The sequence below is a fragment of the Cervus canadensis genome, chromosome 9, assembly GCF_019320065.1.
Source record: "Cervus canadensis isolate Bull #8, Minnesota chromosome 9, ASM1932006v1, whole genome shotgun sequence".
Classification (NCBI taxonomy): Eukaryota; Metazoa; Chordata; class Mammalia; order Artiodactyla; family Cervidae; genus Cervus; species Cervus canadensis.
Genome location: NC_057394.1, coordinates 13,691,559 through 13,979,916, shown reverse-complemented (window position 1 = coordinate 13,979,916; position 288,358 = coordinate 13,691,559). Strand labels below are relative to the sequence as shown.

The 288,358-nt window shown below is 42.3% G+C and overlaps 3 protein-coding genes across 8 annotated transcripts in view; 1 reads left to right on the top strand and 2 right to left on the bottom strand.

The window, feature by feature from the left end:
* Window positions 1-108,141, bottom strand: part of LOC122447235 (ATP-binding cassette sub-family C member 4-like) — a 151,847-nt gene extending 43,706 nt beyond the window's left edge. The window contains exons 1-21 of the mRNA XM_043477771.1: window positions 108,103-108,141; window positions 94,034-94,255; window positions 85,852-85,941; window positions 84,650-84,813; window positions 79,681-79,806; window positions 77,867-78,116; window positions 65,778-65,879; window positions 61,684-61,773; window positions 60,282-60,473; window positions 51,428-51,522; window positions 51,118-51,204; window positions 43,249-43,345; window positions 40,816-40,983; window positions 39,176-39,316; window positions 38,310-38,347; window positions 37,812-37,906; window positions 29,067-29,213; window positions 26,923-27,002; window positions 10,945-11,095; window positions 5,203-5,322; window positions 3,943-4,053 (exon numbers count right to left, since the gene is read on the bottom strand). Coding sequence (XP_043333706.1) covers window positions 3,943-4,053; window positions 5,203-5,322; window positions 10,945-11,095; window positions 26,923-27,002; window positions 29,067-29,213; window positions 37,812-37,906; window positions 38,310-38,347; window positions 39,176-39,316; window positions 40,816-40,983; window positions 43,249-43,345; window positions 51,118-51,204; window positions 51,428-51,522; window positions 60,282-60,473; window positions 61,684-61,773; window positions 65,778-65,879; window positions 77,867-78,116; window positions 79,681-79,806; window positions 84,650-84,813; window positions 85,852-85,941; window positions 94,034-94,255; window positions 108,103-108,141 — 2,605 coding nt within the window. The remainder of the gene's footprint in view (window positions 1-3,942; window positions 4,054-5,202; window positions 5,323-10,944; window positions 11,096-26,922; window positions 27,003-29,066; window positions 29,214-37,811; window positions 37,907-38,309; window positions 38,348-39,175; window positions 39,317-40,815; window positions 40,984-43,248; window positions 43,346-51,117; window positions 51,205-51,427; window positions 51,523-60,281; window positions 60,474-61,683; window positions 61,774-65,777; window positions 65,880-77,866; window positions 78,117-79,680; window positions 79,807-84,649; window positions 84,814-85,851; window positions 85,942-94,033; window positions 94,256-108,102) is intronic.
* A 27,150-nt stretch (window positions 108,142-135,291) lies between these two features.
* Window positions 135,292-227,122, top strand: CLDN10 (claudin 10). 2 transcript variants are annotated; one of them, XM_043477742.1, is made up of 5 exons: window positions 135,292-135,743; window positions 214,398-214,559; window positions 214,648-214,729; window positions 225,961-226,068; window positions 226,775-227,122. In XM_043477742.1, the coding sequence occupies exons 1-5, from the start codon at window positions 135,530-135,532 to the stop codon at window positions 226,896-226,898; spliced, it is 690 nt and encodes a 229-aa protein (XP_043333677.1). In that variant the 5' UTR covers window positions 135,292-135,529; the 3' UTR covers window positions 226,899-227,122. The 2 variants fall into 2 exon arrangements, with proteins under 2 accessions (XP_043333677.1, XP_043333676.1); XM_043477741.1 differs by lacking the exon at window positions 135,292-135,743 and adding an exon at window positions 206,638-206,942.
* A 2,013-nt stretch (window positions 227,123-229,135) lies between these two features.
* Window positions 229,136-278,179, bottom strand: DZIP1 (DAZ interacting zinc finger protein 1). 5 transcript variants are annotated; one of them, XM_043477736.1, is made up of 23 exons: window positions 277,859-278,179; window positions 277,072-277,169; window positions 276,480-276,693; window positions 275,441-275,680; window positions 274,751-275,314; window positions 271,267-271,351; window positions 268,167-268,294; window positions 267,515-267,676; window positions 265,007-265,144; window positions 261,760-261,822; window positions 254,918-255,058; window positions 254,415-254,463; window positions 252,889-252,945; window positions 250,378-250,434; window positions 244,958-245,017; window positions 240,708-240,850; window positions 237,611-237,773; window positions 237,164-237,293; window positions 236,534-236,587; window positions 234,940-235,133; window positions 233,286-233,416; window positions 231,927-232,104; window positions 229,136-230,222 (listed from the first exon to the last, which is right to left on the bottom strand). In XM_043477736.1, the coding sequence occupies exons 4-23, from the start codon at window positions 275,474-275,476 to the stop codon at window positions 230,146-230,148; spliced, it is 2,610 nt and encodes an 869-aa protein (XP_043333671.1). In that variant the 5' UTR covers window positions 275,477-275,680; window positions 276,480-276,693; window positions 277,072-277,169; window positions 277,859-278,179; the 3' UTR covers window positions 229,136-230,145. The 5 variants fall into 5 exon arrangements, with proteins under 5 accessions (XP_043333671.1, XP_043333674.1, XP_043333672.1 ...); XM_043477739.1 differs by having other exon boundaries at window positions 268,167-268,291; XM_043477737.1 differs by having other exon boundaries at window positions 276,480-276,595.
* Window positions 278,180-288,358: the final 10,179 nt, after the last annotated feature.

The following is a 288,358-nucleotide window of genomic DNA, read 5'->3' as shown; positions in this document are numbered from 1 at the left end:
CATTCCTGGTGGCTCAGTTGGTAAAGAATCTGCCTGCAATGCCGGAGACTCAGGTCAATCCCTGGGCCAATAAGATCCCCTGGAGAAGCAAATGGCAACCCAATCCAGTATTCTTGCCTGAAGAACTCCATGGACAGATAAGCCTGGCAGGCAACAGTCTATGGGGTCGCAAAGAGTCAGACATGACTGAGTGACTTTCACTTTCACATGTCGTTATTCAGATTTTTGTTCTTATGGATTCAATTTTCATTATATAATTTCACTTTCTACATCCAGTGTAGTTGCAGTTGCAACCACAAAAGCAAGGCAATGGGTTCTAAGAGTCAGTGCTTTCAAATCTAAAGTATTACTCTCGTTCCATTATCAAAGACTGTGATTCAGGGTTATTATTATGGAATAGTTAGGGATTGTGAATTCATGCCATGCGCTCCAACAGCTGCTCATCTGGTACCCACACAGCAGTGAGGACACTGTTCTTTGCTACAGAGAATCTTTCTCTCACCAGTACACCAGACACCTACAACCAAGAAATCCAAGTAGCCTTAAAGTTAAACATAAACCCTAAGCTGTACAAAAAGCTTAATAGTAAATTTGGTTCTCTCCATCCACCTACAGGGCACTATCTGAGATTATCAGAAGGTCAGCTTACTACAGTTGCATGGACCTCAACCAAATTAAAGAAAGATAAAAAGATAAAAGTTCTCAACAAGTATCTCAACAAATACCAGTAAATAAATAAACAAAACCACCCAAAGTAATCTACAGATTCAGTGCAATCCCTATCAAGTTACCAATGGAATTTTTCACAGAATTAGAACAAAAACTTTTACATTTTGTATGGAAACACAAAATACCATGAAAAGCCAAAGCAATCTTGAGAAAAGCAAAGTAGAAACTTGAAGCTCGGTGGAATCAGGCTCCTTGTCTTTAGACCATACTGCAGCTGAGTTCAGTCACTCAGTCGTGTCCAGCTCTTTGCGACCCCATGAATCACAGCACGCCATGCCTCCCTATCCATCACCAACTCCCAGAGTCTACTCAAACTCATGTCCATCGAGTCGGTGATGCCATCCAGCCATCTCATCCTCTGTTGTCCCCTTCTCCTCCTGCCCCCAATCCCTCCCAGCATCAGGGTCTTTTCCAATGAGTCAACTCTTCACATCAGGTGGCCAAAGTACTGGAGTTTCATCAGTCGTTCCAATGAACACCCAGGACTGATCTCCTCTAGGATGGACTGGTTGGATCTCCTTGCAGTCCAAGGGACTCTCAAGAGTCTTCTCCAACACCACAGTTCAAAAGCATCAATTCTTCTGTGCTCAGCTTTCTTCACAGTCCAACTCTCACATCCATACATGACCACTGGAAAAACCATAGCCTTGACTAGATGGACCTTTGTTGGCAAAGTAATGTCTCTGCTTTTTAATATGCTATCTAGGTTGGTCATAACTTTCCTTCCAAGGAGTAAGTGTCTTTTAATTTCATGGCCTGCAGTCACCATCTGCAGTGATTTTAGAGCCCCCCAAAATAAGTCTGACACTGTTTCCACTGTTTCCCATCTATTTCCCATGAAGTGATGGGACCAGATGCCATGATCTTAGTTTTCTGAATGTTGAGCTTTAAGCCAACTTTTTTCACTCTCCTCTTTCACTTTCATCAGAGACTTTTTAGTTCCTCTTCACTTTCTGCCCTAAGGGTGGTGTCATCTGCATATCTGAGGTTATTGCTATTTCTCCCGGCAATCTTGATTCCAGCTTGTGCTTCTTCCAGCCCAGTGTTTCTCATGATGTACTCTGCATATAAGTTAAATAAGCAGGGTGACAATATACAGCCTTGGCATACTCCTTTTCCTATTTGGAACCAGTCTGTTGTTCCATGTCCAGTTCTAACTGTTGTTCCATGCCCAGTTCTAACTGACAATACTGCAAAGCTACAGTAATTGAAACAATACGCTACTGGCACCAAAAACAGAAATACAGATCAATAGAACAGGACAGAAAGTCCAGAGATAAACCCATGCACCAAAGGTCACCTATGACAAAGGAAGCAAGGATATACAGTGGAGAAAAGACAGTCTTTTCAATAAGTGGTGCTGGGAAAATTGGACAGCTATGTGTAAAAGAAAATTAGAACACTCCCTAACACCATACACAAAAATAAACTCATAATGGATTATAGACGTATATGTAACACCAGACAATATATAACTCTTAGATGAAAACACAGGGAGAATTCTCTCTGACATAAATTGCAGCAAGATTTTTTTTGATCAACCTCCTAGGGTAATGAAACTAAAAGATAAACTAAGGGGACATAATTAAGCTTAAAAGAGTTTGTACAGCAAAGAACACCATAAACAATACTGAAAAGACAACCTTCAGAATGGGGAAAAATATTTGGAGACAAAGTGACTGACAAGGGATTACCCTCTGAAACACACAAACAGTTCACGTAGTTCAATATAAAAAAAAAAAACCAATAAAAAAACTGGCAGAAGATTAAAATAGACACTCGCCAATGAAGACATACAGATGGCCAAAAAGCACATGCAAAGATGGTCAATATCTCTAATTATTAAAGAAATGCAAATCAAAACTATAGTGAGGTCTCACCTCACACTAGTCAATACGACCATCATCAAACAATCTACAAACAATAAACGCTGGAGAGGATGTGAAGAAATGCTCCTACCCTGTTGTTGGGAATGTAAACTGGTACAGTCACTATGGAGAATGATATGGAAGTTCCTTTAAAAACTAAAACCAGAGCTACCACATGATCCAGCAATCCCATTCCTGAGCATATATCCAGAGAAAACCATAATTCTAAAAGATACATGCAACCTAATGTTCACTGCAGCACTATTCACAATAGCCAGGACATGAAAGCAACCTAAATTTCCATCAACTGAGCAATGCATAAGGAAGATGTGTGGTATCACATATACAATGGATTATTATCCAGCCATAACAAAGGGCAAAATAATGCCATTTGCAGCAACATGGATAGACCTAGAGATTTTCATACTAAGTGAAGTATGTCAGACAGAAAAATATAGAATATGATATTGCTTATACGTGAATTCTAACAAAAGGCAACAAATGAACTTATCTACAAAACAGAAGTAGAGTCACAGATGTAGAAAATAAACTTATGCTTACCAGGGGATAAGGGAAGGGAGGGATAAATTGAAAGACTGGGATTGACACATACATACTACTATATATAAAATATTAACATAGATAATTAATAAGAAACAAATGTAAAATACAGGGAACTCTGTAATGACCTATATAGGAAAAGAATCAAAAAAGGAGTGTATCTATGTATATGTATTTCAGATTCATTTTGCTATACACAGTAAACTAAGACAACTGTGTAAACCAGTAAAATTTAAAAGAATGGTCCGAGCCTGCTAAAGCAGGGACCCAAGATACCACAGGTCTGCTGGAGGCACTTTCACATCTTGTCTTTGCTATTAAAGATTCTGAAAGTCCAAAACAGAAATTCTTTTCTAAAGGACAATTTATTTGAAGTTAATTAAAATGCAAATTACTAAAAAAAAAAAAAAAAAAGATACATGCACCCCAGTGTCCATGGGGTATGGAAAAAGAATCTTTTATAAAGTGGATATACGTATAACAGATTCACTTGGCTGTACACCTGAAGTTAACACAACATCATAAATCAACCATACGCCAATCAAAAATTTTTTAAAGAAGTCTCAACAAGGACCTACTGTAAATAAATAAGTAAATGGAAAAAAAGATAAAAGTTCTCATCAAGACATAAATGACTTTATATGGACCACACAGTGGAGTCATATGCTGCAAACACTTTAATTCATTAGAACCAAACAGTATATATTAGACAAGATGGCAAGAGTTTAATAACTACAAAGCTATAAACTGTAAACATATCACAAATATCCACATCTGTACTTACTTTCTACCAGAATCAGGGCCCCAAAGGCGACAACAGTGACAAAGACGGCACAGATGACATCTAGATACACAGCGAGCCATTGTGACGTTGTCAAAAGCAGGAACCAAGCTTCTGTATTTGTGAACCATAATAAGCATAATACATAAATAGAGAAACCATGTTAGCTGCTTCTAATGAGAGAGAGCACTTCCTCAGTTGAGGTACAGAAGATTTTACACAAGGTAGGACAGCAAAGTCACACATTCAAGGAACCTGAAGATTCCAGAAAACTAGGTTCTAACCCAAGACAAGGTATGGGACACACAGGAATCAGTCCAGGAAGCATGCATTGAAAACATCAATCCACCGGTTATCAACAGAAATACGATCACAAGAAAGAGGATGGAAAATCGTCTCATTGGTGCATTTTCTGCAGTGCTGGGCCTCAGTGTGAAGATCACCCTCTCTCACATGTCGATTGTTCCCAGCTCTCAGACAGCAGACAGCAGAGCTCACACTGTTTCCAGCACCTTCAGCACTCACCACAGGGCCCTGCAGTGTTTATTCTTAGGAGCCAGTGTCTATATGGCCATCAGCTAACAGGACTGCATGTGGTTTTCAAAATGCCATTTTATCTTCAAAATGCAGTAACAATTGAAAAGTTTGACCAGGATTTTATAGACTTAGGGGAAATTCTGAATTTTCTACCTAGGAAAAACAGCTTCACCGATACAAAGTATAATCAAGTGGGTGGCAACTCAGGAAATTAGTTTTGTCAATCATATCTGCTACCCTCCATGCTTTGAAAAGAGTTGGCAAACTACAGCCTGGGGGACAAGAATAGTGACCACCTGGTTCTGAAAAGAAAATTTTATTGGAAAACAGACATTTGCTGACATATTATCTTTGCTTGTCTTTGTGCTACAACAGCCAAAGTGAGTAGTTGCAACAGACACAGTATAGCACACAAAACCTACAATATTTTCTATCTGGATCTTTGCAAAAAAGAAAATTTTACTGAGTCCTGCCCTAAAGAGACAGAAGTCCACAGGGCACAGTGATGGAAGGACAATGCAAGCCAGTCAGGGGAGAGAAGCAGAGGGTGACAGGGAAGAAGGGAGCAGAGGGAGTGCTGAGAGGAAGGGGTGGGGGAGACAGGTGTGCAGAGGGGGACATGGGGGTGACAGAGAGAGGTGCTGACATACTAGGCCACCTGATATGGAGGTCAGGCCTCAGAAAGCAGCACATCCCATCTGAAATCATTTCCAGAAACTTACAGACCTGAGTGCAAATCCTGATATGCGTCGAACAGTTCCTGAAACCTCTGTTCAGCTTTGTATGCCCGGATGGTCCAGAGTCCCCGCAAGGAAGATGCTAAGTGGGAAAACACTGGGCTCCGTGCTGGGGAAGCAGAGAGACATACACAGAGAAAGTCAGGGAGGCTGGATGAGAGGAAACCCACTGCCTCCTGGGCTCTGTGGTCACACGTCCCACCAACAGGAATCCTCCATGTGACCCTCACTCCTGCTCACATCAGGTTTCACTTTAATCACCTGGGAATGAAAGAGTCTCTTTGAAACTATGTTTGACCAAATTCATTCACAGCTAGATTTAGATAAAGAAATTCTTTCCAGGTCTTTCATCAAGGTCCTCTCAAACACACCTTCCTCCAAATTCTTCTGGCATCTCCCCAGGTGGAAATTGTTCATGATTTTTAAAAAAATTATTGAAGTATAGTTGATTTACAATAATGTGTTAGTTTCAGGTATATAGTTTAGTCATTCAGTTATTTTTTTATTATATTTCATTACAGGTTATTACGAGATGCTGAATTAAATTTCCTGTGCTTTACAGTAAACCCTTGTTGCATACCTGTTTGACAAATAATAGTGTGTCCATTAACCCCATATTTCTACTTTGTTCCTCCTTCCCTCCCAATCCCCTTTGGTAAGTTTGTTTTCTATGTCTCTGAGTCTATTTCTATTTTGTGTACAGATTCATTATTTTTAGATTCCATGTATAAGTGATACCATATTTGTATTTCTCTGACTTTTTAAAATAATATTCTCTAAATCCATCCATGTTGCTTCAAATGGCAATATTTCATTCTTTTTCATTGTTCACTAATTTTTGAATCAGTAGCATTCTAAAATTTAATTCCTCATTAGAGTCCTCACCACACTGAATTTTAATGAGGTACCTGTGTGTTGTCTCCACCTTAGATGAGTAACCTGAGGACTGGATAAGAGTCAGTACATCCCCCACCCTGGACCAGACCCAGACCCAGGACAGGGGGAGACGAGTAAGGACAGTCTGCCGTCTCCCCCATCCGGGGGCTCTCCCTGCACCTGCGCCAGGAGCCTCTATGTGATCACGGAGCACCTGGTTCTGCACCGTCCTTGTGCCCACAGGACCCGGCAGATGGAGTCTTTGAACAGTCTTGACTTCCACTCCAGGAACCCAATGGATGCTTTCATAACTGCCCTGCTAGATTTCTGAACCACAACATGCTCTAACACTTCCCCTTTGTCCTTTGTTCACGCAAAGAGCTGAAAGTGAATTGGTGGTGCCTTTGTTCATCCAGTTGAGTACCTGTGTTCTCATTCCCGCATCCACACTGCTCTCTCTCTCTTTACTCTATTGACTAACTTTTTAGCTTCCTATAATGTTTTGCTTATAAAAGCAACATAAATTCAGATGGAGCTCATGCTCCAAATAATAAAGGCAAGGGACTGTGTTCAGGCCTTTTCTGCAGCCCAGCAGGTGTCCCAACCCACCCCCAGAACTCGGTCTGGAAGCAGAGTGCTCACAGGGATGATGCAGGGGCATTTCAGGGCCCATCACCCTGTCAGAAGGATGGCAAGAGTCCAGCTCCAGAGAGCACAGAAAACTCACTAGAACCAGGCTCTCATTTCCTGAGCAAATGAGGTTATGTCAATACTATTTATCACAGAGACAAGGCTTCTGAGCAGGAAGTAGATGTGGCTGTTCACCAATGAACTCTTCAGCATGGCCTCACTCATCTGCTTCCCTTTCAGGAGATCAAAGTGCAGCTGATTCTCTCTAGCAGGGATGGAGGGCAGGGCTGACTTTAGAAACCAGGTTTCATCTCAGCCTTGAACACCCAGGAACCAAACACCCCATCACCTACCTCACCTCATGCCCATGAGTTATAGGCTGGGGGAATCTGGGCCTGTAAAAATCCATCCTGCTTCTCTCAAACCCCATTTAGGGCTGAGCAGGATGCCAGGATGAGTGAACTGGAGGGTCTGCAAAGAAAATTAGCTAGTACAGGGGGAGAGGGGATGTCAAGGCTCTGGTGCTGTGTTGCCCAAAGTAACACTTTTCCCACAAGCACTGAACTCCCTGTCCTATAGCAGACAATGTCACAGTCATGGTGTCAGCCCACAATCACAGACACACGTAACCCTACAGTTCACAGCACTGACGTCTGTGGTTCCCACAACCCTGAGGACACTTGGGGACACACCCCACCAGGATTACAGATCTTCCTGGGCAGGATGACCCCGGGCTGACAGCCCTGCTGCCAGGTTATCATTCAAGCTACGTGAGATCTGCTAGTTGTGAGTAAGTTCTTGATTCCCTCATGTTCAAGGGTCCAGTGCCTTTGGTCATGACCAGCAAGTACTTTACAAGCATCAGTTCAAGAAATCTTCATGAGAACTCCAGAGACTGAGGGATTAAGAGCACTCACTGCCCAAGATTAACTATTTTAACCCACCAAAGTGACAGACCTGGGTGTGAGACATAACTTTCTTAATCCCAAGGTTGTGCTTTTAATCACAACAGCAGTGTCTCAGAGGGTGAATAATCAGGGTTAAGGATGCTCATGTGTGACGATGTGCATTTTTCTCCAGACTTTGTTACTGATGTTCAGAAAACCCTCAGGTACCATCCAACAACCTTCACCACTACTGCACATCTTATTAAGCACCCGAGGTTGAACAAAGTTGCTGGAATCTAGTATGAGAACTCCTTAAAACAGCAGACTTGAAGATCCATGGTACTAATACACCTGATACACATCCTAACCCTCCCCTAGCAATGCTCGTAGCAAACCTTGCTAGTTGATCCCAGTACCCTTCAGACAGAATTTGGATACGACTTCATCATTCAGGCACTGCCAAAGGCAAAAAACTGGTTAGGGAAATGCAACCAAATGCCACCCTGGTTTTATGTACTTGTACATTGCTATGCTCACCTTTGCAAAAATGTGCCCCTCAAAACCCTATTATAATTAGCTGCCAAATGTCATTAAGATGAAAATGTCAACCTAAGCTTCCAGAGGCAGTTAGGAGTAGGATCTGAAACTAAACCTCAGGACGTCAGTAGTCCTTCAGAACACAAGGATGAAGCAGGATTATGCCTTCTGGCCACAGCAGTCAGCTGTCCTTCTTTTGACTGGTGGCTCCAGCAGGGACCTGAAGATATACTCTCACTCACTCAGTCGCTCAGTTGTGTCTGACTCTTTCTGACCCCATGGACTGTAGCCCACCAAGCTCTTCTGTCCATGGGATTATCCAGGCAAGAATACTGGACTAGGTTGCCATTTCCTCTTCCAGGAAATCTTCCCAACCTAGGGACTGAACCCATTTCTCCTGCATCTCCTGCATTGGCAGGCAGATTCTTTTATCACTGAGCCACCTGAGAAACCCTAAAACATACTTTCAGTTACTATTTAGAGAAAACAGTGGTGTCATCATTTAAGGCACAGACCCATCACCTAAAGAGAACATAAACAGTTCTAATCAACTGGCCACCACATTTGGTTACCTGGGGTGTATAGGAAGGGGTATCTGGATTGAATTTAGTGTCTAACTTATTGCAGAGTACTAGGATGCAGGAAAATCCACATATTCCACAGAAATGATGCCAAAGTTCTCAGACTCTCCAGCTCAAATATTGAGAAAATCCTGTACTCCTTCTTGAAAAAAGCCTCTAGAGGTGCCTTTCTCTCCACTTCCGAATGGATGTGAAATGGCCCTTCCCCAGGCAAAAATCTCTGTCAAGTGTTCCTTCTGGAACAACTCCTTGTTGAATGTACCAGAGAGCTGCTTTTCAGTAAGACTCTCGAATGACCCCATTTCGTGGGCAGCCTCAAACCATAAAATGTTTGAAGCCTTGTCTTCACAGAAGACTGGATGGAGCTCATCATTCCTCTTCTGCCTCCCCAGGTCCTTCCATCAACCAAGTCACATCAGCAGAACGTCACACACACCTGGACTCTATTGCTCCCCATCCATCCAAAAACATCACAAAACTGGACCTTACAAAAGTTAGCTGGTTCTCTTGATGACTGAAAATTTTTTTCTACATCTTTTATGAAACAGATGATCACTATCCTTTTTGCAACTAATTAGAAAATATTTCTTTAAAAGTGAAACTTAGTTGCTCAGTCGTGTCCAACTCTTTGTGACCCAATGGACTGTAGTCCACCAGGATCCTCTCTCCATGGAATTCCCCAGGCAAGAATACTGGAGTGGGTTGCCATTTCCTGCTCCAGGGTAACTTCCCAACCCAGGGTTCAAACCAAGGTCTCCTGCATTTCAGGAAGATTTGGAAGTCAACAGGGAAGCATCTTACATGTTTATTATAAAAACAAAACATGCAATTGCTACAGTGAAAAAATTCATTTGACTGGATAACTGAGATTTTTTTTTCCCCACTTGATAGATACAAAGAAACATGAGGCTCAACATTCTTCTCTTCTTGGCTTGGTTTCTAGAAGGTTAAGTTGGTATTAATTTGTAATAATTATTTATGGTTGAGGTCTCTGATATGAACATATTCCCACCTTACTTTTTGACTACAGTTTTTATAACTTTTAAAAATATATAATTCTACTTTTATTAGTTTTAATATTGATGAAATATGTGCATTAATAATAAGATAAATTCAATTATTTCATCATCTGTGATTACCTGCACAATAGAATGATTAGTCATAAAATGTGATCCCAATTATTATTGTTATTTTTTGGATGCACCTTTCAGGTTCTCAGTTCCCTGACCAGGGATTAAAGCAGAAGCACAGAGTCTTAACCATAGGACCATAGGTAAGTCCCTGTTCCCATTATTCTAAAACTAGGAAGCTGAAGGGAGTAATAAACTAAATGTATACTGAAGAGATCCCCCTCTCGTGTCCACCTAAGGAATTATTTTCAGCATCATTTATATGAATAGCTTTAAGAAAGGGGGAGCCACAGTGTGGTATCACCCCAAATACTAGTAATGATAAAGAGCAAACCTTCAAATAACAGGGCTTATCTTTCAGATAGGGCTTCTCTGGTGGATCAGACAGTAAAGAATACACTTGCAATGTAGAGACCTGGCTTCAGTCCCTGGGCCTGGGAAGATCCTCTGGAGAAGGGAATGGATACCCACTCCAATATTTTTGCCTGGAGAATTCCATGTACAGAGGAGCCTGGTGGGCTACTGTCCATGGGGTCGCAAGAAGTCAGACACAACTGAGTGACTAACATATGTCTCTTCAATACATTTAACAACTGCAACTTACTTGAACATGTGAAAAAAAGTACTTTTCAAATATATCACTTCCGACATATATTTCATGAGGTCTCCTTTACTTTTCTAATCTTTTCCTTTCCTTGTCATTTCTGGTAACTTCAGGAGGAGAAAAATTGTCTATTTCCCTTCTATATTAGTTCTAACATGATAAAATATTTTTAAGAAAAGTATTTACAGAGTGGATACTCCGTGTTAGGAAATATGTCACGAACAAGACAGAAATGGTCCCTGACCTCATGGTGCTCACATCCATCCTCCTTGGGCTAAAATGCAAAGCTGCAGCTGACCTGCCACCAGCTCTATTTGCCTTAAGAACCACACCGACTCACAGTGGCCATAAATTTCAATTATCTAACGTTGACTTGTGAGAAATTCCAGAAGACAGAGTCTGCAGAATTTCAGGGGTCTTGTTAATTATGGCATAAATGGAAGCCAGCCGGCACTCCCATCCCAACCTGAGAGCCCTGGTACTCACTTGTACATTCCAGGCGTTTCACATCTTGTGACGTCCTTAAGAAATACCACCGCAGAACAAAGAAAATTATGCCAAGCAGAATCACAGGTATAGCAATCCAAGGAATAGCAGCCACCATCACGCCCACCACACCAATCACAAGAAGAAATGTCTGAAATAGCAAAAATAGATGCATAGGCCTCCTTATGAAGGGTACTTGTCAAAGATAAACTGTAGTGATTTGTTCTATTAGAATTAAACTCCTTTCCTCAAAAAGACTTGTTGGGACAGCAGGGAATGCTTTCCCTTCCAAATAAAGAAAATTATGGGTGGTCCTCATGATACTTAGTGCATATGCCAAACAGGATGGTAAGAATTGTCTAAGTATAAGCTCTTGTGATACACTCAGTAGCCCTTTGAGGCAGGCATTACTACTTTAACAGATGAGAATATTTGAGGCTCAGAGAGTAGGAGCTGAATCCCAAACTATCAGGAGTCAGCAGGTGTTACTAAAGAGATGAGTGAGCAGGTATCACAGGTGAGGAATCCAGATGCCTCAGCTATACATGGAGGAATAAAGAAGTGGTTAAATACAAGTTGTGTGTCCAGAAAAGTAGGACAAAATTTAAATGTTGACCTTTGGAAGTAGGAATTTCTCTTTCTAGATTTTCTATCCATAGTTAATACTTACTGAGTGTTGACTCTCTGCAGAGCTATACCTTCAAACCTTCACATGTATTAACTCATTAATCCTCACAATAGCTCTATCTAGTAACAGTATTGTCTCATTTTACAGATGGAGAGAGTGAGGCACAGGGAGAGGAAAAACAACTTGATGGACACTGCAAAGCCTAAGTCACGAAACTGGGAAGTCCATGTCATGAGTCTTTATGCCATATTTAAGCTTGCCCCCAATGCATAGCCATCTTTCTATCATTATAGTAACTATTTTAAATGCCTATTCCAAAGGTTAATGATTGTAACAACAGCAGATTCTAGTTACCAAGTGTTTACTGTACGTAAGACAACGGGCTAAGAGTTCCATGAGTATTTTCTTAATCATCACATTATCCCATGAGATTATTCTACCTTGGTTATTCTATCTTGGTCAAAAAAAAGAGAGCAGGTAGAAGAGAAAACAAAATCTGTCGGGAGCCGTTATGGGAGGTCCCGCCCGTGACGAGGTCATGAAGAAAATACCGGGCAGGCAAGGCCATCCGGGACCCCATCCATGACGAGGTCACAAGGAAAATACCTGATAGGCAAGGCCGTCTAGGATAAGGGACCCTCCAGGTTGGCCTCGGCCTCTACCCTACCCTATATCCTCCCCCCTTTTCTGCTGTTGTTCTTGTTTGCCCTGCTGCGGATTCTTGTGTTGCCTACCGAGAGCTCTCCTGCTCCTCTTTCACTGAATGAAGACCAACTTAAAACCCTAATTAATAAATCTCCTGGACGCTGGTACCCTATGAAGGGGCCAGGGATGAAGGAAATGCTTCAGTTCAAACCCTTTTGCTGGCATTCTGGCTTGTTTGATAAATGTGTGCTCTCATTGCACAAAATGCTCATGATTGTTCTAAATATCCTAAGCATAGTACACTAACAAAAGAAACTATTAAGCACAGGTCCCTCCACGGGGTGAGAAAAGCCCCACAAATATTATAGCCACATATACGCCTAATAGAAAATAGTTTAGATAGAGATTAGCTGGCAACTTCTTGCAGGTAATTAACTTTTAGACTAAGAGCCTGTTTTGTGCCATATCTGCTGTTTTTGAAATCCTTTGCATTTCTTTTCTGTAAAAAATGTAATCCTATCTAGTTCCCTTGGAGATGACACCTAATAGAAAGAAAATAGATTAACCACAAATAAGATAGGGTCGGCTACTGAAGTTGCTTGAAGTTGCACCAGGTGCAAGCCATAAATTGTCAACAGGTCTGAAAGCCAAAAGATATTATACATAGAGATTAACCATTAAAAAGGCCCTAATAGGCACAGAGCCCTTTGGGGGGTGAGGAAGCCCTATTAGAAAATACAAAAAATATTGTTTTAAAAGTGGTTATTAGATCAACGTTTGATTGATGTTAATGTGCTGAGGTTGTGCAGTGGACACTATTGTTAATATGGTTAAAGATATAGTAAAATAAGAGTTTAGCCCTAGTGTAAAAACAATAAGATAATTGTTAATTTTAACCAAGAGCGCTAAACAGGGGCTGCCTCTCCAGAGCCACAGAGTCTTTGTATGTTAAACTTTTTAGATAAATTTAGCTGAGAATTTCTACAAAAAGACCGACTTTTATGTTAACAGGATTGTATGTCTATTATGTTACAACTTGCTGTACCATGAGACTGCCAATTTTCTGTTTTCTGCTAACCTCAAGGCCAGAAGATAATGTACAAAAAATCTATGGGAAAAGACTCTCATAAACAAAAATATACAGAACACACCTGGTTTCATGAAGGACAAGCTGATATAATGTTAAACTAAGTCTGTATGCTTATCTGCCCCTTAGAAATGTACCAACTTAGGGTATAAAGGCTATGGTGAAAAATAAAGCAACTGCCAGACTCTGCTGTATATTCCTGGTCTGGTCTCTTTCTTTCTCTCTCTCTCTCTCCCTAGCAGACTTGGCCCTATCAAGCCCGGTCCTACGTGTCTCTCTCTCGCCGACGCCGTTCGTCCTGAGGGTTCCCCTGGATCCTGCCGGGGCTGGACCCCGCCAGAAATCATTTGTTGTTGCTGCTTTAAGCATCTATCATTATCAGGAAAAGTACGATACCCTTACTTGTTTTTTTTGTTTTTTTTTTTTTTTTACATTGCCAAGTACATTTTTTTTTTTTTTTAATTTTTATAGTTGGAGGCTAATTACTTCACAACATTTCAGTGGGTTTTGTCATACATTGATATGAATCAGCCATTAGATTTACACGTATTTCCCATCCCGATTCCCCCTCCCACCTCCCTCTCCACCCGATTCCTCTGGGTCTTCCCAGTGCACCAGGCCCGAGCACTTGTCTCATGCATCCCACCTGGGCTGGTGATCTGTTTCACCATAGATAGTATACATGCTGTTCTTTTGAAATATCCCACCCTCACATTCTCCCACAGAGAATGCAATCAACATTTAGTGTCTGCCTGCTATGAAAGTGGGGTGTGGTGGTGGGGATGTGCAGGTTCAGTCTGGGCCAAGGCCTCCAAAGCTTATGATCTCAGGTAGATACAAATTCATGGTGATCTGCACAAGGCAGAGAGTGCTGGGGAAGCAGAGAAGAATTCAGCAACATTTTCAGACAATTCTAAGAAGAGACTTATGGCTGAATTTTACAGGCTGGTTTAACAAATAGAAAGAGTGGCAAGAAAAACTTGCAGGCAGCAACTACAATTGATGGAAATTTTGACCAAAAAGGAGCTGGGATGAGAAGTTCAGATGTCTGTCTGAGTTAACACTGGTTGTTCTGTGCCCTCTCAGCACCAGCACCTGCATCCCGTGCTCGCCACCCCAGGGCCTCCCCACCTTGTCACCCAGGGCAGCTGGCCCAGGTGCATCTCTGAGGGATGGTTAGGGGTGGTCATGCCTGTATCACAGGGACTTGGGTTATCATTTCACAGTTCTTCCTGATCAGTTTTCTCAGAGGATCTTCACAACCATCTTGTGAATGAGAAAAGTAAGAACTTCATTTTCATTTACAGTTACGACATAAAGATGGGAGGGTAAGTGGTTGTCCTAAGTTTTCCCAGGAAGGACTGCAGGTCAAGGAGAAAGGCAGGAGTGGTTTGTACTCAGGAAAATCCTGGAGTCTTGGCCGCAGGCAGGAGGAGCCTGGAAGGAGGAGGAAATGTCCAGAACTATGACTTGGTGTTCAGGAGCCCTTAGAAACCAAACTGTATTATCTGAACTGAGCAGACTCACATCATTTGATGGGCAACATTAATCAGTTTCAATGATTTGGCTCTCCCCAGGTGAGGGCCTTTTAAGACTAACCCAGCCTGGAAGATAACCTGGGAAGCAGAGGTAAAATCAAAATGAAGGGCTCCACAGAAGCTGAGCCAATGCTTTTTCCTTAGGTATGCATTCAGTTCAGTTCAGTTCAGTTGTTCAGTCATGTCCGACTCTTTGCGACCCCATGGGCCCCAGGCCTCCCTATTCATCACCAACTCCCTGAGTTTACTCAAACTCATGTACATCATGTCGGTGATGCCCTCCAACCATCTCATCCTCTGTACCCCTTCTCCTCCCACCTTCAATCTTTCCCAGTATCAGGGTCTTTTCAAATGAGTCAGTTCTTTCCATCATGTAGCCAAAGTATTGGAGCTTCAGCTTCAGCATCAGTCATTCCAATGAATATTCAGGACTGATTTCTTTAGGATGGACTGGTTGGATCCCCTTGCTGTCCAAGGGACTCTGAAGAGTCTTCTCCAACACCACAGTTCAAAAACGTCAATTCTTTGGGGCTCAACTTTCTTTATAGTCCAACTCTCACATCCATACATGACTACTGGAAAAACTATAGCTTTGACTAGACAGACCTTTGTCCACAAAGTAATGTCTCTGCTTATTAATGTGCTGTCTAGGTTGGTCATAACTTTTCTTCCAAGGAGCAAGTGTCTTTTAATTTCATGGCTGCAGTCACCATCTGCAGTGATTTTGGAGCCCCAAAATTAAAGTCTGTCACTGTTTCCACTGTTTCCCCATCTATTTGCCATGAATTGATGGGACCAGATGCCATGATCTTAGTTTTCTGAATGTTGAGTTTTAAGCCAAATATTTCACTCCTCACTTTTGCTTTCATCAAGAGGCTCTTTAGTTCTTCTTTGCTTTCTGCCATAAGGGAGGTGTCCTCTGCATATCTGAGGTTACTGATATTTCTATGGGCAATCCTGGTTCCAACTTGTGCTTCATCCAGTCCAGCATTTCTCATGTTGTACTCTGCATATAAGTTAAATAAGCAGGGAGACAATATACAGCCTTAACATACTCCTTTCCTGATTTGGAACCAATCTGCTGTTCCATATCCAGTTCTAACTGTTGCTTCTTGACCTGCATACCAATTTCTCAGGAGGCAGGTCAGTTCAGTTCAGTTCAGTTGCTCAGTCGTGTCCATCTCTTTGCTACCCCATGAACCGCAGCATACCAGGCCTCCCTGTCCATCACCAACTCCCAGAGTCCACCCAAACCCATGTCCTTTGTGTCAGTGATACCATCCAGCCATCTCACCCTTTGTGTTCCCTTTCTCCTCCTGCCCTCAATCTTTCCCAGCATCAGGGTCTTTTCAAATGAGTCAGCTCTTCGCTTCATGTGGCCAAAGTATTGGAGTTTCAGCTTCAATATCAGTCCCTCCAATGAACACCCAGGACTGACCTCCTTTAGGATGGACTGGTTGGATTTCCTTTCAGTCCAAGGGACTCTCAAGAGTCTTCTCCAACACCACAGTTCAAAAGCATCAATTCTTCAGCGCTCAGCTTTCTTTATAGTCCAACTCTCACATCCATACATGACTACTGGAAAAACCATAGCCTTCACTAGATGGACCTTTGTTGGCAAAGTAATGTCTCTGCTTTTAAATGTGCTGTCTAGGTTGGTGATAACTTTCCTTCCAAGGAGCAAGCCTCTTTTAATTTCATGGCTGCAATCACCATCCACAGTTATTTTGGAGCCCAGGAAAATAAAGTCAGCCACTGTTTCCCCATCTATTTGCCATGAAGTGATGGGACTGGATGCCATGATCTTAGTTTTCTGAATGTTGAGCTTTAAGCCAACTTTTTCTCTCTCCTCTTTCAGGTGGTATGGTATTCCCATCTCTTTAAGAAGAAGACCCATTATTAATGCTCTCAGAGCTCCAAAGTTAGGTTACATACCTCAGACTTCATGCCACTAAATTCTGAAATAATTTAAAGAGGTTGTCTCTGACATCTACTTGTAGGTAATACTATAGCCACCTTCATTATGGATTGAATATTATATATATATATATAAACAGTGTATGTGTTTACAGCTATATGAATACACATTTGTGAATCTTTTATTGCCAGCTATCTCAAACTCTTTATAGAAGTTGGCAGAAGATGAAAATAGTATCTAAACAAAAAGTCATTTGAAGAAGGAAACAAAAGATTCTGGTGTACAATACACATCCCTTCTTTGAAGCCAACCTCATTTCTTTCTCCTATGTTCCCAGGAATTCCAAAAAGCCCAGTTAAACCTACACACCTAATTCCCCCCTGCCCCATCTGCTTGGATTTCAGGCCCACATGATGGCCCACATCACCATGGCCAGTGTTTATACATCTCTTTCACACTGACACAGAGACAGTAATGGATATATAGAAAGAAACATATTGTCCCAGAAGCAAGTGACTCACGTCCTGATGCCCCTCAAATAAAGAGAATCAATTATTTTTATGTATTTCCTAATTGGAGTACACTATTAGGGAAATTCTATCCAAAGTCTATGAATCCACATGAACAAATTAAAAAAAAAAAACAAAAACAACCTTAGATGCAATCTTTCACTTTAGAGAACATGGTAATTTTTTTACAATTCAGAAAAATCCTTTAGTTTGCAGAGAATGACCGCCTACACCTAGAGAGGATAATCCACTAGCCCAGTATTGTGCTGAGACAGGGTTTAGGACAAATCTTCCTACATACTAACAGGGAGGGTCACACACATAAAGTGTTAACCAGTTCATGCATAACAAATAGAAGCTCTAACTCCATCATTACTACCATCAGTGTGCTCTGGGTGCCAGCAGCCAGTGAAGGAGGGATGAGGTGTTCATGGATTGATGAGCCCAAAGAATTTTAAGAATCTCATGAAGCTGGGCCCTAACAGGCCTCTCATTCTAACCACTAGAACAGTTTAGTATTATTCAAGGATGTATCAGAGCAGGTGCAATTTTTCCTAGATGTGGTGATGAGGTCACATGTACCAAAGTGACTATGGTTTTTCTTTGGTCACAGTGAAAGTCACATCTGAGGTCTATTTTGTTTGAAGATGCACTTTTAAAATAATATGACCTATAAACTTCAAGCCTACTACAGTTTTTGTCCTCTCTGAATCATCTTCCCAAAGCTAAGCCTTCCAAAGACTGACAAATTTTGGGACATGGCAGTAAGTAACATTTTTTGACATGTTTTGTTTCTTTTTTAATATATATTTTAAAGAGATGTTTCTTTTCTTATTCTGTATCATTTTTCTCTTTCAAGTCATCCTTTTTCTTAGTGAAGACTTGCTGTTTTGAAACTCCTAAGCATTATGACAAACCACTCCAGTATTCTTGCCTGGAGAATCCCAGGGATGGGAGCCTGGTGGGCTGCTGTCTATGGGGTTGCAAAGAGTTGGACACAACTGACGTGACTTAGCAGCAGCAAGCATTTATGGGAGACTAAGGTGAAAAGTGCTGGACATCTGAATCAACAAACCCAAACAAGATTATTCAATATAGACCAAAGAGAAGATCAATTTGACATTTACTATTTTATGCACTATGAACTGGTACACTGACACCAGTGGAAGTACAAAATCTGTATTTTGTAAACTCATGAATCTCAGGAAATTGAACTGAGTCTACTCCAGGTTGGCATTCTTGGTGGAAGCAAGTAGCCTGGTTAGGTTTTCAGGATGACTAAGGCAGAGGATAGGTCCCCACCACCTATGGAAGGAAGTCCCATGAGTACCTTTCATCCTCCAAAAGGATGCTGTGCTGTGAGCAGCTGTTTATGACAAGCCACACTGGTTTCTAAATGACTTGTAAGTGAAATATGTAAAAAAGCAGCAAAGAAAAGAAAATAATGCTTGTGAAAATGTTAATGGTTTTGTTTAAAAGCCTGTCCAACTAAAAAACTTGAAAAATAAGACTTTGCTTTATTGCTAGAGGCTATGACAAGTTTTCTCATAACACAGAAATCCACAATTCTCTAGATCTAGCCAACAAGCAAAGAAGTAATGGTTATGCCATGCTTCCAAATACCAATAATGGATGACACTTCATAAGACTTGTCATGAGTCCCAATCTCAAGTATTTCACAGGCTTTATATAATCTCATTCTCACATCAATATGAGGAGGGATTATCCTCTCCATTTGCAAAGTAGGAAACTGATACTCAGAGAGTTATTGATTTGCCCAAATTCAAACAATTCAGTCATTATGACCCCAAGTCTTTTCCTTTAACTTCTGCCTGATACTGTATCACATATAGATACTATAACACACATCATATATTTCCCCTTCTGTCTGCATTTTCTAACACTGTTGGGTTTCTTGTGGTTCCATCTGGTCTCTCTCATGAGGGGACCAATTCTAGATTCCCAGCTATTTAGGAAATAACAGTCTGTTCAGTTCAGAGAGCAGAATGATCATTAAAATATCTTAAAAGTGCTCACTGGGCTTCCCTGGTGGCTCAGTAGTAAAGAATTTGCCTGCCAATGCAGGAGATGCAGATTTGATCATTGGATCAGGAAGATCCTCTGGAGAAGGAAATGGCAACCCACTCCAGTATTCTTGCCTGGGAAATCCCATGGATAGAGAAGCCTGGAGGACTACAGTCCATGGGTCACAAAGAGTCAAACACAACTAAATGGCAACAGCAGCGGTTCATTCTGTTCATAGTTTTTCAGGCACTCTGTCTACCAGATCTAATCCCTTGAATCTATTCATCATCCCCATTGTATAACCATAAGAGATTTGATTTAGGTCAAACCTGAATGGCCTAGTGGTTTTCCCTACTCTCTTGATTTAAGCCTGAATTTTGCAATAAGGAGTTGATAATCAGAGCCACAGTCAGCTCCAGGTCTTGTTTTTGCTGACTGTATAGAGCTTCTCCATTTTCAGCTGAAAAGGACATAATCAATCTGATTTTGGTGTTGATCATTTGGTGATGTCCTTGTGTAGAATTGTCCCTCGTGTTACTGGAAGAGGGTGTTTGCTTTGACCAATGTGTCCTCTTGACAAAACTCTGTTAGCCTTTGCCCTGCTTCATTTTGTACTCCAAAGACCAAACTTGCCTGTTATTCCAGGTATCTCTTGATTTCCTACTTTTGCATTACAGTTCCTTATGATGAAAAGCACATCTTTTTTTGGTATTAGATCTAGCAGGTATTGTAGGTCTTCACAGAACCAGTCAACTTCAGCTTCTTTGGTATTAGTAGTTGGGGCAGAGATTTGTATTACTGTGATGTTGAATGGTTTGCCTTGGAAGAGAACTGAGATCATTCTCGTTTTTGAGTTTGTACCCAAGGACTGCATTTCAGACTCTTTTGTTAACTATGAGAGCTTCTCCATTTCTTCTAAGGGATTCTTGCCCACAGAAATAGTCATCTGAATTAAATTCGCCCATTCCTGTCCATTTTAGTTCACTGATTCCTAAGATGCCAATATTCACTCCTGTCATCTCCTGCTTGACCACATTCAATTTACATTGATTCATGGACCTCACATTCCAGGTCCCTATGCAATATCATTCTTTACAGCACTGGACTTTACTTTTACCAACAGGCACATCCACAACTGAGTGTCATTTCCACATCGGCCCAGCTGCTTCATTCTTTCTGGAGCTGTTAGCAATTGCCCTCTGCTCTTCCCCAGTAGCATATTGGATACCTTCCAACTCAGAGGGCTCATCTTCCAGTGTCATAAATTTTTGCCTTTTCATACTGTTCACAGGGCTCTCACAGCAAGAATACTGGAGTGGTTTATCATTTTCTCCTCCAGTTGACCATGTTTTGTCAGGACTCTCCACTATGACCTGTCCATCTTGGGTGGCCCTGAATGGCATGGCTCATAGCTTCATTGAGTTACACAAGCCCCTTCACCAGGACAAGGCTGTGATCCATGAAGGGGGAAAGGACATGAAGTTTCAGTTATTTAAGCTCAGCCAAGCTGTTGCTTTGTTTGTTTTTTTTTGTTGTTGTTGTTTTCTCTTCCTGAATGAGGTGTGTGTGAGGAAGAAAGGTTTTGCAATTCAGTTTTTCTCAATAAATTAAAGCATTTTGCTAAGGGAAGCTGTATGCAACTTCTGATGCTCAGAGAAGTCCCTTTTTTTGTTTTGAAATCTAATAAGTGATATTTTCGGTATTTTAAATTTATTTATTTTTATTGAAGGATAATTAAAATGCCTAAATTTAACTTCCACATCTTACCTTCATTTTCACTTGTTTTATTTGTAGGAAGATTTCTTGGAGGTGATGATTTCAATGACAAAAACAGAGCATAATTCAGACTCCTTACTCAATGTTATTTGGGTCTTTAGAAAATTGTATGAAAATTATGTTAATTTGAAATATTTAGTGCCCAATGGTCAGTTTTGAAAACAACTGATTTTTATTCTGTGAGTCTACATAAGAAAGTTTCCCTTAAGATCTTCAAGAATTACAAGCCTAGAATCTCTGTGATACAAACTCATGAGATGATACTTATGGTCCTGGAAACTGTGTCTGACAGTAAGTTTAATGCAACATAATGCCAGTGTCATCAGACAACTTTTCTCACTTAAAAATACATATGGTGTTTTAAAAACAACTACCCATTACTTAGTGTTCAACATGCATTTAGATGTTATGAAAAGAATAATATTAAAACAACTTCATTTTGTCTTCCTACAACATTTATGGAGTTGGTAGTATTTTCTCTATGTTACTGAGAGGAGACTGGCTTTGTGGGGCAGAGACAGGAAGGAGAGTTGGGATTCAAGCTTGGAAAGGGAGACTGCAGGGCCCCCCACTGCACTTTAAAGCTGTTGCCATCATAAATGATTATCAGGTGAATCACATGACATAAATTGATTTTTTATGCTGCTTTTCCTTCATCCTTTTTGAAATGGTAAACAGCTCCAATTTGCCCAACAACTATACTGACTGTACAGGCAACTAACAACAGGTAGCTGTAAGAGTCAGTGTACAGGATGGTGCACATGGGATGTGGTCTCTGAGTGACATCGTTTGAGTGGATGGACTGTCCTGCAGTGTGGACCACTACTCAGAACCCAGGGTTTCCCTTAGCCACACTTGGCATCATTATTACAAACTATTAAATAAAATATCTGAGATATCATTTAAGGGAATGAGAAAGAATTAAATGAGGAAAAGTATATGAAATAAACACTTTAGAAGTAACAAAAATAAAAATGATCAAGAATCTTCCAAGGTTTATCAAATACACCAAGGATAAGTAGAATCATAAAAAATGGGTGGAAAACACTTGGCACAAACTACATCCTTTATTTTTTTTTTTTTTAATTTTTTTATTAGTTGGAGGCTAATTACTTCACAACATTTCAGTGGGTTTTGTCATACATTGATATGAATCAGCCATAGATTTACACTTACTCCCCATCCCGATCCCCCCTCCCACCTCCCTCTCCACCCGATTCCTCTGGGTCTTCCCAGTGTACCAGGCCCGAGCACTTGTCTCATGCATCCCATCTGGGCTGGTGATCTGTTTCACCATAGATAGTATACATGCTGTTCTTTTGAAACATCCCACCCTCACCTTCTCCCACAGAGTTCAAAAGTCTGTTCTGTATTTCTGTGTCTCTTTTTCTGTTTTGCATATAGGGTTATCGTTACGATCTTTCTAAATTCCATATATATGTGTTAGTATGCTGTAATGTTCTTTATCTTTCTGGCTTACTTCACTCTGTATAAGGGGCTCCAGTTTCATCCATCTCATTAGGACTGGTTCAAATGAATTCTTTTTGACGGCTGAGTAATATTCCATGGTGTATATGTACCACAGCTTCCTTATCCATTCATCTGCTGATGGGCATCTAGGTTGCTTCCATGTCCTGGCTATTATAAACAGTGCTGCGATGAACATTGGGGTGCACGTGTCTCTTTCAGATCTGGTTTCCTCAGTGTGTATGCCCAGAAGTGGGATTGCTGGGTCATATGGCAGTTCTATTTCCAGTTTTTTAAGGAATCTCCACACTGTTTTCCATAGTGGCTGTACTAGTTTGCATTCCCACCAACAGTGTAAGAGGGTTCCCTTTTCTCCACACCCTCTCCAGCATTTATTGCTTGTAGACTTTTGGATAGCAGCCATCCTGACTGGCGTGTAATGGTACCTCATTGTGGTTTTGATTTGCATTTCTCTGATAATGAGTGATGTTGAGCATCTTTTCATGTGTTTGTTAGCCATCTGTATGTCTTCTTTGGAGAAATGTCTGTTTAGTTCTTTGGCCCATTTTTTGATTGGGTCATTTATTTTTCTGGAATTGAGCTGCAGGAGTTGCTTGTATATTTTTGAGATTAATCCTTTGTCTGTTCTTCATTTGCTATTATTTTCTCCCAATCTGAGGGCTGTCTTTTCACCTTACTTATAGTTTCCTTTGTAGTGCAAAAGCTTTTAAGTTTCATTAGGTCCCATTTGTTTAGTTTTGCTTTTATTTCCAATATTCTGGGAGGTGGGTCATAGAGGATCTTGCTGTGATTTATGTCGGAGAGTGTTTTGCCTATGTTCTCCTCTAGGAGTTTTATAGTTTCTGGTCTTACATTTAGATCTTTAATCCATTTTGAGTTTATTTTTGTGTATGGTGTTAGAAAGTGTTCTAGTTTCATTCTTTTACAAGTGGTTGACCAGTTTTCCCAGCACCACTTGTTAAAGAGGTTGTCTTTTTTCCATTTATATCCTTGCCTCCTTTGTCAAAGATAAGGTGTCCATAGGTTCGTGGATTTATCTCTGGGCTTTCTATTCTGTTCCATTGATCTATATTTCTGTCTTTGTGCCAGTACCATACTGTCTTGATGACTGTGGCTTTGTAGTAGAGTCTGAAGTCAGGCAGGTTGATTCCTCCAGTTCCATTCTTCTTTCTCAAGATTACTTTGGCTATTCGAGGTTTTTTGTATTTCCATACAAATTGTGAAATTCTTTGGTCTAGTTCTGTGAAAAATACCGTTGGTAGCTTGATAGGGATTGCATTGAATCTATAGATTGCTTTGGGTAGAATAGCCATTTTGACAATATTGATTCTTCCAATCCATGAACACGGTATGTTTCTCCATCTGTTTGTGTCCTCTTTGATTTCTTTCATCAGTGTTTTATAGTTTTCTATGTATAGGTCTTTTGTTTCTTTAGGTAGATATACTCCTAAGTATTTTATTCAAACTACATCCTTTAAAATAAAATTGAACAACCGCCTTCCAGCCCTCTCAGTTGGTGAAGGGAAAGAAAGATAGGTTCCCACATAGGAACTCTGCTTCCACCAGCACCTTCAGCCCCACCATCCACAGAAGCCTTTTGTTTTCATCCAGGACCAAAGGTCACCTCCTAGAAGCTCTGCCCACCTCCTGGACCAGGCTCCCTAGCCACCTCCAGCCCCCACATCCAGTTTGCCTTCCAGGACTTCCTCCACAGAGCTCCCACAATTAGGATTCCAAAGGCAGCAAGGGGTGAATCTCTGGATGTCTCCCTCCTGAAGGGAGGCTGAAGGAGACCACCCATGAGGGGAGGGGTCTAGCTCACCCATGTTCTTCAGGACCTCAACTCTAATCACTGTTTGTTGAAGGGAAGGAGGGAGAGAGAGAAATACCACCCACCACCTCACACATACACAAACTATACACCCCAACAACCAGCAATACCTCCTCAACCCTATATTCCAGATGGCCCTCTCTCCTGCTTTATTCAAACTCCTTCCAGGAGCAGCCTGTCTTCACCTCAACTCCCTTCACACCTCCTGGATTCTCAGCCCTTTACACTCTCACCTCCTCACATCTGAAACCTGCTTCTCAAGTCATCAACATGTCCTTATTTCAAATCAACCAACTAGTTTTCACAGACTCACCTTCTCATTTGCACTGAGCAGATCTGTCCTTCCTTGATTCCCCAGCCTACTTCCTTCTTTCTCCCTTGCTGTTCACTGTGTGTCTCCTCTCCTACCCTTCTCTCTCTACTTTCTCTCTGAATATCATGCCTTCTTATATTGGCCCCTAAAAATGCTTCCCTCTCTCTGGGCAATCTTGTCATCTTCACAGATTCAGCTACTATCTACTCAGTGAAGGGTACACAGGCTCCATGCTCATCCCAGGTCTCTCCCTCAGATACCAAACTCTTACTTCCAGTGACCTATAGGACACCTCCACCTTCAACTTCAAGATAATTGAACTACAAGTGGCAGAGCTGGGATTGGAAATCAGCAAGACTAGAATTTTCTCTCCTCTTTAATGAGAATATTTCCTAATAAAAAAAGATAGCATCTATCCCTGTCCCTCTATATGTCATGCAAAAATAGGTGACATGTGTTTACTTAGTAAGCACATGTCAGAAACCCAAGCTTGGCCTACCTTGCCATAGCAAAGAAACAGAACCTTTCACAAAATCTTTTCAAAGTAATTCACAATCACTGTTAAAATGTGACACTGTTTTCAGGGAAAAATCATTTCTGGGGATAACTTATGTAGTTAAACCCAGAAGGGCACATTTATAAAATAAGTTTGCAGAAAAGAAAAAAAAAATCAGACATCTTTGCAGTAAAAGTCCTCTGCCTCTAAGTCTCAGCGTAGTTTACTTTGGTAACAGTTGAAGCCATGCCCACAGTCGACACTTGTCTGCAGTCAGATCTCTGCTGCATTTCTGTGTGCAGCTTTTGACAGTGCATTTCATTTCCAAAATTAACACTTGAAAAAGAAAATTCCCCACAGACTAAATAACTGAAAAGTAGACAGAATTAAATAACAGAAAAAAAACACTTGAGAAATGATACTGAATGAGGAGATGAGAGCAGAAATGACCCTACATCATTCTTTAGAACTTCAAGTTCACAGACATAAGAGAAGCCGGATAGAAGGTATTCCTGTAGGTCTTTCTCTCTCTCTCTCTTTTTTTTAAGACACCTTAAGACAGAGCAATCAACCTGTGAAAAGAAAAACTGCCTATAAAACAAAAGATGTTTTCTTAAATGACTTTGATCCTGGAATCAAATTACTGGCTTAAAGGCTTTGTATCTTTAATAACTGCTCTCTATTGCCCTTGTTGGACTTCCCAGGTGACTCAGTGGTAAAGGATCTGCCTGCCTATGTAGGAGACACAGGTTTGATCCCTGGGTCAGAAAGATCCCTTGGACAAGGTAATCGCAACCCACTCAAGTATTCTTACCTGGGGAATACATGTAACTCCATGGCTGATTCATGTCAATGTATGACAAAACCCACTGCAATGTTGTGAAGTAATTAGCCTCCAACTAATAAAAAAAAAATAAATCCCATGGACAGAGGAACCTGACAGGCTATATCCATGGGGTCACAAAAGAGTCAGACACAACTTAGTAACTAAACAATAACAACATTGTCCTTGTTAAAGTATTATTTTCACCTTATTTTTAACAATCTTTTCTTTGTAAGTAACCACAACTGGCTTTATCCAAATAAAATAGTGCAATAAATATTTGTCCTCTGTGGTAATACAATGCATTGTGTCCTCTGTGGTAATACAATGCACTGTGCATGTCTGACTCTTTGCAACCCCACGGATTATAACCCGCCAAGCTCCTCTGTCCATGGAATCTTTCAGGCAAGAATACTGGAGTGGCTTGCCATTTCCTTCTCCAGGGGATCTTCCTGACCCAAGGACTGAACTCTTGTGTCTCCTGCATTGGCAAGTGAATTCTTTAACACTGAGACACCTGGGAAGTCTGATACGATGCATTATTTAGTTCATCTAGTGTATCTTTCCATGAGAGGTGATTTTTTTCTATATTATGAAATGTGCTCAGAGTAAGGGAATCCACACCAGACACCTGGAAAGCAGGGGGAGAACCACTCACCCAGCATGCTGCTGCTTCAGACCAGCCTTGACATGACTGTGGAGCCACTCCTGCCCCAGGTGTTCCTCATGTTAGCTCAGCCTCCCAATCACAACTACACCCTTCTCTCACAAGTATAACCTTTACTGAAGATAACAGACACATCACCAGGCTGAAAGCCCACCCTCAGTCCCTGTGAGAAGGCCTTGAAAAACGGGCACTCTGCTCTTCCGTGTGAGAACTCTGGGAGGACTGGTACGTTACCTGGATGAAATCTTGAAATATCAGGGGCAGTAAGTCATCCATATGCCCAATGTCTTTCAAGAAGAGATTTAAAATCCTTCCTGTAAGAACAGGATACAAGAAAATACTCATTTCCTCAGATAGGAGCCTTAAGAGAAACAATTCATGAACAACTCAAAACAATATATTTTTTTAAATTTCATACTCTTTTATTGTCCTACAATATTTTTAAAGCACAGGTACTTAGGGATTTCCCTGGTGATATAATGGATAAGAATCTTCTTGCCAATGCAGGGGACATTACAAATTCTACTTTTGAAAATAAAAGATAGGAAAGAGTTCAATTTAATACACCACTAAAAGACTAAAATACAGCCCCTAAGCCTTTTGGGCAAAGCAGGTCTATCTTTGCAGTACTTATTTCTATTTTCTTGAAGGAATGAAATCAAGCTAAGAGATACAGGAGGGGGACACAAGATAAGTATTAGTATGCTGACTGCTCTAAGATTAGTGGCCTTGAGGGTTTAAACTTGATCCCAAATCCTTGAATAATAAGTAAGTCAGCATCTGGAGAAGCCTACAGGTCTTGAATATAAAGAGCCTGGTTAACTGTGGTCATGAACACTCAGAGGCTGTGAGAACAGAAATTCAGTCCCACTTAATCCTCCCAACTTTAGACTATAGTTTTCACATTAACAGGCAAAGTGGAGCAACTTCACAGCCATAAGAGCACGGACTCCTCCAATCCCTTCCTCACTCTGGCTTCATGATAAGATGAGGTCTGTGTGGGCCTCTGCAGTTTACCATCCTGTGCTCTGCTTACTGCCTGGACTAAACAACATGCACTGAATAAATCTACACAAGATGCTGCCCTAAACAGTCTTATTTAATCCTCACAACAGCCTTGTGAAACAGGAAGGGCAGCAGTCATTCACATTTCACAGGCGAGAAGTTCCCAGACACCATGTGGTCATCTTCACTGAGGTTCATTGGATACTGACTCTGTGCTAGGTGCTGTGAATTATTAACCTGCTTAATGCCCTCAATACCAAGATATTGGTAAGTGTGTGAACCATATCCTCATTTTACAGGTAAGAAAATCAAGACACAGAGAAATTAAATAACTAGCACATAAGTATTAACATAACTATAACTATTAATATTAGTAACTAGCAACAGGACTGAACCCAGCCTGCTGGTTCCAGAGTCCACACTTAAGACCATGACAACACCCTGCCTGGAGATTTGCCTGTTCAGTAGAATCTACCTGCTTTGGCCTCAGTCACATGATTAGTTGATGACCAGGCTGAGGCTACTCTTGTCCTCCCTCCAGTCATATCCCTGCCTTGACAGGTCCTGTCAATCATCACCTGTGAAACAAAGCCATCCTGGGCCTCAGCACAAGTGTAACCAACTGAACAGAGTGGGCATATTCACTAATGAACTAACTCTTCACAGAAACCCAGGTCAGGAGGCTGTCTTCTGAAGCAACACAGGTCAAAGGCCTCAAAGTAGAGGAAGCAACCACTGGGAAACCACCAGGGACACTCTTACTTAGCAGGTGAAGATCCATCTGCTGTGTACCACAAGACCTCTTAAATGTAACCAAAAGTCCATTATAAAACTAGTTGATTTTATTGAAGACAATGTATACATTTAACTGATCTTGTGTTTTAATCAATTTTTCATTACCATTTAGGTAAACCTCAAAATATGAGCACATGTCAGACTTCTGTGATCCCAGAAATGGATGAGCAATGAAAAAGGGAAACACACAGCCTGTCTCCTATAGAGATGTTCCTGGAAGGAAGTCCTTCCTAGTTAGCTTAACATTATTAACACAGGAACATTTCAACAACTAGTCAAAAATATTTTGACACATTTGCATCATATGTTGGGTGCTTCATATGTCTTACAAATGGATTCAAAATCATCCTGCAAAGTAAATATTCATTTATCTTTACAGACACACATAAATTGGAATAAAAGGTTACATACTCCTATTCAGATTTTCTCTGGTAGGAAAAAATATCAGTGAAGCTTTTCATAGAAAATGAATGGTGATTTTCTTCTAAGCATCTCTTCCATTTTCAAATATCAAATGTAATCAGGAACTAAATGTGTTAACAAGACATATTCACTGAGAAACTTGGTGTCTGACTTACCTATTGGATTTCTATAGAAGAACAATACTGGAGCTCTCAAAACAGACTGCAAAATTTTGTTATGTAAAGTTTGTGAAGCGTTAACAAGGACGTAGAATATCAACAGAGACCTTGTGATGCCAAAAAGGATGGTAGAAAAAGTTAAACCTGAAATAAAGAAACATCACTCAGCACAAGATTTTTGCCTTATCCTCAATGATGTTAAAGCATGGCAGACAGTTTATAAACATATTGTGTATTTTATATTATAATTAAGATTTATATAAAAATTTCTACATGTAGACTATAGAATAAATGTATATATACATAAATATATATATATGTAAATATTCATATGAAATGGGCTGTATAAGAACTTGATGCTGTCACAAAATACATTTATAAAGAAGAATATAAAAATCACTATTTTCCTCTCACTAAATAGAAACAACACGGGGGGTGGCGGGGAAAGTCTTACATAAATTACAGTTTCATTCTAGGCTTTCCTAATTCACTTACAAGTTCTAATAAAAACTCACAAGAAAGATAATTACAGGGCTTCCTTGGTGGTTTAGTTTTGGAGAGTCCATCTGCCAATGTAGCAGACATGAGTTTGATCCCTGACCCAGGTGAATCCCACATATCTCAGAGCAGCTTAGCCTGTGCTCCATAACTATTGAGCTTGTGCTCTAGAGCTCAGGAACCACAACTTCTAAAGCCCACTGACTACAACTACAAAAGTCCACACACCCTAGAGCCCGTGCTCTGAAACAAGAGAAGCCATGCAATGAGAAACCTGCACATCGCAATTAGACAGTAGATTCTGCGTTTGGCAACTAGAGAAAGTCCGCACAGCAATGAAGACCCAGCATAGCCAAAAACAAATAAAACTTAAAAAAAAACCAAAAAAACTTTAGTTGTTTAAACACTTTTTAAAAACAAAAAGAAAGATAATTATGAAAAAGTTGATCTTCTTCCCTTTGCCACATTTCAAATCCAACTAGTTACATATTCCATAATCAAAGCATACCTCAGTTTTAGATATCAGCGTGAGAAGGAAGAGGAACAGGAGAAATGACTTAGCATTTCCTTGTAAACAGTAAATTTACATGAAAATTTCCTTCTATGTAAAGTAGCTACTTGAGAACCTACTTTTATATCACAGGAAATTCTACTCAGTGGTGACCTAAATGAGAAAGAAATTTAAAAAAATGGGGATACATGTGTACTGTATGTATGACTGATGGCACTTTGTTGTACAGCAAAATCCCACATGACATTGTAAAGCAACTATACTCCAGTGAAAATTAGTAAAAATAAAATAAATTTAAAAATAACATAGCAATTTCTAAATCCAAGTAGTTTTAGAGAGTACGGAAGGACCATATTAAGTTGCAAACAGACAATTGTTTGCAACTAACAGTTTGCAAACCATTGCTATTCAAGAAATAGCAAGAAACCATTGTATTTTGACAAGAGATAATTATAACCTAAATAATAATTTATAGATAATCTAAACAAGCAACTAACCTCTCACTAAGTGTTTTAAGGAAACACAAAGCATTTATAAATAAATATATTCATTTAAATTTTTTTATCAATGATAAATGAGCATCAGTATGCATATAAAACCACATCCAAGGTCAGGAGGAGCAGCCATGAGGAGATACCCCACGTATCTCAGAGGGTCTCAGACGCTCAGAGGGTCAAACGAACCTTGTGAGCACCAGGACCCAGGTCCCCACAGAGACTGAGACAGAACTGTGTTTGAGCGTCTCCTGTGGAGGTATGGGTCAGCAGTGGTTTGTTGCGGGGACAGAGGCTTTGGGTGTGGGTATGACATAAGTCCTCTTGGAATAGGTCGCCATTAACCCCACCATAGAGCTGCCAGAACTTACGCAGGACTGGGAAATAAACTCTTGGAAGACACAACAGAAACTTGTGCACCAGGACCAGGGAGGAAGGACCAGTGACCCCACAGGAGACTTGCCTGTGGGTGTCCAGGAGTCTCTGGTGAAGGTGTGGGTCAGTGGTGGCCTGCAGCAGGGTTGGGGGCATGGTCTGTAGCAGGACATGCCTGGGATCTTTTGAGGGAAGTCACCATTATCTTCATTACCCCCACTATAGTTTGGGCCAAGGTAAGCAGCAAGGGGGGAATACAGCTCCAACCATCAACAGAAAATTGGATTAAAGATTTACTGAGCATGGCCCCACCCATCAGAACAAGTCCCAGTATGCCCCTCAGTCAGTTTCTCCCATCAGGAAGCTTCCATAAGCTTCTTATCCTTCTCCATCAGAGGGCAGATAGACTGAAAACCACAATCACAAAAAACTAACCAATCTAATCACATGAACCATAGTCTTGTCTAATTCAATGAAACTATGAGCCATGCCGTGTAGGAGCACCTAAGACAGATGGTTCACGATGGAGAGTTCTAACAAAATGTGGTCCACTGGAGAAGGGAATGGCAAACCACTTCAGTATTCCAGCCTTGAGAACCCCATGAACAGTATAAAAAGGCAAAAAGATAGGACACTGAAAGATGAACTCCCCAGGTTGGTAGGTGCCTAATATGCTGCTATAGAACAGCAGAGAAATAACTCCAGAAAGAATGAAGAGATGGAGCCAAAGCAAAAACAACACCCAGTTGTGATGTGACTGGTGATGGAAGCAAGGTCTGATTCTGTAAAGAGCAATACTGCAAAGGAACCTGGAATGTTAGCTCCATGAATCAAGGCAAATTGGAAGTGATCAAACAGGAGATGGCAAGAGTGAATGTCGACATTTTAGGAATCAGAGAACTAAAATAGGCTGGGATGGGTGAATTTAACTCAGAAGAACATTATATCTACTACTGTGGTCAGGAATCCATTAGAAGAAATGGAGTAGCCATCATATTCAACAAAAGAGTTCAAAATGCAGTATTTGGATGCAATCTCAAAAATGACAGAATGATCTCTGTTCGTTTCCAAGGCAAACCATTCAATATCACGGTAATCCAAGTCTATGCCCTGACCAGTAATGCTGAAGAGGCTGAAGTTGAACGATTCCATGAAGACCTACAGGATCTTCTAGAATTAACACCCAAAAAAGACGTCCTTTTCATTATAGGGGACTGGAATGCAAAAGTAGGAGGTCAAGAAACACCCAGAGTAAAAAGCAAATTTGGCCTTGAATTACAGAATGAAGCAGGGCAAATTTGGCCTTGAATTACAGAATGAAGCAGGGCAAAGGCTCATAGAGTTCTGCCAAGAGAATGCACTGGTCATAGCAAACACCTTCTTCCAAAAACACAAGAGAAGACTCTACACATGGACATCTCCAGATGGTCAACACAAAACTCAGATTTATTATTTTCTTTGCAGCCAAAGATGGAGAAGCTCTATGCAGTCAGCAAAAACAAGACCGGGAGCTGACTGTGGCTCAGATCATGAACTCCTTATTGCCAAATTCAGATTTAAATTGAAGAAAGTAGGGAAAACCACTAGACCATTCAGGTATGACCTAAATCAAATCCCTTACAATTATACAGTGGAAGTGAGAAAAAGATTTAAGATCTGATAGAGTGTCTCATGAACTATGGAGAGAGGTTCGTGACATTGTACGGGTGACAGAGAGCAAGACCTCCCCAAGAAAAAGAAATGCAAAAAAGCAAAATGGCTGTCTGAGGAGGCCCTACAAATAGCTGTGAAAAGAAGAGAAGCCGAAAGCAAAGGAGAAAAGGAAAGATACACTTATTTAAATGCAGAGTCCCAAAGAATAGCAAGGAGAGATAAGAAAGCCTTCCTCAGTGATCACTACAAAGAAATAGAGAAAAACAATAGAATGGAAAGACTAGATTTCTCTTCAAGAAAATTAGAGGTACAAAGGGAATATTTCATGCAAAGATGGGTTCTATAAAGGACAGAAATGGTATGGACCTAACAGATGCAGAAGATATTAAGAAGAGGTGGCAAGAATACACAGAAGAACTGTACAAAAAAGATCTCATGACCCAGGTAATCATGATGGTGTGATCACTCACCTAGAGCCAGACATCCTGATTGTGAAGTCAAGTGGGCCTTAGAAAGTATCACTACAAACAAAGCTAGTGGAGGTGATGGAATTCCAGTTGAGCTCTTTCAAATCCTAAAAGATGATGCTGTGAAGTGCCACACTCAATATGTCAGCAAATTTGAAAAACTCAGCAGTGGCCACAGGACTGGAAAAGGTCAGTTTTCATTCCAATCCCAAAGAAAGGCAATGCCAAAGAATGCTCAAACTACAACACAATTGCACTAATCCCACACACTAGCAAAGTAATGGTCAAAATTCTACAAGTCAGGCTTCAGCAATACATGAACTATGAATTTCCAGATGTACAAGCTGGTTTTAGAAAAGGCAGAGGAGCCAGAGATCAAATTGCCAACATCCGCTGGATCATCGAAAAAGCAAGAGAATTCCAGAAAAACATCTATTTCTGCTTTATTGACTATGCTAAAGCCTTTGACTGTGTGGATCATAATAAACTCTAGAAAATTCTGAAAGAGATGGGAATATCTCTTGAGATATCTGTATGCAGGTCAGGAAGCAACAGTTAGAACTGGACATGGAACAACAGACTGGTTCCAAATAGGAAAGGAGTATGTCAAGGCTGTATTTTGTCATAGTGCTTATTTAACTTATATGCAGTGTACATCATGAGAAACGCTGGGCTGGATGAAGTACAAGCTGGAATAAAGATTACTTGGAGAAATATCAATAACCTCAGATATGCAGATGACACTACCCTTATTGCAGAAATGAAGAAGAACTACAGGGCCTCTGATAAAAGTGAAAGAGGAGAGTGAAAAAGTTGGCTTAAAACTCAACATTCAGAAAACTAAGATCATGGCATCTGGTCCCATCACTTCATGGCAAATAGATGGGGAAACAGTGGAAACAGTGGCAGACTTTGTTTTTGGGGGCTCCAAAATCACTGCAGATGGTGATTGCAGCCATGAAATTAAAAGATGCTTACTCCTTGGAGAAAAGTTATGACCAACCTAGACAGCCTGTTAAGAAGCAGAGACATTTCTTTGCCAACAAAGGTCCGTCTAGTCAAGGCTATGATTTTTCCAGTAGTCATGTATGGATGTGATGGCAAATAGATGGGGAAACAGCAGAAACAGTGGCAGACTTTGTTTCTGGGGGCTCCAAAATCACTGCAGATGGTGATTGCAGCCATGAAATTAAAAGATGCTTACTCCTTGGAGAAAAGTTATGACCAACCTAGACAGCATGTTAAGAAGCAGAGATATTTCTTTGCCAACAAAGGTCCATCTAGTCAAGGCTATGATTTTTCCAGTAGTCATGTATGGACGTGAGAGTTGGACTATAAAGAAAGCTGAGAGCTGAAGAATTGATGCTCTGGAACTATGATGTTGGAGAAGACTCTTGAGAGTCCCTTGGACTGCAAAGAGATCCAACCAGTCCATCCTAAAGGAAATCAGTCCGGAATGTTCATTGGAAGGACTGATGTTGAAGCTGAAACTCCAATACTTTGGCCACCTGAGGAAGAGAACTGACTCATTTGAAAAGACCCTGATGCTGGGAAAGATTCAGGGCAGGAGGAGAAGGGGACAATAGAGGACGAGATGGTTGGATGGCATCACTGACTCAGTGGACATGAGTTTGAGTAAATTCTGGGAGTTGGTGATGGACAGGAAAGCCTGGTGTGCTGAGGTCCATGGGGTCGTGAAGAGTCGGACATGACTGAGTGACTGATCTGAACTGAACTGATGCATATAAAAATGAAAATAGCTCTCCAAACATCTCTTCAACTCACAATGGTAAATAAAGGGGTGATGACTTTTCCAATAAATATTGCTTCAAGTGCTTTTTTTCCATTCAACTAACACATCAGTGTTAAACTCTGAAACCTGCTCAGATTCCTGAATTCCATCAACAAGCATTTGCCTTACCCCACTACCCTATATGAATATATAACAGAATCCTTTCCTTCTTCCTTTAAGCCCCCATAGTCCACCAATTAAGAAGGTAAACAGCTAATGTATTTAGATTTCTTAGCAACTGATTAATAAAAAAACACCAAATTTCAACAAGTGGATTTTTATATAACACATTCTTTGTAGAAAGTTTATACAAGTGTTTCCTGTGGGGATATTTTTATTTATTTATTTATTACTGGAGTATAGTTGCTTTACAATGTTGTGTTAGTTTATGTACAAGGAAGTAAATCATCAATATGTACATATATCCCCTCCTCCTAGACCTCCCGCTCTCAACCAATCCCACCCCTCTATGTCCTCAGAGAGCACTGAACTGAGCTCCCTGTACTATCCAGCAAGTTCCCACTAGCTATCTATTTTACACATGATAGTGTATATATGTCGATCCTAACCTCCCCATTCATCTCCTACACCTCCCCCATGTGTCCACACATACATTCTCTACATCACCATCTCTATTCTTGCAAATAGGCTCATCTGTACCATTTTTCTAGATTTCACATATATGTGTTAATGTATGCATATTTTTTGTTTTTCTTTCTGACTTACTTCACTCTGTATGACAGACTCTAGGTCCACCCATGTCTCTACAAATGAGCTAATTTCATTCCTTTTTGTAGCTGAGTCCATTATATAAAGGTACCATAAATGAGATGAAAAGACAATCCTCAGAATGGGAGAAAATAACTGCAAACTAAGCAACTGACAAGGGATTAACCTTCAAAATATACAAACAGCTTATGCAGCTCAATATCAAAAAAATAAACAATCCAATCTAAAAATGAGTGGAAGACATAAGTAGACATTTCTCCAAAGAAGACATACAGATGGTCAACATGAAAAAAATAGTCTATATCACTAATTATTAGAGAAATGCAGATCAAAATTACCATGAGGTATCAGCTCACACCAATCAGAATGGCCATCAGCAAAAAATCTTACAATAAATGCCGGAAAGGCTGTAGAGAGAAGGGAACCCTCTCTATTGCACTTTTGATGGGAATGTAAATTGATATAACTACTATGGAGAACAGTATGGAGGTTCCTTACAAACTAAAAATAGAACTACCATATGACCCTAGTAGTCCAGGAGCCCCACTCCTGGACATGTACCCAGAGGAAAACATGGTCCAAAAGGACACAGACCAGGATATATGCACCCCAATGTTCATTGCAGCACTGTTTACAACAGCTAACATGTGAAAGCAACCTAAATAACCATCGACAGGAATGGACAAAGAAGCAGTAGTACATACATACAATGGACTATCACACAGCCATTAAAAAAGAATGAAATAATGCCATTTGCCACAACATGGGTGGGCCTAGAGATTGTCAGGCTGAATGAAGTAAGTCAGAAGGAGAAATACTGTACAACATCCCTTATAGGTGGAATCTAGAAATAAATTATACAAATGAATGTATTTATGTAACAGAAACATACTGACAGACTTAGAGAATGAATGAAATTATGGTTGTCAGGGGAAGAAGAGAGGGGAGAGATAGTTAGGGAGTTTGGGATCAACATGTACACTCTTCTATATTTAAAGTGGGTAACCTATAAGAACCTACTGTATAGCACAGGGAACTCTGCTCAGTTATGTGGTAGCCTGGATGGGGGGTGGGGAAGGGGTTTGGAGGAGAATGAATACACATATATGTATGGCTGAGTGCCTTTGCTGTCCACCTGAAACTATCACAACATTGTTAATCATCTATGTGTGCATGCTAAGTCACTTCAGTCATGTCCAACTCTTTGCAACCCTATGGACCAGAGCCCATCAGGCTCCTCAGTCCATGCGATATCGCAGGCAAGAATACTGGAGTTGGATGCCATTCCCTTCTCCAGGGATCAAACCCAGGTTTCCTGCATTGTAGGCAGATTCTTTACCATCTGAACCACCAGGGAAGTCCAATCATTTATAATCTGATAAAAATTATTTTATTATTTTTTATTTATAATTAAAATTTAATTAATTATTTTAGAATTATTTTATTATTATTTATTATTATGCCCCAATGTTCATAGTAGCAAATATTTATAATAGCCAGGACATGGAAGCAATCTAAACGTCCATCAACAAATGAATGGATAAAAAGATATTTAAAATTCTAGATGAAGACATCCTTTAAACACTATGTAATATTATATATATATTCTAAGCTCTTGTGAATACAGTGAGTCATGTTAATATTAGTCACATGTTAAATTAATCACACAGCTGGAGATGAGATAACACTGTGAACTCAAGGTAAGAAAGAGAAGGAATCTATCCCCAGACACTGGATTCCCCCTGCTTAGCTTCTCAAGTAATTAGTGATGTCCAAGACATGAGCAGTGTGGTGAAGGGGACTTTGCATACTTGCAAGATCAATAAAAGCCAGAGCTTATTCAGACAGAATTGGAACAATCTGAACCACAGGGTAGGTATCTGTTTCTAATCCGATTGCCCATCCATATAACAATATAAGATTTAGCTAAAGCAACCTATTAGAATAGACAATACCATGTATTTACAGTGGCTGATTTTCTGAATGTGCAACCCTGGTTTAACTACCAAAATCCAGTGCACAATAAATCAAGAATCTCCATTCAACTTCTTTCTTCTAGATTTTAAAAATAATTGTTCTAGTTAACTCACAGAGCAAATGCAAATCAAACTCTTAAATCTGTGGAGACATTACTGAATTATGCCTGGAAGCCCTAGATGCTCACACAGGTTCCTTGTAAGCACCTCAGACTCTCATATAATAGACCGGAGAATTCAACTTTACCTGAATAGACTCCTAAATACCAGTTCAGATCAAGCATCACAAATATCTCTCCTTTTTCATATACCCCAAAATATAGGGCACTTTGTAAATTCGCCCTGTGGAACAGGGAAGAAAAAAAATATTATGCTTCAGACAGAATGTATTCAAATACAAACAAAAAAAAAAAAAAAAAACTCAATTTGGGAAATGTATTTTATGCTAGAAAAATGGCTCCCAGTTCACAGGGCTTTGTGTCCATCTACCTTATAAAGATTCAATTTGAATCACAGCCTTCAGTTCTCAAAATCATCTATGAGGAAGCTGCTGAGGATCAGACATGGGGAAACACAACAGGAGGGTCACTCTCCACCAGCAGGAACTTGACTTTTTCTTCAGGGAAACTATGTGAGGGTCAGAAGAGAAAGCTGAACAAGCCCCTCCCTTCTCCCCCTGACTCTGTGGGAAAGGGAGGTTCGTGTAGCCTTCACAGCATTTTGGGCCAGACCAGGAATCACTCACCAGAATGCAAGCCACCAGTCCTGCAGGGCATAGGCGACCTGGAGGAGGAAACACAGTCACTCAGACCCTGACGTCACTGAGCCCCACCCCCGCTCACAGGATGGGGCAGGGGAAGGCTCCAGGACAAGGAAGCAGTCCTTCCAGCTCAGGTCTGCGCCAAGCCCCTCACCCTGACGACCACAGGTCAGGGGAGGGCATGCTACATTTTTTTTTTTTTTCATTTTTCTTTATTAGCATGCTACATTTTAAACTCTTTAAAAGGTATTCTTTTTTCCCTGGAAGTTCTCTATCATGTACACAATACCGATAAGCTTCACTTATTTTGCTCCCCACAGATAATGTATTTCAAAGCAAACCCAAGTGAACTGCAAAATGCAGTAATCATAGTACAAATGTTAGGATTTTTCCAAGAAAAAAACATTTGACAGGTACTGTGATGGTCAACTGTCTGTGTCAGCTTGGGCAGGCCAGTGTCCAATGATTCAACCAAACACTCGTCTAGATGTTGCCATAAAGGTATTTTGTGGATATGGCTCACATCCATCATCAGAACTTGAGGAGATCACACTCAACACTGTGGTGGCCTCGTCCAGTCAGTCAAAGGCCCTAAGAGCAAAACCTGAGGCTTCTTGGAGGAAGAAGAAATTCTGCCTCAAGACAGCAGGGTCAGCTCCTGCCTGAAGTTCCAGCCTTCAGGCCTGCCTTTCTGATTTCACATTCACCCAGCTAGATCCCACAACTGCATGAGCCAGTTCTTTGAGATAAATATCTTCACATACATATTACAAATAATGATAACATAAATACAGTATAAATATGTAAATACCAAGCTGAGGGCACACACCAAAATAAATGTCCTTATTTACCTGAGCTGTGATATTCACTAGAATAAGGAAAATGATGATAAACCATTGAGCACCGGCTGTGAAGTAATCGTTGTAGGTCTTAATACCAACTTTTCCTTCCAAACGGTCCTCTAGAGGAAGTGTGACCTCTATATTCTCAGTCTGGGAGGGAAAAATGGCAGTGAGAGACAAAATTTTAAATAAGGAATCCCCAAAATGAGAAGTTCAACAAAGCCCTCCATAACAAAGCTGTAGGGAGACAGACACATCTCATACACTAGTAGGAGTGCAAGATGGTCCATCTCCTATGGAGAGGAGCGTGGGAATATCTGGCCAAACCATGTGTACATTTATCTTTGGACCCAGCCATCCCACTCCTAAGAATCTGTTAGAAATAAGAAAGTATCATTTGTACAAGGTTATGGGCAGAAGGAGAAGGGGATGACAGAGGATGAGATGGCTGGATGACATCACCAACTCGATGGGCATGAGTTTGAGTAAACTCCGGGAGTTAGTGATGGACAGGGAGGCCTGGCGTGCTGCGATTCATGGGGTCACAAAGAGTTGGACATGACTGAGCGACTGAACTGAACTGAACTGATTCACTGTTGAGTGGTTTTGCTTAAAGTCAGTCATGACTCTCAGCAGAAGCTTGTTCCAAAATAATACACAAAATGATAGGAAGCTTATGTTTCCTTCTAGATACTTTGTGTCACTCAATCATAGAAACATGAAACATACAGCATACTTCTAGTTCAAAATACTAGCCAAATACAGTAAACTGAGCTCACTGAGTGAATTTGAATAAAATGGGTTTGGATAGTAAGAGACAAGCATATAATCTGAATCTATTTGATTCCTAAATTTCAGAGAGTGATTCCTGAGTTTAGAAACTTAGGAATTAATCCAAAGGCTTATCAGAATGATCCAGAGTTTGGATACTGAAGAATACCTATGTATGTTTTTAAGGGAGATCTAGTGCATTTCCTCATTTCTGTCTGAAGGACTTTGAATGCATTATAGAGTCACAGGAGCCCAGAATGTCCTCAGCTCTGTCCTGACCACTGGGATTCAAGGTGGATTCGATGTGGTTCTCAGTCTTAAAGGACAAGAAAGGAAGATGGGAACTAACTACAAAGTCTGCTGTTTGTCAGGTTCTTTGCACATGCTACCTCTGATCCATCATAAACCATCTGACGATGAGGCAAAATACTACCATCAGTCACCTGAAGTGCCAGAACATCCCAACATATAGGAAAAGTAGCTGATTTAATGTGGCAACATCAGGACTCAGTCTAAGGGGGTCCTCACATTAAGCCTCTGGATGCATAAGGGAAGCTGGGGGCCACCACAGTGAGTAGGATGTAACTATGGTAAATGAAAGAGTTCACAGATCATTGTGAGTCACATACACCCAGGAAGTCATAGCAGTGCACCCACTACTGATCTCCATAAGATCCTCCATCCTACACCCAAAGGAGAACCCCAAGCAGGCTTGCTGTCTTCATGCTCTTCTAACTCTACCAATTCCATGGAACAGGCCTTGGGATCTTAGGATCTACTTTAGGACAAATGAAGATGTCACAAGTGGAACAGACTGAAGGTCCATGAGTCTACCAAGAGCAGACATACAGCAGCATGTTGCAGGACGAGAAACTCACATCTTGAAGCTCTGGAGCAGCACCTCTCATCAAGGGTCTGGACTGATTCTTCAGGGTAGAAGATTCCAGATCTGGAGATGGTTCTTCCTCATTCCTCTTTAAAAGGAAATCAAAATCTACCCCAGATTTCAGGAGCCCCATGTAAGTCCCATGTTGTACTATTTTGCCCTAAAATAAAGAATTTGAGAGGAATGTATTTGCATTAGATAATAGTAATATAATCTGAATACTAATCAACTAAAATTAACTGGTCATAAATTATGAATTTCCTAAGAAAATGATCCTTGGGTCTGACGCTGTGGTTGACAAATCTAATGCAGTTCAACTCTACACAGAACAGAACATTTTATTCTCTGCTAAACCTTGTGTTAGATTCTGAGGTATATGAAAGAAATGTATGATCATGTGTTAAGAATGGAGGCCACTGACATAACTACCATGGGCACTTATGGAAGCAAGAAGTACAGAGGTTGGTGGAAGGATCAGCTCAGTCTTTTTAGACAACATGGGAACTGAAAGAAGCCTCATGTGACAAGCAGAATTTTTAAAAATATTAATCGGGGAGGATATTCCAGGAAATAAAAATACTGACACAAAGTAGACACAAGCACAGCTACATAGGTAACAGTCATTTATCAAAACTTCACTGACCACTGTCATTTTCATAGTATCATGTGCTCAGCTGGGACAGGACATGTAGGAACCAGCCCTGAACAGAGAACCCAGGAGCTGCACCTTCACAGTATTTTATAGCTTCCCATAAATGCAGGAAGTTTCCAACTGAAAATTCAATATTCCATCTGTTGAAGCAATTAAACAAGAACGACATGAGATTGGGGTGGCGCTAATGCCTTGGCAGCCAGCAAACCAAAATCTAAGCCACAATCAGTGCACCCAGATCCAAGAAAAAACTTAGGAACAATCAACCACAAGCAGCCAATGAGGCTTCCTGAAATCAGGCCTCTGTTTAAGCTACAGCCAGTCTAATCACTTTCTTTGAACCCATGTAACATATCCTTGCACAGCTTTCCTCCCTTACAAAATCATATAAAATAATGTGCAGATATTTTCACAATTTTCTCACCCCATGAAACAAGACTCAGCTGATTTAGTCAGTGGCAAACAAAATATTATAAAAAATCCTAAAATGAAAAACTCATAAAATGAGAGCAGCTCTGGTTAAGACAAGTCAGGTGGAAGAAGATGACCCAGGACCCTCGCTGAACCCCCTCTCACACCCCCCTGAGGTGTCCCCGGGGAGAAACTCAGTGAAGACTTTGAGTACCATCTGACACTGCAGAAAAAGAAAATTATTCAGGATGCATTGTGTTACTTCACTTGGGAGGCAAAATTCATGCACCTTTTAAGTGAAATTACCAATTTCCACTTCACATCTGTAAGATGCACAAGGAAACGACTGGAGGTACAAAGGCTGAGGCTGTCTCTGCAAGCAAGAACTGACAATTTCGAGAGGACAGCCATCCTCTCCCTTCTGTGAATGGGACCAGATGAATAGTAAGGAATCTTTTAAATCCCATATCAGACCACATCACTCCTCTGCTCTGGACTGTCCAAGACTTCCATCCCACTTCCACCCATGGCCCACTGCTCAGAGACCAGCTCCCTCCATGTCCCCCTGCTCACTCTCCCCAGACACACTGGTCTTCCTGTTGTTCCTCCAACCTGCCGGGTCAGCTCCTTCCTTAGGATCCCCTGCCTCAGACCCGCCTACCCCAGATGACTGCATGGCCCCCACCTTCATGTCACTCAGGCCACGTGAGGCACCAGCTCTTTAAGCAGGCAGCCAGGATGTCAGATCCACCCCTCTGTCTTTGTCACATTTGTCCCCATAAGAACAGGAGCCCCATAAAGCAGAGCTTTATCATCCTGTTGCACAGGTTCCCACACAAACCAGGCATGGAAAGAGACAGTGAGACCAGCAACTGGGGACACCAGCAGAGTGGGCGTCTCTGACCTGGGTGCTCAGATACCCAACCTCACTTCTGGTGTTAATGGAAGATGCTCTTTAGCAAACTGCGTATGACAATCACATAGATACAAACAGGTCTTAGTATCTCTAATTTGCAAATAATATACTTTGACTTAAATCTTGGAAGGGGAAAACAAAAAGTTCTGTATAAAATAGCATCATTATCCTTAACAAATTTCACAGGAACAGTGATGACTCAGTAACCCTGTGGTAGCACTTTTATACACTTTACGGTTTATGTGGCTTAGAGTATAGTAGTCACATTTCTACAGGCCTTTGGATTCATCATCAAAGGCACAAATCCCACCTTTGAGAAGAAGGAGCTGTAAAACTGAGGGAGAAGAAGGTGTTTACCATGAACCCAAGGAGAGAGTAACCTGCTGATAAGCCTGGCTTTCATCCCACCTGAGTGCAAGTTCCACAGGCATCTAGAAATTACTTACACCTTTCAATATCAGAATCCAACTTGCAGATTTTAGGTACTGCCACTGGTGAGTCACTAAGATTGTGATCTTCTCCCTCAAGGCTTGACAAATACACCTACAAATGTAAAATGTACAGTATACAAAAGCACATTAATGGGGCAGCTCCAAGTTGGAAACATATTTTGTAAACATGAGACAAAGACAGCACAGCAAAGATCTGTAGTTTAAATACCAAATCAATAATACAAATTGAACAAACATAAATCAATAAATCTGACTAGGTCCTCACAGTCATCAGCAGCAAACTTTAAAGAATAGTTACACTAAAAAATTCTAAAAAGCAACCCCGTGAAGAAGGCACTAACAGCTAAGGCTTTTTTGCCTAATACTCACCTTAACCCATGTGGGCTTCCCTGGTGACTCAGAGGTTAAAGCGTCTGCCTGCAATGAGGGAGACCTGGGTTCAACCCCTGGGTTGGGAAGATCCCCTGGAGAAGGAAATGGCAACCCACTCCAATATTCTTGCCTGGAGAACCCCATGGATGGAGGAGCCTGGTGGGCTACAGTCCATGGTGTCACAAAGAGTCAGACACAACTGAATGACTTCACTTCTTTCTTTCTCAGCTTAACCCATTTACATGTTTCACAAAGAAAAACAACTGATACTGGAATTCCAAAACTTGACTGAACTAAAACACTTTTATCTCTATGCAAGAATGGAAAAAAGGAATCTATGTCATATAAAAATGTGTACATTTTTCCTAGGCAGTTTTCTAGATGATTATTCATGATTAATGATGTACATACTGCAACAAAAAATAGATTCTTGGTAACTTTTGCCAGAGTGCATTTTCTAGATACTTCTTCCAAAATAGTACTAGACAGAAAATGAATGCCAGCGTGGCTTCCATCAGTCTCTACAACATTCCCAGTCCCATCCAGGAAGCAAGTCTTTTTTCACTAGGACTGAACACCTTCCAAACATGAAAATGAAAGAATGGAATCCAAATTACAGCAGGAATCATCCAACAGCAGCTTTAATTTCTTTTCTACAATAAAAATAAAAACTGCTGCTACATTTTAAATGCAGACCCCCAGGAAGTGGTGCCAGTCCCATCCAGGAAGTAATTTTTCTTTTTTTTACTTGCACTGAAAACTTTCTGAATGTGAAAATGAAAGATGAGAATCCAAACAGTCCCAATCAGAGTGAAAAATCAGCCAAGGCTCAAAGGACACACAATTTTCTTAGCCAGGACCTCCTCAGAATTCAAACCTCAGTGTTTTGTTTTTTGTTTTTGTTTTTTTTCATAGTAACCCCTCAGACTGCTCCTACATTTTAAAGGCAGACCCCTAGGGACTCAGCCCCAGTCTCACCCCAGAGGGTCTACAACCCCTCCAAGGATGCGAGTAGGTGGGTCCAGGGCCCCAGTGACCACGGTCAGGGCTCCAGGCAGGCACTCTGGGAGCCCGAACCCCTCACAGAGCAAATCTCAGGGACCTGGGCCAGAGCTCAGCTTGTGAGTGAGTCAGATGGAGAGTCTAAAGGCAGCAGACTGCCGCTCAGTCCCTCTCACAAGCCTGAAGACATCAGACAAGTGACTAAACCTCAGATGCTTTTTAGGGGACTTCCCAGGTGATACAGAGGTTGGGAATCCACATGCCAATGCTGGGAGCACAGGTTAGATCCCTGGCAGCCTGATAGGGGGACTAAGATCCCACATGCCTCAGAGTGCCTGAGCCTGTGCATCACAGCTAGAGAGGCTGCGTGTCACAACAGAAGATCCCACCTGAAGCAAGGTAATCCTGTGTGCTGCAACTAGGACCCGATGCGGTCAAATAAAGAAATAAAAATTAATTAACTAAATATAATACTATTTCTCCAAACCACTCTACTTTCTAAGTTTTTAGAGTAAAGATTTCCAAGTCATGCCATAAAAATGATTGATTCAACAGTCAGTTGTTTAATTGTTATTCCTATGTAACGGCTGGGTTAATCTTATAATAACCATATGAAAGTGAAGTCCCTCAGTCATGTCTGACTCTTTGCGATCCCATGGACTCTAGCCTACCAGGTTCCTCCGTCCATGGGATTTTCCAGGCAAGAGTACTGGAGTGGGTTGCCATTTCATTCTCCAGGGGATCTTCCTGACCCAGGGATTGAACCTGGGTCTCCCACACTGTAGGCAGACACTTTACCGCCTGAGCCACCAGGGAAGTCTAGAAGTATGGAAGTGCACCAGTCTGGAAGTACACCAGGAATTATAATACCATGTATAATTCTATAATGGACTGCGTTAAGAGTGGACACTTCCAATGGTACAGGGATGTATACCAAATAAAACAAAAAAGACAGAGTCCCCACCTTCATTCATTCAGTCAGCAGAGGTTTGTTGAGGAGCCAGGCACTGTCCTACATGCCAAGGATATACCCGCTGGTCAAGACAGGAGACAACACTATATACCATGTAAATGGGGACATACAGAACAAGTATAGAAAATGCCCTTTCAGGACATGACATGTGCTGTGAAGGAAACGAAAGGGGGGCTGCTGTCTTAGATGGGGAGACACGGGAGCCCTGAGACTCTATGAGGAAACATCCCTGGAAGAAGACACAGCAGGTGCAGGGGTCCTGGGACAGAACAAGCGGGCTGAGGTATCTTTTTGCATTCACAGCTTATGGGGGGGGCGGGGGTTTGGGGGGTACTCATAAATGGCCAAGTGCAGCCCTCTGTGGGCTGTGGGAAGACAGGGGCACAGGTACCCACTGGAGGAGCAGGGGGAATGGCAGGGCCCATTTTTCACCTTTTTTCTGTGCCCTAGTACACTGTTCCCTAGCTTGGGGACAGAGGGACCAGAATATACAGACAGACAGAGGTGAGAAAAAAAGTGAAAATGAAAGTGTCAGTTGCTGAGTCATGTCTGACTCTTTGTGACCCCATGGACTGTAGCCTGCCAGATTCTTCTGTCCATGGGATTCTCCAGGCAAGAATGCTGGAGTGAGCAGCCATTCCCTTCTCCAGGGAGAGGTGAGAAAGGGCTCCCACAAAGCCAGCACAGCTGGAAAGGCTGATGGGAGCAGACGGCAAAGAAGCCTGTTCTCTGTCTGAGGACCTGGCGCTGTATCCTGAACATGGTTGGGGGAGGGGGTGGTCTGTGAAGGGCTGGAGCAGGAGGGTGAGCTGTGTAAACAGCAATGTGGGAATCTGATCAGGACAGACCCAAAGACCTGATGACACAGGATGCAGGGGTCTGGTGATGTGGGGCTGAAACATGTTAAAATACAAGCTAGACACAGGTAACACTGCATCAGTTCCCTTAAGGCCGCTAACATTCTATAGGTGATAGAACCCACATAATGTCTGTAACATATAGGTGTAAATTCACAGAACCTTAATAAACTTGGATGTATATTAACAACTTAAGGAAAGTGTTAACAGCAAGTAGAGTGTGATTCATTCACTTTTAATACGAAACACTCCCCATTACTAATACAACATACTCCCTGGCGAGTTCATGGGGTCACAAAGAGTTGGACACGACTGAGCAACTGAACAATAACTGCATTACTAAGCTTTGACATGCCCACCATCACTCATAGCATATTATTCCATCCAACTTTCTAACTAGAGAACATTATCCCCTTGCTGCTGAGTGACTTCATAAACTGCCTTCATGCTCTCTACTTTAAGTTTCCCTAGAGAATGTGGCTGTGATTAGCAAGCAACAATCTAAACAAGCTTGCTTCCATCAGCTGTACGTCCAAAGTCATTAAACCTAAAATGTTTAAGAAAACTTTACAAATACTTCCTGTGTTCGAAAAAGAACTTGGGAGAACTACTCTGATCAGCACACTGTTCTCAGCAATCAGAATGCCTCCCTCTCCCCTCCCCATGACACAGATGCAATGGCCAGCAGAAACTTTTCAGGAAATGATGGAGAACTTGGGCAGCCTAAGATGGGGTGACAGACATTTGTAGGTTCAGGTCAGGGTCCTGGGAAGAGGGAGCCTGAGCTACTCATGATGCCAGAAGCTTAGGGGTGGGGAATCCCTGTCACAGCACTAGCGCCAGTCACAGAACTCATGACAAGTCACAAGGCACTTCTCTAAGGGAAAATTCATCCAGTCAGGATCAAACAAGCATGGGAAAGGGGGGCCAGATCAGAGGGCTGGAGGCCATGCTATGTGTCAGCGCCTCTGCTACCTCGGGTTCTGAAAGATTCGATTCTACTGTGCAGGCTTTTTTTTTTTTTTTTTGTAATTGTGGTAAAATATGTTGTTGATTTTGTTCAGTCCCTAAGTTATTGCTGACTCTTTGCGACCCCATAGACTGTAGCCCACCCAACTCCTCTGTCCATGGGATTTTCCAAGCAAGAATACTTGTGTGGGCTGCCATTTCCTTCACCAGGGGATCTTCCCAACCCAGGAATCCAACCTGCATCTCCCGCTTGGCAGGTGGATTCTTTATCACTGAGCTCCCAGGGAAACCCCGTGGTAAAATACACCTGACATGAAATTTACCATTTCTGCCATTTTAAGCACCCAGTTCAGTGGCGTTAAGGACATTCACACTGCTGTGCAGCCATCACCAATATCCATCTCCACAACTCTTTCATCAGCCCAGCACTAAGCATGTCTTTCAGATGGGCAGGTTCCATCAAATTCTGACAACCCCTGCTCAGTGGATGTGGAATCCCAGCTCCTCATGTCCAGAGGTCAGAGCTCCTCACACATCTGCTGACTCTGCTCAAGTTTCTACTTTGTTATTCCGGACCTGCTGTAAATCAGTCATGTCCCCTCGAAATTCACTTGTTGACATCTTAGCCACCAGTACCTTAGAATTTCATGACAGGGACTTTAAAGGAGTAATTGTTACCCTTAATTATTCTGGGCCTAATCTAATCTGACTGGTGTGCTTAGATGACGAGGAGACTAAGACATAAGGGCAGACACAGGCTTGGAAATCAGTGAGGTTAGAACACACCCCCCACCACCCACAGATATAAACTCAAAATGACTTAGCGACTTAAACTTAAAACATGACACCATAAAACTCCTAGAAGAGAACACAGGTAAAATATTCTCTGACATAAATAATATCTATGTTTTCTTAGGTTAGTTTCCCAAGGCAATAGAAATAAAGCAAAAAAAAAAAAAAATGGGACCTTATCAAATATACAAGCTTTTGCACAAAGAAAACCATCAAAAAACAAACAGATAACATATGGAATGGGAGAAAATATTTCCAAATGATGCAACTGACAAGGGGTAATCTGCAAAATATGCAAACATTTCATACAATTCAATAACAAAAACAAAACCAACAACCCAATTGAAAAATTAGGAGAAGAACTAAATAGACATTTCTCCAAAGGATGTATATATATTTAGATGGCCAATAGGCACATGAAAAGATGTTCAACATTATGAATTATGCAAATCAAAACCACAACGAGGTACCATTTCACGCCAGTCAGAATGGCTGCTATCCAAAAGTCTACAAGCAATAAATGCTGGAGAGGGTGTGGAGAAAAGGGAACCCTCTTACACTGTTGGTGGGAATGCAAACTAGTACAGCCACTATGGAGAACAGTGTGGAGATTCCTTAAAAAGTTGGAAATAGAACTGCCATATGACCCAGCAATCCCACTCCTGGGCATACACACCGAGGAAACCAGAACTGAAAGAGACACATGCACCCCAATGTTCATCGCAGCACTGTTTATAATAGCCAGGACATGGAGGCAACCTAGATGCCCATCAGCAGACGAATGGATAAGGAAGCTGTGGTACATATACACCATGGAATATTACTCAGCCATTAAAAAGAATTCATTTGAATCAGTTCTAATGAGATGGATGAAACCGGAGCCCATTACCAATACAGTATACTAATGCATATATATGGAATTTAGAAAGATGGTAATAATAACCCCACATGCAGGACAGAAAAAGAGTCACAGATGTATAGAATAGACTTTTGGACTCTGTGGGAGAAGGCGAGGGTGGGATGACCTGAGAGAACAACATTGAAACATGTATATTATCAAGTGTGAAACAGATCGCCAGTCCAGGTTGGATGCATGAGAGAAGTGCTCAGGGCTGGTGCACTGGGATGACCCAGAGGGATGGGATGGGGAGGGAGGTGGGAGGGGGGTTCAGGATGGGGAACACATGTAAATCCATGGCTGATTCATGTCCATGTATGGCAAAAACCACTACAATATTGTAAAGTAATTAGCCTCCAACTAATATAAATAAATGAAAAAAAAACATTATGAATTATTAGAGAAATGCAAATCAAAACTACAGTGATGTACCACTTCATACCAGTCAGAATGGCCATCATTAAAATAACAATGGCTAGAAAGGATACAAAGAAAATAAAGCTTTCCTACACTGTTGGTGGGAATGTTAAGTTGGTAGAGGGAGTATGGAAAATAGTTTGGAGGTTCCTCAGAAAATTAAAAATAGAATTACCTTATAATCTAGCAATCTCACTCCTGGGCATATATCCAGACAAAACCACAAAAAGATACATGTGCCCCTATGCTCGTAGAAGCACTATTCACAACACCCAAGACATGGGAACAACCTAAATGTCAACTGAAAGGTGAATGGATTAAAACAGCAAGAATGAACGCCATTTTCAGAAACTTGGTTGGACCTGGAGATTATCACACTAAGTGAAGTAAATCAGAAAGAGAAAGACAAATATCATATGATATCACTCATATGTGGAATATAAATATTGCAAAAATGAAACTACAAAACAGAAACGGATTTACAGACCTAGAGAACAGACTCGGATGTAGAATAAATCATTCTTAAATTCTAGACTTTACTAAGTATTTTCAAACCTACAGAGTAATAAGCATAAACCAAGGGTCTTTCCAGTCAGTACCGAAAACTTTGCTTCTCATGTGCCTTAAAAAAATGATGGAGGATTAACAGATTAACAGATAAAGAACCTGTGGTACATATATACAATGGAATACTACTCAGCCATAAAACGGAATGCATTCAAGTCAGTTCTAATGAGATGGACAAACCTAGAGCCTATTATACAGAGTGAATTAAGTCAGAAAGAGAAACATAAATATCATATACTGACACATATACATGGAATCTAAAAAGATGGTACTGATGAAATTATGTTCAGGGCAGCTACAGATAAACAGACATATGGAAAAGACCTAAGGACGCAGGGGTGAGGGAAGGAGGTAGAGGGTGAGATGTATGGAGAGAGTAGCATGGAAACTGACATGACCAAGTGTAAAATAGACAGCCAATGGGAATTTGTTTTATGACTCAAGGAACTCAAACAGGGGCTCGGTGATGAAGGGTAAATGGGGTGGGAGATGGCAGGGAGGTTTGGGAGAGAGGGGACATGGATTAACTATGGCTGATTCTTGTTGATGTATGACAGAAAACCACAAAATACTGTAAAGCAATTATCCTTCAATTAAAAATATAAATGAATAAAAGAAAAAAAATGACGGCAGAAAAGAACTGCCTGCCAAGTACCAGGTTACTGAGTCCTGTTCTCTGACTTAAAAACCATGTATCATCTTTCTTATTCCTGGGGTCTGGATCCATCAACTGCAATTCGCAGGGGGAAATCTGCCGTCTATCCCTCACTCCCTGAAGCACGGGCCCCACTGGTCTCCAGACACTGGAACACCTGCTATATTGTCCTTTCTTGGCCTCATCATGATGCAAGATTTCTCTAGGATGGATCTTCTGAGGAGGGAAGGGAGGGGAGGAAGGGGCACCAGGGCAGAGTGGGCTGAGTCTCCTGAAGCACAAAGGCTCTCCCGAGCTGTCTTCCCTGATCTCTGTAGGGTTCCTGAAAGCAGAGATGATAGAAACACAGGAGCAAACTCACTGTTCAAACAAGTGCCTGCTGACTCCTACGTCCACTGCACTGAATGGATCATCCAGGAGGTAGATGTCTGCATCCTGATACACGGCTCTAGAACACGTAGAGAGATGTCAGGAGAGGACACTTCACACTCCCTGGGTCTCATCTCTGAATCATGATGGTGTCCAATAACTCCATGTTCATTCCAAGAGTCCATGGAAAGAACCAATACCCTGCTTCACACAGGCCCACCCAGTGAGCCGGGTCTGTGTGCTTACGTCCACTAGGAGCCGCGGAGGAGGAGGGGCAGGATGGCAACTGAAATCCTGTTTACCTGGCGAGGCTGACCCGGGCTTTCTGTCCTTCACTCAGCGGGGTTCCTCTGTCTCCTATCTCAGTTTGATCTCCATCCTCCAGAAGCTGTAAATCCTATGTGGAAATAGAAAAGGGAAAGGGAATAAGATGTAAAATGTGTTCTCCTCCTCTCATAGCTCAGTTGGTTAAGAATCCGCCTGCAATCAGGAGACCCCAGTTCAATTCCTGGGTTGAGAAGATCCCCTGGAGAGGGGAAAGGCTACCCACTCCAGTATTCTGGCCTGGAGAATTCCATGGACTATATAGTCCATGGAGTCGCAAAGAGTCAGACATGAATGAGCGACTTTCACTTTCCTCTCATCCTAATTTTTTTTTTTTCTTTAGCCAAACCATGTAGTTTGTGGGATCTTAGTTCTCTGACTAGGGACTGAACCCACAATCTCAGCCATGAGATCATGGAGCCCTAGCCACTGAACCAGCAGGGAATTCCCATCCTCCTAATCCTTTAGTACCAGTTCTTCATACAAGTATTTGATCAAGAGCAATGGGAATGTTCATAGTGACTAAACTATAACCTTGAACAACAACAACAAAAAAAACCTCTTTGGTTTCTCATTTGTTTTCATTCTATAGTTTTTCACGGCATTTATGCATTTGACTATTTTTACACTTATTTATTGAAGATAGACCTATACATCATGCATTATTCAGGGCACGATGAATTCAGCCACAAAGAAACAAAGTCCCAGAGTTTCTTTCCATGGTGGGAGATGGATGATATAAGAAATTAACCTGAGTGCAAATACTGAGGACAGGAAGGAAAAGCAAGCTGGCTCAGGGGGATGGAGAGTGAAGGAGGGAAGTGAGTCCACACTGGGGTGTGAGGGCTCTGCTCAGAGGGGGGTGAGCAGATCTAGGGGAGGGGGAAGGGCTCAGACAGACCTGGAGAGACTGCTCCTCACAGAGGGAGGGGTGGGTGTAGGGGCCACGGGGAGATGCCCAAGGGGGTCAGGACAAGGAGGCAGGAGAGCAGAGTGAGAATGAGGGGAGTGAGGGCGGAGACAGAGCAGGAGGAGCCTGGGGTCACTCCAGTAACAGGGGAAGGGGGAGAAGGGAGGAGTGACATGGTCTGAGGTTTTTTAAAGAATCACTTCTATGCCTTCTGGAAAATAGGCAGTAAGGGGGAATGGGTGAGGGTGACTACAAGCGAGGAGGCAACTGGAATAATCCTGGGGAGAGATGATGGTGGTCAGGACCAGAGTGGGAGCAGAAGGAATGGAGCAACAGGGTCACACTCCAGACACACTTGGAAGGTGGAGCCTGTAAGACCTGCTGACCAGATGGGAGCGGGCTGTAAGAGAAGAGGAGACTGTGGTGTCTGAGATGAGGAAGGGGAAGGGCAGGGTCTCCATTCACTGAGTTGGGGAAGATGGTGGATGTCGGTTTAGGAGACTTCACTTGTGGACAAGGTGAGATGATATCACGGTGATATCATGGTGCAGCTGGACATGCAAGTGTGAAGGTCTGTGCTAGAGACACAGGTGTGAGAGCTAGTGGCCAGGGTGGTGAAGGTACAGGACTTGTTTTATCAGGGAATGAGTGTGTCTTAAAGTTCCAATTTTCCTGAACATGATGTCAGCTTCCCACTTCCACAGAAGGAATAAGACCTGCTGGCGTCTTCACAGTGATACTTAAGACCAGCCATAGAGTGACAGACAAGAACTATACAAGAAAAGGGAGCAAAAACAAAGTAGGCTGGACAGGAAGAACTAAAGGGAAACTGTGTACTCAAGGAACACGGAGTAGATCAGCTAAACCAAGTAGACACTTGCCCATGGAAGCAGAAAACACTCAAACTTAAGAAGGATATGAAGCTTTGATTTGAAAATTGGGGAATCTATCATAAGTTTTATTTGAATACTATTTAAGAAATAAATAGACAAATCTGTTTATTTTCCCCAGAGTACCTGGGGAAATAAAAAAAGATGACAAGAACATCCCCAAAACCACAAAATAACAATCAAGTTTAAGTTACACAGTTATTATATTAGAAATTTGACTGCCTGTAATTATCACTGGACAGATCCTGGCATAGACAAGCAGCACTCATTTCTTTGTCTCTACTTTAGCAAATTTGGGGAGGAAGCAAGTGGCACACCAGGGTCTCCATGATAAACAAATCCTTTGATCTCCTAAGTCTCACTTTCCTCTTCTACAGAATGTGCTGCAGAAACAAGAGTCACTAAACTCAAGGATGCTGTGAGAATCTAAAGTGTAGGAAAACCCTCCATAAATGGAAAAAGGACAGGAATTGATAACTTGCTATTAGTGACTGATCACACTCCTAGTAAACAGAGAAACTGAGACTCAATCCCTGAACCTGCTGACTCCTGGACCTTGGAGTTATCTCATCAGCCTGAATGGATATTCCCAATGTGATTACTTCATATCTCCCTATTTTATTACAGAAAAGTTTTCAGCTCAATGAACTTAAAGGTTTACTTCAATTAGATCTAGTTTAATGTAATATAAAAAATTTTGCTTTTTTTTTTTAACTATTTGTTCCTCCAAGATTAGGCAGATGTGAGCACAGGGAGAACTGTAAGGAGAAATCTTTATAATATTTATATGCATTTAAGAATGGATGAATGAAGAGAAAAAGGCTGTGTTAGTAACAGTTGCTACCATTAACTGAAACCTTGACTTGTTTGCATTTCACAGGCATGGCCTGTAGCCTTTAGGGTAATCCCACCCCTCCCCCATTTAATAAGAGGAGAAACTGAGGCAAACACCTGGAGTTACCATCCGGGACCATTTTTCTCTGAAGGTCAAACCTTTTCCACTACATGTGCAATCTCTGTATCTTCAGGCCAAGACAACTCTGCTGCAACTGCTGCTGCTTACTCACTTCTGTGTCTGACTGTGCGATCACATGGACTGTAGCCCACCAGGCTCCTCTGCGCATGGAATTCTCCAGCAAGAGTGCTGGAGGGTGTTGCTACGCCCTCCAGGGGATCTTCCCGACCCAGGGATCCTGCATTGCAAGCAGATTACCACTGAGCCACCAAGGAAGCCCAAAATAACTCTAGACACCTCTACTATCTGTGACCATCTTATGTCCATCCACCAACACATGGATTCCAAAAGGAGATAAGCAGAGGCTCTCATAACTCATTAAATGGCTCCCAAGTGTTGCAAAGACCTCGCTAACCTCTTGCTAATTGCTAATCAGTCATAAAGGACATTTCAGAGCAGCAACAAAACCTCTTGGAAAACTGCTGAACCAGTGTCCTCGTTTTGCTGTGGAAACCTCAGGCAGGTAACAGGACGTGTTCAAAGTGATAGCAGGCAAGTGACACAGCTGGGTCCAGGACTCCCCTCTCAGTCACTCCTCTGCCCTAGGCCTCCCTTCCTGCCAAGGAGAGAATGGGCACGAGGGGCCCCAACTCTCTGTCCTGACCACGCAAACAGGAGAGCAGTCCATCTTTGTAAATATTTGTCTCATCACATACAGAAGAATTGCTGTGCAGCCCAGTCTTGCAGGGCCCCTTCTCACAGAATATGGATGGTCCAGGGTGAGGGAAGCCTCAGAACAGTGTCCACGTTACTGGTCCAGTCACACCATGTGGCTGCAGCAAAGCATCACCCCCCAGGGAGAACGATGGCCCCTGAGGAAAATGCTGAATGGTAGCCACTCTAGAGATGCTCAGATGTGGGAGAGATGCTCTTCCCTAGAGATGCTCTTCTCTAGAGATGCTCAGATGTGGGAGAGAAAGACAGGGCTGAGCTTCACCAGAAAGGCAAGGTCATGAGAGAAACCCTCACACCTGGCCTGGGTCTTTGGAGTCTGATGTGGGCATCAGGAGCTGGACATGATTAAGGTAAAGAGGAAATGCCTGAGATCTGTTTATTCCACATCCCACCTCCCACCTTCACTCATCATCTGCTTTCTAAAAAGTTCTTTCTTTTAAACGTCCTCAAGCCAGCACAGCACCGAGGACAAGCATGGAGTCTAGAGTTGTGCAGAAACAGATCTGAACTTGAGCTCCAAATGTTAAGGATGGCTGTTTCATCCCCCAAGCTTCAGCTTTACTAACCAAAAATGAGGAATTTGACATCGAGGACACTCACAAAGAATAACTTACATACTTTCTTATGTGTGTATGCACACATGTGTGAGAGGGAGAAAATGATGTGCATGTAGACTCTGAATGGGAGCTGCTGTTCTCACTGTCTACATTTGCTCCCCCCTTTTCTTACATAGTATTTGTAGTAGAGCATTAGTCGCTCAGTTGTGTCCGACTCTTTTGACCCCTATGGACTACAGCATGCCAGGCTCCTCTGTCCATGGAATTCTCCAGGCAAAAATACTGGAGTGGGTTCCATTCCCTTCTCCAGGGATCTTTTGGACCCAGGGATTGAACCCGGGTCTCCCACACTGCAGGCAGATCCTTTACCATCTGAGCCACCAGGCAAGTCCATATATTTGCTCTTAAATTGTTTTTAAATTTTTGTTGCGCTTGTGGCATGTAGGATCTTAGCTTTTGACCAAAGGTCGAACCTATGCCCCCTGCATTGGAAGCATGGAGTTTTAACCACTGGATCACATTATAAACACCATTTAGTAAAAATCCAGCTCATCCCTACTACCTTGATACTGTAACCAAGAAGGGTTAATTTTGAATTCATACTGGATCTGCTTCTGTGACTTTAATCCTTATCTTGCCGCATTTGTTACTGCAGGCATGCATAATTGCCTGCCTCAAGAAGATAGCCTGACTATGCCCACCTGTGAAGGGTTGTAAGGAAGTGAAAGTAACATATCTCCCAGCACGAGGCTTTCTGCTTTATAAGATATTCACAAGAATTAAATGATATTTTTCTTTGTTTCCTCACTTCCAACCATCTCTGATTCACAGAAGAATGTGGCATCCTGCCCCTGACAAGATGGTTATTTTGAGGTGCTAACCTGCCATCTCAGCTATTTGTAAGGCCTCCTCAGAGAATCATTTTGCCTTTTTGCATTTCTTTTTCTTGGGATGGTCTTGATCACTGTCTCCTGTACAATGTCACGAACCTCTGTCCATAGCTCTTCAGGCACTCTATCAGATCTAATCCCTTGAATCTATTTGTCACTTCCACTCTATAATCATAAGGGATTTGATTTAGGTCATACCCGAATGGCCTAGTGGTTTTCCCTTTCTTCAATTTAAGTATGAATTTGGCAATAAGGAGTTCATGATCTGAGCCACAGTCAGCTCCCAGTCTTGTTTTTGCTGACTGTATAGAGCTCCATCTTTGGCTGCAAAGAATATAATCAATCTGATTTCTGTGTTGACCATCTGGTGAGGTCAATGTGTACAGTCTTCTCTTGTGTTGTTGGAAGAGGGTGTTTGCTATGACCAGTGTGTTCTCTTGGCAAAACTCTGTTAGCCTTTGCCCTCTTTCATTCTGTACTCCAAGGCCAAATTTGCTTGTTATTCCAGGTGTCTCTTGACTTCCTACTTTTGCATTCCAGTCTTATACAATGAAAAGGACGTCTTTTCATTTCTAACTAACACTTTTCAAAAGGTGTTAGTTCTAGAAGGTCTTATAGGTCTTCACAGAACCATTCAACTTCAGCTTCTTCAGCATTACTGGTTGGGACATAGACTTGGATTACCGTGATATTGAATGGTTTGCCTTGGAAATGAACAGCAATCATTCCGTTGTTTTTGAGATTGCATTTTTGAGTTCTGCATTTCGGACTCTTGTTGACCATGATGGCTACTTCATTTCTTTAAGAGATTCTTGCCCACAATAGTAGATATAATGGTCATCTGAGTTAAATTCACCTGTTCCAGTCCATTTTAGTTCACTGATTCCTACATCAATGTTCACCCTTGCCATCTCCTGTTTGACCAATTCCAATTTGCCTTGATTCATGGAGCTAACATTCCAGGTTCCTATGCAATATTCCTCTTTACAGCATCAGACCTTGCTTTTATCACCAGTCACATCCACAACTGGGTGTTGTTTTTTATTTGGCTCTGTCTCTTCATTCTTTCTGGAGTTATTTCTCCACTGATCTCCAGTAGCATGCTGGGCACCTACTTACCTGGGGAGTTCATCTTTCAGTGTCCTATCTTTTTGTCTTTTCATACTGTCCATGGGATTCTCAAGGCAAGAATACTGAAGTGGCTTGCCATTCCCATCTCCAGTGGACCACGTTTTGTCAAAGAGTCAGACACAACTGAGCAACTGAACTGATACTGTACCTGCCATCTTCTCTATCAGTGGCTTCCTGAATAAAGCCACTTGTCTCAACACCTCATCTCAGACTTATTGGCCTACAGTGCAGCAAGCAGAATGAGCTTGGACTCAGTTCAGTTCAGTCATTCACTCATGTCAAACTGTGAGACCCCATGGACTACAGCATGCCAGGCTTAGCTGTCCATCACCAACTCCCAGAGCTTGCTCAAAGTCATGTCGATCAAGTCAGTGATGCCATCCAACCATCTCATCTTCAATTATTTCCTTCTCCTCTTGCCTTCAATCTTTCCCATTATCAGGGTCTTTTCCAATGAGTCAGCTCTTCGCATCAGATGGCCACATTATTGGAGCTTCAGCTTCAGCATCAGTCCTTCCAATGAATATTCAGGACTAATTTCCTTTAGGACTGGTTGGATCTCCTTGCAATTCAAGAGACTCTCAAAAGTCTTCTCCAACACCACAGTTGAAAAGCATCAGTTCCTTGGCACTCAGCTTTCTTCATGGTCCAACTCTCACATCCATACATGACTACTGGAAAAACCATAGCTTTTACTAGATGGACCTTTGTCAGCAAAGTAATGTCTCTGCTTTTTAATACACTGTCTAGGTTGGTCATAGCTTTTCTTTCAAGGATCAAGCATTTTTAATTTCATGGCTTAAGTCACCATCTGCAGTGATTTTGGAGCCCAAGAAAATAAAGCCTTTCACTCTTTCCACTGTTTCCCCATCTATTTGCCTGAAGTGTTGGGATTGGATGCCATGATCTTAGTTTTTTGAATGTTGAGTTTTAAGCCAGCTTTTTCACTCTCCTCTTTCTCCTTCATCAAGAGGCTCTTCAGTTCCTCTTCACTTTCTGCCATAAGGGTGGTGTCATCTGCATAACTGAGGTTATTGATATTTCTCCCAGTAATCTTGATTCCAGCTTGTGATTCATGATATTATTAGAGTCCACAGTATGAAAAGAGTGGACTCAGTAACAATATCATTTCCACAAAAGAACGATCTCCCATTAACAACAACCCGGGAGAAAGAAACAAGAGCATTAAACAAGCAATTCTGTTTTGTTCACATTATCACAAAATGCTACTCATCTGATACAATCTATGATGTTCAAGTCATTGTTCAAGCAAAATTACTATTGCTTCACAAAGCGAGTTTGGAGCATTTTAACACCTTACCTTTCAAACACCATCCCAATCTTTTCCTCACAGTACAAAAGAACAGACTGCACTGAACAGGTCTTGGGAGGAGAAACCCTTTAATGCTATTATTTAGATTTTTATAACCCAAGAGAGTAACAGAGTATTTATCAGTATTTACATTTTTCTTTCTTTTTTGCCAGATTATATTGTTTTATCAGGTAATTTCATTTTCACCATTCATTCACTGATTTCATCTAAATTTCAGAGTTTCACCTTGCCATTTTCTGTGAAACGCAGAGTCTTTTCTGAAAACAATCTCTCCCCCAGTGAAACAATGCAGTATTAAGAAGAAATGTTAAAGCATTCTATTTTCTTTAAATAAAAATACTAGTCATAACCAAGTGGAAAGAAAAACCTGGAGACTGAAAGGGACTGAGGAGGTACCAGCCAAGTTCAGCAGGCAGACCTCATGTGGAGTCTGACTCAAACCAATGGTAATGGAGACTTCTCAGTGAGATGACTAGCAACAGGTAAACTAGAAGGTTGATAATATTGAGGAATTTGGGTTATTTTTCAGATGAAATATGTTTTTCCAAAGGTTCTCCTAACTCTTAGAGAAAAACTAGTAAAATGTTTGTGTGTTAGTCGCTCAGTGGTGTCTGACTCTTTACAACCCAATGGACTGTAGCTCACCAGGCAATATTGGAGTGGATAATTATTTCCTTCTCCAGGTTATCTTCCAAGCCCAGGAATGGAACCCACATCTCCTTAACTGCAGGCAGGGTCTTTACCGTCTGAGCCACCAGGGAAGCTTTGAAAGTGAAAGTGACAGTCACTCTGTTGTGTCCTGTTCTTTGTGACCCCTGGACTACAGAGTCCATGGAATTCTCCAGGCTAGAATATTGTAGTGGGTAGTCATTCCCATCTCCAGGGGACCTTTCCAATCCAGGGATCAAACCCAGGTCTCCCACATTGCAGGCAGATTCTTTACCAGCTGAGCCGAAAGCTTTACAGATGAACTAATCTGAGGTCTAGGATCTGCTCCAGAATAACCTGGGGTGGGGGTGGGGCTGGCAGAGGCAGGAGTGGAGATGCGGCAAGACTGGCCACCAGCCGCTCCTGGTTGAAGCTGGGGAGTGGGTACATGAGGGTTCATTACACTGTGCACTCTAGTTTTAGAAATTTTTGTAACTGTCCACTACGAAAATAAGTTAAGTGAATGAAACTTCACAAAGTGAAACAACTCCCTCCTCAACAAGACATTCTGTGAGCGTCCTTATGGCATCAGGATTGAAGGAGTAGCATATGTGCCGGCATACTTACTCAGAAGACTGGCGTAAACATTAAACAACAGTGAACGATCTTTCAAACTTTAAAAAAGAAAAAAAGAACTTTCAACAAACTTTACTGATAGTTTAAACCAAGTCCAAGTCTGTCATTTGAAATTCTAGTACATACTTCTCAAAAGTCCTTACTCACCTCTCCCAAAGCACAAGCCTTTATTACTTCTTCATATCGGTCTTTTTCATATTTCTTCCCAAATAAAATGTTACTCCTCACAGTTCCTGAGAATACCCAGGGCTGCTGAGAGAAATACGCGATCCTCCCGTGCACGCTGATCTGCCCGTGACTCGGGGGCAGCTCCCCCAGCACAGCGCATAACAGTGACAACTGAAACAGATGGCAACACACACACGTGAACAGGGTGCACTCAGGATGAAACACATCCCATAGCACAGCGGACCCCAGCCTGGTGCTTGATACACAATAGAACCCTTGCATTTAGAACAGGATAAAGTACAGGCCTGGAAGTTTGGACAAAAACAATCGAAAAAAACACTATTGGTCAATGCAAATGAATGATTGATAAGGAATATTAATAAAATACTATAACAATCTCCTCTGCCCAAGAGGATCCCCCAAATGAAGCACTACACTCAGCAAAAAAAAAAAAAAAAAAACTAAGAATGTTTAACATCTTTCACTAGCAGAGCAGTCCAGCAGGATGTGTATATCATGTGTCTGATGTTTAGTGCAGTTGTTCCTGCATCCAGGTATCCCTCACTTGACAAACACTTATTCTTAAAAAGCTTTGTGTGAAGACTATATCCAAAGATGATTACTTAAAAGACTTCTGAAATGAGTTGTATCTAAAGAGCAAAAGTCCATCATAGAGGAAATTACCACCCTATCATGTACACATCCCACATTTAGGTTTCTGCATTTTGTTGTTTCATAACACAGGACACTAAAGTGCAAGTGCACATGTCTTTCAAATCTCTTTAACACACAGAAGTGACACATCTGTGTCTACACCATCAGAGCGCTCACCACACTGGGCTGAAACAAACTGCCTATGTATCTGTCTCGCCCTGGAACCTGGTTGCCTCTGGACAGCAGAGACGCTGGGGTCTGGCTCACATCTGTGTCTTTAGCTCCAGCATGTGGCTGAACATTTACTACACGTGCACTGAAAGGATCACAAGTCACATGAGGAAATGCTCAGAGCTTCCTGGAAGAGCCTTCCCCATCTCCAGACTTCCTAGAGGGGCCACTGTGATGAAAAGAAGTCCCACTGTCTCCATCCATCCTGAACAGCTGCCACATAAATAATTTCATTCACTGAGACGTCCAAATTCCTGACAACGGTTCCCAACTGTGCAGTGTGAAGCACCAAGGAAGAAAACACAGTGTGTGCTTATCTAGATTTATTTGGCCATGAAACCTTCTTGCAAAACTAATATTCCATGGGACAGGTTGAGAAGCGCTGTTCTAGGTACACCCAATTCAAACTGTGTCACACACAGCTCTGGGATCAACTCTGAGAATTTAACAAGGGCAGTGGTGTTGCATCAAGCTGACAATAGGCATGACAACTTACCTTTCCTGCACCCACAGGTCCAACCACAGCTAACAGTTCACCGGGTCTGGCAGTAAACAAAAGGTCTTGTAGGGTTGGGGTCTCTGATGCCTGCAAATTAAAGTTTATAAAAATGTGCCCATTTCAATAAAGTAACATACATTACTTCAGAATGTAGAGAAAATTATGTAATAGTCATTGATGTGCTAATGTAATCCACATTTTTCTCCTTCCTATTTTAAGATAGTAAGTCCTGGAGGCCTTTTCATCCAATCATACATCTCTCTTTGGGGGTTAACAAGACTCATTCTTTTACCAGTTTTCCATGAGGACATAGCTCTAGACACCCACAGAATTTTAGTAGTAGAAATGACAAGGCACCTGCCTGAAACGCAAACTGAATAATGCACATAAGCTTATTAATATAATGCACTTAATAGAATATTCAGCTTGGGATGTTTTTTAATCATTTATAAGTTTTCATCATGACCCTTGGTTTTAACTGTCTCATTAATCTCCACAGTTCAATTCAGTTCAGTCACTCAATCGTGTCCAACTCTTTGCGACCCCATGGACTGCAGCATGCCAGGTCTCCCTGTCCATCACCAACTCCTGGAGCTTGCTCAAACTCATGTCCATCGAGTCGGTGATGCCATCCAGCCATCTCATCCTCTGTCGTCTCTTTCTCCTCCTGCCCCCAATCCATCCCAGCATCAGGGTCTTGGCAAATTAAGTGTTATTAATAATGGTCCAGGCTCTAATTTTTAACAAGAGCTCTAATTTAATACCACCAACAACAACAACAAAAAGTGGGGAATAAGTTAATTATGACATGATGAATCAAAGTGATAAAGCCTCAGTTTATATGCATTACTCCTTGGAAGGAAAGTTATGACCAACCTAGATAGCATATTAAAAAGCAGAGACATTACTTTGCCAACAAAGGTCCATCTAGTCAAGGCTATGGTTTTTCCAGTGGTCATGTATGGATGTGAGAGTTGGACTGTGAAGAAAGCTGTGTGCTGAAAAATTGATGCTTTTGAACTGTGGTGTTGGAGAAGACTCTTGAGAGTCCCTTGGACTGCAGGAGATCCAACCAGTCCATCCTGAAGGAGATAAGTCCTGGGTGTTCACTGGAAGGACTGATGCTGAAGCTGAAACTCCAGTACTTTGGCCACCTCATGCGAAGAGTTGACTCATTGGAAAAGACCCTGATGCTGGGAGGGATTGGGGGCAGGAGGAGGAGGGGACAACAGAGGATGAGATGGCTGGATGGCATCACAGACTCGATGGGCCTGAGTTTGAGTCAACTCCGGGAGTTGGTGACGGACAGGGAGGCCTGGTGTGCTGCAATTCATGGGGTCGCAAAGAGTCTGACACGACTGAGCAACTGAACTGAACTGAACTGATATGCATTACCTGTCCTGGCTGAATGGAGGATAATAAAGTACTTCTACTGAAGAAAAACAGGCAGTTTATTTACTATCTGAGCCCCCAGGGAAGTCCAAAGAAACGAAATAACAACAAAAACCATGGAGATACATGCGCTAGGACCCCCACCCAATGCAATGAAGGACAAAGTACTCATTGTGCCAATAACAAGTCACATTCTTGAGAGACTTACAGGTTCATGTATGTCTTTATATATCATAAGTGTTAAGAAAATTGTCAATAGCTGCCAATGCTTAAAAAAAAAAAGAAAAGTGAGTGGTGACACTTGACTCTAAAGTGCCCCAAAGACTAAAAACACGACTCTGGATTTAAAAGTCTGGATATTCCTCAAAATAAAAATTTGTCCGGAAAGAAATGAACTAACCATAAAGAATTCACAGGCTTAAAAATGACAATTATTCTTCATGGTCAAAAACACCAGCCCCAGATTTTAAAAAGACTATAAATCTACCAATAAGAAGCTAGATGTTAAAACATAAGAAATATTTTTTAACCTTCTCCACTTCTTTCTTCTTTTCTGACACTTAGGGTTCCTATTTTATTACTTACCACTCAGTTATGACTAAAAAACAATGAGTCACACACCAACATCAGCTCCCTGTCACCACCCCTCAGTTTCCCAGGGTCAGACACAGTTCCCTCCGGGTTCAGGCTTCAGGATCGGGCACTACTCTGCCGTGACCAGTAGAGGGCAGCACTCAGCAGCGCAGACGTGCTGGGTCCAGTCAACTCCGAGTTATCCAGGCTCAGGGGATGCTGACTCAACAAGGATCATCAGCTGAGCCCCCACTCTGTACCAGATATAGGTGAAAAACCCTGACCCATGAAGAAATGGAGGCTCCCACAGGACCATTTATTTTACAGCTTCAAGATTGAGACCAAGTTCCATCATTTCATGAATGAGACCTGGGTCCCTGAGACCTGCCCCCACCTGCCCACCTGCCCACCTGGCTGTCTAGTGGAGCAGGTTACAGAGTTCATGTCTATCTCCTGCCTCCCAACCCAGCAGGGGCTTCGTTCAGATTCAGCTTCTCTTTAAAATGTCTGTGTCCCCCGTCCAAGGGATCTCTCACCCAAGATCTAACCTGACAGCCATAATTACTAATGACCCCAGCAAGGGGCACAGTCCTTCCATAGGCAAGGCCAGGACAACATAATAGGCTGTTTTGTTTTACAATGCAAGTTGCACAAAAATCTGGGAATGTGTTATTAAGTTCTTGAAAGAAAAACAAAATAGCTCATTTTAAAATGCTGCATAATTTGGTACAAAAGAAATTTGGTAATGGGTTATTAAAAAATACGTGTTAGTATTCACTTGGAGTGGTATTTATAATGGAATTTTAGTGCTTTCCATAAATGCTTCAAGAGTACTGTGACGAGAAATATTAAACAGGAGGTAAATCTACTGGAATAAGGTATGAGAAACTCTCAGGATAGGTCAGGCACCTTCTGTGAGTTTCCATGTGCAAATGGTACAGGAATGTGGTTTTATATATTTGAGAACATATTATACTACTGTGTTATTGACGGAGAAGGCAGGCACTTAATCAGAAGTTGGTGAACACCATGCAGGTAGCAAAACGGAGTCACAGGCATGAAAGACAGGAGGAGCCTACAGAGTCTAGACACTTGCTCTGTGGTCCCCACTCTGACAGCAGCTGGGCTCCTGAGCTCTGCTCTGGACAGTGGACCCTCTGGTAGAGACATCTCCTTCCTGAGTCCTCCCGGCTCTCGGGTGGGAACAGTTTCCTGCCTTTGCTAATTTCTGGGTTGTCTCACCCACCACCATTTTGCTGTTTCTGCTTTTCCCCACTCTTATCATCTATGTAACTAATTCCCTGCATGAAACTCCCTCTCCCATGGTGGGGTTGTGTTTTCCTGACTGATTCACACTGATACAGGAGGATGAGCACAGAGGACCAGGGAACCAGGGAGGCAGGAACATTTCAATCATCGGTAAAGGAGGCAGCATTGCATGTGCAATTTTGAAAGCGGACCCTTGTTTTTTTTCAGTTTGCCAGAAAGTCATAAATAAACCAAGTGTTGGAAAATCACCAGTTCTCCCTGTCAGTTTCCACACACTGCAACCCTTCAACTAGGAATCACTGGTGCTCACTACGCCCACCTGCTGTTTCCTTCCTGCCCCTGGCTGCTGGTAAAGTAGCCAGAACCATTCAGAAGCTTAGGATGGGGGAGCCCCCACTCTACCCCACAGCAAAGATCCAGATCATGGCCTCACTGCATGTACAATAAAGTGATCTGATAATCAAGGCAAAAAATGTACACTGATTCCCCAAAGCCTCTTTAACAACTGTCTGTGTATTCATTAGTTAAACCATTCCACACTGCAGCATTTTGTCCATCCAATCCTGTAAATTCTAACATTATGAACACATGTACTTTAAATTCAAAATGTGCTAATACTTTGAAAGTTCTCTTGAAAATGAAATAAAGAGCAACATGTCAAACTTCTTAGGTTGATTTTATACTTAATCTCCATTGGCTGCAAACCTGATTCCTGATTTTGAGAATTTTTATAACATACTCTCAATATATGAGCAAATCACACTTTACACCATGTGGAAAACCTCATCATTCTCCCATAAACCTATGTCTTCAGTTGTCAATTAGTAGTCATGATATTGGGGTAGAGGACTTGTTACCTTATCCCAAGAAGCAGTGAAATCGTTCATGTCCACTATCGTTTCACCATCTGATGGCAGCTGAGGGTTGAGCTGTGGTATCTCATCAAGTAATAGGAAGTTCTACAGAAAAAGGAGAAACACAGATCATTAAACTGCAAGAACAAAGCACAAACAAAAATAATTGCTTTCCTGGAATTTGTATTAAAAGATTTTATACAGCCTACATATCATTTTGTCAGCTGTATTTAAACTAGCTTTGTTTCATATCATAACATACTAAATAATATGTATTATATAGAATAATATATATCATATGGTATACATAATCATATAATATAGTATATATAGTATGCATAGAGTGTTTTATATACATATGTATGTGTATACATAAACATATTTATATACAAAGCACATATAAGAATATTTTATATACAAACACTGTTGTTTAATTGCTCAGTCAAGTCTGACTCTTTTGAGACCTTCATGGGATTTTCTGGGCAAGAATACTGGAGTGGGTTGCCATTTCCCTCTCCAGGGGATCTTCCCAGCCTAGGAATCAAACCTGCATCTCTTGCATCTCCTGCACTGGCAGGAGGATTCTTTACCACTGTGCCACCTGGGTAGTCATATAAACATAAGGATATTTACAACTAGTACCACCTGGGAAGCCCCATATACTTACAGATAGATAAATACACACACACACACATATATATATATATATATATATATATATAAAATAAACAGTTCCTGGCCATGAGCAAAGTAGTGCCTTTCTTTCTCAACAAGTATACTGGTTCCTCCTTAAAGAGAAAATATGACTCCAAACTTCAGCACTTTTAGAACCTGGACATTTTTATTATTTACCTTTTGAGTTACTAACAACAAACAGGAGAATTGGTAGGAAATGATTCCACAAATACTTACTGAATCCCACCAGGTGCCAAGCACCCTGTGATACTGCTAGGAACACAGCGAGGAAGGCCATGCCCAGGCCTTCAGGCATCAAGGGGCACAGAACAGGCTGGGACAACAAGATCAATGGCAGAGATGCAAACGAAAACCCTGGCGATGCCTATTTTGCATCATGACCTTTCCCTGGACACTTAAACACACTCTGCCTTTCTCCTAATGTGTTTTAAGTCAGTATCACTGTTTTCCATTAGTTATCACTTAAGTCGTTATTCTAAAAATGAAGTGCTCTTAAATTTCTCTTATAAATATTTTACAAGCATCTTTCCACAATCACTGTCTCTTCTTCTTGGACACTGCCCTCTCTCCTCCAATAGGAATGACTGCAGCTCCCACTGCTTGCTTTGTTCACACTGCTTAGCAGTTATTCAATGGAATGTAGCTGATTAAAACCAACTCCTGAGAACCACTACAAAGCTAGGATAATCTTACGCAGGAAAACTCCCTCCTGTCCTACAAATGCTAGACATAATCCAGCAAGGAAAGCTACTCTGGCAGAGAAATTGAGTAAACAACTGAGACAACCCCAGTGCCATCGCCTCCTCCAGGAACCATGAAAGTGTGGCAGAGACTGCTGGCTGATCTCAAAATCTGCTCTCATTCTTCCCAAACCCTGGATTTTAGCTGCAAGTGGCAGCCTGGAAGTAGGCCCTAGCTCTCCAGGCTCCCAAGCAGATAGGGGCAGCCACGTGATTAAATCCAGGTCAGTGGAGAGTGACAATGTCCAGAACCTTCCTCCGTCCCATGGCCTGGGCTTTGGAGGCTGCCAGCTTGGTCAAGGCCATACACAATGGAGTAACAAGGAAGAGTCTGGAACTTCCCTAATGATGCAGTAGATAAGAATCTGCCTGCCAGTGCAAGGGACACGAGTTTGATCCCTGGTCCAGGAGATTCTACATGCCACAGAGCAACTAAGCCCATGTGCCACAACTACTGAGTCTGAGCTCTAGAGCCCAAGTGCCACAACTACTGAAGCCTGGGCACCTGGTGCCCATGCTCCACAACAAGAGAAGTCACCGCAATGAGAAGCTTGTTTGCCACAGCTAGAGAAAATCGGTGCAGCAATGAAGACCCAGCACAGAAAAAATTAATTTTTTTTTTTAAAAAAAGAAAGAGTCTAAGTCCCTAACACCATGGAGGATGATTCCCACAAAAAAAAAAAAAAATAGTCTGCTGAAATCCTAAACTGTTACCTCAAAATATGACTTAAAAGCAGGGTTGCTGCAGATGTAATCAACTAAGGTGAGACCACAGTGGAGTAGGGTAGGCCCCAAATCCAATATGATTAGTGTCCTTATAAGAAGAGAAAACCAGAGAGACACACACACTGGCAGGAAATGCCCTTGTGATGATGGAGACAGAAGCTGTAGTGATGGCAGTTACAAGCCAAGGAAGATCAAGGTTTTCCTGCAACAACCTAAGCTAACAGAGGAGAGGAAGGAGTTCCTCTTGCAGGATTCAGAGGGATGGTGACCCTGCTGACTCCTTGACTTCAGACTTCTAGGCTCCAGGACTGAGAAACAATCAATTCCTGGGGTTTTAAGCACCTGTTTGTGGTACTTGGTTACAGCAGCCCCAGGAAACCCATACAGAGCCTTATAAGGACACTTGCATGAGAGAAAAACAAACTATCTGTGTAAGCAGCTTTAACATGGGTAATTCTAGGACTCACAGGCAAACTGAGTCCAAATCAACATGGGGGAAAACTGAAATAAGCATCTGAGGATGTGGGAGAAAGAAAACAACACATAAACAGTAACCTATTACCCTACAAACCATAAACATACTTCAAGTCCTTGACACCCAGAGTATCGTGCCCCCGCATCATAAATGTGATTGCAATCTTCTATTGCAAAAGAACGACTGGTAAAAACCGAACATGAAACCTGCTTCTGTGCAGGAAAAGAAAGACATTGTGATCCCTGCATCTCTCTCAAAGACCAGCTGGTGGGAGACGCCATCCCCTTGTTCCCTCTTCCTCTCATCCAGGCTCACTGAGAACATAACACTGGGCATGGCTCCTCCTACCTGCCCTGAGCCGGAGTCCAGCAGGAGACAGGGTGGATGGACAGTGGTCTGAGGACTCCTCTGCAGACTCTCCACCACCGCAGCCTGAGTTGTCTCTCCACACCACCTCTTCCGTAGTCAGCCAGGTACCAGCTCTCACCTGTTCTGACACAGCTCATCCCTCTCCCAATGCTTTTCTCTCAAAATATAATTTCAGAATTCAACCCACTATTAACCACTGAAAATATTAATACAACTTTTCTTTTGCCGGTTCCTTCTCCAGCCCTCCCCAACACCACCAAACCTATCCCAACACCACTTCTTCCTGACCTCTTTACAGCACCTCTGAGTTTCCATCATGCTTAACACACCCAGAGACCCATCAGCACCTAAGTCCACACTCCCCAGGTGGCCTCTGCCTGGATGCCCTGAGTACTAACCCCACCCAACCTTCTGAGTCAACCTCAAATGCTAACCCTCCATGGAACCACCCAGGACAATCCAGGCTGGCACTGCCCTCCCTACCTCTGAATCCCCAGAGAGATAGTAAGTCACACAGAGGGGAGACACTACATCATTCATGCACCTACAGTCACAACTCCAACTGAGACCAAGCTTTGCACAGAGTCAACCCCTCATGGGTAAGGTAAGGAGCAGACTGCAGGGCTGGTTCAAATCAATAGAAACACTGACTGCATGACTACTATAGCCTTACACAGTCTGAGCTAACACGGTAACAAGCAAAATGTTTCACATGTATGTTACACATTATCTAGAAAGAAATTCCAATCTTAGCTTAAATGTGTTACCAAGACAAAAAACAATGTTAAGTATGCGCACCTTAGAACAGAAATTTTCCACTTTCAAAAAAAGAAGAAGAAAGTAAAGAACAAGCATGCCCTAAGTAAGGAATTAAATCTAATGAGCGCTTGTTCACAAATAATAGGTCTCAGAAGGGAAAGAGTCACAATCTTCCAGGGGCTAAATGACACTCCATTCAGCACATGACCAACTCCTGAAGGTGCAGAAGTGCTGGCTGGATTCTTCTCCAGGACTCAGGCTAATGAAAGAGCTGAAATTAAATTTCTCTTAGACCCAGAACAGGTTCTGCAGGAAAATATCAACATCAAAACTGTAGCCAAAAAGAGTGATTTCCCAGTGGCTGGGAATGGAAAATCTGCTTTATGAACAATATAACCTCAGAGACACATTTTATGGCATGTAAAATCACTGAAGACATTCAGTGCTTCGGAGACAAGATATTTACAATCCTAGTGGAGTCATTCAATGCCAGGATCTTCAGACCCCTTTTCTTATTAAGAAAAAAATAGAGGGACTTCTTGGACCTATAAAATCATAATAAATCCTCATATTCTCAATATGAAAAATGGAAATTGAAAAGCATATATAAACAAGAAGACACAAAACTATGAAGACCACGTGTAGGTTTGCCTGAGTATGGACCACAACAGGCCCTCTAAGGTAGGCAGGGGTGGTGGGTTTCCTTCCTAGGACTCCCAGATATGACCCGAGAAGAAACCCTAGGAGATGACCATCCAGTCTACTGAGTCCCAGGCTGAGGGGGACAGTGGGGCAGCAGAGCTCAACCCCACACTGTATTCTAAACTCCTCATGTCCATCATACTTCCAGCCCATCTGTGGTCAAACCTCACCCAGCTCTAACAACCTGGTCAGTAAACTTAGCTGACCTTTTCTTCCACTCTTGCTTCCCTTTTCACCCTCTAATTGGACATTAAACCATCTAAGTAAGAGGCAGGTTGAGGAAGAAAATGAACATCCAATCATTGTCTAGTACCTGTTAGATAACAGCATAGGAACTAAGTAACAGGATAGGAACTATATAACAGGATAGGAACTAAATAACAGGATAACAGGATAAGAACTAAAGAGCATCTTGATGAAAGTGAAAGAGGAGAGTGAAAAATTCGCTTAAGACTCAACATTCAGAAAACTAAGATCATGGCATCTGGTCCCATCACTTCATGGCAAATATTTGGGGAAACAATGGAAACAGTGACAGACTTTATTTTCTTGGGCTCCAAAATCACTGCAGATGGTGATTGCAGCCATGAAATTAAAAGACACTTGTTCCTTGGAAGAAAAGCTATGACCAATCTAGATAGCATATTAAAAAGCAGAGACATTCCTTTGCCAACAAAGGTCCTTCTAGTCAAAGCTATGGTTTTTCCAGTAGTCATATATGGATGTGAGAGTTGGGCTATAAAGAAAGCTGAGTGCCGAAGAATTGATGAATTTTGAACTTTAGTGTTGGAGAAGACTCTTGAGAGTCCCTTGGACTATAAGGAGATCCAACCAGTCAATCCTAAAGGAAATCAGTCCTGAATATTCATTGGAAGGACTGATGCTGAAGCTGAAACTCCAATACTTTGGCCACCTGATGTGAAGAACTGACTCATTTGTAAAGACCCTGATGCTGGGAAAGACTGAAGGCAGGAGGAGAAGGGGACGACAGAGGATGAGATGGTTGGATGGTATCACCAACTCAATGAACGTGAGTTTGAGCAAGCTTCAGGAGCTGGTGATGGACAGGGAAGCCTGGCGTGCTTCAGTCCATGGAGTTGCAAAGAGTCAGACACAATTAAGCAACTGAACTGAACTGAACAGGATAGGAAGCTGAATCGGACCAAGGTCAGTCAGTGAAGTGGGTCTTACAGCAAACATTTAGGTATTTCTAAGCATCTCAGGATTCAAAACCAAGTTCATGCTCTCTTCCCCAAGTTTGGTTCTCCTCTAGTATTCATTGTTTGAGTGAATTCAGGTGGTTTTATAGCCCCAAAATGTGAAGCAGCCTGAGATCCACCTTTCCCACCATCAATACCCAACTCAAGACATGCCCCGACTAACTCTCAAATCTAGCCAAGTCTCTCTATTTCATCCTAAACCTAACCACATCATCTCGTCCCTGGACCACATATGGCATTAACCTCCTGACACATCATCTCCCCGCCTCTGCTCAGGGTCCTCACCCCACCTCCCTGCCCTGTTCCCAGGTTGCAGCCAGGCTGACCTCTGAGATGATAAAAACTTTGATGTCACCTATAGATAGAGTCCAGTACAGTCCACTGCTCAGGCCTCCAGCTCTCTACTCTGCAGCCTCAGACATTCTTGGTTCCTCAAAAGCACAGATCCCCATCTTGTGCACTAAAAACCTGTGTTGCATCACATCCCCAGGAAGGTGAGAAGCATCAGCCTCCCACCTCCCCCAGCCCCACACAGAATTCTCCGGGTAACTTCTTCAGCCTTACCAGGAGGTGCCACCTCCAAAACTACACCAGTGACTTTGCCAAAGCACCTCATGGCACCTCAGAACTTTGCTTCCAAGGACTAATGACACACAAATGCATGTCCATAGTGAGTTTCACTATTTAATTCTTTATTAACCCCGCAATTGATGAGACATAAATTCCAAGCAGGAAGGACTTCTCTGCATTGCTTACCTGCCATTGTACACACACACCTAGCCTGTGCCAGGCTTCAAGTAGACACTCAGTTACTTTGTGGAGTAAGTAACTGGATGAATAAATTCAAATTTGAACCCAAATATCTAACAGAAAACAAGAAAGGTTTTTCTTCTCAACTGATTTTAGTCTTAACTAGATCCTATCAATCTATTGCTTTTTACATTTGTTAAAGTACATTTTGGCTTTGTTTGCTTTTTTCTAGAACTAAGGCAATATTTCCAAAATGTGGCCTGCTTTCAGGTGCATAGGGGCATTTACTAAAGATATTGATATTTCAGGCTCTAGACAAAATCACTTTTCAGTTCAGTTCAGTCACTCAGTCGTGTCCAACTCTTTGTGACCCCATGAAGCACAGCATGCCGGGACCCCCTGTCCATCACCAACTCCCAGAGTTTACCCAAACTCATGTCCATTGAGTCGGTGATGCCATCTAACCATCTTATCCTCTGTCATCCCCTTCTCCTCCTGCCTTCAATCTTTCCCAACATCAGGGTCTTTTCAATTGAGTCAGCTCTTCATATCAGGTGGCCAAACTATTTGAGTTTCAGCTTCAACATCAATCCTTCCAATGAACACCCAGGACTGATTTCATTTAGGATTGACTGGTTGCATCTCTTTACAGTCCAAGGGACTCTCAAGAGTCTTCTCCAACCCCACAGTTCAAAAGCATCAATTCTTTGGCGTTCAGTTTTCTTTATATTTCAGCTCTCACATCCATACATGACTACCGGAAAAATCATAGCTTTGACAAGATGGAAAATAGTTGACAAATAATGTCTCTGCTTTTTAATATGCTACCTAGGTTGGTCATAACTTTCCTTCCAAGGAGTAAGTGTCTTTTAATTTCATGGCTGCAATCACCATCTGCAGGGATTTTGGAGCCCAAAAAAATGAAGTCTGACACTGTTTCCCCATCTATTTCCCATGAAGTGATGGGACCAGATGGCATGATCTTAGTTTCCTAAATGTTGAGTTTTAAGCCAACTCTTTCACTCTCCTCTTTCACTTTCATCAAGAGGCTCTTTAGTTGTTGTTCAGTTTCTGCCATAAGGGTGGTGTTATCTGCATATCTGTTATCTGCATATCTGAGGTTATTGATATTTCTCCCCACAATCTTGATTCAAGCTTGTGCTTCATCCAGCCCAGCGTTTCTCATGACGCACTCTGTATATAAGTTAAATAAACAGGGTGACAATATACAGCCTTGATGTACTCCATTTCCTATTTGGAACCAGTCTGTTGTTCCATGTCCAGTTCTAAATATTGCTTCCTGACCTGCATATAGGTTTCTCAAAAGGCAGGTCAGGTGGTCTGGTATTCCCATCTCTCAGAATTTTTAACAGAATTTTTATTGTGATCCACACAGTCAAAGGCTTTGGCATAGTCAATAAAATAAAAATAGATGTTTTTCTGGAACTCTCTTGCTTTTTCAATGACCCAATGGATGTTGGCAATTTGATTTCGAGTTCCTATGCCTTTTCTAAAACCAGCTTGAACATCTGGAAGTTCATGGTTCATGTATTGCTGAAAACTGGCTTGGAGAATTTTGACCATTACTTTACTAGCGTGTGAGATGAATGCAATTGTGTGGTAGTTTGAGCATTATTTGATATTGCCTTTCTTTGGGATTGGTATGAAAACTGACCTTTTCCAGTCCCGTGGCCACTGCTGAGTTTTCCAAATTCTCTGACATATTGAGTGCAGCACTTTCACAGCATCATCTTTCAGGATTTGAAATAGCTCAACTAGAATTCCATCACCTCCACTAGCTTTGTTCATACTGATACTTCCTAAGGCCCACTTGACTTCACATTCCAGGATGTCTGGCTCTAGGTGAGTGATCATACTATCATGATTATCTGGGTCATGAGATCTTTTTTGTATAGTTGTTCTGTGTATTCTTGCCACCTCTTCTTAATATCTTCTGCTTCTGTTAGGTCCATACCATTTCTGTCCTTCATTGAGGCCATCTTAGCATGAAATATTCCCTTGGTATCTCTAATTTTCTTGAAGTTATCTCTGGTCTTTGTTATTTATAGTTTTCCCCTATTTCTTTGCATTGATCACTGAGGAAGGCTTTCTTATCTCTCCTTGCTATTCTTTGGAACTCTGCATTCAAATGGGTATATATTTCCTTTTCTCCTTTGATTTTTGCCTTTCTTCCTTTCACAGCTATTTGTAAGGTTTCCTCAGACAGCCATTTTGCTTTTTTGCAAGTCTTTGTCTTGGGGATGGTCTTGATCCCTGTCTCCTGTACAATGTCATGAACCTCTGTCCATAGTTCTGACAGAATGTGGTCCACTGGAGAAGGTAATGGCAAACCACTTCAGTATTCTTGCCTTGAGAACCCCATGAACAGTATTCAAAAGGCAAAAAGATAGGACACTGAAAGATGAACTCCCCAAGGTCAGTAGGTGCCCAATATGCTACTGGAGAGATCAGTGGAGAAATAACTCCGGAAAGAATGAAGGGATGGAGCCAAAGTAAAACCAACACCCAGTTGTGGATGTGACTGGTGATAAAAGCAAGGTCTGATGCTATAAAGAGGAATATTGCATAGGAACCTGGAATGTTAGCTCCATGAATCAAGGCAAATTGGAAGTGGTCAAACAGGAGATGGCAAGACTGAATGTCGACATTCTAGGAATCAACAAACTAAGATGGACTGGAATGGGTGAATTTAACTCAGATGACCATTATATCTACTACTGTGGGCAGGAATCCCTTAGAAGAAATGGAGTAGCCATCATGGTCAACAAGAGAGTCCGAAATGCAGTACTTGGATGCAATCTCAAAAATGACAGAATGATCTCTGTTTGTTTCCAAGGCAAACCATTCAATATCACAGTAATCCAAGTCTATGCCCCAACCAGTAATGCTGAAGAAGCTGAAATTGAATGGTTCTGTGGAGACCTACAAGACCTTTTAGAACTAACACCCAAAAAAGACGTCCTTTTCATTATAGAGGACTGGAATGCAAAAGTAGGAAGTCAAGAAATACCTGGAGTAACAGGCAAATTTGGCCTTGGAGTACAGAATGAAGCATGGCAAAGGCTAATAGAGTTTTGCCAAAAGAATGCACTGGTCATAGCAAACACCCTCTTCCAACAACACAAGAGAAGACTCTACACATGGACATCACCAGATGGTCAACACCAAAATCAAATTGATTATATTCTTTGCAGCCAAAGATGGAGAAGCTCTATACAGTCAGCAAAAACAAGACTGGGAGCTGACTGTGGCTCAGATCATGAAATTCTTATTGCCAAATTCAGACTTAAGTTGAAGAAAGTGGGGAAAACCACTAGACCATTCACATCACTTTTGATTCTACCCAAATCAAAAGTGCTTCCTTCATCAGAAGACAAAGCAGCTTGACCAAGAAAATGTATCAGCCCCAGAAAAGTCAAAGCTTTCCCCAGGTCATAATTTTAATATTACTGCATACATCTACATGAAAGAAATTTCATGCCTTGGACAGTTTAACTGAATTTTGGTGGGAAAGAAATAAAAAATCCTAGTGAATCAGAAACTCCAAAGTATGATTATGTAGGTTTAAAGAGCCTGATGCTCGATAAGGTCAATGCAGGAGGAGAAGGGGACAACAGATGAGATGGTTGGATGGCATCACCAAGTCAATGGACATGAGTTTGAGTAGGCTTCGGGAGTTGGTGATGGACAAGGAGGCCTGCTGTGCTGTAGTCCATGGGGTTGCAAAGAGTCAGACACAACTGAGCAACTGAATTGAACTGAACTGAACTAGGTGATTCTGATGAACTAGACAACTATGTATTTTAAAGGGTTGCAGAAACTATATGTGCTGAAGAAGCATCTAATATCTAAATGAAAGTCTTACACCAATTACTTCAACCCACCAGGAAGCAAGGGCTTCCCTGGTGGCTCAGAGGGTAAAGTGTCTGCCTGCAATGCGGGAGACCTGGGTTCAATCCCTGGGTTGGGCAGATCCCCTGGAGAAGGAAATGGCAACCCACTCCAGTACTCTTGCCTGGAAAACTGCATGGACAGAAAAGCCTGGTAGGCTACAGTCCATGGGGTCACAAAGAGTCAGACATGCCTGAGCGACTTCACTTCACTTCACCAGGAAGCAGTTTCCCATGCTAACACCTACTCTTCTCACCACACTTATTCTCAGCCATTGATCCCATCTTTACTGAAAATAGCTACTGCTGACAGATCTCTAAATTCCTAGACTAACTTCCTGCCAGACATCTTGTATACACAAGGGAAATTTTAGGTTTTCTGCCCAGATCACAAGTGCTTCCTTCATCAGAACATGAAGCAGCCTGACAAAGAAAATTTGTCAGCCCCAGAAAATTCAAAGTTCTCCCCAGGTCATAATTTTAGTATTACTGCACACACCTACATGGGAAGAGATTTCAATCCTCGCACAGTTCAATTGCACTTTGGTGGGAAACGAATAAAAACCCTACCCAAATATTTGAGCACAATTTCCTGAAAACCTCCTGCAGGACCCCTTTCATGTCACAGTTCTTGGTGTATCACATAATCTAACAAAGAATCAGAGTTATTACTTTTTCCACTACAACGATACTTAATGGTTAGGCATTTGCAAGAGCCCAGACATGATGAAGCTGGAATTTTTCTTCAGTTAAATATTTTCTGAGCATCTGCTATTTGAGAGGACTACAAAGATGAATGAGGCACTATATCTGCCCTTTAGGTAAGTCTGGAGCTCAGGGAGGGAAAGGAATCCATTTACCCCTGGCTTAGTAAGGACAAAGTCACATCCAAGAGCTCAAAGGAGGAGATAGGGATTCAAGAGGGTGTGATGGTTACTTTTATGTTAATTTAGGTAAACCACAGTCCCCAGACACTTGTTCAAACATGTATTACAGTGAAAGTATTTTTCAGATGAGATGGACACTTAAATAAATAGACTCTCAGTAAAGCATAGAGCAGATAATCCTCAATAATGTAGGTGGGTCACATCCAATTAGTTAAAGGCCTTAAGAAAAATTAGACTAATATCAACAATAATAAAACCACAGCCGCACAACACACACGTGAAGCTTCCATCTTGAACAAATTACCGTGTCACTCATTACATCACTACAGTCCAAGGATATTCCTAAATGTCTTATTTCAAGTCGTGAAAGATATAAAAAAGAAATTTTGTAAACTGCATGGACCATCCCTTATCAGTGTTGCTAGAAGTCCCATCTTATGAAAGAATGATAAACTCAGGGAATCAGAAATGACCCAGTATGACTGATCTATTTTATGGGTAATAGTTTTTTTATAGTATAGAAGCCTCATCACACACACAAATCTCATTTGAGTCAGCACAGGAGATGCAGTCTGCTTCCTTCCTTCTCTTGCTTTTAGTCACTTTAATTGCCCTGCAGGCATCGCTGCACATAGAGCCTGTGTGACTGCTATTGATACTACTGCTCCTAAATGAGCAGGGATCCTACGTTCTTTGTGATGCATTCTACCTAAGGAGTATGTGAGACAGTTTGGAATGACTGACAGAGTTGACACTGAAAGAGGTAAATCTTGCCTAACTGGAACACAGTGACACCACCAACAGGAGGCGATTTACAAAGAATCCACCTGCGATGGAAAAGTTATCTGTCCCCAAACCTTGATTCTTCGGATGCTGACAATGGCCTCTGACACCTTCTCGACGGCCATGGGCAAGTACAGGGTATTTGAAAACCGCAGAGCCTCGAACAGTGTCACCACTACAAACACTTGGCTGGCTGTGATCCGGTTGTCAAGGAGCTCATTGATGATGAAGGTGACAAAAATCATAATTTTGCTGACAGTGAAAAATGATGCCAAATTCATTCCTCTAAGGTAGGAACTTTTCAGAATCTTGGAAATTTCCTTCCTAGAAAGGACAGTAGGAAATAGCATTTTTAAGAACCATTGACATCCAACGCATGAATTCAAGTGCCCTTTGTGAGTGGCCCCTTTTTAGGGAGTGGACACAGATTAAGGGAAACCATCAATCATGTCATGGAGACACTGAGTGCACAACTAGGACTCTGCTCCGAACCAAGGACAACGCACTTCATCACCACTTCATTTTTCCAACTAAATGAGCCTTAATGTCACACTTTAAAAAAAATTGGGCTCAATCTGACAGGATTTAAACATACATTCAACAAGCATTCACAACCACATGTCCTATGCTAGGCTCCTCATTGATAACAGAAAAAAAATGCCCACCCCAACCAGGACCTCATGAGCTTGGAGAGAAAAATAATAATAAACCCCAGGACTTCCCTGATGGTCCTGTGGATAAAAATTGGGCTTCCAATGCAGCAGACACAGGCTCAGTCTCTGGTCTGGAAGATTCCACATGCTGCAGAGCAACTAAGCCTGTGCACCACAACTACTGAGCCCAAGTCCTAGAGCCCGTGTACTATGCAACTACTGAAGCCTGTGCTCCTAGAACCTGTTCTCTGCAACAAGAGAAACCACCCCAATTAGAAGCCCAAGTACAGCAATGAAAAAGTAGCCCCCGCCCACCACAACTAAAGAAATCCTGTGTGCAGCAATGAAGACCCAGCACAATAAAAACTAAATGAATAAAGAAATAAAAAAGATGTAGTATGATATGTGTGTACATTTTTTAAAAAGAATAAACACAAAATTTGTGAGACACGAAGACATTACACAGAGGCAGCCAGCACATCCCCACAGGAGCACAGAGCAGAGTCATGTAACCCAGAGCAGTAGAGATGGGACAAGTCACACACATGCGGACCCTGAGAAGATGAGTGGGAGTCAGTTAGGGCTGGCAGAGAGCAGAGAAGAAGGAAGATGAGAGTGTATTTCCAGAAGAGGGCGGGGCCCCCACAAAGATGAAAAGAGAGGGGTGACAGGATACTGTCAGAGAATTCTAAGTACCCTGTGCTTGAGTATAAACACTCATCAGATATTTAAATGAAATGTTTTTTAAAAATCTACAAACATAAAGCAAAGACAAAGGAATAGTATTTTCATGGCTCTGTTTGGAATGAGTAATACTGATTTATAATGTTTGACCTGATACAGATACACTCAATCTCTATAACCTCCCAATTTATGCTACATTAACATATATTATTGCTTTAGTTTAAATATCATCTCAAACACTAACATCTTAGAATCATTGCTTATTTGGAATTTGCAGTATTAAGAAGTATTTGAAATTTTATTTCTGTATAAGTAAGAAGCATATGTATTTCAAGAAGATGGTAAATGAAAGAGCAGCTTAAAATGACATCTCTACTATTCTCTTTAACCCTCCTGCCACATATGGGGGATGGAGGGGTAGTATTTAAATTTACCTTAATGTGAAATCTTGGTAAGACTTCTAAACCATTTAGTAAAAATAGGAAATAAAACAGTACAAACATATACTGTGATATTAAAAAAAGAAAGAAAGAAAGAAAGAAAAAACTTACCTTCTCAGTCTGGAAATAAGGTCTATAAATGATTGTTCCCAAGCATTCATTTTTACTGTTTTGATGCCAGTTATAACTTCACTCATGGTACTGATCCTGTCATCTGTGAGAGCTGCGGTCTTACTCCTGAGGGGACAGACGTGAGAGATGAGCCTTAGTGATCACAGCCTAACTGTCTGTGACAGCAACAGTGGGCACAGGGAGGGGTCAGTGATCAAATTATTTTCTTTTTTTTTTTTCTTTTCATTTTATTTTATTTAGTTGGAGGCTACTTACTTCACAACATGGCAGATGGGTTTTGTCAACATTGACATGAGTCAGCCATGGATTTTACATTGTATTCCCCATCCCGATCCCCCTCCCAACCTCCCTCTCCACCCGATCTCTGGGGTCTTCCAGTGCACCAAGCCCAAGCACTTGTCTCATGCATCCAACCTGGGCTGGTGATCTATTTCACCATAGATAATATACATGTTTCGATGCTGTTCTCAAGAAACATCCCACCCTCGCCTTCTCCCACAGAGTCCAAAAAGTCTGTTCTGTACATCTGTGTCTCTTTTTCTGTTTTGCATATAGGGTTATCATTACCATCTTTCTAAATTCCATATATATGTGTTAGTATGCTGTAATGTTCTTTATCTTTCTGGCTTACTTCACTCTGTATAATGGGCTCCAGTTTCATCCATCTCATTAGAACTGACTCAAATGAATTCTTTTTAATGGCTGAGTAATATTCCATGGTGAGCTGACAACACAGGCAAGTCCTACTCAAAGTACAAATTGAGAAAAACCTCAATTAGGAAGTCAACCATTCAGTACAATTCAAGAAGTAACTTGGAGAACTTGCCATATCAGCTAAGGAAGACCTGAAATGAGTCAGATACAAACCATCTTCCCAAGGAGGTTGTGCTTGGGCAGAGAAGGCAGAAAGGGATGTACCAGGAAGACAGTGTCTATGATGTAAAAATATAGGAGTAAAATTCTGGGGAGCTGAAAAGATGGGGCTGTTAATTCTACTGGGAAAAGAGAGTGAGAAAATCTTTAGAGACCTGGTAGCATTGGAACAGAGCCTTGAAAGATAAGGAACATCTCTCCATAGCAAAGACAGGAAAGGAAATTTCAAATAGACAAAAATATCACATGTAAAGTCACACATAAAAAGAAAAAAGGAAATAAATCTTCAAACAGCACAATACCTCCATCACCTGACAACCTGGACAATGACCCACCTCCAACCCTCTGGGACCTGCTTCAGGTCTATCTCATCACCATTAGGCCTTTCATCACCAGTCACTGCTCTATCACATATGCTGCTTGGACTGTGCAGTTTTATACAGACATAATTAAGGTCAATCTTGCCCTTGGGGTGCCTATAACTTAATGGGAAAATTGAAATAAAACAAGACATGAATATACTACCTGAAAGTGGCTCTAAAACAAGCTTAACAAAAATAGATGCAGCTAGAAATGGGTGTGTAAAATTATTACTCTTTTTCAGTTCACTTCAGTTGCTCAGGTCTGTCCGACTCTTTGCGACCCCATGAATCGTAGTACGCCAGGCCTCCCTGTCCATCACCAACTCCCAGAGTTTACTCAAACCCATGTCCATTGAGTCGGTGATGCCACCCAATCCTCTCATCCTCTGTCATCCCTTTCTCCTCCTGCCCCCAATCCCTCCCAGCATCAGGGTCTTTTCAAATGAGTCAGCTCTTTGCATCAGGTGGCCAAAGTATTGGAGTTTCAGCTTCAGCATCACTCCCAACACCCAAGACTGATCTCCTTTAGGATGGACTGGTTGGATCTCCTTGCAGTCCAAGGGACTCTCAAGAGTCTTCTCCAACACCGCAGTTCAAAAGCATCAATTCTTTGGCACTCAGCTTTCTTCACAGTCCAACTCTCACATCCATACATGACCACTGGAAAAACTATAACCTTGACTAGAAGGACCTTTGTTGACAAAGTAATGTCTCTGCTTTTTAATATGCTATCTAGGTTAGTCATAACATTCCTTCCAAGGAGTAAGCGTCTTTTAACTTCATGGCTGCAATCACCATCTGCAGGGATTTTGGAGCCCCAAAAAAAAGTCTGACACTGTTTCCACTGTTTCTTCATCTATTTGCCATGAAGTGATGGGACCAGATGCCATGATCTTAGTTTTCTGAATGTTGAGGTTTAAGCCAAATTTTTCACGCTCCTCTTTCACTTTCATCAAGAGGCTTTTAAGTTCCTTCTCACTTTCTGCCATAAGAGTGGTATCATCTGCATATCTGAGGTTATTGATATTTCTCCCAGCAATCTTGATTCCAGCTTGTGCTTCATCCAGCCCAGCGTTTCTCATGATGTATTCTGCATATAAGTTAAACAAGCAGGGTGACAATATACAGCCTTGACGTACTACTTTTCCTATTTGGAACCAGTCTCTTGTTCCATGTCCAGTTCTAAATGTTGCTTCCTGACCTGCATATAGGTTTCCCAAGAGGCAGGTCAGGTGGTCTGGTCCCATTCTTTCAGAATTTTCCACAGTTTATTGTAATCCACACAGTCAAAGGCCTTGGCATAGTCAATAAAGCAGAAATAGATGTTTTTCTGGAATTCTCTTGCTTTTTCAATGATCCAACAGATGTTGGCAATTTGATTTCGAGTTCCTATGCCTTTTCTAAAACAAGCTTGAACATCTGGAAGCTCACAGTTCATGTATTGCTGAAGTCTGGCTTGGAGAATTTTGAGCATTACTTTACTAGCGTGTGAGATGAGTGCAATTGTGTGGCAGTTTGAGCATTCTTTGGAATTGCCTTTCTTAGGGATTGGAATGAAAACTGACCTTTTCCAGTCCTGTGGCCACTGCTGAGTATTCCAAATTTGCTGACATACTGAGTGCAGCACTTTCACAGCATCATCTTTTAGGATTTGAAATAGCTCAACTAGAATTCCATCACCTCCACTAGCTTTGTTTGTAGTGATGCTTTCTAAGGCCCATTTGACTTCACTTTCCAGGATGTCTGGCTCTAGGTGAGTGATCACACCATCGTGATTATCTGGGTCATGAAGTTCTTTTTTGTACAATTCTTCTGTGTATTCTTGCCACCTCTTCTTAATGTCTTCTGCTTCTGTTAGGTCCATACCATTTCTGTCCTTTATTGAACCCATCTTTGCATGGAATGTTCCCTTGGTATCTCTAATTTTCTTGAGGAGATCTCTAGTCTTTCCCATTCTATTGTTTTCCTCTATTTCTTTGCATTGATCACTGAGGAAGGCTTTCTTATCTCTCCTTGCTATTCTTTGGAACTCTGCATTCCAATGGGAATATCTTTCCTTTTCTCCTTTGCTTTTCACTTCTCTTCTTTTCACAGCTATTTGTAAGGCCTTCTCAGACAACCATTTTGCCTTTTTGCAATTATTTTCCATGGGGATGGTCTTGATCCCTGTCTCCTGTACAATGTCATAAACCTCTGTCCATAGTTCATCAGGCACTCTGTCTATCAGATCTAGTCCCTTAAATCTATTTCTCACTTCCACTGTATAGTCATAAGGGGTTTGATTTAGGTCATACCTGAATGGTCTAGTGGTTTTCCCTACTTTCTTCAATTTAAGTCTGAATTTGGCAATGAGGACTTCATATTCTGAGCCACAGTCAGCTCCCGGTCTTGTTTTTGCTGACTGTATAGAGCTTCTCCATCTTTGGCTGCAAAGAATATAATCAATCTGATTTTGGTGTTGATCCTCTGCTGATGTCCATTTGTAGAGTCTTCTCTAGTGTTGTTGGAAGAGGGTGTTTGCTATGACCAGTGCATTCTTTTGGCAAAACTCTATTAGCCTTTGCCATGCTTCATTCTGTACTCCAAGGCCAAATTTGCCTGTTACTCCAGGTATTTCTTGACTTCCTACTTTTGCATTCCAATCCCCTATAATGAAAAGGACGTCTTTTTTGGGTGTTAGTTCTAAAAGGTCTTGTAGGTCTTCATAGAACTTTTCAACTTCAGATTCTTCAGCATTACTGGTTGGGGCATAGACTTGGATTACTCTGATATTGAATGGTTTGCCTTGGAAACAAACAGAGGTCATTCTGTCATTTTTGAGATTGCATCCAAGTACTGCATTTCAGACTCTTTTGTTGACCATGATGGCTACTCCATTTCTTCTAAGGGATTCCTGCCCACAGTAGTAGATATAATGGTCATCTGAGTTAAATTCACCGATTCCTGTCCATTTTAGTTTGCTGATTCCTAGAATGTCGACATTCACTCTTGTCATCTCCTGTTTGACCACTTCCAATTTGTCTTGATTCATGGACCTAACATTCCAGGTACCCATGCAATATTGCTCTTTACAGCATCAGACCTTGCTTTTATCACCAGTTACATCCACAACTGGGTATTGTTTTTGCTTTGGCTCCATCCCTTCATTCTTTCTGGCCATGCCATGTGGGGCCACCCAAAATGACCTGTCATGGTGGAGAGGTCTGACAGAACATGATCCACTGGAGAAGGGAATGGCAGAGCACTTCAGTATTCTTGCTTTGAGAACCCCATGAACAGTATGAAAAGGCAAAATGATAGGATAGTGAAAGAGGAACTCCCCAGGTCAGTAGATTACCAATATGCTACTGGAGATCAGTGGAGAAATAACTCCAGAAAGAATGAAGGGATGGAGCCAAAGCAAAAACAGTTACTCTTTTTAATAATGTTTAAATAACTTGGATATTGGTAAATCCTTCTTAAGAAATCTCTACTTATTTGGGTACAGTGTCAGGAGGAGCCAGTGAATGCCATCACCTTTTCTATTTAGAGATCAGCCTTCAGCTTAAGGCTGGAGCCTCCACTGGCTAAGCCTGAAGGGTCTATGACCCATGCAAAGAAGAGACTAGAGAAGGCATTGATTTTGTTTTTGAACAGAAACATCAACTTCATTGGCAGACTGTGGATGTTACCAAGCACATATTACCTATTTTTTAAACCAGTGTTTCTCTTACCGGAGTGATGAAAACAACTTCCCGAAGTAGTTTTGCAAAAGCAGAAGAATAATGAGAACCGCCATCCCAGCAAGACACGACATTCCTATTTCCATCCAGAGCAGGGCAGTCACTGCGAGAGCTTGCAGTGGTCCCACCCACAGATAGTGCAAGAACGTCGTTACCTTGAAAGAAAAAGACAAAGCCTCCTTGGGACTGTATACATTCAAACTCAGTAAAGACACAGTGTAGAAACAATCTGCTCTGAAAGAACAGACAGGAACCTAAATAGGGGTATCTCAGTGGGTTTTAAACCTGCTAAAGCAGAGACCTGTATCCACCCCAGATGACGCTGTTCCTGGCAGCACAGGGCCAGCTTCAGGGACATCCAGGGAGAACCCGACCAGCAGCACTGAAGGAAGATGTTGATTTTGTCTACACCACAGATGAGCTCAGGGCATCTGCAACCTCTCACTGCACTCTATATTCCGCCCCCATCTCACTCTAGCACCCAAGAAAACCTTATATTATGGTAAGTACCACACTCTCCAGTAATTATTTGTCTACTAACCTCCCTAATGGGCTGTGGTTTCTCCACAGCAAAAACTAAATCATCTTCAACCCTAAAACTGAGTAGCGGCCTTACTTCATGTTTGATGAATGAATAACTGAAAGAGAAGTGTCTAGTGCAACACAGACCTGACCAACAGCTACAAGGCCCTGGATACTGTGATCTATTCATAAAGTCAGTGGAAAAAGAGTGAGGGGACAGAAGAGAGTAGGTTGTGTCTGGCTGAGCGTCACCCACTTGGCATTATTCCTCGCAGGCTCCCTATGCAGCAGGCACTGAACAGGGCACAGGGGAAAGAACAACCCCTGCCCACCAGGCCTTCAGCAGCCAGAGGAGGAGGGAGACAGCTCAGGCAGCAACACTGACTCTACGTGCCAAGAAGGGCCATGCCAGGAGGACCGCTAGGGACACTCACTGAGCCGGGCAAGAACACTGCTGCCTGTCTGTTACTAGAAAAACAAATCCCTCATCTACAGGACAACCCACAATATTACATCTAAGTTGCACACAGAGGAAATGAGAGTTAGATAAAGAGAGGACTTAAGTCCTCAACAGAACCCTGGCCGACACCAAACGCTGGCACCTGGCATCCCAATGAGCTGAACCCAGTGAGAAGGGCGGGACATGGAAGAGGATCCCAGGGGCAGCTTACCTGGTCAAACCTGCTCACATCGTTGGACAGCAGGTTGACTATCTGGCCTGTGGTGGTCTTCCCCATGGCCGAGCTACTCAGGCGAAGGGCCTGAAATGAGAAAGGGAGACAGAGAACTGGATTCCTAAGGTGATACCAAGTCATCTTAGAACATAACACAATGGAGCTTGTGTTCCTGGGGTCCTGAGTGGTGTCAGGATGGCAGCAGGGCTCAAGGGACCCTCCTTCATCCTTCCTCTCCTCAGTGTGGCAGCAACCTCGGCCACAAGGACGGCAAAGGGAGGAGCAGGAGGAGGAAGCAAATCCCACACCCAGTTCCTCAGTGAACTTGGACCTGCCTGAAGTGTAAAGGGTGTAGACTTAGACTTAGGGGTCAACTAAAGTAATTTTGAGGCAAATTAGATGAGAATAGAGAGACTGCATTAAGGAAACAAAATAAGAGACTTGGACTACAAATCTGGAATCAATCATTAATTCTGTGGATGATGTCATTTTAACACTTTTGGTTTAGCTTCTTCTACATTCTGAAGAGGATGAAAGAGAATCTTCATTCCCTTTCATTCTGAAATGAGTATAATGCTCAAAACACTATTCCTGTGAGGAATCTCTGCTCTTAATGCCAGTCTTCTGAATTCAAAAAACACATCCTGTGTTTCACAGTCCCTTTATTTGGCAAAAAAAAAAAAAAACCTCTGAAAAATGCCCTAGAAATCTGAGGAACCTGAACAGACACCATGAGTTGTTTCAACAAACCATCAAGTGGAGGCTCTGATCCAAACAAAATGTCCTGGTTCATAAAATCTTCTTGTTTAGTCCTTGAGTTAAACAGAAAACTCAGCAATCAAGTATGAATGTAAAACAGTATAGCTGTGATGGAAGAGAGTATAGCAGTTCCTCAAAAAAGTAAACATAAAATAAGCATCTAGTACAGCAAGACCACTTTTGCGGATGTACTCAAAAGAACTGAACACACAAACTTGATCTTTTTGCACACCTGTGTGCAAATGTTCACAATAGCCAAAAGGTGGAAATAATCCAAAAATTCACTGACAGATGAATGGATACAAACAATGTTGTATAGACCTATAATGGAATATTATTCAGCCTTAAAAAGAAATTAAATTCTGGCACCAGCTTCAACATAGATGAACCTTGAAGACATTCTGCTACATGACATAAACTAGACATAAAATGACAAACATTGTGTGATTCCACTTATATACAGCACCTAGAGTAGTCACATTCAGAGAGAGAAGCAGCAGAATGGTGATGGGTGAGAGGTGGGAAGTTCTGGCTATGGACAGTGGTGACGGCTGCAAAGCAATGTGAAAGTACCTGATGTGAATAAACAGTGTACTTAAAAAGAGTTAAGATAGTAAATGTTATATTGTGTATATTTTGCCACAATTTAAAAAATCAATGATAAAAAAACAAAAGTAATTTTACCAAAGCTGTGGAAATGTGAATAAAGGGCAATTCATTTTACATACGATACCTCCTGAAAGATCATTCCAAGTTCAGCTGAAAAGAGCACTAAAATGCTGAATGGGGCATTTTAGAAAGCTGCAGATGTGCAGCCTTAGAGAACTCCTGGAGATGTGCCCCAGCCTTGAACCAACGGTGCAGACAAATTACGACTATGAGCTTAGTAGCCATTCCATTTCTAACACCCAGTGTGATTTCTTCCTAGGACCAGGGATTAGAAGTTGAATAAGAACCACAAATGTTCAGAGCTGCTCTGTATTACCAGATTTGCCCCAAGGAATCAGCCCACCTGTAACCTGTAAAAAAAGAAGTGTTTTATTTCTGCACCTCAGCAGGATTCTGGATACAAGGCTGGTCCTAGTGCTAACTCACTTCAGTCGTGTCCGACTCTTCGCAACCCTGTGGACTGTAGGCCGCCAGGTTCCTTTGTCCATGGGACTCTCCAGGTAAGAATACTGGAGTGAGCTGCCATTTCCTTCTCCAGGGGATCTTCCTGACCCAGGAATTGAACCCAGGTCTCCTTCATTTCAGGCAGATTCTTTAACATCTGAGCTACCAGGGATGCCCTAGATGCAGGGCTAGGCACAAGGAAATTTGTCTTTCCCACATTTCTTGAATTTTAGATTAAGTCTATGGCTTAACCTCTAAAATTCCTGACTTTATAAAGGGACAGCTCTTTCTGGTATGATCAAACCAGCAAATGAACACCTTTGGGAGAAATTTACATTCACACAAGCATACATGCCAGGTCAGATCAGATTTCCCAAAGGTGATGTTCCAAAGTGTTAGCTGGAAAGAAGAAAAACAGGTGGACTATGGCTCACCTGTACAGAGAAGAGTAAGCTTTGACTGAACCATCACCTCACACCTAACTTAAAGTTTTCACAGTATAGTTCTGGTGAATGTCATGCATATTCATGGGAGCTAAGCATGATCTAGGAAGACAAACACAATTTGTGGGGAAATCTAAGTATTTATCTGCTAAATGGCAAACTGTGAAAGAGAATAGGGCTTCCCTGGTGGCTCTGTGGTTAAAAATCTACCTCTCCTGGAGGAGGAAATGGCAACGCACTCTTATATTCTTGGCTGGGAACGTCCATAGACAGAGGAGCCTGGCGGGATACAGTTCATGGGGTCACAGAGCACAACTTAGCAACTGAGCAAGCACGCACATACACAAGATGACGATGGAGGACAAAGAAGACCCCTGACTAGAGTGTACGGGCACCGCTGCCATTTCCGCATCACCCAAGAGGAAACCTGCTCACGTGCAATAGCCAAACACAGACTGTGAGATGTCAGGGCCCTGGATTCACACAGCCCTGACATTAATAAGACTCTGCTCAAGGAAAGAAGACAAGACACCTTACAGTTTGCAAAGAAAAGCATTCCTAAGAAACAGAATCTCTAGATAAGTAGCAACCAGGTAAAAGAAGCAACTTTTATTTAAATTGTTTGGCTTAGTTTTCAATAAGGATTTTTTTAAATAAAAATTATATCTATTTAAGGTACGCAACATGATGTTTTGTTAAAAATACACATTGGGAAACAATTTCTGTAGTAAAACCAATTAACATATTCATCATCTCATGTAGTTATCATTTTGTGTATATGAGATGAGATCACTAAGATCCACTCTCTCAGCAACTTTCAAGTATACAATACAGTTAGGTAAAGATTTGGAAAAAAAGCAAACAATCCAGAGCAACAATAGATACCCAGGAACAAGTTTATACGGTGCCGGGGTCCAGCCCCAGCAGGATCCAGGGGAACCCTCAGGATGAACGGCGTCGGCGAATGAGAGAGAGAGAGAGAGACCAGACCAGGATATGCGGCAGAGTCTGGCAGTTGCTTTATTTTTCACCATCGCCTTTATACCCTAAGTTGGTACATTTCTAAGGGTCAGATAAGCACACAGACTTAGTTTAACATTATATCAGCTTGTCCTTCTCGAAACCAGGTGTGCTCTGTATATTTTTGTTTATGAGAGTCTTTTCCCATAGATTTTTTGTACATTATCTTCTGGCCTTGAGGTTAGCAGAAAACAGAAAATTGTCAGTCTCATGGTACAGCAAGTCGCAACATAATAGAAATACAATCCTGTTAACATAAAAGTCAGTCTTTTTGCAGAAGTTCTCAGCTAAATTTATCTAAAAAGTTTAGCACACAAAGACTCTGCGGCTCCGGTGAGGCAGCCCCTGTTTAGCACTCCTGGTTAAAATTAACAATTATCTTATTGTTTTTACACTAGGGCTAAACTCTTATTTTACTAGATCTCCAACTATATTAACAATAATTTCCACTGCACAACTTCAGACATTAACATCAATCAAATGTTGATCTAATAACTGCTTTTAAAACAATATTTTTTGTATTTTCTAATAGGGCTTCTTCACCCCCCAAAGGGCTCTGTGCCTATTAGGGTCTTTTTTTATGGTTAACCTCTATGTATAATATCTTTTGACCTTCAGGCCTGTTGACAATTTATGGCTTGCACCTGGTGCAACTTTTAGCAACTTCAGTAGCCAACCCTGTCTTTTTTGTGGTTAGTCTATTTTCTTTCTATTAGGTGTCATCTCTATGGGAACTAGATAGGATTACATTTTTACAGGACAGAAATGCAAAGGATTGCAAAAACAGCAGATATGGCACAAAACGGGCTTTTTTTAGTCTAAAAGTTAATTACCTGCAAGAAGTCACCAGCTAATCTCTATCTAAACTATTTTCTATTAGGCACATTTGTGGCTATAATATTTGTGGAGCTTTTCTCACCCCGCTAAGGGGCCTATGCTTAATAGTTTCTTTTGTTAGCATACTGTGCTTAGGATGTTTAGAACAATCATGAGCATTTTGTGCAATGAGAGCACACATTTATCAAACAAGCCAGAATGCCAGCAAAATGTTTGAATTGAAGCATTTCCTTCATCCCTGGACCCTTCATAAGGCAGCAGCTTCCAGGAGATTTATTAATTAGGGTTTTAAGTTGGTCTTTATTCAGTGAAAGAGGAGCAGGAGAGCTCTCGGCAGGCAACACAAGAATCTGCAACAGGGCAAACAAGAACAACAGCAGAAAAAGGGGGGAGGATACAGGGTGGGGTAGAGACCAAGGCCAACCTGGAGGGTCCCTTATCCTAGACGGCCTTGCCTGTCAGGTTTTTTCCTCGTGACCTCATCATGGATGGAGTCCCAGATGGCCTTGCCTGCCCGGTATTTTCTTCATGACCTCGTCACGGGCGGGACCTCCCATAACGGCTCCCGGCAATACGGAGTCTTTAGCTTCTGACATAGTATATCTGTGGCAATTTCTTTGTAAAGACACCTGAAATCCTTACTATTTTTATATTAGCTAAGACTAGGATAAACTATGAAATAATTCTATGGCATTTCTCAATAGAAAATCACTGAACACATCAAATCAGGTCTTATTAAAACTTCTATAATTCATTCTAAAGACAAAAAGGAAATAATTATGAAAATAATTTGAATGAACAGCCGCAAATTCTCTCAAAAATTGCCAAGGACAATGGAAAATTTCAAGTTTTATCCCAAATATCCAACTATTTTCTTTAATACCATTAAAACAATCATAGAATATAGTGAGTGAGTCTGTATATGGCATAGATTCTATTTATATTTTTCTTTAGTTAAAACAATTTTAGTCGGAGGAGCTAAGATGGTGGAGGAATAGGATGGGGAGATGACTTTCTCCCCCACAAATTCATCGAAAGAGCATTTGAACGCTGAGCAAACTCCACAAAACAACTTGCGATCACTAGCAGAGGACATCAAGCACCCAGAAAAGCAGCCCATTGTCTTCGAAAGGAGGTAGGACAAAATATAAAAGATAAAAAGAGAGACAATAGAGTTAGGGATGGAGCTCCATCCTGGGAAGGGAGTCTTAATAGAGGAAGTTTCCAAACACCAGGTAACCCTCTCACCGTCAGGTCTGGGGGAAGTTTTCAAATCTCAGAGGACAACCTAACTGGGAGGAAAAATAAATAAAACCCTCAGATTACATGCCTAAAAGTAACTCCCAGCAGAAAAGTACCCCAGACGCTCACATCCACCACCAGCAAGTGGGGGCTGAACAGAGAGGAGCGGGCGGCATTGCTTAGGGTAAGGACCGGGCCTGAAAGCCCTGAGGGCAATCTGAGGGACCTAACAAGAGAGAGCAACTTAAACTGTGGGATAGCAAGAGAGAGAGAGAATTAACCTGGGAAAAGCCCTAAAATAAAGCAATACCCACCCGTTCCCAGAACAAAGGACAGAGCGAATACCAAAGAAGAGCTAGCCAGCTGCAGTCCGGCCCATCCTCCACAGAGGCAGGAGGCAGGGGGGAGGGGAAAGGGGCAAACTCTGCCCCAGAGATGGCACCCCCTACCAAACTGCAAACAGGCTTCCAGTCTCTAACCAAAGACTTCCTGAGATTCTGGATGGTTGACATCCGCCCCGAGGGTCGAAGCCAGAGATCAGCTCCCCAGAAGAGACACAAGGCGCACCAGACCAGCTCATACGGAAACTGAGGCTGGGACCGCTGAGAAGATAAGGCGCACTTCACCCAGGGAGAGTGCGCTCGTCAAGCTCCTGGTTGCCTGAGCTGCTCAGACTGGGGAAGGCACAAAACGCAGGCCCAACTGAGTCTGCACCTTTGTGGAGTACCTGAAAACCTGAACCTGAGTGGCTTAGGCCTGGGAAGTGCACGCAAATCAGGGCCTGCTCCCTATAGAGCAACCTGGAGCCTGAGCAGTGTAGATGAGGAAAGCACACGCGCCATGAGTTGGGGCAAACCCAGTGTGGCCGGAACACTGCGAGTGCTCCCCATACAGGCCAGTGATATTTGTCTGCATTGCCCCTCCCACCCCACAGCACGACTTAACAAGCAAACCTAAACAAGAGACCACCTCCACCCGCTTGTGTCAGGTGGAAATTAGACACTGAAGAGACCTGCAAACAGAAGCCAAATAAACAATGGGGATGGCTTTAGAAGGGATAGGTGCAACAGATTAAAATCCCTGTAGTTAACACCAACTACACTGGTCAAGGCTATGGTTTTTCCAGTGGTCATGTATGGATGTGAGAGTTGGACTGTGAAGAAAGCTGAGTGCTGAAAAATTGATGCTTTTGAACTGTGGTGTTGGAGAAGACTCTTGAGAGTCCCTTGGACTGCAAGGAGATCCAACCAGTCCATCCTAAAGGAGATCAGTCCTGGGTGTTCATTGGAAGGACTGATTCTGAAGCTAAAACTCTAGTACCTTGGCCACCTCATGTGAAGAGTTGACTCCTTGGAAAAGACCCTGATGCTGGGAGGGATTGGGGGCAGGAGGAGAAGGGGACAACAGAGGATGAGATGGCTGGATGGCATCACCAACTCGATGGGCATGAGTTTGAGTAAACTCTGGGAGTTTGTGATGAACAGGGAGGCCTGGCATGCTGCGATTCATGGGGTTGCAAAGAGTCGGACACAACTGAGTGAATGAACTGAACTGAACACTGGAAGGGGCCTATAGATGCTGAGAAGTGTAAGCTGGAACAAGAAGCTATCTGAACCAAACCCACACTGCCCGCAACAGCTCCAGAGAAATTCCTAGATATATTTTTACTATTTTTTTTTTAATTAAAAAAAATTTTAGAAGTCGTCTATTACTCCTTAATTTTCATTTTTATAACCCACTATAACCTTGAAAAAAAAAGACCCTGTTTTTAAAGCAAACTTCATATATATTTCTTAAATTTTTTGTTTTTTTTTTTAATATTGTTTTCTTAAGAGTCTAGCCTCTACTCTAGATTTTTAATCTTTGTTTTTCAGTATTTCATATCAATTTTAGACATTTAAGAATCCAACCTTCAGTACCCATTTTACTCGGGAGTGTGATTACTGGTTTGATTACTCTCTCCCACTTTTGACTCTCCTTTTTCTCCCCCAGATCACCTCTATTTCCTCCCTCCCCCTTCTCTTCTCAATCCAATTCTGTGAATCTCTGTGGATGTTCTGGGCTGCAGAGAACACTTAGGGAACAGAGTACTGCCTAGATCTGTCTCTCTTCTCTTGAATCCCCCTTTTTCTCCTCCTGCTCATCTCTATCTCCTTCCTCCCTCTCCTCTTCTTCATGTAATTCGGTGAACCTCTCTGGGTGTCCCTCACTGTCAAGAATCCTTTTACCATTAACCTAGAAGTTTTATTATCAGTGCTGTATGGATGGAGAAGTCTTGAGGCTACTGGAAGAATAAGATTGAAATCCAGAGGCATGAGGCTTAAGCCCAAAACCTGAGAACACCAGAGAACTCCTGACTAGAGGGAACATTAATTAATAAGAGATCATCTGAAAGCCTCCATACCTACACTGAGAATTAGGCATGAAAACATTGAAAATCAATGGGATACCTTTGATACTTTAATTTTTTAATTAGATTTCATTACAGATTTAGTAGATATTATGCAACAGTAGATATTATGTGGCTAAAAGTCATAAAAGGTAGCCCTGATCCAATCTCAGTAGAAAACTTTTTATTATATATTGGAGAAGTTTGCTTAAACAGCAACAACAACAAAAAAAAAAACTTGACTTGGTGGAAATAGCAAGCTTCTCCAGTAAAGTATAAATGAACCCAGTTACAAAATTTTGTTTACAGAGAACTTTCCCTAAATGTTCCTGATGCTTCAGGGGAGGTACACACTGTGGAATCAAGTGACACTCACCTTGCGGTAGATCATATGGCACACGGCTACTCTCAGCCTCATCCCCACACGCTGAATGTGATAGAAGTACACATGGTGCAGAACGGCCCACACGAGCACGCTGGCGCTCAGCCCTGCCGCATAGCCATAGGCCTCATGCAAAGCAGAATCCGTGCGATTGGAGTTTTCAACATAATTAATCATTTTCCCCAAAAATATGGGCTGAACTACTCTGGTGCCTTCCTAAAAGGAAAAAAAGCTTAATTAGAAATGCAAGCTCTACCAGTTTTCTTAACACAAGCTTTACTTTTACCATTAGCATATTAAAAGGACATTTTTGGCAAAACACTACATTCATGATTCACCTGAAAATATCTATCTCCTATTAGACAAGCAGACAATAGTTTTAACCTTAAGCCAAAATTTTACATTCAAAGACAATGAAGTCTTAGTACTTTGTGCTCACTACACTCTAGAAGCTCAATAAATACTACCACCAGTGCTTTAGAATGCATTTGGCAAAATACCAAGTGATTCTTAGGGTGCTGGTGCTAAGTCGCTTCAGTCATGTCCAACTCTTTGTGACCTTGTGGACTGTAGCCCACCAGGCTCCTCTGTCCATGGGATTTCCCAGGCAAGAATACTGGAGTGGGTTGCCGTTTCCTTCTTCAGGGGTGTTGAGGGAAACTACGTGAAGCTAAAGGGTATGGAGTGTCCATGGGGTCTGTTCGTGCTCTAAACTTGTGTGATGACCAGCTAGAAGGTGCAGGAAATGTTCCCCAGGGCAAAACATCGAGACATGCCTGGCGGCCCTGGCCCTTTGCCAGTTTCTTGTGAGGACCTTCTCCTCAAGGCAGTCACGTAGTTTCTCTCAACAAGGGGATTTTCCTCACCCAGGGATCGAACCCACGTCTCTTTATGACTCTGCATTGGCAGGTGGGTTCTTTATCACTAGCACCAGAAGAAGGGTAAGAAATTTGCTTCCATAGAAACAAGCTCTGCTGACAGCCCATCCCTGTCCCCCTGTTCTTTCAACATCTCAGCCTAACAGAAAGTCAAAATGGTTCACGTATGGGAGACACACTCTTATCACCTTCTTAAAAGTCTTTATGAACTGAGACACTGGGACAAACACATTCACTTGTACCCACCCCAAACTTCACACATCAGTACAACAGGAAAACAGAGCCCAGACTCTGTTGGAACATCACAAAGAAATCAGGCTGGGGAGTTTCTCAGGGTCTCAGCCCCAAGGGACACTGTGGCAATATGTCTCTACCCTCTAGAAGCTGGGATATTCCTTGGCTGCTGCTGCTGCCAAGTCACTTCAGTCGTGTCCGACTCTGTGTGACCCCATAGACAGCAGCCCACCAGGCTCCCCCATCCCTGGGATTCTCCAGGCAAGAACACTGGAGTAGGTTGCCATTTCCTTCTCCAATGCATTAAACTGAACAGTGAAAGTGAAGTTTCTCGGTCATGTCCTACTCTTCACGACCCCATGGACTGCAGCCTACCAGGCTCCTCCATCCGTGTGATTTCCCAGGCAAGAGTACTGGAGTGGGTTGCCATTGCCTTCTCCGACATTCCTTGGAATCAAGCTAAAAAACAATTTTCATCCATGGTTTACCATCAGCCACTTATTGAAGGTGCCGGTTTGGAAGAAATGTTACCAATCATCTCTTCCCTAAGGCAAAAGTTAAAATCCTAAACCAGTGAGGTGGGGGACACTGAGGCTTTTCCCCTGAGTAAGACTTAGGGAAAGCAATTTTCTTTCCCAAAACTAAAGGTAGAAAACTGCAACACTTGCTCACCCTGCCAAATGGCCACTCTACCCCACAACCTTCTTCTTCCCTCTAGTCACCCCTTGAAAGTCCCCTTCTCTCCCATCAAAGAAAACCAAACACTCAACACAAATCCAAGTCATCAAAAGTAAATGCTATGACTCTCAACATCATTTCCTCCATAGACTTCTCAAAAGACAAAATGTCAAAACTTTGGAAATCTTTCAGGAACTTGACTTTGGAGCAAGTTTTTCCTTTTAAGCAATCCTTCCTTATTAACACAGGATAAACAACTGAAAGGCTTTCCTTGATAGCACTCTTCTGTCTGTCTGAAGTCAAGGAAAGGATATGCAAGAGGAAGGGAAGGAAAATCCCAAACAAACACAAACAAAATTAACAAACATTTTCTGCTCAACAAACTAGTGCCTGATGAGGACATATAAAGAAAGTTGTCCCCATTCCTCAAACGGATGTAACTTAAACCCTGACACTCCTGTCTTGTTCTGCACCCACATATTCACAGGATACACCAACTGCCTCACCTTCCACAAGGTAATAGAAAGCTTCATCTACTACAGAGAAGAGATACTGTTAAGCTAAAGAATTGTGCCAAGGATGATCAGATCAGAGTAAGAGGATCCGTTCTCAAGAACACAAAGTTTCACTGTTACATTTCTAGCTAACCCTATCATTCACCCCTAGAGACTCTAAGAGCTTATGGAAGAGTCCCTCATATTGTATACTGTAAAACATACTTTTTATAGACTTCACTGAGATAGAAATATGGAGGCTTACACAGAGAAACAAGAATGTCAGCCCAGGCATGGCCAAGGGCAGTGCAGTGTTGCAGCCTGCAAACCTAGGGCTCTCTACCAGAAGCCCAGCACTAACATGTGTCATCCCAAAATATCCTAAAACTTATGATTGGGAACCATTGTTGCCTGTTACTCAGCTCTCTTTTTGACCCTGATACCATTCTAGTTACAACAGAAATAAGAGTAACCTCACCCTCTAAAGAGAATACTGATAGATGCAACAAATTCACCAAAAAGTAGAACAAAATAAAGGCACCTCATTACCATCTGATTGATTTTTTTTCTGCTGAGAGACAGTATTTAATAACGCAGTTGAGCAAACAGCCTCATTAAGGAGTAATGCTGTGGACTTTCCTGGTGGTCCAGTGGTTAAGAATTTGGCTGCAAATGCAGGGGACACAGGTTCCATCTCTGGTCAGGGAAGATCCCCCATTCCATGGAGCAACTAAGCCTGTGCTCCACAACTCCTGAGCCCACACGTGCTGACTACTGAAGCCATCACACCTAGTGCCTGTGCTCTGCAACCTGAGAAGCCACTGCAGTAAGAAGCCTATGTACTGTAACTAGAGAAAAGTCCTTGCTCAGCAGTGAAGACTCAGTGCAGTCAAAATTATTTAAAAAAAAAAAAAGAGTAATGCCAGTGGTGAAGAATAGGGAAGCCTGGCGTGCTGCAGTCCATGGGGTAGCAGACACCGACATGACTGAGAGACTGAACAACAAATGCCAGTCCTGGCTCGTAGCTTCCACTGCTCTGTCTGCTCTTTTTTAAAATCTTATTTACTTGCTTGCTTATTTCTTTATTTTTGACTCTGCTGGGTCTTCGTTGACACACACAGCTCCTCCTTGCTGTGTGGGCCTTCTCTCATTGTGGTGAGTGAGGGCTCCTCTCTAGCTGTGGCAGCCATACTCCTGGTTTCGCTGGCCTCTCTTGTTGCAGAGCAGGGCCTCTAGAGCACGCAGGCTTCAGTAGGTGCACCAAGTGAGCTCAGGAGTTGCAGTTGATGGGTCCTGAGGCATGTGGAATCTTAGTTCCTAAACCTTCTGGATAGCAGAAACAAGATAAAAAAATTGTTCCCACAAAGCCTTCATCTTTGACACCAGCCTATAACCCAGTGAATAGCCTTTCCAGAAAACAACTGGGAACATAGTTCTTATTCCTTCACAAGAATTCTGCATAACTGTGAAACTGTAAAAGATTTTTAAAACAGTCCAAATAATACCACAACAATCATTTCAAAGTTCTACAAGAGTCTCGGAGTCTCTGAAGCAGACATTTCTTGGTGGAGTCCTTGTTAGTCAAAGTCAACCTCCTGAAAGCACTTGACATTAGGGCTCACCTCTCACTTCTTAGAGCTACATTTCTGCTACATTTCCACAGATACTTGAAGTGTTTCTTGCCCAATTCTACCATCTCCAAGAAAAACTGAGTAACTCCCCGAGATGGCCCAAGCCACCACCTTAAATACCATCTCCAGCTAAATAAAGGTCTGCATGAGAAATTAATAGGAAAGGCAGCTAAAATTAAAATGGCTGGGTTTTACACCATGGAATATTACTCAGCCGTCAAAAAGAATTCATTTGAATCAGTCCTAATGAGATGGATGAAACTGGAACCCCTTATACAGAGTGAAGTAAGCCAGAAAGATAAAGAACATTACAGCATACTAACACATATATATGGAATTTAGAAAGATGGTAATGATAACCCTATATGCAAACCAGAAAAAGAGACACAGAAATACAGAACAGACTTTTGAACTCTGTGGGAGAAGGTGAGGGTGGGATGTTTCAAAAGAACAGCATGTATACTATCTATGGTGAAACAGATCACCAGCCCAGGTGGGATGCATGAGACAAGTGCTCGGGCCTGGAGCACTGGGAAGACCCAGAGGAATCGGGTGGAGAGGGAGGTGGGAGGGGGGATCGGGATGGGGAATACGTGTAAATCTATGGCTGATTCATATCAATGTATGACAAAACCCACTGAAATGTTGTGAAATAATTAGCCCCCAACTAATAAAAAAATTAAAAAAATAAAAATAAAAAAAAATAAATAAATAAAATGGCTGGGTTTGTTATGGAGATTTAAGTATTTCCACTGACAAGATTCTTCTGTGATTTAGAGACATCCTTCTCTTTTGGGTACTGGGAGGAAGACACCTTTACAAATGGAGATTTCCCTCATCAATGTAAATGTCCCTCACAGATGGGTAACATCTGCTCTGTCTTTAGAGTTTCTCCTATGTCTATTTCCCAAAAAAATAATCAGCTAAAAATAATCTTTGTGCCAAAATGCACTTTCTGAGGTGACACTTTCCGCTACCCTTCAATCCTATTCAATGTTTGTAGTTTTGAAATATTTGTAACACCTACAGGAAAAAAAAAAAGAAAAACTCTGTAGGAAGTAGGTGACAGAGGAGCACAGAGCTGTTGTCAGAAAAACACCTCCTCTTGACTCTGAGTTTCAGTGGAGGCTGTGGGAGGAGAGGAAGCCGCAGGACAGAATGCAGAGAACACTGGTCTGGGAGTCAGGACACTGGGCTTCAGAAACGAGGTCAGCCACCTGTGAGTCACATGACCCAAAGCCCATCATGTGCCCACCTGCCCTCCAGGTCTTTGTTTACCTCGAGGAATTGTGGGACAACTGAGAGCCACAACAGCTCAAAGTACTCTAAAACCAACACTAAAAAACAAGTGTAATTTTTGAGATTAATCCTTTGTCTGTTTCTTCATTTGCTATTATTTTCTCCCAATCTGAGGGCTGTCTTTTCACCTTACTTATAGTTTCCTTTGTAGTGCAAAAGCTTTTAAGTTTCATTAGGTCCCATTTGTTTAGTTTTGCTTTTATTTCCAATATTCTGGGAGGTGGGTCATAGAGGATCTTGCTGTGATTTATGTCGGAGAGTGTTTTGCCTATGTTCTCCTCTAGGAGTTTTATAGTTTCTGGTCTTACATTTAGATCTTTAATCCATTTTGAGTTTATTTTTGTGTATGGTGTTAGAAAGTGTTCTAGTTTCATTCTTTTACAAGTGGTTGACCAGTTTTCCCAGCACCACTTGTTAAAGAGGTTGTCTTTTTTCCATTGTATATCCTTGCCTCCTTTGTCAAAGATAAGGTGTCCATAGGTTCGTGGATTTATCTCTGGGCTTTCTATTCTGTTCCATTGATCTATATTTCTGTCTTTGTGCCAGTACCATACTGTCTTGATGACTGTGGCTTTGTAGTATAGTCTGAAGTCAGGCAGGTTGATTCCTCCAGTTCCATTCTTCTTTCTCAAGATTACTTTGGCTATTCGAGGTTTTTTGTATTTCCATACAAATTGTGAAATTCTTTGTCTAGTTCTGTGAAAAATACCGTTGGTAGCTTGATAGGGATTGCATTGAATCTATAGATTGCTTTGGGTAGTATAGCCATTTTGACAATATTGATTCTTCCAATCCATGAACACGGTATGTTTCTCCATCTGTTTGTGTCCTCTTTGATTTCTTTCATCAGTGTTTTATAGTTTTCTATTATAGGTCTTTTGTTTCTTTAGGTAGATATACTCCTAAGTATTTTATTCTTTTTGTTGCAATGGTGAATGGATATTGTTTCCTTAATTTCTTTCTGTTTTTTCATTGTTAGTATATAGCAACTCCTGCAGCTCAATTCCAGAAAAATTAAATGACCCAATCAAAAAATGGGCCCAGAGAACTAAACAGACATTTCTCCAAAAGAAGACATACAGATGGCTAACAAACCACATGAAAAGATGCTCAACATCACTCATTATTAGAGAAATGCAAATCAAAACCACAATGACGTACCATTACACAGCCAGTCAGGATGGCTGCTATCCAAAAGTCTACAAGCAATAAATGCTGGAGAGGGTGTGGAGAAAAGGGAACCCTCTTACACTGTTGGTGGGAATGCAAACTAGTACAGCCGCTATGGAGAACAGTGTGGAGATTCCTTAAAAAACTGGAAATAGAATGCCATATGACCCAGCAATCCCACTTCTGGGCATACACACTGAGGAAACCAGATCTGAAAGAGACACGTGCACCCCAATGTTCATCGCAGCACTGTTTATAATAGCCAGGACATGGAAGCAACCTAGATGCCCATCAGCAGACGAATGGATAAGGAAGCTGTGGTACATATACACCATGGAATATTACTCAGCCGTTAAAAAGAATTCATTTGAACCAGTCCTAATGAGATGGATGAAACTGGAGCCCCTTATACAGAGTGAAGTAAGCCAGAAAGATAAAGAACATTACAGCATACTAACACATATATATGGAATTTAGAAAGATGGTAACGATAACCCTATATGCAAAACGGAAAAAGAGACACAGAAATGCAGAACAGACTTTTGAACTCTGTGGGAGAATGTGAGGGTGCGATGTTTCAAAAGAACAGCATGTATACTATCTATGTGAAACAGATCACCAGCCCAGGTGGGATGCATGAGACAAGTGCTCCGGCCTGGTGCACTGGGAAGACCCAGAGGAATCGGGTGGAGAGGGAGGTGGGAGGGGGGATCGGGATGGGGAATACGTGTAAATCCGTGGCTGATTCATATCAATGTATGACAAAACCCACTGAAATGTTGTGAAGTGATTGGCCTCCAACTAATAAAAAAATAAATAAATAAATAAAAACAAGTGTAAGCTATGATCATTTTTATGACACAGAAGTCCTGGGAAGAGACCTGCTCTATTCTTAATGGCAGAGGCTGGTTTCACAAAGGGCTTGGAAAACTCAGTGCTGCTCATAGGCCACCATGCAGAACAACTCTTGAGAAAAGTCATTTTAAAAGCCAACATTTCTGGACAGCAATTTAAAGTTTCACTTCTAAGCAGTTTGGTTTTTTTTTTTTTTTTTTTTTAACCATTATGAATGCAACCTTAAAAAAAGAGGCACCTACTTCCCTGACTTCTAAAAGAAAACAGAATAAGGGAGGAGTGGCAACAATGAGTGAAATAGGTGAGGGAGATTAAAAGGTACAATCTTTCAGTTAAAAAATAAATAAGGCAATGCGATGTACAACATAGGGAATACAGTCAGTAATATTGGAATAACTTTGTATGGTGACAGAGGACAACTAGACTTGCAGTGATCATTTTATCATGTATACAAATATTAAATCACTATGCTATATACCTAAAACTAATATAAGTCAATTATACTTTTTTTTTCATTTTTAATGGGAATAAAACCTTACATATGCTCTTTTAAAAATGAATTGAAAAGCATTCCCATCATTTAGGGACATCACTGTGGATATTACTAACAACTAATGGTTAATGCTAAGCTCTCAAGAACCAGCAGGGTGCACACAGCAGTTCTGCTCTGCAGATCCCCTTCTGCTTGACTCAATGCCTCCTCCTCCTCTCCCTTGCTGTGTGGACTTCCGTGGTTGCTCTTACCCCGCAGTAACTTTGCCACCAACAGCCACTTTTCAGCCTCCTGGGTTGAGCAAACTCAAGGGACACTTGGAAGAAAGAGTTGAGAAATAAAGGCAAACGCCCGCTACAGCTCTTGGGGAACCAGCCCTGAGTCAAGGCACAAAGCCCACTGTGGGACTCAGAGGATTCTGCTTACTTCCTGCCCATCAGCTGAGCTCCAAAGTGAATATTTACACAAACATGTGCCTCCTACAGCCTCCACCTAGACCAGAGAACATCAGCAAAAGTGGTCTTGGACAAACAACAAGTGACTGGACAAGGCCAGGCCATTTCTAATGTTCCTGGGAAGAGGACATAACCCCTGGCCTCTCCTCCCCTCTCAAACAAAAGGGCTGGGTAAACCCACTCTGGCTCTCTGAGGTCACCCCACTTACACACCAGCAGTGGAGACCTCACCTCTCAGAGAGAAGCACTGATGACCTGGGGAGGTGGTCTCTGTGACTCAGGCCCAGGCAGAGGTTTCAGGCTCCTCCTCTCCACCCTGAGGGCCCCGGGCAGGCGGAGACCTGTCCTCCCCACCCACATTCCCGTTGGAGGTGTATAAAGGGGCGGGGCCAGGCTTGCTGAGAACTTGCTGCCTGTTCTATTCTAATTAGGGGTGACTTGCAAGTGCCCCAGGTTCAATATCATCCTGATACTTGTTTCCCCAAGCATTACTGTCACTTCTCAATTCTCATGGGACAGAGGTTCACATACCTTGAAATCCTACCCAAATCCTTTCACCTTGGACTGGCATTGCCCTGCCTCTTCCCACTGGTGCTGCCAGGAGTACCTGCATTGTGGTTGATCAGAGCACTGTCTGGGAACCATGGATAGAGAATCCTGAGCTGAGTTTAGATCTTCCACCATACAAAATAAAAAACCACTTAGGGATGGTAATGAGAGGAAAGGTGGTTTCTTAGAGGACTCCTGGCACCCAGAGTGCATGGTCACCTGGAATCTACCCTCAATTACAATCCCCAATCTGACTTCCTACTCTAGGAAGTTCTTAGCATCCTGTTTATTAACTTCAGGCCAAGTTCAGGATGCATGTGTCTTGAGAACTGTAGACAAAGCTCTCAAGATGAGGCTTCCTGGGAATTCCCTGGTGGTCCAGTGGTTAAGATGCTTTACTTTCATTCCATGGCCAAAGTTAAATCCCTGGTTGCAGAACTAAGATCCCATGATTCACACAGCCAAATTTAAAAGAATTTTTAAATAAATTTTTAAAAAATGAGCATTTCTGACACTGGACAAGCTATAAGTCATTGAGATGGTCAGGATGGTAAGTCAGAGTGCTTGAGATATAATGTCCCTCTGTCCTTTATGCTTTGTGAGACCATGGGCACACTGTGGAATTACTTGGCACTCCGTGTCCTCTATTCTAAAACGAGGATAATATTAAGTCAGGAAGGTGGATTCCTCTAGCTCCATTCTTCTTCCTCAAGACTGCTTTGGCTATTCAGGGTCTTTTGTGTTTCCATATTAATTGTGAAATTTTTTGTTCTAGTTCTATGAAAAATGTCATTGGTAATTTGAAAGGGATCACATTGAATCTGTAGCTTGCATTTGGTAGTATAGTCATTTTCACAATATTGATTCTTCCTACCCAGATACATGGAATCTCTCTCCAGCTGTTTATGTCATCTTTGATTTCTTTCATTAGTGTCTTTTAATTTTCTGTGTACAGTTCTTTTGTCTCCCTAGGCAAGTTTATTTCTAGATATTTAAATATTTTTGTTGTAATGGTAAATGGGATTGATTCCTTAATGTCTCTGATTTTTCATTGTTAGTATAGAGAAATGCAAATGATTTCTGTGTATCAATTTTAGATCCTGCAACTTTGCTAAATTCACTGATTAGCTCTAGTAATTTTCCGATACTAACTTTAGGGTTTTCTATACAGTGTCATGTCATCTGCAAACAGTGAGCACTTTACTTTTTCTTTTCTGATCTGAATTCTTTTTATTCCTTTTTCTTCTCTGATAGCTGTAGCTAGGACTTCCAGAACTATGTTGAATAATAGTGGTGAACATGGACACCCTTGTCTTGTTCCTGATCTTAGGGGGGATGCTTTCAGTTTTTCACCATTGAGAATAATGTTTGCTGTAGGCTTATCACATATGGCCTTTAATATGTTGAGGTAGGTTCCTTCTATGCCCATTTTTTGAAGAGTTTTAATCATAAATAGGTGCTGAATTTTGTCAAAGGCTTTTCCTGCATCTATTGAGATGATCATATGGTCTTTATCTTTCAATTTGTTTATATGGTGTATCACATTGATCGATTTGCTTATATTGAAGAATCCTTGCATTCTTGAAATAAACTTAACTTGATCATGATGTATGAGCTTTTTGATGTGTTGCTGAATTCTGTTTGCTAAAATTTTGTTGAGGATTTTTGCATCTATGTTCATCAGTGATATTGGCCTGTAGTTTTCTTCGTGTTGTTTTTGTCTGGTTTTGGTATCAGAGTGATGGTGGCCTCATAGAATGAGTTTGGAAGTGCTCCTTCCTCTGCAATTTTTTGAGAGTTTTAGAAGGATAGGCATTAGCTCTTCTCTAAATGTTGATGAATTCTCTTCTGAAGTCATATGGTCCTGGGCTTTTGTTTTTTGGGAAATTTTTGATCACAGCTTCAACTTCAGTGCTTATAATTGGGTTGTTCATAATTTCTATTTCTTCCTGGTTCAGTCTTGGAAGATTGAACTTTTCTAAGGATCTGTCCATTTCTTCAAAGTTATCCATCTTATTGCCATATAGTTATCCATAGTAATCTCTTATAATTCTTCATATCTCTGCATCCTCTGTTGTAACCTCTCCTTTTTCATTTCTATTTTTTTTTATTTGATTCTTTTTTCCTTGATGAGTTTGGCTAAAGGTTTGCCAATTTTATCTTCTCAAACAACCAGCTTTTAGTTTTATTAATCTTTACTATTGTTTCTTTCATTTCTTTTTCATGTATTTCTGCTCAGATCTTTATGATTTCTTTCCTTCCACTAATTTGGGGATTTTCTTGTTCTCCTTTTTCCAATTGTTTTAGGTGCAAAGTTAGGTTGTCTATTGGATGCTTTTATTGTTTCCTGAGATGGGATTATATTGCTATAAACTTCCCTCTTAGAACTGCTTTTGCTGCATCCCATAGGTTTTGAGTTGTTGTGTTTTCACTGTCATTTGTTTCTAGAAATTGTTTGATTTCTTCAGTAACCTGTTGGTTATTTAGAAACGTATTGTTTAATCTCCATGCGTTTGTGTTTCTTAGAGTTTTTGTTTTTGTTTTTTTCTTGTAACTGATATCTAGTCTCATAGCATTGTGGTCAGAGAAAATGCTTGATACGATTTCAATTTTCTTAAATTTACTGGGGTTTGATTTGTGACATGAGGTGTGGCCTATCCTGAAGAATGTTCCATGTGCACTTGAGAAGGTGAATTCTTCTGCATTTGGATGGCATGTCCTTAAGATATCAATGAGATCCATCTCATCTAATGTATCATTTAAGACTTGTGTTTCCTTATTAATTTTCTGTTTTGATGATCTGTCCATTGATGTGAGTGGAGGGTTAGAGTCTCCTACTATGATTGTGTTACTGTCAGCTTCTCCTTTTATGTCTGTTAGCTGTTGTCTTATGTCTGTTAGCGGTTGTCTTATGTATTGAGGTGCTCCCATGTTGGGTGCACAGATATTTACAATTGTTATGTCTTCCTCTTGGATTGATCCCTTGATCATTATATAGTAACCTTCCTTATCTCTTGTAATCTTCTTTATTTTAAGGTCTACTTTGTCTGGTATGAGGATTACTACTTCAGCTTTCTTTTGCTTCTCACTTGCATGAAACATATTTTTCCATCCTCTCACTTTCAGTCTATATGTATTCTTGGGGCTGAAGTGGGTTTTTTGTAGACAGCACATATATGGGTCTCATTTTTGTATCCATTCAGCCAGTCTGTGTCTTTTGGTTGGAACATTGAATCCATTTAAAGTAATTATTGATATATATGTTCCTATTGCCAGTTTCTTAATTGTTTGGGGTTGATTTTGTAGATCTTTTTTCTTCTGTTGTATTTCTTGACTATATAAGTCTGTTCAACACTTGTTGTAAAGCTGGTTTGGTGGTACTGAATTCTCTCAACTTTTGCCTGTCTGAAAAGCTTTTGATTTCTCCATCAGTTTTGGATGAGACCCTTGCTGGGTACAGTAATCTTGCCTGTAGATTTTTCCCTTTCAGTACTTTAAATATATCCTTTAAATATATCCAGTACTTTAAATATACTTTAAATATACCTTCTGGCCTGCAGAGTTTCTGCTGAAAGATCTACGTTACTTGCTGATTCTCCCTTGATGCTTTTAATATTCTTTCTTTGTGTTTACTCTTTGTTAGTTTGATTAATAGGTGTCTTGGCATGTTTCTCCTTGCATTTATCCTGTATGGGACTCTTTGTGCCTCTTGGACTTGATTGATTGTTTCCTTTACCATGTTCAGGAAATTTTCAACTACAATCTCTTCAAAAATTTTTCATATCATTTTTCTTCTTCTTCTGGAACCCCTATAATTCGAATGTTGGTGCGTTTGATATTGTCCCAGAGGTCTCTGTGACTATCCTCAGTTCTTTTCATTCTTTTTACTTTATTCTGCTCTTCAGAAGTTATTTCCACTATTTTATCTTGCAGCTCACGGATTCATTCTTCTGCTTCAGATATTGATTCCTTCTAGAGTATTTTTAATTTCAGTATTTGTGTTGTTTGTCTCTGTATGTTTATTCTTCAATTCTTCTAGGTCTTTGTTAATTGATTCTTGCATTTTCTCAATTTTGTTTTCAAGGTTTTTGATCATCTTTACTATCATTATTCTGAATTCTTTTTCAGGGAGTTTGCCTATTTCCTCTTGACTTATTTGGACTTCTGTTTTTTCTAGTTTGTTTCTTCATTTGTGTAGTATATTTCTGCCTTTTCATTTTTTTTAACTTATTGTGTTTGAGCTTTCCTTTCCCCAGGTTTGAATTCTTTCTTCCTTTTATTTTCTGCCCTCCTAAGGTTGGTCCAGTGGTTTGTGTAAGCTTCGTATAGGGTGAAATTTGTGCTGAGTTTTTGTTTGTTTGTTTTTCCTCTGATGAGCAATGATGAGTGAGGTGGTAATCCTGTCTGCTGATGATTGGGTTTGTATGTTTGTTTTGTTTGTTGTTTAGATGAGGCATCCTGCACACGGTGCTACTGGTGGTTGGGTGATGCTGGGTCTTGTATTCAAGTGGTTTCCTTTGTGTGAGTTCTCACTATTTGATACTCCCTAGGGTTAGTTCTCTGGTCGGCTAGGGTCTTGGAGTCAGTGCACCCACTCCAAAGGCTGAGGTCTTGATCTCGAGTTTTGCGTGGGGTCTATATATTCTTTTCCACTCATCAGGTACTCCTGTCTACTCTCAGCTGCTGTTCTGCATGCATTTCTGTGTCTGAAGTTGTATTCCTGATGTATCCATGGAAAGACATGTAGTCCAGGTCCACCTACTCCTCCGCCATCTTGTTCTCCACTACTAGTACTTCTAATACTACAGAAGATGAGCCCCCACATTTACCAGGTCCTCAACTTCCCACTTCTCTGCCATGACCACCCAACAACCAACCTCCTGAAAGAGGGGCCAGGGCTCTACCAGTTGCACTTTATACAGCCCCAAGCCTGGCCTTCCTAGATCCCCAGCAGAAGTGTTACTGGGGCTGGACAACTTTGAAATCAACACTCCACCCTGCCCTCACAAGGCACTGCAGTATCTCAGTGGTCAATGCCCTCTAAAAGTTGGCAATCCACCCCACATACCTGTCCCCACTATCTGACACAATGGTCAGCCCACCTTTGTCATCAAGGTCTCCATCTCCCAGGACCACTCAGCCACCTGTGAGCTGACAGAGTCTCTGGCCTCTCCAGTTGTGTGGGGCAGACTTCACCTACCCTGCTGCCTGCTGCCCACAGTGCCCTTTGGTACAACACAGCCTTTAAACAAGAGTCACAGCCCCCAACTCTAAACCACCTGGCCCACCCACTTTATCCCCAACACAGTGGACTGATGACAACTCACCAACTTCTCCACCCCTTTCACAACACTTGCATCTTCCATCCCTCCTGCTCTCACACACTCACAGGCCACCTATGTCCCTATGGCAGCACTAAGGGACCACTGAGAGCATGAGCCACCCAAGTGGGTCTGCAGACCTTGATCAGGCTCAGCCAGAATATGTGGGCTGATGGCGTTGTGTCCCCAGGTTGGAACTGTCTCTCTGGAGGATCTTGACTCAGAATCTTCAGGGTCATTAAGGTCACTGACCTCACTGCTTTCTGTCTCTGGTTTTCTATTGCACTTCCCCTCCTACATCTTCTGCAAATGCCAGGCTACCAGGATCCCCATTCAAGCAGGAAACCAACCCCACATCCAGGGACAGAAACCAGCATGGATGGTGCATGGAGTCTCCGCAATTCAGTGATGAAGCTGGAGCTCCTCATCACAGGGAACTCTGGCCTGGGTGACCCAGCCTACAGGGCAGGAGGCAGCTCAGGGAAGGGTGTGCTCCTGGGAGCTCCTCCATCTGGGCTCCAACCCAGATGGAGGACCATGGGTTCTGCTTCACAGGAAGGGGAGAGGTGATGATCCCGTCTTAGGAAAGCATTTATTAGATGTAAATTGAGCAATTTAACAATTACTTGCTGAGCACCTGTAAAATATCTTATGTTATTCAGGCTCTGGTCCAAGTTTGCTTCCTCCAACCACATTTCTTGAGTTTGTAGGATATTCTTTTGGTCAAGGGCCACTTTCAGCATTTATGTCATTTACTGAGCACCAATAATATCCTAATATGGTATAAAATGTCTTTTACACCATACTAGGTAAGGACAGAAATGGTATGGACCTAATAGAAGGAGAAGATACTAAGAAGAGGTGGCAAGAATACACAGAAGAACTGTACAAAAAAAGATCTTCACGACCCAGATAATCATGATGGTGTGATCACTCACCTGGAGCCAGACATCCTGTAATGTGAAGTCAAGTGGGCCTTAGAAAGCATCACTAAGAACAAAGCTAGTGGAGGTGATGGAATTCCAGTTGAGCTATTTCAAAATCTGAAAGATGACGCTATGAAAAAGCTGCACTCAATATGCCAGCAAATTTGGAAAACTCAGCAGTGGCCACAGGACTGGAAAAGGTCAGTTTTTATTCCAATCCCAAAGAAAGGCAATCCCAATGAATGCTCAAACTACCACACAATTGCACTCATCTCACATGCTAGTAAAGTAATGCTCAAAATTCTCCAAACCACGCTTCAGCAGTACATGAACAGTGAACTTCCAGATGTTCAAGCTGGTTTTAGAAAAGGCAGAGGAAACAGAGATCAAATTGCCAACAACCCCTGGATCATCTAAAAAGCAAGAGAGTTCCAGAAAAACATCTATTTCTGCTTTATTGACTATGCCAAAGCCCTTGACCATGTGGATCACAATAAACTGTGAAAAATTCTGAAAGAGATGGGAATACCAGACCACCTGACCTACCTCTTGAGAAACCTGTATGCAGGTCAGGAAGCAAGAGTTAGAACTGGACATGGAACAATAGGCTGGTTCCAAATAGGAAAAAGAGTGCCTCAAGGCTGTATATTGTCACCCTGCTTGTTTAACTTATATGCAGAGTACCTCATGAGAAATGCTGGGCTGGAAAAAACACAAGCTGGAATCAAGATTGCCAGGAGAAATATCAATAACCTCAGATATGCAGATGACACCACCCTTATGGCAGAAAGTGAAGAGGAACTAAAAAGCCTCTTGATGAAAGTGAAAGAGGAGAGTGAAAAAGTTGGCCTAAAGCTCAACATTCAGAAAACTAAGATCATGGCATCTGGTCCCATCACTTTAGATGGGGAAATAGCAAATAGATGGGGAAACAGTGGAAACAGTGTCAGACTTTATTTTGGGGGTCTCCAAAGTCACTGCAGATGGTGATTGCAGCCATGAAATTAAAAGACGCTTACTCCTTGGAAGGAAAGTTATGACCAACCTAGATAGCATATTGAAAAGCAGAGACATTACTTTGTCAACAAAGGTCCATCTAGTCAAGGCTATGGTTTTTCCAGTGGTCATGTATAGATGTGAGAGTTGGACTGTGAAGAAAGCTGAGTGCCGAAAAATTGATGCTTTTGAACTATGGTGTTGGAGAAGACTCTTGAGAGTCCCTTGGACTGCAAGGAGATCCAACCAGTCCATCCTAAAGGAGATCAGTCCTGGGTGTTCATTGGAAGGACCAATGTTGAAGCTGAAACACCAATATTTTGGCCACCTGATGCAAAGAGCTGACTCATTTGAAAAGACCCTGATGCTGGGAGGGATTGAGGGCAGGAGGAGAAGGGGAGACAGAGGACGAGATGGCTGGATAGCATCACCGACTCGATGGACATGAGTTTGAGTGAACTCCGGGAGGTGGTGATGGACAGGGAGTTTTGGCGTGCTGCAATTCATGGGGTCGCAAAGAATCGGACATGACCGAGCGACTGAACTGAACTGAGGTATATGGTATAAAATGTCTTTTCCTTCCAGAACACTATGTTTTAATCCATTAAAAGGAAAATAGTTAATCCCTGGAGGTCCAGTCTTTTAAGCATCTGTCCATCCTAAAGATAAACACAAATGCTGGGCTACATCAAGATTTCTAGACATTTTATCCTCTGATCTTAAACTACTGGCCTCTCTCCCCACAGGTCCCATCCATCTCAGTACTGACCTGCATATAGTAAAAAGCAATGCACAGTATATAAAAGCTTTAACCTCAAGAAGTATAAAAATTCCCAAAACTAAATAGAATTTCCAGTGACACTTTATGATTGCTTTTGTTAAAGAAGGCTCCCGTGCGTCTTTCTCAGCTCTCGAAACTTCTTGATCCCAGTACCTGTGATGAGAAAAAAGTACAGTAAAAACCACTACATCTTTAAAGTAATTAGCCTCCAACTCAAATAAATTTAAAAATAAAATAAAAGAACAACATGTCCACCAGACAAAACAGGGAGGTGGCAGAGTGGAGGATAAGCCTTTACTACAGGGCACTCTGTGGCTGCCCCATAAATGCTGGCTAATTGTTAACTGGGTGCCTGAACATGAGCAGTGTAGACCCTGAAGCACCAGAAAAATAGGCCTTGAGGGAAAAGTCTCAGTCTCAGAAAATAAGTTCCTGCCAAGCCTTTGCTGGATTCACAGGGTCATGAGCAGCTCAGGAGGGCAGACCCCCTCCTCCAGGGACCCCACGTCCAGGGACAGAGTTCAGCCTCCAGGGTTGTGGCTGCAGGTTCTCTCCACTTCCACAAATGCACAGAGAATACAGACTCCCCAGGTTCCAAAGTGTGTTAAGCCCAGGGTCAGCCTGACGGGGCAGTGAGTGTGCCGTGTCAGGGGAAGGAGGCTCAGGAGAACCCAGAGGAAGGCAAAGCTCCCCCCAACCCAACTTTAGCCACACGTGGAAATTCTCAGTCTTCCTCCCCTTCTCCCTGCTGCCTGTGCTCACCCTTGTAGTTCTTCTCCAAGGTGCTGAGAGCGATCTTCCAGAAGCACAGAGTACATGTCATCTTCTTCTAATCTTCGTTTGTGACCAATTTTAAACAAGGGGGTTAGCCACCTGTTAAAAATTAAGAGAAATGGAGAGTCGCAGATATACAAATCACACATATCTGTCTAATTAAGTCCTAATTCATGAGCTTTGTATAAAAAAAGAAGAAGAAGAGAGAAATGGAAGAGTAAGAATCAATATAGTGAAAATGAGTAAACTATCCAAAGCAATCTACAGATTCAACACAATCCCTATTAAGCTACCAATGGTATTTTTCACAGAACTAGAACAAATAATGTCACAATTTGTATGGAAACACAAAAGACCTCAAATAGCCAAATCTATCTTGAGGAAGAAGAATGGAACTGGAGGAATCAATCTGCCTGACTTCAGACTACACTACAAAGCTACAGTCATCAAGATAGTATGATACTGGCACAAAGACAGAAATATAGATCAATGGAACCAAATAGAAAGCCCAGAGATAAATCCATGCATCTATGGACACCTTGTTTTTGACAAAGGAGCAAAAATATACAATAGAGAAAAGACAGTCTCTTCAACAAGTGGTTCTGGGGAAACTGGTAAACTACATGTAAAAGAATGAAACCAGAACACTATCGAACGCCATACATAAAAATAAACTCAAAATTAATTAAAGACCTAAATACAAGACCAGAAGGTATAAAATTCTTAGGGGAAAACATAGACAGGCTCTCTTCAACATAAATCACAGCAAGATCCTCTATGACCCACCTCCCAGAATAATGGAAATAAAAATAAACAAAAAGGACCTAATTAAACTTAAAAACTTATGCACAACAAAGTAAACTTTAAGAAAGGTGAAAAGACAGCCTTCAGAATGGGATAACCCAGAGGGATGGGATGGGGAGGGAGGTGGGAGGGGGGTTCAGGATGGGGAACACATGTAAATCCATGGCTGATTCATGTCAATGTATGGCAAAAACCACTACAATATTGTAAAGTAATTAGCCTTCAACTAATAAAAATAAATGGGGGAAAAAACAGAATGGGATAAAATAATAGCAAACAAAACAACTGACAAAGAATCTCCAAAATATACAAGCAGCTCATGCAGCGCAACATCAGAAAAACTAACAACCCAATCAAAAAGTGAGCAAAAGACCAAAATAGACATTTCTCCAAAGAAGATATACAGATGATTAATAAACACATGAAAAGATGCTCAACATTACTCACTGTTAGAGAAAGACAAATCAAAAACACAATAAGGTATAATCTCACACTGGTCAGAATGGCCATCACCAAAAAAGTCTACAAACAATAAATGCTGGAGAGGGTATGGAGAAAAGGGAACCTTCTTACACTGTTGGTGGGAATGCAAACTGGTACAGCCACTATTGGAGAACAGTGTGGAGATTCCTTTAAAAACTGGAAATAGAACTGCCATATGAACCAGTAAATCCCACTGGTGGGCATACACTTCAAGGAAACCAGAACTGAAAGAGACACATGTACCCCAGTGTTCACTGAAATACTATTTACAATAGCTAGGACATGGAAGCAACCTAGATCTCCATCAGCAGATGAATGGATAAGGAAGTTGTGGTACATATACACAGTGGAATACTACTCAGCTATAAAAATGAACACATTTACGTCAGTTCTAATGAAGTAGATGAACCTGGAGCCTATTATACAGACTGAAGTAAGTCAGAAAGAGAAAGCCAAATCCTGTGTATTAACACATATATATGGAATTTAGAAAGATGGTACCAATGACCCTACATGCTGGGCAGCAAGGGAGACACAGATGTAAAAAACAGACTTTTGGACTCAGTGGGAAAAGGCAAGGGTGGGATGATATGAGAGAATAACATTGAAACATGTATATTACCATATGTCAAATAGAAGGCCAGTGCAAATTTGATGCATGAAACAAGGCACCCAAAGCCAGTGCTCTAGGACAACCCAGAGGGATAGGGTGGGAAGAGAAGTGGGAGGTGGGTTCAGGATCAGGGGGACACACATATACCTGGGGTCAATTCATGGTGATGTATGACAAAAACCATTATAATATTGTAAAGTAATTATCCTCTTAAAATAATTTTAAAAATAATTAGATATGTGTTTACACACACACACATGTATACACCCTAATTCTATACAATGAGAGGCCCTGGAAGTAATGACATACTGGTAGCAAAGAGCATTCCAGTCCTTAGATCTTGGGGTTCTGTTTTTTTTTTTAACATACAGAATTACATTTTCTTTCTTGTGGTGAGAATTTTTAAGGTCTAATCTCTTGGCAGCTTGCAAATATGCATAGAGTATTATTAACTATAGTTGCCACACCAGACATTACATCTCCATAGCTTATTTATTTTATAACTGGAAATTTGTGCCTTTTGGCCTCCTTCACCCAGATCTTAACTTTTTGATACCCTTCTTCCCTAAAAGGAACCAAGGCTCCTCATTGAAGAAATGGCTGGTTCCAAGGTCGGAGCAGTTTATGTAAGCACCTGATAATTAGCTTTTTTGATTGTAATATAAAGGCCAGACATTAAGCTTTGGAGACATCCATGTCAAAGACAGCCACCTCCAATGAACACGTGCCAGCTACACAACTAGATAAAGAGCCAGGCCACCCCACCCATGAAGTTCCCGCTTGTAGAAAGCTCTGGTTGACCTGATAACAGACTATCTTTCTGACTGCTTGCTTCTCCCTTCTCACATTTTATTTCCCGCTCCTGTGTTTTAAATTCACCAATAAAGAGTGAACTTTCAAAACCCTTGACACCCCACCCTCAACCCCCAAAAGGCAGAACCCCAGGTCCAGACTTACTCACATGCCCTCTCTCTATCCAGGACCTGTGTCACCCCAGGTGTGCCCGGTACCCTCCACAACATGTGAGTGAGTAATACACCTCATCATTTCAAAGTCCCCTGATGGTTGTTGCTGACACGTGTCTCACAATCATAAGAACCACAAGAGCCAGTCCAGCCACAACATTGGCTCCAAAAGGAGAATTTCTGTGGGGTCTGCTCATAACTAGTATGAGCCCTGATGAGCAGAGCCCCAGGCATTCCCAGCAAAAGCCTCATGGACTACAGGCTGAGACCAACAGGCAGAAAAAGTCCAAGATGGGACAACTTGCACCATAAAATTAGGAAGCCCTGAAAGAACCATGAGGATGTGTAGAAAGGACAGAGAAGCCAGGTTGAATGGCTTTTGCTAGACGAATCTGGGATACACTGAGAATCAAAACAAATAAACAGCAATGAACCACAACAGATTAAATAATAAAAGGATCCATGAATCAGTACTGCTACATAAACAGGAGAGAGGAATGCTCTTGCAAACAGACACAAACAAACATAAGGGGAGCAGTGGAATCAGAAAATTATCAATAGAAGTTAAAACCAGTGGGTGAAAGTTTGACGTGGAAGATGGTATCCATATAATCTCAAATTCTCTCTCTGCAAATCACTTATTATAAAAGGAAAAAAACAGTAACTATACACAGGATAACCCTCAAACTCTGTTCAAATCCATTAGGCATTATTTAAATGGTAATAAAATGTAGAGATAGCCCAAAGATTAACACCATTTTCCTGACCTTGCCAGGGTAAGGAAATTTTCAAGTTGGGACAATAATAACCTGTGAAACCAGAGACCACATTTCTTTTTTTCCTTTATTCCTAGGGAAATATTTGTTCAGAGTTGATGCTCAAGAATTGTTTATTGAATGTATGAATGTCCATGAATCATTAAAGAAGCAATAAGAGAGACTGAGCTTCAGCTTTTGCAAACTCTGGTAGGTCGGCACCTCCAAAGAATCCCAATCCAGGAGTCAGAAGACTGGATCCTAATCCCAACAATGACACTGAGGACTCAGGGCCTCAGCTGTGCCCACCCGCTCCACTTCTCCACTCCAGGTCAGCATCTCCGTGGTGCTTAATATGCCTTACTATATCTCAATTTCCTTCCAAAACAAAAGTATAAGTCTGTGAGCTTTACCACTAAACAGGTTTGAAACATGTTAGGCCATTTACGCTACAGTCATTCCCCACAGAAAACACTCAGGGAATTAGCACTGGAACATGCCCAGATGATGACACTCTGCCCCCACACTAGAACAGGATGAAAAGAGTTCTGAAAATTGTTTGCAAAATAACGTGAATGTACTTAACAACACTAAACTATATGCTTTAAAATGGCCAAGATGGTCAATTTTATGCTGTGTGCATTTTCCTTAATTTTTAAAAATGTAATGAGAAAAAATTGCACATCATGCACCTCATTTGGAAATCTTCTTGTGTTAGAGTCTAGACTTTATCACTTTCTGGTTGTATGGCCATGAACTAGCCACATAATGTCTCAGTATTAGCCTCTGGAAAATGAGGAGAACATGTGGAGACAACACCTCCCAAGGCTGCTGAGGGGATCACCTGAGAAGACAGTGTTGCTCTAAACAGGACAACATCTCACCAGACAAAGAACAGCTGTCACCACGACAGAGATCCTGAGTAATCCCATTGGGCCCCAGTAGAAAATCCTCTGATAATTGACAGAGGCGATTACAATGGCAGAGCCTGACAGGAAGAACAAAGATGCTGCTTCTTTCCTGACAAAGACTCAGCAGTGAAAAACCATGGACTCTTTGTTTAACAGACCTCCCAACTTCCTTTTCCATCTATGATAGTGATCTCTTTCCCTTGCCCTTTCGGGACTTGCATCTGAATCTCCACAATTGTAAACCTCAAACTACAATGCTATGATGATCCCATAAGCCTATCTCTTCTGGAGAAATATCTGATACCCTATTTGTTTCATGTCAACAGAGAGAAAGGGTGGTCAAAATGATCAGGGGACCCCTGGAAGACTCAGAAAGGCAACTTATTCCCTTGACACATCTGAATGGATTTCTAGTTGACACTTCTCAGGCTGATGAAAGGCAGGACTATAAAGATTTAAAAAAAAAATCAAGAAAAAACTACAAGAGATAAACTTGTTAGGCAGTTTAGGTTGCCAGAAGGATGCACCACACCTTTGGGGTGTTCTACATCTTGCTTGAGGCTGTAGTTATTGTATAAAATTACCAAATCTCATCAAACTAAAGGCTTACAGGGAACAGGTCAAGGCCAAAGAGCCCTGCAGAGCTCACCCAGCCTCAATCTAACATGTGGATCTCTGACTGTTAATGAAGACTAAGAAGTGGTATTCTGAAAATGATGCAAAGAATCCTAGTTTGAAATTAGACATTTCTATGCATTCACAATCGTTCGTTACTGATGGCCTAACAGGACCAACCTCCCTAAACTATCTCATCGCTTGGCCAGTTCACATTCCCCTCATGTCATCAGCTTCTCTGACAAGAATCTCTGGAGAGCCTGACTTGACACCAGTGGCAGTTTCCACATCCACACTCATTTTGCAAAGGGACTGAGACGTGGCCGGTGTCAGTGAAGCAAGGATGTAACCACTCCCTGATGGGCCAAATGCATCTGGCCCAAGACCCTGCTCCACCCTCATCTCGGGACACTCACCCCAACCTGCTGGTCTCTGGGATGAGGGTGGAGAGAAATGCAGAGCACACCCCAGAGAGCTGCAGTGCAGGACAGCAGGGACACTGCAAGGGAGAGTCTCAGCAGACTAGATATGGCTCAAAAACTGTGCCACTCATTTCCAATAATAGGAAAAAGGAAGAATCATTCAATAAACAATGATAGGAATGTGGGCTGTTTGGGGAAATGGGGCCTATCTTATACCAAATATTAAAAAAGAAATTCTAGTTGTCTTTATTGTTAGAAATTAAATAAGAAAAGAGAGCCAAAATAGAATGCTTACACAGATTTAGAGGATGCTAGGATTTTAAATATGCCAGCAAATTTGGAAAACTCAGCAGTGGCCACAGGAATGTAAAAGGTCAGTTTTCATTCCAATCCCAAAGAAAAGCAATCCCAAAGAATGCTCAAACTACCACAGAATTTCACTCATCTCACACACTAGTAAAGTAATGTTCAAAATTCTCCAAGCCAGGCTTCAGCAATATGTGAACCATGAACTTCCAAATGTTCAAACTGGTTTTAGAAAAGGCAGAGGAGACAGAGATCAAATTGCCAACAACCCCTGGATCATTGAAAAAGCAAGAGAGTTCCAGAAAAACATCTATTTCTGCTTTATTGACTACGCCAAAGACTTTGACTGTGTGAATCACAATAAACTGTGGGAAATTCTGAAAGAGATGGGAATACCAGACCACCTGACTTGTCTTTTGAGAAACCTGTATGCAGGTCAGGAAGCAAGAGTTAGAACTGGACATGGAACAACAGACTGGTTCCAAATAGAAAAAAGAGTATGTCAAGGCTGTATATTGTCACCCTGCTTGTTTAACTTATATGCAGAGTACCTCATGAGAAATGCTGGGCTGGAGGAAGCAATAGCTGGAATCAAGATTGCCAGGAGAAATATCAATAACCTCAGATATGCAGATGACACCACCCTTATGGCAGAAAGTGAAGAACTAAAGAGCCTCGATGAAAGTGAAAGAGGAGAGTGAAAAAGTTGGCTTAAAGCTCAACATTCAGAAAACTAAGATCATGGCATCTGGTCCCATCACTTCATGGCAAATAGATGGGGAAACAGTGGAAACAGTGGCTGACTTTATTTTTGGGGCTCCAAAATCACTGCAGATGATGATTGCAGCCATGAAATTAAAAGATGCTTACTCCTTGGAAGGAAAGTTATGACCAAACCTAGATAGCATATTAAAAAGCAGAGACATTACTTTGTCAACAAAGGTCTGTCTAGTCAAGGCTATAGTTTTTCCAGTGGTCATGTATGGATGTGAGAGTTGGACTGTGAAAAAAGCTGAGCATCAAAAAATTGATGCTTTTTGAACTGTGGTGTTGGAGAAGACTCTTGAGAGTCCCTTGGACTGCAAGGAGATCCAACCAGTCCATCCTAAAGGAGATCAGTCCTGGGCGTTCATTGGAAGGACTGATGCTGAAGCTGAAACTCCAATACTTTGGCCACCTGATGCAAAGAGCTGACTCATCTGAAAAGACCCTGATGCTGGGAGGGATTGGGGGCAGGAGGAGAAGGGGAGACAGAGGATGAGATGGCTGGATGGCATCACCGACTCGATGGACATGAGTTTGAGTGAACTCCGGGAGTTTTCATGGGGTCACAAAGAGTTGGACACGACTGAGTGACTGAACTGAACTGAGGATTTTAAAAAGACATTACAAAAGCAATAGGAGAAACCAGAAAGAAAAGTTCAATATAATTATATCTAATTTAAAACCTCGAAAGAACAAATGAAAATCTGAAGAAGTATTATATGCACTATTGCAAATTATTCAAATATAAAAATGCCTCATGGGGAAAACTGTCTACAAAGAGACAATTCAAAGAAAGACAAATAGTCAATAGACAAAGTTACAACTCTAAAGATAAAATAAATTCTTATTAAAACTGATATTGGACTTCCTTGATGGTCCAGTAGTTAAGAATCCATCTGCTAATGCAGGGGACACAGGTTTGATTCCTGGTCCAGGAAGATTCCACGTGGCATGGAGCAACTAAGCCCATGAGACAAAACTATTGAAGCCCACTCGCCCTGGAGCCTGTGCTCCATAACAAGAGAAGTCATCTCAATGAGAAGCCCATGCACCACAACTAGAGAGTAGTCGCCAATCACCACACAACTAGAGAAAAGCACGAGAGCAGCAATGATGACCCAGTGTGGACAATAATAAATAAATAACTGTTTGATATTTTTAACCTCAGGCCTATAAAAAATGTAATTCAGGTACTCACAAATAGCAATGAAATACACACACAAGCAGTTTTTAAGTGGGCAAACCTGATGGAACAGAATTCAGCTTTCACCAGTTATTCTACTTCTAAGAAACAGCCAAATTATCAATAAGTGTACATGGCTAATAGAAATAAACTTTTATTCATTTCTTCTTCTTTTGTAGTTTTAATTTTATTACAAAAAATAGTAAAACATATATCATTTTCTAAAATCCACAATAATTATGTATAGCCATAATGCATGCCTTTTCTTTGATCCTAAGTCTCATCTGTGCTTTGAAAACACTAAACTCCAGTGAGATCATTTGTATAAAGACAATAAGCTAGTTACTGGCATCATTTACAAGTTTAGAAAGCAAGTGAAATGTGAGAAGAAAAGCAAACACCCAATGAGAAGATGAGAACTCAATTTTTCTCTACAAGGCAGACTTTGTCTCTGGGCAGCACTTCCTGCTGGTGCTCATGTCAGCTTTCCCCAGGGCAGCGAGTGGGGAACACAAGGAAATCACGAGGGTACCTCAGACTTTCCGTACAGGCTGGAAATTGTGGTCAACAACTAACTTCACAGAGTCTGGACCCCTTTTAAAAGTTAACATTGAAGTAATAATGCCAGTGAAAGGGGTGGCTGAAGGCAGGAGCCAGTCTCAACCTTCCATCAGAATCACCTGGAGCTTGTTTAACCCCCACCCCCAGAATTTCTAACTTTACACAATTGGTCTAGAAAGAGTGCAGGGGAATTTGCATTTCTAACAAACTTCCAGGTGGTGAGGATGAGCATGTCTGAAAGCTATACTCTGAGAACAGTCACCCTAAAGCTTGATTATAGAGATGTTTCGCATGCATCGTCTCCAACAGCAAGAACTTTAAGAACTTCCCTTGAGGGACTCCTGCCAATAAGTGTTTGGAATCAGCTTCTCTGTGCATTTACAAACAAGTACACAAATAGAACCTAGTTGATACAGCAGTTACATACACAGGGAGCCAGACTGCCTGGTTTGGGATCCAACTCTTTCACTTTCTAGCTGTGTGCTGGTAGACAACTCACTCAACCTCTCTGCTTCAGCAACTTCAAGTGTGAAATAAGAGGTAATAGCTTCTCTTCCTCCAGCAGGAAATTTGGAAATGCATGTCTACCAAAATCAGTGAGAAGTCCTTATCTTCCCATTTCCACACACACATTTTGAAAATCCACAGACAGAAGGTGCCTGGAGAGTTGCTTGCCCTGCCTTAAGCAGATGTTTGACTGTTTCAGTATTATTTAGAGTAACCACACCCACATTCCTTCTTCTAAGCCCCTCTTTCCTTAAGGGCCACCAAATAGCCGAGATGTAGCTACACACTGAACACACCACCATCAGAACAAGCATAGGCGCTCCCATTCCCCGGGGACCCGCCTAGGCTGTCCCATAAAAGAAGTATCAGACTTTTTGGAAAAGATGAATGGATTAGGTTCCAGAAACAAAAGACCTAATAATCACCCAAGTGTGATTAAAATCCAAAGGTTCAGGACTGCCTAGTTCATAGTCCCAGCTATTAGATGAAGACTTCAGGTAAGAGCTTCAGCTCTCTGCAGCTTTTTTCATTGGTGTTTCCTCCTAGTTCAGGGACCCTTCAGTGGTTTCAGGATCAAATGACTCCTGGGCAGGACCACCTGCATCAAGACCATGCACTGCTTCTCTGAGCTAAAGATCTGCAGAAGACCCCACAGGTTTCAGGGACCACATCCCCAGGGTTTGGTCCTCAGAGGTGGAAGTAGAGATAATCACAACAGGGAAAGGGGCTGGTCAAATACATACTCCAGTCCTGGCTCTGCGTCCCAGGTAAAAGCAAAACGTGTTCAAGAATAGTGTCCCCATTCATTACATTAAAAACAAGTGTTTTGCACACATGAAACTTGTCACAGATATTTACCAGGAAATGCAGTGAGAGATATACAGGGAGAGAGGGAGGGGGGAGAGAGAGATTGTCAGAGACACCGTGACGAGGGAGCCCGGTGCACGCGGAACTCAGCTGTCACCTAAGGAATATGGGGAAAGTGGGGACCTTCTTGGAAGATGACAACGGTGCAGGGCACTAACTGGATAAAGGAAACTGTTCATAAACTGCTTGCTTAGGGGAAAAATAAGGGTGCCGCTTTAGTTCAGAACTGCGAATTCCTGAGTAGTACTGGGGAAGCCGGCTAAGGATGGAGTGTGGGTGTGTGGTATTGGGGCGGGGAGTGGGGGCGGGGGGGAAAGGTAGTCCAATCCTTCTCCCGCTTGGCGGGAGACCCCCCCTTGGGCAGCCTGGGTTCATTAGCTTTCCTGCCTCCTGCTTCACTCGCCGCCCCTCCTGCTTCACCCACTTCCCGTCCTACTAGGGCCTAAGGAGTTTGGCGGCGAGACAGCGAGCTACAAGTCAGGGAGCCCCACCACGAGTTCCCTCTCCCGGGCTCTGTTCCCCTCGCCAGACGCCAGGGACCACGTGGCCCCACGGGCTACAAGCAGCCAGGTGCCCAGGGCGCCAGCGGAAAGCGCTCCCTCGCCCCGATCAGCCCCCTCCTCGGCCCCCAAAAGCTCCAGCGGCGGCGTCAGGCACCCGCCCCATGACGGCTGGGGTGTCACAGCCCCGGCGGGCTCTCACCAGAAGAACAGGCGCGAGCAGAAGTTCGCGTCCTGCAGCGGGTTGGGCTTCCGCATCTTGCCGGCGGGGGCGGCCGCAGGCCGGGGTCGCGCTGCTCTGGTGATGGAGCTGCTCCTGGAGGCGCCGGCGGGGAGGCTGGAGGCTCGGACACAGCGCGGGCCTCTCTTAGGGAGACAGAACCACCTGCTTCAGGGAGTGGAGCACCGGGGGGCCGCCCGCTCCGCTGTCTCTGCCCCTGGGGCCTGGAGTCGGGAGCGGTGGGGGCAGCAGGACCAAGGGGCAGCCGGGCGGGCTCTGCCAGGGGCCACGCAGGTGTGAGACGAGGCTGCAGGCGCGCTTGATGGGGCCAGTTAGGGAAACTGCGGCACCCAAGGCACCGGGCTGCAAATTCTACCAAAGGGCGAGCTCTGAGCCCGGGCCCCCACCCAGAAGGCGGAGAGGGAGGGGAGGGCTGCATCAGAAACGCTCCCTCAGCTGTGGTGGCACTGAGAAAGCTGGCAGAAGGAGATAGCAGCCCGCCCTCTGGGCACTCTGCCCTCATCAGGACCAAATAAGGGCGCTACAGGAGGGTGTCCAGCTGTAATGGAGCAAGGACCCTGTGGTACCTTCCTGGGATAGATCCCACCCCACCGCATGCCCTCTGCCTGCCTCTTGTTAGAGCATGCAGTGCTCATTCAGTCCTGTCCAACTCTTTGCGACCCCGTGGACTGTAGCCCACCAGACTCCTCTGTCCATGGGATTATCTAGGCAAGAATACTGGAGTGGGTTGCATTTCCTCCTCCAGGGGATCTTCCTGAACCATGGATCTAGCCTGCATCCCACTTCTTGCATTGGTGGGTGGATTCTTTACCACTGAACCACCTGGGAAGCCCCTCTTGCTTGTAAAAAAAAGCCTTAATCTCCCAGGCCTCCTCTGAGCCACAGAAGGCTGGCTCAAGAATTAGTTATTGAAAGAATGTGAATATGTAGTAACAACAACAACAAAATATTAAACAATAGCTCAGCCATATAGCAATCACAAAATCTTTAGTCCTTCCCTGAAGGATTTAGATCATATAGATGACAGTGTCTGATGCACATTCCTAAGTTGTTCTGCAGATACTAAAACTCTCATCAGATGGAAGAAGTTAACTGCATGATGACCACGAGCAGGGAGCCCCCACACCAGCTGGAGTCTGAGGACTGAAGATGTTAAACCCGGTGACACAACCCTGTTACCTCATCATCAATCAATCAGAAAATAATGCTGGAGGTGATCACCTACACTGCACTTTCTCCCTCACCTTCCCTTTAAAAACTCTCCCCTGAAATCCATCAGGGAGTTTGGGTCTTTTTGAGCATGAACCCCTTGCTTGACTCTTGCAATAAACCTTTCTTTGCTCTAAACTCTAACAGTTTTTTTGACCTCAGACAACAACAGGGTTTAGCACAGATTATGTTTGTAGAGTTGCAAGACCTAATGAAAAGTAACAGAAAATTAGAGGAACTCAGATGATTTTGGAAGATGAATGCATGGTATTAATGGGGACAGCTTTTTGGCATCTTACATGCTGCATTGTGCAGGGAACTTCTGTGAGCTTGTTGCTGCCCTCTTCAACTGGGAAACAGAAATCTGAGGGGAGAGAGACTGTCTCATGATTTCTTTCATCATGAGCTCAGGGCCAAGACAAGTAACAGTGGCATATGTTACAGAACACAGGTCATGCATATTTCTGGGGAACTTCCCTCACCTTAACTCTAACAACAAGGTATTCAGCAAGGTATTATCCCTGTTTTATGGATGAGAAAGATGAGGCTCAAGGACAGCACTTGTCCAGGGTCTTTGAATCAGTAAATGACGAATCCTGATTTGGACTCAAGCCCAAGTCCAGCATGACTATCTCCCTGGTGGATGGACAGTGTGCATCAGAACTGCCTAGAATGTGCTGTTTGAAAGAATGAATGACTGTAGGACTGAATGAACAAAACATTGGGCTCCCACCCATAGTTCAGTTCAGTTCAGTCACTCAGTCATGTCTGACTCTTTGCAACCCCATGAACTACAGCACACCAGGCCTCCCTGTCTATCACCAACTCCCAGAGTCCACCCAAACCCATGTCCATTGAGTCGGTGATGCCATCCAACCACCTCATCCTCTGTCGTCCCCTTCTCCTCCTGCCCTCAATCTTTCCCAGCATCAGGGTCTTTTCCAGTGAGTCAGCTCTTCGCCTCAGGTGGCCAAAGTATTGGAGTTTCAGCTTCAACATCAGTCCTTCCAATGAACACCCAGGACTGATCTCCTTTAGGATGGACTGGTTGGATCTCCTTGCAGTCCAAGGGACTCTCAAGAGTCTTCTCCAACACCACAGTTCAAAAGCATCAATTCTTCGGTGCTCAGCTTTCTTTATAGTCCAACTCTCACATCCATACATGACTACTGGAAAAACCATAGCCTTGACTAGATGGACCTTTGTTGGCAAAGTAATGTCTCTGCTTTTTAATATGCTATCTAGGTTGGTCATGACTTTCCTTCCAAGGAGCAAGCGTCTTTTAATTTCATGGCTGCAGTGTCACCATCTGCAGTGATTTTGGAGCCCCCAAAAATAAAGTCAGCCACTGTTTCCACTGTTTCCCCATCTATTTGCCATGAAGTGATGGGACCAGATGCCATGATCTTAGTTTTCAGAATGTTGAACTTTAAGCCAACTTTTTCACTCTCTTCCTTCACTTTCATCAAGAGGCTCTTTAGTTCTTATTCACTTTCTCCCACCCATAAGTATGTAGCTATTTGTGTGACCATCTTACCAACTCAGCAATTTTCTTCCCTTCCACCCTAAATGAAGAAAGATCAAAATTTGTGGAGCTTATTACAAGATCATGTTGCTATTCTTTGATAATTTCCCTTTTAATGACTTTTGGCTTCAGTTACAAAAGGTGAGTAAGTTCTGGAGAACTGGTATACAGAAATGTGGCTCCAGTCGACAATTATGTACTGTGAAATTTCAATTTTCTATGAGAAGAGATCTTGGAAGTTCTCAACATTAAAAACACAAAAGGAAAATGGTTAAGGTGTGAAGTGACTGCTATGTTGATTGCCTTGGCTGTGGTGAGTATTTTCTATAGTCCATGGGGTCGCAGAGTCGGCCATGACTTGGCAACTGAGCGTATATGTGTATCAAGTCATAGGTTGTATCTTAAATAGTTACATTTTAAATTGTCATTTATACCTCAATAAAGCTGGAGGGAAAATGATATTAAAGAAAGCCTTAATGTATTCAAACATTTTTTATAAGTCAACTTGTAAGAATGGCAGAATGTTGATCATTTTCTATCAATGGGCATTATGAGGATTTATTATACTATCTTTTTTGATATTTCATTCATGTTTAAAATTTTCTGTTGCGAAAATGAAAACAGAGCTGAAATTTGTAACAACTACCTACTTTCTGGTGTTAGTTCTTTCTGAGATAATACAATCTACAATCTACATAACCAGACTTCACCCAATTTACAGTCCTCTTAAATCTCTTGCTGAAGCTGGAAGCCTAGTGACTTCTCTTATCAAGCTTCCCCAGACTATTCTCTCCAGTCCCTACAACTATCTCAGAACCCTAATTAGCATCTCCAAACTGTAAAATACACTCAGTCCCTTCAGCTTCTGCTGTCTTTTTTGCTTTTAACTAAGATCTTTTGAAACTTCTTAGCATGCTTTTCTGAACATTAATATGATATATAGAAGAGATATTAACATCCAGTATTGAATTGTATAGAGAAGACTCAACATGAAGCCAGGGGACCAGAGCTTTAGATGCTTCACTTATTACTTAAACTTTCTGACCTAGCCCATCTCAGGTCTAAAATGGGAAATTGCCACTCTTTATACTTCCTATAGGTTTATTGTAAGTCTCATAATTTGTGAATGCACTTTCTAAAACCTAAAGCAACATACAAATAAAAAGGTGTCCATTCACTGAAGACATGTTTAGTGAACACCTTCTAGCTACATGACCACAAGGCCAGGCATGGAGCTTACAAACACAGAGAAGATGTATTAAGGTCTATATCTGCATGTGTTTTCTGATCTTAAATGTTCAGTACTATAACTAAAAGACAATAATAACAAGTGTTGGAGAGGATGTCGAGAAATTGGAACTCTCATACATTGCTAGTGGGATTGTAAAGTGGTACAGCCACAAAGTTACCACATAATCCAGCAATTCTACTCCTAGGTAGATAAATGAAGCACATGTCCACATGAAAACTTACATATGAATGTCACAGTGGCGCTATTCATAAAAGGAAAAAATGAATTGGAGGCAGGGGGACCCAAGGATAAATCATCCAATAAATGGATAAATAAAACATGGTATTACAGGCTATGAAATATTATTTGGCATTTTATAAAATACTGATGCATGCTATAGCATGGATGAATGCTGAATACTTTAGGCTGAGTTAATGCAGCCAGCCATTGACTCCAGTGAGGATGATGAGACAGCATCTAAGGAGAGATTCAGTCTTCTTGGACTTGAAGATTCATTCCCAGACAAACCTCAGGGACATATGATGCAAATTTATAACTGTGTGAACTATAAATTATTAAATGATCTACAGTATCTCTGTCAAATAGTCACAGCATCAAGCATTAAATCTGCAGCAGGCATAAGAGCAGTACTAAAATGGTTCAGCTGAGATAGTGCTGGTCTTCAAGCATTTTTCTATCAAGACAAATGGGACAAAAGGGATTCACAATTTAAATACACTTCAGCGAGTATCCATAGTCTGAATATAGTGAAAATTTCATTGTCACTCCACCTTCCCATGATATATCCACCTCTGTAACCTCAGGAATGGGCATCTCATTCAAATCTAGCCAATAATAATGTGCTATGTCTGTGTCCAAAGAGTTTGGCCCAGAGATAAACTCAAGGCCCATGTCAGGCCAACTGGCTTTCTTCCTTGAGGATATTTTTGTTGTTGTTCTTTTTTGTTTTTGTTTTCTTTTGTTTTTCCTGGAGTCAGGGTAAAACCTCACTTTCCTTTCTGGTGAGGGAGTTATAAGGATATGACCCCTGACTGCTGTTAGCTATGTGCCCCATTTACATGGAGAGGCCCGAAAGAATAAAAGAGCTTCCCAGGTGGCCCTGATGTTAAATAACCCACCTGCCAATGCAGGAGACATAAAAGTAGGTTTGATCCCTGGGTCGAGCAGATCCCCTGCTCGAGGAGGAGGAAATGGCAACCCACTTCAGTACTCTTGCCTGAAGAATCCCATGGACAGAGGAGCCTGGCGGGCTACATCCATAGGGTCACAGAGTCAGACATGACTGAAGTGACTTAGCATGCACACACACGCCTAAAAGAATAAAACAGGTACCCAGAGTAAAGTCAATAGCTATTTATTAAACATCTACCATGTGGCAAGACTGATCCAGAAGCCAGGGACAAGATAAGTAAATAGGATGAGTGATGAAAAGGAGAGGCTTGGCATCTGGCCTCCAGGGCTCCTGAGACTAGCAGGATCCCTCCTTGGACGGTGTGACCTGCCAGGGCAGAAACTGTCACATTCCAGCTCCTATCCTCTGACATTCCTCCAGAATTAAGGCAGCTCACTGTTTTGGGAGCTCTCTGCTTGTCGAGCACGTTGGGACCATGTGCAAGACAAGCCAAAACCCCTGGATTCAACCCTCAACCACCGCTCAATGGGAAGTTGGTGGATAAATACCCCAGTGCCTTGCCTGTCAGTTGAAGCAATTCTCTCCCCCATGGTGGCCCAGCAAGAAGGAGTCCAGTAGCTCAAGCTGTAACTTGCTTGTTAACACACTCTTTATTGACTTCCTTCCCTTCTGTATATCACTTTTCCACTCCCTAAATGTGTTTTCCTGGGATCACTCCCAAAATAAACTGCTGCTGCTAAGTCGCTTCAGTCATGTCTGTCTCTGTGCGACCCCATAGACGGCAGCCCATCAGGCTCCCCCGTCCCTGGGATTCTCCAGGCAAGAACACTGGAGTGGGTTGCCATTTCCTTCTCCAATGCATGAAAGTGAAAAGTGAAAGTGAAGTCACCAGTCATGTCTGACTCTTCGTGACCCCACGGACTGCAGCCTACCAGGCTCCTCTGTCCATGGCATTTTGCAGGCAAGAGTACTGGAGTGGGGTGCCATTGCCTTCTCCTCCCAAAATAAACTACTTCCACTCAAATCCTTGTCTCAGGGTCTGCTACTGGGGAACCCAAACTAAGACACCTACCAGAACCATCCATCTAATTACGAAGAAATGTATTCACTCCCTTGCACCCATAGAAGTCCTAACTAATAATACTGTAAACCCTGGGTTGTCTAATACAGTTGAGGACTTCAAATGCATCTGGTCAAAATTGAGGTGTGCTGTGTGTATACAATACACAATGGATCTCAAAGACAGTATAAAAATATTTTTCTCTCATTAATGATTTGTCACATTGATTACATGTTGAAATGATATTATTGTGAATATACTGGTTTAAAAATATCTTTCTGATATCCATTTCATTTGCTCCTTTTTACTTTTTAACATGACTACTACAAAAATTTTAAGTTATACTTGTAGTTCATGTCATATTTCTGTGGATGCAAGATAAGGCAGTAGCTTTGGATAAGAAGCAAATGAGAAAGGGCAGTTGACCTTTGGCCCAAAGCTGGTGGTTTTGGTCAGAAAGCCTGAGGTGCCACCTCTTCAAATGAACTGGTCTGCAAGGGTACATTTAACCCCATGTTGTGTATCCATGCAAAGTTCAGAATTAAACTATAAGGTACAACTTGTTTGTATCCTGTGAGAAATGCCACTTTGTAAACAAAGACCAAATTCTGGACCAAACGTTTTCTCCCTTTTACCAAGTGGTGAGTATGTGTGTGTCACTTATCATTCTTCAATGTGCAGGTGACTCGAGTCTTTACTCTTTAAACAAACAGCCAGACGATTTCTAATACATATCTGTATGTCCTATAGGACTGCAACTTTTCCTCGGCTACCATCAAATCACTATTCTTATTTCAAGTGTAGACTTTCATCCAGCAACTGACTATCAAGCATTGCCATCCATCTCTGCCTATCAGTCAACTTGTTCAGTTTCCACAGAACAACCATCTCTGTATTGTGATGGCACTTCTTTGTAGATCCATTTGTATGTTTTATTACTTCCCTGAATTGTTCAAATAAATGGAAGATGAAAAAAATGAATAAGTTAATATTAAAAATAAAGTAATTAATGTAAACATGGAGAAAGCATGAAGTTAAAGAAAGGAGGTACCTATTCAGTCTGGTTTGCATGCATATTAGAAGCAATGGTTCATTACATGTTTAACTTTGAAGGAAGAGAAACAAATTTTTTAAGCCTGTAAAATGCATATAGCAGGTTTATTCATAATTACCAAAACTTGAAAGCAACCAAGATGTCCTTCAATAGGTGAATGGATAATTAACCTAGTTCATTCAGACAATGGAGAATTATTCAACACTAAAAAAAAAAAAAAAGTGCTACCAACCCATGAAACAACATGGAAGAATCATAAGTGCTCATTACTAAGTGAACGTAGTCAGTCTGAAAAGGCTACACGCTGTATAATGCTAACTATATGACAAAAAGGCAAACTATGGAGACAGTAAAATGATCAGGGGTTGCCAGAGAGTGGAGATGGGAGTAAGGGATGAACAGGTGGAGCACAGAGGATTTTTAGCACAATGGAAATACTCTGTATGATATATGATAATGGAAATGTCATACATTTGTCTAAACTCAGAATGCACACCAGGAGTGAATCCTAATGTAAACTATGGACTGTGGGTGACTATGATGTGTCAGTCTAGATCCATCAGTTGTAGCAAATGTATCATCTGGTGAGGGATGTTGGTAGTGGGGAAGCCATGGAGTGTGAGGACAGAGGGTATATGAGAAACTTCTGCAATTGCCGCCCCCAAAAGTAAAAAAGTCAATGACATACTGATAAGATATTGATGAAGATTATATCCAAATGGTGAAATGTTATAACAGAAGAAAAGGAGGGGTGTTGTGTTTTTTTTTTAAGTTATAGACTGAGATTCCATAGTACTAGTATGCAGGTCAGGAAGCAACAGTTAGAACAGGACATGGAACAACAGACTGGTTCCAAATAGGAAAAGGAGTACATCAAGGCTGTATATTGTCACCCTGCTTATTTAACTTATATGCAGAGTACATCATGAGAAATGCTGGGCTGGAGGAAGCACAAGCTGGAAGCAAGATTGCTGGGAGAAATATCAATAACCTCAGATATGCAGATGACACCACCCTTATGGCAGAAAGTGAAGAGGAACTAAAAGGCCTCTTGATGAAAGTGAAAGAGGAGAGTGAAAAAGCTGGCCTAAAGCTCAACATTCAGAAAACTAAGATCATGGCATCTGGTCCCATCACTTCACGGCAAATAGATGGGGAAACAGTGGAAACAGTGACTGACTTTATTTTTCTGGGCTCCAAAATCACTGCAGGTGGTGACTGCAGCCATGAAATTAAAAGATGCTTAATCCTTGGCAGGAAAGTTATGACCAACTTAGACAGCATATTAAAAAGCAGAGACATTACTTTGCCAACAAAGGTCCATCTAGTCAAGGCTATGGTTTTTCCAGGGGTCATGTATGGCCAGTGACTGACTTTATTTTTCTGGGCTCCAAAATCACTGCAGGTGGTGACTGCAGCCATGAAATTAAAAGATGCTTAATCCTTGGCAGGAAAGTTATGACCAACTTAGACAGCATATTAAAAAGCAGAGACATTACTTTGCCAACAAAGGTCCATCTAGTCAAGGCTATGGTTTTTCCAGGGGTCATGTATGGATGTGAGAGTTGGACTACAAAGAAAGCTGAGTGCAGAAGAATTGATGCTTTTGAACTGTGGTGTTGGAGAAGACTCTTGAGAGTCCCTTGGACTGCAAGGAGATCAGCCCTGGGTGTTCATTGGAAGGACTGATGTTGAAGCTGAAACTTTGGCCACCTGATGAGAAGAGCTGACTCATTGGAAAAGACCCTGATGCTGGGAAAGATTGAGGGCAGGAGGAGAAGGGGACGACAGAGGATGAGGTGGCTGGATGGCATCACTGACTCAATGGACACAGGTTTGGGTGGACTCTGGGAGTTAGTGATGGACAGGGAGGCCTGGCGTGCTGCGGTTCATGGGGTGCAAAGAGTCGGACATGACTGAGTGACTGAACTGAACTGAACCGTCTGGGAGCCCCAGGCTCACACTAGATCCAGGAGCCAATAGCATCAGGGCATTTTCCCCTTCAGACACCCACACCCTACTGACCTGAGCCCCCGGGAAACACCCCTAAACTGTCACTCTAAACCGAGTGATTTAGACTTAAGACTTGGTGACTGGCCAGGGGAAAGAAGCCTTGAAAGGGAAATAATACATTTACAATGGAGAAAGCTGAGATCAAGTTAACATCACCAATGTTGAAACATTATCTACATCATGTATCTCCTCATATGATGTTAGCTGGACTGCTTACAGAGTGCCCAGATTAAACACTGATTCTGGATGAGCCTGGAGTAAAAGCAGGGCTTCTCTGCTCACTAGGACTGTATTTCCAGGAAAGAAATACTCATCACCTGGCTTGAGTGGTGGAGGTGGAGCTGAGCTGAACAGAAGGGACTGCAGAGACCAGGAGACGAACTCACCAGTATCTGGGTAGATAGACCCACCATGATGACCCAGTCCTCAATCCTCTCTCTGCTTCCCTCCTTCAACATTCCACCTGCCTTGAAAAAAGAATCTGGTGTTGTGTGTGTTGGCAAATACTCACAGTCAAATGGCACGTGGAATGTAAAGTCCATTTTCACTCCTTTGAGTCTGCAAGGGTGTTTCTGGATGATCAGTGTTTGACTCAGTGGATTTGTGGATTCTGTAGATTGCCCCCAGCCCTGCCCGAATTGTGAATGGGCATCATCCAACCTGTTAAGGGCCTGACTAGAAGCAGGGCAGAAGACAGAGAATTCCCTCTTTTTTTTTCTCCCTCACCGCTGGAACTGACCTCCAATCTCATCTTCTCCTGTCCTTGAAGTGGAATGTACACCACTGACTCCCTGGGTTCTCAGGACATCGGACTTGAACTAAATTACGCCATTGGCTGCCCTGGTCTCCATGGAGACTGTGGGATTTCTTACATAATCAGTAAGCCACTTACTCCTTTGTGTGTGTGTGTATGTGTGTGTGTACACATATATACATACAAGTAGGTAAATGTTCACGGAAAAATGAAGATGGGAGAGCTTGGACTGGGAAGTTTTTCATCTCGTTTGATCCCAGCGTCTGCATTTCCCGCTACTACTCTGCATTGCCTTCACGTTCTCAGCCTTCACTCACTTCCCCGGGTTTGTTATTCTGTCTATATCCCTTGTCAGGGTCGCCAGCTCTCCATGGGATGCAAGCCTGCAGAGCAGCCTGCGCAGCAGCAGCCATAGCGTCTTACTGGTGCATGGCGCCATCTCGTGGCCAAACTAGACAACTGTCGGGGTCAATTTGACACTGTACTGTAGTTGGGCCACTTACTGAGGTGATGTGGCTTAAAGGGTAAATCGTCTGCCTGGTGGCTTAAAGGGTAAAGCATCTGCCTGCAATGCAGGAAGACCCGGGTTTGATCCCTGGGAAAGGAAATGGCAACCCACTCCAGTACTCTACCTGGGAAACCCCATAGACGGAGGAGCCTACATGGCCACAGTCCATGGGGTCACAAAGAGTCGGACACAACTGAGCGACGACATGACAGAGGTGAAAATAGAGCTCTAGATTTTTTTTTTCTCTTCTCTTCTTTACTTTTCTTTAGACAGTAAGTCACATATACTCAAAGAAATTCGTGTTCCTATCTTAATCATCTCCCGGCAGGAGCAAGAAATGCACGTGCAGATAGAAATGGAAAAGGGGAGTATATCACAGGAGCAAGAGGGGTTGCGAGGAGCATTTTACTATGAATGCAGTACTGATGCCTCTTTTTCCAGTGTGATTCAAAGGGAGAAGTACAAGTGTGCAGCCAAAAAAGAAAAAAAGGTAAGAACAAATTAAAAAGAAGAAAAAAGAGATTTCGTTGAAGGGAGGTGGAAATCTGTGAACTCTTCCAGGCTCATAAATTTTATTATATCATAAATACCTCCCTCCTAATTTGGTATGAAGATTATGACATAAGACATGTAGAGCACAGAGAAAAGTGCTAAATAAATGTCATCTATTGTTATTTTTATTCCCAGAAAGAGGAGGCTACTGAGAGCAGTGTGACAAACACTTTTGGTTTTTTGCTCAGATGGTCCAGATTTTAACACTGAATGTCCTGTTTGCTGTGGATCCACTCATCCCCAGGGACACAAATAGTTCCAGGTTTTCAGCTTTTATTGGAGTTGAGGAGGATGGAAGAAAGTGACTGAATGTCTATTTTCCACAATCAAACGATAATCTCCTGTCAGAAGCCCAGCAGTTCCTATTTCTACTTTATCTTCTCCTCACATTGCCACCTGCCTGCAAAAACGAAAGAAATTCTTGTCCTCGGAAACAAGTCAGCATATTGCACTGCAGAGGGCAGCCTGAAGCCAGACTTGGTGTTCTCTGCACCACTCAGCAGCTACCAGCAGAGGGCACACTCCTACCCAGCTCACTGTACTCCCAGCTCCCCTCCCCTGACCCACCTAGAGTTTCTGCCTCCCAGGAAACCTTAGTCCATTCATTGCTCTTCCAAGCTAGGCTGTATTCATCCTTTTTCCTCTGCCTCCTTCTCCCTCCTTCCTGCCTCTCTATCTTCCTGTCTTTCATTTCCATGAGTAAAGTTGCAATGAATGTGAGCTCACAATTACAAATCACAAAGCATCTGTTTTAACAAACCACCATGAGTAAGAGAGTCAAACTTTTAGAAGTTTTAGGGAAAAACTAAAACCAATCCAACCTGCAAAAACCACAGAAATGAGAATAATGAGATACAAATAAGATAAGAGATATAATGAGATACAAATAAAATAAGCCTCTTTAGGGACTTCCTGGACGGCTCAGTGGTAAAGAATCCACTGCCAGGGCAGGAGACATTGGTTTGATCTCTGATCCAGGAAGATCCCACATGCCTCAGGACAACTAAGTCTGTGCACAACTACTGAGCCCGTGGTCTAGATCCTGGGAGCCACAACTTCTGACCCAGGGCTGAAGCTACTGAGCCCTCTCACCCGAGAGTCTGTGCTCTAAAACAAGAACAGCCACCGCAATGAGAAGCTCATGCACCAGAACTGGAGAGGAGCCCCCATTCACCCCAACAAGAGAAAAACCCATGCTGCAACAAAGACTTAGCACAGCCTAAAATAAATAAAAATAAACGACAAACATCTCTAATACTAACAGATAAAACGTGGCTTCTGAATTTTGACTAAAGAACAAGAGGTTAGAAAAAAAGAAATAGGCAGATTTGATGAATAAAATGGAAATTCTAGAACTTTTTTTTTTAAGAGTTTTACATAGCCAAAGATAAATTTTTTAAAATCAGAACATATGTCTGAAAAAAAATTCCCAGAATGCAGCATGGAGCAATAAAGAGGTAAAAAATGTTAAAGGGAGTTTGAGATATAGAACAAAGTAAAAAATACATCTTATCAGAGTCACAGAAGGAGATAAAGGATAAGGGCAGAGGTGATTCCTAGAGAGAGGAAAGACTAATGGTTCTCCAGAACTGATGAAAGAGCATCAGCTTCAAGATCAGTAAATCCTAAAGATTTAAAAAAGAAAAATCCACACTTAGAAAACTAGTGAAACTGCCAAAACCAAAGAAACAATCTTAAAACCAGCCAAACACAGATTAATCTACACAGAAATGACAAATCAGGCTCTCAGTTTCTCAAAAACTACGGAAGCCAACTAAAAATGAGTTGTATCTTCAAAGTACTGATTCAAAATGATGGTATAACCCAGTAAAATTCATCTAATGAAATACTATATTCTGCTCTCATAATTTATGAACTATAGCTACATTCTGGAACACAGATAAATTGCACAAATACAGTGTGTGGGGGGAAAAAATAGGTTACAGAAGAAACCTACACAATGATTCCATTTATGTAAGACTCAGAAACACACAAAACTAAGCAATGGGTCAAGTAAGCCTTCACTGTTACTGTGTAATTTGTACTTTGTAATATCTGGTCATTCCATGGTTCGTTAAGCTTCAGACTAACAGAAAATTAAGCATTAACTACGGAGCTAGGGGGAAAAAAATCTGCGAACTCAAAACCTTTAGAATTGGTCTACAAAGTTTTAGTAAATACCCATGTAGAAAGATCGTCTTTGGCTACTTCTAAAATGCCACCGGTAAATCAGACTGTATCCTAAATTCCGGTCCTTCCTCAGCCCATCCGAGCATGAAGTGCTGTAACCTACCCGCATTAACTCGGTGCAACGCTGGTCCACGCGGGTCGTGCCCGCTGCATGCCTAGACCACGGCTGCCATCTGTCTGGACAGTGTCCCCGGAGACGCCTGAGCGACATGTCCAGGGCTCAGATCTCGGCTCTGGTGTTCGGCGTCGGGGGCTTTGGCGCTCTTGTCGCGGCCACCGCGTCCAATGAGTGGAAAGTAACCACCAGAGCATCCTCGGTGATAACGGCCACTTGGGTTTACCAGGGGCTCTGGATGAACTGCGCAGGTAACGCGTTGGGTTCTTTCCACTGCCGACCGCACTTTACTATCTTCAAAGTAGAAGGTAAATATAATAGCTTTGTTTGGGGTGGAAGCAAAATGTCGCTTTTCCCTTCAAGGCGCTCAAGTGTCTGTGTACAGTCTGCTGTTAGCTGGGTGCTTAATCCAAGTGCCAAGATTTGCCTAAGATGGATGATGTGTGTGAGTGTTGGCTGAGAGAATTAAATCATGCCTTTTATATGGCAAAGGAAAATTAAGAATAACTTTATGGATATGGTGAAAGTCACTCAGTCGTGTCCCGTTTTTTGTGACCCCCATGGACCATACAGTCCATGGGATTCTCCAGGCCAGAATATTGGAGTGGGTAACTGTTCTCTTCTCCAGGGGATCTTCCCAACCCAGGGATCAAACTCAGGTCTCCTGCCTTGAAGGCAGATTCTCTACTGTCTGAGCCACCAGGAAAGCCAAACGGTTTTGTTAGAAATACCTAATGTGAATAATAGATGCCAAGGGAAGGGGCGAAGTGACTGACTTGTTTTAAAACTTGTTTCAATTTGCCTGTGTCATGGAGAACTCCATATATACACATATAGGACACACACGCCACCAGAAACCATATGTTATAATGTTTTGTTTTTTTTACCTCACCACCTGGCATGTGGAGAGCTTAGTTCCCCCATCCAGGGATCCAACTTTTGCCCCTGGCAGTAGAAGCAGAGTCTTAACCACTGGACCACCCGGGAAGTCCTGATCCTATGTTATCTGAAATCCCTGTATTTCCTGAGGCCATTCTAACATGAAATCCATACACACATGTGTATATATTCATATATATGTGTATGTATAATATATATTCACAGTGATATGAACATATGAGAAGACATATAGTATTGAGAGAGTAAGAGTTTTTAGAGGGGTTTCCATATTTTTAAAGAACTATGTTCAGTGATAAAATAGCAGGACAAGAAATTTTTGAAAGTAGCTAAGGGAAATAAAATGCCCATGAAGTATTTGTCAGTAGGATTTATCAAAAATATGTACGTAGATGAGCTTTCAACTTTATGCGTATTAGAAACTATTGCAAGGGGTTCCTTGCAACATACTGCAAGTATATGTATCCTAAAGAGGGAAAAAATTTAAAGCTTTTTCAGTATAGTCTACAAGAATATCAAATCATTATGTAGTACACCTGAAATTAATATGATATTTAAATCAACTATACTTCAAAGAAAGATATTTTCATACCTTGGAATACCTCCAGGGCAACAATTATTGGCTACGTGCTTGTATTATGGAATTACTATCTGCATCTGTTTTCTGCCTATTAGGTATGTTTACAAATCAGTCACAAGTTGTGGGTTTATTATACTAAAAATTGCCCCCAGTAATTTATAATACATAGAGTTTTCACAATCAAATGGCAAAACTGAACCTTGACCCCAGTAGAGAAAATGAAATAAAATTTTAACCAGGAAGTTACTAAAGCATAATATTTTAAGGGGTTTTTGTGTCAAGTATTCATGTCATTAGTCCACAACGTGTGCCAAGGGATAAAGAGAGGATATTTAGTTAAATCCAGGAGATTCTAATGACAATCAAGGGAGCAGTTCAAGCTTGGACACAGGCCTCCAAATAACATGGGCTTTCCTAAGCCCTCATTAGAGGAATCAATGCTCATCTCTCTTCAGTCCCGACTTCTAAACTTATCTTGGGATATTTCAAAATTGTTCCTTCTACTGTGGAAGGTTTCCCCAGATGCAGGGAAAACTGTTAAAGGAGAGTGTTGTGGGGGACGAGGTTGTCATTCCACAGACCTCTTGGCCCACTTCCACCTCGGGCAGCAAGTAGAAGATATCTCATGTGGGTAAGAGTATCTCTTTGTTCTTTCTGGGTTCGTTCTTTATATATATACATATATATATGTGTGTGTGTTCTGCGGCATTGTGCGTTAGTCGCTCCAGTCATGTCTGACACTTTGCGACCCCACGGACTGTAGCCCACCAGGCTCCTCTGTCCATGAGGATTCTCCAGGCAAGAATACTGGAGTGGGTAGCCATTCCCTTCTCCAGCAGATCTTCCTGACCCAGGAATTGAACCAGGGTCTCCTGCATTGCAGATGGATTCTTTACCAGCTGAGCTGGTATATATTTATGGTCTTCTATCTTTCATTCTCTATTCCTTAATGAAACCTCGTTATTGTGAAATATAGGCAATCAACCTTAGCTCCAAAGTGGGCTAAAGAACCATTGTTACCTTTTATAATGACTTCAAAAGCTACTTCCCTAAATGTATCTTAGAAAATGTGGAGTTAGAAATTTTGTTTCTAAATATTGTTGATGGTGATCCAAACAATCTTCTACCCTTAAACTTCATCCTCTTCACTTTGCTTCTCAATAGAAATATATCGTGTTCTGTTCTATATCTGCTGTATAAGCTGCGCACGAGAGGTAATTTGGAAAACCTTGCTCACCTCCAATGCTTCAATTAGAATTTGTAAAATTCATTTAACACAATCTTTCTACTTTATTCATCCTGAATCAAAATCTTTATCAAAGATACAGGTTACTATTGAGATGTATGTTCAACATCAGGAACATTGATTCATATTCTCAAGAAAATGGACACACAAACTTAGATTTCCTCATTCACACAGTCATTGCTGATGATGCTGATTACTTTTCTTTTATTCTTATTTGAAAGCATAACACTGAGGTGTTTGGAAAACTTTCTATGCCAATAAGCTCTTAAATGTCACAATAATTTCAAATTGAGTAAAAAAACTCAGAAGCCAAAGAGGAATGAAAATGGTCATATCGTGTTTTAAAATAATAAATTGATTTAAGCCTATACTGTCAATTTGAGACAAATCTTAGGCCAGATTAAGCCTCCTCTAAGAAAGAAAAAAGAGAAAATCTTTTTAAGCTGCCAGATTTTTTCCTTGCTCTTTACATAACTTCATTGTCAAAGTCATACCTTCTTGTTGCTAACCCTCTTAGATGACCCAATATAGCTACAGATTTTTAGGAACGCATTTAGATTAATAATGATGACATCCTTAAAAGATTGATGTAAACCAGCATATCTTTGGACAAGAGGCATTTCCAGTTGTGAAAAATATAAGCCCCCTTCTACTATAGTTATAAGGAATCAATTTTAGGAGCTTACCATAGTTGTTAAGTCACTAAGTCGTGTCCAACTCTTTGTGACCCCATGAACTGCAGCACATCAGGCTTCCCTGTCCACCATCTCCTGGAGTTTGCTCAAAGTCATGTCCTTTGTGTCAATGACACCATCCAACCATTTTATCCTCTGTCGCCCCCTTCTCCTCCTGAACGCGATCTTTCCCAGCATTAGGGTCTTTTCCAACGAATCAGATCCTCACATCGAGTGACCAGAGTATTAGAGCTTCTGCTTCAGATCGTAGAAACACTTGTATTTCAGTCCTCACTGTGGCCTGAAAGCTTCTTGACTCAATTTCAAAGCACTGCATTGTCTTTAGATGCAATATCCACTCTAGGCTGTGTCTCTTGTTTTGTCATGTTTGGTTTTTCTTACCTGTGAAATGGTGATGAAACGAGAGAACATAGACAAAGCGCCTTGTACAGTGCCTGGCAGAGAGCCGTGCACCATGAAGGGTGGCAATCATTCCTATGAATACAGATTTCGATGCCAGGAGAGCTCACATCTCAGTGGTAGGAAGGTGACAGTTTCTTCTGCTCCATCTATTTGTTTCTAGCCAGGACAGTAGTAGCTGCTATCTGGGATCCAAAACCAAATAGGAGGCCTCTGATCCCTTGTCGCACACCCTATGTCATATTTATAACAAAGTGAAGGCTATTGTGTTCATTGGATTAAAGTTGATGCTTATCCTACAGGTTAGGACTCACTGCACATCATTAGCCAGGACCTTCTTTGTGTCGAAGTCAGTTTCTCACCACCGATGTGGACCTGTTCCTTCTGTCAATCACATATTGCATCTGCTGAAATGGGGAGAAAAGGCCCCCTTCGGGCTTCATGGTGGGAAATAGAGCCCCACCAGACCTAGGATGTGTGTGTATGGTCCTACCATTACCATGCTGTGCTCAGCTGTGTCTGACTCTTTGCAACCCTATTTACTGTAGGCCACCAGGCTCCTCTGTCCATGGGATATTCCAGGCAGGAATACTGGAGTGGGTTGTCATTTCCTTCTCCAAGGGATCTTCCCAACCCAGGGATGGAACCTGTGTCTCCTGAGCTTCTTGCATCTCAGGCAGATTCTTTACCTGCTGAGCCGTTGGGAAAGCTATTGGGAAAACCTATTTGTATTCTGGGTAGTCAAAAATAGACAAAGTTTCCTCAAATATTCCTGGTTCTGAGCACTAGCAAAAACTTTATGACAGACAGTTTAATTTACTGATTTGATTCACATTTGCATTTTACAAAGTGATTTCACATACATGATCATATTTATCCAAAAGATGGTACTCTGTAGTTCCCATTTTACAGAGTAACTGAGACTCACAGGAGAGCATATTTATAACTTTATATGGTTGTCTATAGAATATTTGGGGAAATATCCAGGGTTTGTACCAGCCTAAAACCTGCATTGAAGTCCCAGCTCTGCCACTAATTTTTTGTGTGACACGCATGCACAGATAAGTTACTTAAATTCATTGTTTCCCTTTCTCACTGAGAAGATGATGATATTAGTTACATACCAAAATTTGTGGGAAGATCAAGAAAAAGAATCCTCTGTGTGTGTGTATGCTCAGTTGTATCCAACCCTTTGCAGCCCCACAGACTGTAGCCCACCAGACTCTTCTGTCCATGGAATTCTCCAGGCAAGAATACTGGAGTGGGTTGCCATTTCCTTCTCCAGGGGATCTTCTCAACCCAGGGATCGAACCCATGTCTCTTACATCTCCTGCACTGGCATGTGAGTTCTGGGAAGCCCTATTGCATGAAATAGGCAAGTATGTATTTTTAAAAGTACCTGGAATTTGTTTTAATCAGGGATGGTAAGACACACAGACATGAAATGCCACTGAGGAGGAAGTTTTCATACTCACAGATCCCCAGAAGTAGGAGCCTGGTTCCCCACACAGGGCCAGGCTAGGAAGCACTAGAGTCAGTCAAGAGGCTGAGGAGTGAGAGGAAAACATAGGCAAGAGCTTTTATTGAGTTTTCTGGTACCCGCCCCGGGTTGATCACGATGGAGGAACATTGGCTTGACGTATGAAAGCTTGATCAAGGAGATTACTGGAGTGTGGGCTTTGGATTAGCTGCTTTGTCTCTGAAAGCGGCACGTGTATTTTATCTCTAAGAATCCACTGGCCTTGGTATCCCCCTCTCCTACCTGCTACAGCGATGCCCTGGATGCCAGAGCACCGAGAATGCAAAAAGCAAGAAAATACAGGGGCTTTCCTGATGGTCCAGTGGTTGAGATTCTGCCTTGCCAAGCAGGGGACGTGGGTTTGAGCTCTGATAAACAGCTAAGCCTGCCTGCACGCTCCGGCACTCGCGTGCCATAACTAGAGAGTCCGTGCATGGCAATGAAAGATGCACTAAGATCTCATGTGCTGCAGCTAAGACCCAACACAGCCTAATAAACAATTAAAAAAACAAGAAAATACAGTAAATACAGTATGGCTATAAAATCCTTTGGTGGTGTTTGCATAGATAGGTCAGGAAGGCAAGTGCTTTGCCATCCCCCCTCCCCTTTATGGCTTCTCATGCTTATCTGATTGTCAGTCTTTGTTTTCTTGTGGTGAATATTTTGTGTAGAAAAGGTTCAGGTGTATTTCTTGCCAGGTCCAGTGCTCCTCTGTTGCTCATTGCCCATATGAACCCAAGTGTGGCCAGCTGGCGCCGGTGAGTCTCTTCTGCTCTGATTCCCTGACTCACCCACAGACTAATTCGCATCCTCAAGCAGATGAACTCAAAGGGCATCTGAGCAAAGAGCATGCTGGGACTGGTAGCTTTAGAATCCACCGCTGTTATGCATTTTTAGACACTTGCAGAGCACTTCAGAAAGCAGTAATGCTCTTGAATAAAGCCAGTGCTGGGGTCCAGCCTCAGCAGGATCCAGGGGTACCCTCAGGATGAACGGCGTCGGCGAGAGAGAGACAGAGAGAGAGAGACCAGACTGGGGGTATGCAGCAGAGTCTGGCAAATCTTTATTTTTTACCATAGCTTTTATATTCTAAGTTAGTACATTTTTAAGGGGAAGATAGTTTAATATTACATCAGATTATCCTTCATGAAACCAGGGTGTTTTCTGCATACTTCTTGTGAAAGTCTTGTACATTATCTTCTGGCCTTGGGGCCTATTGACACTTTATGACCTAGGTGAATGCAAAGCTGTTTTCCGTAATCTATTCTTTGTTGAACACAAAGGTCAGTCCTTTTGCAGAAGTTATCAGTTAAATTTATCTAAAAGGTTTACCACACAAAGACTCTGCAGCTCCGGTGAGGCAGCCCCTGTTTAGCATTCCTAGTTAAAATTAACAATTCTAAACTCTTATTTTTCTAAATCTTTAACTATAACCACTTTTAGAGTAATATTTTTGTGTTCTCTAATAGGGCTTCCTCACCTCCCGAAAGGCTCTGTGCCTATTAGGGCCTTTGTGTGATCAGGTTCTTTATGCTGTTCATGACTAAGGTGTTGTGAGCAGTCATGTGCATTAGTACGCATTTGCCAAGCAGGCTAGAATGCCAGCAAAGGGGTCTAAATTGAAACACTCCTTTCATCCTGGATAATCTTAGAGGATACCACCGTCCGGGGGACATATTGATTAAAGTTCTAAGTTGATTCTGTTTGGAGAGAGATCGGGGAAGGCCTTCTACCTGTGTCACAGAAATTAGGGAGTAGTCTAATACAGCAAGCATCAGAAAGACAGATATCATCTTTAAGGTGAGCACCGGGGCAGCTTTTTGAAATCCGTGAAGTCCTGATCTGCCTTGCTTGTCAGGCCTTCTCCTCATGACCTTGTCATGGGTGGGATCTCGTGGGCTGGCTCCCGGCAAGCCAGGATAATTGAGCAGATTTCCAGGAGACAGCTGGTCTACAATTAACCTTGGACCAAATTTTTTTACACATTACAGGAAAAAACTGATGACCAAAATTAACAGTTTGGCAAATGGCCATGGCATCATATTACAACTACAAAAGGAATCCTCTGAGTAGTTAATTTGCTTATTCGCTAATGAGCTCCTTCCCATTCATTAGATTCCCAGGGCAGCATATGGAGACAAAGTGAGGACAGGACACAGGCCTATCCCCAGCGGATATACTGCTTAGAGATGATCATTTAGCAAGCGATTAGCCCAGGACGGTAAGTGCTGTCTGGGGTTAAGTTCAGGGCATAGGCAGACTTCCCAGAAAAGCTATTGCTTGAACTGACTTGAAAGATGGGTAGAAGTTGGCCCAGAGAAAGGAAGGGAGGGCATTTCAGGTCAGGGGAATTATCCAGCCCTACAATTTATTAACTGTGTGACTCCAGGCAAAAATGCTTAAAGTATGAGCTCCCCTGTCTGTAAAATGGAAGTAATATTATTACTACTATTTAATTAATTAAATATAATTAATATTATTATTAATTAGTAATATTATCTACTTTAGAGGGCCATGGTGAGGAGGAAGTGAATTGATTTGTGCAGAGAACCCAGAGCAGGGCCTGAAGCATCTACAAGCAAAGACCTCAAGGCAGGAGGAGCCAAATGCATCAGGGACCATCAAGCACATGGGAAAGGCTGACACGTGGACATGCAGGAGAAGGTTCAGATGGGGTGCAGGTACAGAGAGAAGGGAACTTGTGAAGAGACCTTTAAGCTTCATTAGGGGATTTAAACTTTGTCTTAGAGGAGCTGGAAAACCATTGAAACATTCTGAGCAGAGAATTTCTGAAGGGACTTGCATTTCAGAAAGATCCTGCAGTATTTCATGTGAGAACCTGAACCAAGAGGGCAGCATTGGGAACCAACAAGGAGGGTGCTTAGAGGTAGAGCTCATAACACCAACTAACTTGGTGACTCATGAGGGATGACGAGGTCATGGATACGCTGAGGTTCCTGCCCAGAGGCTTGTTGGCAGCCGAAGAAGAAGCTGGCTGCAGAGCAGGTCCCAAACTAAGTTCCATCCCTTCTCCCAGAACAGTGTTTTCCAGTACATACCAAGATCTCAAGCAATCAGATCCTCAACTTAATGTCTGGCTTTAAACATCAATTGGATAGAATGAAAGATAATAGTGGACTGAACTGAATTTTAAAAAATTGTGCTTTTTAGATGTTTAATAAAGAATAACAGAAAAAGGGGGCAGCCATAAGGATTAATGCAATCTGAAGTGCCATTAATAGTATAAGAATGTTCAAGTTAGAAGACATATTCTCCCCATATGCTCCCCATATTCTGCAGTCAAATTGCATAGGGCTGACTTGGGCACCATACTTTAAGGAACACAAATACAAACCATATTCATTGATTTGAGAGGAGGGTAACCAGGAGGATGGAAGGTCTTGAAATAAATTCACATGAGCAATTGTTTCACCTGGAAAAAGGTAAAAAAATATATGCTGGATGCAGGAGGGACTGAGGAATGGGAAGAAGATGAGTAGGACTGATGGGTAGATGATACTAGGGAATCAGATTCACAGGAGCTATGGAGAAATTTCTGAGTTGCCCAATGATGGAACAGGCTGTCCCACAAAGAACTGGTTAGAAGTATCCAGAGGAGGCTGCTATTGGTCCTCTGTTAAAAGGCGGTAGAAATAATTCCTGCATTGGCTGGAAATACAGACTGTGTGCATCCTCAGTCACTCAGTCATGTGCAGCTCTTTGCGTCCCTATGGACTGTAGCCCACAAGACTCCTCTGTCCATGGGATTTTTCAGGCAAGAATACTGGAGTGGGTTGCCATCTCTTCCTCCAGGGGATCTTCCCAACCCAGGGATTGAACCTGGGTCTCCTGCATTGCCAGGTGGATTCTTTACCACTGAGCCACTTAGGAAGCCCAGAAAGACAGACTAGGTAATCCCTCAGGTCAATTCCAGTTTGAGATCTGAGATTCTGTGACATCTAAGAAGAAAGAGAATATTTAAACATCAGTATTTCTGATTTGCGTATTGACTTATTTTTGGACAACTCATGAGCTCCATGCTGATTACTTTGGAACAAAATAATAAAAAGACCTGTCTGCCCTGGAAATTGTTCACAGTCCAGAAGGGAACATGAATTAAGGTAGTAAATGTTATAGTAATGTTATTATATTTAAATCAATATATTAAGGTATGTTAGAATTGATATAATAATCATGCAATTCTCTATCTTGAACTGATAACTTCAAAGGTCCTAAGCAAGCCCTAGGGGTGTGCCCCCTAACCCTTGCAGAGAAAGGAAGGACTCTTGCTAAATCCAGGCATAGAGTAAGACCTAGTGGCTGGGGGGAGGGGCAGATATAAGAGCACAAGTCTTGCCTTTAACTGGATTTCTTTGAATCAATATTTTTGCTTTATATGAACCAAACATAGTCCATGACTATAACAGCCAAAACAGTCACCTTGGTGGGAGACGCATTTTCTGCAGAACACAAATGTGACTCTCAGTCAGTGCAGGAAAATGAAGGCTATTTTCTCCCTGTCTGACCACAGGAGATGCTCTCATTCATTTACCAACAAACCTCCAGCCAGTCATGTCTGGGGATTTTCACCTGCTCTGCAGGACTCTTACAAATGTCCCCAGGGAAGCTGAGTCTCTACGGTGGGCGTCAGGACCCTTCCTCAGGCCTGCACCCTCGCTATGTGCTCTTTCCACTATGATCAGCCTTCCATTTTCTGGAACAAAACAATAAAACCTCTCTCCTGTTGAAACCTGAACCTCAGACCTCACATTTTGCTCTGCCAACTGATGTCTGGGCTCCAGACAGTACATCTGACTCATGACTGTCCTACCCACGAATTGCAAGCTGCCAGGCCACTCAGTCCTGACCCAATGCCAGCCCTCAACTGTGAGCTCCAGTCCCAGCTGGCTGGACTGCCTGCTGGTTTGCCCAGCGGATTCTCCTGCCCCAGGTTCTATTTCCTTACCAGAACAGGCTTCTCTCCTACCCTCTACCTTGGGAAGGACTATTCTCCAAAATGTGAGAATGTGGGTGGGAAGGAGTAAAGCAGGAATCACTTCCACGGTCCAGTTAACAAAGGGAATGCAGTGGGTGATGGTCTTGGTAGGAGATGGAGCCACAAAGAGAAGCCAACAGATGCTATTTAGAGAATTATCTAGAATTGATTTATGTCATCTGGGAAAATACCCATGTTATCCTAACTCATGGCATCTGGTCCCATCACTTCATGGCAACTAGACGGGGAAACAATGGAAAAAGTGACAGATTTTATTTTGGGGGGCTCCAAAATCACTGCAGATGGTGACTGCAGCCACGAAATTAAAAGATGCTTGCTTCTTGAAAGAAAAGCTATGACCAACCTAGACAGTATATTAGAAAGCAGAGACATTGCTTTACCAACAAAGGTCCGTCTAGTCAAAGCTATGGTTTTTCCAGTAGTTATGTATGGATGTGAGAGCTGGACTACAAAAAAAGCTGAGCAATGAAGAATGGATGCTTTTGTGTTTCTTTTTTTTTTTTTTCATGGATGCTTTTGAACTGTGGTGTTGGAGAAAACTCTTGAGAGTCCCTTGGACTGCAAAGAGATCCAACCAGTCCATCCTAAAGGAGATCAGTCCTGGGTGTTCACTGGAAGGATTGATGTTGAAGCTGAAACTCCAATAGTTTGGCCACCTCGTGCGAAGAACTGACTCATTGGAAGACGCTGATGCTGGGAAAGATTGAAGGCAGGAGGAGAAGGGGATGACAGAGGATGAGGTGGTTGGATGGCATCACCAATTCAATGGACATGAGTTTGAGTAAGCTCCATGAGTTGGTGATGGACAGGGAAGCCTGGCATGCTGCAGTCCATGGGGTCACAAAGAGTTGGACATGACTGAGCAACTGAACTGAACTGAACTATCCTAACTCCCTCTATTCCAGATTCAAGTCAGTACTGGAAGGGTTAGGAGACCATAGCGCCCTCCCCAGGGAACTTCTATTCCAATGCTGTCCTGTAAGGGCACCCAAAGGTTCTTAGGGAGCAGTAACTACCCTCTGCTTTATAGGGCTCTTTCTGCTTCTGCTTCCTGCTCCTTCATTAGTCTCTCGGGAGTGCTAGGGGTGGGAGACTATCATTGCCCAGGGTGGTGAGCCATCCAGCCTGTGCTCCAGTTACTCTAGAATCATAAGACAGACTCACACCAGAGTGCTCACACTATGTGGGCACAGGCATGCCCACAGACACAGCTGGTTCCACAGCTAACTACATGTCCATACAAACTCTCACCATGCAAACACTTCTACACATCACACACACACACACACACACACACGCAACTCACCATGTAGACATCTCACCCATATCCCACACCACAGTCAGCAGAGTCAAAAGACAGACTTAGAGACCAAGATTTTCACAGACAGAAATGTGGAACCAATGAATAGACATGACTGATCACCATTCATCCAGGCCATAGCAACAAATAATTCACGTAGATCTGGGGTCAGCACAGAAAAGCCATATTCCTGCCTCATCCTCAGATGCCTTCCTAGGCCTGGGCAGTGCCTAGAAATAACCTTCTATAACATCACCATCATCTTTTACCAGGTCCTACTTTAAATCATTTGATCTCCTTCCAGGCCTTCCAGCTTCCTAAGTATTCCCTTGGGGGAATTTGGTGTCTGGCAGATTGTAAATACACCATGACCATCAGTTTCCTTCCTTCTTCCTTCCAGAGAGCAGAACCTGAAACCTGACTTCCTGTTCAAATCCTAGGTTTACCATTATCAGCTGTGTGACTTTGGTCTAGTTACTTAACCTCTCGTGTTTCAGTTTCTTTCCCTGTAAAATGAGGATGATAATATCTCCCTTATGAAAAAATTAAATGAGCTAACAAATGAGTTTACTATTATTGTGGTGGTTGTTTTCTCAAACCAACAAATTAAGCCTTTAAGACTATTTTGAATCCTGATTTGGTCATCTCCCTGTTTAATATCAGGCTTCCCTGGTGGCTCAGCTGATAGAGAATCTGCCTGCAGTGCAGAAGACCTGGGTTCGATCCCTGGGTTGGGAAGATCCCTTGGAGACAGAAACAGCTACCCACTCCAGCATTCTGGCCTGGAGAATTCCACGGACTGTATAGTCCATGGGGGTCCCAAAGAGTCAGACACGACTGAGCGGCTTTCACTTTCACAGTTTAATATCATATAAAAGCCTCCTGCATACTCCATGTGGTCTCTGTGGAGCTCCTCCTCTAGAGGTAAAGACATCTTCCACCCAGTTCCACACTCACCCCTGGATTTCCAAATCCAAGAGGATGCAGCATACTTTCTCCTCCTCGTTTTTCCCAAACTGCTGATCGCACACCTTAGTGGTGGTGGTTTAGTCGCTAAGTCATGTCCGACTCTTGTGACCCCATGGAATACAGCCCACCAGGGTCCTCTGAGCCCCCACCTTGTCAATGCCAAACCCTGCAGAATCTGCCTGCCGCCCTCCCGTTGCCCCTGCAGGAAGGTCTGCTTGTCTGGGGCTCAGCCTGTGGTTCACCTGAGCTCAGCCTCCCCGCTCGCCCGCTGCACTAGATTGAGAAAGACTTTCCGCTCTTCGACTTGCTATCCGGTGCTGCCAGTTCATGCTTGCAAAACAGAGCTTCTTCCAGTTTAATTCTGAGAGCTTCTTGCCTTACTAACAGCTCTAAAACCACCTCTTTAGTAATCTATTCTAGAATCGATCTGGGGTTTGCTATCAAGCACACCAATGGCCATTTCTGAAATGTACCCTTTTGAAATTTGGGGCATTTCTTTGGCCTTTGCCCTTCTCCCTGGCCATTGCCTTCATTCTAAGATCATACCTGGTCCTTTCATCCAAATATTAATGTTATGAAAAATCTCAGGCACCATTCACAATGTTTCCTTAAGGCCATAGAAAACAGCTTATATTTGAAAGGTGTAGCTGAGAAATCAGAAAGTGATTTTCTATTAAAAAAAAAAAAAAAGAAAACCAGCTCTGATTATTCTGATTATTCGAGTATACTCACTCTCTGAGAACTTTCTATCCTCTGAGTGGTTGTGGGCTGAGTCCTTCTCTTGGTAATTAGTGACTCTGAGATATGGATGTGGCTGTTGGTCTTGACCACAAATCATCCAGCCATGTGTGAACACCGTCAGCAGAAAAAAGAGCTTCCCAGCTCCTCATCTGCTGGATTCTGAAGAGGGGCTGGACTGTGAGGCCCTTTCTGTGAGGGTTACTTTCTGCAGGTTACAAGCAACTGGGTAAAAAAAGTGCAGGGTAAACATAAATGCCTTTAACTGCAAGCAGACCAAATAACAAGCCGTCACCTCCCCGAGATAGCCCGGTACCACTCGGGTTAACTGTGTTACAAAACATGTTTGAGGACGATTTCTCTAGAAACGGTGGTTCTTTCACAGGTCTTACTTTAACTCAAATGGTTGAGATGAGGAGGGGAAATCAGTAAGCTATTTCCTTCCTGAATTTTTTCTTGTCAGGATTTTCTCATTACTCTGTTGCCTGGCCACATACCACCCCCACAACTGAACTGTGCTTTCTTAGCTTCTGAAAAAACATTTATAGCTATCTTTAGTAACTTAATTGAGAGGTCTTCTCTTCCTATTTACAAATCTTGATTCTTCCCTTAATCAGCATGCAATTTTTTTTATTTTTTAATCTTTATCTTATACTTTTTTTCTTATGTGTAAAAGTTATATTCTACACTACACCAGCCTATGGGAACAAATGCTAAATCTTCACATTTCTGCCCCCAGTTCAAATGGAATCCAGGCAAAACTCCAGACTTTTCCAAGGATTGCTGCCCTAAATATCTCCGAGCTACCTGGTAATGCCTATGATGATCTCGTCTCTTACTTGCTCTTGTCTTGGGGGAGAACGCGGATTCTCCTCAGCAGGGCTCAAGTCCCATGACCACCACCACTGCTCCACCTCAGACGCCATCAGCCTTTCCTCTACATGAACACACTTTGCTTTCGATGCAACAAGGCTTCTAGAAAAGACCCCTAGGCATATGTCTCCCAATGACATCACTGCACACAAGCTCCTCCCACCTAGAAATCCAGTGCCCGCATTTCTCGTCAAGGTCACATTCCACCACTGCTGGCCTCTGTGTCCAGCTGGCTCCTTCCCCCTCCCTCCCTATGTCAACCACAGAGAGGCTTGTCCCAGGGCCCCAAGACGGTGACACTTTCAGCTCACCTATGGGCAGGTGTTTCCCACAGAGACACCACAGCCAGGATGGCAAAGGCAGGACAGGTTTTAGTGTTGGTGCCACATGGGACCAAGACCTGGTCCTCCTCTCCAACGATTTAAAGAAGGCTGGTGCTGAGCCCACAGCACTGTTCAGGCTCTTCCCCCTCTCTCCCCGCCCTTTTTTGGGGTTGATGACCGGGTGAGAAGGGAAGTATTGTCCTTTCTACACTCTGGCCTCATCTTAGCGGCTCAGGGGAGATGATAGCAGAGTGGGTGGTGTGTGAGAGGAGGGAAGGATGGGAGGGGGCCTGAAAATGATGTCAGGGTCCTAGTGCACTTCAGAAAGCTTGACCCCCATGAAAATTTGTCAACATGAATAGATATTGAGGACACACTCCATAGGACATGTCATAGTTACATGTAATGCGAAAGGACATTTGGGGGCCTAATTCCATTCCCCCACATCACAATAAAGTTTGAATTCCAAGCCTTTAAATCCAGTTGAAGAAAAAATTCCCCTTTACAGAAATCCCTAGCTGGTGGACTTTTTCCTGCCAGTGGGCCTAGGCCATTCTGTCTCCAGGTTGTTCTGTGCTGACCAGTCCCTGGAGCCACAGAAGGAGATGAACATTCCTGTGTCTAGAGGCGTTGATAGTTCCTGAGCTCACCGTGTCTTCTCACCGTGGTTCTCAGAGGCTGAATCTCATCCTGGGTTCCAGAAAACACAGCACACTGACAACCTCAGGCAGGCAGCAGCCCCCTTGTGACTGGTCCCTTCTTCCCCCAGGGACCAGTGGGACAAGCAAATCCAAGGACCTCCCAAAAAATGGTTCCCCCAAGTTCTTCTGCCTCTAGCCTCCACTGGTCCTCATCGCCTCCATGAAGCCCATGACAGCATCCCCGTCTCCCAGGGATTCCACAGCCTTGTCCAACTCTCTTATGACAATTATTACCATCCATCATGTTTTTTGGTTTTGGACAATGGTGTGTTGGTAAATGTTAACAACCAGTGCCCAAAAAAAGTACAGATAAAGTATAAATAAAGATATAAAGAGATATGTATGTATCTATGCACATGTAAATACATACATATGTTTATGATAGATTTTACTGATGTAGGGCTTCCCAGGTGGCTCAACGATAAAGAATCTGTCTGCCAATGCAGGAGACACAGAAGATGGGGGTTTGATCCCTGGGTCGGGAAGATCCCCTGGACGAGGAGATGGCAACTCACTCCAGTATTCTTGCCTGGAAAATCCCATGGACAGAGGAGCGTGACAGGCCACAGTCCATGGGGTCACAAAGAGTCGGACACAAATGATATACTGATATAAGGAATACATAGCACACAATTTATAAATAGAAATAAGATGCACAGTAGTGGGTTTTTTTGACAATTTTTAAAATATTGACTTATTTTACTTTTTGGCTGCACCACACAAGACATGGGATCTTAGTTCCCTGACCAACGATCAAACCCAGGTCTCCTGCAGTGGAAGTGCAGAGTCTTAACCACTGACCATGAGGGAAGTCCCTAGATGCATAATATTCCTTATCATAAATTACATGTAATCTTCAGCAAATTGGACCCAGAATCTCCCAGTGAGTTGAAAATTAATCCAGTGAAATGTTCCGTTTGTTTTGGATGAGGGAATTCTATCCCAGATAGGTCACACTCTCTTACTAACCTCGGGTCTGGTTGAAAGAAGATTGCTCTAATCCAAAACATCCTGCGATTTTAATTTAATTACAGAACACATTTTGCAAGTTAAGTTGTACTTCAGGATGACTTAGCAGAAAGACTCTGCTTTGACAAGAAAACAGGTGCCATCTAGAGCAATAAAAACGACTGCACCAGGCCAAGCAGTTAGAGACAAGTGAAAAAAATAAAAACAAAACTGGGATGGCGTTAACATGACATTAGGGGCAATAAATTTCTGTGTCATTTAAGGTTAAATTTTAATTTCACATTCTATAAGTATAAAATACATTTGTTATTTTCACTCCAAGTAGACAATCTAGTTGTCTTTACTCTCTTTACTTCTCGAAACACAACTTATTTTTAGGTTCTGCCAACTCTTCTTTCTGATCTTTTACATCTGTCTGGAAAGATCGCAAGCCTTTTCCAACCTCTGCTCTCCTCCTGACCCACTTTTCTCTAAGGAACTCCAAGGAGCAAAGGGAGACCTCTGCTCAGGAATATTTGAATATTCATCCACTTATCCATCCATCCATCCATCCATCCATCCATCCATCCATCCATCCATCCATCCATCCACCCATTCACCTATCCATTCAATATCTTCTATGTGTAAGGCATTTTGCTTGGTCATGAGGTCAGATCAAAGAAAACCAAGCTCTTTCTATTCTTCAAGAGAGATTTAAACTTGAAGGGAAGACTGAAGCAAAGCGGGAACAAGAGAAAGATGGAGCTGATATACATAAATGTAAGATATGAATTTACCAGGTCATAAGTAGATCCTGAATGGAACTCATCATATTCCCCTACAGACCACTTCCTTTTCCAGCCTTCCTCATGTGATCATGGTCCCACAGCTGCTCCTCTGTCTTCAGGTAGCATTTCACTGTACCCATCTCCTGTCCACCTCTATCGTTGTCAGTTATGCATTTTCCCACTTCTTGAGGAGGTCTGTACCTTAAACCTGGCAGATTTGATTCCTAGTCACATCCTCATCCCTGGAGATGACTCAAGTTTCCACAGGGAAGGACACTTCTCAAGACCATTATTTATGCAAAAATCCACTTTACTTTTTTTCTTCCCCATTCATCCCCATTGATAACCATTCACTCCCATCTCTAAATTATTTGGCTTTTCTTGTCATAGGATTCTCTCTCTAGAATTCTGCCTGAGTGCTCCTTCCACTCTCTCACACTGCGCCGCAGTTTAAATCAAAGCCAACTATTCCTCCTACAGTGCAAATGCTTGAATTCTCTATTCTTCTGTGAGACATAGAACAACAGAACCTACTCTTTATAAAGCAATTTCCATGTAGTACTTAACACTTTCTCTAGGTCAGCCTTTTTTTCCTCCACATTTTTATAAAATATTTACAAGCATTTTCCCACAGTCCATAATACACACAGGGAACATTTACCCAAGCCTAGGATTCGTTGTGATCTGGGGGAAGGAAGCAAGGGATGGGGATGAAGAGGGAATGGGGAGATATTAATAAAATGATCGTCACTGAAGGGAGAAGCTATGAAAGATGCTGAAAGGGTGAGAGAAGCTACAGAATATCACTTCAGTGAAATGCTGGATTATGATGGTTTGCAGGGTTGTTTTATCCTGCAGAGGTGAGCACCTTGGTCTTTCAATTAGGTTATTTTACAGCTCTGTTAAGGCAGAAGTTAACTTGTAGAAAATGAATGGTGATACAAATGATTGCTGCTCACAGCAGTGCCAATGATCCTGCTCACGGCAATAGCAAGGAGTTTGTCAGGGACGGACTGTAAAAACTAATTATATTATCTTACTGATTCCATCATGAATTAATAATAGTTCATTTTAAAATCTCATGGATTAATAATGACCATTTATTATTTGCATGAAAGTCATGATTTTACTTTTTCATTTTTTCACTTAAATGTTTTTTTAATTAATTTTTATTGGAGTACGGTTGCTTTACAGTGTCGTGTTAGTTTCTCAGTCAGTTCAGTCGCTCACTCGTGTCCAACTCTTTGCGACCCCGTGGACTGCAGCACGCCAGGCTTCCCTGTCCATCACCAACTCACGGAGCTTGCTCAAACTCACATCCATGGAGTCGGTGATGCTATCCAAGCATCTCATCCTCTGTCATCCCCTTCTCCTCCTGCCCAGTTAGCTTCTACTGAGCAGTAAAATGAGTCAGCCACACATATACATATATCCTCTCCCTTCTGGACTTCCTTCCCATGAAGGTCACCACCGTGCATTAGGTAGAGGTCCCGATGCTCTAGAGTATGCTCTCATTAGTTACCTATTTCACACAAAGGGTCTCAATAGTGTATATGTGTTGATCCCAATCTCCCAATTCCTCCCACCCACTCCCTTTCCCCCTTGGTATCCATATATTTGTTCTTACTCATGTCTGTGTCTCTATTTCTGCTTTGCAAATAAGATCATATATGCATTTTTCTAGATTTCACACATATGCATTAATATACGATATTTGTTTTCTCTTTCTGACTTATTTTACTCTGTATGACAGTCTCTAGCTCCATCTACATCTCTACGAATGACCCAATTTCTTTCCTTTTTATGGTTGAGTAATATCCCATGGTATACATGTACCACATCTTCTTTATTCATTCCTCTGCTGATGGACATCTTGGTTGCTTTCACATTTTTGGCTATTGTAAATAGTGCTACAGTGAACATCGGAATACATGTATCCTTTCAAACCATGGTTTTCTCTGGATCTATGCCCAGGAGTGAGATTGCTGCATCATATAGTACCTCTATTTTTAGTTTCTTACAGGAACCTCCTTACTGTTCTCCACAGTGGCTACACCAGTTTATAACCCACCAACAATGTAGGAGGGTTCCCTTTTCTCCAACCCCTTTTCTCAACATTTGTTTGTAGATTTCTTGATGATGGCCATTCAAACCAATCTGAGGTGATACCCCATTTTCGTTTCATTTGCATTTCTCTAATAATTAGTGATGTTGAGCATCTTTTCATATGCTTTTTAGCCACCTGTATGTCTTCTTTAGAGAAACATTTAGATCGTCAATCCATTTTTTAATTAAGTCATGTGCTTTTTGATATTGAGTTGCATGAGCTTTTTGTATATTTTGGAGATTAATCCCTTGTTGTTTGCTTCATTTACAAATATTTTCTCCCATTCTGAGGGTTGTGGTTTTGTTTTTTTGTGTGATGTCTTGGTCTGGTTTTGTTATCAGGGTAATGTTGGTCTCATTAAATGGATTTTAAAATATTTCATTTTTTCTATACTTTGGAAGAGTTTGTCTGCCACATAGAATGGAGTTGATTAAGGAGGGCTTTGCTAGTCAAAATAGAGGGTATCTGCATTTTATTACTTACTAGAATATGCATTTCAATAAAATTTTTAAAATCACTACAAGTAAATACAACTTAAACAAGCATTCTCTTTATAAGATAAAGAGAGTTAAAAACATATAGTTTAGGAGGCAGATGAGTGTATTTGCAATAGCAAAAAGGGAACTGGTTTGAATGGTACCTTAAAAATGGAGAAGCATTTGAAAAAACAGCATTTACTTGTAAAAAATTTTATTATGGAAATAAAATACAAAAATAGAGAAAATAATATAATCAGCTCCCATGTTCTCATATTCTGCTCTCCAACAATTATCAACACATGGCAACTTTTGTTTTTTCTATATCCACTCTACTCCTCACCCTTACTCCTACCCTTCCTGAATTATTTTGAAGTGTCAGATATTAAAATTATTTTACCCACATATATTTCAGTCTATATCTGAAAAAAATGTGGGCATTAAAAAGCACAGTCACAGGGCTTCCCTGGCTGCTTCCCTGGTAAAGAATCCACCTGCCAGGGCAGGAGATGGGTTAGATCCCTGATCCAGGAAGATCCCACATGCCGCGGAGCAACTAGGGCTATGTGCCACATGCCACAATTATTGAGCCTGCGTCTAGAGCTGGGGAGCCACACCACTGAAGCCCATGCACCCTAGAGTCCACGCTCTGCAGCAAGAAAAGCCACCTCTGTGAGAAGCCCTTGCGCCACCTGAGAGCAGCCCCCGCTCCCTGCAACGAGAGACAAGTCTGCACCGCGACAAAGACCCAGCACAGCCTGGGTCTTATTAATATAAATAAATAAATAAAATTATTTTTTTTAATGGTCCACATCAAAAAATCTTAAAAAAAAAAAAAAAGCATAGTCACATAAACATCATGCCACCTCCCCCAATTTACAATATTTCCATAACACCATCAGATCTCCAAGCAATGTTTTACGTAGCCCTCACTTCTCATAATTTTATCATTTTTACAGTTGGTTTGTATAAATCAGTCTCCATATAAGACCCCTATATCCCCTATATTGCATTTGGTTGGTGTGTCTCTTAAATCTCTTTTCATCTATAGGTTCTGGACCCTCTCTCTTTTTTTTATGTGATTTATCTGTAGAATGTCCCATACTTGTTTTTTTTTTTTAAATTATATTCCTGTGGGGATGTATTTCCTATAAAATGGTCGTAAGATCTAGGCTGACTTCATCGTGTTCAGGTTTTGTTTTGTCTTGGTTTGTTTTTGAAGAAGTCTTCATAGGCAGTGTTGTGAACTCTCACTGCATCTTATCAAGAGGTTCATGAAGCCTTGTTAAGAATCATTGGTGGGTTCTGGTATCATAGCCTATTCCATTCATTGTAAAATTTCCTATCCGTGTTTCACCTAATCTTTTAAGTCATTGAAAACCATTTGCCTTCATCCATCAGTTCAATAGAGGTCATAAAATAGCAATATTCCAATTCTATTATCCCTCTTCATTTATTAGGTCAAATTCCTCTAAAAGAAGAAATTTAGTTCATAAACTATTTGGTTACCCTTCAATAACAACTTCAGTATAATTCTGCAGTAAAAAGGTTGAGCAATTATTTTTCCTCTCTCTTTAGTTCCCAGTTTTCAGAATAGAGAGTTGAATTCCTACCTTCCTTCAAATGTGTGTGTGGCGGGGGGTGGGGGGTAATTACATGATCTCACAGATTTTTAACATATTCATTGTGCTTCAATTCTTTGTAGATCTTATTCCTTTTCGTGCTGAAATTGTATAATCTCTGGCCTACAGAGATCTCTATTTCTTTAGTTTAGACCCTAAGTCTTTGGGGCACGATCTTGTGGTCTTTGATAGTTCCTTGGCTTGCTGGTATGACAAGATATTCTGGGTTCATCCTTGACCTTGATCAGCCATTTCTCTAAGGAGCTCTGTTCCTTTTAGTGGAAAATGTTATTTAGTAGCACAGTCTAGATGCTAAAGGTGTTCATTGCTATGGGTTAGTCAAGGTATCTAGGCCTTTGTAAAAGGCAGGGCTAGAAAGAATATTTTTTTAAAAAACAGAAAACACATGTATTCTTACTAATATTTCTAAATCAAATTTAGGCTACAGGGTTTTTATTTAACCTCTTTGATTTGATATGTGTATCTCTTTTTTTCTTGCACTGAAAATCTTGGTTCCTAACAAAAAATAAATATTTTATTTTGTGGCAAAATATATCATTATTTAATAACTGTATCAGAAGTCATAATATCAGTGGGGGGAAATCACACTAAAAAGTAAATTCCTGAAAACCATTTGAAATTTCTTTGCAGTTTGGGGGTTCTTTTTATCGTTTCTTTCTTCATATGTACCCAACTAGAACTGAACAATCCAATTGGCTTGGCTTTGTGCTCTGTCATGTCCGACTCTTTGTGACCCCCTGGACTGTAGCCCGCCAGGCTCCTCTGTCCATGGAATTCTCCAGGCAAGAACACTGGAGTGGCTTGCCATTCCCTTCTCCAGGGGATCTTCCTGACCCAGGGATCAAACCTGTGCCTCCTGCATTGGCAGGCAGATTCTTTACCACTGTTCCACCTGGGACGTCTATAGTCCAATTAGTGTGGTTTAAAAATAGAAGCATTTAAAAAGTTCAGGTTCAGCTGAAGAGAATTTTAGCTAACTTTGGAGGCAGAAATGACACAACCTGAGCCACTATGATCTCAGGGCTGTAACCAACTATTTATTAACTCAAGTTTCTGCTAATTCAGGAAAGGATATGCACATAATTATATTTGCAATAATTGCTTTCAGTTAACCAGCTATATTTAGTAGGAGGTAGAACCTTGCTAATTATCAATTTCCCAACTGGTTGAGAGTTCATTTCACTCGTGAGGCTTTGGTCTTCTGGAGGCAAGTACAAAGTCCTAGAGCCACGGAGGGCTGGCTTGTTACTGAAACTTACAGGTCACCAGGTTTAACCACCTCGGTTTACAGAGGCAGACGCTAAGCCCAACAGAGTCTATTAACCTATCTGACATCACACAGCTAGTTAGTAGCAGGGACAGAACCAGAAAGCAACCTGCCCTCACCCTCCATACACTGTGCCTGGCTCCCTTGCTCCCCTGTGTGAATTTTTGCAATGAGCAACAGGCCCAGTGGAAACTTGAATCTCAAGATTCAAAATAATAAATGTTTATCAACATCTGCCCTCCGTCATTTGGTACATATTCCTAATTGGCTCCGAGTATATAGCAAGATGGCTTTTATTGTCTACTTTTTCCCCCTGTACAGGTAATAAACTGAAGAAAACATGTATTTGGTACAAAGTTAAAACAGGAGACTCTCGAACATTTAAGACAACTTTCCCACACTCTTTTACCAAAAATCAACACAACATTACTTTGAAAGTAATTTCTACTGTCCTGGTTGTAAATGTTGTCTGTGTTTATCTAATTCAATAAATCACAACCACGTACTGGGCTAAAGGAGATTTTCCAATAACCAGAACTCTCCAACTATGGAACTGGCTGCCTTGTAAGTTAGTGAAGTGGGGGCCAGAAGGCTGTGAGTTATCATCAGAACCTGCAGAGGGCATTTCTGCAGAGGTTGAGTGATGGGACTCAGCGATACCCACGTCCTTTATAACCCTTAGAATGGATGAGAGATTCGGACACTATAACCTGTGCAATGTGTCTGGTAAAGTGGCTTATTTGGGTTGGAGAGTAGAAACTATTTATACAAAGACACAACTTGTGTTTCACTCAAGTTCAGTTTCCACTCACAGCCTTGACCTCAGAGACTCAACATATCAGAGAACCAGCCAGAGTGAGCCCTGGGGGAATGTCTCCACGGCAGGATCATTCTGGAAGCCCCCTTCACACACACAGGACAGGCTTTGTGCAAATCACAGCAACTGGCTGTCGGCCAGGCTCTTCCTGATCTAGCAAGTTCTTTCCTTCCTTCTCTCTCAAGTTGACTTCTATTTAAATCATACACATGTCCTCACTCTGATACCTCCCTGCACACATCTGAAGTTTATTAGCATCTAAGTCCTAATCCAAGGGGAAAAGAGAAGCAAGTGGACACATTTGGGACTTGGAAAGTTGTTCATCTACCACCTGGGTGCTTTCAAAGTCACCCACCAAGTACTGAGCCCTCCTGTGCCCAGGCTCCCAGACACGTGCTGAGATCCCTGGAGGAGACACAGCTGCTGCTCTTCCAGGCTGAAGGAGGAAGCAGATGAGAAAGGAGCTGAGGCAGGAGAGTCGGGGGTGGGGGTGCTCACGTCACAGAAGAGGAGGCCTCCTGCTGGGCAGAGCTATGTTTCACCTGTGACTTGAGAGGAGAGTAAGAGTCAGTAAAAGACAGAGGAGGGTTTCCAAGCAGAGGAAAGACAGGCCCAAAGGTCAGAACAAAGGAGAGGTTGGTGGATTCGAGGAACTGACAGGATTAAAGATACATTGGAGCTCAGGCTGGAGAGAGAGAAAGTCTGGAGATGAAGCAGGAGAGGAGGCAGGACTCAGGAGGTGGAGGCCTGTCCCCTCACCCTCTGACGGGCTACATGCCTGTGTGCTAAGCCACTTCAGTCGTGTCTGACTCTTTGCAACCCCATGGACTGTAGACCACCAGGCACCTCTGTCCATGGGATTCTCCAGGCAAGAGTACTGGAGTGGGTTGCCATGCCCTCCTCCAGGAGATCGTCCCAATCCCTTCTATGCACACAGTCTTCACTCCTAAAGGAGTCCTTCCGCAGCTTCTTACACACCCTGTCAGGGTTTTTCACTGAGTAGTTAAAGTCCAACCTTTGCTCAGCACCAATTAGGGGCAGACACGATATTGGGCCTGGAGAAAAGCAGTAATAACACACAACCCCCCATAAACTCATGAAACTATGTTCTGTCTTTTTAAAACACCAAATATTAACCACAACAAATACATCCAAGAGCCCAGAGACAAAAATTAAGGAATAAAAACACAAAACAAAACAAAAAACCTACCCCATTAACACTTTTAGATTAAACTTTAGAAGAGACACATCTCTACAGTCAAATCAAAACTTTAAGGCAATAAATAACATTCTAACTTATTTGACAGTGCTTTTCAATTGAGGTATAATTGACATAAAACATATTCGTTTCAGGTGTACAACATAATGATTTGATACTTGGATATATTGCAAAATGATTTCCACAATAAGTCTAGCTAACATCCATCACCACTTTTAAAATCTACTCTTAGCAACTTTCAAATACACAATACGGTGTTATTGACTACGTCACCATGCTGTATGTTACACCCCCATGACTTATTTTATAATTGGAAGTTTGTATCTTTTTACTACCTTCAACCATTTCATACCACCCACCATATCTTCAACTACCAATTTGCTCTCTGTATATATGAGTTTTGTTGTGATGGGTGGTTTTTCTTTTAGGGGGGTGGGACTTTTGTTTTTGATAAAGTATTTTTAACTTCAGAGTGTGGATGAGAAAGGCGGCACCTCACAATGGAGGCTGACTGCACCGACCATGGTGTTTAGAATCCAGGGCTCCCTGGGCATTGGGTTCCTGCTCAGGACACACCTGAGATCTTCATGTATATTAACAACACCCTGGGGAAGGGATGCACCACAATACGACAATACAACAAGGGCTTGAGGAAGAGAGGGGCCGTGGGCATCCCCGGCGGCTGTAATACCCCGTGACCCCAAGTGCCAGGGACAGGGAAGAGCTCTTCTGTCAACCAGGCACCACCCTCTGATGGCTGAGTCGAGGCTGAATACTAAGAGCAAGTTCCCTTCACATCCTATTTCCTGAGGTTCTCGTTTTTTAGATTCAGCTGATCTCCAACTTGAGTGTGCGTTAGAATCACCTGGAAGGTTTGTGAAACCTGGGCTCCACCTCTCGGGTGCCTGACTCAGCAGGTCTGGGGAAGGGCAGGAAATCTGTATTTGTGGCAAGTTCCCAGGTGATGCTGCTGCTGGTGGTCCAGGGACCACACTCTGAGAATCACTGATGTACTCCTTCCACAAAAACTGCCCAAGCGCTGCTCAGAGCCAGCTGTTCAGCTTTGGAGGACACAAATCCCTGCCCCCCAGGGGCTCGCCCTCTAGGGGAGGAAACAGAAATACAAAGGAAGTAGCTAACACAAAGGCAGTAAAACAAGGCTCTCCTGGGGGGTTAGAAGAGGCTGTGGTGAGCTCATTGAAGAGGACTGCCCTGCCCCCACAGTCCTGGGGAGCTGAGAGCAGCTCCGCCTGGGCTTCCTGCACCCAGGGAGGGAGTGGACGTGAGACTAGGAAGAAGGAGCCACATTCACAGAAAGGGCAGGAGACCCATGGACCGCGTCTCAGTGGAACTGGTGGCGGAAGGGGGAGATAGTCCATAGAAAGTGACCAGGGATGGAGGAGGCATCAGATAAAGGGTCCTGTGGGGGGTGAACTGATGGGATCTGCCTTTTGGGAGGATGGTTCTGGTGATTGAGGGATAAAGGTGGGGGTGGGGAGGGGTGGGGACAGACTTGTCTAGAAGCTGATGAGTGGAACAGATGAGACCATGATCCTGAGCTCAGGCAGGAGATAAAAGGATGAGGCTGATGGATCCCAGGGACACGTTAGCACAGATCAGCGTCTTGGTGAGGAGTGTTAAACCTCACAGGTCCCCTGGCTTTGGGCTTGCCCGGGGTGAACTGGACCTGCTAAGCGGTTAAGGACACACACACACCAGCATCTCACGGTGTGAGCAGGAGTGTAGGAGTCACTGGCTATGTCCCACAGCTTAGACGGGGCGGCAGCAGCTCAGGGCCAGGGCTTAAGGGCCCCCTTGCTCCCTGCCTCCTGCACCCTCTACACTTGGGGACAGGGGCCAGGGGACGTCCAAGTGGCTTGGGAAGCCCCCTGATGGGAGAAGCGAGAGGTGAGAAAGAAGAGCATCTGGACCTCAGCGGGGACCAGCTTGCTCTTCTGGGAGCTGCAGGGTTTCCTGGAGCTGCCGTGACAAGCTCCATGGACTGGGTGGCTTAAACAGTAGAAATTCAATCTCTCACCATTCTGGAGGCCAAAAGTCCAAAATCAAGGTCTAGATGTTGTGGTGGGGGGGCTCCCTCTGAGGGCTGTGATGATCTGTGTCTCTCCTAGTTTCTGGTGATTTGGTGACAATCTCTGGTGTTCTTTGGCTTGGAGACAAGACACCATTATCTCTGCCCTTCTCTTCACCTGGTGTTCCCCCAATGTCCAAATGCCCCCCTTTCATAAGGACAGAAGTCAGCCAAGCTGGATTAGGGCTGCCCTAGTGACCTCCTTTTAATTACACCTGCAACAACTCCCAGTCCCATTCTGAAGGACTGAGGATGAGGAATTCTATGTATGAATTTGGGGGTGGGAGACACAATTTAACCCATAACGTGCGTGCATGCTGAGTCGCTTCAGTCGTATCCAACTCTGTGTGACTGCAGCCTGCCAGGCTCCTCTGTCCATGGGATTCTCCAGGCGAGAATACTGGGGTGGATTGTCATTTCCTCCTCCAGGGGATCTTCCCAGAGATCAAACCTTGCAGGCCTGCATTGGCAGGCAGACTCTTTACCACTGGGCCACCTGGGAAGCTCGGGTGACCCACAGGCACATTCAAATATGGAAAGCACTGGCCCCGACTACAGACAAATGAATGGACAGATGGGGGAGAAGAAATGTGACAAGTTAGGAAGGCTTCTTGGAGGAGGCCTCTAGCAATGAAAGCAGCTGCCATTTGGGAAGAAATGAGATCTATTGCTTCCAACCGTGGTTCTCACTTGGCTGCAGGGTGGAATCACCTGTGGGGTTTTATTAATAAAAAGTGTTGACTCCTGCCTCCCCTCCCCCGAGATTCTGATTTAACTGAAATGAGGCTCCAGCCCTGGGATTTTACAGAGCTCCCCTTGTGATTCAAATTTGCAGCCAAGTTTGCAAACCGCTGACCTTTGCCATATTTAAGACATAAAGGACCGTACCTGGACGAGGAAACAGAGCAAACAGGTCAGGTGATTCTGCAGGAGCCGGAGCGCGCGTTTCTGTGTGTGGAGGGTGGGGTGAACGACGAGGGTGAGGCAAACTTAAGAGATCCCACCCCTCTTGCCTTCCTTGGCTTTTCGCGCTCCTCACCTGGACGCCTGGATTCTGCTGCCCCCTGGTGGTGGTTTTCAGTATGGCGCCGCTGTCCCTGGAGGTTTCATGCAAGCCCCGCCTTAATTCATCACAAACCTGAGTCTGAGTCCCAAGGTGTGGCTTGCTGGGAGGGAAATCCTGGGAACCTTACAGGATGAGCGGCTCGGCAGTCTCTTCAGGAGTTGCTCCTGCGCAGAGAAGCTCAGGGAGCTCCAGGTCAGTGGCCAAGCGCGGGTCTGGCACATGCCTGTGACCGGAGCCTTCCTGTGCCCGGGGTTTGAGGAAATTGGTCTTAACAGCCAGTGACAACTGCCTATGATATCAAGCGTCAGAAGTGCAGAGGTGTAAGGTGACAGGCTTCACAGTACGCAGCAGCTGCCCCTTATTCTGCTCTGCATTGCAAGGTTGTGTTTTTACTTATCACGTTTAATTGTACCAAAAGCTTAGAGGGTGTTAGGATTGCCATCTCAACAGACAAGGAAACAAGCCTACGCAGCTTAAGGAAATTACTCAAGGTCATTCGACTCCTAACTGACGGATGACTCTGACCCCGGTGGAACCGCACAGTCTGTCCCCGCTCCTCCCGTGTCCCGTGGGACCAGGAGGTCTCCCTGCCCAAAGACCTGCTCAGCGGCTTCAACCTCACCCCCCAGGTGGGTGTGGTTCCTCCAGGCGCCCACAGCCCCTTTGCTCCTACTGCCCCCTGACTTGGGTCCTTACTTCTGCAGGGCAGCCCCCGAGAGCCCGACAGTCTGCAGGAGGACACCCTTGCCCCGTTCTGGCAGCTTCTCCCTGCAGCCAGCTCCCGGGGGTGGGGTCAGGCCAGGTTGTGAAGAGAACCATGAGAGAAGCAGGAAGGTGTGAGCTTGTGGTCAGCACCTTCCTCTGACCTGGGCCCTCCCTCTCTTCTCCTGATGCTTCCCGCCACTCGGGTCATATACTCTCCACGCCCCCCACCCCGCCCCCCATTACAAGTGCTCCTATAGCTCTGCTATGAATCAGAGTCACCAGTGGAGGGGTCAGAATGCAGAGTCCTAGGCTCCAGCCCCAAAGATCTGATCCAGGGGGCCACTCAAGTGGGGCCTGGGAATTTGAATTTTTACCAAACAGTGCAGTTCTGACACAGGGGGTCCTCTGAGCACACTTTGAGAAGCATTTAAGAGACCTGCCACTCATATCTGTGACCCCAGGTCATAGACCCCAGGTATAAATGAAGTCCACACTATTTGCTTAAATATTCAGAAGTTATAAATCAAGCTAACACAGGTACACCAGGGCTTCTCAAACTGTAACATGAGCAGGACCCACCTGGGATCTGGAGATTCTGAGTCAGTAGGTCTGAAGCAGAGACCAGGAGTCTGTCTTCCTAAGAGCCTCTCACTGTAAAGGACCAGGAAGTACATTTCCAGGCTTTGTGGCCCCCGGATCGCTGCAACTTCTCAGCTCTGTTGCTGAGACACAGACTTGGCCTTGGGCAAATGTGAATGAGTGAGTAGGGCTGTGCTCCAACGAAACCTTACTTCTGGACCCTGAAACTTGAATTTCATATAATTTTCCTATGACACTAAATATTCTTCTTTGGATGCTTTCAACCTCTTAAAATTGTAAAAACTGTTCTTACCTCACAGACCATAATAAACAGATAGTGGACCAGACTTGGCCCCAAAGATAAGAATGCTTTAACATAACCACGACATCAACATCACATCTGAAAATAATTAGTAATAATTCTTTAATATCAAATACCTTTCCATGTTTGAATCTCTGACTGTCTCATAGCAGATTCAGCCCAGTTCTTAAACATACAATCACTGTCTAATCTGTCCTTTTCCCCTTTCCCTGTCCCCTCAGTAGCTCAGCGTCTTGCACGCAATAGATGGCTTGCTACTACATTTCACCAGTAGATGGCACTAAAATCATGACATTTACTAACTTGGTTTACGCATTTACACAAGAGAAAAAGTTATATGCAATTTGTAATTAGAGGTGAGTGTAAGATCACAAAAATTGAAAGCAGCGTGATTTCTCTGTGTAACATGAGATAAAACTCAAAATTTTCCAATTCCAAGAAAAAATTATTGCTGTTAAACAAATTTCAATTAAAAAAAAAACAAAACAGAGAACATAGGGAGCCCATTTCTCTATATTGAGGCTTACCTTTACTGTATCAACAGTCTAAGTGTTAAATAATGGAGGCCCTTATATCTTCATAGTCTTCTGCTTAAGAAAAAAAATCATTGAATCTGTTTGTACAGTTGATCTGTGTTAAATACCCATTACAAACGTACTGTCTGAACTATATTAAGTGCTCCTACCTCGGAATAAAACAATTTCTTTTCCAAACTTGCTCCGTCCTATTGAGAAGAACAAGGAGTCAGGATGTGAGATTTGGATGGAGTCTTTAAGGCCATCTAGTCTAGCCCCCTCAGCCAACAGACTGAAATGTCACTATAAAATTACACAGCAATGTGATGGTTTTCTGTGCAATTTGCCATCTTTCTCCCAAAGATCTCCTCTTCTTCCCTCCATCCCTATCCTGCAATAAGCATGAACTATTTAAAATATCTCTAACTACTCAATAATAAACACTTCATTTTCATGCAAGTATTTTCTATTTATGAAATACATGCCAATATTTAATGAAATATTTAGTGCAGATATTTTATTTGCACAAAACCCAAATTGTGCAATTAACCCTCCCCTTGGCTATCCTTGAAATATATTCAGCAGAAATTTACCGGGTCCTGCTATGTCTCACCAAGATCTTGTTCTCTTGCTCAGCTGGGTCTTCCATTTGATCTCACATCTTGTAATTTCCCAGAGAGAAGTCAAGACAGCTTTAGGAAATCAGCCTGGATTATATTTCCAAGGGGCAGCATGTATTAATATGACACTTTCCAGCAGACGGTCACAGTAATTCTAAGAGATTTGTTATCCTCTCCTCCTATATTCAAATTAACATGACACTGGAATATCCTCTCTGTTTTGAAAATCAAGTCCTCTGTGCAGGGCAGGCCCTATTCTTTTCCCTTGACAGTTAGTTTTCACCAGATTTACCCCAAGACCCTCTTCTTTATGGTACATCTTCCCCAAGTTCTGGAGCATCCGGGTTCTTCTCCCTGCAGCACGTCTCAACATCCTCCTGGATACAACCCTCTGCTCTGCCTGCATTGCTTTGCCCCTCTTGGGCTCACCTGCCAAGCCTCCCCCAAGCTTCTGACTCCCACCTGGAAACAGACACACAGCCTCACCTGCGGCCCCTTTCAAGTGTGTTCTGTGGAAGATTCATGAGTGTCAGGGGTGTTCCATAGTCAAAAATCTCAAGAAGCCATTAGTTAAACAAATTTAAATACCTTTCCTTAAACTGCAGAATTCTTCACAGCCTTTGATCTGCTGATAGACATTGTGAGTCCTTTAAGATGGGGAGGGAGTAAACTGAGCCTTGTCCAAATTGATCTGATTGAAGAGCACCCTCCCCTGTACTGAGGGCTTCCCTGGGGGCTCAGACAGTGAAGAATCCACCTGCAAAGCAGGCAAATTGCAGTTCGATCTCTGGGTCAGGAAGATCTTCTAGAGAAGGGAATGGCTATCCACTCCAGTATTCTTGCCCAGAGAAGCTCATGGACAGAGGAGTCTGGCAGGCTACAGTCCATGGGGACGCAAAAGTCGGACACAACTGAGTGACTAAGCACACACAACCCTCTGTATTAAGTCAGCTGAACCTGCTATTAAAAAAAAAAAAAAAGTTTAAACAACAGACATTTATCTCCCACAATTCAGGAGGTTGGGAAGTTCAGATTCAAGGTGCTGGCAGCTTGAGTTCCTGCTGTGTCCTCCCTTGGCAGCAGGAGAGGAAGCCAACCTCACCTAAACCTAATTCCCTCCCAAAGGCCCCTCTCCAAGCTCCATCACACTGAGGGCTTGGGCTTCAACATATGGATTTGCGAGGACACATTGAGTCCGTAATAATACCCGTTTTTGTTCTTCTCATCTGTAGTATGTTGCATGGGATAAACCTTAGGACAATCACTCCAGGGCAGGCTCTGAAGGCAGACCACCTGAGCTGGAAAACAGACACTCCAATTCCATGCCAGCTGCCCCTCTGCTTCCTGACTGTCGGTTGTTTTTATTTTGTTTTGTTTGGCCATGCCATGGGACAAATGAGATCTTAGTTCTCTGACCAGGGATCAAAACTATGCCCCAGGCATTGGGATCGAGGAGGCTCCTGGACCATCAAGGAAGACCTCTGACTGTGGGACTTCCTACAAATTTCTCCATCTCTCCTTGTTCTAGTCTCCTCATCTGATAAAACAGGGTTAACAATGGTTCCCATCTCATAGGGTGGCTGTGAGGATTAAATGGGTCAATACCAGGCACTGACAATGAATTGTGTAATTAACCAGTTTATCATATGAATTATTACTTAGCATATTAATAATTACTAATTCATTTGATGGCAACATTTAATTTCTGTTTAGGTTGAATATTGCTTTTTACCATGGGGCAGGATCAAGCCTCTTTTTTATTTGCTTATTTTTATTGAAGTACATGTCGTTGATGTACAATATGATATGAGTTACAGGTATACAATGTAGTGATTCAAAGTTCTTAGAGGTTATACTCCATTTATAGTTATTATAAAATATTGGCTATATCCCCTGTGTTGTACAGTGTATCCTTATAGAGTTTGTGCCTCTCAATCCTCTACCCCTCTCTTGCCCCTTCCCCCCACCCCTCCTCGCTGGTAAATACTAGTTTGTTCTCTGTATCTGTGAGAATGCTTCTTGTTTGTTGCATTTGCTAGTTTGCTGTACTTCTTATATTACACATACAAATGATATCATACAGCATTTGTCTTTCTCCATCTGAGTTATTTTCACTTAGCGTGATGCCCTCCAAGTCCCTCCACACCGCTGCAGATGGCAACACTTTGTTCTTTTTTATGTCAAGCCTCTATTTTAGATGGCAGACTCCTAGGGCAAAGTAGCCCTGAGACCAACAGCAAGAGGAGACCTTGAAAACGTGTGCCAGAAATCTGAAGTGGTGCGGCTCGATTTAAGGGAAAAGGGCCACTGGTCTTGATGCCAGAGCTCCGTGCCAACCACCACAGCCCTGGCAGGAAGTGAGCTGTGATTCTGCAAAGGGCAGAGCAGCCACACAACGAGGGCGGCGGGCCTGCCCCTCCCCCCCTCTCTCTCTCTCTGCAGACACGGTCCTGCTCGCTGTAAATGAAACTGCTGTTTGCATCATCTTTGGACTGCATAGCAACTACCATCCATATTTACCTTCCCCAATAACCCTAGAACAGAGAAACTTCAACACAAATATTTCCCCGGAATTTCAAAGAGGTAAGGGGGCTCCTTTATGTAACAAGACAAGGGATCTGTGCCAGCCGGGAAACCCAAGTGTTTAAAACTTGTTCTGCATTTTTGCAGCGCAAGAGTAGTTGCTAAACATCGCTCTCTCAAAAGAAAGCAGGCCACTGAATGAATCCTAGACAAAGGAAGTCAGAACAAAACTGGAGAATGAAAGGGATGTCTCAAAATAATGTCAAACTTAAATTGAGACGATATTACACTTGAACATATTCAAAACCCACACAAAGAGAGAAACAGAATAAAGCTGATTTTTAAAAGCCAACCAAGAGAAAATGTTATGACCTATTAGCTTCTAGATGTAATCAAACAAAAGCAGAGATTCTTTGTTAGAACTCTTTAGAGCACTGGAAGAGTTATGGAGTCAGGCTCTTCCTGAGAAATGATCTAAAAGGTCAAAGTCAAGGTCTGAGGCAAGTACTTCTTTGGAACTCACACTGAAGCTCTCATCTCCTAGCATCATAGCATCCTCTGCCCCTCCTTATTATTAGTTAATTGAATTCTCATGGGACCCATAAGGTCCAACTCCAGATTCTCAATAGATATTCCTTAAGGAGAAGCCAAGTGGAATCTGTGCTCTGGGAGGAGAACGAGAACTGTTGCTGGCAATTCCTGGAGGCTCGAAACAGACAAATCTGAGTGTTAAATATTCCAGGGGTGTGTTCATAGCATTAGTCACAATAGCCAAGACATGGAAACAGTCTAAATGTCCATTGACGTATGGATAAAGAAGATGTGGCACATATATGCCATGGAATATTACTCAGTCTTTAAATTAAATAATGCCATTTGCAGCAACATGAATGGACCTGGAGATTATCATACTGAGTGAAGTCAGAAAGAGAAAGACAAATATCATATGATATCACTTACATGTGGAATCTAAAATATGACACAAATGGACACATCTGTGAGACAGAAGCAGACTCACAGACAAAGAGAACAGACTTGAGCTTGCCAAGGTAGAGAGGGGGTGGGGAATGGAAAGATTTGGAGTATGGGACGAGCAGATGTAAACTAGTATATATAGGATGGATAAAGAATAAGGTCCTACTATAGAGCACAGGAACTATATTCAATATCCTGTGATAAATCATAATGGAAAAGAATGTATATATATGTATAACAGAGTCATTTTGCTATAGAGCAGAAATTAACACAGCATTGTCAGTTACTTTTCAATAGAATTTTAAAAAACTTCAGGGAACCCAGTCATAACAGGGCCTCACTATATATATATATATATATATATATATATAGTTTATATGAAATACATATTTCACATATTCATATATGTGAAAATTGAGGGCAGAGGAGAAAGGGACAACAGTGGATGAGATGGTTGGATGGCATCACTGACTCAATGCACATGAATTTGAGCAAACTCCAGGAGATGGTGAAGGACAGGGAAGGCTGGCGTGCTGCAGTCCATGGAGTCACAGAGTCGGATATGACTTAACAACTAAACAACATATATATAATATATTTATATTGGCTGCATGGCACAGCTTGTGGAATCTTTGTTCCCTGACCAGGGATTGAACCTGTGCCCACGGTAGTGAGAGTGTGGAGCCTTAACAACTGGACCGTCAGTGATTTCTCAGCCCCACAATATTTTGAGATTTACCTACAAGAAGTTGACCAACTTCCCACAGCACATATTGAAGAAAAATCATCTCACATTTCCAGCAGGGAGATGGGGAAAGGAACCATTTTAAAATATGCCAGTAAGGTCTGTTCTTCTTAACAAGGCCCACCCTCAGGGGAAATCAGTTAACCAGGGCCTCACCTGCTGGGGTGTAATCAGAGAGGGGAACAGAGTGAAGTTTATTTTGTTAAGATATGGAAGCCCACACACAGGCATTCTTACACACAGGAAAGGAAAAACATTCTGTTTGCCTATATGTTAATTCTCCCACAAATCCTCTGCAAGAAACACTAATCACGTTCACCAAAAGATAGCGCAAACTTTACACATTCTTTAAAAGCATCCATTTACTTATCTGCATAAATTACCGTTGAATATTATAATGCTTTTTGAAAATTCTCACGAAGTTCAAGGTACTGAAATGTAAAATCAGATCTTCTGATTCTATTTCTCTGGAAATTTAGCAGAACCCGAGAGTTGAAAAGGCAGGCATTGGTATAGCCACACGGTTCATTCATTGCTCAGATGCAGAGTGGTGTGCGAGACATCTCGGATTGAGCGCAGCGAGGTTGTTGACCGAGTCACTTATTAGCTCTTATTAGTATAAATACTGTAGTCCTTGGAAGTTGATTTTGGTTCTAACCCAGGCCAACAGTCTCCTTGTGGCTTATATGAAGGATATTTTTGGCTCCATGAGCGAAGCCAAGATGGTTGTTGGCAGTAGGAGAAGTAAGTACCATTTGAAAGCTCTCATCTGTTTATTGGATTACTGCCACAACTATTAAATCCACTGATGAGGAAGTGGGCAAAGCTGGTGTTTGCAAAGTGGGGTTGACCTGTACTAGGGCTTGAACGAAATAAAATAGACACAATGGTAACTTCGTTTGTAGCAAGTGCTCAGTTCCTAAGTTTTGTCCAGCTCTTTACGAGCCCCCTGGACTGTAGCCTGCCAGGTTCCTTCTCCATGGGACTCTCCAGGCAAGAATAATAGAGCAGGTTGCTATTTTCTCCTCCAGGGGATCTTCCCAACCCAAGGTTGGCAGGCAGATTCTTTACCATTGAGCCACTGGGGAAGCCCTTCTTAAAAAGGCCCTATCTTGTGGCAAGACCCCTTCTTAAAAAGGGAACCAGTTAATCATTGGTAAGATAGGTAGAAGGAACTCAGCCTCACTGCCTGGTCTCTCAAAGGGCCTGAGCCAGCCTGGGGTCTCTGCAGCTGCTGATGGGTGTGTGTGGGTGTGTATGTGGGTGTGTGTTCCTGCAAAATGAAAGGATAATCTCTGTCCTTCCCCCAAGTCCCTCCTGCCACATCAGTGGTCTCTTTCCAAACACACAGTGAATTACGATGAGTTTTCTTCAGAAGAGCTGACAGATCTCAAAAGAAGAGCCCACTCAGTGTAGGAAGAACAAACCAGTGGACTTCATCCTTGAACCTTGGACCTCCAGAGGGAAGGGTGTCCCCATGGGTACTTCTCCCTCCCACCTGATCTCTCTCGAGCCCTCTCTCAGTGTCCATCCTGTTTCTGAGATCTCAGCTTTTAAATCCATCTGCTGCCTCTCTCCTCTGTCTCAGGGGGAAGTTCTGCCTTCTCAGAGCCACTGTCTACAAACCCCAGTGTCTGTAGCCTCAGCCACTCTCTCCCATCCAAGTACTAACCAGGCCCGACCCTGCTTAGCTTCCGAGATCAGACAAGATCGGGCGCGTTCAGGGTGGTATGGCCGTAGACTCAGCCTCTCTCTCCTCGCCTACGGTGACCCTTCTGTGTTCAATAAAGGGGAAAGTGGCCCTCTTGTGAGGACAGGGTCAGTTGGCCAAGCCTAGCTCAGTCTCTTTAGCAGGACAAGCTGATGTCTTCACTGTTTTAACCAGAAGTAAGAAGACCTTGCTACGGGACGTCCCTGATGGTCCAGTGGTCCCAGTGCAGGGCACAGGGGTTCGATCCCTGGTCATGGAACTAGATCCCATAAGTCACAACTAAGGGTTCACATGCTGCAACGAGTATCAGAGATCCTGTGTGCCACAACCAAGACCCGGCTCAGCCAAATAAATAAGTGTTTTTAAAATATAGAGAGACCATCAGAATTAAAAAAGAAAAAAAGAGCACCTTGCTAAACCCAACTCTTTGTTTGAGGCAAAGAAACATTGCTTTCTATCAGTTGCCCCACAGGGAGCTCACATTCCCTTGTCACAGGAGAGGACAGGCACTAGGCAGCCAGCCAGCATCTCCATATTCCTTCAAATCCCATATCGCATCCTCGATGCCAAGGTGAACAGCAGGAGCATCTGCAGGCAGGGCCAAAATCCTTGAAGAATTTTTCTAGATCTGTTCCAACGAGCAGAGAAACAAGTGGTCAGACCATACAGCAACGCCACAATACTTCTACCTTCATAAAAATATCAGGAGTGGGGCAGAATATAACCAGATTAAAAACAACAACAACTTAATTCATCACTCACATAATGCAAAGTTCTCAGCAACTCTACTGTCACCTAAAGGGATAATGCAGGTGCTTCTACTCCCCTCTGGACACATCTCTGCCCAGCTCGCTCACTCACTCTTCTCCGAAGTGGTTCCCTCCACCCTGTCTTTGTCCGCCTCTGACTCCTTGCTCATTTCTCCTGCCCCATCCCCTGGCTCCCCTTTCTCCTCCTCACACACAACTACCCTAAGAGCTCCCTGATTGTAAAATGCTGATCTTCCAGGTGTGCTGGTTTGTGTTTAACAACGTGGGGATGGGATAGGCATGGAGGACTGATTTGTAGTGATTGCCAATCTCCGTGGTGTAAATACTCCTACCTCAGCAGACTGCAAATTTCCGATGATATACTGTCAGTGGCCTCTCAAAATTCCTATAATGTTAACTATGGCCAAGCTTTCCTAAGCCCTTGCAAGTGATCCAGCACACCACTTCTGATATGAAGAGTCACGTTGAATGTGGTAGTGTTCCTTCCCTTCCCCTTGGGGGAGAAGCTGGAATAAAATGGTTAGTCTATCTTGGAAGTGAAGACCTCCTCAGGTGTTGACATTTGAATTTTTTTTTTTTTTTGGCCACCCCTGTGATCTCAGCTCTACAAGGAGGAATTAAACCCCCGCCCCCTGGGGTGGAAACTTGGAATCTTAACTCCTGTACCAGTAGGGAAGTCCCTGAAATTTGAAATTTTCTAACTTTGAGTTTTGCTTTGGCTAATCTTCCCCTTCCTTGTCAATGTGCATGTTCACTGTGCACTTTTTAGAAAACTTCTGTGATTTTCCTGACCCCTCCGAGCACACTTGAATGTTTATGAATTCATGCCTTATTTTGCCATTTTACGGATCCTTCTATTTTGCATAAAGACACTAGCTCTTTGTGCTAGCATCACTTAGAGAATCTTTATTCTGTTTTCGTAAACGTCTTAAGGGTAAGGATCTTATCTCTACACATGATTGATTCTTAAACATTTGACTGCTTATTTGTAAGCCCTTCTCCGGTTTGCCTTATCCTAATCTTTCCTAGGCTCTGCATTTTAAAAATTATGTTCCTGGCTTAACATTAAGCCATATGTATACATCTTTTATATACAAGGAAATGTATACGTAATCACGTAATTGTACGTAATCACGTAATTGTACGTAATCACGTAAAACGTCTTTGCACATTAAGTCATTTGACGTTGGTAAAGTCATAAATTACTTTGAAGGGAAATCAAAGGGATCAGATACACTGGTTCACTGGAGATTTCCCTCTGTCACTGACTGCCTTGCTACCTGGGGCCTCAGGCCTGCAGCTGACAAAAGGGGGGTAATTAGAAAATCTTCAGGGTGTTGGAAAGATTATGTCAGCTAAAGAATGTGTAGTATGGACTTTCCCAGTGGTCCAGTGGTTAAGAATCCGCCTTGTCAAAGCAAGGGACACGGGTTCAATTCCTGGTCCGGGAAGATTCCACACCCAGTGGGGCAACTAAGCCCATACACCACAACTGCTGAGCCCGTGTGCCCTAGAGCCCACGCTCCACAGCAAGAGAAGCCTCCATAGTGAGACGTCTTCTCACCGTGGCTGGAGAAAGCCCTCACACACAGCAAAGCAGACACAGCGCAGCCAAAAATAAACAAATTTTTAAAAACATATAGTCTTTGAACTCTAGTGTAGAAGTGAATATGATACATCTATCAAGCATAAAAATTTTATAGACAATAAAACATTTTACACTGCAGGGAACATTTGTTCAAATTCAGTGATTCTTGGAACCACTACAAAATGTAGGATTTGACAACCAGTTTTACAAGAACCAGGTCCAATCCCTTCACACATCCGAAAGTCAGACAGCCGTAAGAACCCCGAACAGCATTAAGTGAAGTGAGATACTATAAACACAAATTAGTGTCATTTATCCAAGCCATTGTGAGGTTTTCTTTAGATTAAAAAAAAAGCAAAACAGATGATAGAATGGTAGAGAACAAAAAGGTAAGAGGAAAAAAATGCCTGAAACAAGGAGGCCTTTCAAACCTATGTCTGCTTATTAATAGAAACAAATATTGAGAAACGTGGTAATGTGAAGTAAACTGGTTTCAGAGAAAAGCGTTCCTTCCTGCCAGAGTTTTCTGCAGTAGACAGGGATGAGAGAAAGAGGTGCGGAGTCCTCTTGGTGTTTCGGAGGCCAACAGTGTGAGAATGCTCAGTCGTGTCCGACTGTTTGCGACCCCATGGACTGTAGCCCACCAGGCTCCTTTGTCTGTGGGATTTCCCAGTCAAGAATACCAGAGTAGGTTGCCATTTCCGTCTTCACCAGATCTTCCCAACCCAGAGATCGAATTCACATCTCTTGCGTCTCCTGCATTAGCAGGTGGATTCTTTACCACTAGCACCACCAGGGAAGCCCACAGTAGATTTAGGAAAAGCTTTTACTGTAAAGATTCATTCTTCCTCCCTTCCTTCCTCCCTGTCTCTCTCATCCCCCTCTCCCCTTCCTTCCCCCCATTCCTTCTTTCTTTATTTTTATGGAAATGGGAGCAACATGCTTGGCCAACATGACTTAAAGGGAGAGATGGGCAAATGCAGCAATGGTGAAGGTCTTAACTCTCTTTGAGGTAGGTGATTTCATCCAAGGACAGTAGCTTAGTTTCTGCCATTGAGGATGTTGTCCTGGGAACTTCCCAGAGGCCCATCCACTCCTAGACACCTTTAAAGGTGTCGTCTTCTCTCTGCCAACTCCACCACCTGTACTTTGAGGTGAGCTGGGTGCAGGTGCTTCTGTGTCTGGGCTCTGAGTGCCTACAGACTTACTTAGGAGAATGGGCTGAACCAGAACACAGAAGCTTGAGCTTTCTGCATGGAGAAAGTGCCTAAAATGTTTTATTAATACCTGATGCACATTCAGTGTTTTATTAACTGGAATGAGGAAATTTCCTATCATTGTACTGGTCCTTAGAGTTCAAAATCAAAAGCTCCTACGTTATTTATCACTCAATAGATATGTAAGTACCCGCTATCTGCCAGGCACTGTGCTGGGTATGGACACACAGCACAAAAGTAAAAGTGAAGTCACTCAGTCGTGTCCAACTCTTTGCGACCCCATGGACTGTAGCCTACCAGGCTCCTCCGTCCATGGAATTTTTCAGGCAAGAACACTGGAGTGGGTTGCTATTTCCTTCTCCAAGAGATCTTACCGACCCATCAGTTGAACCCTGGTCTCCCGCATTATAGGCAGACGTGTTACCGTCTGAGCCACCAGGGAAATCTGAGACTTACATTTTACAACAACAAAAGGCAGACATGGTCTACACTGAAGAGTGGCTTGTTTCCTAATGAACACAAAGACTGAAAATCATTCCACCTGAAAAATTCAAACCACAAACTCATTCTTTCCATACAACACCCTCTAACTCCTGTTAAGCTTTCAGCCCTTCCTTCTTCCACACCTGCCCTGCCTGATGTCCTAGCTCCTTCTTGGCCTTCTGAATTTTAAAAGAAGTAAAATAGAAAACTTTTTTCTGAAATAAGAAAATAATTTTTTTGATTTAAGAAAGCTAAGAAAAGTAAAAGGCTTGGGAAAAAAACCTTTGTGTGTGACATGAGCACTTGACATTAACTAATAAATATTTCTTGAAAACTTATAATTGATAAGAATGGGCTAGGGCTGAGATAGACCCTCTTTCCTAGACCATATATTCTGAGAGACATTCAGTGCTTTTTTCCCCTTTGAAAAGTAAGCACTAAAACTAGGATCTCTAAAACCCCCACATTGAAGAAACTTTCTTATGAAAATGGTGCTGTGTCCCTTGTTCCCATAACCAGTTATTGGTGGTCCTTGGTATCCACATTTCAGACAACGTGTGCGATGTTGCTATTTGACACATTTTTCAAATATTCAACTTACTAGAAGAAAAATATGCAAAGGAGGGCCTGGAGTTTGTTGTTTTTGTTGTTTGTTTGTATTGGGTAAGGAGGGTTGAACAGGCTATTTCCAAGGGAGATTTTGAAGCGGTGTTTATATAAAGCCCTTCCTTGCAGGAATAGTAGGAGCTTGATCTGTCAGATAAGCGCATTCCTGATATCTATTGGCTGGGGAAAATAAGCAGGTACCCCAAGCTGGCTTGTTTTTTAAAATGAAGATTTGTTGGATACCATGGGAGAATGGGAGGGGGGTGGGAGGAATTGGGAGACTGGGGTTGACACATATACACTATTAATACTATATATAAAATAGATAATTAATGAGAACAGACTGTATAGCACAGGGAACTCTACTTAATGGGCTGAATAGGAAGGAAGTCCAAAAGGGAAGCAATATATGTGTATGTGTGGCTGATTCATTTTGCCCTGCAGTAGAAACTAACACATTATAAAGCAACTATACTCCAATAAAAAATAATTAAAAAAACAAAATGAAGATCCATTTTATAACTTCAAGATAATGTGTTAAAGTAGCCAAATGAATAGCTGCTATAAATGTATGTTGACTAAACAGTGGGAGAGAACTAGAACTTCACAGTAATCGAGTATTTCTCACCTGTATCAGTTGGCCCATTATCATGGTATCTGTACAGTATCATTACACTCTAAACCTTCAGATAGATGAAACAGCATCATAAAAATGTAAGAAACAACATGCAAGTGCACGGACATCCAACCAGTCCCTCCTAAAGGAGATCAGTCCTGAATATTCATTGGAAGGACATGCTGAAGCTGAAGTTCCAATTCTTTGGCCACCTGATGCGAAGAGCCAACTCATTGGAAAAGAACCTGATGCTGGGAAAGATTCAAGGCAGGAGAAGTGGATGACAGGGGATGAGACGGTTGGATGGCATCACCGACTTAATGGACATGGGTTTGAGCAAACTCCAGGAGATGGTGAAGGATAGGGAAGCCTGGCATTCTGCAGTCCATGGGGTCGCAAAGAGTTACTGTGTAACTGAACAAGAAGAGAGAATGCAAGGGCAACTCTCTGAGATCTTTGAAGATCATAGCTTGAGGCAGAAGGTTTCACAGAGAAGGCATAGCAGCCTTCAGGCTTGTGTTTACCGTAGACACACCTTCAAATGAATGATTGTGTTTGGGGTGTCCTTTATTTTGCTAATGCTCTCAAGTTCTTTTTTTTTTTTAACCTCTTCTGAAATAAAAGAGAATAATGTTTTTACCACAAATATTTACCAGTAAATGGGAAACTTAAATGATTCCCCAAGAAAACCCTTAAGGGTTTCTAAAAACCCTTAAAGCCTCTATTATTAGGCAAACAAACACTATACAGAGATTCCATCCCTCTGCCATTTTCAAGAGCCCCTTTGGGGGTTGCAACAACCCTGAGAAACACTGAGAAAGTAACTTTGGGCCTCTGGGTGTGCATATGGCGCCAAGGGGAAGATTATCTTCTGTGGTCTTCATCCTTATGTTATAAATCCTTTACTATATAAATTAAGAAATTAATCAGAACTTTTGGTGGCATTGGGGAAGATTTCTTTCTGCCAGATAAATGGCTAACCACATCTACTAACCACAGGCAATATTTATCCATAAAGTCATTTGTGATGAAACCATTCTCTAGGTTAAAAGATCATTTTCTCCCTTCTTCCCTCCCTCCCTCCCTTCCTTCTTTTCCACCTTTCTTTCTTTCTTCCTTTTTTTTCATGAACTTTATTTACTTATCTTTGTGCTGGGTCTTCGCTGATGCAAGTTGGCTTTCTCTCGTTGCAACGAGAGGGAGCTACTCTTTGTTGTGGTGTGTGGACTTTTCACTGCAGTGGCTTCTCTTGTTGGGGAGCATGGGCTATAGGTGCCCGGGCTTCAGGAGTTGTAGCATGCAGGCCTAGTAGTTGTGGTGCATGAGCTTAGTTGCCCAGTGGCTTGTGGGGTCTTCCCAGCCCAGGGATCAAACTCATGTCCCCTGCATTGGCAGTCAAATTCTCAGCTAATGAGACCACCAGCAAAGCCCAATGAACTTTTACTGAGCACTTACCCCCGTACTATGCTAGGAGCTGGAGGTACAGGCATGAGTGTGGCAGCCTTGCTCTCTGAGAGCTCTTTCCAGAGACAAACAAATAATAGGAGCGTGAAGGGATGACCTTGACCTTGAGGATCTGGTGATGGAAGAAGATGGAATCATGGGGGAAAAGTTAATAGTTAAACTGAATCATAAAAGATTAAAAATTATAGAAAATTATCAGTGAGACAAGTGGAGAATAATTGGTCTAGGCAGAGACTAAAATACACTCTATTTTTTTTTCTCATAAAGTTATAAATAGGAATAATATTAATAACCGTGCTAATCTTTCCTGGGAAGATATTGGGAATCTTAGCTCAGACATTTAGACAGTTTGAATATACCCAATATACCCAATATTCAAAATCACATTTTAAAGTCTTTACATGCTTTCTCTTCCCAAAAGAATTTCAAAGCAGTTTATAAAATATATACTATAAAAGAAAACATGAATAGATGAGGCAAGAAATGTAAGAACGTTCCTAAATATTAGGAATATGAAATAAAGCTTACAGCCTGCATGCCATTGGTCTTTGACAGTTATTGGAGATGATCAGCAAATAGAATCTCAAGTCTCCTTCTTACCATATGGTGAACATAATCAGGCACAATAATCATAGAGTCCATAAAATAAAATCCCACCAGAGTTTCTCCCACAAATATGTAAAGAGGGCCATAGTAGAGTGTGCTGGTTTTGCTGCCTGGTGCCCATCCACTTTTACTCTGAAAACTAAACATAATTTTCCTCTGGGGGGCCATCTTCTACTCACCCATGCATCTTCTGGATTTGACTCCAACCTCCCCCTTGACCAGAGGTTGAATAGTGACTCAGACAAGACCATTGCATGCACTGCATTCCCCTGGCTACAGGGATTGGTTCCGAGATAAGCATGTGACCTAATTAGAGCTAATCTGGACCCAGTCAGACCACCTGGACTTCTGGAAAGAGATTCTGAACTTGAACATGAGAAAGCATGAGTCCTGGAGGTGCTGCTGAAGCTATTGAGAGATCTCGATCAGAGCTTATCCGAGAATGGGGTCAAGATGGAATGAGAGAAAGTAAATCCTGCTGACATCTTTTGTGCATGGATCTAACCATCCTTGAAGCACATTTAGACTTTTCAATTCCATGAGCCAGTAATTTCCAATTTTGCTTTAGCCAGTTTGTGCTGGACTGTTTATTATCTAATGATATTATATGATGGAGCAGAAAACATTTCCAACAAGGTCATTATAGTAAACACACAAGAACTGTAAAACTTTCTCATACCCTCAACGCAACCTAATAGCTAAATGCCAAAGCATAGCAAAGGGCTTCCCTGGTGGCTCAGCAGTAAAGAATTCACCTGCAATGCAGGAGCCACAGGAGATGTGCATTCAATCCCTGGGTGGGGAAGATTCTCTGGAGAAGGGCATGGCAACCCACTCCAGCAGTCTTGCCCGGAGAATCCCACAGACAGAAGAGTCTGGCATGCTACAGTCCACAGGGTTGGACAGAGTCGGACAGGACTGAAGCGTCAGCATGCATACAAAGCATAGTAAAGTCAGTTCTAAATGGAACCAAAGTAATGTGGACCCAAATGATAATGCTGATGTGAGCCAAAAATATAGATACACTTTACATTCTTCACAAAATTGCCAATGAATATTCTATCTTGGCACCACAATTACAATATGAAGTGAGAGTTTTCTAATGGGAGTTAAGTGTGGCTATACCATATTACCAATTAAGAGATAGAGTGTAAGCTTTGATAATCAATGAATACTCTCTTATTAGACAGGACAGACAGCTGGCCCTCCATATCCAAGGATTCTGCACCTGTGGATTATACCAATCTCAGATCAAGAATATTAAAAACAATTCCAGAAAGTTCTAAAAGGCAAAACTTGAATTGGCTGCATGCCAGCAACCATTTACATAGTATTTACATAATTGTATTTACAACTATTTACATGACATTTACACTGTATTTGGCCACCTCATGCATAGAGTTGACTCATTGGAAAAGACCCTAATGCTGGGAAGGATTGGGGGCAGGAGGAGAAGGGGATGACAGAGGATGAGATGGCTGGATGGCATCACCGACTCGATGGACATGGGTTTGGGTAGACTCCGGGAGTTGGTGATGGACAGGGAGGCCTGGCGTGCTGTGATTCATGGGGTCACAAAAAGTCAGACATGACTGAGTGACTGAACTGAACTGAACTGAAGTATTATAAGTAATCTAGAGATGCTATAAAGTATACTGGAGGATGTGCATAGGTTATATGCAAATACTGCTCTATTTTATATGAGTCTTGAGCCTCCTTGGATTTTGTATCTGCGTGGGTCCTGAAACCAATCCCCTTCAGATATCGAGGACAACTGGATTTCTAGAGTCAGCCTTCCAGAGTTCAAATTCCTTTTCTGTTACTTATTAGCATCAGTTTTCTCACCTGAAAAATGGAGATTATTGTATCACCTGCCACAGAGTTGCTATGAGGACAGAATGAGTAAGTAATGTGGTTGTAAAGTGACTTGAATCATGCCTAGCACATGCTTAGCACTCACAAAATGTTTTAAAACCATTATTTTATCATTATCATATCCTTGTAGAGGATCCTTAAGGGACCACTCAAACAGTTTTGGATCCACTCTTTGTTGTTCAGTTGCCTAGTCGTGTCCAACTCTTCGCGACCCCAGGGACTGCAGCTTGCCAGGCTTCTCTGGCCCTCACCATCTCCCAGAGTTTGCTCAAAATTCACTCTAACATCCCCAAAAATTGATGAGCTAGTCCCCAAAGTTCAAGATCATAGATCATAGATCGTATCCGTAGTTATTTACATGGGAACATTTACAAAGTCTAGACTTACCAACTGGGGAAAGACTTAGCATGAAGGGAAAATGCCACACACAGAACGTCTGATTTTCGGGAAAGCAACTTCCTGATGACACAGATGTAAGACAGAGTAGCCGCAAAATGGACCTCAGGTAACACAATCAGGATAACTTGACCAGAGCTATAGAACTGTCGGGAGATGTTGGTCAGAAAAAAAAAATGTTTTGGTTTAGGGTGTGACCTGGTATCATATTTCTGACAATAATTAAATAACTGAATCCATTGTGGAGGCCGCCACGAGTACGTGACAGCCACCGGCAGATCCATGTAACACTGGGTGCATTGCTTAATCTTGCTACACCTCAGTCTCCTGGGGGTCACAGGGCACAACGCCTGCCAGGTGCCCCGGACCCAACACAAGCTCGTCTGAGCTCAGCGTCTCATGTAGAGACTGAGTCTACTTGCACATAACAGAAATCACAGTGAATGGTGCCTGCAACCTCCGGGGTTTCTTTTTCTCTCAACAAACAAGAAATCTGAAGGTTGGTGGCCCAGGACTGGCCCGGAGGCTTGAGAAGGCAGAAGCCAGGTCTCTGTGACTCTCTGGGCCTTCCTCTCACCTGTGATCACTGGATGGCCGCCACAGCCATCGCACCTATGCTTCAAGCTTTAAGCAGGAGCTTGAGTGTTCGAGGTCTATTCGTTTTGTAAGAGAGGGAGAATTGATATGGCAGGCTTCGCTGCAGTTAGCTATTACTTATCTAGCAATTTATCACACCAGATCTTCTTAATAGCCATGGAAGCAGGCATGGGAAATAGCTCCATTTTACAGACATGGAAACTGAGACTAGAGAGGTGAAGAAATCTACCCAAGACCATACAGTCGTAAGTGGCAAAAACAGGCTTCTGACTCAGGCTACCATCCTCCTAACTCTTAGTTGGTAACCCTTTCCAGCATACGATACTGCCACATGGGACAACTCTTTGTCATTGGCACTTGGATGAGTTTTAAGACTATAAAGGGGCCAGTGGAAGACTATATCATTACATGTGAATTAAGGTACTATGCTGTGAAATACTCTGAGCATCTCAGGGTCTAGGTGAAGAGGAGAGCAAGGGGTAGAACTTACGGATTAAGATGGGAAGTAAATGAGAATCATACACGAACCATCTACAAAGTCATCTACGAAAATCAGATAGTATAAGCAGACAGATGTCTAAAGAGCAGAGAAAGAGTTGTTATAATTATGCCTCTGTTTTCCTTCAAAATATAATTTGAAGAATAATGTGTGTGTCTGCACATGTGCATAGATGAACATGCGTTCATGTGCTCGAGTGTATCCACGTGCCTGATAATAGACACAATCATGTGAATAAAATCAGAAGTAACACCAGATTGTGTTCTAGACTAATAAAAGCTTTCAGCCCATGTAGATAGATTTTAGCACGAAATATTCTATATTAAAATAGATTTCCCATATGGTATGTTATATATGCATGATTTAAGCAACTTTTAATATTTAAATACATATCTTATATGAAATGACCCCACAGTAACAAAATCCATTTTTGTGTATTTTAAAAGAAGGGTTAAAAAAGAGGACTATTACAGAAATTATCATAAAAATTAATCTTCCAGAAATTAAAGTTTAATCAAAGCATTTCTTCAGTGATAAAAACAACTAGCATGATAGAAAGAATGGTAGACATTTTAACCTAAGAAAGTGCCTGGAGCGGAATCATGGTTTCATTTTTTGTTTACTCATCTGTAAAATGGGGATATTTGCCTCAGAGTTGTTTTGAGAATTAGATTTAATAATGTTTACAAAGCCCTTAGCACAGTGTCTGGCATGTATAGAATATCCAACATTAGAAAATTTCCTTATTTCAGTAAATCGGTTTAATTTTTCTTTTTATTTATTTATTTATTTTTTTAAAATTTTTCTTATCTTTACAGAATCAGCAAAAAGTTCTCAAATGCTGGCATTAGGATTTTTACTTTAAAGCATTAAATTATTTAATAAGCTTGAAATTCCAAAAGGTTTATTTCTTACTTACTCTAATGGCTACTAAAAGGAAAGCTAGGCTTAGAAATAATTCCATGGTCATATTTTATAAAATTAAAGTGCAACATTACTTCTCTAAGTTTCAAAACATACTTATTTTAATGCTACAACAACTGCCTTGGAGTTTAAACACCACTGTCCATTTTTATGAGGTAAGAACCCTAGAATTAACTTATACCATAGAACCTTTACAAACCATCACTGCCTCTGGGTAACGTCATTATACTTACTTGTGCTTAAATCCTGTGAGCTGCCATCTTGACCTCTCAGCGGTTGGGGTCCATATGAAAATTATCAAATTCATTAGGCATAAGTGCTTCAGTCAGTTCTATTTATGTAAAGCAGGGAGTTCTGTTCCAGTAAGAGACGAATCTCCAAAGATATCCTTTAATCTCAGTAGTAACCTTCATGTTGCATATTCAATCACTCAGTCGTGTCCTACTTTGCGACCCTATGGACTACAGCCCTCCAGACTCCTCTGTCCATGGGACTCTCCAGGCAAGAATACTTGTGGGTTACCGTTTCCTTCTCTTGGGGATCTTCCAGACCCAGGGATCAAACCCACATCTCCTGCATTGCAGGAGGATTCTTTACCACTGAGCCACCTGGGAAGCCCAGTCTTCATGTTACAGACCTGGAAACTCAATAGATACTATTAAAATCTCTTCTTGCTTTGCTTATGGATTTATTTCTTCAACCAGTAAGTTAGAGGTGCTTTCTTTTCCAGTGATTGGGAATGTTTCCATCAGATTTCATGAAATATTTCTTCCAGGGCAAGTGAGATTTCCAACTAATTGGAGTAAGCATCCTTCTGTCAAAAGAATATGCCATGTTTCACAGAAAACAGGACTTGAAAGGAATTGTTAGGAAACATTAGCCTTATTAATATTTTATTTTTTGTTGCCGTCAAGGGCACTGGGAACTCCAGTCTTTCACAGAGGAATTCCTAGCTTCTAAGTGAGCCTGCCTCCAGGCTGGAATAATTTAGTCACCTGACTTTCCTGTAACTTTTATTATTTTTGGCTTCGTGAAGTAGCATTCATGCACAAGTGGCCCTTTTCCATGCCCTGAAAGTTCTTTTGGAGGACACTGAAAATCTTTTTTCTTTTCCTACTTCTCTGCATGAAGTGTGAAAAAATCCCTGATCATACCCAGGGCTCATATACAAATAATAGATACAGTTGGGATTCTGATTTTGTTATTATTTGTTGCAAATAGTTTTGCGTTTAACATTGTTGTTTCTTAGTCTAGCAAGAGATAGCTGTCCCTTAAAACTAACTGATTAGATCTGATCATTTGGTACTGTTTTTGATAATTATGGTGAGGAAAACATTGTAAATTATCCTAGAGTCAAATCCACTATAATTGTTATGGAAGGACACTTGGATTATTTAAAACACTGAGTTTGTTACACTTAAAAAAGATACTAGGAGTGCATAAATTTCGTATACTAAATGACAGGCCACATTCATATAATGATTTTTAATGTCCATTCACATCAACTAGAAACTGTTATTTCCAAGCACTTATATTTGTTTGTTCTTGAAAACTGGAGGGAGGCGGGGAGCATCAGAAAGTTTCCACAATTTCCCCTGAGTTATTTAAATTCACTTCCTGTACAATGAAAGCCCTATGACATTTCCAGAACTGCTGTTTATTTTGGGATGTGAGGGATGTTAAAATTCTTTGTGCTTAAACCACAATATTTATGACTGGCATGAGACAAAGACTCAGGGCAGGGTGTAAGTGGTCAGGCAATCCTTACCGGAAGGAAAGAGACTATTGCGTTACCGGAGTCGAGGGCAGGCAAATCCACCTGGGTTGGCAAGCTGGGTAGAGGCTGCCAAGAAAGACTGATGTCCGTGTTCCCTCCAGTCTGAAGGAACAACATGTCTCTATCTTCTCACGTAAAGGGGAGCTTCCGAGTTCATACACTCGTTACACCCTTTTACACAAAGGAGAATGCCTGCTACACGGAAGTCCAATGAAAACAGCTTGTATGTCTCAAGAATCTCATACTATTTATTTCTGACTATTCTATCTGTATGTTTCACTACAGTTATTTCCCTGAACTCACTATCTTAACAGTGTGTGCATGCTCAATCATGTCCACCTTTTTGCTACCCCATGAACTGTAGCCCACCTAGTCTCCTCTGTCCATGGGATTTTCCAGGCAAGAATACTGCAGTCGGTTGCCATTTCTTTCTCTGGGTGATCTTCCCGACCCAGGGATCAAACCCTGGTTTCTTGCATCTCCTGCATTGTAGGCGAATTCTTTACCACTGAGCTACGTGGGAAGCCCAATATCTCATTGTAATAGGAACAAAGAATTACTTTCTTTTTTTCTTTTTTCTTGAGGTATAATAGTTTCAGATGCATGATATAATGACTCGATATTTGTATATATTGTAAATGACCGCCATAATACATCTAGTTAACATCCATCCCCATACACCGTTTTCCTTCATACATTTCTTTCTTTAAAAATAGAAGATAAAGAAAATCACTTATCTAAGTTCATATACTAAGTTCCTAGAAACATCCCTTGCCCTTCAACCACTTTACTCTTATGATAAGTGAAAAATGATCATCTCGATTACATGTTAAAATATGGTGAACTTCAAATTAGAATATAACAGGGGTAACCTAGTTCTTTATTTTGCATTCTAAGGCCGTTTTCATTTTCAAATGAGGATTTCAATTTATTTAATGACCATTATGAAAATGTTCCTGATGAATTTAAGGTTTTTGCTTCATTGTAGAAAGAATACAGAGATGAAGCAGGGAGGTTAACAAAGTAAAGTGAGAATTTATCTAAGCAAGAATACGCTCTCAGAGGAAGACTGGGCAGAAGAGTGAGGAGCTGCTGCCCTGGGTTTCTTCGGCAAGCTGGTTATGAGGGGTGTACAAATGAAGGGGTGAATATTCACCAGGGAAGGAGGGGTTTGGGGTCATATTCCTTGATTTTCATCCCAGCTCCTTCTGTCTGAGGGGAGGAGGGATTTTTGTCCTTCTTTAGCTTAGATCAGAAGTGTCATAGCATCGATGCGTGATGAGTACTCCTTACCCGCAAGACTAATTTAATGCAATGAGAGCAAATGAGCAACAGATTACATCCAGATACAGGAGGTTCCCTGGTTTCCCATGTGGCTCAGTGGTGAGGAACCTGCCTACAGGAGACTCAGGTTTGATCCCTGGGTTGGGAAGATACCCTGCAGAAGGAAATGGCAACCCACTCCAGTATGCTTGCCTGGGAAATCCCATAGACAGAGGAGCCTGGTGGGCTACAGTCCGTGGGGTCACAAAGAGTCAGACACGACTGAGCGGCTAAACAAAGCAAAACAAAAAAACAGCATTTACTACTTGCATACCCTGTAGGATGTGAAGGCTGGGAAGTCCTAGGTCTTACCTGCAGGGGCCACACTCTCATTGGGCAGCTCTGAAAAACTCAACAAAGTTCAGGCCTTGAGGCACCATAGAAGAAGAAAGAGAAGAAACAGTCGTGCAGTCCTGTCCAACTCTTTGTGAGTCCATGGACTACAGTCTATGAAATTCTCCAGGCCAGGATCCTGGAGTGGGTAGCCTTTCCATTCTCCAGGGGATCTTCCCAACCCAGGTCTCCAGCACTGCAGGCGGATTCTTTACCAGCTGAGCCACCAGGGCATCCCAAGAATACTGGAGTGGGTAGCCTATCCCTTCCTGAGGGGATCTTCCCGACCCAGGGATCGAACCGGGGTCTCCTGCATTGCAAGCGGATTCTTTACCAACTGAGCTATCAGGGAAGCCCTGAGGCCCCATAGGTGAAAGATAAATACCCGAATGCTTAGCAACGTCTTCAAGGCCCCGCAGCACTGGCGCCAGGCCCAGCTCGACTAGCCCCTCCATGCTGGTCTCGCTCTGCCTTGCTCCCACCACAGGCCCCACGCAGCCTGTTGGCTCCATCGACAGGGCTCTCCTCCTACTCCACACAGGAGTGTTCCCCGTCTTCCATGAAGCCCCAGCCCCAGCCCATTTCCTCAGGGCGGTTCTCCCTCACCCAGAGCACAGAGCAGATCCTTTGTTACACAGCTTCAGAGGACAGTAGTCCTTCCAGAGCACTGGCTCATCTCATAATCCTACGGTCACTGCAGGGATTGTCTGAGGAGTGTGTGTCTCCTCTACCCGATTTTTAAACTCCATGACAGATGAACTGTATCTTCTTTTCAATTCCAGTCTTATCCCCAGCTATCTATTACATAGAAGTTTACACAGGAAAACACATAGAAAAATGTTGGTTTTGTTGAATTGTTTTCCCTCAATAGGAAAGAAAAAAAAAAAAACCCACACATTGTTTTTACCATATGAATCTACTGCCAGGGTAGCTTGTTAATAAAATAAGTTCAAGAAAATATTTTGAAATCAAAAGAAGGAAAATGTTTGTAGAATCATAGAATCTTAGGCTGGAAGGGACGCTGTAGAGGCCAATCAGTCCACCCCTGTTTCACTATATTCCTGTTGAACTTAGGAATCGTTGCTGTTCCGTCACTCAGTCCTGTCTGACCCATTGAGGCCGCATGGACGGCAGCATGCCAGGCCTCCCTGTTCCTCACCATCTCCCAAAGTTTGCCCAAGTTCATGTCTCTTGAATCGGTGATGCCATCCAACCATCTCATCTTCTGTCTCCCCCTTCTCCTACTGCCCTCAATATTTCCCAGCATTAGGGTCTTTTAATTTTTTTAGAAAGAACTATTTATGTCAAAGTGTTGAAGAATTGAAAGCAAATATATTCTCAGTTCTTCAAAAACTGATCTCTGTATAAAGAATTTTGTACAATGCTGGATTCACAGTAATAATTATAATTATTATAATTAGAAGTAGTAGTATTGTCAGAAAATCCATAATTCTGGGTCGTCCAGATGGCCATTTTTCCTTCCGGTCTCAAATCTTTGCCTTGCAGCCCCGTTAGTGCTGTCTTTGCAATGTCTCTCACATCTGTTCTTTCTTCTCCTTTCCCAGGATCTTTAAAACAAAACTGTGTTTATTTTTAAGCCATTGACTGCATTTTAAAGCTCTCATTGAACTGTCTTAACACTCTTTATCCCAAAGAGGGCGCCAATTTCTCATGAAACATAGTACAGTGTTTCACAAAATTCATTCGCTCCCAGTAGTTTTTCAATTTCACAGCTGCGGTAATTTAATCCAGAAAAGTTATTCCAGTGGCATGTTTATATAAATTAAACCCTATTGTGAATGCTAATTAAAGCGTTTTGCTTCTTCAGAGTAGCTTCAGAGAAAAGCCACACTATTGCTGTTAAATAAGTTGAAGTTATCATTTTTTTCTATTTTGGGTAGCAACATCAAATTAAACATTAAATAGGATTTTAAAAAATGTCTGTTTACAATCTACCAACTTTAGGGTGTGTTTCCATTCTTTGTTGTTGTTTAGTCACTAAGTCGTGTCTGACTCTTTTTGACCCCACAGACTGTAGCCCACCAGGCTCCTCTGTCCATGGGATTTCCCAGGCAAGAGTACTGGAGTGGGTTGCCATTTCTTTCTTCAGGGGATCTTCCTGACCAAGGGATCGAACCCGCATCTCCTGCTCAGCAAGCAGATTCTTTACCACTGGAAAGACACAGGAAGCCTGTTTCCATTCTACTACTGGCTTAAAGAATGACTGGTGAAGCAATATAGTTCAAACCTTATGTGTGGGAAGTTAATAGGTTCTCATGGGCAGGGGGGTTGTCTGCTGGTTTTGAGTTTTCTTGGCCGTAGCTGGAATTTTTCATATTTTGAACACTCTGCACTGTACGCAGTGTGACTGTGAATAGAGGGGATAGTGTGGTTTCTGATCTCAGCCTCAACTAGTCCTTCAGGTTGAGTCCCCGTGCTTTGTGTACATTTTCCCAGGAGAATGATGTGCCAAAGAAGGGCTGAAGTGCTGGTGGGCTTCATAAATTCAGGTGACGGGAGTAGAAGGAAAATACAATAGGGGTAATGTACTATAGGCCCCCTTATTTAACAAAAACTCATTTAACCAAATTCTGTACTCAAAATATAAAGATTCAGGCACCACCTCAATTGTGCCCTTCCAAATTTGAAGGTCCTAGCAGCCTGGCGGGTTGCAAAGGGTCGGACATGACCAAGCAACTAACACACACACACACTCACACACACACATACACACCCACGCACACAGGCATTAATTAGCTTATTCTTGCCTCTGTAACTGGCTTGGATTCCAAATTCCAGCTTTTCTCTCTATGATCCCTGACTGCGAAGTAATTTGCTGGTACATGGTTACAATGAAGGCTTACCCAGGAAAAATACTACCATTTTGATTGGTCTCTAGCCCCTAAAAGTAAAGCCAATGATGAGTAGAGAATCCCTAAAACTTTGCTAACTGATTACTCACTGGTGGCTGTCACTCAGAACCCAAACTTCAGTGGTTAGGACTCTGAAATTCCACTGCAGGGGACACAGGTTCAATCTTTGGTCATGGAACTAAGATCCTGCATGCCTCATGGCCAAAAAAACAGACATTGGCAAGATCTGCATATCTTTTTGATAGGGAACCAACATGGCAACAATAACCAAGCATTATTTCCAATTTTCATTTAACTACAAATCTACATCCCATTGCCAAATTGTTTCTAAGAATTGCCAATAAGTGCTCATACCTATGAGCTCATATGATCAGGTGCGTGCAAGCAAGCTCAGTCACTTCAGTCATGTCCAACTCTCTGCAACCCCGTGGACTGTAGCCCACCAGGCTCTCTGTCCATGGGGTTTCTCCAGGCAAGAATATTGGAGTGGGTTGCCATGCCCTCCTCCCAGGGATCTTCCCAACCTAGGGATCGAATCCAGGTCTCCTGCATTGGTAGGCAGGTTCTTTACCACTAGCTCCACCTAGAAGCCCCTGATTACAGAGTACTATAATTGATTTATCTTGGTGATTTTTCCTTGTTATCAGCCAAAAGTTTCCTTCATCATACACCGCCCCCCTCCAGCTGCAAGGTCAATGTGTGTGTTCACCTTGAAATGCCCATGCTGCATCTTGTCCAGCTTCCTCCTTTTCTGACCATAAGATTCAATCTCCTCTTCTGTAGGGCACAACCTGGACCATGTTCTTTTTCTTGGATTTTGGAGGTGCATGACTCTTCCTCTTCCTCTGCCCTTGACACAGCCAGAACCCTTGTTCTGTTGTACCCCTATGGCAACACCCGGAACCCCTCTAGATTCCAGTCCTGTAGACTCCAAGAAGGCAATTTTTAAACACTCTCATTTAAGTTTGATGCCAAACTTCATAACATTTCTGAAACTTTCTATCACTCTTCAACAGTGAAAACCAGATCAATTAACCACCAAAAATATTTGGAGACAGCTGTGTGAAAATGGGTATGAAGACACAATTATATCTTACCATAATAACAGAAGTAAGGCTTTGGAGCCTTGGTGACAGGGCTAGATGTTGAGTCAGATTTCCACATTCAGTATTTCTATTGAGACATTTGGGAATACAAATGTTTCAATATACCATCTCTAAAATGATCATTTTCCAGTTGGTACATGACTTTAAAATGTATGCCACATTTGCTGGCGTAAAATTCACACACCAAAATCAATCTGTTTAGAAAATGAATCTGATTTTATAATAAAAGTTAAAAAAAGATTCAATTAGAAATGAGCAGGTGGAAGAAAGCTGTTGCATTATTTAAGAGCATTAATGATACATAAAGGTAAGTGGGTAATAAAAGCTAATTACAAGATGGTTTTATTTCTTATGGGAGTTATAGCTTCTACCTTTCCAGAACATCGTCATAATAATATTTACACATTCCTTTTTTTTTTTTTTTACACATTCCTTTTTTATATAAAGGAAACTGTGGGATTAGAAAATGCTTATTATTTTGAACTCAAATGACGATGCTTCCTTGGGTTCTTATCCAGTTTCCAAAGGATAATTTTGATCCTTTGATAAAAATTTACCTTTACGAACTGTTTACCACTGAAATATAGCAGAATATATATGAAATTATTAGAGATTACTTTTAATTGCTAGTCTGAACAAGATAAGAAACAGATGGCATACATGAGTCCATTGAAAACATCAGGGGAAAAAAAACTAAACAAAAATTAGATGCTGGCTAGTGGCTCTGAGAAATGAATTAATTTCTAGAGTTGTTTCCCTTTATTACCTGTAAAAACAAGATCACATCTCTAACTGAAGAGCTTGAATGAAATGTCATGTTTGTTGGAAGTTTTCCTCTCCCCTCCAACTGACAATACCAGTTTATTACCCTATGAAACGTCCTTGTTTAGAACTGAAAGAGATATGTGGTATTTTTCAAAGTTGGTCTTCAGACTCTCCCTGACCTGTTACGTTTGAGAAAGCTTGTTCACGACCCTGGGCACCGGAAGTTGCCTGCAACTGACAAGGGTGTGATTCACACATTGTGTGAAGCAGCCTGGTAGCCTGGCAGCCCGGGGCCCACACTGAGAATTCAGCAGCTGTGCGTGCTCACCGGGGCCCCATCATTAACCTGCTGTGGGACCTTCTACAAATTGCTTAATTCCAGGCATGAAAATAAACACAGACACCAATGCCCCAGAACAGATCTGAGGGAATCAGACCGTGTGCACGGAAGACAGAAACTCGCCCTGCCTTTCTTTCTAACACTGTTGAGGGCAGGGAGTGACCAGGCTGTAGGTTACTGCTCTTTGCTTCCAAATAAAATAGGCAAACATAAGCAAGGGACCGTAACCAGGAGGAAGTGGGACAGCTGGGGTAAGGATGAACAGAACTTGAGCAAAATTCAAGAACTGAAAGGTAAACCTCCGGGGCGGTGAGAAAGATTTCTCAGAGATTCTAACTCCCGATGGTTCCATTTGCATACAATGACTCTGTCACACTTGCCACTTTAGCTCTGAGGCTGAACCTTCCTTTTGATCCTATTTCTCTTTCTCTGTCTCCCCTATGCCTTTTGTTTTTTCCTTGTCCACACGGTTCAAAGGAAGGAAGAAAAACTATTTTTCCACAGCATTATTCATGTCCTCCCTCCATTGTTGGATTGAGGCAGAATTTTTACAGACTCTCTACAACCCAATCACTTTTCAGATGGAAAAACGAGCCCAAGTTCAGTACACGTAAATCAACAAGGTAGCAACGGAGCTACAGCTAGCCGCCAGCTCCTTTATACGCCAGTTCAGTGTTATTTCCATACATTGCACCTGGTGTAATGATAAAAAAAAAACCCAACTCTCCCAAACCTCCCAGGCTGCATTGACCTTCTATTTTTCATACATAAAAATGGTATTCTATATTCATTACTTTACAAGCTTAGGAATTAGGAGCAGGAGGAGGATTTAATGACACTTAAACTCCACTGTTTCATGTATGTAAGATTATTTAATTTAGAATATGAATGTATATACTTCAAAAGGCAATGTGAAGGCTTCCCTTGTGGCTCAGTGGTAAAGAATCAGTGCAGGAGACATGGGTTCGATCCCTGATTCGGGAAGATCCCACATATCACAGAGCAAGAAAGCCTGTGTGTCACAACTACTGAGCCTGTGCTCTAGAGCCCAGGAGGTGAAACTACTGCGCTCACACACCACAACTAGAGAGCAGCCCGAGCAGCAGTGAAGACCCAGAACAGCCAAATAAATTAATTAAACTAAAAAAAAAAAAAAAAGCAATGTGATCTTGAATTGTAATTACAGATATGGTTCATCTTTGATCCTGTTTGGCCAGAAATAATATTTCCCTACAAATATGTATGCTACATTCAGCAAATAGCTTTTAAAAATTATAGTAAAAATTAGAATCATGGTCATAACCACCATGAAAAAAAAAGAAAGTCATGTTAGGAAAGACCCACATCTGTCCGGTGATTAGGTAAGCAAGGAGGTTGTTTAGTCCCTAAGTTGTGTCTGACTCTTTCGTAACCCCATGGACTGTAACCCCATGGACATGCCAGGCTTCTCTGTCCATGGGATTTTCCAGGCAAGAACACTGGAGTAGGTTGCCATTTCCTTCTCCAAGGGATCATCCTATACACATCTCCTGCATTGGCAGATGGATTCGTTACTGCTGAGCCACTGAGAGTTCCCAAACACTCGGCTAAATGGGGGGTCTAAAATCCAGCCCTTAAGAAGTCTTGTGCCCTGAGAGCTTTCCAGGTGGTAAGAAAAGAATAGTGTCATTTTCAAACAGGTAGGATTATGAAGGTGCACACTGCCTAGAGCCCAGCTGGGTTTTCCCCCAAAACCAGCAAAAGACAAGCATCTTGAATGTCAAAATTAATTGGCTGTTAGGAAAAAGGGTACAAGAAACTGATGATTCTAATGGGTGAGTTAAGTTAGCACATAGCTCTTCCTATGTGGTTAAGGATATGTAGTCAACTGTGCTTACAAACAGAAAAAAACAACCAAATGAAAAAATACGCTGCATTTTCATATTGTGTGATTCCTCACCATTTGCTGAGAAATTATTTAGTGATAATTATTTCTATATGTATATGTGCTCAGTCACTGAAGTCATGTCTGACTCTTTGCGAGCCCATGCACACTGTAGCCCACCAGGCTCCTCTGTCCATGGGATTCTCCAGGCAAGAATACTGGAGCATATTGCCATTTCCTCCTCCTGGGGATCTTCCCAATCCAGGGAATGAAACTGAGTCTCTTGTGTCTCCTGAATTGGCAGGCGGGTTCTTTACTATTAGAACCACCTGAGAAGCTCCAATATATACAAATATTAAAAATCAGAAAAGGGCAGTTATTTGAGGATTAATTTGATCATTTGAATTATGAAATAAGGCCTTATTTTTGTTGCAAGATTATAATATGAAAGGATATGATTTTTCATCATTTAAAAACATAAATTACTTGAAACAGCAAATAAAAATTAGACTTTGACAGTTTTTGAGAGCTTATGCTTAACATTCCATCCAATATTTTAAGTCATTTATCCTTTTGACCAACAAAATTAAACAATTATCAAATACCCATAATATATCCAGTTTTTAACATCTATGCTTTAATGTATTTGATCCTCTCAATCACATCTGAAAATTGGTATGGAAATAAAAGAATTTTATTATCTGCTTTTCTCTCTATAGAAACTAACAAAATATCACTCAGTTTACTTAAACAAATTACACTGGGGGTAGGAGGTTCCAGAGGGAAGGACGTATGTGTACCTATGGCTGATTCGTTGATGTATGGCTGAAAGCAACACAACATTGTAAAGCAATTATCCTTCAATTATAGATACATTTTAAAAAAGAAAAAAAAAATAACGCTGAAAGCTTTATTTACGATATCAAAAGTTTACAATATACTTTTTCATGTAGTGTTTTGATCGGAAAGCAAAGCATTGCTTAACTCTGTAAGATTACATGGGTGAATTGTATGCAGAGAAGTCATTGTCTCAAGGCATATTTGTTTGTCAGAAAGATTTATGTCCAAAATCCTAGCGGTGTGGCAGTTATAATTGTAGGCAAAACATGACATCGGCTTTGTTCTTTAGATCTTTTAAATAACTCTTCACAAACCCAAGTCAAACACAGAAACAGCTGTTGTGGAAATAGCTATTTCTGTGGAAACAGCTATTTCCACAGAAACAGCCACAAAAAGAGGTGTGTGTCTATTATCTGTCTACCCTCTTATTGACATACAATTCCATTCTTTTCAATTCATGCTGCAGCTCAGTTGCCCAGTCATGTCCAGTTCTTTGCAGCCCCATGGACTGTAGCCTACCAGGCTCCTCTGCCCCTGGGATTTTCCAGGCAAGAATACTGGAGTGGGTTGCCATTTCCTACTCCAGGGGATCTTCTCATCCCAGGGATTGAACCCGGGTCTCCTGCATCTCCTGCATCGGCAGGTGGATTCTCTAGCACTGTGCTTTCTGAGCTGCGGGCCCTGGTGTGGGGTTACAACCAACCGGGGGACAGGGCGCATTCCTTGAATTCACACAAAAGTGCCTTACAGGCCAACAAGAGGCCCTAAGATGTGATTACGTCTCTCATCTTAAAAATACTGACTCCCTCATTTCTACCAGTCTTTCTTCACCCAAAAGTCATCTTCTTAAGGAGGGCCTCTCTGGCTGCCTAACTAAAATTTAACCCACCTACCCCCACTATGCACACACACTTTGTACAACATTCCCCTTCCCTGCTGGCTTATTTTTTCTCTTTAGCACGTATTATCTGCTATATTAAGCCTTTTTCTCACCTTGTAATACTTGTCTCCTCCAGTAGAATGTCAGCTGTTTCAGGGCAGAGATTTTGTATGTTTGGTTCACTGTGTCTACATTGCGTGGAAGGATGCCTTGAACATAGTAGGCACTCAATAAATCTATTTTAATTTGTTTCAGTGAACCAATACTGCTGTTTCTGAAATGTGGGCAAAACACCTGAGTGAACTCTCCAGGCTGTTTCATCTTCTCATGGCCATGAATCCCAACCTCTTACACTGGCTCCTCCAATCTCTTCAAATCCCCACCAGAGGTCAAAACAACCACCTGGCTATCACTTTTTTCAGGCCACTATTCCCCTAGCTGGTCATTCCTCCCAGGTTTCAGTGATGTTCAATGGTCTCTGATCACCTTTGTTTCTTCAATCACTTCCTTAAAGTCACCTCCAGCAAGTTCCCTGGCAGTTGAAGTTGCCTTCAAGGATATGGTAAAGGAAATGGAAGGTAAAAATCCGTGGACAAGAAAACTTGTCTTTTTGTCATGCCTAGCAATTAAATGGCAACCCACTCCAGTATTCTTGCCTGGAAAATCCCATGGACGGAGGAGCCTGGTAGGGCTAGAGTCCATGGGGTCGCAAAGAGTTGGACACGACTGAGTGACTTCACTTTCCTTTTTTCCTTTCCTAGCAATTAAAACATACTATTTGGTTATGAAGAAACTGTGGTTACAAGTTTCTTTTCCAACACTTGGACAATTTAACTTGAAAGGAAAAAAGCAAAGAAGTCGGTCATGCTGACATGACCCAAATGCTTAATTCAGTCATTGTGTTCAAACTGCCATCATCTTCCCAGACACATAAGAACAGCACTAATATTGCTGTTTAGATGCGTTAAATCTCCAGGGCTCAGATATCTATGTCTCTACATGGAGATGGCACAGCAATAGTACAAAGCAGAAGCTGGTCCTTGGTCCTGCCTCCTGCCTCATTCCACACAGACATACAAGCTTATATTAAAAATCCCTTCACCATCTCCTACCTTATCACCTTCAGTCCCAACCAATGTTTTACAGAGAAAACATCTTTTGTTATTATATGTTCCTCTTGTCTCCCTTCTACTTTCATCTCTTAGCTTCTGTTCCTTTCACCCTTTGTCTGTGTGTATGATAGAATCACAAACATGTGTACACACATATATACTAGTTTCCCTGACATTTCAGTGCAATAGTCCAAATTTCTCTCTCCCTACATCCCTATTCTCCTCTCATAATCAGTAAAAAGAGGCCAAAAGAGAACAAGAAATAGGGATGGACCAAAAAAATATTCAGATAATGACTTCTCTTTTAACTTTGGATACAGTGATGTGTGGAGATTTTTAGTGTTTGTCTTTGAATGTCTTCAAAACTTGGATGACTGTGCTATCCTTTAAGTGTAAGAATATGAACTTTGGAGAGAGATAAACTTAGGTCTTACAGTAAGATAGCAATTAGGTAGTCAGGTAAAATAAGTTTGGGGAGAATATAAGAAAACCAGAACCATTCTACACTGCTGTGGGCATGCCATGGGGTATAGCCATTCCAGGTACAATATGGCAACACCTAGTGAGAGAAAAACTTGCCTTCTAACACCTGAATGGAACACTTTTCCTTTGTTTTATTGTGGCACACCCTTTGTTGGTGAATATGGGTCAAAATTCCAATCAGAAAATAAGCATAAGAAGCATAGGTCATGCACAGTAAACAACACACACCATAGAACTCCCCCAGTTGAGGATAGCAAGGAAAACTCTAATGAACTGTTTAGTGTGTATGTACATACATATACATACACACATCTATATACATATGTATGCAATACATATAGACAGCTACACACACACACAAACATTTTAAGAAAAAAGACCTAGATATAAACTGTGATATAATGAATTAGTGTGGTCCAGGACATGGTTAAGCAGCATATTAATGAACTTCAATTGATCTATTACAAGATACAGTCATGTAATAAAATTAAATAAGGAAATTAGGTATCCTGTTCAAACACTTCTGGTTATAAAATCCATTCTCCAAAAAGATAAAGATAAATATAGATTATGTAGGATTATTTTAATTTTTTATATTTGTTCTTATACTCAGTGGATATTAACTGAATACATGAACTACAAAGCATTGCCTTTGCGTGCTCATGAAGTCACTTCAATTGTGTCTGAACTCTTTGTGACCCTATGGACTGTAGCCTGCCAGGTGGGTTGCCATGGTCTCCTCCAGGGGATCTTCCCAACCCTGGGAAGGGCCTGGCAACCCAATCCAGGGATCAAACCCCAAGTCTCTCTCTTATGTCACCTGCATTGGTAGGCTGGTTCTTTACCACTAGTACCACTACTAGGGTGTTCTACTAGCAACACCCTAGTAGAAGTAGAAGACAAATGACTGACTACAAAGGAGTATAGACTCAAGAACTAAACAGGTTAAGCTGAAACTGCCTCCACCAGCTTCCAGAGCCAATTACTACATCTCTCTGTGGTTCAGCATCTGCACAATGAGAATGAAAACAGGACCTACTCTGGGACTGTTATTAACACGAGTGCAGTGTTTAGAATGTAGCACCTGGTACCTGAAAGGTACCCACGTAAGTTTATATTAGATAAAAACTGGAGAAAGTCCACATTTGGAAGAAAAAAAAGGCTCACAATTATTTGCTTATGAGTATGTTTTTGCAAGAACTTTCATTTCTGACCCCTAAAGAATTCATTTTAAACTTCCACAGATTTTTCCCATGAAGTGAGCCAAATGGCAAACACAGGACTCCTGAGAGCTTTGGGGTCAGCTTCTTACCAGCTCTATTCTGAGGCCCAGGGAAGGGGGAAGCCTCTTCAACTGTAACAGCCACTAGAACGAGGCCCTTCCCACCCCTTACATGCAGCAGTATAGAAAGGTGAGGCCTGGGAAAACAACCCTCCACTTCTGCATACAGGTCTCCCATCTTCTCTTCTCAGTGCTGACTTACTCCCTCCCACACTCCTTCCCATCCACATTGGTCCCCCTTTCCTCCCATCCCCACCCTGAGGCTTCCCATCTCTTTTTCTCATCCTTTATCCTTATTTCTTGTTCCTTTCTCTTTGTATTTGTTCTCCTTCCACTTTGTATTTGTTACCTTTATCTTAGCTCAGCTGGTAAAGAATCCACCTGCAATGCAGGAGACCCCAGTTCAATTCCTGGGAAGATCCCCTGGAGAAAGAATAGGCTACCCACTCCAGTATTCTTGGGCTTATCTGGTGATTCAGAAGGTAAAGAATCTGCCTGCAATGCGGGAGACCTGAGTTCAATCCCTGAGTTGGGAAGGTTCCCTGGAGGTGGGCATGGCAACCCAATCCAGGATTATTGCCTGGAGAATCCCATGGACAGAGGAGCCTGCGGGCTACAGTCCATGGGGTCGCAAAGAGTCGGACAAGACTAACACTTTCACTTTAATTTTATCTTGTAGTTGTTCACTCCCTTTTACATTTAACTATTCTAGTTTTCTTTCTCATGTTTGTTGTACCTCCTTTTGCACACCCCCCACCCCTCCCAGCTCCCCCCGCCCCAGCAAAAAAAGACTAATCTCACTCTCACTTCCTAGTTTCTCTCCCTTGCTCTCAGCATCAACCCCTACCATGTTGGCACCCTACTAAAGTCTTTCTGTGTTCTTATTAAGACTTGCAATACAGTTTATTCGTATTTGCTTGCTGCAGTCTAACCCTGATTAATCCCACTTTTATGGAAAATGCAACTTTACAACTTTAAAGAGAGGTAGGGAAATGAAAGAGCATGAGTGAACTGGAATAGTACCCATTTTTTTTTAATATCTACCATGTTCCAGATCCTTCACGTACATTGTCTCCAATCTTCACAATAACTTTGAACAAGCTATTATTTGTTCTCATTTTATAGTTGAAAAACAGATACAGAGCAATTGGGTGACCTGCCAAGGCCACACAGGGAGAACTTTATCCCACACCTTTACATCTCCTTCATCTGTTCTCGGCCCAACATCACTGCTTCATAAGTGAATTGAACTACTTATTGCACTTTTTCCTTGTTAACTCTTTATACAACTTAAAGGTTAATTTCCATTTCCACTTATTACAAAATATGTTCTATGTTCCTCCTCTGAACAATACATTCTTGAGCTTGTCTTACACCCAATGTCCTGTATTCCCATTGCCCAGCATCTTTACTGCCCCTCTCCCCCTTTCCACTGGTAACCACAATTTTTTTTCATTTTAATTATTTTTTAACACCAAAACCATTTTGCATTGGGGTATAGCCAATTAACGACATTGTAGAAGTTTCAGATGAACAGGGAAGGGACTCAGCCATACATATTTATCCGTTCTCCCCCAAACTCCCCTCCCATCTAGGCTGTCATGTAACATTAAGCAGAGCTCCATGTGCTATAGGATAGGTCTTTGTTGGTTATCCATTTTAAACATAGCAGTACATGTACATGACCTTCCCAAAGTCCTTAACTATCCCTCCCCCCTGGAACCATAAGTTCATGGTAACCACTGGTTTTGAGCTTTATCACACTTCTAATATACAACAAGAACAAAGAATTGAAAATAAACCTATTCTTAGAGACTTTTCAAACATTATACATTATCTTTTCTACCCCCATGTACACACCCATACACATGCACACCCTGTAAATATAGCAAAGGATATACACTACTAGGTATTAAATAGAAAGCTAACTCAGTGCTCTGCGGTGACCTAAATGGAAAGGGAATCTATAAGAGAGGGGATAAATGCGTATGTATAGCTGATCACTTTGCTGGACACCAGAAACTAACATGATATTGTAAAACAACTATACTCCAATAAAAACGTTTTATTTTTAAAAAAAGTACCCAGGGCAAGGATTTGGGACCAACTTCACGGCCATTGACCTGAGCAGTCACAAATGACCCTCACTTAGTTTAACGCTCTGCTGTCATCATGATGAATTTTTGAATAATTTGTGAAAAAATAAACATAGCAAACTGAGTGTGTGTGTGTGTGCTCAGTCGAGTCCAACTATTTGCGACCCCACAGACTATAGCCCACCAGGTTCCTCTGTCCATGGGATTTCCCAGGCAAGAATATTGGACTGTGTTGCCATTACCTCTGCCAGGGGATCTTCCCAACCTAGGGATCGAACCCACATCTCTTGGGTCTCCTGCATTGGCAGGTGAATTCTTTACCACTGAGCTACCTGGGAAGCCCAAATATAGCAAAGCAGGGAGAATAACGTCAAGAAGTGAATAGAAAAGAAAGGGGCAAGGACACCAAGGGAAACCCTTGCCTGTTTTCTCTCCTTGTTGATTTTGTCTGTGATCAGTCATGTTCATTACAAGTCATGGGCTCAGAGATTTTTAGAGTTCAAAGTGGGCTTGGAGTCCGTACAAAATAACTTCATTTTTCAAATGAGGAAGCTGCAACTCAGAGAAATGAAGTGATTTGCCCCAAACACACAGATTTACTTTCTGCTCTACCTGGGTTTGGGCTTCCCAGGTAGCTCAGATAAGAATCTGCCTGCAATGCGGGAGACCCAGGTGGGAAGATTGAACCTGGGTCTGCTGCATTGCAGGCAGCGGTTGGGAAGATCCTCTGGAGAAGAACTGGCAACCCACTCCAGTATTCTTGCCTGGAGAATCCCATGGACAGTGAAGCCTAGTGAGCTACAGCACAAGGGGTTACAAAGAGTGACCCTCACTTTTTGGACATGACTGAGCAACTGACACATACATACATACAGTCTGGGTCGGATGGTTGAATTAATATCATAAAATGCTCATTGACCAGCAAGTCCTAGAAGTCCCAGCATCCCAGAGGGAGAGTCTTTCCAGACTGGAGGCATATTCACCAAGACAGCTATGAGCCACTGGCAACACTCCAGGTGCTCAAAAGAAATCTAGACAGTCTTAATACACCTCAGAAAGTCACGGAGCACAAGCTCACGTGCCCAATGCACAGTGAGGCCAAACAACACGGAAACATCAGAGTTTGGAGCAGACAAAAGTTGATTTCAGGACAATGCAAGGAGACCTGTGGCTCCTGCCCTAAAAAGCCCCAAACTTTCTAGGGGTTTCAGCAAAGCATTTTTAACAGCTGGGTGAGACGGGGAGAGCCACAGAGTAAGTGGTCATCTTGTGCACAGTTCCCTGACTGATGGATTGATTGTGAGATAGGTAACAGGGCGCCTAATTTTAATCAGTCCTTGGGTACCAGTAGGTCTGAGGGCTACATGCCCAAGATTATCACAGAGTTAATTCCTTCTGTTTGGTTGGTGGTTTTTAGCATCTGAAAAACTCAGGAAAGATGCATGAGATACCATTATCCAAGCAGCTTAGAGAGGAGCTACAGCAGAGGATGTGGGGGAAGGGTCCTGTTTGGTTACAAGAATTGGAAATTAGTGTTTCAAATGAATGTATGAAAGACAAGCTCTTAAGATATACAGCATTAACTTCTGATGCAGCTAGCCTCAGAGGGTACCAGATGTCAAAATAAACCTATGTTTCCTTATAATTTCCAAAAAAAAATTTGTATATATAGACACACTATATGATCAATGATGCAACAATAAGCATGAGTATTCATTCCTGTAACTACTCCTCTCACGCAATAGCTTTCACGCTAAGTAGATAACAAGTATCATAGAATTAGTATAGAGCATTAAGATGAACTAAGAGTGTTAGGGGAAATGAAGGGAAAAGAATACAGATATGCTATTTTACTATCTTAGTATCAGTGTTAATGTCTTCTTGAAGGTAGTGTAACAATATTTGGCTCCTGGGAAGTTGTTTTTTTTAAGTTAATACCACATTTATCAGGACTTTAGTCCCTTCCCACCTGGTGAGCAGCATGTCCCCTCACCGGAATCTAAGAAGGAGCTAATGTATACTGAAACCAAATTTGATGCTTAGAAAATCCTTGAGCTGTTAAAAGGCACACCTGTGTTGTTTGGCAGGTGAGTTGAATCTCAAGTAAAGAATTTCTGCAAATCTCTGGTTCAGTCGGCTAAACTGGTTTCACTCCCATTGAACAAGTGTGGGGTGGGGGAATCCTCTATTTTTCCTTAACAACCATAATAATGCCGAATAAATAACTTCCAATGTTAAGTCTCAGCAGCTTAGTTCTCAAATGTGGAAAGGCTCAGAATATATTTCAGGCCATTTAATGTCTTTATGTCAAAATTATTATAAATTAGTACTATTCATCTCAGAAAAGAAAAACAATGTTTATTTTTTTTGGAAAGGCCAAGTTAATGTTAATTAAGATGTTATTTTGAATAATTTGGAGGAGCAACTTTCTAACTGTATTCACTTTTATATTTAAATTAAGAATGGTTTGTTATGAATAGTTACATAAAAAGTTCAGTAAACTGAATCCTAAAGAAAATAAGGAAGCATTTATCAGTTGAAAGGTACTCTGTAAATGGGTTTTCAGATTAACTGTGAAGGTTATTTGGGACTCTAGAATCTTAAAGTGAAATAGGTCATTTATCCATTACTTCCTTTAAAAAGACTCTTTTCAATCTGTTTTCCTTTTTTGGACATTCTTATGTTGGATGATGTGGTTTCTTCTGACTAACTGGTTTTGAAAAGCTTAAGATATAAGACATTTCTAAATAAATACTTGATTCACTACATAATATTCTTTAGGTGTTAAGGAAAGTTAACATTTTTCATCCTTCAGTCAGGCACTTGTGGGCTCTAAGATGTCACTCTCCATAGTTAATATGCAGTACATGCCAGGGGAGAGAAGTCTGGGGCTGTGAAACCTCATAGAACAGACAAAGGATAAAAGTAAAAGAAAATTAGTCAAGTCCACAGGCATAACGACCCTAGTCTGTTTCAGCTGGCAAAGGAACTAATAGACCTGCCACACGGGTCATAATTTATGGGTTGTTTGTGGTATTTTCAACCCTTTTAAGTTGAAGCTGTGTGTTATGATCTCTATAGTAAAAGGGTATTTCTTTTTTCAAAGTTTTCAACCAAGAAAGGAATATTCTTTTTCTCTATAATACAAATCATCCAGTTTGCTAAATCGACTGTTTATATACATGAATCTCAACTGATCAGAGCTGTGATGTCCAACCTGACTGTGCATTACAAGTTTTGGAAAAATCACCACCAGAGGCACCCCCAGAGATTCTGGCTTAAACAGTCGGGTGATGCAGCAGAGAGTCTTCCTTGGAGGTCCAAGTTAGAATTTAGAATTTGTTTCCTCTGAAAGCTATACTGTAATGATAGGTTTGTGGATATTTTAAGTACAGTATGCAAAACTACATTATCTGTTAAATAAATCTGTGGGAGCTAGTCTGAAACACCAAATTGTTCTTCACAGTTGTTTTTGTAAAATCATGTACCTTTGGTTCCAAACGATGGCATTCATAACCAATTTATTGATAAATTAGGAGCTGCATGAGTCTTTCAGGTCACAATACTGGACTTACTGTGTGTCAAAAGTAAGTCAGGGTCTTGCAAAAAAAGGATCAACAATTTTAGGGAGAAACTACCATGAGGAAGACACAAGAAAAGACACTCAAACAAGGCTAGGAAATAAAGTACAAAACCAACATCTGTGCACATTTTAACTTTTGGAAAGTCCATAGGGAATGTCCCGGATTATGACTTTCTTGTGTTGTCTGAACAGTAAATTGGATTAAAAGAAAGCAGATTCTTCAGAAAGAAATACAACATAGAATGCTGGAGGGCAAGAAACCAGAAAATAAAATCACTTTAAAATGGCAAATCATACAAAAGAATAGAGGACACCTTGTTGTCAATACTCAAAGGTGACTGAGGAGGTTAGGCAGGTGCTTCCCAAATTATTTTTAAGCTGGATCCCCCAGTAAACCCAAGATGACACAGCAGGACAAGCTGGCACCAAGAGGAGCATAGTAGTGGAACCCTGTCTGCATTCCACCAGGTAAACTGTCTTCACCAGTATTCCCATTCACACAAGCTGTGAAATGATCAAGCACACGCGCGCGCGCACACACACATATATACACACACACACACACACTTCCCAAGAGTTGCTGCAGGGCCCAAAAGTAGGACTTAACTTGTGTTTTCTCAGTGCAAATCATGGCAGTTGCACGGATGTTAAAGACAGACAGATTTGGACTCAACAGAAACAAAAGCTTGCTCAAAGGCGGTCAGTAGAAAACAAAACCAGAGCACACACCTTGCCATGCACTAAAAGTTCTGACAGTTAGAGCGTGAACTGAATATTATCTCTAGAAATAAGATGATTGTGTTGAGTGTGGAGTGTGTCCATACAATCTCCAATGGTCCTTCCAAATCTGTTCGGATGTTTCTATAATTCAACCCTCTCTCTTCTCCAGAGACATCAAATCACTTCTAATTTCATTCTATATGCGTTTATTTTTTTTAAGTGACAAAGGGGAATTGAGAAATTCTTCACAATGAACCAAAGTGTCCCTGCATAAGCATTGTGAAACAGGGTTGTTGTTGTTAAGTCACTTAGTCATGTCTGACTCTCTGCAACCCCATGGACTGCAGCATGCCAGGCTTCCCTGTCCTTCATTATCTCCCTGAGTTTGCTCAAACTCACGTCCATTGAGTCAGTGATGCCATCCAACCATTTCATCCTCTGTCACCCCCTTCTCTTCTTGTCCTCACTCTTTTCCAGCATCAGGGCCTTTTCCAATGAGTCGGCTCTTTGAATCAGGTGCCCAAAGTATTGGAGCTTCAGATTCAGCACCAGTCCTTCCAATGAATATTCAGGGTTGATTTCCTTTAGGAAACAGGGTTAGCAACTAGCTTTATTATAGGACTGACTTAGAGGTTCATTCCAAGAACTTTGGACTTCCCAGGTGGCTTAGTGGTACAGAATCTGCCTGCCAGTGCAGGAGACACAGGTTCAATCCCTATTTTGGGAAGATTCCTTGGAGGAGGAAATGCAACCCACTCCAGTATTCCTGCCTGGAAAATCCCATGGACAGAGGAAACTGGCTGGCCTACAATCCATGGGATTGCAAAGAGTCGGACACAAAAGAACACACTCGCACCAAGAAGTTTAAAGGGACAAATAATAAAGCCAGTCTTTGTTCTCTCATTTTTGCCTAAATGACCTCTGGAGCCAAAAGTACACCCTGATCTTTAAGTTTACTTTCAGACAGCAATGAAGGAATGAGTTTATCCCTCAGTTAGATGCTAAAGGTGGAGCTGGTAAAAATAAATAAATAAATAAAACAAGACGCCGAGAAGTTGAAACGACCATCGTAGAAAAGATTCAGAAACGGGAGCTGGAAGGAACTCACAGCAAAATGTCTTAAATGCATGTCCTACGTGTAGTGCATTGGTATCAGCAGGCCAGCGTTGTGACTGAAACAGTCACGATCAGGACCGTAAAGAAGGTCCCCTTGCAGCCTGGGCTCTGCACAGAGCGCTGTCCTGAATTGAGGTCTGTGTCACCCACCTCCTTGCAGTGACCTTCCGTATGCCGCCGGGCCGAAAGGAACTGCAGAACTTCAGGGCAAGGCTGACTTCGAGCCCAGAGCTGCAGTGATCGCTCCTTGACAAGCCGAACTGGGTCACCCAAAAGAGCATGGCACGAAAAGCTTTAGAGTTCAGCGGGCCAAGGGCTGCGTTAGCAGGCCGTGTCCTTTCTGGGCACACAAAAAGCCTTTTTTTTTTCTGCTCTGCTTTTACAAGATTCTCTGGACGCCAAGCTATTGCCAATGGGTAGGGCTGGGGAGGGGAAAGAGGGTGGATGCAGCAGGTCGGACGACATTCGGCTGCCAATTTGTTCAACAGGAGAGCCCCTCTCCACGGTGCCTCGGCCGCGAGATGCGCGAGCCGGGAGTGGGGAGCCGCAGGGACGCACAGGGTCGCGTCGGGCCAGCAGGCTGGAGGGGAGCCCGGGTAGCAGCTCCGCGCGAGCCGTTTCTGCTCCCCGAGGGCGCGTCCCGGGTCCGCGCGCGCCCCCTAGCGCCGGGTCCGCGGGTGGGCGGGGCGACGGGGGCGGAGCCGCGGGGCCGGGCGCGCGGGGGTCGCCGTGCGGCCGCCGAGTGGGGAGCGCGAGAGCGAGCGCGGCGGCAGCGGGCGGCATGGCGAGCACGGCGTCGGAGATCATTGCCTTCATGGTCTCCATCTCCGGCTGGGTGCTGGTGTCCTCCACGCTGCCCACCGACTACTGGAAGGTGTCCACCATCGACGGCACGGTCATCACCACCGCCACCTATTGGGCCAACCTGTGGAAGACCTGCGTCACGGACTCCACGGGGGTCTCCAACTGCAAGGACTTTCCTTCCATGCTGGCGCTGGACGGTCTGCATCCCCTAACCCCCCAGCCCCCAACCCTCGCTCTCCCCCTCCCACCCATCCGCCTGCTGGGCGCCCGCTGAGCCTCACTACCCCCAGCGGGACCCCCCCACCCCGGGCCGGACTCCCCAAGCCCGGCCTTGCTTTCCCTCTCGGTCCCTTGGAGGAGCCTGGGAAGAGTCCCCGGTGCCCGTGGCCGCCTTCCCCGGACGTCTGTCCCGAGGACATGGGCGCCTGTCTGAGCCCCGATCCCCGGGGCGGGGGGAAAGGGGACGCGCAGAACCGACCTGGGTGGGGTGGGTTCCTCTCAGGCGACTGGGATGGAGGGAAGCAGGTCTGCTGTCCTTGGAGTTGAGGACTGGGTTGTGGGACCCCCCCCACCCCCTCTTGAGGACTGTTGGGACAGAGAGTCACGGAGAGGGGGCTTGCCCTCTGCAGCCAGAAGGGCTGGATTTTGATTTAAACGGACTCGTCAAAGCGAAATCTGCTTGTTCTGAACTCCTTGTAGCCATTTCATTAGTGGTTTTAAAAGTGGTCTGGGGGAAAAGGAAACATATTGCAGGGGCACCCCCCCTCCAAAAAAAAAGAAAAGGAAAACCGCTATGTATCTACAAATGAATCTGCTGGGCTTTAACTCTTGCTGTAAATTTTAGGAAAATAAATAGTTCTTGCTTGTGCTGCAGAGAGTAGCTGAATCCTGGCCACCCAGAATCTTGTGCAGGGAGACTGATAAGTTCTGTGTGGCTCTCCTAAGTCTGCGTCTGCTGCCAGTTGTTCATGAGACAGTTTTCTAGGTTGTTCTTGTTAGCTGGGCTGTATAAGGTATTGTATTAGAGCAACAGGTGTTCACAAAGGAAACTGGCTATTTTTAGTTTCAAGGGGAATGTCCACCCGGGGACACTGATTTCTCAAATTCTAGGCTCCTTTCTCCCAGGATTTCACAGCACATCGTTCCTGGCAGAAACTTTAAGAGAGTCATTTACATGAGTTCTCGATTTGATGTGTTTTCTTTTTCTTTTATTACCGCACAGCAAGTTTTTATTTGCATAGCTGAGTAAATAACAGACAAAATTTAATTCCCCTGAGATGGTGATTGCCACGAAAAGCAAACTCTTGCTCAACGGAGGTATTTGGTGGAAACCCCTGTGGAAGGGAATAGGTATCTGGTTTTAGATGAGTGACACCTGGGTCTGCCATCGTGGTGTGTAAAATAAGTAGCTGGGATGCCATTGATGGCCTGGAGTGACTGTTCAATTTCCTCTGCCCTGCAGATCACACATCCAGATAGATGTTTGAACAGACAGGCTCATTTCTGTGGTTTCCATTCAGGAATATGGATTGACAGTTGTTGTTCTAAACACGTCCGTTCTTCTCTTGTAACTGTCTTGTCCCTGAGAGGCTGCCAGGCAGGTGCGTGTCCTTCTATGGGACAGTTGGGGGACAGAGGAGGCGATCGAGAAATAAATACTTCATGAACATGATTGGGTGGAGAATAGTGAAGCCCTCACCCCATGTGTCTGAGGTGAGAATAGACATCATGGTCAAGATCTGGGGGCATGGGAACTTCGCTGGTGGTCCATGGGCTAAGACTCTGAGCTCCCGATGCCCAGGTTTGATCTCTGGTCAGGGAACTAGAACCCCCATGTCGCAACTAAGACCTAGGGCAGCCAAATAAGGGATTCCCAGGTAACCCAGTGGTAAAGAATCTGCTTGCCAGTGCAGGACAAGCAAGAGACATGGGTTCAATCCATGGGTCGGGAAGATCCCCTGGAGGAGGAAATGGCAACCCACTCTGGTATTCTTGCTGGTAAAAATCCCCTGGACAGAGGAGCTTGGCAGGCCACAGTCCCTGAGGTCGCAAAGAGTTGGACACGACTGAGCCACTGAACACACATACAGGCACACATACAAATAAATAAATAAATATTTTTTTAGAAAGATCTGGGGGCCAGAGGGGTAGTGAGGAGGAAGAAGAGCATAGCTTTCAACCATCCAGCTCTAAAGAAGAGGCGTGACATTTGTATACAACTCAGCTCACAAAATGGCCTTCCACGTGTGCTCTTGTGTCTAGAAAATGACTTTAAAAAACATAAATGACATCACCGCTTGTTCTGCCTTGTTTAGAAGTTAATGGCATAGCTTTCCAAGTTGGTACCTATAGAAATAACTCTTTTTAACGACTGCATGAATACTGTTAAATAAACTGGTTTATTTAGCGACTTACCCACTGTTGGACGTTGGGTGAAGCCTTCCTAGTTTTTCACTGTTGTTAGTGTTTTACTGAAAATCTTTCTGTTTGCTTCTTTGTGCACATGTGTGTTTCTGTAGTGTAAATACTGAGAAATAGTATTGTCAGAGCAGTAGAATATTCATTTTATTAGTTTATACTGCCAGATTAATTCCACATAGCATATGAGAATACCTGTTTCTCCATATTCTCACCACTAAGTTTCTCATCCAGTTTAGTGGGCAGCAGCCTATCATGTTATTCTTTTAGTTGGCATTTCCCTGATTACTGTGACTTTGACCATCTTATCATGTACTTATTGACCACTTTTTTTCCTTTTATGAGTTGCTTGTCTGTATCTTATGCCCATGGTTCTGTTTTTTCCTCTTGGTTTAAATGATTTGTTTTTTTTTTTAGATGTCCGTCTTTGATTTGTTAGATATGTTGCAGTCTCAGCCCATTGCTTGTCTTTTAAATGTGGGTGTCTTTTCTCATATAAAACATTGAAATGTATCCTATAATCCATCAGTCTCATCCTATTGGCTCAGCTTCTTGTGGCTTAAGAGGGCAGTGCCTATCGCAAAGTGATCATTTACTTTTCATTATCTCCCAGAATAATATTTGAAGGGGGGGAGTTCGACCACGCAGCTGCATTTCCCTGTAGAGAGAAGTCAGTTCCCCTCCACTTACAAGTGGATCTTCCCGGAACAAGCCCCTTTGCTTGTTGATGCTCTGCAGTGTACTTTTGGGGCAGCCACATGTGCTGGATGCCGGCCGTCAGTCGGGTCCTGCCCACCCCACGGTGCACTTGGACTTCTTGATATTGCATTTGAAGTGGAGGGAGAAAGCTGCGTTAGCAGGAGCTGTGGTGGCTACAGCCCCGAGTAAGCCAATCTTCCCCTTAACCCAGGCAGAAGAATCCAAGGGAGAGAGAAGGCTCACAGTTCTCCCCATCTCCTCTTAGGTGGAAGAACATGTTTCTTGGACACATAGGATGGGGTTATTATTCTGAATTTCCTGTATAAGGTCAAAGCTGTGATTCCTCATTGTCAAGAGGTATTATTGTTTTCCCAGTTTTCCCTATAAGGAAAAAGCTGAATGTACAGATTGAATGTAATGCCATGTTAAAATTCCAGCTCTAATTTCTGCCTAGAATCAATCTTAGTGTTAGAGACGGGAAGCTTTGATGTGTTTCTTACCACTCACCAGACACTTAGTTCATATTATTCCTCCTGTGAAGTAAGTGCTGTTTTCCCTGGGTTTTACAGATGCGAAAACAGGCTTGGAGAGATTAGGGAATGTAGTCAAGGATACACAGCAGGTAAAGAGAGGAACCGGGGCTGAAATCCAGAGTTTGGGTTTGCCCCTCATACCATCCTTCTCGCAAAGGATCTGCGAAAAAGCACATGAAGCTACTAGCCCAAGAAAAGCACATTATTTTTCTTTTTTTCCCCTTCCTTCAATCAACAACTAGCAAGAGTGCAGCTAGGAAATTGTCTCCACCAAGTGGATATTTTTATTTCTGCTAGTTGGAAATGGAAAATAAGGTATGTGTGGAAAACATTTAACTTTTAAGGGACACCTTGAAGGTTTCCTCCAACGGAATTCATTAAAGTCATGGTATTTTACTAATTGAAAAACTCACGGTTGAACGAGCTGGTGATTTCTGTTTATTGCTAACCCATATTCCTTTCAAAGTACCACTTGAACTACAGCTGGGAAGCATTTTAAGCTAGGCTTTAGTTTAGTTTTGTTTTTTTTCAGTTTATGCCATCTATTTTTGTTAGTGGGAATGTTTGTCATTTTTTCCAAGGAAGTTAACTATAAATTATACTTCAGAGAACTTCTGAGCAAATATGTTCATGCCTCAGCACTTTAATGTGTCAATTAGCTATTAACGGTGTCAGTAAATTAGACCTGTCAAAAATAATAGCCTCCTTGACTAGGTTTTTACCACCACTTCACTTGAGGGTGTTACTTATAAATTTTAACCTCCGGAACTGTTAAAAAGCAAGGTTGTAGAAGTCTGCTTTGCAAAAGATAAACTCTGAAAGAGTTTGTGGGAAGTCACCCAAGGCTTGAGTCTGTGGGTGTTTTAAGAACTGGTAGCCCCTAATTTACAGACCTCAAGCCTACCAACAACTGGGTTCCATTTATGGCTGGCAGTGAAGTTTATCCCAGGAACTCTAGACCCTGAAGTGCCTTCTTTTGTACATGTGCTGTGATGCTTAATCGCTCAGTCATGTCTGACTCTTTGCAACCTCGTGGACTGTAGTCCTCCAGGCTCCACTGTCCATGGGAATTTTCATGCAAGAGTACTGGAGTGAGTTACCACTCCCATCTCCAGGGGATCTTCCCCACCCAGGGATTGAACCCCCATCTCTAACATTGTGGTCGGATTCTTTACCGTCTGAGCCACCAGGGAAACCCTTTATGCATGTGATGAGTTAGCAACTTATTGCTGCTGTTCTCATGGTAGGCAGAGTTACCTTCCCCTCCACATCAGGGTTCTGGTTGGTTCTGATGAAGGACTGACGTCATTAGAACCTGCTCTCTCTCCTCTCTCCTCTTGTGCCAAGAGGGCAGAGCCAGTCTTTCTGCAGGCATCAGAGCTGAGACAGGAGAACCGAGTGAGAAACTCAGAAAAAAATAATATGAGTAACGATTAAAGTTTAAAGCCTACTGTTATTTTCCCCAGTCATATTAAGGGTTGAGTGCACCAGCCTGGGATTCTGACCACTGTGTACCATCTGGGAAAATGCATTTCACATTCTGAGTGATCAGACTGTAGACTTAACCATTTGCACAGCTCCTGTGTTTTCTGTACATAAAGTCGATGAGATTACTAAGGTAAATGCAAATTATGGTGGATGATAAGCTTTTCTAGAATCTTTTTTTTTTTTTTTTAACATATATAATAGAGGTTATGGGCTTCCTAGGTAGCACTAGTGGTAAAGAATCACCTTGCCAATACAGGAGATGCAAGAGACGTGGGCTCAATCTCTGGGTCGGGAAGATCCTCTGGAGAAGGGAATGGCAACCCACTCCAGTATTCTTGCCTGGAGAATCTCATGGACAGAGGAACCTGGTAGGCTACAGTCCATGGGGTCACGAAGAGTTGGACACGATTGAGCGACTATTACTACCATTAAGTCACACATACACTTTCTTGTCTGTTTAGGATTGCAGTAAGAATCAGCTAAAATATCTCAAAACCATAGATTGAAACAAATGTCAAAAAACTATTGAAACCACACTGTCCCAGTAGCCCTGGTGGTAAGTGATGAGCCAGTTGCGGTTACTCTGGAGGACTCTCTTTAACCTTGCAAGGAACTAACAGGCTTCTTCCCCCTGTGCTGCTACGCTCCCTGGGTTCTGGCTGGGGGACTAGAGGATTGCAGTTTAAAATGGAGCTGAGTTAGTATTCTGCAGCAAACACACAGATCGCCCTTGCAGCACTACTATTACTACCAAAATAAGCCTCCGTTATCCTGTTTTGCTAAAAATAAGTTTCTTTTACTGTTTGTTTGGTTTTTTTTGACAGCCTCACCATCAGTAAAATTATTTTCTGTCTGGAAACAGTTCACACTATAAAATGGAAGATCGTTGTCCTTGCTTTCTGCATTTGTGGTGGTGGTGATGTTCAATTGCTAAGTCAGGTCCGACTCTTTGTGACCCCATGGCTTGCAGCATGCCAGGCTCCTCTGTCCTCCACTGTCTCCCAGTATTTGCTTAAATTCATGTCTATTGCGTTGGTGATGCCTTCTAACCATCTCATCCTCTGTCGTCCTTCTAACCATCTCATCCTCTGTCGTCTCTTTCTCCTCCTGCCTTTAATCTTTCCCAGCGTTAGGCTCTTTTCCAATGAGTCAGCTCTTCACATCAGGTGGCTAAAGCTTCAGCTTCAGCAACGGTCCTTCCAGTGAATATTCAGGACTGATTTTTGGGGGGCTTGACTGTGGTTTGCATTTGTAGAGGCCTAAATTTGTTCAATCAATTAGAACGTCTTCTGGGTACTCTTCAAAATGGATCCTGGGGATAGGAATAAAACTTAAAATTTTATTTTTTGATCAAGAAACATGGCCTGGAGGCCACCTTCCAGCATTATTCCCTGAATATATGATTATTGTAGCCTTAGAATTAATATTTATGATTATCATAGGCTTTGCCTGAACACAGTAGGAAATGACTTGGTGTATCTTGGCACTTAAGAGTTTTTTCAAATAAAAAAGGTCAATCCCAAATGTAAACCTGATAGATACTGTGTTCATTTGTTTAACAAATATTTACTTACACTGCTGTGTCGTCACTATTGCAGATTGACATTTAGCACTGTTTCAGGCTGAAATGAACATAATGACATTTTTTAAATGTATTCATTTAAATCCTATTAATTTAAAATTTGTTAGTGTCTGGACAAAAGCCAGTCTGAAGTTTACCATCATCCTGGCTGTGCAAATAAGAAGATATGACTAAGAAAATGAGTGGTGTAGGAGGAATGCTCAAAGAAACCAACAGAGCAAGCTTTTAGGATACTTGGAAAGTATCCATTTGTATGCAGTTAATTTCATAATTATGAAATATTCTTCTAGGAACTAACCAGTGCTTATTTAAACCCAGTGTTATTGTATGTGCCCTGAAGAATTTTTTAAAGGTCATGAAAATACATCTTAATTTAGATTCCTCAAGGTTCATGATGATATTTCAGTCTCATTTATAATCTTTCACTAATATTAGAAGATGTGACTCTTTGGGAGCTCTGCTCAATTATAAGGTTTTCAGTGTCAAAATCATTAAAACATCTGTTTTAAAGGTCTGATGTGCAAAGGAATAAGAGGGTTGAGAGAGTGGCAGATGAGGTTTCTCAGGGTGAAAGGCAGTGGCATGTGGATTTTGTAGCCAGATCTGAATGGAATTCATTCCAGCCTCTTACTCACTCATCCCTGGCATATCATGTAGCTTTTGTGTGTCTCGGTTTCCTCATCTGTGACTGTGGGAATAATAACACTCAGAGATGTAGCCTGAGGATCCTGCATATGCCAGACTGAAAAGTGTGCCATAGGGATTAACTTTCTTTCCATTCTTGTTTTAACATGTGTTTTAACCATTTTACAGTCCTTTTTTTTTTTTTCCCCGAAAACAGAAAGTCATTCAGGAGGACAATGTAAAATGTGAGTTTCTCTCTGGACAACCACATGTTTTATGCTAATGTAAATGCCTTACTTTAATTGCAGGTTACATCCAGGCATGTAGAGGACTTATGATTGCCGCTGTCAGCCTGGGCTTTTTCGGTTCCATATTCGCCCTGATTGGCATGAAATGTACCAAAGTCGGAGGCTCAGATAAAGCCAAAGCTAAAATTGCTTGTTTGGCTGGGATTGTATTCATACTGTCAGGTAAATAGTAACTTTCTTCCAAACAAGGTGCTTCAGGATGTTCATGAAACACCAGGTGTCATAGTGCTTTCCTTCTGATGCTCTTTAGGGCTGTGCTCAATGACCGGGTGTTCCCTGTATGCAAACAAAATCACAACAGAATTCTTTGATCCCCTCTTCGTGGAGCAAAAGTAAGTACTCTTCTTAAGTCTGTGTGCTTGTGGCTTACAGGAAACAGGTTTAAAATCATCTTCTAAATTAAGGTACCTAAATTTCCTCTATGGCCTATGAAACTGGGACATACTGATAGAGGCTATTTGATGACATCATTTAAGAGCAAACAGTGTAGGTGCTACATTGGCAAAAGATGCACTGAATCACTGCATTAGTGTTACAAGTGTCTTGTAACATACTTGTCTCTAAATAGCTCAAGGCTTAGGATTTAGAACGCTAAAGGTCATCTGCTATGCATTGTAAAGTGAAGTCACTCAGTCCTATCTGACTACTCAGTCCTATCTGACTCTTTGCGACCCCATGGACTGTAGCCTACCAGGATCCTCAGTCCATGGGATTTCCCAGGCAAGAATACTGGAGTGGGTTGCCATTTCCTTCTCCAGGGGGTCTTCCCGACCCAGGGATTGAACCCGGGTCTCCCGCATTTTAGGCAGACGCTTTACCATCTGAGCTACCAGGGAAGCCATACATTGTAAAACTGAAGTCAAATTGGGGAAAAGTGAAAGAGAGGTGCAAGATGGGGAGGAAAGAAGGAGAAAGTGTGATAACCGAAAATTAAGAGCTTGCCTTGATTGTTGTCCATTCAAAATGATACTTGCCAGATTTTAGGCTGTAGGCCAGTTTCCATCACAGACATTGAGATGAAAACGAGGCTGTGATTTTGAAGATAAGAAATGATTAAATGATAGTGAATAAAATATTATTTTTCATTTTTAATCAGCCTTTTACATTTGCTCTGTTGACTCTGGCCTTAACAAGTTATACCTAATAAACTGTACACGATGCAGGGTCTTTAAAAAAAATTCTCTAAGAGTGGCACAGACACCCAGATGTGACCAGTTTCAGCTGCGGGTGAATGCTTTGGCACTTACAGACCAGTTCTCTTGTTGCTGTTGGTTTTTAACTGTGGGCTGTTGCTTTTTATAGTTTCCCTAGGCTTACTTCTTTGCTTTGGAAAAAACCCACAGAATACCAAATTAGAAATCATAATAGATCAAACAGTGTGTCTTCCGTGAGAATATTCCCATAGATTCCTGTAGAAAACTGCTCGTGTATGCATGTGTACTGCTAACAACCAGGCTGGGGATTTTCTTTCAGTCTTTAGATAAAACACTATAGAATTTTAAAAGAGTAATTACTAAAATGTCTGATCAGGATCCATTACTGTTTTTCTGGTGGATTTAGGAATCTTTAGGAAATGATTTTTCTAGTAGTGTCTCTTGTATAGTTCATGCATAAATAGTAAATGCTTATATAATGAAAATAATATCTAACACATGTTATGCCCTACCATTGACCAGAGCATTTCAAATGTTATTTTATTTTATTATTTTACTCTTACAGTAGCCTCTAATAGAAGAGAAGGAGACAAAAATTAGGAAAATCAATAAGCTGAAAATTGGATATCAACACAAAGTAAACTGATTCCATAGGTCTTAAAGTGTTTAGTTTCTGAAGTGAGATTTTGATTTTGGCATATTCTAGGGGAGCAGACTTCCCAAGCTGGCATTTCCTAGAGTTTAGTCATCGGTGCCTCTGATGTAGTTTGTGCATGAACTCGGAGAGGAATATGTTGGAGAACTGCTGCCAAAGGCAGAGGCAGCCCTAGGGGGGCTGGGGTGAGGACACCCCTCCAGGGGTGTTCTGATTATTTCCTTGGTGTCTTCATTGATGTTCATGAGAGTAAGTTCCTTGAGAACAGAAAACACTTATATATCATCTCTTATATGCCTAGCATGATACCTGGTTAAGTGAAATTCTGATCCGCAGAGCTAGTCCCCTCGGGATTAGCAGAAAGGCCTTCTGTTATCTCAGCAGACTGAGGAAGCCTCTGTGAGAATGGAGACAGAAGGCTGGCTCATCCTCCTCTCCCATCTGTATCATGCATTCATCTTCCTAGAGCAGCAGCTCTCCCTGCTGCCCTAGACGGCGCGTCTGTGGCACAGGGATGTGTGTGTTTAGTCAGCAGTGAGGAACAGGTGTTTGCCACATGCTCTAGTTTAAATTTCTGGCGACTTAATTCATGGCCTAATATAGGGACTATCTTGGAAAATGTCTTGTGCATTTGAGAAGAATGTTTATGCTGTTGTTGGTTGGTGTTCTGTATATGTCTCTTAGATCTCATTAGTTTATTGTGTTAAGTCCTCTATCTCCTTATCTTCTGATTGGTTGTTCTGTTAATTACTGTAAGATACTGAAATCTCCAACTATCATAGTAGAACTGTTTATTCCTTTTTCGATTCTGTCAGTTTTTGCTTCATAGATATTCTGTCATTATGTGCATAAATGTTTATGGTTGTTATATCTCTTGCTATATTAAATCTTTCATTAATATAAAAAAATAAATAAATTTCTGGTGAGCAAATACCTGCCCTAAGATGCATTGAAAAACAGTTTGGGCCGCAGAACCTGATTTTGTTGCTATTGTTTTTCTTAAGGATTCTTGTGGATGTCCAAGACTCACCTTGGTTGCTTACGTTAGACGCACAGGACTAAGCTCATCCGCAGAGTTCACACCACACTCCTACTATGTGCAGGGAACTCAGGAGGTGCTTTACTGATGAGGGAACAAAATGAGCGGCTTCTGACATATCATTGGGATGAAGATTGTGGCAGTTGCACTGCAAACAGTGTCAGGCTTTGTGTTCAGTGGCTGATTATTTCTGAAACCCTTTCTTTCCCACAACTTATCTGGGAAGATTTTTCTTCCTGCCTACAATCATTTGATTGCAACTGCAGTCCTTAGAGAGTTTCACCTGGCTATGGTTGTGTTCTGCCATTTCCTCACTTTTTTTTTTCCTTTCGTTTTGCTTCTTTGCTTTGATTCAAGTTGTGATTATGTTTTATGGCTCCAGGATGGACTCCTGCAAAGCCTTGAAAACTTTCTCAATGCTTCCCTTTGGGCTGTTTCAAACAAACTTCCTCCTTTTTATTAAAGCAATATCTACCAAATTAAAATAAAATCTATCCTCCTGCAAACTGATGGTCATAAGCACCCCAGAGTATGATTCACCCTGTCATTTTGTTGAAATATACAGTATTCTCACCATCTGTTGTCCAAACCACTAACTTCCTGAGTGTCTTGCTTTGTTTGTTTCTTAAATAGATAGTTCCAAAGAAGAATTGATTGGCATAAAGAAACTTCTTTTCAAATCATGCAAAGTTAGAGCATTGAACCAATTTCCTTAATTGAGAAAACAGAACATCTGATCTTAGATTTATTCTCTTTTAGTCAGTGAGATTTATCATTAACATTTTGGCTCAGATATTCATGGTTTGGGTCTTATCATACTCAAGCCTTTTTAAGTTCAGAGTTTTTAAAACCATGGAGCTATTTACCTCTAGCACTCTTCATTCCTGGAATACAGTTAGTTTCTACTTTAAGTTTTACTAAGGTAAAATCTTTTCACTGTTGTGGTTATTTAGTAATTAGAAATAAACAACTGTCTGCTTCCTGGTAAAGTCTCATTCCTGTTATCTGTCAAGTTAAATGCACAGCAGACAATTCAAGAAGTATGTTTCTAGACGAGACACATTTTCCCGGGTGAACTTGAAAGGACAATCGATCTCACTAGGTGGCCTTGCCAAGATATTTAACTTCTGTACTCTGACCTTATTATAATTTAATGAATTATAGATGTTTGTTTACTTAAGCTTGTTCCAATCATGAGGTTATTTGGAGAATGAATTAATACTGATAAGAGGTTCATAGAGTCTCAGGTAAGGGATTCCATAGCAGTGCCAAGTGTTAAGAACAAACCAGAATTTGACTGTTAAATATTAAGAAGGATTCACTTTGTTCTGTGGTAGGACTGACCACTTGAGATCATCAGAATTGCTCTGATGCTTTTTTCATGCTGGCAGAACTTAATATACTTAGAAATCAAATGTTTGGCAACTGTCGTTTTGTTTTCACTGACCAGTATACGAAGCCACGATTTCTTCCAGTTTGCCATGCTTCCCGGTGACTCAGCTTTTACCACCACCAGCCCTTCCCCTCTCCTTTTCACATCCCGGCCCACCTCTGTGTATCCTGCAGGAATTGCATTCTGGATGAGGTGCCCGCCAGGGTGCTTCCTTTGCTCCTGGTGCTTCTGTTCCAATCCCACTGGGCAGTGGCACTTGCCTGTCGGTCCATCTTCCAGACAAGACCAGGAGTATCTTGAAGTGAAGACCACATCTTGCTGATTTGGGCATCTCTTGTAACTAGTCCATACTCTCTGATGTTTACAGCAAAGATGATTAGTAAGCAGTGGTGTCTGTCTGTCTGTCTGTCTGCATCTCTCTTAGGGTGGAAAGACTGAGCATGCTTGGGGAGATTTGGTTAAAGGGATGGGGGAGGGGAGACCTCAAGAATGAGGACCCTGGATCCAGGCTGCCTGGGAGAGAACCCCAGCTCTGCCATCTTTTAGTGGTGTAGCCTTGAAGAAATCACTTGTCCTATCTCGTGTCCTGTGTTCCTCATCTGTAAAATGGGAAGAATGAGAACTATGAGTTTATCGTGAGGATTAATGAGATAGTACATTTCAGCTGTTTAGACTGGTGCCTAGAGTAGGCACTCAGTGAACGCTATTCTTTTAAATGGGGCTGACCCTTAAGCAGAGGCTATTAACATAGCAGTTCATTTATTTTACATTTCTTTGAAGTTTCCATATGCAGGTAGATGCTTATTTAAATTATCCCTTTCGATTCTAGCCATGGTTTGGGAGGTGCCTGCCACTATTTCGTGGCTCTTTGGGAAGCCTTGGGTAGGAAATTTTGCGGTGTCTTGCAGATCACTGAGTAAGCTGTTAACTAACATGAATTGCATAACGGAGAGGAGAATGCAGCAGCCTTGGGAGATACATGGATTGGTGGGCACTAAATAGCCTGCTTCCGGTACCTGGGACCCCAAAAGAATGCTGGGTATCTGGGGGAAAGGTGTGCTTGTAGATAATGCCTGTAGAATACTTGTTCACATAAAATCCATCCATGCGATGATACAGAACTTGGATTATATAAGTGTTAGTTGCTCAGTCATGTCCAACTCTTTTCGACCCCATGAACTGGGGCTTGCCAGGCTGTTCTGTCCATGGAATTCTCCAGGCAAGAGTACTGGAGTGGATTGCCATTTCCTCCTCCAAGGATTATATAAGCCTTTGAGTTAAGTTTCTTTTTGATGGTAATGTTTAAAAGATCAGTATACCAATGGAATTCAATTTTTAAAAGTTAGCATTGATAATATATGGATGTACTTCCTAAACTTGGAACTTCTAAAACATAAGGAGTAGGACAGTATGTTTGGAAAAAATGGCCATCCTTGAGGTCAAAAGACTTGGCTTCTAGCTCTGCAACCTCTAGCAAGCTCACTTTTCTCTGGGGATCTTAAAAGGATGAGGTTTTTTTCTTTTGTTAAACAGTTTGGTTTTGTTTACGGAGGAGCTGCAGTTTCTTTTTTCAAATCCAGCAAGCCCTGATTTTAATTACTACCCTCACCTCTTTTTGTGCTGGGTGAAAAGACAGCCAGAGGGAATTCTGAAAAAAAATTCCATACCCTAGAGCCACTGAGAAGGCAATGAGCCGAGGAAAGAGGGAAAACTCACATCTTTCTGAAATGACAAGCCCAAAACATTGCACTGATTGTATCTTTTCATATTGATCCCTTCTTTTCCTTAGCTAAGGTAAAAAGGGAGAAAGAGTGATGGCTAAGAGCTCGGGATCTGATTGTATCTTTTCATATTGATCCTATCTTTTCCTTAGCTAAGGTAAAAAGGGAGAAAGAGTGATGGCTAAGAGCTTGGGATTGGCTTATGGTATCCTTTGCTATGCAAAAGCTTTTAATTAAGCCCCATTTGTTTATTTTTGCTTTTATTTTATTACTCTGGCAGGTGGGTCAAAAAGATTGAGATTAACTGATTGACTTTGCTTTACAGCAGAAACAAACACAACATTATAAAGCAACTATGTGTGTTAGCAGCTCAGTCGTGTCTGACTCTCTGCGACCCTGTGGACTGTAGCTCACCAGGCTCTTAAAGCAACTATACTCCAGTAAACATTAATTTTTTTAAAAAAGAGCTCAAGGATTGGAATCAGTTATTGGTTTTAAATCCTGGTTCTACTGTTTACTTAGCTGAGGTATGGGGAGGCAAGTAGTTTAATCTCACCCAGGTTCAGTTTGCTCTGACGGTAGGAAGAACTGTCTCTTAGAATTGAAGATCAAATATGATAATACATGCCAAAATACTTAACACAAAAAACAAAATCCTGGTACAGTGATCTGACAGTAGCTGCTGTTATGGTGGACTCTTAGTTTAAAAAAATCACATCTATACGGATTTGGGAGAACATGTAATGTTTACTTTGCAAACACATGTTCTTCTGCTTCTGTTGTTAGGCGTCATTGTCCTTTAATTATTTGTTTAATGTCTGACCATCTCCTCTAGACTAAGATCCTTGAGAACAGAATGTGTTCTCTCATTCACCCTGAAACACATGATTCGAACAATATCTAGCTTGTCACTTCTCTGATGGTGTCACCTGCCATCAGAGGTAGGTGACAGGGTAGATGGGATACACGTGCTCCCTGTAGATGGCAGATCAAATGATAACAGGGGTTTGGGTGCAAGAAAGACAGAGATAAAGAGGTAAAAATAAGAGGTGTTCCTCAATTCGTTCCCTAAGGATTACTGTGCATGTTACTAGGCTAAAATAGGAGGTAAATATGAAATGCATAAGAATTTAGACCACTGAGCGTCGTTCTAGCCCAGGTGCTCTCATTAGGAAATGAACAGTAGTCTGGATCCCTAGCACAGCCAGGTGAATAAGAATTAATTTCATCTAGTAATTCAAGGTGTATTTTAATGCCGTAGATCATTATGGTTCTTTTTTGGGAAAATTCTGGTCATTAATCTGTGCTTTACTTTCTCTCTATAGAAAGAAAAATGTTACCTATTACTTGTTTACTAGATTCACAATTACATACATGAATTCAGGTCATAAGCCTGCTTTTATGAGTCCTTTCCATTGAACAGAATATGTGAGAGATAATCCAAGAACAACGTTCTGATCTGTAAAACAGAGATCAGTCCTCAGCCTGTCGATCCTGCATCTGTCTGGTGCTAAGCAGACTGGTAGCCTTTCCGAATAATGAAGAAATGTTGGCAATTGTAACAGCTCAGTAAAGAGTGGGAAAGCTGGTCTAGGGCCAGGAAGATATTGTTAACAAAAGACAGACCTGCAGCAGATCATCTGAAATTTGCATGATCTCCTGAGGCGCTGAAGTCAGCTTCTCAGTGTTACCAAAAGTGAAGAAAGATTTCCAGGCAGAGATGGAGTTTCCCAATGAATGTCGGAGGAGCCGTGGCCCGGAACAAACCTGAATGGATGTTACATGGCTCACCCTCAGTCCTGTCTTTCAATAATACTTCTGTTTTTGCCAGATCACACATACTGATGGGTGTGAATTCAAGCCACTGTTGAATAAGTCTGCTGTAAGTGTCTTTCAACAAGAGGAAGAAGAAAAAGTCTCTAAGAGAGAGAACCACATCACAATCCCTTGCATCCAGTTGTTAGAAGCTATTGGTATAGACATGGAGTCTCTTCAAGACTTTAGCTTTAAAATGGTTCTATTTATTAAATATTTGACTCTGACAGAATTCATAAAAAGCTCAAAAGGAAATGATACTCTCCTTGGAATAGAGTCTATGTTTAGATTTTAGAAAATCTAAAAATATGTTTAAAAACAGGAGTAAGTGAACCAGTTCCATGACCAGGAATTGAACCCATGCCCCCTGCAGCGGAAGCTCAGAGTCCTAACCACTGGACCTCCAGGGAATTCCCAAACCAGTTTTTAATATAAGCCATACTGGTGACTCTTAAATCCCTTCAGAAAGTTTCAGTTGGCTTAAATTAAAATAAAGAAATAGCTCCCAACGTCTGAGCTGTGTAGATAGTTATCCTCTGATTTCTACCCAGTTGTATGCTGTTTTTAAATGAATTCACAGTGCTGACCTATGATTTGAGTTCTACCAACCTATGCCCTAATGGACCACTATCAATTACTAGAGACTTATTTTTAACCATGATCCTGGCACTGGCATCCTCTTTTAGAAAGCTAAATATTTTAAGAAAAATCTCAAGATTGTTTTTTCCAGGAGTATTTACACTGAAAGTTAATATACTAATGCATAGTTTCAGGAGAGAAGACAGCCTAAGCTCTAAGGAGAAAAATAAAGAAAAATAGAAAGTATTGTTAAATTGTAATCCTATAATAATGTCCTCCATGTCGAAATGTTCAGTGTGGTCATCCTTTAGCTGTCTTTGCAGTAATAGCATGACAGTGGATGGACTGGATGCCAGCTTACTGTAGGAATTGCAGATATTTTAAAGAGGTCCACTAACCGGGACCTACAACTTGGCAGGCCCTCTGCTCGTTTTATTTGTATAATGTCATCCAAACATCGTACAAGAAGGGCCTATTGTGGGAATCCAGGATATCCTTTGTAGATGTGTAACATGATATTTAATGAAGGTATCTTTTATAAAACTACCAGGTTAACACTCTTGATCTGGCAAGCTCTTTTCACCTGTACACTTCACTGTGCAGTCCTCTTTCAAGCTGGTTTTTGTGCACACTGAAGGCTTTTTCCCCACGTACACTGACCTTCTCTTTTCTGCTGCTGCCTCTGATTGAAACAGTTCGAGAAGTTTCTCGGTTCCCAGAGCCTAATCAGTGCTTTAGTGCAGGATGAGGTGCTTATAGCTCTTCCTTCCTTTAGCTCTCACCTTGATTCCCCAGGTAAGGCAACACAAGAGTGAAAAAAGAAGGGATCACTAGGCAGTGTGTATTATGTAACAGTGGCAACCCACTCTAGTACTCTTGCCTGGAGAATCCCATGGACAGAGGAGCCTGGCTGGCTACAATCCACGGGGTCACAAAGAGTCGGACACAACTGAAGTGACTTAGCATGCATGCACACACCAAGTTGTAGTGTGTATTATATAATTCACCTCTTCCCAGTTGCAAATGGAAGCTGTGAAATTAACTGAAGAGCCAGATCTGGAAATGGGCAAGTAGACCACCAGGCCCTTGCCTTGTGTAAACGCTGCTTCCTGCTCCCACTGGCTGGCGGCCGGGGCCACACTGTCACACCACCACAGCTGCCTGCCCCTGCCCAGACAGGAGTTCAGACATAGTGACACAGCATGCCGAAAAGGATGAGACAAAGCTCAGGTCAGGCACAGGTCACGCATGCCAGATGCTGTCCAGAGTGTGGGGAGGCCTTGATACCTAAGCCTGACCCTGCAACCAGGTGCAGGGTGGGTAGCCTGACCTTGACCCCAACTTTCCCCTCCTACTCTCAACTCTTCCTTCCATTCTCAGCCTCTCTGCGGATTCTATATGGTCAAAACAGACCCTTCCCCCTCTGACTTCATTTAACACTGAAAGGCACCATTAGGTAGGGAATGTCATCCATTTGTTTTCACCTTGTGATAGAGGTCTGTGAGCTAAAAGTCTGAGAATCACTTCTTTATTTAAAAAAAAAAAAAATTCTTCAGGAAAAGGATAGGCAGATAGGAGAACCCCACAATCTCTGAAATTTTGGTATACTTTTCTCATTCTATATTTGTTCCTCCGAAATATACATATATATATCTCCCCTGAAAGAACATCCTCCAGCCCTCCACTGTCATTTCCTCTGTTGTTCTCGGTAGTGTTGTTTGTACCTTTGTATGGTGACCTCTCCAGGGCAAGGGCTGTCTTACTTACCTTTGCATCTGTTCTAGTCACCAGTGGCCTGCCATCAAGGAGAGGCTTCATAGCAGGCTGTCACTAAATGATACTTTTTTATTCATCTCTCACTGGACTGTAGTGATAAGCATGATGAGGCTGTATCTATCGTGGACACTGTAGAGGAAGAAAACAATTTTTTTCCTCTACTCTCCTAGGTTCTCTGCTCAGAAGATAGATTAATAAGAGAAAACTGGAGTTTATTTATATGTGCATCGCCCCTACACAAGAGAGTACCCAGTGGCATGTAATTCAAAGGGTGGCTAGAACTTGGGCTTATATAGCATCTTAACAAAAGAACAGTACATCTGTAGAGAAGTGACAAGACAAAGGAAAAGGACTTTGAGCTTCTAGAGGCACAAATTGTGGGAAGGCATGTGAGGAGGGACAATCCTAAAGGAAATCAGTTCTGAATATTCATTGGAAGGACTAATGTTGAAGCTGAAACTCCAATACTTTGGCCACCTGATGCGAAGAACTGACTCATTGGAAAAGACCCTGAGGTTAGGAAAGATTGAAGGAAGGAGGAGAAGGGGACGACAGAGGATGAGATGGTTGGATGGCATCACCAACTTGATGGACATGAGTTTGAGCAAGCTCCGGGAGTTGGTGATGGACAGGGAAGCCTGGCATGTTGCAGTCCATGGGGTCGCAAAGAGTCAGTCACAATAGAGTGACTTACCTGAATGTGAGGAGGGAACGAATGAAAGATGCAAATTAGTGAAGTTTGTTCATGTAGATTGCTCTGGTGCCACTTGTGGGCTAAGCAGGGTGTTCAGTATCTGAGAATTAACTTCTTCCTGGCAGTGAGGGGATGGGGGACAGTTTGACACATTTATGCCCTGCTTTTAGGCAAACGGGGAGAAGGCAGAGCTTTCCTGTTTCTTCTCAGTTGCTTTTGGCTCCTTGTGCCAAAGTGGCATAGTTGGGGTGGCGTGTTCTGTCACCCTTTGGCACTTTGCACATGACTGCCCACAGCAGATGCTTAACCACTTACTGAACTAAAATAAAAGCAGAAGCAACTTTCCTGTTTCCAACTAAAGCCTGCCTAAATAATTTACCCTGCACAACAGGATAAATAGATGGAAATGTTTGGGCTTCAGGCAGAGCCCAGAGGCAATATGCTGGCAGAGCCAGGAGGCCTCACCTTGAGTCCACGGCTTCTGCTTTACCCAAAGGGATGCCGATGCCTTCAGCTTCCTTTCAGCTTCCTTTTGGGATGTTGGGAAGATACAGTTGAGTGAAGGCTATAAAAACACTTTGAGAAAAGTATAAAGCTTTCTTTACAGATATTATTGCTTCCTGTGTAAGTTCCCATTGCAAGTGTATTATGAGCATTTAGTAAGTGTTGGCTAGTAGTGTTAAATGCTGTTTACTCCCCAAATCAGTAAGCTTTAACACGTGTGGTACTCTTCACAGGTACGAGTTAGGAGCTGCTCTGTTTATTGGATGGGCAGGAGCCTCACTCTGCATAATTGGTGGTGTCATATTTTGCTTTTCAATATCTGATAACAACAAAGCACCCAGGTATGAAAAGAGACAAAAATGACCTGTTAAAAAGTACAATACTATTCTAGATTGTTATGTGTGGGATGAATTATAGGTAGTTCATATGATTTTTAAAAACTTCAAACACCCAAAATTGGGAAAGGTTAAGAATATATAGTAAATATAACATTTAATATGGTAAAATTATATTGAATAGAATAGAGAATTAATTTAAAAAGCAGAGCTTGTGTTGATATAGGACAGAAATCAACACAATATTGTAAAGCAATTATCCTTCAATTAAAAAAAATTTTTTTTGATGAAGCATCAAAAAAAAGCAGAGTTTGACATTCTTATGTTCCAAAGCTATCACTGTAAGTAGAAATCTTGCTAACTTTAGGGGCATATTCTTCACTTTGGCCTCATAATTTTCACATAGGTGGAAATTGCTGATTAAGGTCATCACAGTCTCCAAGATTCCAGGAAGATAACGTTTTATTTAAGTTTTGAAGGAGAATAACTGAACAAACTAAGAAGCCATAAGTTTCTTCTGAGATTCTCTTAGTCACACTAGCTGTTCTGAAATGACACTGAACTATTTCTTGGGCTGAGAAGGGAATAAAGCTAAACCTAATCAGGGAAAGACAACTTAGCTGTGACAGAAATGGGGGGATATGGTTTCTTCCTGTTTTTGTTTGTCCTACGTGTAATAAAAGACCATCTACCAAACTGTTTTGCCTTTCAGAATGGGATACACGTACAATGGGGCCACATCTGTCATGTCTTCTCGGACAAAGTATCACAGCAGAGAAGGAGATTTTAAAACCTCGAACCCTTCAAAACAGTTTGACAAAAACGCTTACGTCTAAAAAGAGAGCTGCTTTCAAGCTGTGTCTTGAGCTTGTTCTAAACGTGAACTGTTCACAAAATGATGCCATCAAGGTCCTCCTATAATTAACACTCAAACTATTTTTAAAATATGAATTTGAAGAATTTGTTGATTCTTGGATGTAAATGTTCTTCTATAGTTACATACTAATCACTTTCTGTTGTGGCTTTCTATAAAAAAAAAATAAACAGGCTATTTACAAGATTTGTATATATCTTATACATCTGTGTTTAACACCAAAGATTCCAGCAGTGTTTGTAATGTAGCCTTCTTAATCACCCAGACCTTACAGTATTTGTCCCCATTTTTTATGTGTTTTTTCCTTCATATATTAAACAGAGTGTATTGAGGAGTCATGACTTGTAAACAGTATGGGGGTGATCTGAGACTATTCCTCAGATGTCTGCATTGAATGGACATGTACTGGCTGGGCAGAGCTGATTTTTAGTTGGTGACACCTGTCTGTCACCACTGTTGCTTCTCAACGGCTGCTCCAGGAAGAGCTCATGGGGCCAAGATGCTACTGCCCACTACCCGGCGGGTCCTCCTTAAATACCTCCTCCTCCGGTATAGAGAGATCTGGATATGCTGGTCATGGCGACTCTGAGGCTGACAGAGGAGGGCCTGGAGCCGCACAGTCCCTACGTCACTCAGAAATAATGGACCGAGTTCCTGAGGACCTGTGTCACTCAGGCCGTGTGTGGAACCAACTGACAATGGAGAGACAGACTTTTTTTCAAGACGTGTAAGTTCCTCCAGGGATCTCTGACTAAAGACAATGTTTTATTACTCAAGCCAGCCCTTTCATCTCATATCCACAGGGCAATAGTTACCTCAGCCTGTGTGTGCCCGTCGCTGCTCTAAACGCTGTGTGCCCTCACTCACTGCAGTCTCACAGCTACCCTCTGAGGTAAGTTCTGTAGGACCCTGAACTGACAGAGGATGAAATGAAAGCAGAGAAGTTGAAGTGACTTGCCACAGCAAGTGACAAAACCTCAAGGACTTTGAACTGAGGCAGTCTAGGGTGAAGTATACAGTCTCAAGCTGTGGCTACAAATCGCTTAGCCGTGTCACCTGTGACTCAGGTACCCGACAATACCAGTCACAGCATGGGTGACCGTGACATCTTCCTCAAGCCTGAAGGACTTAAAAAGGAAAAATCACATTGTTTGGAGGTGTTCACTGAAAAGAAAATGGACGAGTTTATTACTGATACAGTAAACTCTCTTTTCCAGACCATGATAATACTTAAATACCTTTTCCGGAGATACAAATGAACTGAAAACCACTGAGGGAGGCTAGGTGCTATAAGCCAATGTGGGCACAGTGTTTGGTGAATGTGTGTTTAAAACAAATTTTTAAATTTTACAGCTGTACTGGTGAAGAAAATATTTGACTGTATTGAACTATCACAGCTTCTGAAGAATTTAGGGCAAGAAGGGGTCAAAGTACAGAAAAACTGTGAGGAGCCAGAAACATTAGCCATGTGTCCATGACAGGAAATATAAGGCGATGGTCCAAAGGAAAATGAGCAAACCAATTCTAGTACAACCTAACATGACAGGACTAAACAGAATATCAGCTTCTGCGACACAGACACATAAAGATTTGGGTTACTTAGCAGACGTTCATCTTATTTCCCCAATCCTTGCTGTTTAGGAATGAAGACCTGGCAGACCCAGGACTTGGGAGTTGAGGCCTGATTTAAAGCCTGCTTTTGTCATTTTCTAGTCATATGACTTTTGGCAAGTTATTGTATAGCTTAGTTTCTCACATCTTTAAGAAGATTAAAATAATATGTCTCAAAGTTGTTCTCATCAAATGAACTAATAACGTACATTAAAACAGAACAAGGAGCTCAACAGATCTAAGTGGATGAGTGAGTGAACACAGGAGCCCTGGTGCCTTCTTAGGCATCGTTGTAGGTTGCTCATCTGTGTCTTACTACAGTGAAGATCTGATTCAGGGTTTATTAGAGTTTTTAGAAACATATTTAAAGCAAGTATATTTGCATTAAATGGCCTTCGTGGGAAGTTTTTAAAAAGCTAAGTGGCCCACAAGTAAAAAGGACCCTGGTGGGGCAGAAACAGATAAAAGAAAAATTACCCTTTTAGATCAGCATGTTACATGGCATAGCTACCAAGACAAGCTTAAATCCTTGAATGAAATGAGTTTAACTTGAAATCAGCTCTAATAACTCAGCCACAGTCACAAGAGTGTCACTGAGGGTTTTACTTGAAAGGCTGACAAAACAAAGAGGTCCAAATCCTAACAGACCATTTAGTTAAAATATTACTTTTTGGAGGGAAACAAAAGAAGAGTACCACAAGGTATAAAAAAATGCAAACAACAGTTTATATGAACATGTTGACTATTGATAATGTCACTGTTAAGAATATAACTAAATTAGTTTTGAGGTATTTTCTAATGTGGAAAGGGCATTTTAAAAAAGGAAAAAAAAACTACAGACACATATGAATTCAGTATGGACTCAATCTATTCTATTCATAGTCTGATAAATTAACTGATATTTAAAATGGCTACATTTTATTCATAAAATATCCAAGGTCAAGGTTATGCTACAGAAATAGTATTTTAAGTTCTAAAACATGCTTACAGTGGCCCAAAGCTGCATATGGGAAAAGTACTTCCGGAAAATGTAGTTAATATGGGTCTAGCTATATTTTTATTAACTCTAAACTTACTTCTAGATGAAAAATAAGCTGTCTACTCTTAAAATTTCACTGATTTCCACCAATTCCATTTTGAGGATACTAACAGAACTTCTATAATAAAACACTTCCAACATGACAATGTACATAAGAAAGATATTTTTTTTTAAAGTTTAAATGCAAACTAAAACCTGCTATCAGTTTAAAAAAAAAATTCACTTAAAAATTAGTTAAAAAAAATACACCTAAACACTAGAGTACTGTTCTGAAGAAAAAACTTTTTATGACTTCAGTGACACATTATTTTTAAGCAGCAGCAGCATTCTTAAACACTTTTATATGCTTCAAAATACTGTTGACAATTTGTGTGTGTGTTTTTTTTAACACTGCATTAGGTGGCATTAAAGAGACTCTTGTTCTCTGAGAGCCGGTTTCCTTGTTATTGCAGGAGATGCTGTCAGGCAGGACAATTACAGTTGTGTAGGCAGTGCTGAAATACCACAATATCAAATACTGCTGAAGTCTGGACGGACCTCCTGACGCACAGGGTGACAGTTACACATCTGAAGAGTCACTCCAATCAGTCACGGTTACTAAGCTGCTTTTCAATGTACTGGACTCATCCTGAGGTCCTGTGTGGGAGACAGGGAGGGAGGGAGAGGAGGCCCCAGTGATTAAACGAGCACATTGTCCAGCCAGTAAACGCTCCATAACTTCACACTGTAATTCGTCACTCGGGCCTGAGTCGGCTTGCCAACCCCACCCCCAGCTCCCACAAGCTGGGCCAAGACGCTGCGGAATGTCCCACCACCACAGGACGGCCGCGTCTCTAGGTCAGCCTCACAGGGCCCTCGTAGCGAAGCTTCCACCCGGCCCCCACCTCCTGGCATTCAGCACAGCACCTGAAGGCGGGCAGCCATAAAGAGAGGAGAATAAAATTAACAAGCCAAGGAGGGGCTAAAGGCTAAAAATAGGTTCTTTAGCATAGATGAGCTTAAAGGTGAAGTTAGATCAAAAGTGCCTTGAGCCACTGAAACAAGAGTACAGAGAATTCCACTTGAGCGTGACTAGGGATGTTTTCTTTGAGGGGCGTGGGGTCATGGCACCGGGAGGAGGAAATGTACTCAGGGCATTCTGAGTGTCCTGAGTGTCCCGTGTCCTTCCACAGTCACTGTAGCATAAACACGTCTTTTGTTTTTTCAATGATGAGGATGGATGCTGAGACACAGCACAGAAAACTTATGACGGTGACAGAACAGAAGGTCAGTGTTAACAACTGGCACATTGGTGGAGCGAAGAGATCAAGTGAAGACAGAGGCAGCAATGGTTCATCTTAGAAATGCGGGGGGTGGGGTGGGGTACAAGAGCCTGCTATAAGCAGACCAAGAGATGTTCATGTATTCATTTAAAACTATAGATGGGGGGGAACGAAAGGACTGAAGAGGGGGCGTGAGAGTTGCAGGCAGTGAAGGAGCCAAATCTTCATCTGTCTTATCAGCACCTAGAAAGTTCACGTCTAAAATCAATAAGTCTAGAAACAAGTCTGGGTCTGTTACTTGCAGGGATGTAGGATGGCTGGGAGGATGCACTGTGTGTACATGGGGGGCGGGGGGGTGGTTGGGGGGATGTGGAAAAGAATTTCTCTGATTTAAAAAATACAAATTATATTTTCTGATTTTAAAAATTAAATGTGTTGAGAGGTTAAGTGACTGGACTTATTATCCAGACTCTAGCCTGGGTGGATAGGATCAATGGCAGTGACCAGTTTCACTGGTCCTTCATTTCACTGGCTACAATGCTACAAGAAGAATCTTCCTTGGAAGAAAATAACAATATTTAACACATAGACAGATGAATACAGGAAGACAGGAAAAAAGTGGCCTCATTTAGGTATGTATCAGAAATGTAAATTTCTAGGATGCATCTACGTGAAGAGTATTTGTAGGGGCACTTTCAAAAATAGATATTTAAAAATTTTAAAGACAAAAGATTAGAAACTCAAATTAAAATTTAGAAAACTAGTAAATAGATACTAGTCAGTAAGTTGTTCACATTCAGTCCTTATTAAAGTAATGTTTTTTAAGTTGCTCAGTCGTGTCCAACTTTTTTGTGACCCCACAGACTGTAACCTTCCAGGCTCCTCTGTCCATGAGATTTCCCAGGCAAAAATACTGGAGTGGGCTGCTAGTTCCTTCTTCAGGGGATCTTTCTGACACAGGGATCAAACCCACGTCTCCTGCTTAGCAGGTGGATTCTTTTCCGCTGAGCCGCCAGGGAAGCTCATTAGGGTAGTCTGGTGTTTATAAAGGCTTCCGGTAGACACCAAAGCCACGAACCTTCTCCCTTTGGTCCTTTCGGGTTAGCTGCACCCCAGGCATTTGGCACTTGAGTAGAATTTGACTCATTCTTCACAGGTGGAGGAGGTTCCTTCTGTTCTCTCTCAGCTTTTCTCCCTATAGATCTGTCTTCCTCTAAGGATGATATGTCCCAGTCATCATCATCCACATCTGTACACTAAAAAAATTAAAAAAAAACACGTGGAGAATAATGAATGTTCCCTAAAGAAACGGTGTGTGTTAGAGCCCCTCAAACAGACTGAGCCACTGACACTAAATGGTAAGAAGTTGGGAGCCTCAGAGGGTCTCTTATCTGGTCATCTCCAAGGGTGATGAAATGGGTTTGGAAATCTGTGCTTCGAAAGCAGAGGGAACCACCTCTTTTTGTTTGTTGCCGTGGAAATGTATGTTTCCTATGTAGCAATTGAAAATTTAGAAAATTCCAGAAACTACATTGTAAAGTCAAGTCAGGATGCTCCCCAAGGAGCAGTCAGACAGGCTCTGGGGCTCTTACCTCTGTGATACTAAGACATTTAACTGCAGGAGACATCACATGAGGGCCCTGCAAAAGCCACCGGCCCCGATGGGAAGGACTGTGTATTTCTCCAGTGCACCTTCTAAGGAAGACACGGTGGCTCTTGACTGATGTGACTTTTTGTCATTTTGGACTTGTGTAACACAAATGGCACTAACTTATGAAAGTAGTTGGACAGAATGCTCTGGATTCCACAGATGAGCAGGGGAAGAATTAAATCTAATGTAAGTGAAAAATTAAAGAGCAACTACGACTGGAAGACCCAGTCAACACAGAGTAGCCCACCCAGGTCTCCATCCACAGGAGCACTTCCAGGGCCTGGTGCCAGACCTTGGAGTGTGTCCAGTCTCAGGAAGGGGAGCTCGGCTTTGTGCTCCACTCGGGTCACAGTCTCTCTAAAGCATGTCTTATGGACTCCAGCTGCCAAGTGGGGGTAAACTCTGAAAAGTCCCTATTTCACTTCCAGGTCATGTCTTGGTAGCAAAAAGGTTCCTGGACTCAGATCTGAAAGCCCAGATTCTATTCAGTCACAAGTTTCTGTGAACAAACTACCTAATATCTGCCAGTGTCAAATAATACACGTGACAAGATTCTGAAAACCTGTAAAACCTGATAAGCATAGAATGTATTATTACCAGTTATCCTTTCAGTATCTTTGATTCCCTATGGAAATACAATACTGAAAACAAGATAAAGTAAAAATCTCAACCTCTACTATACTAAATAATTGTATTTGTTTTACATTTCACTACAAAATACAATTATTATGATATATTCATTAAAAGATGAATTTGTGTATGTTTAACAAGTAAAAGTGATTTCACCTTTAGATCTTCTTTTAGTTCTTTTTTGATGAACGCGTCAGCAACATTAATTCCACCAACTGGCTTATTCATATTTCTGTGATTTGAAACCGTCTTTTCAACTTTTCCAGTTAATGTTTTAATGGAGGTTCCTATGGGAGCCATAGAAAACAGGTAAAGTTTAAAAAAATTAAATCTTCAGTTCCAAAATAATCTTACAATGTGAGAGAGTCTGTGTGTTAGTCGCTCTATTATGTCTGACTCTGTGTGACCCCACAGACTGTAGCCTGCCAGGCTCCTCCATCCATGGGATTTTCCAGGCAAGAATACTCGAGTGGGCTGCCATTTCCTCCTCCAGAGAGAGCCCAAGCATTGCAAATAATGCCTTTTAAAAAATTATGATCCTCTAGACTAGAAGAATAAAATCTTTATTTTAAATCAAAGAAGAATGTCATTCAGACTCATGATCAGAAACTTTAATTTTAGTGAGGCAGCCTGTGTGAATGGATATTCATATGGTATTTTCAAAAACAATTATTTAAAAAGTTATATTTTACACAATTATAAAAACACATGGTATATACAAATTATATACAATAAACTAATAACATCTGATATGCTTAAAATATAGAAATTTTAAGTTGCATTAAACAGTTTTTTTGTTTTTTTTTTTTAATGACCCTTTTGCCTCTTCTCCTTAGCAAATTATCAGCAATCACCAACTTGGACCTCACATTCCTTTAGAATTGCCCTATTTCCAAAAGGCAGCATGGTGTGTTAGAACAGTTATTCTCAAGGACACACAGTGTTAAGGGGTTGAATTGTGTCTCACATGCGTATGTTGAAGTCCTTACCCCCATTACTTCAGAAGGTGACCTTATTTCGAGACAGGACCTTTAAAGAGGTAATTAGGTTAAGGTGAGGCCATTAAGGAGGACCCTAATCTAACACAACTGGTGTTCTTGGACAAGAGTGGGAAATTTGAACACAGAGGCACCCACAGAGAAAGTCAATGTGACGAGACATAAGGAGGAGACAGCCAAGGACAGAGGGACAGAGCAGGTCCTCTCCTCATAGCTCTCAGAAGAAACCAACCTTGCCACCTTGATTGTGGTCTTCCAGCTCCTGTGAGACAGATTCTGTGGTTTAAGCCACACAGAGTGTGTTCTTCATTATAGCAGCCCTTGTGTTTGTTACTAATACACCCAGACATCCCCAACCCCTTCCTCTCCTTCCACCTGAACATCAACTACTTGCTAAGCCCCTTCCATTTTTCCTCAGGCATCAACAATTTTTAGATTAACCCCATACTTTCTTTCCTGGTGGCTCAGATTGTAAAGAATCGGCCTGCAATGCAGGAGACCAGAGTTGGATCCCTGGGTTGGAAAGATCCCCTTGAGAAGAGAATGACTACTCACTCCAGTATTCTTGCCTGGAGAATTTCAAGGACAGAGGAGCCTGGCAGCCTACAGTCCATGGGGTCGCAAAGAGTCAGACACGACTGAGGGACTAGCACTTTCATTTTACTTTCACACTGTTTCCTCGAGAACTTTCTCAGCTCAGATGCCCAGTATGGAGAGTTGAGAACCACTGTCGTCCACAGAAGCACTGTGGTTGAGAACCACTGTCCTAAAATCAAAATTTCCAGGTGGATTTTCAGTAAAGGAAAGCTTACCTGTGGGCTTGGGGGAAATATCAGAGTCCTCAATTTCACTTCCCTCCGTCCAGTCAGTGTCGCTTTTGACGGTGCTCTTTACGAAACTACTCTTGTTGGTTTTAGAGGCCAGCACAGGAAGTACGTCTGGGGAGGCGAACGCCTGGATGAGGTCGTCAGCATCCAGCTCCTCCTCGGAACTGAAGGGAGGAGTCCTAAACAAACCAAAGCCCACACAGGGGGCGCTGTTTCCGTGTTTCAGGATTTACAGACAATATGCCCCTTAAAGAGGTCGGAACTTTCTCAAGAGAGCCGAACAAATGCGTGCGTGGCCACAGAACAAGATGGCGGCCAGGCTGACGACTTACTATGCAAAAGGCGGAATGGCCATTTCAAGTTTACATCTGCCAACCACATGCCACATGGCCTATTTACCAAAGTGGACTGAAGTTAGGATATGACTCCTCTAAACTCAAATTCTGTCTTTTTTTAATATCAGTTTTTATACACCTAAGAAAAATATTTTATAGTGGAAAAAAATATTTCTGGGATAAAACTATGCTGTCTTTTAAAATAGTGCCATTTGCAGAGTCCACACGACTGAGGACACACGCAGGCATGCATGCATGCATTACTTATAGCTGACCTTTATACTGTACCCTACCAAGTACTTTATATGACTACACACACTCATTTGTAGTATCATGTAAATCATCACCCCATTTTAAAGTGAAACAAATTCAGAGCAGTATCTATTTATTTAAAAAATATTCACTGAGCACCTAAATTCCACACAATGTTCAGTTAAACTACATCCCATGAAATAAAGCTCTTCCCATGAGATTATTACATGATAAGTGCTTCTGAAGAGTGAGTTATCATTTATAGTGTCTTTATTATATTTATTCTCTCTACTATGGAATTCAATTATCATAAAATTAGTTTTACTCCTAATTAATAACAATGATATACCTACAACTTATTGAGTACCCACAAGTGCCAAGCACTGAGACCAAGTCCTTTTCGTATGTTCTCATTTTGATTTGTAGAACTATTCTGTGAAAGAGGAAGCACCATCCCATATTACAGATAGAAAAACTGAGGCTTAAAACAGGTAATCAACTGAATCAGTGTCACACAGTTAAGGAATGACTGAGATAGGGTTCTCAGTATCCTAAACGAGCCTAAGAGTGTAAGGTCTAAGGCCGTTAACAACTTCCACAAGAAGCTGGAACACTAAAATTCTACCCAGATATACCATCATGGATCCAACCACTAAAAAGCAACATCACGCATTTATCATGCTTATTGAAAATTTATAATGTATATAAATTTATAATTTATCATTCTTATCGAAAATTACTAAACTAGGCAGGGGTGGGGGTGGGGAATAACAAACATGACTCAGGTGTGGTCCCACTTGTTAATGGAGGCCACAAGAGCTATTGACTTAGGATAAAGAAGTGAAGGTGTAACAAAGGAATCACAGATTAAATATGATATGTAATAATTATGGTTCTAGTGAACCACAATGAACATACTAATTTACAGTGAAAGGAATGTTCAGTGAAAAGAACTTTTAAAAACCACCTTTCCCTGCTCCCTCAGTACTCACGCAACAGTGGAAGACCTCCTGGGAAAATGATCTTCTGTGGCATTTTTCTTAACTCTAAAAGCAAGAGAAAAATATTTCCAGCATGAGCAAATCATGTAATTTAAAATAGAGTTCTATGGAATTGGTGATTTTTGCTTTATTAGAGGGTGAGCAGTTACGAGTCTCCCCGAACTGAGAGAAGGGTAGGCATTCCAAATGTGATTCTCTGTTGGGTCACACATTGCTGTGGGCTGAATGCTTGTGGCCCCCTAATATTCCTGTGTTGAAGCCCTAGCCCTCAGTGTGATGGTATCTGAAGATGGGGTGATTTGGTTTAGATGAAGTCATGAGGATGGGGCCCACATTGAAAGGAATTAGTGCCCCCGTAAGTAAAGGAAGAGAGACCAAGGCTCTCTTATTCTCCTTGGCAAATGAGGACACAGTAAGAAGCTGGCCATCTGTGAGTCCTGGGAGAGAAGCCTCCCAGAACCTGACTATGCTGGCTGGCACCCTGATCTCAGACTTCCACCCTCCAGAAGTGTTATAAAATATATTTCTGTTGTTTAAGCCACCCAGTCAATGGTATTCTGTTATAGCAGCCCAAGCTGAGACAAATATTTTTTTAAAAAAATTAGAGTTGAAAATACTCACTTTGGAACAGATGTTCTATCAGAAAAAACAGGTCTTTGTCTAATCAGCTGTCTGCTTTTGGGAGGCAGGTGTATTGCTTTAGGTAGTTCTCCAGTTGAAAGGGTGTCCATTTGAGAAGCACCGTACCTGTCTGGAATAGTAGTGTCATTTGTGAGTCTCCACTGCGTGAAAAGCAGAAGAAAATGCTACAATATTGTCTACATTGGCACAGAAACAAACAAGCCCATCTCAAGGGCCTAGAGTCCACACTACAGGAGGTTTTTAATTGTAAAAACACACACACACACAAAAATTGTAAAAAAAAAATCTAAAATGCAACATTTAATGGTTCAAACAGTAACAGAGTTGCCGATTAAGTGCCAAGGTTTGTGAACCATATAAAATCATGAAATGGTTGGTCTATTAATATTTCTGCAGACATGAAATGGCAGTGGGTCACAGGCTTACCTGTGGACAGCAGTGTTCTCTCTTCAATTTTGCAGCTGACCTGATGTTCAAGGAATTCTCGAATTTGCTGAATGTTAGGTATTTGTCTTTCTCGCTCATGTCTTGTTGATTCCACGGTTCTTAGTACTCTATTCAAGTGATCGCTTGGAATACCACGTATATCCTGAAGGAACAAAACATTAAGTTAAGAAATTATCCTTTGGTGCTTTTCATTTCGTGAATGTTTGTCTGCATTAACCATGCCAATCTTTCGTCCTTACTGCTGCATGTAAGATGGGGATGCCCTGACGTATAATACACGGTCCCAGCCCCAAAAGGAGCTCAAGGTGCAATGGGACACATAAGGAGTGTGTAAGATTATACGTGGCTGGTTAGGGATAGCATTTGGGAACAGGACTGAATTCATGGAAGGCATGTGAGTGACTGATTATGACTGATTAACCAACAGTGCAAGATATGTGATAAAGACTGAATGAATCCACAAGGGCTGGAGGAATTCAGAGATTCAAGCCATCAGAGGTCTCAGTGGCCCAAGAAGGCTTAAGAGGGCTGGGCTGTGCCTTGAAAGATGGGTGGATGAAACAAGTAAAAAGAAGGGTGGGATCAGATGGGGGCACCTTGTGGGGAAGGCAGGCAATGAGGCAGAAACAGTCAGGGTGTCAAGGGATTAATGCTACAGAGAAACAGGTGAGGACAGCAAAAAAGGAGACTGATGCCAAAATGAAAAACTTCAAGGCTAGTTATGCCACAGGTAAGAGAAAAATCATCAGGCTTTCAATGATGAAAATGCCATAATTTAAGAGGTGATTTGAGAAAATTCTTCAGGATTTGAAAGGTTATCTAAAGAAGAAAGCCAGTTAAAGAGCGATTTATTCATTTATTCAATATCAGTGTCACACACACACTCCCATCTCCTCCCTCACCTTTCCCTGAGTCTTCCTCATTCCAGGAAGTGACCCTACCACCCATCCAGCTGCCCAGGGCAGAAATCTCCATCATCAGATTGACTGCCACCTCCAAGCAGTTTTCTCTGACCTCAATTATTCAATCCCTTCTACTTTTCCTTCATTTCACATCCTATAATCATTATGGATCTATCACCTGTTTTGTGTGAACAGGTGTTCAATGCCTGTCTTCCTATACCCTGATGCTGGATGCAAAGACACAATTCTGTACAAATGTCAGTTCTTCCTAAATAACACACAACATTTAAAGCAATTCCAATCAGAATCCCATCCCAGCAGGGATTATTTTGGAACTGCAACAGCTGTTTCTAAAGTTCACTGGAAAACAAAATACAAAAGAACTGCCAAGAAATTTTTGAAATAAGACTAATAAAAAGGCATGGCCTGTAACAGATACTAAAATACAGGACAAAGTTACTAAGATTAAACCAGTATTGTGTTAGCAAACAAATACCAAAAAATTCAAAGGATAAAATCACTGAAAGTCCAAAAATAAATCCAAATGTATGTAAAGATGTCCTTTATGATATAACTGCTATTTCAAACAAACTAAGGAAGGGTGGGTTATTCAACAAAAGATCCAACTGATCCAACTGGAAATAAGTTTAGATCTCCAACTCAGTGTTTCCAAACTTAAGTGTTAAAGCCCAGATAGACCAAAAAAGTAAACAAAAAACTATGCATTAAGTTTAAAAAAAAAAGGGTGTTTTTATACTCATAGGATAAAAGTAAATGTCCCAAATAAAACATATAACCCCAAAACCATATGCAGCTACAACAGGAGCTCTCATACACTCACAGGGATATTGTCAATGTTTACACTTTGGAAAATTATTTGGCTAAACCTACTAAAACTAAACGTGTATAGTCTTAGAAATTTCAATCCTAGATATACATCCAAGAGAAAGGAATGTCCATGTCCACCAAAAGACAGTACAAGAATGTAAAGCCAAAAAGCCCCAAACTGGAAATCTAAATGGCCCTTAACAGGAGAACAGATAAAATCTAGTGTATTTATACAACACAATATTACAGTACAAACTACTGTGAAGTGAAATAATATGAATGAATCTTAAAGAAAAAGTCATAAGCAAAACAAATGACACAAATACTACATGGTGTAGGGTTCCACTCAGATGAGGTTTAAGAACAAACAAAACTAAATCTGAATAGTCATTGCCTCTGGTTGGGGAGTATGAAACAATAGCAACTTAGGAAAGCCAAAGACAGTCTTCTAGGATATTGGAAATGATGGATTTCTTGACCTGGGTGGTAGTTACAGATCATACACACACACCCCACATACAGACATACAAATCTCTATGTACACATCTTTGTATACACACATACATTCAGATACACACAAATGTATGCACATGTGCAGATACACATATACACATGTATGCATACAGATCCATGCACCTATACACACATGAATACACAATATATACACACAGATCAACATACACAAACACAGCACATTCATCTGCACACATAAACATGCATGCAGTGCATGTACACAATGCACACATGTCCATGTGCACACAACTGCATAAACCACCCACACATGTATGCATACTTTTGCATTACACATACACACATGCACATGTAATATGTATACTCATATGCAGAAACGGGAATATATAAATTCAGGTTGTTCAATTAAGTTTGTGTATTTTATGTATGCAACTATTCAGCCTGGCAACAACATGAAATACAATTCATTCACCCATTCATTTAATAAGTGCTGCTGATTTTGTAATAAACATAGTTTGGAGCTAACATCAGAATGTAGGCAGCTCTGCAACTGCCTACAGGCAAATCCTGGCTCCTTCATCACTAACATGTGACCTGAAGCAATGACTTCACCTTTGCAAAATGCCGATGAACTAACTGCCACTTATCTCAGAGATCAATCTCTATGTTTAAATGAGTTAACACTGGGAAAGCTCTCTGAAAGGTGTCAGGCACACAGTGAATGCCAGCTAAGTGTTTAATGAATCATGTTGCATTAGGCTCTGGTCTCCAAATGTAAGAGAACTGACATGCCACCTCCTCTTCTCTGATCATTTATTATTTAGAAAACAAAATAAAACGAAACCAGTAAATATTCCCAAAGTGGGTGAACTTACTGCATTAATCCCCAACATTTCCAGTTTCTCCACCAAACTCTGCTCCAAGACGGTTCTTATTTCCTTAGTGAGGGAAGGGTTATTCTTCAAAGTTTTCCTTATATGTATCTTGTTGTCATTTAATTTCTGTTCATTTTCTCTTCCTAAAATAAGGTTTTTATAATGTGTTAAAAGGAATTAAACAAATGTATTAAACCTCTAAGCAGAAAATGGCAAAACACAACTTCTAAACTGCAAGCAAGCATTCATGTTTTCAAGTTTTTGAATATTTTAGTCATTCAGCACAATATATAATCCTTAAGTATTATAGCTTTTAAAATTATCTTAAGCCTGCTTCAAAACTTCAGGATCTTCAGACTTTTTCTTGATTACTCAACCAAATTATAGCTAGATATATGTGAGAAATAAGTCTCTAGAGAAGCAAAATGGGGAAAAAAAAACTTACTGAGAAATTTAATGTTTTATCCTAAAATTATTTTTACTACTTCCTAAAGAAATCATTTCTTCTAAATCCAGTCAGAATTAGGTATCATCTAATGAAGAAAAAGCCTTATTTCTTTTAAATAATTAAGTTTTATGTTATATATTTAGTGGATGTTAAGTTCACATAAAATTTCAAAATGTGAAGATTATTATCTCTCTCAAAATACTTACCAAAATGAAAAAGAAATTAACAAAACTCTTAGGAAAAGTATATTTTGTTTACAACAACCTAAAGTTAGAAACAAAAAATAACAGGCCAGAGTCTCTTAATTGTCCTTCCTTATTCCTTTCATTTCCTTCCAGAAAAAAATCATCTAGTTTAAGAAGGTTTGGAGAAAGGGGCAGGACTGTATGACCTTGAACAACCGAGTACTTATGTCAAAGGAAAATGAAGGCTTAGGAAACAGTCTCAGTGCTGGGCAGTTCAGACCCTTAGTGAACACCACAGGCAGATCTGGGAGAAGGTGGTGATGGTACTATCATCACTCTGAAGCCTGTTCTCCTAACAAAAGCATTTCACCCAAAGAAAGTGGCTCCAGATGCCGCTGCCCAGGTCTGGGGCTTCAGGCAGATCCCCACAGAGACTCCACTCTTTCAAGGTCTCACCTGCCTCAGCAGATGGGATTTTTAGGTTCCCGTGGCACGTGGATTTGCAGAATATCTTAACAACATGCCTTTTGGTTAAGATGCTTTCTAAACACTAGCTCAATTCCAATAGTAAAGAATATTTCTGTTCATTATTAACAAATTTCAGGCAAAATTAGCCACATTATTATTGGTCCATTAAATAGGAGGGAAAAACCTGCACGATGATGCTTTTCTACACTTTGCTACTGTGGCTTGCTAAATCAAAATTATGAAATTTTGTATGAGTCTATATGGATAAAAGTCAGATGTAATCTTAAATTTTATATTTTCAGCATTTATGCTGCTGTTTCCCCAATATTCTGAAACTACAAAAAGAAAAAGAACTTCTGCCCTAGGAACTGAGTCCATCAAAACCTAGAGGGCTTAGCTGCAGTCACGGCTGTCGCTGACTTTGGCTGCTGGTTGGTCATCAAGTCTGCAACTGTCTAGGGCCGAAAGTAAAAAGAAGTACCGAGAGAGCCTGGAAGTCATAGAGCTACTATTGAAATAGATGCACCTCCTGTCTCAATTAGGCAAAGATAATTCTTTGGCCAGCATCTCAGATATAAAAGAAATAACACAGAAGCACAGTCTGAAGCGAGGCTCTGGGACATGGGGCCACAAGCAGGGGTCAAGTGATACCCAGAACAGACTGGCCACAGTCTAGAAGAGTTGCAAGGCCTTTGATCGAGGTAACTGAATTCATTTGCTGGCTGGTCCAAGTTCACCTTCAGCCCTGATGACAAGTTCATTTTGATGCCTAAGTTCTCCCAAATGATGGAAGATTTCCCTCTGTCCTTAAATTCCTTCACAAGTGGGTGCTCACTTTGGAAAGTCATTTGTGAATAATTAGAAAAATTTTTATAGAAGTCTTATGAGCCTGGGTCTGGCAAGACAGAAGCAAGAGAAAGAAGGTAGAATAGATAGGAAAAGATAATAAAAGTTTTTCTGTAAAGGTGAAATGAATGACTTGAAAGATGATCAGAACTCAAGATTTTAGTTAAAGCACATATTGTCTCACCAAGATCAAGACAAACTATTCTAGAAATCAGCATTTCCTCTAATTAAAGAATGGAAAGCATGCCCAAGCAGATGCCCAGGCTAATGCATAACAGCCCACACATGTAATCAGTTATATCAGACTTATTAACACACCACATCATTCATGGTAAGCAAATAATTGTAGCATAAAGCACGTAGTTAAACAAAACAAAAAGCAACACACAACAGAATTTCTGAGTTGGAAGGGACTTGATGGTCTAGTACTCAATTTCCTCATTAGTCACAGGAGGACTCTAAAACCAGAGAGGTAGAGAATTCCCCAAAGGCCATCCTGCAAAGGCTGGACCTGTTTGCCTTCCTCCATCACTTTGTTCTTTGCATTAAACCATGGAAAGCAGAAAACCTGGACATTAGTCCTAGCCACTCTCACTAATTAAACTCAATGACCTGGAGCAAGCTCCTAATCCCCTTGTGTTCCAAGTTTCTGAAAAATAACCCCTAAGATCCCTCCTGGCCCTCGCATTCTAACATCCAACAGAAGTGAGATCAAGTCTGCCTCAAAGGATGAGTTAATTCTTGATAAAAAGCTGTAGTGTTTTTGCAAATCACTGCCAAAATTTAGGTGCACAGGCATTTGTCTGCAAATGTTAGTACAAGCTGAGGAATTTATTGATGGCAATTAATTTGCTGCTAGCCGTCTGGCTCCACGGAGGCACTAGAAAGATGCAGTCACTGGTTTCTGTAAACAGTGCTCTGGGATTCAGTTGATCCCAGTGGTCCTCAGCGCTCACCCATCTCCACCAGAGCTGTGTCTGAACACATGGTGGGTGGCAAAGATGAGTTTCCCAACTCAACTCCCTAACTGTGGCAACAGCCAATGATGGTATTTGCCGTCAGCAATGCAAGCCTTACATTGTCTGAGTAGAAGAAACCTAAAAGAAGTCCAGGCAGAATATGCAATGGGTGAAACTTGGAACTGAAACGGTGATGATGGACAAACCAGGATTCCTCTTGGAACCTAGCTGACTCATTTCTAATAGTACGAACTATGTAATTTGAGACACTAGTTTCAAAATTTTGGACCCTATCTATGAACCCCCTGACATATTTCATAGAAATTCTTCCAAGAATAAGGGATCTTGTGTTCTAGATATCAATAAATGATACTTATGAAAGAGCAAGCATGTTACATGCAAGAAAATGAAAAAACAGATCACGCAGATGTTACAGATATGCTTGATCTAGTTCCTTCTCAATCTGTATCCTTATACAAAAAAAAAAATTGGGAAAAGTCTAGAGAACACAGAAGTTATAACAAACATTAAGAATTTACATATTATAATGTATAATTTTATTTTGCTTCCTAACAAAAATGATACAACCACAGCCCATATAAATATTAACAATTTGCTTTCTCCTGAAGAAGTAAAATATGGTAAAGCATTACTAAGGAGACAATTATGATAAACTGATCCAAATATAATTGTTTTAGGATCTCTAAGTCATTAGAAAATATTATTAATAATGTAAGTAAGAATTCACAAACTTTAAAAATTAGCTGACAGGAAATAATTTTTATTACTACTGCCAAATAAAATGAGGAAGCAGTAATAATTTTAATTAACTCCCCAAACCTGTAACAGCTCTCATATTCTGCCATTGAGATATTCTGCATGTAAATATTCCACATTCAGAGCCTAGACATTATGCCTTCCTTGCTATTAAAAACAGTTTTTGAAATGGGCACTTTACTTATTCATTTGGTAGATTCAGGGTATGAGAAATGACTACTGTGGTCTTAATATTTTTGTATAATCTGGCACACAACTGTGTCAATTTGTCATCGGATCAGAAAATCTTGGCATTGACATAATGACTTAAATTTTTTTTTTCAAGTTCCCTGACATAGAAAATTTCTTACTCATATGCTAAAAGACAGTAAAGCAGGGCGGAAATATAACAGCACATTATGGGAACAGGATGCCGGAATACTACAGACAGATTGGAAATGTAATCCAAACCTAAATGCCTTCCTAATTTTGATACACTACAATAAAACTCAAGTACTTTCAAAGCGTGGGTTTTAGCATCTAAATGTGATTGATGTAGATATAAACCCTGATCAAGCTCATTGTTACCTTTTTCTTCCTCTGAAAGTTCTTCTATTGGTTCCAGTATGTGCGATGAGAATGCCTGTTCTATTAATGAGGAAAAATAAGAATAGTACAGACAGGACAACAGCAAAGTAAAGTTAGTTTCTTTCAAACAATTTTGAAAGACATCGTTCCATAGTACTTTAACCAGGCCTGAAATAGCAGGCCTGAAATGGGAAAAAAATATTAAGGCAAGGCAGTCAGTTAAAGCTGGTTACTTTTCCACAGTATCTGCCCTTTCTATGTATTTTCTATTAACTTCACTCTCAGGAAATTATATTTTTAAATAATTAGGTTAAAATTTCTTGCTCATCAACTTAGTGCCAGACAGGACTTCTTTAAGGCACAAGGACACAACTGCAAAAGTTCTTCTTCACTTATCCCTAAAAATATTTTTGACACAGATATATTTTCCTTACATCACATATATATATATTTCCTTATATCTTAAATATATTTTCTTATATATATATATATTTCCTTATATCTTGTATCTATATTTTTCCTTATATCATATATATATATTTTCCTTATATCTTAATCAGGTAGCTAAATAGAAAATTATTGAAACTACTTCAATTTCCAAAGATAAAAACATAGAAAATTCCCAGGGCCCCGGGGTTCCCATTTCTTATTAGCCCAAGGGCCTTCAAGAAGAAGGACCAGAATAGTAGAAGAACAAGGAGAGGTCTCCTGGGGTCAGCAGGAGGACTTAGACCCACTCTCATACACCTCTGTGTCCCTAAACAACGTTTCACGTGCTCCCAGAGAATCAATGGGGTAAAACTGTGGACAGATGACAGATGAAGGTAGGCTCTTCCCAATCCCACCCCAGAAGAGTGAGCGGGGCGGATGAAGTCTCTGGGTGACTTCCCGGGGAAATGTCCCCGTGCACACACAAGAAAACCCGGGGCAGCATGGATAAAGCAAATCCCATCTATCAGCAGAGAGACTAGGAGGTCAGGGTTTGACTGAAGGTCTAACCAACCACAGCGGTCAGGCATTAGGCACAGAGTGAAATGCAACCAAAAGTCTGGTTTAGGAGGTGCCTGGTTCACTCATTTTCAGCCTGGAGGCTGACACAGGTTGCCTGAACAGAGAGCTGTTCACTGGCTCCCACAAACAGAAGTCATTTCATTCCACCACCAGACCCAGGGTGGGTGACTGGGGAAGGTAATAATGGCCAACAATTACTCCCTGGGTTCCAGGCACAGACCTAAGTGCTTTGCATGTATTATCTCAGATTTACTACCTCCTACTTTGAAGGTCTTCTAATTTATTAAAGGGTATTTCTGGTACTCTATTTTAGGCATATACAAATATATACACACACACACACACAAATATATATATAACAGCTACATACAAAGAGATATATTTAAGTGTTTGTAACTAGGCTCTTACAGCTAGTTCAGCAATATAGTCAACATCTCTAATGCTGACTATATGGGAGAAATGCATTTTAAACTACTTCCAAATGAACTTTCAGCACACAGTCTATCAATAAATAGGATTCCACTTTAATTCTGAAACATAAACATGGCCCCACCACAAAGGAGCAGGTGATTCGAACCCTGTAACACAAGTGCTGAACACCACAAATGTGCTTTTGAATTTATTATTTGGCATCAAGATTTTAAAGTTATATGGATGAAGAAAAAAATGTGTAACTATGGGTGGTGGTGGATGTTAACTAAACGTGGTGATTATTTTGCAACATATACAAATATCAAATCATTATATTGTATACCTGCAAATAATATAATGTTATGTGTTAACTATACTTCAAAAAAAAGTTTAAAAATTAAAAAAAGTAAGGTTACACAAGTATTCTCCTAATTTGAACTGCTGAAAACAGATATCTAAAAGGATAGCTAATATCATTTTTTTAAGTCACATGGTTTATATTGTATTGTAATTTCTGAAAAAGACAAAAATAAAAGTTATGAGGAAAACTTTTATAAAATCTTACAATATCATAATATACATACTTATTATATTATAGGGATAATCCTATGATTTATCTCTCTTGAGTCAGGATTAATGGTCAAAATCTGACATTTCCTGCAGTGGTACAGAAGGCAGGGGAAGGACAGATTCCTGAATCTGGACCCCTACAATAATAAAGGCTGAGGAAGTGAGGTTGACCAGACCCCAGGGCACCCAAAGCAGGCTGATGTCCCAAATATGGGGTGGAAGGCCCGCCATCCTCATGCTTTATAAGCCACAGGTCCAGCCTCCAGTTCCTGTCCTGAGCTGAGACCTCCAGGGTAAGAGTTGAAACGCTCAGAGGCTTCCAGAGAAATCCTTATGTCAGTCTCCCACCATTACCTCCAGAAGAAAAACTCCCAGTTCTTCACCCAGCCCTTTCTCCACTGGCTGACTTTGTTGGACTTCATCGCCCCACCCTAGAAGCAAATGTTTAGCCCATGCATGCTCACTGACTTCTGCTCCAAAGGCCTTGCCTCATCTACCCTGACCACAGCCCAGTGGAGTAGCCAAGACTCTTCTCCCCACTGGCAAACAAGGAAACCCAAGTCCACGGTCTCATGATTCAACCATGAATCCAGACTATCTGCTTCCAAACTCCAGGCTCTTGGCCATGAAGCTCCAATGCCTTCCCACTGGTGCCCGTCAGGTTTGTCTTCCAGACATCGTCCAGCCAGTACCTAAGCTCATCGTGTTCTGGCCTTTCTCTCCCCTTTGCTCCCCAATCACTTGCACATCCTTTCCACCAATCCCATAGAACAGCTGTTATGTTCACTCCCTCCCATTTCATCACCGTAACCCCAATCCCTAGGTAAGGAATCTCTTGTTGCTTAGTTGCTCAGTTGTGTCTGACTCTTTGCAACCCCACGGACAGTAGCCCGACAAGCTCCTCTCTCCATGGGATTCTCCAGGCAAGAATACTGGAGTGGGTTGCCATTTCCTTCTCCAGGGGATCTTCCCGACCCAGGGACTGAACCCACATCTCCAGTTTGGCAGGCAGATCCTCTACCACTGAGCCACCTGGGAAGCCTGACAAAAAGAAGAGGAGACCATTCAAGGACAGACTAGGAATCTCTCAGACTGTGTCTAAAACCGCCAACTGATCTCCCAGCTCAGATTCTTTGTCTTCCTGCAGCCCAGCTCTCCAATCCTGCCATGCTCAGCCTCTGAACATTCAGCAGCTATGAAATGCCGCAAGAGCAACCCAAAGCTTCAGTCCATCACTCAGTGGTTGCCATAAGCAACCTCAACCAGCATCCCTCCAATCTCTTCTGCACATTCTCCACTCTGTCAACTAATTCATCGGCACCAATAATTCACATCCAGTGCTCTCCTGCCACCTTTTGCTGCTAATTTTTGCCTGTCTCAGCAGAAAGGAGCAGCCAGTACCCCTCTCCCTAGGGCAACCCATATCTTATAACTGTTCACCTCGACTCTGGACAACTCCAAAATGCCCCTCCCAGCTCTAAAACCCCAGTCAGATCTGCTGAGACCTCTAGTGCAGCTGCATCTGGGATCAATATCCCTTTAACACCCAACCCTGCTTCTCTCATGGGTGTCGTCTGAGAGCAGTGCCCAAATCTCACCTGCAAACCTCCACCCCGGAGCCTGTGTCTCGGGGAACCCAACCTCAGCTGGTGAGTAATCATGAGATTTTTCGTGGTAAAGGACCTCATCAAGGTTTGAGATGGAACAAAAGGAAAGACAGAGAGGAAGCTGGGCTAATTAATGTTGTGCAATCTGTGACCAACCCTCCCTGTCCCCTCCAACCCCCTGCCCCCCCCACACCGCCAGCACCTGGGGAAGCTGCCACGGCTGGGGACAGAGGCAGTGGGCCCCCGCCAAGCCAGCTCCTCACTCCTAACCATTGAAATGCTCACAAATCGGCTTTGATCCCAATCCAAGGGCTGTGGGCCTCATGCCAGGCCGGCATTTAAAACGAGCATTTCAATCGCAGCAGATGCCAGCAAGGGAGATTGGCTAATTCATGCAGCCCCAGCCTGGGCAAGGCAGAATCCACATGGAACACGATGCTCTAGAACTGACAGATTTGTTGGGACCCTGGAATCAGCCCCAAATAACATTCCATGCCAACCATATGTGTCCCTGATCAGGCACCAAAAATATAAAACAACAAAAACATGGTCCTCGTACAATGTCAGATAGGAGGCTAGCAATAACCAACGGGAAACAAAAGAAACTAAAACACATGTTGACATTCAAAAAAGTAGCCAGCAATGCCTTATAAAAATCAACTCTAAAAAATGAGGCAACAGAGAGATATTAACCTGACATCAATAATATGAATAGACAAAAGTTGTTAGAAATAACTTCCTCATATATTCAATATTAAAGAAAGTTTATGTAGGTCAAACACACAGTTTATCTCTGTTACTGGTTCAAAGGAAAAAAACCCTGCATGTTCTAAACACTTGAAAATAATAACATCCAATATGTGAAGAATTTATGCATTACGTATTATAAACACATGCCCAAGGGAACCAATCCCCCTTAAATAATCTTAGGAAAAAAATCAGGGGCAGTAAAACACTTCATGAATCAGTCAGTGAGTAAAAAGAATAATTACAAAAGGCCATCATACATGAACCACAATATTTCTCAAGACAAAAAGTCCAACTCGACTGGCCATGGATTTAAGTCCAAGTAAAAGGCTAAATAGAGAAGTGGAATGAAATAATCATTAGATTCCAGAAACATTTGTAGGTAAGACAGGAAAAAGATGGTCCCCCTCCCACTTTAATTCACTTAACATACAGCACATCACAGGAAAATAATATATTGAAAACATACCATGAAAACTGCTTAGCACCTTAGTTGTATAAAAATATGTTTATAAATATTCACCCTGTCTACTAGATCATGTTAATAACAATTATTACCCTGTGACCTGGTCCAAGACCTGGATCCTGGCAGCAATTTTATCCAGTGGTTCCTACTTTTTCCTTTGGTTTCCATCACGTGTCTTTTCTAGATTTTCTCAACCAATCCCTGAAACTGTTTGCTTAAAAAAGGTGACTAGCTGCCACATTGAAAGTTATACAAACAATCACATATGCCCTGTGGCATGTGCTGGTTGGCTGGTCTAGTAGAAAGTCACCCTCTTACCCGATACCTACTACTATCCACCAAAAATCACAAATGCTCCAAGGAATATTCAGAGTTAAAAATCTCTACCTGTGAGCCCAGCAACAGATACATTTTTTACTTTATGACTGGTAGGTTTGACTAGTTCATAGTAACATTACATAGGAAGACTACAGTTTTATTAACTGTTTTGAATTCATCAAAATGTTTTGTTTGCATAAATAACCCCCACAGAAGCACTTTTCAGTTAATAAGTTATCTAACTCAGATGGAAACTCTATATAAAATGTTGAGACTTTGCTGAAACTTACCATGTGCCATTGTTAGACTTGACTTCGCATCCAGTGTCTGGGGGGCTGGAGTATTCACTGAAAAAGCATAAAAATGTAATTACAGGGTCCTGTATTTACAGCATCAGCATCTGAACATGAGCATAAACTGAGTATTCATCAAATTAGTCAAGGTATATTAATATACAGATCATGAGGGAACAAATGTTTCAAATGACAGACAGCACCAACTAACCTAAACCAAATTTACAACAATTTGAAATACAATCCAGCCTTTTAAAATCTACAAGTCAGTGGGTTTTAATACAGTCACAGAGGTGTACAACCATAACCACTCTCAAGTTTTTGAACATACTCATTACATGTACACCTCCCCAAATATATTAGCCCCATCTCTCCCTCTCTGCAGGCCTGGGCAACCAAGGATCTACTTTCTATCTCTATGGATTTGCCTATTCCGGTCTTTACTTATAAATGGAATCATCCAATTAGTTATGTGGTCCCCTGTAGTCTGCTTACTTTAACTTAGCATCATGTTTTCATGTTTCATCCATGTTGAAGCATGTGTCAGCATTAGCATGTATTTTTATGGCCAAATAACCTTCCATTTTGTAGCCAGACCACATTTTATTTATCTATTCATTAGTTGATGGCCATTAGGGCTTTTTCCACTATTTGGCTATTAAGAATAACGCTGTTATGAATATTCATGTACAATAAACCAATTTATAAGACTACCCCAATCACTGGGCTGAAAGATGCCTTTTAAAGGCATTAATTCAGCTACAGCCTTTAGAAGAGTATACCTGATTCAAGTAAGACTGAACATTCTTTACATCAAAATATCTCAGAAAATTAGATTCCACGGCCTCTCTTCTAATATCTGACAATTTCTACCTGAGGTTCCTCTCTCAACTATTTGTCTATTAGTTTACTGACTCTTTCCACAGCTTATTAAAAACAGACCTTTAATTCTAATCCTATCTAAGAAATACTGGTCACAAGCCCCAGCTGCCCCTGTAGGCATACAATTTCAAGTTTACAGTGGCTACTGTGAAAGTGTTCAACTTCTAACTGTGGGTAAACTGCTAACAATTCTGGAAATATGGCCTTCGAACCCACTTGCAACTTACTAAGCTAGATCCAGGTTTGGCAAACTACAGTCTATAAGACATACCAACACCTGCCTGTTTTTGTAAATAAAGTTTTATTGGAACATGTTATTGTTTCAATGGGCTTCCCAGGTAGTGTTAGTGGTAAAGAAACCACCTGCTAATGCAGAAGACTAAGAGGTGCGGGTTTGATCCCTGGGTCAGGAAGATCCCCTGGAGGAGGGCATGGCAACCCACTCCAGTGTTCTTGCCTGGAGAATCCCATGGACAGAGGAGCCTGGCGGGCTACAGTCCATGTGGCCACAAAGAGTTGGACACGACTAAAGCAACTTAGCACGACTGTTCCAATACTGTGCTAAGTATAATTAAAATATAAACGATAATAACTGAACGTCTTTTAATTTTTCCATACTTCTCTGGAATGCTTCTATTCTCCCCTGAGCTCTACTCTTGCCCTCTCCTCCTCAGCACCTCTCAATCTCTTCAGCTTGCAGGACCAACATCAACAGGCCTCAAGAAGCAGTTGAGCATTTAAAACCATCAGCCCCTTCCGGTCAATTGTGCCCAGTTCCCAAACACGCTCATTGGTGTCCTTTCATCATTACAAGTCCTGGGCCCACATGAATGGCCATTCCATGCCCGGCCTCAGGGCAGTGAAAGTGAAAGTCGCTCAGTCATGTCCGACTCTTTGCGGCCCCATAGACTATACAGTCCATGGAATTCTCCAGACCAGAATACTGGAGTGGGTAGCCTTTCCCTTCTCCAGTGGATCTTCCCGACCCAGGAATTAAACCAGGGTCTCCTGCATTGCAGGTGGATTCTTTACCAGCTGAGCTATCAGGGAGGCCCTCCCTTAGCATTCAGATCCTGTTCACACACTTTCCTGAATGGAACAAAAATATTTCAACTGTTTATTATTAGGAAGACAATGCATCCATTTCTCAACTGTACAGATTATGTCTTTTTGGATTCTAGCCAGATCCTGACAGCTCTGGAAGACAGTGGTGCTGTGACTTCGTGAGTGACTGACGGGGGCTTTAGGTCAAACCCTGCAGCACGGGGTCTCAGAGACGCCAAAATGTGGTGGTCACGACACACAGTCACATCGTCACAGTGCTTTGCCTTGGGAAATCCAGAGCACACAGTGGGGTGATGCCAAGGAATTTTTGGCCATTCCTTTATTAGGCAAACTGTAAGGTAATAGGTATGGCTAACCAAAACCACCACAAAATCACACGGACATTTACAATAGTGGGTTTTAGAACCAGGTCAAGGCCAGGAATCAAAATAGATCATTATGTAATCTCCAGACACACTGATGTTCCAAGAAACATCTCTAAAAATAATAAGTAGAAGTTATATATGCGTTTAAACACTTTAAAACTATCTTTAGAGCCCTGAGCCTATTACAGAAACTTACTCGGTACAGTTGGGGCAGTTGGCTTAGATTCAAAAGTTTGCCAGGTTAAAAGATTCCCTGAAATGAAAAAAGATAAATTAACAACAGAAACCACAAGGTATGGGTTATATTTTGCCAGTGCACATCCTGACATTTTCCCCTAAAAAAACAATACATGAAATGTACTGACATGTAGCGTCTTACCCAACAAAGATGTTTAACATAAATCCCTTCAAAGTTAACTTTTTCCTAAAATTATTTTTCAAATATTTATGCCAATTATGCAGATATTCCTAATTATCTGAACTATAACTATTCCAAGAGAAGTTACAAGGAACTACCACCCTTTCCAAAACTTTATCTTAAAACAAGGAAAGCAAGTCAACATATAGGCCAATCTCATTTTACTGCACTTTATTGTATTTTGAAGATACCGCACTTTTACAAATTGAAGGTTTGTGGCAACACTGTGTTGTCAGGTAATGGGCAGCATTTTTAGCAATATAGTATATGTGCATTTTTTTAGACATAATGCTATTGTACACTTAACAGACTACAGTATAGTATAAACATAACTCATATACACTGGAAAGTCAAAAAAAATTGTGTGACTCATTGCATTGTGATTATTGGATGTGTTGCAGTGGTCTGCAACTGAACCTGCAATATTTCCAAGACATGCCTGCATTTCTCATGACCCCAGAAACAGAGAGGAAACACAATCCATACACCCAGTGCCAATCCCCAGTTGGCATCCCTCAAGTAGACGAAGATGCCTTACTATCTGAGACAGATGGGAACCAAGACGGGGACCACTCAGAAGGCAATCAGGCAGAAGGCAAGCTTGATGCTATAATGGGAGACCCTGTACTTCTGATTCCAAGTCACCCTTCTCACCAGTTCCTGAGTGCTGTGGAGATGGGTGGCTATCATTGCTATTTTCAGTAGGCTGTATATCCTCCCACTATGCTTAGAGCAAACCCTCAATCCCAGCTGAACACAATGTAGAATCGCCCATCAAGCCACCATAGCATTTTAGGATAATTAAGAGTTTACTATCAATACCAATAGCCAACACTGATGAGTATTTAACAGGTGCTCTTTACACATTTTCCCATTTAATCCTCATAACAAGTCTATGATGTAAATACTACTAATATTCCAGCTTCTGAGCTAAGGAAACTGGGGCGGAGGCTCACAAAGCTACAAAGTGCCAGAGATGGGAGCTGAACCCAGCCTGCCTCTGGACTCTGCCCTTTTAATCCTAAGTCATCTAACTGCACATTCATCCAGAGGTACAGTTACTGAGCATGTATTATGTGCATAACAATATTCTGATAAAAAGGACAGGAGACCATTTGATGACAGATTAGATATTTAAAATTCTTCAACTCTCTGGGTTGTGGTAACAGAGCTCCCAAGTCAAAATAACTAGAGGAATGTCATCTCAGCACCCGTGAACCGTCTCAGCCCCACATTCACCAATGTTCAGCGCATGGTTAGGGTGGCCCACCTTGCCTTCAGCACTGGGATCCTGGTCCACTTACCTTTGGGTTCACTGGCACTGTTTAACGGTTTACTGGTGAACTCTTTAATCTGCAAAGAAGAACAGTCTTTCAGCAATCCATGTTTGAAACTAGACAGGGATGTACTGGATGATCAATAGATACTCGGCTCAGTAAATGAACCTTTTCACTAATTGCCCCAAAGACACAGGGCATGTGGACTTTAATGACATGGAGACAAACATTTTATAAAAGCAGCATTTAGATTCACCTGCTTCTCAAAGGAATTAGTGAAAGAAATTCTTAGATGCCTTCACATTTATCCTGAATTCTAACTGAATAAATCTGATTGCACTACAGTATTTCAAAAATACCTTTAAAAAAACTATTTTATTGACTTGGATAAACAACCATGGTGGGGGGTGGGTGGGAAGATATTCTCTCTTCATCTCATCCAACTTACAAATGCTCTAAAGACACACATTCTTAAATAAGTTGCACTGGTTATAGAAAAATGTGCCAATATAGTATATACACCAAAATACCTGCTGTCTCTGAGTGATGATCAGCTCGTTCTGTTCCTGGAGCCTCTGCCTTAGCTCTTCTATCCTTTTCTTATGCAAGACGTTACTTGCATTTAGATCGTCTCTCACGGAAGTTCGAAGTTTCTCTATATGTGACAGGAGCTGCAAGGAAGAAAGGCATCCATATGGAACCAGCATGTAAATTTCTTCTTTCTGCCTTTGTATGTACACACCCCACCTTCTCACTGGCTTACGTCATCTACACATTGACTAACTCTCTGATCACTGTGTCCCAAGGCCCTGGCTGTTACAAGGGGCTTCATCTCTGTTCCCAGGGAGCTCATGGTCCAAAGCAGCAAACACTGATCATGTGAACAGCGGAGTGAACGTGACCCATTACATGAAATCACACGGGGAGGAGCAAGGATAAAGGACTGGGCCACCCGCAGAGCAACTCCGACCCCAGGCAGTCCTGTCCTTACAAGTCCACACACATCATCCCAGCTGGAAAGCATACTCCCCCAGCCAGAGAGCCCAACTTATTATTTTGTACAACTAGCAGTCTCTGTCCCTTAACAGGTTCTCAATAAATATTTACTGAGAAATGGAAGGGGGTTGGGAGTTGGGGAAAAGAGGAAGAGAGGAGGGAGAAGGGTGGAGAGAGGGTGGAAAGGATGGATGGAGGGAGGGAACAGAAGGAAAAGAAGCACAAGACAGATAGATCCAAAGATGCACAGATTCATCTCTAGAGGGAATATCAGTTCTGGACAAGAATTCAAGAAAAGGAACTTTCCTGGTGGTCAAAGCTAAGATTCGTGCTCCCAATGCAGGGGACCTGGGTTTGATCCCTGGTCAAGTAACTAGATCCCACAGGCCATAACTAAGATCCTGTATGCTGCAACTAATACCCAGTGCAGCCTAATTAATTAATTAATTAATTAAATATTTTTAAAAAAAGAATACAAGAAGAATTTGGTTTCAAAAATTCGAGGAAACATTCTTAAAGCAATTTCAGATGTTGCTTAAACAGAGGAGAAAAAACCCTTGGTAAATGGCACGAAGGACGTTAAAGCCTATGGCCTGGGAATGGAGACAGGGACGTGCAGGTCATAAAAGGCGGGTAACTGTGCTCAGAGGAGCACAGAGACATCCTGGAGCAGCATTTTCTAACTGGAGAGGTCTGTTTGTTTGTTTTTTAAACAAACAGTCAACACGTTTTAGAGGTTGCATTAAGCACATCTTGTTGAATCTACACCACAGCATCATGGATACGTGTTTTGACTCCTCCGTTCAGACGGGGAAACTCAGGTCTAGAGAGGTAAGTAGCTGACCCACATGCAGACAGCTGGAGGAGGAAAGAGCCCAGACCTCAGCTTTCCTGTCTTCCAGGTCCACACTCTCAAAATTAGTGTCTGTGTCATGAGATGTGTTAAGAAATCGTGCACGCATGCTCAGCTGCTCTGTCTTGTTTGACTCTTTGTGAGCCTATGGACTGTAACCCGCCAGGCTCCTCTGTCCTTGGGATTTCCCAGGAAAGCATACTGGATCGGGCTGCCATTTCCTCCTCCAAGGGATCTTCCTGACCCAGGAATTGAACCCCTGTCTCCTGCATCTCCTGCATTGGCAGACAGATTCTTTACCGATGCACCACCTGGGAAGCCCTATCCACAAGAGTGAACAAAAGTGAACCCTAAAATAAATGGTGGGCTTTGGGGGATAATGACATATCAATATAGATTCATCAGTTGTAACAAATGTATCTCTCTGGTACAGGGTGTTGATAATGCAGGAGGCTGTACATGGCAGGGGTGTGGGGGGCGGGGTGTTTGGGAACTGTGTGCATTTCCTCTTCAATGTTTCTGTGAACCTAAAACTACTCTAAAAATAATCTAGTTTACATTTAACAGACACATAACAAAAACAACAACAAAAAGTTAAAGCTCTCCATCAATACACAGCAGGGTCTTCCCTCTGAAGGGCTATGTGCTCATACGGGGCCGGACAAACAATAGGTTGAACCAAGTTACAAAGGTTTCCTGAATAAAGACTAAAAAAGAAACCTTACATATCCCAATGGATGCTAACAATCTCAATGACAGGAGAACACTGTCAAGAACCTTCCCCACATTTTCAGAGACCACTGTAAGAGTGTTCCCCCCCCACACCAAATAGTCTGGGAAATCCTGAGTGGGAAAGTAGAAGGAGAAGCCAATAAAAATGTCCAGGGGTCTGGGGAGAGGTTTAGGATCAACAATATGGAGACTCACTGCAGGACCCAAAAAGAAGGAGGACACAAGAAAAATGATGGGATGGCATCCTTTTAATATTGGAATTAAGACCTGACCAAGAAGGTACAGAAAAGAGTCTGCTGAGAGAGGAATGTGCTAGTCTAACATAGGGAATAGCCAGAAGTTATTTCAAAAAGCTGGTGGCCCTGGAGCTCATTTCTTTTCTTTTTTTAATTCATTGATTCATTAATTTTTGGTTGCAGTGAGTCTTCATTGCTGCACAAGGGCTTTCTCTAGTTGGGGCGAGCAGGGGCTACACTTCGTTGCAGTGCCTGGGTTTCTCATTTCAGTATTTTCTCCAGTTGTGGACCACGGGCTTTAGGCACGGGGGCTTCAGTAGTTGTGGCTCTCAGGCCCTAGGGTGCAGGTGCACGGACTCAGTTGCCCTGTGGCACGTGAAGTCGTCCTGGACCAGGGATCGAACCTGTGTCCCCTGCATTGGTGGGCATATTCTTATCCACTGTACCACCAGGGAAGTCCCAGAGTTCACCTCTTGTGACTTTCTACCATTGCGAGTTTTACATTTTTTTCTCTACCAGCCGTATCACCCCATCCTGCTGTCCTTTCACCATGTGACCATTCCACAACCTCCCGAGCTCTAAGAGTCTTCTGTTGGGTGGAAAAGGGCATGCCACCATTTACCTGTGGTTCCCTTTGAACTCCTACCACTGTTATTTAAAAACCAAACCAAAAAAAAAAAAGACTGCCAAGAATTTAGGTAAAGCAATAAAAAGTTGGCAAACGCAACTTCCCGTAAGCAGAGAAATACAATATGTGCATTGTAGGAACAGTAGGCACCAATCATGTGGAATAATTGATAGTCAGGTCTCGGGCACAGATTACTAAACCTGAGGGAATTTGCCCCTCTGCTGGGGTTTAAGAAGAATGAAGGGAAAAGCAAGGAGCTTCAGAACAAGCAAAGCCAACAGACAAGGAAGCAGCGTAGCCTGGTGGCCGCACCAAAACCCCAGGCTCCCAGCACATGGGGTGAGGCGCCTCCCTCAGAACCAGGCTTCCCCTGCTTCTCAGTCACCAGCTGCAGTGGCCAAGTGGAAACCTCTACAGCTTACACAGCAGTCTAGCCAGAAAGCCACTGAAATTCCCACAGCTGCCTGGAATGCAAGGGAATTAAAGGAGTAAGGACTAAAATCCCCTGCTATTAAAAAGGAAACCTGAATTCTGTCCCTAAACCGCCACGCACTAAAGATGCCTTGAAGAATAAAAGTAGGACATCAAATCGTAAGAGCCGTGATTCAAAGCATGGATCCAAAACACAATGATCTGGGGGTCTGCTGCTGTTGTTATTGGTGTGTTTTTTTTTTTCAAACTCTGCATGTCCCAGACTTACCTGCCGAATCAGACACTCAGGGAGTGGAGTTGGGCAGGTGCATTTTAGAAGAGTCTTGGGTCATCCTGAAGGGCAATCAGTCCCTGGTTAGGAATTGCTGCCTTAGAGCATCTCAAAGGAAAGATTCAGGGTTCTTACAGAAAAGCAACTGCTCTAAGTTGTCACTGGTTGTTCCCCTCCCCTGCTGGCTAAGTGCCTCAGAATGACAGGCGAGCAAGGCAGTGGGGCAGACAAGCAGGGACCTGAGGTTAAGAGGACCTGGGTTCAAATATCATGCTCACACTAACAGACAGCACTTTCCACCCTGCTCTTCTGCCCCCTACAATCAGCATCTCTCTCTCTCCACAAAAAAAAAAAAAAAGGCTAAGTGATCCCCTTGTTGGCCACCTATCAACCTTCTGCATTCATTTAGCAAATATTTAGTAAGCACCGAAGAACTGATGCTTTCAAACTGTGGTGCTGGAGAAGACTCTTCAGAGTTCCTTGGACTGCCAGGAGATCAAACCAGTCAATCCTAAAGGAAATCAACCCTGAATATTCATTGGAAGGACTGATGCTGAAGCTGAAGCTCCAATACTTTGGCCACCTGATGCAAAGAGCCGACTCATTGGAAAAGACCCTGATGCTGGGAAAGAGTGAGGGCAGGAGGAGAAGGGGACGACAAAGGGTGAGATGGTTGGATGGCATCACTGACTCGATGGACGTGAGTTTGAGCAAAGTCTGGGAGATGGTGAAGGACAGGGAAGCCTGGCGAGCTGCAGCCCATGGGGCCTCAAAGAGTCAAACACTACTGAGCAACTAAACAACAACAACCACATTTTAGGCACATTATTAGATTCTGGGAATACAGTGGAGGAGTAAACAGATAAAGTCCTTCCCTCGAAAGGCTAATGATCTGGCTGGAGAGACAGACAATAAACAAGTAAACTACTTAAAATAGTGATCAGAGTTACACTTGTGAAGTGATGAGAATAATAAAGGGAAAGGATCGCTTCCCTGGATGGACTGGTCTGAGGTGACTTCAGGTGTCTAAAGGAGGAGAAGGAAGGCAGGAGCGATGCTCTGCTATTGGCCTTGAAGAAGTCACAGTCAGGTTGTGAACTGCAGAGCTGAGTCTCACTCCACCCTCACTCCCACGGCTGACCGTGGGGAACTGCACATCGCCAACCATCTGAACAGGCTTCAGAGAGGCCCCAGAGCCCCAGAGGAGACAGCTTGGCTGACACCTCCAATGCAGCTCCTGAAACCCTGAGCAGAAGACCCAGCTAAGCCGTGCCTAGACTCCTACCCCATGGAAACTGTGACATACTAAATCTGTGGTCATTTGCAACACAGCAGAGAAAACTAGGGCTTCCCTGGTGGCTCAGACAGTAAAGACTCTGCCTGCAATGCAGGAGACCCGGGTTTGATCCCTGCGCCGGGAAGATCTCCTGGAGAAGGGGGGAATGGCAACCCACTCCAGTACTCTTGCCTGGAGAATTCCATGGACAGAGGAGCCTGGTGGGCTACAGTCCATGGGATCACAAAGAGGTGGACATGACTGAGTGACTAACACTTGCACTTTCAGAGAAAACTAAATCAGAGGGGAAGGAGCCCACTGTATAAGGAGCAAGGGGAAGGACCTTCCAGAAGCAAAAAACCACGTGTACAAGGAGAAAAAGGCTGCATGCTGTGTGTTCTATAAATTACTAGAAGGCCATCATAGCTAAAATAGTAGGTTGAGAGAGAGGATCAGGATAAGCTGAGCAGCCAGGTTGTTCTGTTTGCTCTGCAGAGAGTAGATTACAAGAGAGGAAGGCTGGAACTGGGAGACTGGATAGGGGGCCCTTTTAGAAATGCTGGGAGCTCAGTGGAGAAGCAATGGAAGCCATAGAAATGTCCAGAAGAACACAGAACTGGGAGTTGAAGAGGAGATGGGAATCAATGTCTGCATCTGAGTGGACAAGGATGCCAGCAACCAAAAAAAAAAAAAGATGTCTGGGAACAACCCCAAGGACCTCATATTAGACACATCACATTTAAGAAGCTGTGCAGATGCCGAGTACCAAGATGGTAATCTCGTCTAGAGCTCAGAAGGGTGACTTAGGTTGGAGAAATGAATTGGGCGTTATATCTACTCATAGCCCAGCCACCACTCCCCTTTAACAAACTCTCTCTGTCCAATTGCTGGAGCAACAGAACCATGAGAAATAAGTTTCTGTTGTTTGTAAGCCACCCAGTCTATGCTGTTCGCCTAGAAGGGGATACAAAGGGCTACAAAACACATACAATTTAAAGTGAAAAAATAAACAGATGTTTTTTCCTATCTTAAAATCACAAATAAATCTACATTTTTGCACTATTATAAAAGCATTTTAGCACTTAAATTTCTGATGTACCTAGCAGGTGTTACAATTAATTTTTGTTTTCATTAAAATGACTTAAAAAGTGACTTTAATATGAATGATCCTCGTTTTTATAGATAGACCTGGAGATACTGTGGATTAAGTTCCAGACCATAGCAATAGAGCCAAATTGCAATAAAATGAGTCGCATGAATTTTTTAGTATCCTACTGCATGTAAAAGTTATGTTACACTATACTGTGGCCTCTTAAGTGTGCAATAACATTATGTCTTAAAAATGTACATATGTTAATTAAAAATACTTTATTGCTAAAAAATGTATCATCTGACAATGCAGGGTTGCCACAAACCTTCAATTTATAAAAAACACAATTATCTGCAAAGTGCCATAAAACAAGGTTGGCCTGTATTCAAAGCTTAGATTGCCGCCCTATAATGTAGAAAAATTAGAAATATGCATTCAGCAATGAAGAAGAGATTAAATAACTGATGATACATCCATAAGATCATCATGGAGTCATTAAAAAAAAAATTACAATTTTGAAGAATATTTTAAAACATAGGAAAATGTTTATGATGTATTAAATTAAAATGTATAAAGTTATAGATATAAAGCATAATTTTAAAACTGTGAGACAAATTATATGTATGGGTTTCTATACCTATAGAAGCACATTTACAGCATCAAAAAGACTGAAGAAATTATAACAGTGCAGTAGCACTGGTTATCTTTGGTGTTGGAATTATAAATAATTTAAATTTTTGGTATACATTTCTCTACAAATTGTTTCCAGTGGACAAATATTATCTTTATTATAAAGAAGAGCAAATACTCTTTTCGGAAAAACCCACGTTTTATAGGCCATTCATTTCTTAATCTTACCTGGCTCTTTTCTTTCTTGTGCTCTTGATGAAGAGCCTGAACACGAGCTGTCCACTTGCTTTCCTGCGAAACAGTAAAACAGGAGGAATTCAGGTACAACTGTAACAATGACGGGTTTCCCAGGTGTCACTAGTGGTAAAGAACCTGCCTACCAATGCAGGAGAAATGAGACGTGGGTATGACCCTGGGTGGGGAAGATCCCCTGGAGGAGGGCATGACAACCCACTCCAATATTCCTGCCTGGAAAATTCCATGGACAGAGGAGCCTGGAGGGCTATGTCAATAGGCTTGCAAAGAGTCAGACATGACCGAAGCCACTTAGCATGCACTCATGAATAATGACATCTACTCAGAATGAGAGCTTCTTTTTCAGTGAGTATCTAGGAAACCCAACTATTTGGGTAACATTTTAGCAGCCATTTTTAAAGATGAATACAGTCAGAAATGTTTAATCACACTTGCACTTGGTTTTCATCTTTCACGCTAAGGCAGGGGTCAGCAAATATTTTCTATTAAGGGGCTAATAGAAAATATGTTAGACTGTGGGGGCCAGATGACTCAGTAACTACTACTAGAAATGGGAGAACAGCCATAAGTAATAGGTGAATGAACAGCCACAGATGGTACGTAGTAGCAAGGCTGCATTTTAGTGCTTAGGTGTTCAGTCCAGTCCAACTCTTTGCAACTCCATGGACTGTAGTCAGCCAGGTTCCTCTGTCCATGGGGATTCTCCAGGCAAGAATTACTGGAGTGGGTTGCCATGCCCTCCTCCTGGGGATCTTCCCAACTCAGGTATTGAACCCAGGTCTCCCACATTGCAGGCAGATTCTTTACCGTCTGAGCCATCAGGAAAGCCCTGTGTTTCAATAAAACTTCATTTAAAAAACAGGTGTTAGCCTGCCAACCTAAGAAGTCAAAAGGAAATGTCACGGTTTCTGAGTCTATGGGTTATGAACTGACAGAGCTCACGGGAAGGCCTCAGACAAAAGAAATTCAGGGGGCACCTGAGAGTTTCATAACTGAGTCCCTCAGTTAGTGAGACAGCAGTCTGCTGGGAGCAACCATCGGACCCAATTCCTGATTCCCTACCGTGTACCTGCACCTCATTGGGCAGCTGCGGCAGGCTGTGTGCGTGCATGCAAAATCACAACAGTCATGTCCAACTCTGCGACCCCCTGGACTGTAGCCCTCCAGGCTCCTTTGTCCATGGGATTTCCCAGGCAAGAATACTGGCGTGGGTGGCCATGCCCTCCTGCAGGGGATCTTCCCAACCCAGGGATTGAACCAACATCTCTTATGTCTCCTGCATTGGCAGGTGGGTTCTTCACCACTAGAGCCATCAGGCTGGTAGAGGGCTCAGAGGCAGGTCCTGCCCTGCCCAGGGTTGGGCGGGGGTGGGAAGGAGGTGAACATAACAATGGAAGGTTCCCACATGATGTGCACGTGATCAGGTCCAGCTTGGAGGACTGTGGCATGCATTAACCCAGAGGCCCAGGAGAACTTTCCAGAAGAGATGCCATTCCAGCTGAGTAAGTGACGGGGCCTGAAAAACTAGGAGGTACATGACAAAGAAAGCTGGAACCAGGAGCTTTTAGGTGCTGCTGGTGTGTTGAGGTAGAGCCAAGAACGGTGGGAGATAGCAGGACCGGATGCCCAGGGACTCTGAGTGCTGGTTAATGGTTCTAGAGTTTGTTCTGTGAAAAACGGGGAGTGACCGAAGGATTTTAGGCAGGGTGGTGATGTGGTCAGCCTGGCTACAATGCAGAAGGTAGATTTGGGGGAGAGAGGCAAGACAAGAAGCTGTGGCTGTAGTCCATATTCACAAACACATTTATTTTTTTTTAAATTTTTTATTTTGTCTTGGGGTATAGCTGATTGGGCTTCCCAGCTGGCACTAGTGGTAAAGAACCTGCCTACCAATGCAGGAGACAAAATGGATGCAGGTTTGAGCCTTTGGTCGGGAAGATCCCCTGGAGGAGGGCATGGCAATCCACTCCAGTATTCTTGCCTGGAGAATCCCCATGGACAGAGGAGCCTGGCGGGCTACAGTCCAGGGGGGTCACACAGAGTTGGACACGACTAAAATGACTTAGCACACACACACAGAACTGTTTAACAATGTTGTGATAGTTTCAGGGGAACAGCGAAGGGACTCAACCATTCACATACATGTATCCATTTTCCCCCAGACTCCCTCCCATCCAGGCTGCCACATAACATTGAGCAGTTCCATGTGTTATACAATAGATCCTTGAAAAACACATTTTTTAAAATGACGTAATACTGCTTTTTGAAAAAAATCATGAATTCATAAGCTTTAATCTCTGTTTTTTGGCTAAAAAAAAAATTCTCCTAAATCAGTGTGACCAAAAGAGGCAGGATGAAGCCCGTACTGATTACTGAGGTTCACTTCCAGGTGACTATAATTTACCTGATACGTGTAAAAGATCATCAGTTTACCAGTGCAACTGTATAAGCTCTGAAAAAATAGTCTGTGCTTCAAAATGCCTTTCTATGCCTTTTGAAAGTGGGCCTACATCTGAAACATGAAAAATAACTACTAAGGTAATATGAACTAATTCAAACAGATATCATTCGAGAAAAAAATTAAACAACTTTGCCAGATGTTCTGTATCTGCATCTATTAGTCAATCACTAAGTATCTAATTAGTCAATCAGTAAGTATCTAATAAAGAAAGCTGAGTGCCAAAGGATTGATGCTTTTGAACTGTGGTGTTGGAGAAGACTCTTGAAGAATCCCTTGGACAGCAAGGAGATTCAACCAGTCCACCCTAAAGCAAATCAGCCCTGAATAATAATTGGAAGGACTGATGCTGAAGCTAAAACTCCAATACTTTGGCCACCTGATGTGAAGAACTGACTCATTTGAAAAGACCCTGATGCTGGGAAAGATTGAAGGCAGGAGGAGAAGGAGACCACAGAGGATGAGATGGTTGGATGGCATCACTGACTTGATGGACATGAGTTTGAGTAAACTCCGGGAGTTGGTGATGGACAGGGAAGCCTGGCATGCTGCAGTCCATGGGGTTGCAAAGAATCGGACACGACTGAGTGACTGAACTGAAGTATCTAATGAACATCTATAATGAATTACACATGCAATAGGAGACAAGAAAAAAAGAATTAGTCACTGTCACCATCACTGAAAGAGACACTTTTTCTTAGATGATGCCTCCTATAAATTACTTCACCAAGAAAAATCAGTAGTCACCCCACTTCTACATACCTGATTGTCAAGTAGCTGCGTCACATTTTGGAAATCCTGGGGATGCTGTGGACGTTCTTCTTTAAACTCATGTGCATCTTTTAGCGTGCCTATGTTAGACTTGATCTGCATATTGGACTTCTGGATTTCTGACAATTGCTATAAAATAAAAGTGAAGATCACTGGAAAAATGTTCATATTTCTATAAAGCTGAAACAGAGGGCCTCCCTGGTGGCTCAGTGGTAAAGAATCCGCCTGCCAACGCAGGAGACGTGGGTTCGATCCCTGATCCGTGAAGATCCCACATGCCGTGGAGCAACTAAGCCCATACACCACAACTATTGAGCCCGTGCTCCAGAGCCTGGGAGCCACAACTACTGAGCCCACAGGCCACAGCTACCAAAGCTGGCGTGTCTTAGAGTCCATGCTCTGCAACAAGAGAAACCACTGCAATGAGAAGCTTGAGCTTCACAACGAGAGCGGAGCCACAGCTCTCCCCAGCTAGAGAAAAGCCTGCAGAGCAATGAAGACCCAGCATAGCCAAAAAAGAATTTTTTTTAAATTTTTAATTAAGAAATAAAGACTGAAAAAGAGGACAAAATTGGGGAGCCTGTAGCCACATATCAAAATCTGACTATCCTACAAGACACTGATTGCGCTTCTCTTCACAGTGGTTTTCCTGTTTTACTCCTTCCAACAAAAGAACATGCACAGGGTGAAAAAGGGAAAGGAAAACCTAATTTCCTAATCTTAGGCGATGGGCGATGGGCGATGGGCAGGTAACAGTTGCCAGAAACAGGAATCAGGTGCAGTTGATTGACCGGGTGATTCAGTGAGGAGGCCAGAAGGGGGCGACAGAGGATGAGATGGTTGGAGGGCATCACTGACTCCAAGTTTGAGCAAACTCCAAGAGATGGTGCAGGACACAGAAGCCTGGCATGCTGCAGTCCATGGTGTCACAAAGTCGGACACGACTGAGCAACTGAACAACAACTGTCCAAGAGCTCTGATGCTCAGACCCAAGGGCGGTGATGTGGGGACACCTGAACCAACAGGGAGTTGCCTGAAGGAAGCCCTACAGAAAAGACACAATGAGCCAACCCCATGTTAACTTCCCCTCAACTTTTTATCTGCAAATTACAGCTTATGGAAAAGTTGAAAGGACAGTCTAATGAACACCCACTTCACTGTCACCAATTGCTAACTAACCCTGGGCCACATTTGCTTTATAAAGATACGACAGCAGCTGGCAAACTTTTTCTGTGAAGAGCCAGATAGTATTTGACTTTGGAGACATGTAAGGTCTTGGTCACAGCGACTCAACTCCATGGCGGCAGCACAAGAGCGCCATAGAGAAAGTGTAGAGGAAACAACACAGTTGCATTCCAAAATACTCTCTTGCAGACACACCAGGAGGTCAATTTATGCCATTTTCATGTCATGAAATATCTTTTCTTCTGACTTTGTTCAACCACTTTCAAGTGTGAAAACCTTTCTTAGATCAAGGACCATACAAAATCAGGTGGTTTGCTAGATTTGGGTCCCAAGTCATAGTTTGCCCATTCCTATGAGAGGGTTCTTGAGAGTCCTTGGACTGCGAGGAGATCCAAGCAGTCCATCCTAAAGGAGATCAGTTCTGGGTGTTCATTGGAAGGACTGACGCTGAGGCTGAAACTCCAGTACTTTGGCCACCTCATGCGAAGAGTTGACTCACTGGAAGAGACCCTGAATCTGGGAGGGAATGGGGGCAGGAGGAGAAGGGGACGACAGAGGATGAGATGGCTGGATATCATCACCGACTCGATGGACATGAGTTTGAGTATAAACTCCGGGAGTTGGTGATGGACAGGGAGGCCTGGCGTGCTGTGATTCATGGGGTCGCAAAGAGTTGGACACGACTGAGTGACTGAACTGAACTGATGAGAGGGTTCAGGGCATTTTAGAGAAGGATCTTTGCAGTTTTCCCCAACTACCCCTCTATTTCAGTTTATAAAACATGTTGCCCCTAGAGGGAGCTCAAGAATCTTCCCTGGTCTCCTTTGCTTCCCTGTGACCAAGGCCGCTCCCACAGGAAAGCGGGAGGGGCTACATTTAATCACATCCTGCTCACCCACCTCACTCAGACCAAACAGGCCTGTCTTTCTGGGTCAGCTTCTTTCTGCCACGCTGGGGATCTGTGTCAGTCTTTGTAGAAAGTTCCTTTGGAACTTTGGAAAGCTCCAAAACTTGGGGAAGGGGTTATGGTTTCAGGCTATCGGAACCTAGAGAGTTAAGCAAGAGGGCCCTTCTCTGATCTGACCCAAATGTGCCAAGTGTTCTGACTGGGGTTTGGGGCCAGAGCTCCCGCTCTTAAGGACTTGCTCTGTCTTCTATATGCCCGAGCTCCCTAGACTCTCAGGGAGGATGGGAGTCTGGGCCAGGGCACAATAAAGGAACTTGTGGGTCTGAGAGCCATATTGCCACTGTTACGCCACCTCTAAAAGCCACAACTCTGTCAATGCTATGAGGACTCCTAGGTTTAATACTCACATATTCTAATGCTGAGTTCTTAGAAGTCAGTTCTTTAAACTCCTTCATAAACATTTCCTTGACTTTTTCCATTTCATCAACTAGTTTCTCCTTTTCTTCTTCTTTCCATCTATCGAATAACTTCAGAAATTCTTCCTCTTTTGTTTTCTGCATTTCATATTCCTGAAATTGATTCAATACACGGCTTTAAAAGCTCTGACATGAAGCAAGCCTGCAGAATTTTAAATAAATGGGCACAGCTTCTCCTCACATGGGTCAGTGAGACTTGCAAATTTCAGTTAGGCCTTTCTTTGGTTTGTTTTGCTGCAAAAAACACTGCGTATAAAGGCAGGTCTGTACACAATGATTTTCCCAAACCAAAGGCAGCACACAGCATCCTTTTGTCCTTACATCCCTTAAAGTATAAACACAGAGGTCCAAAGTCTCAAAGATTCCTAGAGACTATACAATCTGCCAAGTGTGAATCATGAAGAAACAGAAAATCTGAACAGACCAATAAGGAGTAAAGAGATTGAACCAGAAATCAAAAGAAACTACCAATAAAGAAAGGCTCAAGACCTGATGGTTTCACTGGTGAACTCTACCGAACATTTAAGAGGAATGAACCCCAGTCCTTCCCAAGACATCAGCGCTTCAGAATTCAGCATCATACCTTAGAGAACCTGACTGCATGGGCAAGCTGTGCAGCCTCGAGCTGAGACTTGGTGAGCTGCAGCTGCTCCTTCAACATGTCGATCTCACTTTGGAGCTTGTCCGTCTGCGCCCTTGTCTTATACTCTGCTGCAACAGAAATATCGCTAAAATACCATCTCTTCGAAACCCCTCAGAAAACTTACGGGGTACAGTGCTACTAGTAAGATAAAGACAAAGGAAACTGCTTTTTCTTGGGACTTTACTCTTTTTCATGCTGCACAAGCCAACTTTACTATGCATTTTCAGCCCTTTGCATCATTGGGCACTGAATTATTTTTAAGCAGATTCTTTCAGCCACTGGGTTGAAGTTGGATTAACCCTGCAGAGGCAGAGTGAGAGCCCATTCAGGGAGCAAAGGAATAATCCTGGGCTCTTCTTCAAGACGCCTGTCTCAATCAGAGAAAGGAAATCAACAGCTTCGACCGCAGGTACCACAATATTGAAATCTCTACGGTCGCCATCTTTCTGGCTCCCACGGAACTCTCCTGAACACCTCATCAGGGCTCAGACAAGCAGAGGCTGGCACTCAAAATGCAAACTTGGGCCACAACCCGTCCACGGGGCAAAAATGAACTACTGAGAAGTTGTAAAAGGAAGCAACAAGTGAAGGGAAGAACACTTATGTTCATGTACTTACATGCAGATGTACACATGACTGAATGGATATACATGTGTCTGTGAGTGTAGACATGAAAGGTATGGAAACCAAAGTAGAAAGTCAGAATCTCAAAGATGACCTGAAGAAACAATACTCATTTCAGAGTCTGAAATACTCTCTGAAACGAGTATGAGATAGAATAAGATACTGAAACAGAAGAGAAAGAAGGTCAGTTTCACACTGAAGAATGATAGGTTAATTTTTAAAAATATTTAATCTTCCCAATTTCTCCAATATACTGTTAAACTGTATCTGCGGTTCATGGCTTATAAGTGGAATTTTATGCTATCCATATTGTTTATACAAAGCTCAGCTGTTTCCTAAATAAATCTATCAGAAATAGGCAGAAATGGAAACAGGCTGACCCAAAAGGGAGGGAAAAGCAGATATAGGTAGTGAGTAACAAGCTAGAAGTATAAACATCCAGGTACCAAAAACATTTAGATCGTAATGAGCATTTCCATGGGTTACTGTGGCAATCTGTAGAATTGCTCTGCTCTGCTCATGGAGAAACAGGCCTTGCATTCTTTGCTTCTGATAACATTTAGATTAGTCGCAAACCTGGTTCCTTGCAAGCCACAGAACCCCTCCCCTCTTCTGCTCCTTCAATTAGCCCCTCTAGGCACTGGTTAGTTCACACTGGCACCCAAACACATCTTAGTATCTGCCACTGCAAATGAGACAATAATCTTCCCTTGGTCCCCCCTTCCCTCCAGATACTGCCTCCTGTCCCTGCTTTCTCTCCCAGCAAACGTTACTGAAATAAATGGCTGTAATCGACATGACCACTTCCTTGCCGGATCCTCAGCTCAGCTCACTCCAGTCAAGCTTTTGTCCCCAGCAGTTCACTGCCGCTATGTTAAGGCCACCAACGGCCATTGGGAAAACAATGGTCACTTGTCGGTCTTCATCTTACTCTGTGCCTCAAGATCATTGGGGATCACTGTCTCCTTCTTGAAACCCTCATGCCCCTTGGTTTCCATGACAACACACTCTCCACTTCCCTCCTGCCTCCATCACTGCTATTTCTCCCTGTCAGCTGCTCCTCCTGGGCTCCTAGTGTGGGGCTGGCCCTGAGTTGCCTTCTCTTTTTAAGTGACCTCATCCAGCCCAGTTCTGCTAACGACTCCCAGGTTTTTATCTCCAGCCTGGGCCTCTACCTTGACCTCCAGCATCCCCACGTGCATGGCGACTGTGTGACTTGAGTGTACCCACGACCCACCCAAATTCCCCATCCTTCTTCCTCCCTCAATGTTCTCCCCTCCTGGTCTTCCCCTCAGTAAACATGATAACCATTCACCCATTTGTACAGGACAGAAGCCCAAGATCATCTTTACTTCATCTCCTGTTCCCACGTGGAGTCATGGAACCACGTGGGTGGTTCCCAGCCCAGCACATCTCTGGGCTCTGCGTCCAGAATAAATCCTCTCCATCTCCCCTTTTCCCACCTCCCGTCCTGGTCCGGCTGCCACCTTCTCTCCTTTGGGCTACCTGTTGCAGCCTCCTCACGCTTCAACCTGCTTCCACCTCCGTCCCTACCGTCTGTCCCCCACCCACTACTAGATGGGTCATGTAAAGGTACAAATTGGAGGGGATTCCATGGCCATCCCATGGTTAGGATTAGTGCTTTCACTGGCAGTGCTTTGGATCCCTGGTCAGGGAACTAAGATCCCATAAGCTGAGTGGCTCAGCCAAAAAAATATAAAAATACCAGTCCAAATTACATCATGTCCGCACTCCTCCAACTTAAGATCCTCCAGTGGCTTCTCATTATGCTGATTAAATCGCCCACATTCCTACCCAGGGCATTTGAGGCCCTACGTGACCTGGCCCCTTCCTAGCCCACCTCTGCTCCACCAAACTTTTTATCTGTTCCCCCAAAACACCAGCCTGCCCTGCCCCCCAAAACACAGCTGACAGTGAGAATTCCCTTTGCCTGAGATCTTCATTTCCTAGATTTTCTGCATGCCGGGATCCCATCATCATTCTGGTTTCTGATCAAATATCACCTCCTTAATGAGGCCTTGGCTGACCACCAGGAGTCACTCTCAGTTCCATTCTCTTACTTTATTTTCTTCATTGCACTTGCCGCCACTTGAAAACATCACTCAGTTGTTTAGATATAACTCCTCCATCCCCTCTATTAAGATGTAAGAGAGCCAGACAGGGTCTGTTTTGCTTATGGCTACATCCTTGAGCCCTAATGCAGTACATGGCACATCACAGGGGATCAACATTCACTTAATGAGTGTTCGAACAAGGACTATGACGCTTTCTTTTAAAAGGATTGAGAGATGCTTTGGACCATGTCTCGCTGAAAAAAGAAAAAGCTACCAGAAATAGTACCTTTATTATAGGGCTAAAAGAAAATAGCTCTTTGAAGGCAGAGCTCACTACTTACCAAGATGCGAATCTTCAGGGTGGCGGCGCTGAATATGACTTTGTAGGAAAGCTTGGTTCATAAAGGCCTTGTCACAAAAATGGCACTGGAAAGGAGAGAGCAATGACTCCAAGTGTCTCTAACAAGTGCCCTTCCACCTAATTTGAATTAAAACCTGGGTGCCTGAAGCACTCCCTCTTGGGGGCTTTTCCCCAAGAGATACCAGCCTGGCAAGTGATGCTGAAAGCATAACTAAAAAGACATTTACAACCAGGGTGTTCGTCCCAAACTGGACACATGGCAGTAAAAACCATCTCAGGAGCCCATCATGGTGGTTTCTGGAATGCCTGAGGCTGCTCCCGTTACAGAGGTGGTTCCCAGCCCAGCAGCACCAACTTGTCCATGACACTCCAGCCATGCCAGCCTTCTTCCTGTCCCTCACACAGGCCAGCTTCAGACACTCTGCATTGGCCAGTCCCCCCGCCTGAATTTTCCCCAGACTTTTCCATGAAAGTCTGGCTCCTTCCCAACATCTGAGATGTCGTTTACGGAGCATCTTCCGTGCTGGGGCCGTGCTGCACGTCCTTAAGACATCTTCCTGGATGAGCCCCCTGCCAGGCCCTGTCTTGTTTTCATCATGGTTCATCTCACCACTTAGTATTGTCAGGTTTAGTTACTTTCTTTGCTTCTTATCTCCTGTCCAGTTCCTCTAGGATCTAGAATGTCAGCTTCCTGAGAGTTTGAACTCTCTTCTCTTTCTTCACAGCTTTATCCCCAGAGCCCAGCATTAACAGATCATTGATCAAAAGCTTAGGAATATGTGGCCTCCTAAAATGAACTTACTGAAAAAAAACCAATTCTACCAATATCTCTATTCTCTACCTTTTAACATAATTTTTAAGCAAAAAAACAACAACAACAACAACAAATCAACTTGTTCATCTATATCCTTCCCCTGGATTATTCTTAGTAAATCCTGGATATTATGTATTTCATCTGTCCATATTTCAGAATCTATCTCCAAAAGGATTTTCTTTAAACACAATCATAATATTATCATCCCACCTTCTAAAATGTGTAAATTCCTTAATTATTGACAAATATCCAACCATTTATTTTTTCCCAATATTTCACACGCCTTAGAAAACATTTTTGCAGTTTTTTAAAAAATAATTATTTATTTGACTGTACCAGGCCTTAGTTGCGGCATGTGGAATCTAATTCCCTGACAAGGGATGGAACCTGGGCCCCCTGCACTGGGAGCACAGGGTCTTAGCCACAGGACCACCAGGGACATCCTTTGCACTTTGTTTTGAATCAGGGCCCAAATAAAGTTATACCTTGCAATTAGTTGTTTTGTCTCTTAATTCTCTGCTAGTCTATAGGCTGAACCTCCAGCTCTCTTTTCCTTATAACTTTCTTGATAAAGAAAATGAACATTTGTCCTGCTGAGTTTCTCTCAGTCTGGATTTTGCTGCTTCAGTCCTACTGTGCTATTTACATGCTCTCCTATTCAGGTTTTGCCTTACGCTTATTCATTATAATTATATCACAAAGACATAGATCACAGGTAACCACAGCTCACTATGAAGAAGCCCCTGAAGATAACAACATCCACTTGTCAGATACTATTTACTGAGCCTTCCTCATGCTATTGGAGAAGGAAATGGCAACCCACTCCAGTATTCTTGCCCGGAGAATCCTAAGGACAGAGGAAACTGGAGGGCTAGAGTCCATGGGGTCGCAAGAGTCAGACACGACTAGCGACTAAACCACCTAAACCAACCACCTCAGGCTATGCATGCATTATCTCATGGGATTCTACTACTAAGGTTCTTGTCTTCCAGATGAGGAAACTAAGGCTTAGAAGCTAAATGACTTGTGCAGAGGAACAGCTGGGATTCAAACCCAAGTCGAATAACTCTGGAGTTGTCACCCTAAATGCTCTCACAGCTCAGCAACTCCACCAAGAGACAACAGCAAGTCACCTAACAGAGGGCAGAGAATGCCTGCACTACATACACTAAGTGGGAAAAGGTGGTGTGGTCTTTCCTACCTCTTCTTGATCACCCCCTGGGCACACCATACACCTACCACTACCGCTCAGAGAGTCTGTTGAGTGGTCAAAGGGTTGGCAGGTTCCACTCATTTGAGAGAAGTGTGCCATTAGTTTATTATCCTCATATATCATTAACATTTTAAAGTCTTCATTTCCTAACCGCTATTTCTATTACAACCAAAAGAACGAAAAAATGTTTATAAACATAAAATTTTTATGTTACAGGTTTTAAGGGTTCACTGCTTAATATCAAAGCCAGGTGTACTTTCTTTAAAGGTTTTAAACAGAACCCATTCTATCTATTTTACGATAATATATTTCTAAAGAACCCTCTCAGCACTATTCATCAATTTTAGTTTTTAAATAGCATTTGTGAAACAAATAGGCAATTATCAATATCAGGTATCATTGATGATTTCACCTAGGGGTTGTGTACCCAAACATTAAGACTTTCTAACAGGATTCTTTCCCAACTGTTCACCTAGTTTAAATACACTTCTCCCAAGGCTCCTGTTGGGATGGTCCTAAGCAAAATTAACCACACTGTCTTCTGCACCTACACCCAGTTCTCCACACTCTCTCCTAAATCCACTAAGGCCTGTTCAGTCCTATTTAGCCAAAATGACTGGAATGTAAGGGTGTGGAATCAATCTTGTCAGTCTATTGCTTACTTTGATATCTTCATCAAGCATTCTTCCTTTCTCCACCTAATTCATAAAAGATACATACGCTGACTTCCTTACACTCAAAAATGACAATATTTATCTTGGGTTCAAGAACAAATAGTTGAAGATTAAGAACAAAAAGACAAGAATTTTTAAATTTTTAAACAGTGCTGTTATACTAGCAAGTATTCTTCTTCTTAGAAAATATATATGTTGAAATATTTAGGACTCTGAAACTCACTGCCAGACGGCTCAACAGTAATAGCATGATACAGAGACAGCGGAAATAAAGCCAATGTGGCAAATGCTAATAATTGGTGAATTTAGTTGAAGGGTATAAGGAAGTCTTTGAACTGTTCTTGCAATCTTCCTGTAAATTTTAAAACATTTCAAAATTTAAAAATGAGGGGGGAAAAATCCACAAGATGTAAGCATTCCATATCATCTGGGGCCCAACCTCAACAGCAATTTGCACCTGGTTTATTTTTCATTACACCTGTTAGGAGGAGGAAACAGCTTCTTGAACCACCAGCTTTTAGATAATTCAATAAAGCACTGCAGACAAGGCTGCTCGTTAAATTATTAACCCCGTGTTAGTCTGCACAAGGTAATGAGCCATGTCATCTGTTGGTTAAAAGTACTCTTTCGCTCAAAGACTACTTTCTCCTGATTTAAACAAATCTTAAACAAACACAAATGGCAGGGCTATAGGAAAGGACTCTCAATATCCTAGCCAGTAGGCGCTGAGGGTTTTACTGGCCAATCGCGAGGCACTTCCCACCTGGTAATAGCTGGCTTTGGCCTCGATCATCAGCTGCTGGGTGGAGATCAACTTCTTCCTGCGTTTACATTCTTCCTTGAGCAGCTTGATCTCGCCGGCCTGCTTGGTGAGCAGCTTCTTGCTGTGCTCGCCCTCAGCCAGGCTCCGGCGCAGCCGCTCCTCCAGGCCGTGCAGCTGCGAGGTGAGAAACTCCTGCGAGTGCAGCAGGTACTCGATGGTGAGCTGCGCCAGGCGGATGAGCTTCAGCAGCACCGGGTCCACCCCCGACTGGCAGTGCGGGCACTTCTCGTCCTCCAGCTTGCAGAAGGTGATGTTCATGATGTTCTCCTGCAACGTGAGCACGTCCACGGCGCCCGCCACCTTGTCCACGTCGATGGCGCTCAGCCGCCGCCAGTCCACGCTCTCCAGCCGCGGGCGGAACTGGAAGAAGGGCAGGGGGCCCGACGCCGCGCCGGGGGGGCCACAGGCCATGGCGGCCCCGCCCGCCGCGGCCGCTGCGGAGGCGTCGGGTCCCTCCAGGCCGCCGGCGGCGGCGAGCGGGTAGTAGACGTGCTTCTGAAAGGGCTGCGGGAAGGAGACAGAAGCGGGGGGAGGCGGAGGGAGCTGGGGGTCTCGCCGCCCCTCCATCGTTTCCCCCACCCCACCCCGCCGCATCCGCAGGCTGGCATCCCCGGGTTCCCACTCCCTTACCATGCTCCGAAGCAAATCCGCCGCCTCCGCTGGCATCGGGGGAGGGGGCAGTCCCGTCTTCCCGGCCCGGGCCGCCTCCCGGGCCGCCGCCGCCCCACCCTTCGGGAGCGGGAGAAGGCCGGGTCCGGCGGCGGCGGCCTAAGGTCTGGGCGTCCAGGCCGTTGCTATGGCAGCGCCCCGGGCGGCCACCTGGAGCGAAGTGCGAGGCGGCCAGCGCGCGGTCAGCGGGCGCCCAGAGTCCTGCGGGACCAGACGAGAGCTCGTCGTGGGCCCCGAGGACAGACCGGTCCACCCCTCCAGGGGACACACTTCTCGGTTCCCCAGATGCCACCCTCCAAGTCCCTAAGGGGTGAGGAACCACTCCTAGCCTCCAGCCTCTGACCCCAGCCTTAGATTTTGGGATCAGAAATAGCCATTCATCCTCATCTTTCAAACGCAGCTCAGAAAAACGTTAAGACACAAATCTTTGCAAAAATCAGTGGGATGGAGGGGGGCTGGCTGCCAGAGAGCATGAAGACACTTTGGGGGTATAATAATAAATGTTCTCTATCCTAATTGGGCTGTTGATTACCCAGGGATATATATACATTTGTCAAAACTCATTGACTGGTACACTGAAAATTAAGGGCCCATTTTGTATTGTACACTTATAGTTGTTTTAAGAATTAAATATGTAGTGTAGTCAATTATATTTGATGGAGCATGTAAGTGTTAGTCCTTCAGTCTAGCCTGACTCTTTGCAATCGCATGGGCTGTAGCACGCCAGGATCCTCTGTCCATGGGATTCTCCAGAGAAGAATACTGGAGTGGATTGCTATTCCCTTCTCCAAGGGATCTTCCTGACCCAGGGTCAAACCCGGGTCTCCTGCATTGCAGGCAGATTCTTTACCATCTGAGCTACCAGGAAAGCTCTTACAAACCAGAGAACTTCCCAGAATGTGTAATAACTTTCCTTGTCTTTCCAAAAGGACACATTTTCAAAACATAAAGATGTAAACAATTATATGGAGGGGAAACTTTATAGGGCCCTGGTATTTACCTTACAAACTTGTGTGGCAGCTGCATTCTGTTTTCTGGAGGGGCTAAAATATTTCTAGCAGCAACCTGTAGACCTCAGGGTTCTCATTCTCCAGGTCTTCTGGGGGCTGCCTGTGGCTACCACAGAGATGCATGAACTGAGGAAAAGCCAGCCATCCCTCAGTCCACCCGGGAGTCCCTGTTTGGACCAACCATCAGGAAAATTTCTGTCTTTCCTAACAGCCAAAGAACAGAAGAAAGGAAAATACAGTCGAGAGTAACTGGAAGCAACGTTGTAATATCAACCATTTCTTTCTAAACACTGAGAACTACAAATAAGTCCACGTGAAAGCATGCAAAAATTTAAGCATACACTTCATAAGACTTCACAGAAACCATACATCCCAATAATTTTTTTTTTTTTTTCATCCCAATAATTTTGAATGGGATTTTTTTGGGGGAAAAAAGAGCTATTACCGTTTCACTGCAGCCAGCATACAAATCTTACAGATCTGGCTTCAGGGTCTGATTCTTCCACGTGCAGACCCAGAACAAGTTATATCAGCCCTAGGCCTCAGTTTCCCAGTCTGCTTAAAAGGCGTCAGGACACCAACCTGGCAGGTGTAGGTACTGTGGACTCCATCCACTGGGCTGCAGGATCAGCGGGAACAAGGGCCGTGGTCTCTCTTGCTCACCGTTATATCCCCAGCACCTAGCATAAATCAGGCAGAGAAAAAGTGTTAAGAATTTGCCAAAAAGGACACGTGGATAAAGGATAATCCGAATGAATTAGGCGCTTGGTTAGGTAAAACGTCAGCTCCCGGCCCTTGTCCCTCGTATTTCCTGTGCCTCTGGCCTGTTAGGGGAATTCACCGGGGCTCTGGGTTCAAGCCCTTGGAAATGAAGGTGGGGGTCTCTCCGCGCGCTCCCACTGCATTAGGGGGAGGAGGCGCGCAGGGCCCCGAGGCGCTCATCTCCACTCCCGGCCACCAGCCTGGCCCCGAGCGCCGCGTGGTTGCCCACCCTCGCCCCTCGGCTGAATCTTGAGTCGCAAGATGGCCGGAACAGGAAAAAAGGGGACCCGCTTTCCCATTCTCTCTGGCCCCCAAGCCTCAGCAGGGCCGCCAGCCGGGTGCAGCGTTTCCCGCCCCGGGCGCACCGCTGGGCCGACCCGCCGAATCCACAAAGACAAAGGCCCGGGAACGCGGGCTCCAGTGGGGCCTCGGCGCCGCCCCTTGAAGGCAAGACAAACGGGGTGTGAGGATTGCGGCAGGCAGGCCCGCGGGGTCTGCAGCGCCTTGTCTCGCTTCGGCGAAAAAGACGGAGGAGGCCACGGCTTCGCGGGCACGGAGATGCTCCGGCCTCCCCTCCACGCCTGGCGCATCCCGGACTTCGACTCACCCCTGCCGCGCGCTCCTGGGCGGGCGCCGGGCGCTGCAGGCGGACGGGGACAAGGCTGGGGACGCAGATCCCAGGGGTGCTGCTGGCGCAGGCGGGCCCGTGGAGGCCGAGGAGCAGCCAAGCGGGAAGCGGTGGGCCGGCTCCTTCTTCCAGGGCGCAGGGTGAGGCCTGTGTGTTCCGGGCAAGTTGTGGCGAGGCGAGCCGCCTGGCGCCGCTCCGGGCCCTCCCAGATTCCCGGCCACGGGCGCCTCCGGATCCCCCACCCCCCTCCCGCCCCCTCCCCTCCGCGATCTCCCTCCAGCCTCTTCTCTCGGCCTCCAGGCTCTTCTGGCAGCTGGGCGGGACCGTGCGCGTCTAGACCGCAGAGCTAAAATGCGCTCGGCCAATCCCGCTGTTGGTGCAGACACGTGGTACCTAGGCGAGCTCTGTTGCTGGCAGGGGATGCTAGCCCCTGGAAGGTTTTTCAAAGAGAGACCAGATTCACTCCTACCCTGTGGTTAGCCTAAACCCTCAGCTAGCTAATTTCCCATAGAGGCAGGAGCTTTATGTGAATTCCTTCTAAGAAGAGATACGTTTTAATCGCAGTAGTCTGCAGATGCAAGAGACCTTGAAGAGCCTAGCTAGTGCAACCTTGGGAAAACCGGATTAAAGACCATGTGCCAAAGCACACAAGAATTTAAGATTTCTGTGCCTTGGCACGTGATTTCCCTTCTCTTTTAGTTATGCCCATTTTAGGGCGAAAAGCATTGGATCTCTGTTGACAGGTAGCTTGTCAGTGGGGTAGAGGGGATGGATGTCCTGGGTCAACAGCAAGGTGGCTATCTTTGAAGCTAAAAGTGGAACACGGTCTCTAACAATGGGACAAAATTCCATATTTTTAAATAATGAGTAATCCTTAACAACCTTGAGGTTGACCCAGGTTGAGAAATATGAGTGCATCTTTTGCAAAATCTTAGTGCCTGTTGTAGCAAAATTGTTCTTCAGTTAGAAAGGAGTAACTACAGAATTTTTGTTGGATGTTGTGTTACTGTAATGGAGAAGGAAATGGCAATCCACTCCAGTGTTCTTGCCTGGAGAATCCCAGGGACAGCGGAGCCTGGTGGGGTCGCACAGAATCGGACAGGACTGAAGCGAGTTAGCAGCATGTTACTGTAAAAGGCCTTTCCTTGTGTTTCTCCTTTATGGAATTTGCTTTATAGACTATTTAGCACGAGGCTTCAAACATAGTAATAGCTCAGTATGTGTTTATGTTGAATTCCTTCCTTGTTTTAGTTTTTACTTAAAGTCATAAGGACTTGGGCTTCCCAGGTGGCTCAGTGGGTAAAGAATCCACCTGCAACACAGAAAAGATGGGTTCGATCCTAGGGTCAGGAAGATCCTCTGAAGACGGGCATGGCTACCCACTCCAGTATTCTTGCCTGGAGAAACCCATGGACAGAGGAGCATGGTGGGCTATAGTCCATGGGGGCCCAGAGGTTGGACAGGAAGCGAAAGGACGCACGCAGGACAGCCTTGGCGGTTTTTGTTTTTTTAATTTGTTCAATTTCAATTTAATGCTTAAATTTGAAAGATCCACAATCCCATGAAAATGTTCCAAGGTAGTATGAGTAAAGATTTCTAGATGGAAATTTCAGGCAATGTGAAGGAGATATGGCCACTGCTTTGCAAAATCTATATTTTGTAGCACTTCGTGAGGAGTGGGGCGAGGGCGGGGGTGGGGGGTTGTGCGCGCGCATGCGCGCGCATAGGATGATTACTTCATCAACATGATTTGATAATACACTTTTTGCGTTATGGGTATTCCCATTCCCAACTCTGAGTATATTATGACACATGTGCAGAATTGGAAGAGGTAAGATGAACCAGTGACACGCCCGCATTTGTCACAGCACAGCCCCGTGTCATGACAGGGGCAAACGTGATTTTCCGTCTGGGAAATTTGTGGTCTTAAAGGCTAGCGGCTTAGCTCCAGGCAGAACCCTCTGCCAACTCAGGCTGACCTGCCACATAAAGGAAAGTCAATTGGACTGGGAGCTTGAAGGTAAAGAATGTTGTTTTGTTAGTCACTCAGTCGTGTGGGACTCTTTGCAATCCTATGGACTGTAGCCCGCCCGGCTCCTCTGTCCATGGGATTCTCCAGGCAAGAATACTGGAGTGAGTTGCCATGGTCTCCTTCACGGGATCTTCCCAACCCAGGGATCAAACCTCTGCCTCCGGTGCCTCCTGCCTTGGAGGTGGGTTCTTTACAGCTGAGCCACTGGGGAAGTCCTGCAAACTCTCTAGGGCAACCATTAACAAATTTAAAAGAGAACTGCTCTATTAGAAACAGAAAAGGCAAGAAAAGGGGGCAAAAAGAAAGAATAAGAGGAATGAATAGAAAACAGTTGCAAACATGGAAGATATTAACCCAATGATATTAATAATCATTTTATATGTGAATGGTCTAAATGAAACAATTCAAAAACAGAGCTTCTCAGAGAGGATGAAAAAAACAAAACAAAGACCCAACAGTCTGTTATCTGTAAGAAACTCACTGCAAATATAAAATTTAAGATAGTGTGAAAGTAAAGGGATGGAAAAAGATACATCACAATTCAAAAGAAATCTAGAGCAGCTCAATTAGTTTCAGAGAAAGGAGACCTCAGAACAAGAAAAATGTTCAGGAATTAAGAGGAATATTGCATAATGTTGAAGGGGATCAGTGTTCCAAGAAGACATAATACTAAACAAGTATGTATGTTCTTGTATGTATGTAAGAACAGAGCATGAAGATAAATGAGGCAAAACATAACTGCAAAGAGAAATAGACAAATCCACAATTACACTTGGAGATTTTAACATCCCTCTTTAACAATTAATAGATCAGCTAGGACAAAATTGACCTGAATAGTATTATCAATCAACCTGATCTAATTGGCAATTATAAAATACTGCATTCAAGCTGGTTTTAGAAAAGGCAGAGGAACCAGAGATCAAATTGCCAACATCCACTGGATCATCGAAAAAGCAAGAGAGTTCCAGAAAAACATCTATTTCTGCTTTATTGACTATGCCCAAAGCCTTTGACTATATGGATCACAATAAACTGTGGAAAATTCTGAAAAAGATCAAAATACCAGATCACCTGACCTGCCTCTTGAGAAACCTGTATGCAAGTCAGGAAGCAACAGTTAGAAATGTACATGGTGGCGAGGGAGGCGGGACGGGGGATCGGGATGGGGAACACATGTAAATCCATGGCTGATTCATGTCAATGTATGGCAAAAACCACTACAATAATGTAAAGTAATTAGCCTCCAACTAATAAAAATAAATGAAAAAAAAAAAAAAGAAAGAACTGGACATGGAACAACAGACTGATTCCAAATAGGAAAAGGAGTATGTCAAGGCTGTATATTGTCACCCTGCTTATTTAACTTTTATGCAGAGTACATCATGAGAAACGCTGGGCTGGATGAAGCACAAGCTGGAATCAAGATTGCCGGGAGAAATATCAATAACCTCAGATATGCAGATGACACCACCCTTATGGCAGAAAGTGAAGAAGAATTAAAGAGCCTCTTGATGTAAGTGAAAGAGTAAAGTGAAAAAGTTGGCTTAAAGCTCAGCTTTCAGAAAACTAAGATCATGGCATCTAGTCCCATCACTTCATGGCAGACAGATGGGGAAACAGTGGAAACAGTGGCAGACTTTATTTTTCTGGGCTCCAAAATCACTGCAGATGGTGATTGCAGCCATGAAATTAAAAGACACTTGCTCCTTGGAATGAAAGTTATGACCAACCTAGACAGCATATTAAAAAGCAGAGACATTACTTTGCCAACAAAGGTCTGTCTAGTCAAGGCTATGGTTTTTCCAATGGTCATGTATGGATGTGAGAGTTGGACTCTAAAGAAGCTGAGTGCCGAAGAATTGATGCTTTTGAACTGTTGTGTTGGAGAAGACTCTTGAGAGTCCCTTGGACTACAAGGAGATCCAACCAGTCCATCCTAAAGGAGATCAGTCCTGGGTATTCATTGGAGGGACTGATGTTTGAGCTGAAACTCCAATACTTTAGCCACCTGATGTGGAGAGCTGACTCATCTGAAAAGACCCTGATGCTGGGAAAGATTGAGGGCAGGAGAAGGGGACAGTAGAGGATGAGATGGCTGGATGGCATCACCGATGAACATGAGTTTGAGTAAACTCCGGGAGTTGATGATGGACAGCGAAGCCTGATGTGCTGCAGTCCATGGGGTCACAAAGAGTCAGACATGACTGAGTGGCTGAACTGAACTGAACAACAGGAGAATACATGTGCTTCTCAAACTTGCATGAAACGTTAAGAAAGACAGGCTGCATTCTGGGCTATCAAACACACCTTAGCAAACATGAGAGAATAGAAATCATATGACATATGTCTTCAGACCTCAATAGAATTAAACTAGAAATCAGTAGCAGAAAGATAGCTGGAAAATTCCCCAGTACTTGGAGATTAACCAACACTGCTATGTAATATATGGGTCAGAGAAGAAATCTCAAGAGAAATTTAAAAGCATTTGTAACTAAATAGAAACACAACTTATTTAAATTTGTGAGATGCAGTGAAAATGGAGCTTAGAGGGAAATTTGTTCATTAGAAGTGAGTCCCTAAGTTTGACCTACACCCAAGAGGAAAGGAATCATGTTTGCTTTTTGAAGGAAGGAAGCATCAAAGACTTTGAGGCCATATTTTGAAACCACATTGCAACCAGTACCATCATCTCCCTTTCTTTGATTGTTCCCTGGTGGCTTAAGTAGAGAAAATGATTTGGTGGCAGTCTCAACAATTCAATTGAACCATTTATGTGTTGCCTTAATCTGACTTGGATCTGGAAGGTGAGTTAAAAAACAAAACCCAAACCTAACTTCCATGGAAGGTGTGGTGTTTTGAGTGGGATGGGCCCTGGTGTTTTGAGTGGGATGGGAAGGGTCCTACAAGTCAGATAAGAACTTGTATTTAAATGTCATACTTTGACCCCCTGATGAATTTAATCACAACCAGGGCTTCCCCGGTGGCTCAGTGGTAAAGAATCTGCCAGCAATGCGGGAGACCTGGGTTTGATCCCTGTGTTGGGAAGATCCCCTGGAGAAGGGAAAGGCTGCCCACTCCAGTATTCTGGCCTGGAAAATTCCATGGACTGTATAGTCCATGGGGTCGCAAAGAGTTGGACACAACTGAGCGACTTTCACTTTCACTTGAATGATTCACTTGAATTAATCATTCACTTGAATGATTTCACTTGAAGACAGAAGTGAGACAGAAGCAATTTTCCTGCTATAATTTTTGCTGGCAAGCAACGTCATATGCCTCAGAGTGTCCAGGGTGTCAGTGGGTAAAGGGAGCATCTGAATTCCATGTCTAGTCAAAACTTTCATCATGTCAAGTGGCTGTTGAGATGGCAGTGACTGCACTGGGTTTTTTTAATCAGAGGATTAAACTCCCAAACCTTAAAGTCCCAATGCTATTGTTCCCCACCCCAGACTGCTCTATCCCTTTCTATGATTTTGCAAATATCTAATTAGGTACAAATATCTTGAGATGCAGGTTCGATCCCTGGATTAGGAAGATCTCCTGGAGTAGGAAATGGCAACCCACTCCAGTATTTCTTGCCTGAAAAATGCTATGGACAGAGGTGCTGGTAGGCTACAGTCCATGAGGTCTCAAAGAGTCAGGCATGACTGAGCATGCATCCATGCACCTTGCTGCTTTAACTACCTACAGTGGCTTCGACTTCCTACACTAAAGCCATACTGATGCTCTTTTTATTACTAAAAGTTTATATCAGAGATGTGGTGAAGAGGTGTCCGGACTAGAGAAACATAAACTATCCAATCCTTTATTCCCTTTTCCTGAAATCTTTTTATTCCTTCCTTGTTAAAGGGTTTCTGACTGAAGATATAATTGATTGTGGGACAAAGTTCAGTGCACATCTGCTTTGAAGTCTTTCTCCTGACTTTTCCTACGATGAATACACAACCTCTGGGGAGGGCCATATCTACCAATACTTTCAGCCCCATCCAAATTAGAAACAGTGCTTCTTGATCTAGAAACCTCAAGATCTATTCGCGTAAACATTCTCCCAATTTGGGTAGGGGGGTATAAATTAGCAAATTCCTACACCATTTAGATTTCTAAATCTTCCATACCAGTGTTCTTCCCGATTGTCTCACCTACACTCCCCACCTCACCCTCAGGCGATGCTAAATTGGTATTCTGTTGCCATAGCAACAGTGTGGCTTGGCTCCTGAGAGGAAAATGATTTGTTCCCACCTGCAAAGGTAGCAAAGCTTTCTCTGACAAAGAAAGCAGAGGGAGGAGTTATTTCTGGATGGCTGAGGACTTCAGCTCTTCTCAAACTTTCAGATGCTCTCAAACTTTCATCAGCATTTCCTGAAAGACCTGCTAAAACATAAATAGCTGTACCTACCAGTAGAGTTTCACATTTAGTAGATCAGGGCTGGAGCTAGAAATTTTGCCTCCGTAACAAGTTCCCAGGTGATGCCATTGGTCTAGGGCCCCCACTTTAAGAACCACCGCTGCATTCAGTTTTACAAATCCTCTTAAATGTCACCCTTCCCACTTGTCAGGATCCACTGTCTTCTCATCAGTTCTCCAACCTTCACAGAACGAATGTGAGCCCAACTCACAAAATCCGTTTTGGGGGTAGGTTTTGTATGTTTGCGGTTTTACAGCTTTAGGTGGAAATTGATTTTTTTCATCCAAATCATAGAAAGACCTGGAATATTTCCAAGGTGAAATGTTGAGAGTTGACCCTTTTCTCTTAAGTTATACATAAGATGAAGAAAGGTCAATATGCCTAGTGGTCCAGCATTCTTCATCCTTTTAAAGTGATCAGTGGCAGCAACTACTTAGCCCCAACCTTAGTAGACAGACTGTTTCAGTGAATGTTAATTGGAGCCTCAGATTCTTTTACCTCATTTTAGTCAAATAAGCAATGCCAGACATCCCACATTTCCCCAAGAGTGTCTGTGCTCAGGCACGAATTTCCATATCAGTTAAATTTCTTTGCTCGTCAGCAACAGAAAACGATTCTGTTAACTGACAGCAATGATGGACCTGTGTAGCTTGGATACAAATTGGAGACTCCAGATAAAGCATTTATGAAGATATTTTGTACTAGCTGTGCAACTTTTTAAAAAATAGGATATACGTTTATCTCATTTAAAGAAAGTCTAAGGACTTCCCTGGTGGTCCAGTGGCTAACACTTCACCTTCCCAATGCAGGGGGGCACAGGTACAATCTCTGGTCAGGGCACTAGATCTCGTATGCCTCAACTAAGAGTTTGCACATAATAAAGAAATTGCACATGCTGAAACTAGAGATCATGTGTGCTGCAACAAAGACCAGGCACAGTCAAATTAATTAATTAATTAAAATATTAAAAAATAAAATAAGTCCAGAGAGAGGCAATTCGAGGATGGGTGGCTCCGCAAAGTTACCAGGCACTCAAGCTTCTTCCAGCTCAACCCTGGTGTGCGAAAGACGGGTGTTGCAGTTTCCACAGTCAGGTCTCACTAAATGAATTTAAAATAATACTAGAAAAATTCCGATCAGAAGTGCAGCCTCCATGATTATTCTTCTTGGAGGCAAATATAATGATACATGAAACCAGAAAAAACTTCAAAAATGACTAGTAGGAGCAATATTCTGGTGTTCTTGCATATCCAAAACTGCTGGTCTGTTAGCTTTATTCTTAAATAAGTTTTGCTAATTGCCCATGGCACTGAGTGTTCGGAAATGACTGACCCATTCTAAATGTTTATTAAAGTAATGATTGGCAGAAAAAGAACTCACGTGAAAGACGGGTAAACAATGTGCAATGGTACACTCATTTCAGAGTTCCCAAGGGAGAAAAAGAAAATAAGGCAAAAGAAGAAATGTATCAACATGTAAGAAAAATTTCCAACAATAAAGGAAGACTTGACTCTGTACATTAAAAGAATGCTCCTGGTATGGAAAAATTGCTCATAGTATGTAATGTGTTTGCATTTTAAAAATCATCATATGAATGAATTTTTCACAGTTTTATTTTGTAATCCACTCTCCTTTTGATGGAGGAGGTATTTTCAATTTGTGGCTCTTATAAATAAAGCCACTAACAACATTAGAGTACAAGACTTTTTGTGAACATATGTTTTCGTTTCTCTAAGACCAGTACCTAGGAGTGGAATTCATTCCTAGGTCATTGAGTCGATACAGGTTTAACTTTTTAACACATTACCAAAGTTTTCCAAAATGGTTGTCAGTCAGTTCAGTGACTCAGTCGTGTCCAACTCTTTGCGACCCCATGGACTGCAGCACCCCAGGCTTCCCTATCCAGCACGAACTCTGGAGTTTACTCAAACTCATGTCCATTGAGTCAGTGATGCCATCCAACCATCTCATCCTCTGTCGTCCCCCTTTCCTCCCACCTTCAATCTTTCCCAGCATCAGTGTCTTTTCGAATGAGTCAGTCCTTTGAATCAGATGGCCAAAGTACTGGAGTTTCAGCTTCAGTGTCAGTCCCGCCAACGAATATTCAGGACTGATTTCCTTTAGGATGGATTGGTTGGATCTCCTTGCAGTCCAAGAGATTCTCGAGTCTTCTTCAACACCACAGTTCAAAAGCATCAATTCTTCAGCACTCAGCTTTCTTTAGAGTCCAACTCTCACATCCATACATGACCCCTGGAAAAACCATAGCTTTGACTAGATGGACATTTGTTGGTAAAGTTATATCTCTGCTTTTAAATATGCTGTCTAGGTTGGTCATAGCTTTTCTTCCAAGGAGCAAGCGTCTTTTCATTTCATGGCTGCAGTCACCATCTGCAGTGATTTTGGGGTCCAAGAAAATAGTCTGTCACTGTTTCCATTGTTTCCCCATCTATTTGCCATGAAGTGATGGGACCAGATGCCATGATCTTAGCTTTCTGAATGTTGAGTTTTAAGTCAACTTTTTCACTCTCCTCTCTCACTTTCATCAAGAGTCTCTTTAATTCTTATTTGCTTTCTGCCATAAGGGTAGTATCATTTGCATATCTGAGGTTATTGATATTTCTGCCAGCAATCTTGATTCCAGTTTGTGTTTCATCCAGTCCAGAGTTTCTCATGATGTATTCTGCATATAAATTAAATAAGCAGGGTGACAATATACAGCCTTGATGTACTCCTTTCCTGATTTGGAACCAGTCTGTTCCATGTCCAGTTCTAACTGTTGCTTCTTGACCTGCAGGCAGGTCAGGTGGTCTGTACCATTTCATAATCCCACCAACAATGTATGAGAGTTTCAGTTGTTCCAGATGCTTGCAACACTTGGTATTGTCAATCATTTTTCATGGTAAGCCCTTCTGGTGGGTGTGTAATGAGATCTCATTATAGTTTTAATTTGCATTTCCCTGATGATCAATCATGTTGATTATCTTTTCATGTGCTTATTGCCTATTTGATTCTGTTGTTTATGAGTACGATTGGCTTTGAACAATGTGGAGAATTAGTCTGAGTACAACTTATACTTGGCCTTCCGTATGCATGGCTCCTCCACTTCCACAGGTTCAATGATCCCAGGCCAAGTAGTACTGTATTATTTATTATTGAAAAATATACACATATAACAGGACTCGGACAATCCAGAAGTCAACTTTTTTTTAAATTTTTATTTATTTATTTGGCTTCACTGGGTCTTAGTTGCAGCACATGGGATCTTCGATCTTTGTTGGGACCTGCAGGATCTTTAGTTGTGGCATGTGGGATCTAGTTTCCTGACAGGGGATTGAACCTGGGCCCCCTGCATTGGGAGCTCTGAGTCTTAGCCATTAGACCACCAGGAAAGTCCCTGTCCTCACTTTTGAATACGGTGATTTTTTTCCTAAAATTGCTTTTGTAGAAAGTTTGTACAAAGGAGGAGATTGGGTTGTGTTCCACACTAGCCATAATTTTTCTTTTGATCCAAGTTATTGTATAAATTAATTTAGCTTTTATTTCTCCTCTGCAAAGGGTGATAGGTAGCCACAAAGTTGTTCATCATGTCACGTTTCTCTCTTCTTCTGCCATGGGGACAAATTGCTTCCTGGAGATGATAATTAATAAATCATCTTTCAGGACCATACATTTTGTTTCTTGGAACCAAAGTATGTCCTAAGTAGATTCTGTCCCTCAGCATTGCATCTCATTCTTCTTGTTGCAAATTAGATATTTTGGTTTTTTTCACTACAGAATATGCTTCTAACTTTGTGAGACAGGCTGGGACCTAGGATCTGTTACTGGAGTTTTTGTACCTGGACTAAAGTTTCTGAGCATCAGAACACAAAGTAACTATAAGAAACTAAATAACTGCATGAATGCTCAGCTGGAGCAAAGTATGAATGGTAAGATACAAAAGGCCAAAACCCAACTGCCACTTCTGAGGTGCCAGAAGCAATCGCAGGGTACCATGGATAATCCCTGCACACATCACCACCAAGGGGTTGGCTGACCACCC

What these genes read in the sequence shown, in the direction of transcription:
- DZIP1 (XM_043477736.1), bottom strand. Translation starts at nt 275,476, where the DNA reads ATGCCAGCGGAGGCGGCGGATTTGCTTCGGAGCATG. An exon ending in AACTGCCCCAACTGTACCGA is followed by an intron (nt 250,435 to 252,888) that starts GTAAGTTTCTGT and finishes ATGCTTTTTCAG; the next exon opens with TGAATACTCCAGCCCCCCAG. An exon ending in AAGTCTAACAATGGCACATG is followed by an intron (nt 245,018 to 250,377) that starts GTAAGTTTCAGC and finishes CCTCATTAATAG; the next exon opens with AACAGGCATTCTCATCGCAC.
- CLDN10 (XM_043477741.1), top strand. Translation starts at nt 206,723, where the DNA reads ATGGCGAGCACGGCGTCGGAGATCATTGCCTTCATGGTCTCCATCTCC. An exon ending in GATTGTATTCATACTGTCAG is followed by an intron (nt 214,560 to 214,647) that starts GTAAATAGTAAC and finishes GATGCTCTTTAG; the next exon opens with GGCTGTGCTCAATGACCGGG. An exon ending in GATAACAACAAAGCACCCAG is followed by an intron (nt 226,069 to 226,774) that starts GTATGAAAAGAG and finishes TTTGCCTTTCAG; the next exon opens with AATGGGATACACGTACAATG.